The sequence below is a fragment of the Oryctolagus cuniculus genome, chromosome 4 (assembly GCF_964237555.1).
Source record: "Oryctolagus cuniculus chromosome 4, mOryCun1.1, whole genome shotgun sequence".
Taxonomy (NCBI): Eukaryota; Metazoa; Chordata; class Mammalia; order Lagomorpha; family Leporidae; genus Oryctolagus; species Oryctolagus cuniculus.
Genome location: NC_091435.1, coordinates 54,028,914 through 54,280,101, shown reverse-complemented (window position 1 = coordinate 54,280,101; position 251,188 = coordinate 54,028,914). Strand labels below are relative to the sequence as shown.

Here is a 251,188-nt window from a genome sequence, read left to right as displayed (position 1 = left end):
TATTCTATTTACCTTCTACTTTTGGACATTTGACAGTGGAACATGAAATGATTGTATGGCCACAGATGCCCTTTATCATCTGTGTTTTGTAAGGTTGGGTATTCACAACCTTACAACAATACACTGAATAGAAATGAAATACATGAGAGCACATTTAAACAAATCCCAGAAGTCACCAGTAAGTAAAATGAACACGTGACCCTGATCTGTTTGTTTACCATATTCTTCAGAATATACCCATGTCTTCATGGAGTATTACCTATGACCATCTTTCCGTGTTGGAGAAAAACACCCGAGAGTAGCTCCAACTTGGTTTGTTGGTAGAACTAGCAATTGGTTACTACTGCACTACAGACCCACTCAAAGAGGGTCTTCAAGGACAGTGATGAGAATTCTCCTAGCAAGCAGAGCTGCAAGATACACAGTCATCTCTTGAATGCAAGGCAAAGTAGTCTCAGGATCTTGAGCAATGACGAATGGAATTGTTGATTGAGTCAGGGCCTGGAATGTAGACTGTTTGAATTTCAGTAACAAAGAGATCTGGGAGAGATGCCTGTGAAGCTCCACCAAGGTATCCACTGCCACAGACATGGCACCAAACACCCAGGTGGACAGTGAGGCAGATTGTATTTTCCAGTGTTAGCCATCACTATCTCCCCTTCCACATACTGTTTCTGTAATGTGAGCTTGATACTCTTCCTATGGAGTGATGGAGTCTGTGTTTCCCTTCCTAAAGCGTTGGATGAACCTTCACAACCTGAACCAAGAGGACAGAGTTAAAAAGAAGTACTGTTGGGGCTTGGAGGGTAAAATCGTGGCCTCTAATGTAGGCAGGTCACATGGGTATCGGTTTGAGTTCCAACTGATCTACTTCTGGTCCTGCTAATGTGCCTGGGAAAAGCACAGAAGCACAGAAGATGGCCCAAGTGCTTGGACCCTGCACCCACGTGGGAGAATTGAAAGAGACTTCTGGCTCCTGACTTCCATATGGCCCAATCCTGGCTGTTGTGGCCATCTGGGGAGTGAATCAGCAAATGAAAGATCAGTCTCTCTCTCTCTCTCTCTCTCTCTCTCTCTCTCTGTTCCTCTTTCTCTCTGTAACTGCCTTTCAAATAAATTAAATAAATAATTTTTAAAAAGTTCTATACTTTTAAAATTCTAGGTATTTCCACCTTGCATCCTTGGGATGCTCATTTGGCAGCATTTATTGTGAGAAGGCCCAAAGTAGCCCAAATAGAAAAACCACATGGAAAGAACATGTAGGTATTCTGGTCCCGAACTCAGCAGAAGGACCTGGTGGCAACTAGCATCCACAGCTGTAATAAAGATGCCTCCATTGCTTCTTCTTTTTTTAAAAAAATATTTATTTTATTTATTTGAAAGTCAGAGCTACACAGAGAGAGAAGGAGATACAGAGAGAGACAGAGAGACAGAGAGGTCTTCCTCTCTGTCTGGTTCACTCCCCAGATGGCTGCAATGGCCAGAGCTTTGCCAATCTGAAGCCAGGAGCCAGGATCCTCCTCCAGGTCTCCCACGTGGGTGCAGGGGCTCAAGGACTTGGGCCATCTTCTACTGCTTTCCCGGGCCATAGCAGAGAGCTGGATCAGAAATGGGGCAGCCGGGTCTTGAACCAGTGCCCATATGGGATGCCAAGCACTGCAGGCGGCAGCTTCACCTGCTGTGCCACAGGGCTGCCCCCCCTCCATTGCTTCTTAGCCTTTTGACTAAGATCAAATCTTAGTATCTGTTCTTATTAGTTCAATAACGATGTTTCTAAATGATTCCAAGCTGTGGTCCCATACATCCTGGAGCAGAGGCAAGTATCTGCACAGGGACTTCTGAATTCCTAACCCACAGAATTTATGTAAGGAAAAGCAAAACTAAACCAAACTAACCTTTTCTAATTTGCTTCTTGAGCTGCTGGTTTTTTTTGTGACCACAAGAGGGAGACCTTGTTCCTTGGTGACCTATAAGTTACTGAAACCGTGGTTACTGCTCTTCATTGGTCCCTGCCTAGGGTGGCAGTGAACTTTCCCTCCTTTCCACCTGGCCTAGTGAGATCAAGTGGCTGAATTAAAACTTTTATTTACCTCCTGTCTTGAATATGTTTAGGCTCTTTAAAAATCTCTTCATTTACAGGAAGAAAAGCCTTGTCTTTCACATCACTTTGGGCAGCATAAACTGGCATGAGATTACATGTCTGGGCTTGAAGAAAAGAGCAGCCCATTGTGTTTAGCTTGCACTTTGGCTCTGCCTCCAGGAGACAGGTGTGAAGGTCCCTGAAAGGTGGTGTGCGCTGACATGGTGGCTGTTCCCGTGTGTATGTGGAGGGTCTCCTGAGGGAGGCTGGTCCTGGGATTCAGGACTACTGCCAGGGTGCTGAGAGGGCACCTCATCCATGTGGTGAGTGCTACAGAGAAGGCCTGGGCAAAGGGGCTATTCAAATCGTTTCCAGTGACCTCCTATGTCACTAAACCTATGGGTTTAGTCCTATGGGGAAGTAGTTTTCCCTTGAATTGTTCTTGTTTTTAATTTATAAAATTATTTTTTAATTATGACAAGATACATAATATAAAATTAACCATGTTAATCATTTTTACCTGCTTAACTCAGTGGCATTAAATCCATCCCCACTGTTGAAGGGACCATCATCACCATTCATCTCCAGAACTCTTCCCCCTGCCAAACAGAAACTCTCCCCTATTATGAGAGAATGCCCTATTCTCCCCTCCCTCCAGTCTCTGGCAATCACCATTTTGTCTTCTGTTTCTATGAGTTTGACTACTTTAGTCACCTCATATAAATCTCATCATACAGTATTTGTCTTTTTGGGTGACTAAGTTATTTCACTCAGCATAACATCCTAAATTTCTTTTAGATTGTAGCATTTGTCAAACTTTTCTTTCCTTTAAAAGATTATTAATATCCCATTGTAGGTCCATTCCACATTTTGCTTACTGATTCATCCATAGATGAATATTTGGGTTGCTTCCACCTTATGGCCATTGTGATAATGCTGCTATGAACATAAGTAAATTGTCTCAGTTCCTGCTTTTAACTCTTTGGGTATATATACGAGAAGAGGAATTGCTGGATCATATGGTAATTTTACTCTTATTTTGCGGTGATCTACAATACTATTTTTCATAGTGATCTCATTTTATATTCCCACCAGCAGTGCCTAAGGGTTCTAATCTTTCCACACTGTGGCCAACATTTATTTTCCATGTTGTTTGCTTTTATTTAATTTTTTAAGAGTTCTGTTTACTGATTCAGTTTCTTTTTTTTTGTTGTTGTTTTTAAACATTTACTTATTTATTTGAAGGTCATAGGTACACAGAGAGAGATGAAGAGGTAGAGAGAGAAGTCTTCCATCCCTGGCTCACTCCCCAATTGGCTGCAATGGCCAAAGCTGCGCCGATCTGAAGCCAGGAACCAGGAGCTTCTTCTGAGTCTTCCACGAGGTGTAGGGGCCCAAGGACCTGGGCCAACCTCTGCTGTTTTCCCAGGCCATAACAGAGAGCTGGATGGGAAGTGGAGCAGGCAGGACTCAAACCGGTGCCCATATGGGATGCTGGCACTGCAAGCAGCAGCCTTATCCACTATGCCGCAGTGCCAGCTCCATGCTGTTTGCTTTGATGGTGACACTCTGCAGTTACTTTGACTTTTTAAGAATATTTATATATTTATTTGAAATATTTATATATTTATTTGAGGGAGAACAGCAAAAAGGGACACAGAGAAAGAGAGAGACAGAGACAGGGAGAGACACACAGAGAGAGAAATAGCTTCGATTTGCTGGTTCGTTCTCCAGTTGGCCACAAACAACCAAGGCTGGGCCAGACTGGAAGCAGGAACTCTACCCAGATCTCCCATGTAGGTGGCAAAGACCCAAGCCCTTGGTTCATCTTCTGCTGTTTCTCAGGTGCATTAGCTGGAAGCTGAATCAGAAGTGGAGCAGAATGAAATCTGTCAATATAATTTGCTTGTGGTTGGCTGTTTCTGCTTCTCCAGTAAGGACAATAACCAGGAAACCACGGAAAGCTCTGTCATCTCTCACAGCCTCGCTGACAATTATTTGCTTCTTAGATAGCTGAGAACTTTTATCTGCTGCCTTGAAGTATGTGCTGTAACAGCTAAGTGTGTGGAGTAGCTAGATATCTGGGTTAAATTCTTAGCATTGTCATTTATTAGATCTTAGACAAGTTACTACTACTCAGTTTTTTTCAGCTGTAAAATGAAACTAATATAATTATGAGGAGCAACTAAGTTAATATGTAAGAACAAAACACCTATAGCAGGTTCTGGCACATGGTTGTTGCTCAGCACATGGTAGCAATCCTCCCATACCACAGCCTACTTCTTCATATACCCTTCAACTTCTGTAGATAATAATTGTTATCACATACTGTTTTATAGAGGGCAAAAATGAAGTTTAGGGCCTACATTGCAGTGCAGTGGGTTATGCTGCTGCCTCTGACAGCAGCATCCCATATTGCTGTACCTTGGTTCTAGGCTTTGTTTCTTCCTACTTCCAAACCAGCTTCTTACTAATGTGCCTGGGAGGTAGCAAAGGGGACCAGAGTGCTTGGGCACCTGCCACCCATGACAGAGACCCAGATGGAGTTCCCAGCTCTTCACTTTGGCCTGGCTCAGACTTGGCCATTGTGGCCATTTAGGGAATGAACCAGCAGATGAAATATATTTCTCTCTCTCCCTCTCTCTCTCTCTCTCCCTCCCTCCCTTCCTCCTTCCCTCCCTTCCTCCCTCTCTCTCTTTGTTGCTGTGCTTTCAAATAGAAAATCTTTAAAGAAAATACCGAAGTTTAGAGGTTAATTATCAAGGTATCACAGCTAGTAAATAGGGGCACTGTGATTTGTTCCCTGGCAATCTGACCCCAAAGTCATCCTCCTAAAATTCTGTGTTTTGCTCAGCAGAGTCAACTACAAGAAGAGCATAGTCTTTGGTGAGAAAAGACAACTGTTGTTAGCAATAGGCAAGTGGAGAAATGTAAATGTTCCATCAGCTTTTCCCATTGTGTCTTTTATTTACGAATGAAGAGCAGATGTAGAAATTGTCAAATGAGAACTGGCTTGGCTGTGCTCATTGCTAAAATTAATTTTCAGGTTTTGATGGTTTTAACAAGGCATGTGAACTGTGGGTTTCCACTGGGTTTATAAACTTTAGCTTACAAGTGCTACTGAGTCTAATGGAAATCTATTTTTAGTGACGGTAAGATAACAATGAAGAAAAATCTTTCTAAAGGTTCTGGATGCCTTACAGGAAAATTTGATTAGATGGTCCTGGGTTTCAGTAACACACACGAGAAGCTTCTGAATCACTTGTCAAAGTGGGATGATGCTTCCTGCTTTGGATTTAAATTCCATTACACTTTTCCCCAAGAATTAGAGAATATATATGTTCAAAATAATGGTACCTCATCAACAACCATTTTGACATCATAAAGAATAAGTTGTTTGAGAATGAAATTTATCCTGATACAGTATTGTCTAGGAAAATGAAAGAAAACATCAGAAATTCTGTGTGATTGTCTGACAGAAAACCCAAGGCCACTTCATAACTGCTGTTGTTATCCATAAGGAATGAGCATGAACATTTGCACCTTAGGAGTCACAAGGAACATTAAGCAGAAAACCCTGCAAAATGTAGTAGAATGTGGTTGTGTTCCCTCTATGTTGGTTCTGTTTATTTGGAATTCATTGTATGTCCATATACATTGGGATGATGTTTACCTCAGCCCTATCTTTGTGAAAGGATTTGTTTAACTAACTTCCTACAGTTAAAAAAAAAAAAGAAAGGAAATTGTAGAGCAATTCGATTATTTTTGTCTGCAAACAGTGCTACTTTTTTCTCCTTTTTATTGGAAGAAGTCACTAGGCCTTTTTCCAGTCACATGGCTCTACCCCTCATCTTACTACCAAATGCATACCCTGAGTACCCCCATGTCCACCTGTCACAGGCTGAACTGTGTCCTCCACGACGCATAGGTTGAAACTTTCCTAGTACCTCACAATGTGACTGCTTTTAGAAACAGAGCTTTCAAGAGATCATGAAGTCAGAATGAGGTCACAAAGATGAGCTCTGATCCAGTATGCCTGGTGCCCTTATAAAAAGAGGTCAGTGAAGACCTAGGCAGAGGGAAGTCCATGTGAAGACACATGGAAGAGGATTGCCATCTACAAGCCAAGGAGAAAAGCCTTAGAAAGAAACCAATTCTGCTGACGCTTTGATCTTTGACTTGTAGGCTCCAGGACTGTACAAAAATAAATTTCTGTTAGTTAAGGCCACCCAGTCTGTGGTTATGTTATTATGGTAAACTTAGTAAACTATTGCCCCCATCATCAAGTCCACTTCCACAAGTCTATACATAAACTCGCTATCTTCTCTTTCCCCCTGCCTGGGAATGGCTCTTCAAGTGGAATCACCATCCCTGTCTTTGAAGAGGAAACTGCTTTGGGGCCAAGCTTCTTTCTCCCATATAAGGGCATCTGTTCAGTTCAGCCTTGCCACTGTCTTCAGTTGTTCCATTCTTCTCCTTTCCACCATTGAGCTCCTGGTCATTCAGTCCTTGGATGCTGATACCTGAGCCTTCCTGGCCCTCTGTTCATGGGAGGCTTCCTCAGGACCCTCTTCCATCACTTGTTGTTTCATTTCTCAATGACAGCAGCTCTTCTGGTCTCCTAATTGGTTCTACTACCTGTACCTTCCCTTCTCCTGTGTTGTTGTCATAGAATCTTAGCCAATTTTTCTAAAATGTTTATTTTTATACAACTTCCCTACTTAAGACCTACAATAGCTTTTTTTTTTTTTTTTTTTTTTTTTTTTTGACAGGCAGAGTTAGACAGTGAGAGAGAGAAAGGTCTTTCTTTCCGTTGGTTCACCCCCTCAAATGGTCACTACAGCTGTCGCGCTGCGCTGATCCAAAGCCAGGAGCCAGGTGCTTCCTCCTGGTCTCCCATGCAGGTGCAGGGCCCAAGCACTTGGACCATCCTCCACTGCCTTCCCGGGCCACAGCAGAGAGCTGGACTGGAAGAGGAGCAACCGGGACAGAATCCTGTGCCCCAACCGGGACTAGAACCCGGGGTGCCGGTGCCGCAGGTGGAGGATTAGCCAAGTGGGCCATGGCGCCAGCCCTACAATAGCTTCTTATGCATATTAGACAACACAGAAGTGCTTCTTTCCTGTGTGTAAAACAGTGAGTCCCTGGGCCCTCCTCTAGTTATTGAATCAGTCTCCTTTATTTGTCCTAGGATAGGTGCTGCAATCCAGTTAGGCCATTTCCTGGATCTCAGCTTCCTTCCCTTCCCTAACCTCCTCTCCAGGACAGCCCCCTCCCCAAGTTTGTTCCTTTCCATTAGAAAAGGAGCTATTCCTCTTGACACCTTCATGCTCCCTCTATCCAAATCCTACATTTCAGTCAAAATCATCTTCTCCAAAAAGTGATCTGAGATAAAGTTTCAGCTCACAGTTAACTTCCATATAATCTTGGGAAGCCCTGGCTGGGAAGGGAATTTCCTGCCATGCAGCAGACCTCACGACAGGTTTAGGTTTCTGTCCCGCAGCATCCCTGAGTGATCCATTCTGCCTTCAGCCCTGGTATTGGATCAGTAACTCAATGCAGGCTTTGGGTGCTAAGGTGAAAGAACTCAGAAAGCTAATATTCCAGTAGGGAAGACAGACAGCAGTTACAAAGCAGGAAGAGTAAAGGCACAGAAGAATGTGCAAGGCAGGGTGGTGATGGGAGGTGGCAGGGGACTAAATCTAAACAGCAGGGCAGGTTTATTGGGGGCATCATGCTGCTCTGAGTGTTGGATACTGAGCAGTTTGCCAATCAGTCAAGTCAGAGAGGGTTTTCTAGGGAAGGAGCTGTGTGGGCTGGGCTTTCTCTTTCTAAATCTGTCTAGCACGTGTGTGTCCATTCGGCATCACACTATCCACCCTCGGAAATCAATTTTTTCTTTAACCAATATCTTGAGATCCTCCTAGCAGAAGCCAATTTCTTCTCCTTCTTCTTCTTCTTCTTCTTCTTTTTTTTTTTTTTTTTTTTTTTAGACAAGAAGGATTATGTCTAGCAGTACATGGTGGGGGCTTGTTTGGTTTTCATATAAAGGGACTATATAATGAGGGGTACTTTAAGCAGTTTGTGGAAAATGAAATTAAATGATGTTTATTTTGGTGCAAAAAACTTGAAATCTGTGCATACGAGGGGTCTTCAGTTCATGAAAAATGCATATTATGAAAAAACATCATTTTCAAAACGTTTTAAATAAACATCTTTTAATTTCATTTTTCCATGAATTTTAAAAATGTTTAGTTTCATCTACTTGAAAATAGGAAGTATGGGGTTGGGAGGAGATCTGCTATCTGCTGGTTCACTCCCCAAATCCCAAATGGTCACAACAGCCAGGGCTGGTCCAGATTGAAGCCAGGAACCAGGAACTCCATCCAGGTCTCCTACGTGACCTGATGTTTCCATGGGTAACAGTGGCTCAAGCACTTTAGTCATTACCTGCTGCCTCCCAGGATGCATTAGCAGGAAGCTGGATCAGAAGCCGAGCAGCTGGGACTTGAACATGTGCTGTGATATGGGATGTGGTTGTCCCAAGTGGCAGTCTAATCTGTGCTACGATGCTTGCCTTGCAAAATGTTTTTATACCAAAATACTTATCTTTAATTCTAATTTACATGAAATTGCTGAAGTGTCTCATATTGAAGAGTTGCATGTGTATTTTGAATTGCTTCATTCCATTACAGAGATGATGGGTTGCCCTCTTGTCCAGCATTCTGAATTCAAACCATTTATTTCTTCCTGCCTCTGTCTCCTGTATCCAACCTTTCATTTACTTTTGTTATCAACAAGATGACTCTGATCACTATATTTTTGACTGTGGAATCAAACAGGACTACTAGGGCTATATGGCAATGGAAATTCTGATCTTAATCTTCCAGCTTGGTGGTTTAAACAAGAAAGTTAACCAGCTTTTGTCTGGTGGTACACACTTGCTTGTTGAATGATATTCTAGTCATGATAAATTTTGATCATTCTGGGCTTGGTAAGTCACCACAAATAATTCCTTCGCTATCAGTTACGCTTATGAAGACCCTTGGTTTTTGAAACAGGTCAGCTTCTACCCTGGAGTGCTACTAACCCCTGTACCCTCCTCCAAATATTTGGCTATAGTGTGGCAAAGTGAAATAGAGTGGAGTTTGTGAAGATTGGTTTCTGGTGAAGAAGAGAGGTGGGTGGGATTCTTGTCTTTGATGATGGAAGTGACAGATGTGGCAGCTAATCACTTTCTAATATGTCTGTTCTTCTTTCTCCCAAATTAATAAAACCCCTGATTTTTGGCTGGACATGTGGTTACCCAGAACAAATAGTCACATTTCCCTACTCCCTTGCTGCTCCTTGTGGCAGTGTGGCTGAGCCCAGGGCACTGGGATATGGGAGCAGTGCTGGGTTGAGTCCTTTAAGACAAAGGGGTGCCCTCCCCTTCCTGTCCTTCCCACTCCACACCCCACTCCTCCACTGACTATGACTGTTAGCTCTCCTGGACCCTGGGGATTGAGGGGAGGGCATACCCTCTGGATAGGAGAGCAAAAAGAAACCTGGGGCCCTGATTGGAACCAACATCTGAGCTCTAGGCTGCTTATGCCCTAAGCTGTTAGGACCAAGAGGAATGTATTGTCCTGGCTGAGCTATGTTTATTTTAGGCCTCTGCTTCAGCAGCTAGCTATGTATTACAGTAGGGGATTAAAAAAAAAACTTATGCAGTTCATACAGCAGCAGCTGAATGATATGAACAAGATGAGAAAAATACTTTAAAAGATATTTAATGACTTTTTTTCAAATCAGTACAAAAATTTAAATACAAAAATGATTTGCTATTAAGTCTCAAATCTATCATGGAAACTCAAACAAGTTACCAGTCTGTTCACCATCTGTTGTATTCTGTAAACTATTTGAGAACAGTCACCCACTACAGACATTCTTTTCCCCTATGGGGTGTCATACTGCATTAAAACTCTGTATTTAAATAACAATAATGCCAGTTTGGTCCATTTCACATGGAAAAGTTCTAGTTCATCTTGAATTAAATAGGGATCTCAGCACTAATTCTAGACTTTAGAACACGCGGTTGTTTCACCTGCTTTTTCACTAATGTGTTAACATGATGTGCAAAAATCAAAGGGCAAACACAGGCACATAGGTCATTATTTAAAACTCTTTCTTAAATTAATGGAGTATCATTTAGCTCTGAGATTAGCACCATTGAAGAATACATAGTATCTGGCATTGGTTTTGCTTCTTCCCCATCTGAAAGTTTGAAGCATATGCCTAATACACACACACACACACACACAGGCAATTGAGTAACAACCAATAAATAAGTTGGAAGGTATTTTGAAAGTGAAATTTGGTTTTAACTAAAGAGATAATTTCTCTCTTGCCTGGTGAAAACGAACAGCCCATACATGTACAGATAAATACAGTTTCATAAAGCAGTGGATCTGACCTGCCTCCAAGCTGTTTAAACAGAAGGGGCCCAGTGGATCCATGTCCCCTCTGTCATCCTCCGCCCCAAAACAGCAGCCATAGGACCACCCCAAAGTATATTTCCCACATAAGTGCTGTCTGCTTTGAACATGAAGGTTGGGTACGACATATTTTTGAAGTGTGCTATACAATTAGCAATGAATAAGAAACCTGTGGTACAAACTCATTTTTCTTAGAAACTGTGAGGAAATAGTGCTTGTATACTATACAAGGAAAAAGATGAATATTAGGCCAAGAGAAGTATTTTTGTGATGGTAGAAATGATTCAGATTTGACCTAGACACATTTCCATGTGTTTCTTATACCGTATTTATTTGTGAATTTTCCCATCTATATCTATCCCCTCAATTCCTCACTCTTTCCATTTTCAGAAAAAGGTACAAGATTCCTACACCAGCATCCCATCGTTTTTCCCCAAGGGGCTAATAGTGTCAGCAGCAGGCTGATAGCAGACATGAAATGGTTTGGCCTTTGAGATCAGATTAGAATACCCAGAGCAATTGCTGTGTGCCTCGGTGAAAACCTGGAAGAACACCAATTTCTTCTTTTCAAACTTGTATTGGTCCCTGACTTGCGCTGAGTATGGGGCAACATCAACACCATGGGTAGTTTGTCCACAGGTTGCTTCAAGACATTCTTTTCCTATTATAAGAAAAAGGGGGAAGATTTGTGCCTCCTCATGCGGGGCACCAAATGTTGTTCCATCACCTGTAATTTCACAGCACATTTTCTTCTCAATTTCAAGCTTAAGAACTGTATCCTCAAATAAACATTTGTTTTCTTAAATAATTCTGAAAAGTCTTGTTCCCAGATAAAGAATGGCTTGGATTTTGGAAACTGACTTTGGCACCTCAGATGAGACATTGACATTGACTTGCATACCCCATAACACAGGTACTAAAAAATACTGGTATCGCCATGGCCAAAATCCACTGTGTTTTTGTGTGGAGACAAATGAGGGGGACTGTGCATGCATGTAAACTTAATTGATAACTATTATTAATCATAAAGATCCTACAAAACTGAAAGTTATTGCAGGAAATGTTATTTTTTTCTTTCTTATAACTTCCAGGTGTTTATAGTTGGGCCGAAGTGGAAATTAAATGGTGAGAAGGAAAAAAAATAAAATCAGGCATGGGAAAAACAAAGCAAAAGAAGCCCTTCGGTCATACATGAGTTGATTACTGCGCATGTCTCCCAGCTGGTGTGTTAGCTCCTGGCGGCACCCTGTCTACTGCCTCACCAAAGTGTCTCACCCAGTGCTGGGCACAGACAGGGCGCTGAATAACTGCACACAAGGGTTGATTGGTTCACTTGTTCTTTTAGAGACAGCCGACACACATCTCCAACAAGGACCCTTGTTGCTAAAAGACACAGCCTCGGACACAAAAAGACACATCCCTTGGACTAAAATACTCCCACGGTCCCACGGCCCCCTCCCACTGGGGCAGTAACAGAGCAGAATCTCTCTCAACCTTCCCCCAGCAAAGTGTCTGCACAAATACAAGTAAATACGGCAGATGGTTGTTAACATTGACATTTCTTTAAGGCATATTTATAAATACTTTAAACAATGTGAGTGACTCTCATTAGCTATGATCTTTCATACTGAGATTCTGACTGATCTGAATAAGCAGGTTATCGTGGAAGCACATAACATACAACAGCTAATATGATTCCAGTGGGTACAACACGAGTGTCAGTACTTGATACAAAAATCTATCCCATCATTTTCAGTTACAAGCTGCTGTGCAGAGGATTAAACACATGCATCTTAGTTTTTGTACACGACGGTCCAAATTTTCACTTAAATATAACTTTCCAACTATATAAATGTTTTGAAGCAATGAACATGTTTCATTTGGATTTTTTTTGGTGCATCATTTTCTTCTATTAAATCTCTCTCTCTCTTTTTTTTTCTTTCTACATGGGATACAATAAATATCCTGAAAAGGAGGAATGGACGTACTGCCCAGCGTACAGTCCCGCAGCCTGTTCCGACGGCATCTGGAGGAAGACGCGGTCCCCGGGCCTCAGCAGCAGCACCGCACTCCCAGACGCCTGGTCCAGGAAGCCCTTTTTGTACTCGTCGTACGTGTACATCACGGGCTCGTTGTTCTTGAACAGAGCAACCCACACGTTGCCCCCCTTGCAGTGAACGTGGTACGCAAAGTAGTAGACCCCGGGAACCTCGCAGGTGAAGATGCCCGTCTGCGGGTTGTAGTTCTGTCTGCCATTGTAGAGCAGTCTGTCGAACTTTATCGGGGCCCCCACCGGGGGGAAGGGTGCCGTCAGCTCGGCGGTAAAGGCAGGCATCTCATAGGCTGGCCCGCCGTTCTTGCCTTTCTTGGCCGCATAGGCGTGAGGAGTTTTTACACCATCAATCCCCAGCCCCATATCTGGCAGATACTCTCCCTGGGGTGCTGGTGTCGGGGGCATCACAGCTGGGGGCCCTGGAGGCCCTGGAGGGCCTGGGGGGCCTGGGAGGCCAGGCTGGCCTTGAGGACCAAGGGCACCAGGCTTCCCAGGTGGCCCATGAAGTCCTGCTACTCCTGGCTTCCCGACCCCAGGAAACCCAGGGGGCCCTGGGAGGCCTGGCTCCCCTTTGGGGCCTGGGATCCCAGGTGGTCCAATGGGGCCACTTGGGCCTGCAATCCCTGGGATCCCTGGGGGACCTTGCAGACCTTGATCCCCTGGGATGCCTGGCTCTCCTTTTGGTCCAAGCAACCCTGGAACCCCAGGGAGCCCAGGCAAACCTTTATGCCCTGCTTCTCCCTTGGGCCCTATGGGACCTGGCAAACCCCTTATGCCAGGAGGCCCTACTTCACCAAGGAAACCTGGCTTTCCTGGGAAACCCTGAAGCCCTGGCTCACCCTTGGGACCTGGTGGCCCCTGTGGCCCCACAATTCCACCTTCTCCTTTGGGCCCAGGGAAACCAATAGCACCTGGGGGGCCCATAGGACCTGGAATTCCAGGCAGGCCTGGCTCTCCTGGGGGACCCCCCATTCCTGGGGCCCCGACTGGTCCTTTCTCCCCCCTCGGTCCAAGAGCCCCAGGAACACCCCCCATCCCTCGGTCACCTTTGGGTCCTGGGAAGCCTGGTTTCCCGACTCCTGGAAGGCCAGGGGGTCCTGGAAGCCCTGGCAGTCCTTGCTCCCCTTTGCCACCAGGAAATCCTGGCTGGCCAGGGATCCCGTCTTGGCCTGGCTTTCCGACTCCAGGCAATCCAGGAGGTCCTTGAACCCCTGGTACCCCAATTGGGCCCTGTGGGCCAGGCTCTCCTGGTGGCCCTGGCTTCCCCAGGGGTCCTTGGGGCCCAGGGAAACCTGTCACTCCTGGTTTGCCCACTCCCGGGAGTCCGACGGGGCCAGGGGGGCCGTGCATCCCTGGAGGACCCTTGAGGCCTGGCAGACCTGGCATCCCAAAGCCCTTCTCTCCTTTAGGTCCTTGAAGGCCTGGAGGTCCCGGTGGGCCTTTGGGTCCTCGATCACCCTTTGCTCCTGGTTGCCCTGGCAACCCTGGCCCACCTGGCTTCCCAATGCCAGGAAGTCCATGAGGCCCTGGAGGTCCTTGTGGGCCTGGGATTCCCATGGGCCCGATTTCCCCTTTGGGTCCAATTTCGCCTTTGGCCCCAGGCATTCCCATGGCTCCAGGCTTCCCTGGCATTCCGGGCATACCTGGCTTTCCAACTCCTGGATATCCCTGTGGCCCTGGTTTTCCTTTGATTCCAGGTATCCCTTGACCTGGCAAACCGGGAGGCCCAGGTGGTCCTCTTGGGCCAGGTTCTCCACGGGGACCTTGTTCCCCTCGTAAACTGGCTAATGGTATTTCTGAGAGGGAGGGAGGGAGAGAGAGAAAGAGAGAGAGGAGATTAATACTGATTATCCCTTATTTGGAAGAAGTAATGAGAATCATTATGTAGGTGTTACACATTTGCCTGTTACTTTCATGAGGAATAATGTGTGCATTCTCAGGACTGCATAATTTCACCACTTTAGGGAAAATAAAGCTGATGATTTCTTTGATACATTTGAGGTATTGTTTTGAGAACTGGTCCGTGTAGCTGCTTGTATAAGGATTGGTTAAGTGAAAAGGCTAAAAGGTAATTAAGAAACATTTTTGAAGTACAGAACTTGGAGATATTATGGTATGTTCATTATGGAAAATTTGGAAAATTCAAAGATATACTAAGAAATATCAAAATTGCTTTTTAGGCTCACTACTCAGAGATAACCACTTGATGTTTATATGTATTTTCATCTTATTTATTCTAGGTATACTTGCATGTGAATAGTCTTCAAAAAGTTCATGAGAAATGTGTATTATGAGAAAACTATGCACTGACTTCAATGTTTTTGCACCCAAATAAGCTTATCTTTTAATTCCATTTTCCATGAATGTTTTGAAGTACCTTTGTGTGCGTGTGTGTGTGTGTGTCTGTCTGTGTATGTGTATGTGTATGTATTTCATTTTACTACTGTTATTTTTAAGATTTTTGCTTATTTGTGAGGCAGAGAGAGAGAGTTGCTATCTGCTGGTTCACTCTCCAAATGCCCACAATGGACCCTAGGTTGGGGCAAAAGCCAGAAGCCAGGAACGCAATCCAGGTCTCCCACATGGGTAGCAGGGATGCAATCTCTTGCGCCATCACTGCTGCCTCCTTGGGTCTGCATTAGCAGGATGCTGGAGTCAGAAGCTGGAGCTGGGAATTAAAGCCAGGCATTCCTACATGAGATGTGGGCATTTTAACTCCTATACGTAACCCTGTATGTATTTTAAGCCATGTTGGGATAGTTCTCTATTTTCTCTATCATTTTTTTCTACTTTAATTCATATTGTATTTTTCAGTGACTTTTTTTCTCTAAATTTCACTGTATTTCTGAAATACAGTGTGATAATTCCATACACTTTTACAATATATAGTGATCAAATTGGGAGTAATTAGCATTTCCATCTCTTAAATATTTCTACTTTCTTTGTGTCAGAAATCTTTGACTTCTTTTCTAGTTATTTATAAGGTCAATAATACAGTTTTGTAAACTTTATTTTTGGAAAAATTTTAATTGCAAATTGACAGATTATTTATGAGGTACAAAGCAATGTTATGATATATGAATACCAATGTAGAATAATTAAATCAAGTTATTGGCATGCCTATCACTTTGAATACTTATTTTTTATGGTGAGAACATTTGGAATTTATTCTTTTAGTCGCTCTAAAATGTACAATATACTATTATTAACTGTTTTCACTGTGCTGTGTAATAGATCTCAAAAAAATTAAATAAATAAAGCCCAGCCAAGCTTATTCCTATCCAAGACCTTCTACCCTTTGACCCTTATCACCCCCTTACCCTCCCAGCCTCTGCTAACCACCATTCTACTTCTTGGTTGTACAGGTTAATTGTTTCAGAGCCCACAGATGAAGAGTCCTCAAGAAGTTCATAGGAGATGCATTTTATGAACAATTAAGAATGGATTTCAAAAATGTTTGCACCAAAATAAATTTTGAAAATTTTATTTTCCCATTAACTCTTTGAAGTTCCCTTGTATAAGTGAGAACATGCAGTTGTCTTTCTGTGCCTAGTTGATTTTTTTATTTAGTAATTTAAGGCTACATAATATTCCCTCATATCTGAAATATAGTCTGATATTTATGATGAAAGCATTATCATGTGGATTCAGGTAAGAATTAAGGCATTTTATTGGCTCAATAACATCTTTTCATCTATGTTCCTTGGAGCCAATAGGTTTGCTTAATTTCTTTAATGTGCAGTAGGATTTCTGATTATTTCTCATTCACAAATCTGGCTTTTCCACAGGAGAGGTGGTTTAGGAGCAGGAAGTTCAGCTTATCCTCTGGCTTTGGCATGAGATCTTGACTGGGTCACTTTAGCCATCAGAATCTCTGCTTGCCTCTCTGAGCAATAAAAATAATGTAGCCACACTATAAGATTAGAGGATAGATATGAAAAGTGTAATGCTTTCTTGAATTGCTGTTGAACTACAAAGTACATTTTGCTATAATGATTTTGCTGTATCTTTCACATAAACACAGCTGTGGGTATCCTGTACTACTAGAAATAATGGATAGCATGAAGAAATAAAATATATGATGTCTGCATCTTAGTCTAACCGATAGTAACATCTTAATACTGGCCATTGTGTTTTTCACTGAGCTGCAGTTGGAGGAAAACAGAACCTCTTTTCAGATAGGAATAAGTACAGGGAATACCAAAAGCCAGGCAGGCCATTCAAGGAAGGAGAGAAGACAATGGTCTGAGATAGCCTTCTAAGTGGCAAACTACTTCCTGAAGAGCAGAAAATTGGAAATAGTCCTTGTATTATGATAGTGCCATTAAGACATCCTGTTTCTAGGCAGTTGCTGTATCAAGGGAGTGTCTGGGGAAGGGTTACATGTTTTGAATCCCTGGTATGCAGCTCAGTGCCCAGGACACACTCAGTTCTTGTTGGGAATCTGTTGAATGATCAGGTGTAGCAACTCAAACTTCAGCATTTCCTTGACATTTATCACATGTATCTGATTCTCTCAACGATTTTATTTTACAGATGGAGAAAAATAGTCTGAGAGAGACCAGATGACTAGGGTATCCCTCATTTCTGGTATCCAGGCGTCTAGGTCTCTTATCGCCAAGTCCAGTAGTTCTCCAGAGGAAGAGCTTCTTGCCACACTGGGGACTGGTCAGGATGCTCCAAAAGTAACCACCCCTTTGAGGCAGTGTTTTTTCCTACAAATTCTAGGTTTCTGAGGACTCCAGGTGAACCTACTGAATTTATAATAAAGTGTCTCAGTGACAGATATTCTGTAGGTATTGAATAGCTAATACATATGACTGGAAAGGGATGGGTAAGAAATTTAGATATCATTTCCAGATGCAGACAGTAATCCCTAGTGTCCTTCTATTTATTGATTGACATGCGTAGCTTAATTAGAGTAATAGTAAAGACAGTGATCCCAGGCCTGGCTTGTAAAATGCTTTCACATCCTTTTTTTTTTTTTTTTTTTTAAATCCAGCAAGTCCTTACAGCTTCGTTCTAGTTCAGAAGACTAACTTGCTGCCTTTCTTTTACTGCTTTATTCCCCCAACATCTGGCCCAAAGCCTGACACAGGTAAGTGCTCACTAGATGGCTGCTGAATGTTTGAAAGTGTGAATAACTCAATGATAAAGGATAGACTATTTGTGATTAAATACGTTTTGTTTCATAAGATGCTAATTAAAGCAATAAAGCAAAACATAAAATAGTACCACTATCTGTATCTTTCTTTTAGATTTTGCTATAGTTTGGATGTGGTTTTCCCCCATCCCCAAGTTTCCTGTTGTAGAAGCTTAGTGCCCAGAGTGGTGATGTGAGAGATGGATCTTGAAGAGGAGGGGCCCAATTAAGGTCACTGGGGGCACACCCTCAGATGGGATTAAGGAAGTTCTCATGGGGCTCTGAGTTCAGTTCGTACTTCTCAAAGGTTGATATAAAAGAACAAGCCTGGCTGCTCGTCCATCTCTGGCTTCCTGTCTCACCCTGTAATCTTTCCCTCTTGCACGCACTCTTGCCGTGACACCTTCTACCTTGGAACACAGCCACAGGAGCTATCACCTGAGGCAGAATCAATGGAACCACCCTATCTTGGACTTTCAGCCTGCAGAACCGTGAGTTAAATCAACCTCTTTTCTTTATAAAGCACTGAATTTCAGGTATTTCAATAAAGTAAAAGAAGATGGACTGATACGGAATTGAGCTTTTCAAGAATAGGGCACAGAGCCACTTAGCATTTAATAAAGGTACATAATGAATTATGGAATTAAAAGGTTTTAAATGTGGCTTTTCCCCCTAACCCTGTAATTTAGGAGTTGAGAAAGCTGCTGATTTATGAGAGCATAGGAGGATGGTGTACCTTTGCCTTTCTTGGGGACTGCTTCCTTGCCCATTCTTGGCACCGGTTGAACTTCCTTCATGTACTGAGGGAGGTGTGGGTACTCTTTGCCATACTGTGCATGGGGCATCTCCTTGCCCATGGTGAGGCCATCTTTGGCCAAAGGCATGTGAGGTACTTGCTGACCCAGGGGCTGGTATTGTGGAATTTGTGGGGGCATCTGAGGAGGAATCTGAGGTGGCAGTGGCTTGATCCCATAGTAGGCGCCAGCCTGAATGAGCCTGATGGAGCCCAGAGAAATGGTGAGCAGCACTTGCAGCAGCTGCGGAGGGCCAGGTGGCACGGCCATCACCTGTGGAAGGAAAGAATGCATAGTGTAGTGAGAACTTGGAGACCAGTGAATGGTGTTTGAGACAGAAAGAAAAAAAATAAAAAATGGAAGCATAGTCTTTCTCATTAGGACTTCATGGGTGGGAGGCAAATGAATGAGGAGGCATTATCTTTTAAAAGAAATAAAAACAAAAATCACACAGGCAAAATTCAGAAGGGTAGGATTGCAGTTGATGGAAATACAGTCTAGTCTATGACTAGTTGTCCCCAAATATCAGTTATGCCCATTTTCTACAGTATTAGATTCCTGCTTTTCAGCAGGGAATAGAATAGCCCCTAATCAAGATATTTCAGTGAGGTGTGGCCAGACAATGAAGGCTAATTTGATGTCATTGTAATGGGTACAACTTCCAGGAAGAGTCCTGGCAAGGAGTGGGTATGCTCTTCCTTGTCCTGTTTTCTTCTGGGTGGAATGCTGATATGTTAGCTGGGTGGACCAGGCTCCTTGGATCATGAGGTGAAAACTGTACATTGAACATGGTAGCGGATCAGGCTAGAGGAAACCTCAATCCTATTTGAACATGGAGGCACCATACCAATCCTTACATTTAGAATTTGTACACTCAAGAGAAAAATAAAGTTTTATCTTTATGCCACTTTTCTTTTGGGCATCCCACATTTGCCAAAAACTAATCCTAATAGATAGAATAAATTTTGCAAAAAAGGAGGCAAACCTGGTAGCAAGGAAGGCTTTGTTAATAAATGCCAAAATTCTATGAGGGGGCTCAAAAAGTTCATGGAAAAATAGAATGGCAAAAGGAAGACCTTTCTCTCTGTCTCTCTCTCTCACTATCCACTCTGCCTGTCAAAAATAAAAATATAAAAAAAAAATAATGGCCTAATATTTAAGATGTGGGTGAGGATAACAGTGTCACACCACAGAGTGCCTGGTTCAACTCCCAGTTCTAGCTCCTGACTCCAGCTTCCTGGTGGCATGGACCCTGGGTGGCAACAGTGATGACTCAAGTGTTTGGGTTCCTGCCCCCGACATGGGAGACCTGAATTGACTTCCCAGCTCCTGCCTTCTGTCCCCTGACTGTTGCAGGCATTTGGGGGGGGGTAAATCAGCACGTGGGAGAGACATCTCTCTATCTCTGTCTCAGGGAAAGAAAAAAGAGAAGAAAGAAAAAGATAATGTGCACTTTCCACAACTTTTTGAAGTTTCCTAGTGTTCTACATGGAGATAGTTAATAATTTAGAGGATCTATGCCACAGGCAGAAATTTTTTTGTCTTTTGGATACCTCTTAGGTGCTATTATGTAGTCACAAATAAATGTAAGTGTAAAATGAATGAAAAAGGCAAACAATGCAAAAAATTCTGAATTGGAGAGATGATGTCTCACATGATAGTCCCAAGATGTAATTTTAAAAATCACTGTCGTATTTATGCACATTAACTTCTTAAATTTAAATGCCATGAAGCCAATAGTTTAGAACTTGTCTAATTGGACTTGGAATCCATTTGAGTTTATCTTGATACTTTTATGAAAGAAAGGAATTTACAAAGCAAATTAGCTTTATAAATAAGATGGAGATGTTTCATTATTCATAAGAATAAACTTTCTAAGCCCTTTTAATAGCACTCTCCACAAATGAACAGTTAACAGAATAAATATGAATGGGATTTATCTATTTGTAAAACCCCCCTTGAGAAGATCTCTGCCAACAATTTAGGCTGAAAAAGCCATGTGCAGAGATAAATGCACACTAGAGGGCAGTGTGGTACACACAGAAGTATGCTCCAGTCCCTCATCCCGGCCTCCCACCTCTGTGGAACCTTCAGGGGCAAGTATTGACTACACTATCACACTTCGTTGATTCTATGAAAATTAGACTCTCAAGAGGAGTGCCATCATAGAGTAGAGAGAGAAGCAAGGGCAGGGAGGGAGAGAAAAAGAGAGGAATGGTAACTTTCTAATAATCTTTAGTGCAAGAGTCTTCAGGAAAACTTTGAAAAAAGTTCTGTCTATAAATAACTTCCATTTTCATGGAAGTTTATTTTTTTTTTTTTGCTCCTGCTTATTTCTGGATTTTTAGTTTTCCATTTCTTAGCAAATGTGCATTGACTTTGCAACATCCTATTCAAGGGCAATGCCAACAGTGTGAACAGGCTACAGAAGGGTTGGTTAATAAAAAGCACCTAAGAAAATATTTAATATGAATCCCTACCACAAAAGTCACTGCTTTACAATTTTTCAAATATACTAACTAATCATTTTCCTTATTTGGAGAAAAACATGAAGGAACATTTGTTAGCAAAATTCTAACATTTTCTCCATTTCATAAATCAGAATAGTCTCAAGAAAGTGTTTCAAGGGTACTCTTAATATTCGTCTGAAGATAAGAAGCTGTCATTTTCTACCACAAAATTAATATTGATTTATACCTATTAATAGTCAATTTTGAGGCTGGCCCTGTGGCATAGCAGGTAAAGCTGTTGCCTGCAGTGCCGGCATCCCATATAGGTGCCGGTTCAAGTCCCAGCTGCTCTGCTTCAGATCCAGCTCTCTGCTAGGGCTTGGGTAAGCAATGGAAGATGGCCCAAGTCCTTGGGCATCTGTACCCCCAGGGAGACCTGGAAGAAATTCCTGGCTCCTGGCTTTGGAAAGGCCCAGCTCTGACTGTTGGCCATCTGGGGAGTGAACCAGTGGATGGAAAACCCCCTCCCCTTTCTCTCTTTCTCTTTCTCTCTCTCTCTTTCCTGTGTGTGTGTGTGTGTGTGTGTGTGTGTAACTCAGATTTTCAAGTAAATAAATCAATCTTTAAGAAAAAAGCCAGTTTTATTTTAGGTAGAAAGAGAACATCTGTGGTAAAAAAGGGTATTCAGAAAAAATAAGTTTCCCTCTATTTCTATTCTATAATAAAATCCTTTCTCTTTGAAGCAACATATTTTTCTCATTTTTTAAGAGGTAGTCTATGAATTGCAAGGTAATACACACCCCTCTATAATGTGAATTAGAACACTGCACACTTTGTTTCTTGTTTTTTGTTGTTCACTCAAAGATCAGTACTTCATGACCTTATTTCTTATCTAGTTTTGTATAGCCAAACAAATCCCTTCAAGTTCCTATTTGTTAAAAATAAGATTTAGTTCTCTTTATTTCTGTCTAGTTGTAACGTTCAATGCCTCTAAGGTAGTACTGGAGAGCTGAAAGTATTAGTCCACGTTGGAAATATGTGGAAATACCTGGTAATGAATAAACCAAGATTTAATTCTACCTTTGGGGATGGATGGATGGATATAATTATGAACCATAAAGTTGTGGTAATGTCTTCAATAAGAAGCTAGCATGCTTGGCCTGCCACACTTACATCAGTCCAGTGGATGTGCTGGATGATAGTTAATAATCTTTTTTTTTTTTTTTTTTTTGGACAGGCAGAGTGGGTAGTGAGAGAGAGAGACAGAGAGAAAGGTCTTCCTTTGCCGTTGGTTCACCCTCCAATGGCCGCCACGGCTGGCGCGCTGCGACCGGCGCACCGCGCTGATCCGAAGGCAGGAGCCAGGTGCTTATCCTGGTCTCCCATGGGGTGCAGGGCCCAAGCACTTGGGCCATCCTCCACTGCACTCCCGGGCCACAGCAGAGAGCTGGCCTGGAAGAGGGGCAACTGGGACAGAATCTGGCGCCCCGACCGGGACTAGAACCCAGTGTGCCTGCGCCGCTAGGTGGAGGATTAGCCTATTGAGCCGTGGCACTGGCCAATAGTTAATAATCTTTCACTGGGACAGTCTACTGAAATGCTGGAAAGCTGGAAGGAGGTGAAAGCCTGCTGGAAGAAGAGCAGGTGAAATGCCACAGACTCAGTGGGAGCCTTGCCTTACTGCCATTATTTCCTCTCCTAGCCTTGGCCTTTCTCTCCCCAAAACCATCTCTTTAGGTCTGCCATCTGCCATTCCTCTGGCTTTTTATTTAAACACACTATTCCGTTTCAACTTGAATATTTATGTAGGGGCACCCAATTAGAATTTACCACTTGACTTATCCCTACTAATTTCCCTCCTGTACCTGAGGGGTATTTCTGGTGGTCAAAGCAGTGTGGTGGTTCTCCTAAATTACTCAAAAGGACATCAGATTTGTGTAACATGAGACACACCAGCAGGGAGGAAGAAGCCTTGGAATTCCTGCTGGGAAGAAGTGGTGTAGTAGGTTTCCTTACCCCTTTTTTTCCTGAGGATGCAGAACACAATGATACTGCAAGTTCTACTTGATGTTTTCTTTTATTTATTTTTGTTTGATAACTCTCTGTGTATGTGTGTGTGTGTGTGTGTGTGCATAAACGTGAGCATATCTATTGCGTGTGTTCAATGGATCTTTTTTAGCTAAGTTGGCTTAATGATGGCTGGCATGTCATATAGGAAGAGCACTGTAGAAGAAGTCAAAGACCTGTATTTGAGTTTTCAGCTCTGCCATTCCCCAGAGCTAAAACTGAAGGTCCCTTGTGTAAGTCCCTTGTGTCCACTAAGCCTCAGTTTCTACACTTATAAAACAGAAATCGTAATCTGTGCCTATCCCTTGGAGCTGTTTCAAGGTGCAATGATAACAGGCATTCTTTGTAAGTTGAAAAGTACCATTTCAATTTAAGTTATTATTAATGGAGTATGACCAAAGAGACAAATCAAAACCAACTGAAATGTCAAAGACTTTCAAAGAAGAATACTAGCCAAAGTAAATGTGAGGTTAACTGCAATAATGATCAACCTACCACGAATAAAACAATACTGGTCATTAAAATGTACTTGTTAAAAAGGGCAAAAAAGGAACAGTTGAATCAAGGCAGTCATTCAGTCTGGTGTCAGATCGTTTTGAACAGCCCCAAGGGTCCCCTATACTCAGGCAGGCTGCAGAGAGTTTCAGTTCCCTCATGTGATCTGTAATGTATACAACAGAATAATAGGATATATATTATTACAGATGCTCCTCAGCATTCTGTTTATATGATTATCCTCATGAGATGTTTGCCTGCTTTCCAAAAAGAATGTTTAAATATTTAAGCCTCAGTCCATCCCTAAATCAAGCTTTCTCTTTTGCATGCCTCTGTTTATGCATATCGGTGCATGAGTGTCTGTGTTGTGTTGTATGGCCAGGCCTCTTTCCTTTGCTACTGGTCTTATCCTGTGTGCCTGCTACCTGTTCCGTGCCCAGGTTTGCAGTTTCTCAAGAGTCTCAGATTTACCACCCCCAGAGCAAAGGAAAGTCAGGCAGCTCCTCCTCCAATGATCTCCAGAATTACCTTCATGGTTCTCCCATGCTTTGCATTTCTTACAGCAGTTCATTAATTAGAGGTAGATAATTATTGAACACCTGGAAATCGTTAGGAACTGTTCTAAGTACCAGAGATATCATAGTGAATTAAAGAAATGGGTCTTGGGCTCACATTCTAAAATGAGGGGATGGGTGATAAGTTAAAAAGAAATTTAATAATTTCAGACCCAGAATGATGTGAAGAAACAAGGCAGATTTCTTAGTCCTTCAAGTCTTCTATAGGAAACAGCACAGACTGGACATTAGTTGCTAGGGCGGCCATAACAAAGTAGCTCTGGGTGGCTAAACAGGAGAAAATTACTTCTCATAGTTCTGCAGGCTGGGAGGTCCAAGGTCAAGATGCCAACAGATTGGGTGTCTGATGAGGGACACTTTCTAGTTCATAGAAGGCTCTCTTCTCATTGTGTTCTCAGATGGAGGAAAAGGGTCAAGGGAGTTCTCTAAAAGCTGTTTTAGATATGCGCTAATCTGGTGCCAGCACTGTGGAGTAGTCGACAAAGCTGCTGCCTGCAGTGTCAGCTGGCATACCATATGGGCATCGGTTTGGGTCCCAGCTGCTCCTCTTCCCATCTAGCTCTCTGTTATGGCCTGGGAAGGTGGTAGAAAATGGACCAGGTCCATGGGCCCCTGCACCCATGTGGGAGACCTGGGAGAAGCTCCTGGTTTTGGATTGAGGCAGTTCCAGCCACTGCAGCCATCTGGGGAGTGAACTGGCGGATATAAGACCTCTCTCTCTCTCTCTCTCTCTGTAACTCTGCCTTTCAAATAAATAAATAAATCTTAAAAAAAAAAGAATGCATTAATCCCAGGGCTGGCTCTGTGGTGTTGCAGATTAAGCCATCCCCTACGGGTGCTGTTTCACATCTCAGTTGCTGCAGTTCAATCCAGCTCCCTGCTAATGGCCTGGGAAAGCATCAAAAGATGGCCCAAGTGTTTGGCCCCTGCACTCATGTGGGAGACTGGAAAGAAGCTTCTGGCTCCTGGCTTCAATCTGTCCCAGCCCTGATCATTGCAGCCATTTGGGGACTGAACCAGCAGATGGAAGCGTGCATGCGCTCTCTCTCTGTGTCTTTCAAATAAAATACAAAAATAAATAAAAAAGATATTTTTTAAAAATGCAGTAATCCCAGCCTGGAGGGCTCTAACCTCATCTCCGATAGGCCTTCACCTCTTAATAACATCCCACTGGGAGTTAGGATTTCAACATATGAATTGTTGGGGACATAAACAGTCAGTGTCTAACAGCTGGCTAAAGGGCTTCATAAGATGGCCCATGTGCTTGGGCCCCTGCACCTACATGGGAGACCCAGAAGAAGCTCCTGGCTCCTGGCTTTGGATTGGCACAGCTTTGCTCTTTGCAGCCATTTGGGGAGTGAACCAGCAGGTGGAAGTTTCTCTCTCTTTCTCTCTCTCCTTCTCTCCTTCTCTCTAACTGTGCCTTTCAAATAAATAAGTAAATTTTTAAAAAATGGCCTCATAATGACTTGGATAATCTTGTTTTCCTAAGGATGTTGGGGAAGACCATCTGTGAGGAAGTAACTTTGGGATACAGATGTGAAAGTTAATAGGTCCATTTCATCTCTCGAGACATCGTATGGAAAAAGAAATAATAGATATTTCTTTAATACCAATCCCAATTTCAAAAGTCCCTTCCCCATCTATGTCTTTCCTCTTCATTTTGCCCTCTTTATTTGCTGTATCCTTTTACTGGGTGATTATTAATTTTTATCCCTTTTCAGATGTCAATCTCATTGTGTGAGTTTGCCAGAGCTGCCATTATGAAGTACTTACGACTTAGTCATTTAAAAAACAGAAATCTATTTATCACTATTCTGGTGGCTGGAACAAATCAAGGTGTTGGCAGCACTGGATTCTTCTGAGGCCTCCCCCCTTGTCTTGGAGATGGCTGCCTGCTGTCTGTGTCTTCAGATGCTCTTTCCTCTTTGTGTCTCCTCTTCTGAAATACAGGCACATGGGTTGCCCTAGTGACCTCATTTTAATTTAATTTCCTCTTTAAAGACCCTGTCTCCAAATACAGTAACATTCTAAGGTAACTGGGAATTAGGACTTCAAAATATGAATTTGGGAGGGAGAGCAGCACAGTTCAGCCCATAACACCTACCTTCCTCTAGATCAACTCGGTTCCTAGCTCTTCTGGGAAGACTGCCATCTTTTTTTTTTTTTTTTTTTTTTTGACAGGCAGAGTGGACAGTGAGAGAGACAGAGAGAGAAAGGTCTTCCTTTTGCCGTTGGTTCACCCTCCAATGGCTGCCACGGCCAGCACGCTGCTGCTGGCGCACCGCGCTGATCTGATGGCAGGAGCCAGGTACTTATCCTGGTCTCCCATGGGGTGCAGGACCCAAGCACTTGGGCCATCCTCCACTGCACTCCCTGGCCACAGCAGAGAGCTGGCCTGGAAGAGGGGCAACCGGGACAGAACCCGGTGCCCCGACCGGGACTAGAACCCGGTGTGCCGGCGCCGCAAGGCGGAGGATTAGCCTAGTGAGCCGCAGCGCCGGCCAAGACTGGCATCTTCTGAATCATTATTCTCCTGGTCATAGTCAAAGTTTAACACGAAGTTGAATGTAGTTGTAACCAAGCTTACATTTCTTCCTTTTTTTTTTTCGCCACCAGGCACAACATGATTGTCAGCATGCATGATATTATTTTGACTTTCTCAGTATTATCGACAGATCTTCATAATCAAAAAACATTTAGTGTTGATCAGGGCTTTTGAAAATGCTTAATTAAGCTTCACACCCCACCCCCCCCCATTTAGGATCTTGCCAACAATAATTGTTAACAGAAAGTCCACATATTTTCTGCACGGATATCATTAAAGATGGAAGTATTTACAAAGCAAGCCATTATCTTTTCATACAACTTTGTTGCTTTTATAAAACAGTGGACTCTTAATAATTATTTTTGCCAATAAAGCCTGTGGCAGTTTTGATAAAATTTAGTAATGAAAATTCAGTAATACAATAGAATCTTGTTATCAATGATTGTAGAATCTAGCACTTAGAGAGTAAAAGGGCACTATTACTGACTACTGTGCTGAGTCAACCAGAGAAATTAGGAGACCCAGGATATAAACCCACTTCAAATTGGAGACATATTTTGAGCATTTGTGAATTTCTAAATTTTTTGTTCTTTTTATTATCCTAAGACTATTCTAGGGGGAAACTATTCTAGGGGGAGCACATGTAGATTGTTGGAGGGGAAGCTAGTGTTAATGTGTCCCACAATTGGCTCTAAGATAAAAGATGGTCACCCCACCTCTTACTGTCATGGTAAGAGCATTTTTTACTTTTTTTAAGAAATTAATTTTTAAATTTATTTGAGAGAGAAAGAGAAAGGCACACACAGAAAGAGTTCCCATCCACTGGTGCACTCCATAAGTGCCTGAAACAGCCAGGGCTAGGTCAAGCTGAATTTGGGAGCCAGAAACTCCATCCAGGTCTCTGAAGTGAGTAGCAGGGATCAAACCATTTGAGCTATCACCTGCTGCTTCTGAAGATGTTAAGAGCCATTTCCTTCCTTCCTCTCTCCCTCCCTCCCTCCCTCCCTCCCTCCCTCCCTTCCTTCCTTCCTTCCCTCCTTCCTTCCTTCCATCCATCCATAGGCAGAGTTACAGAGAGAGACGGAGAAACAGAGAAATCTTCCATCTGCTGGTTCACTCCCTAAATGGCCACAATGGCCAGGGATGGGCCAGATTGAAGTCAGGAGCTTAGTCTGTGTCTTTAACATGGGTTCAGGGGCCCAAGCATTTGAGCTATCTTCCACTGCTTTCCAAGGCTCATTAGCAAGTAGCTGGATTGGAAGTGAAACAGCTGGGACTCAAAAGGCTCCCCTACACAATAGTGGTACTGCAGGCAGGGACTTAACCTGCTGCACCACAGTGCTGGCCCCTAAGAGCATTTTCAGATAAACTCACCTTAGGGTAAACTAAAAAGAAATATGTAACTTTCTTGCATAATTGATTAGTATTAATAACTGTAAACTATGTTGATTAACTACTCTCAGATTATAGTTTAATTGCTCTTTAGGATATTAGCCAGTGTAGTATCTAACTTTGCATGATCTTAGCATTCTTTTCAATGGCTGGTTACCAAAAAAATGTTTTTTGAATATTTTATTTTGAATCAATTTTATCATTGTGTTAAATAAAACTCTGTCCCATATTCACTTATATATGAAAGTTGTGGGTTTTTTTGAGGAGTTTGCTTTGATGGGGCACAGAAAATAAAAACAAATATGTTGTATGTTGGGTGATGTGGAGAAAAAAAGTGAGATGTGTGGGGTTGGTGTTTATCATTCATCGAAATGATGTTTTTTGAAACCCATTTTATCATAGAAACCCAGCCTCCTGTGCCCTTTAAAGCCTAGGTGGTTTTAAACTACTGTAAGTGACAGAGTAGAGGAGTTGCAGTCTTCTAGTGGAATCTGGAGGAGGTTGAGTGTGGGCAGCATTGATTGCTGCATGAGGAGACTCAGGGGAGAGGAGATTCCCAGGGAAGGGGCAATGAGGACAGGAAGCTCGTTTACCCTAGGAAATGCGTCACCAATTCCCTCCTTTCTCTCTAAATTGAAATCTTCAGAAAATCTAATCCTCTGTGGGGATGGATTGTTTCTGGATAGCCAGAAGAATTGTTCAATGCTCTGACAGATCAGTGACTATATATGAGAACACTGGAACCAGAGGATGGCTGACTGGGCGGAGAAGACACTGTGAACATCTCAGTTACAAATAGCTTTACCTTTCTGTGCCAGTACCATGAATATACTTTAAATAGTGATATCATTGACCACACATCCATTTGCTGGGTCTTTTCACTTGACATTAAATTATTTTAATTGCTATCTACTCATCTTGTATTTATATTATTGGTATTTTACTGAAATTCAAGACTGCATGCTTATGTCCATTATATTCAACTTAGAAATTTAAAATTTATTTTATTGCTTTTGGGAGCCACTATCCAATATATGAGCTAACAAGTTTCCTATTAAGTACAGATCCAGCTGAACTTTGACTTTTAGCCATCTCATTCTCCAAATATCAAGGTCTTTTTGTTGGTTGAAATAAAAAATTTGTGTATTATACAATACTGCTTTAACCTTTTTTTTAGGCTAGAGATACAAAGAATGTATTCATGAAGTCAAAAAACCTCCAACAAGGTGAATATCCTGAGATGGAGGCCAAATCAATAAGCTGATAATCAAATGATGATCAATCTAATGGAGACAGTGGTCAAGATCATCCAAAAAACATTCCCTGGTTTTGGTTAATCTCCCCATTTACACAAATCAGAACTGATACAGGGCTGAGGCACAGTGGGTTAAATCACCGCTTGGGATGCTTGTACCCCATATTGGAATGCTGGTTCAAGTCCTGGCTCCTGTGTTTCTGATCCAGCTTCCTAAAAGCACCAGATGTTGACCCATGTACCTGGGTTCCTGCCACTCACTTAAAAGACCCAGATGGAGTTCTGGCTACTTTCTGGCTTTGGCCTGACCCACTTGTGGGCATTTGGGGAAAGAGCCAAGTGGATGGAAAATCTGTCTTGTCTCTTCCCCCTCCCCGGCCCTGGTCTGTATTGCTTTGACTTTTAAATCAATCAGTCAATAACTCTTTAAAAAAATAACTTCTACACATATAAAACCAAACCTGAATTATATGCATCACTGATGAACTCTGAATTTTGGTGTAATTAAGAGCAATCAGCCTCTGGACCTCGGAGCTATAGGCAGAACATGACTTCATGGGACTTTCAGAACCTGAGAAGTCAATTAGGTTGCAGCCCCAGCTCTAGAAATGGGCCACACACATAACCCCCCTGAAATGAATGGCCAACCACCACATTCCAAGAGTTCTCCAGAGGAAGAGATTTCACAACATTCCCCACAAACCAACTGTGGGATTTCACATTGAATTTCCTAATATCTAATCTGGATCTTTTCTGCTGAACTTTAAGCTCATTTCCTCTTTTTTCCATTCTCAGATGAGGTGGGAAACATCTGGAGAATATTTTTCTTAAAATAATAGCTCACATATTTGAAGTATGTAATTAACTCCCTTTGTTTCTCTAGCTGGAATAGTGTCAGTTGCTAAATAGTTTATACAATACTTAAGAGAACCTCTAAAAGAGAAATTTGTAAAGTGGGACTTTTTTTTCTTCCCGTAATGTGAAAGCATTATTGTTCTGTGAATATAGAGTACCTAAGTTCTTGTTCTGATCTGAGTTAGTCACCCATTCTCACTGTGCACTGTTCTCTCATTTGCAAAATGAGGACATTGGCTAGGACATTTAAGGTCTCATACATTTAAGGTCTCATAAGTTCTAATGTTTTCTGATCACTGTGAATATGAGAACACATACATACTTTATAGATAAATGATTTCACAAATATAGATGCTTGCTATCTTTTGAGTAAGATATAGTTCCTGAGCTGATGCAAATGTTTAAAGCTTAATATTATTTTTAAAATTTATTTTCATTTTATTTGAAAGGCAGAGAGTCAGAGAGACAAAAACTGATCTTCCACTTGTTGGTTCAGTCACCAAACCTGTAACAGCCAGGGCTGGGCTAGGTTGAAACCAGGAACTGGAAATCAATCTAGGTCTCCCCTGATGGTGGCAAGGGACGCAAGTACTGGAACCATCACATGCTGCCTCCCAGGGTACGCAGTAGCAGGAAGCTGGATCAGAAGTGGAGGAGCTAGAACTTGAACCAGGAACTCAGATATGGGATGCAGGCATCTCACCTGACAATGTACCCACTAGCCAAATGCTTGCCCTGTTTTTATTTCTTTCATTTGAAGTTTAAACCCCAGAGTCTTGTGAGTCTTGTGTTGGTGGTACTGGGAGTATGGAAACTTAATGCAACCGTAGCATCTAGGAGGTGGGCCTAGTCATTGAGGGGGCACACCCTTGGAAGGTAGTTCTTCCTTCCAAGAAAAATTGGTTATAAGAGTATGAACTGGGCCTTGCTACTGTCTCTCTGCATCCTAGCTCACCTTGTGATCATTCTCCCATGCAGTCTCTTCCACTGTCACCCTCTATCCTCCCCGGTTGGCTGAACCAATGAGACCTGCCTGATCTTGGACAGTAAACTTCCAAAACTTCCAGTGAACTTCTAAAACTCACTTGGACAGTGAGGTACGATATATCTCCTTCCTTCCTAAGTAGTAACAAAAGGCTGTTATAATACTCAAGCCTTTGAATGTCAGAAAATTAGTTCAATTTCATATGTCTCATTACTTTTCAATATTTCACTGTCCCTTATTACAACTGAAGATAAAACAAAGCAAGTTTGTATACCCTTCTTCTTTCTCCTGTAAATATTCCTTGGTAAAATATGCTGTGCCTAAGGAGAAACCAAAGCAAGAAACTAAATAAGAAATAAAGTTTGGGGAGAAAATTAAGTGATGTACATTTTGTTGAATACAACTGTGAAGCTTACTGAGACATCTTCAAAAGGTGGCTATAAATGATCAACACCTTCTACAATCTATGGACTCAAAAATGCTCTCAGTCATTGGGAAAATGTTGACAAATGCCTTCTGTAATAAAAATGACTGCCGAATGTGACATATGTGTCTTGGGAAATGGAAGTGGGTAGTGAAGAGGTGTTATGTACTCATTTGTTAGGAACTATAACAATTTTGATTTTGTGAGAAAAACTGAAGATCTACAATCTAGAGACAACTCTACAGTAAATTCTGGTGGCACTTCAAAACATTTGTAGAAAGTGGAATTAAAAAAAGTTTGTTTTGGTACAAAAATATTTTGAAATCTATGCATATGATAGGTCTTTATAAAGTTAATGAAAAATATGCATTAAAAAAAAAAAAACCTGTGCAGGGCCAGCATGGCCCAGGTAAGGTATTGGAAGATGACCCAAGTATTTGGGCCCCTGTTACCTATGTTGGAGGCATGGATGGAGTTCCTAACTCCTGGTTGGCCTGGTCCAGACCTGATTGTTACAGCCATTTGGGGAGTGAACCAGTGGATGGAAGATGGATCCCCCCCCCCACCCCGTCTCCTTGTTCTGCCATTCACAAAAATGAATAGTCTTCAAAACAAAACAAAAAATTATGCACGGATTTCAGTTTTTTTCACCAAAATAAACTTATCTTTTAATTTTACTTTTCCATCAATTTTTTGAATTATCCTCACAGGTGATGGTGAGAGCTTCCCAAGAATAAGGTCCTCACCACTACATGGGCTTCGTGATGCACTGTAAGGTGAATTCTTCCCTGGTGTAGCCCGAGGACAACCGAGCACTCTGTTGACAACATGAGCATCTTTCCTCTCTGCACTAGTATAGTTTGTGTAACACAGTTTAAAAGAAAATTATTTTCAGGAGTTTGCAAGGGAGAGATGTGTGGGCAAACATCATCTAAGGTAATCCATTAAACTGAACATTATAAAAATATTTATTTGGAGCGAATAGCTCTATTGTGTCATGTAAAATAAAAATTTCATAGAACATTTCTTCACCGCAAGCACTTTATCTCATCCTAATCTTTTTCAGACCAATGAATTGCAAATGAACTTCAACAAACCAGAACTCAACAGTGTCCTTGTCATGTGCATAATTAAACTTGGTGGTTGTGGTTGCAGTGTTTCTTTTAAATAACATGGATGAATCGAATATGGTAAAATCATAAAATTAGGCTCATGTTCAAAGTATTTAAGGTCATAGAAACTCGAAAGTTTAATTGCATTAGGCAAAAAAACAAAAGCAGATAACCTGCTTCCTAAATAACCTCCATCTGGATCCTGAGCCGGAAGGAGCTTGAGTTCCGGGGCAGCCTGGAGGTATGTGAGGGAGGCCAGGGAGGAGCAGATGGTTTACCTGCAGACTCCAACTTTTCTTTCTCTTTCTGTAATTCTAGTTGCCTTCTGCATGTTTCACTGTTGTATAGCACCTCATTCAAGTAGGGGGACGGATCAGTTGAAACTCAAATCCGTTAATGGTGTTTCCAAATATTATTAGAACTTAGAACTTTCAGTGAGAGTTTTAAAAACTTGAAAAAAGTGGAAATGCATACAAAGTACAGTGACCTCAGTTCCCAGGCAGCAAGGGCACTTTCTGGAAGCAGGAGGGAAAACCATTTGGCAGCACAGATGTTTCTCCCAGTGATTTCTTAGGACATTGACTCAAGGGCACAGGAGAGTCCTTTTCTCTGCTCCATTCTGTTTGGAATCTTGCATTCACTCTGTCAGTATTCAGAAGATGCCATTGCTCACATTCTCTTTTTATGAGCAGACTATTATAGCCATATATTGTTCATTTCACTATTTTTATAGGAAACTGTGAAACAAGCAAAATTCTCTGAACCAAGGAATAAATCCTAGGCTAACCCATCTCTTCATAATATGAAAAAATAAATTAATTAAATTGTTGTAGGGATGCATATGTGTCTTGGTGGGTTTAGAAGCCAGATGTAAAGAATGGGAGACCACAAGTGTTTTTTCATTTTTTACTTTTGACTTGGTTTTTTGGGGGGTTCCAATTGTTGACATTGTATTTAGCCAAGATTGTTTTGAGACATCAAAGCTCTGAATGATTTAACATTAAATGTCAAGCCCTGGAGATTCTATTGTGCATGGGCAAAACATCAAGTCAATTCAACAGCACTTGGAAAATAAAAATAATGAATTAATTTCTTCTAAAACTGGTTCCCTCTATTCCCGACTCACCCTCCCCTCCTCCACATAGCTAATCTCTTGTCATAATAGCAATGCTACTAAAGTTACAAGATTTAGCCCTGGAAATTTCTGAGTTATAAAAGAAGTCAAAATTCAACAGTTTCTTGGTGAGTGAAAATGTGCATTTTTCTTTTTCTTTCTCTTGCATGGTTCAAGAATAGCAGAAATCATTCCACAAGAGTGTTCCCAACAATGATTTTAAAGAAAACAAATTTTTAGTTCTCAAGCTGGGGCTAAGCCTAAAACACCAAATTGTGATAAACTGCCAGCCACAGAGAGGGCAGTCTCTAAAATCTACCACTTTTCAACCACAGCTCCATCTAGATAATTAGCCTGTGTGGTAACATCCTGCCCTTTGAACACAGGCAAAGCCCAGAGTGCAACCAAACCACAGCTATCTTGGTATTGGAAGGTCCATTTATTTAAGGGATGGAATTTATTTTGAGGGAGAGAGAGATGGATATGCTGTCTGGGAGGAAAAATCATAAGGTTTTCACAGTTAATCCAGAAATATTTTTCAGAGAAAATGGAAATGAAGAAAAGACAAAGAATTATGTAACAGAAGCCAGTCTTGAGGACACATCAGTTGAGAGGATTGGGGATGGGTAAAGGACTTTTCTTATTGTGAGGAAAACTCATTAGAAGGCACAAGAATTCACAAAAACATATGGAATTTCATTGATAAATATGGTTTGTTATTTCTTAGAACTTGCATTGTGAATTGGACCCTGATTTGGCAAGGAGAGCTGGCATATATCTTTTTTGTCATGAGGTCTTTCAGGATCTCATTCTAGTCAACTATAAAATGAAGGGAATGAATTCAATGGGGGATGGAAGGTCAAGTTGAAGAGTTAGCACTGCAGTATGTGAGTGAGAGAGCTAGCACGGCTAGAGTTCGTGGTGAATGGGGAACATCTGTCCCATCCAGAGAGTGCAGTTGCAGAACTCACTGCCTGCCAGTCATGGGGATATGCACTTAATTTGGGGCAGTCCTTCCAATTTTTCAAGAGAATCCAGAAATAAAGATGTACTGTGAAACCTCTTCAGTTGAAAGTTTGGTGCCTCTCTGTCTCTCTCAAAACATTGTTTGGCAGAAAAGAAAAAAAAAAAAAACCCTCTATGGACAGGAGTCAGCCTTTAGTTAGCTGGATACTTCTGTGCCAGGTTTCTAATATCTCTAATTCTATCATTCTGTTTGGGGATTCCCTATGCCTTGATTTGCTTACATTTCTAAGACCTGGGGCTGGTGTTGTGACACAGCAGGTTAAGCCACTGCTTGGGACACTGACATCGCAATGCTGGCTTGAGTTCTGACTGCTCTGCTTTCAATCCAGCTTCCTGCTAATGCACCTGAGAAAGCAGTGGAAGATGGCATGAGTGCTTGGGTCCCTGACAACCAATGGTGAGACCCGCCTGGAGTTCCAGGTTGGCAGTTGTGGACTTCTGGGAAGTGAACCAGTGGATGGAAGATCTTTCTTTCTTCCCCCCTCCCTCTGTCATTTTGCCTTTCAAATAATAGAAATACAAAAATACATACATAAATCTTTTTAAAAATTTCTAATTCCTGGCATTGTTTCTCTCCACTCTCTGTTAGTCAGTTTAATTACTAAATTCAGCAATCTTACATTGAATTTTTACCCACTCTCTGAGTGACTGGGGATACATCAAAATCAGTGAAAGTGAAACAAAGGCCTGCTCAAGTTCACAGTCAGCTGTGGAAATTGCGACCTCAATTTAGTGTAAATGCTTTGATAAAGACAAACTAGATCAGATATCAGGTCCCTGAGGGAGAAGATCAGAACTAAGAGATGAAGAGTAATTGGGAATTGTCCCGCAGTGGAAAGAGGAGGGTATTTGTTGCTTTACATGAAAAAACATAACAGCAGACATTGAACAGCTTAAATAGTAAGAGTAGTTATATGGGATAATGGTTAAGTGCAGCAACTCTGAGATGAATTTCCTGAATTAAGTCCTAATGCCATAAATTACTGGCTGTGTGATCTTGGGTGAATTACTGAACTTACATGTGCCTTAGTTTCCTTATGATAAATTGAGGATGATGATAATAGTACCTGTCCCATGAGGTTGTTGAGCAGATTAAGAGAACTGATGGACATAAAGTGCTTAGATCAGTGTGGAAGTCTAGTAAGCACTCTAGAAATATTTGCTATTATTTGAATAAGGAAGAACAAATGAGAGGTAGTTATAAAGAAGGAGGAGGATAAAGAAGAGAAAAGAGAGACATTCTATGACCTTTTGCTTTACTGCATTCTTATTTTAAAGAAACTGGAAGATAATGAGTTTTGTTTTTACTCTGCTCTAGACTTACTATGCAAATTAGACCCCCGCAAATATTGACTTTTTATTGACTGCAAAGGGTTTTGGTTTTGAAACTTAGAGGGCTGAAGACAGTTCTGCAAGGATAGCAACGTGTTGGCCTTTTGGGAGTGACTGTAGAATTTAGAGTAGAATTTACTGCTCGAGGAAGTAAAATTCACAAGCAATAATAGCTATAGTAGGTTAGGAAAGTAATCAATTTACAGTCACTTGTTTTGAAAGCTTTATCTTTCCATGATATTTTTGAGGGCTTGAATAATAATAATGCTATAATGAACACTTATTTAGTGTTTACCATATTTCAGGAGTTGAATCTGAAAGATTCTCTCCCCATCCATTAACCTTTGCATATATCAAACCTACACTGAGTTTGTGTCTGATGAAACACAGAATCAATTTATTATATACTTATTTTGTAGGTAGTGCAAAGTAGAAACATCAAATCTAAAATACCAAGTAAACCCCAAAATATTCTAACCAATAGTGGGTTTTTTAGTACAAAAGTTTAATTTCTCCCAAACTGAAGCAAGTATATAATGTTTTGCAGATTTTATTTTAAAAAGCGAGTTCTTAGTCATAAATTTTAGGAGCTGGTTAAAGAGAGAGGACCCTGCATACAGGAGCACACTTAAGTGTCTGGAAGAGTAGGTTTAGACCTTTGTCTCTGGGAATTCTCTTTGCCTCTAGTTCAGAAATATGCACAAAGTAGGTTTGATAAATGGTCATCAACATCGTATATGACAGTATCACTTTCTCTCTTTTTTTCAACTTTTATTTAATAAATATAAATTTCCAAAGTACAACTTCTGAATTATAGCAGCTTTCCCCCCCATAACCTCCCTCCCACCTGCAACCATTCCATCTCCCACTCCCTCTCCCATCCCATTCTTCATCAAGATTCATTTTCAGTTATCTTTATATACAGAAGATCAACTTACTATATACTAAGTAAAGATTTCAACAGACTGCATCCACACGGACACACAAAGTATAGAGTACTGTTTGAGTAGTAGTTTTACCATTAATTCACTTAGTACAACACATTAAGAACAGAGATCCTACATGGTGAATAATTGCACAGTGACTCCTGTTGTTGATTTAACAATTGACACTCTTATTTATGATGTCAGTAATCACCTGAGGCTCTTGTCATGAGCTGCCAAGGCTATGGATTTCACCAACTCCGATCTTATTTAGACAAGGCCATTGTCAAAGTGGAAGTTCTCTTCTCCCTTCAGAGAAAGCTAGCTCCTTCTTTGATGGCCCATACTTTCCGCTGGGATCTCACTCACAGAGGGCAGTATCACTTTCATCCTGTCCTTTTGTCTTTTCTGAATGTTAAAAATAAGATCTCAGATCGTGTGACGGCTAGGAGAACATGGTGGCTGCTGGCCACTGAATCAGTGTTATTCTTCCATCTGCCTACTGTTTTCATTCTGTCTGCTGATTATGTATCCTGGTGTCTGCTGCCAGCTCACAAGAATGGAAAATCCTATTTAATAGCCATTCTTCCTTAGAAATTAATAAAGAGTGCTATTTTTGGTTTTAAAAACTTCGTAAAGGAGAGAAATTTTGACTGATGATAAAATAATCTTGAGATTAGTAATCATTTTTCAATCGTTTGCAGGATACTTGAAGGATTCTCTGTATAGCTATGATAAAAGTCTCAGACATGGCTGGAGTTGCATGAGTAGATCACATAGACATTTTTTCTAAATGTCTAGTCCTAACATCTAATTTAGGGCTTTAGATCTGAGATGTCAATCTCTGGAGTTCCATCCTCTTATAAAAATAATCCATGATTTGCCATTTCCTTGTTTGTAAAATTAAGAGTATTGTACTCAGTGATTCCTAATGTTCCTTCCAGGCCAAAAAACTCACTGTCCTTGGCCTTACTCCTTCCAGTCTTTTTCATTCTGTTCAAATCATACCAGGGGAGTCAGACAATAGGTTGTGAAGTTGAGTAGTACCTTGGAAATGGGTGTTAAGGAGGAGGAGGAGATACGGGCATTTTATTATTTCATATTCATGCAGATTCTTTCACAGCACATTGCACAGTGCCATGATTCTTTTCCCCATGATTGCCTGTTTTGTGGGCCACATCTTTGCCACGGATTTCTGTCTCCTTGCTGTGGAAACCAGCCAAGGATACATTACTGACCACCTGCTCACTTTCTTATACAAGACGACTCCCCAGACCTATTTTCTTTGCTTTCTCCTCCTGCTGGTTTATGGCTTTCCCTTATGTAGCAATAAAAGTCTTGGAGAGTGCTCTTAGGGATGAATTAATGCCACTTAAGTATATTTCCGTTAGCTGCCCTTTGATGGTTCTGTTTAAAAATAAAGGGAGAGTTGGGGCAGCTTGGTTCTTATTGAAATTTTCCTTCCCTTTGCTTTAAAGTTACCACTCTTCAGAAACACTTAGTTACACTCTAAGGGAGCTTTGTTAACATTGAAAAAGTGTCTGGGAAATATTGTCAGAAGACAAACTCACCATCTTTTAGTAATATTTTTCCCATTGGAAAGGTATTTGCATTACCAGGAGTCCCAGTTCAGCCTGTGTGAGCTTTCCTTGTATTCCTTTAAATACCAGAAAGCGTGTCTGAATTCCAGAAGAGCAGAAGCTGATTCTGTTCTCCACCCTAATAGCAAACAGATAAAGGATTTCCTGCCATGATCCCATTTCGACTTTGTATAGTCTGTGATTTAGTTTTACTTTCCCTATAGCTTATATTTTATTAATTCATCTGGATCTTGTATTTAATCTGTGTCTCCTTTGGACAGAACATCGTCTGAGATTTAGTTTCCTCTTCTCACAGTCCTAACTCTGAGAGTTGGAAAACACAAGTGTCTTCCCAGGCTTGCCACTGGCCTCTGTGGCCAGGACCAAGTTATAATCAACTGCTTCAGGCTTTTCTGCTGTAAGAGAGGGAAACTGCCACTAGAATGAACTTGTTTTCATTTATTCATTATTTTGTTTCCTTACCAACGGAAGCTACCAGGTGCTGTTCACTGAGAACTGGGGTGTATCCAGGACCCACCCGACTGAGCTCATTATCACATACCACTTCTGTTTTCTTGTTTGTCCTATTTAACAAAATTTTGAAGAATATGTTTTTATTTTTAATTGACAATCAACAAACATATTTTGGAAGCACCATACCAGGGATGATGGAAGATTTATGCCTGCAATGTTGCTTCTGTCTCAGTGGTGACCTGCGGCAAAGTCAGACACAGGGAAAGAGCACAGAGAAACCAGTCCTACCTCCTTTCCTCATTAGCCTTTCTGGTCCTTGGCCCTTTTCCCTTCTACCCAATTTCTCTTCTTCCACTTGTCCCTTCCCATCTCTATCCCCGATTCCATTGCTCTTCCGCAAGTTTCTGATTTTTACCTAATGTTTAAAAATTTCATCAGCCCATTTTTGATCCTGAACCAGAACAAAGACTAATCTCCTCCAAAGGGCACCATGGGACACATGAGTTACAATCATCTTCCTTCCCTACTGGGTTCAAGGGCAGACTTCTTGGAAATCAAGAGGAAATGTCAATGTGGCTTGGTTGCTGTGGCATTAAAAAGTACTCATCACAGGCTGGCACTGCAGCTCACTAGGCTAATCCTCCGCCTTGCAGCGCTGGCACACCGGGTTCTAGTCCCGGTCGGGGTGCCGGATTCTGTCCCGGTTGCCCCTCTTCCAGGCCAGCTCTCTGCTGTGGCCAGGGAGTGCAGTGGAGGATGGCCCAAGTGCTTGGGCCCTGCACCCCATGGGAGACCAGGAGAAGTACCTGGCTCCTGCCATCAGATCAGCGCGGTGCGCTGGCTGCAGCACGCCGGCCGCGGCGGCCATTGGAGGGTGAACCAAGTGCAAAGGAAGACCTTTCTCTCTGTCTCTCTCTCTCACTGTCCACTCTGCCTGTCAAAATAAATAAATAAATAAATATAAAAAAATAAAAAAAAGTACTCATCACTACTTAGAATCAAAATACCTTCTCCAATAGGTCTCCCATGTGCTTAAATTTCTGTTAAAATTCCAGAATCTTGGAAAGCTAATAGACTCCAAAGATTTGTATGATGGATGGTTGACCTGGAATGGAGAATAGGCTCCAAGAAATTGGACCTTAGGGCATTTAGGAGTACTGGGCATGGAGCCGTCTAGGACATCTGGGTTGCCCTGGCTGGAAATGGGTGGACAGTAACATGGAGGTGGAAGGGAATAGGTTCTTTAGGGCAATTGGAAGAGGCATGAAATCCAGCCTTGTGGCAAAGCCTCTTAGCCACTCCTGGGGAGAACAACTGGTCAAGATGTAGAATTGATTTGTCTACTGCATCACCACTAAAGGCAAGAGTTAGCATGTTCAAGAGGGATCCCCTGCAGGCTGACCTCCCAGGAAAGGAACACCTCCAACAAAGCTCCATGGTCACTGATTACAGCCCAGCCCCAAGTTTGTCCTGAAGACAAACAATCCTCACCATTTATAAGGCTTGGACCTCAGACCTCTCTTCCCACTTCATGCCAGAAGAAGGGGTGTTGCTTCTCAAACTTCCACAGATATGTGGTGAATCCTCTTACCAGCTTACTGCATTATATAGGCAGAGTGACAAGGCTGGGCCTCATCTCCCAGACAGGAGAGAACCTGGTTTGCCCTCAGTCACAACTGATGAGTGGCTAGGAGCTGTCTGGAGCCAAGGTTCTGCCACGTCATACTGCTATTTTTATCTTTGCCTCTGATCACCCTGGGGGAGATCTGATGCTTCTCTAATCATACAGTTTAAATGCTTCACAGTCCAAGGGGCAGGGGCCTTCTGGAGTCTGACTCCCAAGGCTGCTGGATCTTTGTGCACACACTGCAGCCTAGAATGTGCCAACAATAACAGGGGACCCTTGCACCACTACTACTTCTCTTCTATAAATTTTCTCTAATAAACACTGCTTGGCCATTTGCCTTTATTTGCATAATAACTTCCAGATCCAACCCCAGGGCTGTAAGATAAGAAGAATGCAGAGAAGTACTTTCACCCATTAATTAATTAATTAATCACCATTAATTAATTCAATATTATTCAGTTCTTAGCAGGTGCCACGTGCAGAGAACACAATAGCTAGTGGAGAAAGAGGTCCCTGTCCTGGAATGACTCACAGTATGGAGGGATTAGCTGGCTGAGCAGCGGAATGCCTTCCCTGTGTCAGTTTCCATTTCTGTGAAATCAGTAATAGGGAGGCCTTCAACTCATGATCACGTGTGCTGGGCAGATCCACTCCCTTGGACGGTCATTGCCAGCAGTTTTACAATCTCACACTGGCTTCCCTCCATGTCCCAGCATGTGATTCAGCTTCTTCTGCACTCTGGTCCTTGATGTGTGTCCACACAAAACAAACGTATTTTAATATCAGTCTGAGCAAGACTTGCAAAGAATGAAAACAGAAGACATTGCACAGCAAATGTAAATAACTCTGGAGAGATTTCTCTTAGTATCTGGTCTTATACAGAAACATATTGAAAAAAGAGAATTATTCACAGCAACTCTGAGGCAGGCAAGTATGAATAAGCCTATATATTATTTGGCATATAATGATAGTCTAGATTTTTTTAAGAGAATGCATATTAGATTCTTATTGTTGAACTCTATTTATCCTTATCCTAGCTTCTAACAAAATCAAATGGCAGCAGAACTTGTCAAAAGAGTTAATTTTTTTAAAAAGTACATATCTTTCTATCATCTACTTACTAAGGCATTTTCCAATTTATCTTTTCTCTCCTCCTCTACCTGTAGTTGTCAAAGAAACAAACTGTTGGCAGAAAGACACAAAGCTTAGCTATTTTCTTGGTCTGAGTTCTGACTGGGTACAGAAATGGATAGTCCAGCATTTGTGAAAGGATCTTTTAGGATTAAATGTATTTTATATGTGTATAATTTGTATGAGGTGTTTCCTTCAAAAAACTCAAGTTGCTACAAGTTACTCTTTAAGGAAAAATCCTCAGAGGTTTTATGTAAACAGAAACCATAGCTGCCTGAATTTTAATTTATATTTTGTCTTACCTGATTCATGGAACATATGTAACAATCAGGGGAGAAACACAGTACTAGAGTGCCATGATACCTTGTTAACAGAGAGGTTGGCTCACTTCTAGCTACCATTACCTTTAAACATCTGGAAAAGTCTGCCAACCATGCCTTGGGAGCCAGGCGTTAACACTGGCACTTACAGGGATTACTTGAAGTCCTCTTATTAATAAGTCACCCAACACATAGTTCATGAGGGCTCAGAATGCTTTAAGCACTGCTAGACTCTAGTTGTAGTGACAACTTTAAGAGTCATAAACTGTGAATCATAATTTCCCAAGTACCAAACACTGTGCTGATTGCTTTATGCAAATGACCTCATTTAATATAATCTCAACAACCCTGGGAGGCAAGTACTGCTATTCTGAGTATATTCATACGGCAAAGAAATGAGAGTCAAAGAGGGTATGTCACATACCCCAAGTCATCACAAAGCAAGGAGGCAGCATGGTAGGATCTGAATCTGCCAAGCTATCTCCAGGGGCCTCATCCCTCTCCAGGACTCCTCAGGATTAAAGCTATTGGAAGAATCCATGGCATCTATGCCTCAAGGATTCAGTTTCGAATATGGCTTGTTCATTCCCATTAGTACAAATACTGTTGGGGAGGCAGACAAGGCTTCTCACTACCTCCCCAAGCCCTGCCCACAACAGAATGCTCTGACCAGGAGGAGTCAAGGAAGCATGTCCAGTGATCTCTTCTCCTCTCCACTGCCTTCTAGATCCTCTTGGTATCCCCATCACGTGGCCCAGGATTTCTCAGTGAGACCCTCTATATCAATAGGTCCCTTTTTCATATGATCTAATTTCATTTTATTCTACCTCTTGCGATTTAACTTTTAGAAATATTATTTATTTTCAGAGCAGTTTTAGGTTTATGGAAAAATTGAGAAGAAAGCCCAGAATGTTCCTATATATCTCCCCTACTCCTGCACATGCACAGCTGTTCCCATTACCAAGATCTTGCACCAGAGTGTTGCTCTTGTTACAGATGATGAACCAGCATGGACACATCATTATAACCCAAGGTCCACGGTTTCTATTAGGGGTTACTCTCAATGCTGTATGTTATATGGACTTACACAGATGGATAGAGACATAAACCCACCACCACAGGATCATACACAGTAGCTTCATTGCACTAAGGATCCTTGTGCTCTACCTGTTCATCCCTCCCAGCCCCTAGTTCCTGGCAACCACTGATCTTTTCACTGTCTCCATATATTTATCTTTCCTGGATGTCATGTATTTGGATTCATATAGTATGTAGCCTTAGAGTCTTTACAATGTAATATGCATTTAAGTTTCCTCCATAATTTTTTCATGGCTTGGTGGCTCATTTCCTTTCACCATTGAATAATATTCTGTTGTCTGGATGTACTAGACATTATTTATGGACACGGTCTTCCTAAAGCTGCATTGTAGACTTGCCAAACTTCTCCCCTGACTTCAGGAAGGATGAATATGAGCTCTGCTAGGTAGTAACCAGGTAGTTTATGGAGCCAATAGAGGAAGATATTCATAACTGACAATGTTTTCATGGGGTTATTCCTACAGAAGAAAATGTTTGTCTTTTAAAAAATTATTTGATTTTTAAATGTTTTGTTCATTTTACTTTTATTTGAAAGGGAAGGAGAGAGGGGAGAGAATCCTCCTCCAATGGCTAGTTTCTGCCTGTCCCCTCCCTCACCCCTCCATATGCCCACAACAGTCAAGACTGGGACATAAATCAACCTGCATTTCCTATGTGGTTGGCAGGGACCCAAGTGCTTGAGTTATCATCTGTTGCTTCCCAGGGTGTGCATTAGTAGGAAGTTGGATTTGACAGAGGAGCCAAGACTCAAATCTAGACACTCTGATATGGGAAGCTGGCACTCCAGTATCTTAACCACTGAGCCAAATACCCACTCCTGATTATTTTAATGAATATATCATTATACATAATTTCATAAAATTCATACTATGTATCATACTATAAGAAATTACATAGACAGAACATTTTAGCACTCAGCTTGAACTGTTAAGAAAGCATTTATAAAGGGACAAAATTCTGTTACAAATAATCTACCTTAAAGTCATAATTGTATTTTTTTTTTTTTGACAGGCAGAGTGGACAGTGAGAGAGAGAGATAGAGAGAAAGGTCTTCCTTTGCCCTTGGTTCACCCTCCAATGGCCGCCGCGGCCGGCGTGCTGATCCGATGGCAGGAGCCAGGTACTTCTCCTGGTCTCCCATGGGGTACAGGGCCCAAGTACTTGGGCCATTCTCCACTGCACTCCCTGGCCACAGCAGAGAGCTGGCCTGGAAGAGGGGCAACTGGGACAGAATCCGGCGCCCCGAATGGGACTAGAATCCGATGTGCTGGTGCCGCAAAGCGGAGGATTAGCCTAGTGAGCCATGGCGCCGGCTCATAATTGCATTTTAATAAAGTTGTTTTTGCAACAAGATGGAGGAATTTGGAAAACATCATGCTGAGTGAATTAAGCCAGTCCCAAAGGGACAAATATCATATGTTCTCCCTGATCGGCAACAACTAACTGAGCACCAAAGGGGAAACTTGTTGAAATGAAATGGACACTATGAGAAAAGGGACTTGATCAGCTCTTGTCCTGATGGTTGATGTACAATGTAATACTTTATCCATTTTAGTATTTTTTTGTTCTAGCACCATTGGTTGAACTCTGTAATTAACACACAATTATTCTTAGGTGTTTATATTTTAACTGAAAAGTGATCCCTGTTAGGAATTTGGAAAACATTTTGCTGAGTGAAATAAGCCAATCCCAAAGGAACAAATACCACTTGTTCTCCTTGATAGGTGAAAACTAACTGAGCACCAAAAAGGAAACCTGTTAAAGTGAAATGAACACTATAAGAAATGGTGACTTGATCAGCCCTCACCCTGACTGTTGATGAGCAACTTGAAATATTATCCCTCTTAGTATTTTTTTGTTTGTTCTACTTAATACTTTTGGTTGAATACTGTAATCAATATACAATTCTTCTTAAGTGCTGAAACTTAACTGAAAAGTGATCACTGTTAAATATAAGAGTGGGAATAAGAGAGGGAGGAGATGTACAATTTGGGACATGCTCAAGCTGACTTACCTCAAACGGTAGAGTTAGAAACATACCAGGGGATTCCAATTCAATCCCATCAAGGTGGCATGTACCAATGCCATCTCACTAGTCCCAGTGATCAATTTCTGTTCACAATTGATCATAATGATAGGACTAAGAACCAAAGGGATCACAGAAACAAGAATAGTGTCTGCAAATACTAGCTGATAGAATAAAAAAAGGAGAGAATGATCCAACATGGGAAGTGAGATACACAGCAGACCCATAGAATGGCAGATGTCCTAAACAGCACTCTGGCCTCAGAATCAGCCCTTAAGGCATGTGTATCTGGCTGAAAAGCCCATGAGAGTATTTCAGGCATGGAAAGGCAAGACACTCTGGCAAAAAAAAAAAAAAAACAAACAAACCCTAAATGAAAGATCTCCATGAGTGAGATCCCAGTGGAAAGAACGGATCATCAAAGAAGGAGGTACCTTTCTCTGAAGGGAGGAGAGAACTTCCACTTTGACCATGGCCTTGTCTAAATATGACCAGAGTCGGTGAAATCAGGGGGCTTCCATAGCCTTGGCAGCTCATGACAAGAGCCTAGGGTGACTACTGATGCCATAAACAAGAGTGTCAATTTGTTAAGTCAACAACAGGAGTCACTGTGCACTTACTCCTCATGTAGGATCTTTGTCCTTAGTGTGCTGTACATTGGGATTTAATGCTATAACTAGTACTCAAACAGTATTTTTCACTTTCTGTTTCTGTGTGGGAGCAAACTGTTGAAATCTTTACTTAATGTATGCTAAACTGATCTTCTGTATATAAAGAGAATCGAAAATGAATCTCGATGTGAATGGAAGGGGAGAGGGAGTGGGAAAGGGGAGGGTTGCGGGTGGGATGGACGTTATGGGGGGGAAGCCATTGTAATCCATAAGCTGTACTTTGGAAAATATATTCATTAAATAAAAGTTTAAAAAAATGTAAAAAAAAATAAAGTTGTTTTTGTGGTGGGAAGACTGGGCATGTGAGGATCACTCACAGGACCTTTGAGAGAAGGAGTCACTTGATGCCCCCAGATCACACCATATAGACCCTGTATCCTTACAGACGAGGGTGAGGTACAATTCCATGAGCATCTGCCTAGTATCACAGTTTTGGCCCATTAGCATCTTTACAGTCTTCACATGTGGATTTTCACAAATGGAAACCACAGGAAGAGGCCCTGGCTTATTCTCAGCAATGCAGAATGAATGCAAGTAGCAAGCCCATCTTGATGAACTAGAAAGATTCTCATTCAGATGCCTGTTTTGTTGAAATCACGTAAGACTTGAGAAGTCTCAATTTTCAAATAGAGCTTGAGGGGCCGGTGGTTTGGCACAGTAGGTTAATCCTCTGCCTAGGGTGCCAGCATCCATATGGGTAGCAGTTCTAGTTCCGGCTGCTCCTCTTCTGATCTAGCTCTCTGCTATGGCTTAGGAAAGCAGTGGAAGATGGCCAAACATCTGGGCCCCTGCACCTGCGTGGGAGACCCAGAATAAGCTCTTGGCTTCTGGCTTCGGATTGGCACAGCTCCGGTTGTTGCAGCCATTTGGGGAGTGAGGCAGCAGATGGAAGACCTTTATCTCTATCCCTCCCTCTCACTCTCTGTAACTCTCTCTCTCTCTCTCTCTCTCTCCCTTTAAGATTTTTATTTATTTATTTGAAAGTCAGAGTTACACAGAGAGAGGAGAGGCAGAGAGAGAGAGAGAGGTCTTCCATCCGCTGGTTCACTCCCCAATTGGCTGCAACGGCTGGAGCTGCGCTGATCCAAAGCCAGGAGCCAGGAGCATCTTTCGGGTTTCCCATGCGGGTGCAGCGGCCCAAGAACTTAGGCCATCTTCTATTGCTTTCCCGGGCTATAGCAGAGAGCTGGATTGGAAGTGGAGCAGCCGGGACTTGAATCACCATCCATACAGGATGCCGGTGCTTCAGGCCAGGACGTTAACCTGCTGCACCACAGCGCCAGCCCCAGTAACTCTATCTCTCAAATAAATAAATAGAATCTTCAAATAGAGCTTGATTTGCTTGGCATGATCTTGATTAGAATTTACCAGAGGGTATTTTTTTGCTTCACCTGAGTAATGATGGTCTTTAGGGGACCTGAGTCACTGAAATATACCCATATGATTTCTGAGTCGTTACTTTTAACCAGTGATGCTAATACAATACTTAGTTATGAGTATACTTTATAATGAGTTGACAATTAATCAACAGTGAATGTATGATAAAATAGTTACTCTTCATGGATGTGATAAAAATTTATTCTTCATGGATGCATTTAACTTTGTTGGAGTATAATTACATAAATATTTTTTATCACTTAAAAATGTAAATCAGTGTTCTTTCACTGAAGCCCTCCAATGCCTTCCTATTCTTTGAGTGATACCCAAACTGCATTCCATGGCTTAGAGATCCTTGTCTGTTCTGGTCCTGCCTGTCCTTTGTTGCATTCTACCTGCTTACTGAGCACCAGCCTCCCTGACCTTCTCTCTTTCTTTGAATTTACTTGTAATTTGGTTTTACAGGGCCTTTGGGCATGCTGTTCTTTATGCCCAAATGGTCTTTGCCCAGGGCTGCACATGAAAGGCCGTCATAAAGGTCTCAGCTGAATTCTATCCCCTCAGAGAAGACTTTCCTGACTGCTCTGGCCAGGGCAGGGCCCACATCCAGTGATTCTCTATTACATTGCCTCACTCATTTCATTTCTCAGAATATCAGAAACAGATATTATCATGCTTACTTAATTTACTCATTTTCTGTCTTCCCTGCTATATCTGTAAACTCTGAAAGAAGAAACTTGGCCTCTCTTATTCACTGTGCCATTTCTTCAGTGATTGGCACATAGTAAATACTCAACAAAAATATGTACCATGAACAACTGAATAAATGGCAATCACGAATGACGATCATTGCTCCTTGAGTACAATTTGGTGTCCTGTGAGTATATGTGTGTGCACCTGTGAGGGAAGTACCTCTTTTCTGCTTTCTTTTTAGTTGTCGCCTCTACTACAAATTCATTGGTTAACCTTATTTCTGAATTCTCCAGGGCATGTCACAATATTTGGCACACAGCACTTGGAGAATACATACAGATGAGTGGATAGATAAGTTGCTAAGCAAAACTGATGTTAAAAAACAGTCTATGCCATTTTGGCTTTGATGGCGTATATAGGACATACTACTCCCATATATGACACGTTGTCATACTGAAACTGAAACTGAAACTGAAGGAAGTTGAAGAAACCTCAGAAGCAGGAAGATCACTCCCTGACTTCCTCTTGCCTTCCTCTTGCAGGCCATACAAGGATTCTCTGGCCTACCTTTCCTGAGAGTGGATTAGAAGACCCTCATTCCAGTGGTGTCCTGCCATGTATCACTCCCTCCCATCTGTTGCCATTAGGTCACACCATTTTGGTCACTCTTTTGTATTATTGTCCATAAAAATACAATGTTCCCTGAGTCTTCATTTCTGAAGGATACCAAGTCTTATATTATTTTCATTAAATAAATTTGCATGCTTTTCATTTATTAATCTGTCTTGTTGTATGGGTCTCAGTCAGGATAATAATATGGCCTTTTCCCTGGCATATATCATAGCATAATACAACAGCATGAACCTTGGTCCCTGGTGACATTACACAGCCTGCCTCTGACCTTACCTGGTCTTCAGTGTCTCCGCTCACTTGTTTTCCTTCTCTGAGGAGTTCATAAAGAGACATTAGGCTGCTAAGGAGGCAGACAGCAGAATGTCTGCCCTTATTAACAACCAAAACCCTTGTGTACCCAGTTTCCTTGGTTAAATGATGGCAGTCTATGTCAGAGATTAGCCCTATGGTTCTAGTGTTCTGGAAAATACTGGGAAAACAGGATAGTGACTGATGTCTATTGAATTCCCACCATTAGCAGGTGGTATGATGTATGAAAGGTGCTAGACATATGTGATGTGCTTCAATTGTGACAATATTCCAGGGAAGAGTTCTCACATTTTTTAAAACAGATGAGGGGCTGGAGACTTCAGGATAGTGAGTTACTTGCATGCTTTTACAAAGAGCTGGGGTTTCAACTTCTTTCTGACTCCAAATTCTGTGCTCTGTATTCTAAAGGTACCCGAAAAGCAACCAAATAACAAATAACAACAAAATATTTTCCTAGATGATTCATTTGAATTAACCAAACCCTCTTCTGAAATGCAAGCACTCTCTAATTGATGAATCCTACTGAATCATCCAGACACATACATTAATGTCTTTGCTAAGATTAATTCCTACTTACTTTCTAGTGAAGATCATTCTCCCAGTGATGAGTCACAAATTAGAATAAGGGCTGGGAAGATGGAGAGGTTCTGAGTGTTGCCCCTCAAAGAGGAAGACTTGGGGTAGAGCAAGAGACTGAATGAACCTAGCTGGCTCTATACTAACACTTTGTATCAGGTACTTAGAAGGTCAGTGGCTGGGAATATTGACTAGTATGATAATAAGTGTGAAACAGCACAACAGGGTGTGTTTGGGATCTAAACCAGACCCTTATGTCTATTTATTTATGTTATAATTTTTATTTATTTGAGAAGGAAGGGGAGGGGAGGGGAGGAAAGAATGAGAGAGGGACAGAAGGAGAGTGTACAAGCACTTCCATTTGCTGGTTCACTTCCCAAATGCCTGCAATGTCTGGGGCTGGGCCAGGCCAAAGCCTGGAATGCAATCTATGGCTCCCAAGTGGATGGTAGGAACCCAGTTACTTGAGCTATGACCTGCCGTTTTCCAGCATCTGCATTAGTGGGAAGTTAGAGCCAGGAGTCAGAGCTGGAAGTTGAACCCAGGTACTCGGATGTGCATATAAATGTCTGAACTATTGAGGCAAATGCCTACTCTGGCTCTTAGCATTTAAAATGCTGCCTCTGCCCATCTTGATCTGTGTGATCTTGGGCAAGTTACTTACTTCTGTGTACCTTACACTCTTCACTTATAAAGCGGCAATAGCTAGTAATACATATTGCACTTGGGAAGTGTGAAAAGTAAATGTGATTCTTCCATATGCAGTACTCTGAACAGTACCTGGTAGCTAGTGATTCATAAATGTTAGCCCTCAGTGCACTATTGCTCATACCACCTGAAGCTCTAATTCAGTCATCAGCGATTATCAGCTGTGAGTTTCACGTGCTCATTCTAGTATCTGTAAGATCAGAACACATGGTTTAATGTTTCATTATGGGAATAATTTGTGCAAAACAACAAAGGAATATCTTTAGGTACTTCTTAGCTTTCAAGAATTGGGTTTAGGGGACTCCCATAGAATGAGAAATCCTATAGGATGTTTTTGGAGAAAAGGAATGTTTATTTTGCCCTTATGTCTACTGTTAATATACATTGATGTCATCAATTATGGTTTTATTTTGAATTTGGAGTGGAATTATCTCCCAATCAAATTTAGTTAGGTACAGATGAGTTTCCATTGTATTTTACAATTTATGACAATATTCTTTATATCATAATCAAAAGAATGGGATAACATCCTTCTCCAGGTCTAGGAATTAGAAATCATTCTTACAATATTGGTTTCTCATGGTAACTCATTCTGACAAATGATTCATCATTATCATCTGTATTATTTTTACTTCTCAATGCTGAATTGTGGAGCACCTGCTTTGTTTTTTTTTTTTTTTATACTATCATAGCCTCCATATTGTGCCTGTATGTTGTGCAGAGATTCAGTGGAGTATTCGTTATATGTTGATCTGCATTTTTGATAATTGACTGAAACAGTGATGATGGGGCTGCAATAAATTTGGGTTTGAGCAAGAGAGTCATCCTAATAAAAGGTGACTTTCTGAAATAAATGCTCCAAATCCTCTCCAGGACTGAGCTAGGTCATAACAGGCAATTGGCCATATCTGAGATTTATTCTTCCCACCCCCACACATGTTGGGTCCACCAACTGTTACTAAAAACATTAACAAAATGTTGTCATATTAGGGTTACTGCTGTTCCTGAAGAAAAGATAAATGCATGTTTTTAAAAATATGAACATATGAAGCTTTAAAAAATATTGTTGTAGAGTTCTCCTGGCTACATTTCCTTAGCTCTGTTCCAAGCTTTGGACTTGAGAAACATAAAAATGTTTCTATGCCAATGTTAAATATTAAATGAAAACCTTGTGTCTGGGGAACTCTAGGACTAATAAATGGTGGTAAAACAGGTAAGATCCCAAATTATCAGAGGAAGAAATCTCTAAAGGGAGTGGGGTTGCATTGTAAACAGTTACTTTCTAGGCTATGGGGTAAAACCCACAGAGAAAAGATGGACCATGGCATATTTCAGGCTTGGCTGAGGCACCATGTCATTGAAGGTATTACGATACATTTTCTTGTTGAGGTAGAACTGAAAACATATTTGAAGAAGCCAAGAGGAGTTAATGCCTCACACAAATGTGTGATACCACAATGTACGTGAGATCCCCTCCCTTTTAACTCTCAGTAGCACTGGCTTCTGAAAACCAAGTCCCATTATGATGATGAATACTAAGACTAGTGCATTTTTCCTTGAGGTTTAATAGATTTTTTTTTTCTTGAGGGAAAGCACTGAGAGAAACAAAGTATTATTAAACGATTATACAATTAACCCAGAATATAAAAGTTTAGTTTTCTCAGTTAATTGTCATGATAATTTGCCTCTCAGCCATCAGTGCATGGCTTCGATAAACTGAGTTTCAGCTTTTCCCTCCCAAGTGTGCTGAAGTGTCTGAGAACCATGTGCAGAAATTTGACAAGTCAAAATTGAAGAAAACTAATATTTAAAAACAATACTCTTCCCTCAAAGGAAACTAGCAGGAGGAAGAAAGTGTTCAAACATCATAAAATGGGGATCTCCGCTCAAGAGCAAATGTTGACATTGCCGGAGAGTCTTGGTTTTAGGGCTGTTTTTTGTTAACCTATGTGTTTGTAGAGACTGTAGGCACCTTACGATGCTTTCTCACGTATTCTTCCTGGCTAACAAGTTAGAGGTAGCCAGTGTCCTCTGAAGTTCATTTTTGCACTTCCTGATGATGCGTAAATTCCAGATGACACAAGCTGTTAAAAATATCACCACCAATCACCTCTGTATGTGTAGTCTTTTCACCCTTTATAAGGTAATCCAGTTTTAACCTTCTACAGTGTATGCCTCAGATGCTTCATAACCTTCAGGAAGTTGCATGCATTTTCAGCTTCTCACAGCTTATTTTCATTTCCAATATAGCAATAAAATAGTGAATAGCATAAGAGAATAGAGTTTAGAACACTCTTGAAATAAAAATGTAATTTTAATGTTTCTGAGTAGGTACCAGAAGAGAAATGTGTTGTGTTGGAGAAGAGAAAGGTATTAAAATATATAATAAAAATAAAATGAAATGCTAATAAATTTGGAAAGCACTGTGTCAGACCAATGAGACTATATGGGAAAATATACAGTAGAAATAGATAACAGTGAACTATTGACAACGTTAGGCTAGAGGCCAAGAACCTAGATAGGACTAAACGGAATTTCCAACTGAGCAGCACTCTGGTTACCTTGCCTACAAGTACCTTTGCTTTATGCTTCTGATAATGAATAATATCACAAGTTGGTTTGTAAAATCAGCAGCAATAGATACAGTACAGTAAGTGCTCTACACTTCTTGAAGAATGGCCTGGGAAGGAACTTAAAGGACACATAGAGCAAAGGTTAGGATTGTTATGGAAGGAATTTGGGCCCCCAAAAATTTAAGCTTATCTATGTTCTTGACACCCTTTGCATTCTGCAGTCCTGCTGCGATTCCCACTGGCTTTATTGTGAAGAGTGTAGACAAAAAATACCTATTGTGGCTGGCACCACGGTCCACTTGTCTAATCCTCTGTCTGCGGCGCTGGCACCCCAGGTTCTAGTCCCGGTTGGGGTGCCAGGTTCTGTCCCAGTTGCTCCTCTTCCAGTCCAGCTCTCTGCTGTGGCCCGGGAAGGCAGTGGAGGATGGCCCAAGTGCTTGGGCCCTGCACCCGCATGGGAGGCCAGGAGAAAGCACCTGGCTCCTGGCTTCGGAATGGTGCAGTGCGCATGCCGTAGTGGCCATTTGAAGGGTGAACCAACAGAAGGAAGACCTTTCTCTCTCTTTCTCTCGCTATCTAACTCTGCCTGTCAAAAAATAAAAATACCTGCTGTGTCTTCTAACTGAATTACCTGTCCTACTAGATACCCTTTGCAGAGGGAATGGGATGCTGCTTGGAATTCTGGAGTTTGTTCTCTTGCTGTTGGTTGGTGTGAGGGCCAGCAATTGTAAGACTGCAGCTAAGATTGATCAGTCTGTTCTCTGTTATTATCAGAAGGCTGAAGCTCTCAGGGGAGAAAAGAGGAACGTGAATCAGCTGATACTGTGAGGGCCAAGGCCATGTGTCTGTAGCCACATTTTCATGATGGAGTGTTACACTGCCTGCAGTTGGTGTCTAATGCAGTGTGTGTTAGATTGTTATTCCTGATTCTGTCCTGTTACCTTTTTTTCTCTTCACATAAAGAGAAAATACAATTAACTTCATTATTAATTCCTTAAGAAATGCAACTTTTTGTGAGTGTTGATAGATACCATATTTATGTTTGATTTATGAGATGATTTGGCATGACAGCTAGTATTCCCAGGGGACTTACTGGTTGCCAGATGCTGTGTAAAGCACTTCATATTGATTATTTCACTCTTTATTGAGTGACAAATTTAATTCTCAGAAAAAGCCACTGAGAAAAAAAAAAAAAGAAATGACCTAAATGAAAGATCTCTGTGAGTGAGATCCCAGTGGAAAGAACAGGTCATCAAAGAAGGAGGTACCTTTCTCTGAAGGGAGGAGAGAACTTCCACTTTGACTACGACCTTGTCTAAATATGATCAGAGTCAGTGAACTCAAAAGGCTTCCATAGCCTTGGCAGCTCATGACAAGAGCCTAAGGTGATTACTGATGCCATAAATAAGAGTGTCAATTTGTTAAGTCAACAACAGGAGTCACTGTGCACTTACTCCTCATGTAGGATCTCTGTCCTTAATGTGCTGTACAGTGTGATTTAATGCTATACCTAGTACTCAAACAGTATTTTTCACTTTGTGTTTCTGTGTGGGTGCAAACTGTTGAAAGCTTTACTTAATATATGCTAAACTGATCTTCTGTATATAAAGAGAATTGAAAATGAATCTTGATGTGAATGGAAGGGGAGAGGGAGTGGGAGAGGGGAGGGTTGCAGGTGGGAGGGAAGTTATGGGGTTGAAAAAGCCATTGTAATCCATAAGCTGTACTTTGGAAATTTATATTCATTAAATAAAAGTTAAAAAAAGAAAAAGCCACTGAGATGGGAGCTATTATCATAATATTTGTGCTGATCTGTAAGTAAACTGAGGCACTGAGAGTTTAAACAACATGCTAGAATTCCCACCAACCAGGAAGTAAAAGGATCAAAATTTGAACACAGAGTCTGATTCCAGTTTCTAGGCATTTAACTACTACAATGTATCACCTGTTTGAATGGCATTCATTTATGAGGGTACTTGAAAATGGTTATGGAAAATAGAATTGAAAGAAGTTCATTTTGTTGCAATTTTTTTTGAAAGCCATGCATAACGGTCTTCAAAAAGTTCACAGAAGGGCCAACATTGTGGCACAGTTAATTAAGCTTCTGCCTGCAATGCTAGTATCCCATATGAGTGCCAGTTTGAGTCTCAGCTGCTTCACTTTCAATCCAGCTCCCTGCTGATGCACCTACGAAAGCAGTGGAAAATGGCCCAAGTGCTTGGACCCCTGCCACCCATGTGGGTGATGTGGATGGAGTTCCTGGCTACTGGTTTCAGTGTGGCTCAGTCCTGGCTCTTGGTGGCCATTTGGGGAGTGAACCAGCAAATGGAAGATCTCTTTCCTTCTGTCTCTTCCCCCAACCCCAGTACCTCTGCCTTTCAAAAAATAAATAAATCTTTAAGAAGAAGGTCACAGAAAATGTGTATCATTAAAACAACCATACACAGGTTTCAAAATCTTTTTTGCACTAAAATAAATTTCTTTTATTTCCATTTCTACTAACTTTTGAAATACCTTTGTGTATATACTTGTCCCATTCATGCCCACTTAAATAAATTTTGAATTTTTATATAAGTGTTATTCCATTTATAGTCATTGGGCTGCCAGATTAAAACTCTGTTATTGAGGGGCCGGCACTGTGGCAAAGCGGGTAAAGCTGCCACCTGCAAAGCTGGCATCCCATATGGCTGCTCCACTTCCAATCCAGCTCTCTGCTATCGCCTGGGAAAGTAGTAGATGATGGGCCAAGTGCTTGGGCCCCTGCACCTGCATGGGAGATCTGGAAGAATTTCCTGGCTCCTGGCTTTGGGTGGGTGCAGCTCCAGCCTTTGCAGCCATTTGGGGAGTAAACCAGCAGATGGAAGACCTCTCTCTGCCTCTGCCTCTGCCTCTCTGTGACTCTGCCTTTCAAATAAATAAATAAGTCTTTTTTAAAAAAAACTCAGTTATTGAAAAACACAGCAGAACTTCAATTATTTAAAAATATCTGAATTACTCTTGTTTGCAAAGCACTCTACTAAGAATTTAAAATGAAAAATAAGAAAAAAATTCCCAAAGTTTTGTGAACCTTAAAAAGACAAGGGAATTAGAAAACTCTCATGCACAAAGCTACTCTCAAAGTCCAGTTAGGCACTGAAAGAATTTTGGGCTTCTGTGGTGTCCTTGGTCTCTGATAGGGAGCAACCAGTGGGCCTGAGAAGGAAGAAGCTGTTCTTGTCCCAAAGAAGAGGAAGATTCTAGGCTGGTCATGGAGACAGCTCTTCTAGGTCAAACCTCTAGCAACCGGAACTGAATGCAAAGTTTCTTGGGAAAGCAGGGAAGAATGGAGAGTGACCAACCAGTTAACTGGCTAGTCTTGGGGTGGTAGAGCACCTCAACAAGCAGGAAAACATGCTGCTAGGTGCACAGACCCTAGAACCACACTGCCTGGGTTCAAATCCCAGCTCTGAATCTCAGTACCTAGTATGATTTTAGGCAAGAGTTTTGATTCTTCCAAAATCTTTTTCTGCCTTGCATTATTTTCCTATAAAATTAGAATAATAAGAATACCTACCTCATAGGACTTTTGGGTAGATTAAATAAGTAATAAGTAAATGTTTGCCAAAACAATATTTGGCATAGACTCAGCATAATGTCTGCATTAGTTGCTCAAACTATTGCTATCATTATTGATAGAGGCAGGATTGGATCCAGGATCTTAGACAGGCAGCAGACACACAGCCTGTCTCACTTGGAACAAATCTAATCCCATCCACCCCTCTCATTGCCCAGAGTACATTTTGTTGCCTCTTATTTGTTTCATCTTCTAAAGAAATTTATGACAATGAAATATGTGCTTGCACTCCTTCCTCTTAATTAAAGTTATTTTCATGTCAGATAATAATTCATGGTTAGTGATGTCTCCTTTGGAATATATAATATCTTCTGATTCTTTATTGGCATTAGATCATTGGGAATGGGGGCAGGAAGTCAAATGACTGTGTTTGCAATTCAAAGAGCAAATTGCATAATCTTCAGTGCTATTGAGGTACAGACTTCTTGCTTCGTGTGAAACTAAGGATCTTGAACATCCAGTCCTAAATCTTCTGCTGAGACACCTTGCTCTGCTACTGAGAGGCTATGGATAAAGCGTGTGCAGTAAGTGAAGTTCATTTCCCATTAGCTAGAACAACAAAGGAGACATTAATTCCAAGAACCATCAAGATCTGGCCAAGAGGAGGCTATGCCTGACTTTCCTTCTGCCATGTCTCCCCCAACTACATGGGATAAGAAGCCAAGGGATTGTGCTATCCAGGGCCTACAAATTGCTAAAACATTCTCTGGATACACAGGATGCTAGAATTCTCTGTTCTTGTTATTGTGAGTCCTTTCAAGTGCTTGCATAGGCCTTTTCTGAGTCCAGCCTCCTGAAATGGACTGTATCACTGGGTATGGACCAGCATAGTACCAGCTATTTACCAGGGATTCTGGTTGGAGTTTGCAAGCACAACCAAGATGTTCTTAGACATAGCTTGGAAACCTGTTGTGGTCCAAGGCAGAGTTGTGTGTGGAAACAGAAGAATTGGGGGCAGAGTGATCTCTCTGTAATTCTCATTTTGTTGCAGAACTCTAAGGAATCCAAGAATTCTAAATTTGAATTTGAACTTTTAGGCTGCTATGAACATACATTTGCCAAGGCAGAGAGACAGAACATAAAGTATGAATAGGGCACACATTGCAGCACAGTGGGTTAAGCTGGTGCCCGCAATGCCAACAATTCTGGCTGCTCAGCTTCTGATCCAGCTCCCTGGAAATATACCTCAGAAATAACAAAGAATACTACAAGCACCTGAGACACTGCCACCCACGTGGGAGACCTGTATGAGTTTCTAGGTTCCTGGCTTCTGCCTGGCCTAGCCCCAGCCATTGTGGCCTTTTGGGAAATGAACCACCAGATGGAAGATCTCTTTCTCTCCCTCTACCCAGTAACTGCCTTTCAAACAAACAAACAAACAAACAAATCTTTTTTAAAAGAATGTTAGTTATTTAATAGGTTGTTAGCTTGATTCATAATTTTCAAATATTTAAAAGCGTGATATGAGGGCTCCCATTTGAACTTTTGCCCAGAGCATCACAATTGTTAGTAGAAATCCTGATTAACATAGATACACACACACACACACACACACACACACGTGCATGCACACACACAAAATGTCCATGATTTGCTTTGCTTTGCTTTGCTTTGCTGATATAGAAGTGCCCACAAAATAGCAGTCAGTTCAAAGGCAAGAGTAGAGGAGAGCTAACAATACAAAGAATGAATATTTGTTGTTATCATTTTTATTACTTCCTTATCTTGCAAATGCAATTTCTAGGAAGGGAAATATGATCATATTAATAAACCAAAACCTGCACTGGGACAGTTTCACTGGAAGTAAAAGTAGGCAAAAGCAGGTCTGTTATTGCAAACATGATATATTTCTACTCTCTGTCAGCCAAAGCTGTGGTATCTGAAAATTATTGCTGGGATATCTGGAATTCCTACTAAAACTTCCAGGAAAGCTGGGGGCTTCTGGGTAGCATATGTGAAATTAATAGGTCAATCAACAAGAAATATTTCATCTTCTGAGAAAGTCACAAGTACAAAGAATATGCTGTTAACAAGGTGGCAGCTAGGTTTGATAGGATGTCAGTTTTCTTGTGTGTGTGTGTGTGTGTGTGTGTGTGTATTCTTTATATCTTCTCTAAATGTCTGAAGCCAGAAAATATTGGAGAGAGGGAACACCTCCTTTCTCCCCTTACAGTTCCTGGGGGGAGGTTGAGTATATGTTGTGAGTAGACTAGGTGAGGTGATGGATCTGGCATACAGAGAACTGCTAAGCACTCCTAACCTAGTAGTTATAGCTTCAACACTGGCCGCCAATTTATTCTTGTATCATATGTGAGGAGGTGCAAACTAGCAAGATAAAGGGTAGAAGAAACTTAGTCTTATAAATCAGATTTTTCCATTTCCATTTCAACCATGGGGTTCAACTGGGAACTTCTTTGATGAGTCAATCTCAGTATCTACATGTCCAATCATTATGACTTCTGGCCAATCACTTAATCTTAGTAGGCCTCAGTTTCTGTAAATGTATAATTTGGAGGGATAAGAACTCATGTTGGACAATTTGTAAATGTTGCCTGGGCCAAAGTAGGTGCTTCTTCCTAGGTGTCTTAGAGTCCCTTCCAAGTCAATGTAGTATTTTAAAAGTGGTAGAATTATACTAGAAACATTTCTTTTTTGAAATTATTTGAGAAAATTTCTACCCCTCCTTAAGTTTATTCAATCATCATCTCTATATATATCATGTGGCTATAGTCCTGGAGAGTAAGTCTATCAGGAGAGCCAAAATGAAACTAGAGGATATTGTTTGACTATTTTCTACCTCTCTTCCAAAGAACTCTGGAGTTAAAAATGCATCTGGCTCCCATTTTCTGCAAAATTCTGCTTATTTGAAATGTTCAAGAAATCCATTGATCTGACTTCAAACAGACTGGGTTTTGCTGGCTGTGTAAAGGCCCAAGCCTCTGTTTGTGTCACTCCCAAGTTTGGATTTTGCAAGCAGCCAGTTCTCTTCATACCTTAGACGAGGACTTCTTTCTGGCTGCCAATCCTCTGTGCTAAGCCAAGTGTCAGGCTGAGAATGGAGGCAATAAATCTCTGTGATTCTTCATATTTGGAATTTTTCCTGTTGCTTCTGATAAGGAAATGACAGAGTTTTTCAGCCTAAAACATGAGCCTGATAGAAATTGTAATCCAAATCATGTTTTGTTCAGAAAATGGAAAACACAACATGCAAAACCAGGCTCTGAGTTAGCCCAGATGGTTTCGAGGTAGTGAATGGAGAAATCTTTGTTCTTGACTAGATTGTACTTGGAAATGTTTAGAATGAAAATAAATTCCTCTCTATCTTTTTATATGGTCTGATTAAATATTTCTCAATGGGAAGAGAACAGCAACATTCATCATAGGTGAAGGTCTTTGCAAAAAAAGGATTTTTGCCTTCCTGTAAGAGCGACCTCGATACTGCTTGCACGCTTCACTCTGCCTCTCCCCTCATCTATGCTGGTGCATCCAACCTAAGTCTCAATGACTAAAATGAATCTGATTGGAGACCAGCAATTCCTCCAAAATGGAAAGATTTTTCTATGATCCATACACATGCTCTGAGAAGACTAGTGAAGCCAAACTGGGCCTATCCAGCTCCGTGCATGGCCACAGCATAAGACATTCTGAAAATTAAATAAGGAAAAAAATTTTTAAAAACATGTTTCTAGTTGATCTGGAGTATTTCTATCTAACAACATCACCAGCAAGATTCACTGTCTGACATTTTAGTAGAACTGGTAAAAACTGCTTGGACCAAATAAAGTTTCATTCAGTAGCAGATCCTAGTCCCTACAGTCTTCAGCCTGAGACTAACAATCATAAATAAAGAGAAGAAGAAGGGTCATGTGATCATTCATGGTAGGAATAATGCAGGAGTTTGGTTAGCATTGACATGACCTTAAGTGGAAAGTGACCTTTTCAAAGGAACTATGGTTTTGAGTCATACTATGAGAAATCCACTAAAAATTTTCTCTCTTGAATCTACAGCCACTTCATTCTTGATTATGATTTTGTTGGCACAAGGCAACACAATCAATGATTCTGACATATTTACCATTTGGAATGAACTGGTTTATTTTAAAAAATTATTTTTTGTACTGTTTTGAAACAATTGGCTTGAGTTTCATTGATATAACATTCATAGATCTTTTAGTGTCATGTAGAGATAGCTTTGAACTAGTAAAGCAGAGACATCGTGTAGCTAAAAAAGAAGCACTAGTTCATTGAAAAGTCATGTACATTTGATCTTAGAATGTGTTTTTTACTTATGTTTGAACATGGGTGTAAATGATGTCCTGAAAGTTCATTTCAAACAAAATTTTGAAGCGACAAAATGAGAAATCTATCCAGACTTTCCATTTTAACTCTTCTTTAGTTCTCACTTTTCTCATGTCCATATGATGACTTGGAACATGGTGGATTAGACAATCTTGAGAACATTTTTGGGTTAGAAGTCTTTCATTGTTTATACTTATCACAATACATTTTGGAGGCTTTTAGAAACCATAAAGCAAATATAGCTTCTTTTCTTTGCATTTGTTATACACTTGTTAAAAATGTTTTCCTGATGTCCACTGTGGTCAGGCACTTTACCTCCACACAATGACAAAAAAGACTTGCAAGATTGCTCTTCTCATAGAACTTGTGTTTTAGTAGAAGGAACAAAGCAACAAACCAGACAAGGTAGTTTTAGGTAGAGGTAAATGCCATCAAGGAAAGAAGCAGGATATGATGGGATGGGAGTGGGACTGATGCCAACTTTAGTGAAGCATCAAGAAGGGTCTTCTTGAGGAGAGGGCAGCTGAAAAGAGGTAGCCATGTGACATTCTTGGGTCACGGTGCAGGCAAAGCACCCAGCAAGTGTCGAGGTTACTAACAGTCTTTTATTGAGAATATTAAATGAATTAACATGTATAGAGTGCTAAGAACAGAGCCTGGCATCCATAAAGGCTAACTGCTTTTCATTCACTAGAATTTATTGAGTATCTGTGAATGTTTCAGTGTGAGATGCAGAGAACTAAGAGTTACATGGAGAGAGTCCTGACTTCAGGGAACTCATGCCAGATTCCAGGGAGTGTTTCTCAGTGTGTGGTTTACAGACCAGTTGAATCTTATTCACTGGCCTTCCTTGTTTCCAGTCTCCTCCCCGTGGAGTCTGATTAGAAAGGTTTGGGGAAGGAACCAGACATCTGTATTTTCTACAAGTTTGATCTGTTTGATTCTTATGAATATTAAAGATTGAGAGCCACAGTCCTAATGGATAGGCTGGGACTAAACTGTGGTTCTTTCCTAAATGGTACCTGCTAGAGCATCAAGTGTAAAACAATTGCCCCCATTGCAAGGTGTACTTCATATTACTCAAGAGGAGCCTTGTCCAGTGTATGGAGACGTGAGCTTTTGGAATTGTGTTTTATAATGAACATCCTAAAACTACAGGCCTGACTTCCTCTTATTTAAAACTGCAAAAGGGGGTGGGGAAAGACTTTTCCTTTTAGGAAGAATGTGCTAACCAATGTTTGCCAAAGGCTCTTGTATCCTGGGAGATATTCCTCTTCTAATTGGATTAATAGAAATTTCCCCCCATTGAGCCCCTCCTCACACCTATTTTTCTGAAAAGATTTATTTATTATTATTATTATTATTTGACAGGTAGAGTTATAGACAGTGAGAGAGAGAGAGAGACAGACAGACAGAAAGGTCTTCCTTATGTTGGTTCACTCCTCAAATGGCTGCTACGGCTGGCGCTGTGCCAACCTGAAGCCAGGAGCCAGGTGTTTCTCCTGGTCTCCCATGCAGGTGCAGGGGCCCAAGCATTTGGGCCATCCTCCACTGCCTTCCTGGGCCACAGCAGAGAGCTGGACTGGAAGAGGAGCAACCAGGACTAGAACCCGGTGCCCATATGGGATGCTGGTGCCGCAGGCAGAGGATTACCCAAGTGAGTCATGGCGCTGGCCCCTATTTATTATTTATTTAAAAGGCAGAGTGGTGGAGAGAGAGAGAGAGAGAGCGCGCGTGAGAGAGCACTCTTCCATCTGCTGGTTTACTCCCCAGATGGTCACAATATCTGGACCTGGGCCAGGCTAAAGCCAGGAGCCAAGAACTGAGGTCTTTCACCTGGGTACAGGGGCCCAAGCATTCGATCACCATCTCTGCTTTCCCAGGCACTTTATCAGGAAAGCAGATCAGAAGCAGAGCAGCCAGGACTTGAACCAGCACTCTGGGGTGCCAGAATCACAAGCAGTGGCTTAACCCAGTGCACCACAGCACCAACCCCACGCACACCTATTTTTAATGTGTGACATCACCAACAGGGAAAGATGGAAAAGATCTATTATCTCTCTTTGGCTTTCTGCTAGAATATATCATATCAATTTTCTCTCTTGAGAATGACATATACATTTTAAAAAGGTTTAGAGTCAAGGTTCTCAAAAAATATACACTGCAAGGACAGATTGTTGCAGATCTACTTGAGGTTGAATGCTGCTGGCAGCCTCTGAATTCCAGACTAGATTCTATGCTGTAGAAATGTGAGGCTGATGTTTTCCTGTTAAATATTTAACTAAAAGGGGCTTGGTCTGGGAACAGATGTATCCTGTCCAGTTGTTTTTCTCATTTCTCATTTTTCTCTTTTTGTTTCCATCTACTGCTATTTATTAGCTATGGCCAAATATCATAATGATGATGGGAAAATGGCCAGCCCTGAGTAGGAGATCATATCTGATAAGGGTGAATGAACTGACATACTTTAAGGCAAGCTAGAATCTTTTACATGTAGCTTAGCCACTTAGATGCTTAGGTGGAATTGAGAAGACAGTCAAAATAAATCAGCTTCCGGGGTTGCTAGCCTGTCAGTTATTCAAGTTTTTCACATCTCTTCAAGTTGGCATTGTTCCCCAACTAATAGTATGAAGGATGGGTGAGAAACATGGACCACATGTGAAACTGGTGGGGCTTAAAATAAAAATCTGTCAGTGATCAGTCAATCTCAAAGAATGATATGAAAATAGCTGGCAATGAGAATGCTGACACCAGAGAAAAAGAGTGTAAAATTCCTTTCTGTTTCATTTTCTTTCTTTTTCTTTTTCTTTCTTTTTTTTTTTTTTTTTGACAGGCAGATTTAGACAGTGAGAGAGAGAGAGAGACAGAGACAGAGAGAAATGTCTTCCTTTGCTGTTGGTTCACCCCCCAAATGGCTACTAAAGCCTGTGCACTGCACTGATCCGAAGCCAGGAGCCAGGTGCTACCTCCTGGTCTCCCATGCGGGTGCAGGGCCCAAGCACTTGGGCCACAGCAGAGAGCTGGACTGGAAGAGGAGCAACTGGGACAGAATCTGGTGCCCCAACCGGGACTAGAACCTGGGGTGCCAGTGCTACAGGCGGAGGATTAGCCAAGTGAGCTGTGGCGCCCGCCTCTACTTCATTTTCTTCCCTTCAATTATTAATTTATTCAAGCTTTGCTAAATTAATTCATTCAGTACACATTTGCTAAGTGTGTGCCAGGTACAGTTCTAATTGCTGGGGACACAACCATAAAGACAGAAAGATCCCTGTAGGAGTTTATATGCCATTAGAATTTCACTTGTTCATCATCCATGGAAATGATCTAGCTATTTGGTAGCTATCAGAGAAGCTAAAGTGTGATAAAGGAGCTATTCTCCATAGCAGTGGAGACTGACAAAGGAACCACAATCACTTGGAATTTGTTGGCTTTCAGTTTTCTCGGCATGAGTCAAATAATTTCTGTGCCCATCTTTAAACTACTGTTTACATAGTTTTGGCCCTATCCCTGATTTACTGGTGAATGTGGCTAAGTCTCTGTATCCCACCAGTGTTTTCTGTTCTTATCAGTCACGCATGGGTGATGTGATGGCATGGTCCCCAAGTCTTTGAGGCCAAGCTCAGCATAGTATAACTGCCTGGAAGTTCAAGACCCTGGTTCCCACAAAGGAACCACTGGCTCACAGACCAAGAACTTCCCCATTTCTACTGTCATATTTCTTTCTCAAAAATATGATAAATATCAGGCCAGTATTTAACATTCCTTTTAACTGAACCATGGACTTTAACTTTGTACTTCTTGAAAGAGGCGGAGAACTAAGCTTCTATTATTCATATTTCTAAATATGTCCTAAAAAGAAGGCATGATTTTATAATTCTCTCATTATGAGGCTTTGAAACTATTTTTCAAGAGACTTTTTAGAAATACTCCATCCCATCAGGCTCACAGTTTGGTTCAGGATTCTATTTCAGACTGCGATACCATATGGAGGTAGACTATCACCGTTGCTAGACATGGCTTCTCCTTAAAAAGGTGGTGACATTTCCTCAAGACTCTTGAATGCAAAGTTTCACTTTCCAAATTGATTATGAAGTCAGGTTAACTGGTACAATTAGAAGGTTAAAAAAAATTTACCCCAGGCTCCCCTGTTTTGGTCAGTGGTATTACTCCTTATCTAGTTGTTGTTCAGGTTCAAAGTCCTGGAAGCATTCTTGGTGCCCTTTCCTTTTCACACATCCAATCTGCCAGCAAGTTTTATGACCTCTCCCCTAAGAATGTACCGCATCACTATCCCTAGGGCACCAGTTGTGTTTTTCTTGCTTCACTTCTTTAACTTCCTGCCTATACTCTTGCCCCAGTCTAATCTCCTCCTGAGAAACCAGAGTGATGACTTGGAGGTAGAAGATGGGGTCCCACCATTCCTCTCTTCAAAAGCCTTCCATGACTCCCTCCTCTAGTTCCTATTACTTCTGAGCTCCCTCCCCTGCCTGTGGGGCCTCTATGAGCTGGTCCTGCCCTCTTCTTTGACAGTATGTCCTTAGTCACTAAGATTGGCCACTGGCCTCCTTGCTTTCCTGGAATAAGCCAAGCTGGATTCCCAACCCTGGGACTTCCCACTGCTGTTTCCTCTGCCCAAAGTGCCTTCCAGATCTTTGCATGGCTTTGCTTCCTTCAGATCCCCAGTCAAACGATCCTTCCTCAGAGAGGTTGCCCTGACTATTGAATTGAAAGCAGTGCTCCCCACCCCACCCCATCATTCTCTGTCCCTTTAGTTAGTATTGGTTTGGCTTCTTATTAATTCTCTTATTAATCATCTTTTCTCCAGATTCAATAGATAAGCTCTGAGGGTGGATGCCATTTTTGGCCTCATGCATTGCTAAAAGTAATGAAATTGAAAGCAATGCCAGAAACAGAGCAGATTCCCAACAAGTGTTTGTTGGGTGAATTAATAAAGAGTTTTAACTAACTTTAAAGGATAATTAGTCTTCTACCACATTTGTTTAAATGACTTTATTTTTTTAAGGCAGAGAGAGCTAGTAAGTGTGCACTTTGATTTGCTGGTTTACTTCCCAAATGTCCACAATGACAGGGACTGGTTGGGCTGAAGCCTGGAGTTTGGAATTCAGTCCAGGTCTACTGTATAGGTAGTGGGGGCACAACTATGTGAGCCATCTCTCAGGGTACATGTTAGCAGGAAGCTGGAATCAGAAGTGGAGCCAGGACTTGAGTCCAGGCATTCCAATAAGGGATGAGGTTTAACTGGCACGTTAACTACTGTGCCAAATGCCCATTCCATTAAGCTTTTTTTGTTTTTAAATACAAGTATCAATGAGCAGTTGTCTTACATCATGATTTGATTGTTAGACTACAATTGTGGAACAAGCTTAGGCCTAATAATTAAGATATGTGGACCCTGAAACTTGTTTAATTTTTAAAGTGATTTAACATTTCTGTGTTGCTATTTTTTTCACATCCATTTCTCTCATTTTTCAAATGGGGTTGATAGTAACATTTATCTAGCTTAACTTGGGGTTGCTCTAGGGATTGAATGTTTGCAAATATTGGAATGATGCAAAGAAAACTATTAAAGAGAGATACTGCTATTTTACTTGAGTATATTTTAATTATTAACTTCTAATTCTATGTGTTTATTTTCCTTCATTATCACAACTCCTTATGCCAGACAGCTAGAGTTGGCATGACTTAACAGGTGCAAAGAAACCACTAATACTTTGCTTTGATAACCATCCTGGAGTATTTGGTCTGTTGAGGTAAGAAATGGTTTAGTTACTGAGATGTCTTAGGTTAGAATCTAAAAGTATTATCATGGACCTGGTTTTTAAATCCAAGGAGTTTTCTGATACAAGAAGTTTGAGGTGATGAAGCTTGGACCTCAACCCACTGGCAAATATGTGACTTTTCTGCAGGGGTCCTTTGGTGAGAATTCTTGGGAGGCAGGGCCCAGACAAGAGTGGGGAGTTCAGGCACACAGGCCAAATACAGCATCCAAGAAGAGAAATGGAACATGGATCTTTCTGATTGAGTTTTGCACTTCTTCAGATTCCATAAACATTATTATGTATGGGTGGGGCTTTTGCACAGTAGATATAAAATCTGCTCTCTTGGCTGCTTTCGCAACTGTGGAGCAGTTGGAGAAAAATGAATATGATTATTGCTCATGCTCGCCCCATTTGCTCTTGTGCTCATGGTCACTGGCTAATTTGAGCAGGTACTTTGAAATGTAATCTATCTTTACTGAACTTCTGAACTAAATATTTTGGAGTTATAGAAATTATGTAATCTATTTTATTGATGAAATGAGTGGAGCTCAGAGAGTTTAAGTGACTTATCCAAGTGTGCATAGCTGGCTGGAAATGAATGCCGAGTGGCTGCTGTTTTCTTGTGTCACAGTGGCTTCAGGTAGAGAGAAATATTTCTTTAATAATTAATTGCAATGAGTTGATTTCATCTGAAAGAATCAGAAGAAATTCATTGCTTCAGTGTGTATTAAGAAGTCTTGTAGACCCATATCAGGGAGCAGATAGCTTTGTATAGGTACCAAGTGTTTTAGCAACTTCTTTTAAACTGCTGACATCGAGAGGCTGACTGGCATAGTGTCCGCTCAGAAGCTGTCTAGGTTCAATTGCATTTTGTACCTACTTCTTGAATACCTTTTTTTTTTTAAAATCTGTCTCATTGGGTTGCTGTGAATAATTTAATAGATATAAAGCTCAGAATAGTGCCTCGCGTGTCATTAAATTCTCTATGTCTACTTTTACAGAATTGAGGTGAAGATTTAGATAATGTTAGAGTACATTCGAGTTCATGAGTTCATTCTTAGAAATTCTCATCTTGAACGTAATTTGGAAAAAAAAAAAAAAAAAAAGAAAAGGCAGTTTCCAAAGGAAAGCATTTCATTCTGTTCTCTCGATGCAGTAATTCAAAGTCATCACTAGATGGCAATTGTGATCCATAAAACTTCAGCTGCAGGTTTTCACCATAGCGGTTGTCCAGCCCTGGCATCAGTGTTTTCTGTGTGCTGCAGCATGTAAACTCTGACTGTGCCTTCTATGCAAGGTGAGCCTCTAACAAAACCATAGTCAGCAAAGTATGCCTTCTTTGATTGCTTTTGGGGCTCACCTTTAGGCCCCAGTCCTTCTAATGGCAGTCTTTTGGAAGCCTGGCTCACCTGCCTACATCCTATTGGAAATTTGCAGACTAGGGGTGTTTTCAGCCTTGTGACAATCAGACAGTGTCAAGATCCTGGATCCTGTGTTAAGCAGTGTTTTTTTTTTTTTTTTTTTTTTTTTTTTTTTTTTTTTTTTTTTTTTTTTGGCAGAGTTAGACAGTGAGAGATAGAGATAGAGAGAAAAGTCTTCCTTCCATTGGTTCACTCCCCAGACGGCTGCTATGGCCTGCACACTGCGCTGATCCGAAGCCAGGAGCCAGGTGCTTCTTCCTGGTCTCCCATGTGGGTGCAGGGCCCAAGCACTTGGGCCATCCTCCACTGCCTTCCTGAGCCACAACAGAGAGCTGGACTGGAAGAGGAGCAACCGGGACAGAATCCAGCGCCAACCGGGACTAGAACCTGGAGTGCCAGTGCCATAGGTGGAGGATTAGCCAAGTGAGCAGCGGGACCGGACTAAGCAGTGGATCTCAACTTGGGGTCCCACTACCAGCAGCCTTGGTATCATCTGGCAACTCATTTAAAAAATGCATTTTTTTTTTTTTTTTTTTTTGTCTACAGCAGATCTGCTAACCAGGAGTAAGCTTCTGATGCTGCTAAAGTTTCAGAACCAATGAGATAAACCAATGGTGAGCATCACATAAATGTTGGCTCTGGAAGGGTCATCAGCCTTCTGCACAGCTCTTTTGTTTAGCTGAGTGAGAAACTGAAGTCCAGTTAAATGACCCACTGAAAGTCATAGAATGAGCCTGCAGAGCCAGACTCCAGGACTGCTAACCTGCATGTCCCAAGTTTTCCCACTGTGCCCTTCTCCTCCCTTGCCTCTAAACCGAAGGCACTAGGTGATTGTTAAAAAATCATGTGTTCATAGAGAAATATATTATACTTTTCAACAGTCATTTCTATAGGGAAGATAAGGGGAGGAAACATCAGAGCTGAACTTTTGGTGCTGTTGGGGTTCATCAGGTAAAGAAACAGGGCAGGGAAAAGAGATCAGCACATACAAGGCACAGAATCACAAAACAGTATGGGAAATCACAAGGGTGTCATTGGAGAGGAAGGAATAATAATGTTACCACCACTAATCACAGGGGGCACTTACTGAATATTAGTTCTATGCCAAGCACTGTCCTAAGAATTTTCTTCTATTATTGGGTGATTTAACTCTTCAGCAACATTGTGACAATCTATTCTTAACACTGTATTTTATAGATGACAAGGAGTTTGCATGAATTGTGCTGTTTTCTTTAAAATCATGTGTTATGATTTTCATTTCTTTTTTTAATTTATTTATTTTTGACAGGCAGAGTGGACAGTGAGAAAGAGAGACAGAGAGAAAGGTCTTCCTTTTTTCCGTTGGTTCACCCCCCAGTAGCCGCTGTGGCTGGTGCGCTGAAGCCGGAGGCGGTGCGCTGAGGCCGGAGGCACCACGCTGATCCGAAGCCAGGAGACAGGTGCTTCTCCTGGTCTCCAAAGCGGGTGCATGGCCCAAGCACTTCAATCTTTTGGGCCATCCTCCACTGCACTCCCGGGCCACAGCAGAGAGCTGGACAGGGAGAGGAGCAACCGGGACAGAATCCGAGGTGCTGGCGCAGCAGGCGGAGGATTAGCCTATTGAGCCGCGGCACAGGCCATGATTTTCATTTCTTAGACAGATGTTTAACTAGTGCAAGAGTTTTAGCGTTATTTCAGCCAGAACAATCTTCATAATGCAAAGTAAGTAGATGTTTGTGGTGGATGAGGAATATATTCTTGATACATATAATTCTGTTATAAACATATTTTTTTCATAAATGCATCAAATCAGGAGAATTTTGGCAACCTTTGTTTTTTAAACTCAAGAAATAAATGTTCTGTTTTCTTCCACCTATCAGCAACTTTGGAAGTAGCTACTTTCTCATGATAATAGATGAATTGTGTCTGCAAAGTGGCAAGGAAAGCTCATTTCAATTACTTGACTCACAGAAGAAAGGAAGCTGAGTAATGACTGAATGACCCAGCCTGAAATCATTGTCTTTGTTGATTTTTGCTTTAACTTCATAAAAGTTCACTGTGAATGTGCTTTTCACAATCAGTATTAGTATCTTTTCTTTATTGCATTAGAGTGCCCCCTGTGAACTAAAAATTCAAGTTATAATTAAGGTTCTGATACGATTCAATGTATTATACCTAGTTCATGGTTCATCATGGGTAAGCTTCCAAAATTTGCTGGATTCTTTGGGATATTTTTGAGTGACTTTACTTTTCCCTGAGAAAATAATTTTTCTCAATTGCAAAATATTGCTATTGGATGAGATCATCTAAAAGGCCCCTTTCAGCTCTAATGGCCTGTAGATTTATGATTTAATGATTAAATGGCACAGAGACCTCATTTCTGAGTTTTCTTTGCAGTAAAATTTTAGTGTTGTTTTCATAAAAGAAATTATCAGACCAAATATTTTCCATGAATTATTAAATGCTTATTTATTTATTTTCATCTACTTGAAAGGTAGCTAACTGTTGGTTCACTCCCCAAATGCCTATAATAGTCAGGACTGGTCTTGCATTCAGGTCTTCTGTGTGGGTGGAAGGGCCCCAAGCACTTGAGCCATCATCTGCTGTCTCCCAAGGTCCAGGGAGCTGGATCTGAAGCAGAGTAGCTAGGACTTGTTTAATATAGGATGCAGGTATCCCAAGCAGTAGCTTAACATCCAGTGCCACAATGTGCATTGTCTCTGTGGATTTTTAAATGAGATCCATAAAATAGCTCTATATGTCCCTTTTTTGGGTCACTAAGATCCTATTCGGCTCAAAGATATATTTTTATGATATATTCCCAGCTGATGTTGTACACATCTCAGGGGCTAATTCTAAGGTCAGAGTTGATGGTCAGTTTGTTTTAAGGTGGAAGGGTGCACTTTACTTGATGCTCTGCTTTTCTGATTACTGCAGTTAACAACTTCCAGCTTGATGAGATTATACTGCAACCTTGATCTTTTTTTTTTTTTTAACTTTTATTTAATGATTATAAATTTCCAAAGTACAGAATATGGATTACAATGGCTTCCCCCCCATAACGTCCCTCCAACCCGCAACCCTCCCCTTATCCACTCCCTCTCCCCTTCCATTCACATCAAGATTCATTTTCGATTCTCTTTATATACAGAAGATCAGTTTAGCATACATTAAGTAAAGATTTCAACAGTTTGCTCCCACACAGAAACATAAAGTGAAAAATACTGTTTGAGTACTAGTTATAGCATTAAATCTCAATGTACAGCACACTAAGGACAAAGATCCTACATGAGGAGTAAGTGCACAGTGACTCCTGTTGTGCAACCTTGATCTTGACACTTGTGTTCAAAGCTGAGGATGAACTGCTTTCTCAAGAACATCTAGAGAACCCAACCAATCATCCCTTCCTTATCTAGAGAAGTTGAATAGTCAACAGGTTTCTTTATCCAGAATCAAAGGAAGGACAAAAATACATGAGAATAAGAACCTATAAACACATTATTTTTTAAAATTTTTGTTACTAAAGGGGCTGGTGCTCTGGTGTAGTGGGTTAAGGTGCCATCTGCAGTACTGGCATCCCATATGTGTGCAGGTTCAAGTCCTGGCTGTTCCACTTCCCATCCAGCTCTCTGCTACAGTCTGGGAAAGCAGTGGAGGATGGCCCAAGTCCTTGGGTCCCTGCACCCTCATGGGAGACCCAGAAGAAGCTCCTGGCTCCTGGCTTTGGAGCTGCTCAGGTGTGGCCATTGTAGCCATTTGGGGAGTAAAACAGCAGATGGAAGACTTCTCTCTCTCTCTCTCTCTCTCTCTCTCTCTTTATGTAACTCTGCCTTTCAAATATAAATAAATAAATTGTTTAAAAAATTTTGTTGCTGAAAACAAAATTTATATTTTACTCCCCCACAATTATTGCCTTTCTCATCTGCAATTAATTATGAATTGGTAATAATCATTTTCTATTTACTTATTACACAAGCAATATCTATTTATTTTGAAAATTTCACAGAAAGTATAAATAAGGACATAGAACTATTTAAAATTCTGCCGCTTAGAGTTGGCAACATTATATTTTGAAATATTTTAAATTATATATAATTAGCTTATATCTATTATTTTAATTTCTACCTTCAAGGAGAACATATTATTATTGAATAAAAATGCTTTGGTTTTTACTGTTTTGTGACTTTTAGCGCTATTTTGATTTAGTCCCCCTTTGCTTGCTTTATTTCATTCCTACCTATTGCTGAAAAGATTTAGGGCAATGCTGCACACTGTCTTCCATGTGGGTATTTATATATATGGAGAGTAGAAAGCAAATCTCTAGAATGCATAGTATATAGATTTTTTTAAATATATGACACCTTTGCTTTATGAACAGTAGTTAAGTTTTAACACACTGGGGGATAATACTGCAAGGATTGCTTTTGTAACATAAAGAAGACTATTAGAGCATGGATAGTAACTCTCACTTTATTTATTGTTCTTTTATGAGTATGCATTTTTTAAAACCCTGGTCACTAACCTAATAACTTGTGTACTTTTTGAGGAAAGAGCTTCAGTCTTATTGCACAATATTCCCTAAGGGTCTAGAATTGTTCCTGGTCTGTTGTATTGCTAGATAAACACCAATGGAGTGGAAACAAATAAAATGGAATCAATTCCAAATATTCTAATAAAATGGTCATGGCAGGTCATTGTTGTGATTTCAAATAGCATTGAAAGAAGAAGCAGTGATGGTTGAGAGTTTTGGTTCTGTTCCCTGTTGCTGTCAAAGCTGTATGAAGATTATATGAGATAATGACTTTTAGCATAACATTTGTACCCACACAGTAAATGTTAATTTTTTAGTGACTTAAAATATTTTTTCTATGTATTTTTTCTCCTAAGAACTTGTTACTTTTAAGAATTTTCACACAGATTTTTGAATAGGAATATACTAATTCTTGAGTGGTTTTAAATAAAATCTTTTAAAGATTTGGTAACAGAATAAAATTTACTGTATAACAAATATATGTACAGTTATTATTTTCCATTGCCTATATTAGCCTAAACATTCAATGTCTTATTCTCTCAAAATATTTGATGGAAACACATTTTAAAATAAGCAGTATGAAACAGCCATCAATATAATTTATAGCTCTTTCCATGACACTTTTATTTCTAAGCCTTTTAAGCATTCAGCAAGTATAAAATGAAGCCTTTTAATGCATGCACACTTTGAGGTGCAACTAATGAAGCTTGAGTTTTCCCCTGTATTTGGAAGACATGCGAGAAAGGCTGGGTCATTGCTACTAATCTACACTGCATTGTTGGGAGCATCCTAGGAAGTGTGTGTTACCCATGTCAGGTCAGGTGTATAACTAAGTCAGCACCAGGAAGACAGTTCTGTGGGCTCTGAGTAATGAAATCCTCTAGTCCAGCGCTGTCTCTGGAAACAAAAGCTGAGTTACAGATATAACTTTATATTTTCTAGTAGCCATGTTAAAAAAGTAAAAGAAAATGGGTGAAATTAATTATATTGAACCATATTTTAGTACATTTATTTATTTTTAACTCAGATTCTCAAAATATTATTTAGTGTAGACATTTATTGCAATGGAATGCCTACATTCAAGTCCTGGCTCTGTTTCCAGTTCCAACTTCCTGCTAATGCATAGTTTGGGAAGAAGCAGATGATGGTTCAAGTGATTGGATCTCTGCCACGCATGTGGGAGACTTAGACTGAGTTCTTGGCTCCTGGGCATTTGGAGAGTGGAACAGCAGATGGGAGATCTAGAGAGATCTCAAATAAAGTAAATAAATAAAAGACCTAAAGTGTCATTTTAACATGCAATCAATATAAATAGTATTAATGAAATATTTCATATTCTTGTTTTCAGTCAAAGTCTGAAAGCTGGCCTGTGTTTATTCACTCACAGCACATCTCAGCTGGGACTAGCTATATTTCAATACTCATTAACCGTAAGTGACTGGTAACTGCCATATTGGACAGTGCAGTTATAGACAAGCTCTGTCACAGCTGGAAGCACCAGAGGGCGGCAACATGATGTGGGGGAAAGACAAAGAGCAGCCTGGTATCTTAGAATATTTCGTTCCCAGCTCTGACATTTGATAATGACTTCAGTACAACCAATTGATTTAGTTTCTCTGGGTCTCAGATTCCTGCTCTCTTCAATAGAAATGGTTAATAACTGCCGTACTTGCAGTAGGATGTGGTAGGGCAAATTAAATAAGATACTGTGTGTGACAGCACTCTGCTAGATCATAAAGCACTATGCACATGTAAGGCATTATTATCTCTTTTATTGTAGATTTACACTTAGGACTTGCCCAAGGTGCCCAAGGCCACATTCCAAGTTGGTAGGAGAATCAAGGATAGAATCTGAGACTTCAGACTTCAGCCATCTGTTCAAAGCAAGCAAGTTTTTTAAAAATATTTTTATTTTACTTTTTTAAAAAAGGCCTTCCATTAAAAAAAATTGAGTAAGGAGGAGAGTGACAGTAAGAAGCAAATTCCATATTCAGGTTCTTTCGATAACTGTTGTAATGTTCTGCAATAAAGTTCTACATATGAGGATTTATATTCCTATACACTCAGAATTACAACCATCAAGGTTTGGACTTTATTGCTGTCATATAATATAAAACCCAATGTCCTTCAAAGTTTCAAACAATTTCTTAATTGAACTGTGATTTCCCTACTCATTAGAAAGTCCTTCCATAGTGGGCTTGATTAATAAAACAGTTACAGATCAACTCAACAGGTTTTCCATGAATATTTTTGTTTACAGATGTAGTTCATTAATTCTCATGTGTGAGACACTACCTCTATAGTGTGAATCTAAGAGACACATAAAATCATAACAGAAAGTGGGAATAATTCAGTTCAACCTATATTTTGTGCTTATTGTGTAAGGCAAATTGTATATTTTACTGGTCAAAATTATCATAGAAACTGTGATCATTTTCACTTAGAGATAGGTATTATTTCACTTGAGAAAATATGGAATCCGTTTACCAAGATGTCTATGATATATGATTCAGAAATCTATGTTTTTGGAAGGCTACAAGATGATCAGATAGGAAATTCTTGATTATTGAAAACTAATTCAGGAAGTGACAGTGTTATGGTGTAGTGGGTCACACCACTGCTTGCAATTCTAGCTGTCATGCTTTAGTGCCAGGTGGAATCCCAGCTGCTTCACTTCTAATCTGTTTCCTGCTAATGTGCCTGGGAAAGCAATGGAAGGCCCAAGTACTTGAACCCCTGCTACCCATGTGGAGGTTAGGATAAAAGTTCCTGGTTCCTGGCTTTGGCCTGGCCTAGATCTGGCTGTTGTGGCCATTTGGGGAATGAGTCAGCAGATGGAAGAACTCACTCACTCTCTCTCTCTCCCACCCCCTTTATGTGGCTCTGCATTTAAAATCAATCAATTAATCAATCCTTAAAAATTTGTTCTTTTGGAGGATGCACAGAGGATTTGTTATCCTGATCTACTTCCATTTTCCTAAATGTATACCTATACTAGCATTCATATTTAAAATTTTGGAGACATTTTATACATTTGTATCAAATAAATTTTTGCTTAGAACTTAAAAACTACATAAAAATTTATAGTTTTATAACATGAAATTAAGAATTAGTTAATTCTCATTAAAAAATACATTCAAAAAGTTCTTTTATCAATCAAAATTAACTTTAAAAAATAAATTTCGGTGGCAAAAGTGGCATAATTGGTTGAGCCACTACCTGAGGTGCTGGCATCCCATATGAGTGCTGGTTCAAGACCTGGCTGCTCCACTTCTGATCCAGCTCCCTGATAATGCTTCCAAGAAAGCAGTGAAGGACAGCCTAAATCCTTGGGCCTCTGAACCCACATGGGAGACACAGATGAAGCTCCTGGCTCCTGGCTTCTGCCTGGCCCAGCCCTAGCTGTTGCGGCCATTTGGAGAATGAACCAGCAGATAGAAGATATCTCTCTCTCCTGCTATCTGTCCTCCCTCCCCCCTCTGTAATGCTGCCTTCCAAATAAATAAAATTAAAAAAAAACCTTTTACCTACTTATTTTCATTAGAAAACTGTGAGATATGAGCCTCAGGCCTGCCTGAACTGATGACCATGTTGAATAGACATAATTTTTAATTTTCACCTGCTGAATCATTGCTGTTGACCATTGTATGAAATAGTTTATTGAGAAGCCTTTACATTTTATTGCATTTGCACCTTAATTTTAAAACAAAGAGCTTAATTAAAAAAAAAATCTAGTAAAATATATTTTGGGTATATCTACTGTAACTTTACAAGCAATTTCTCTCCTCTGCCCTGTAATAAGCACCTTCTGCAGTTTATGACTCAGTTTAACATTATTATTGTAATTTTTTATTGAGTAAGTCCCTCAATGCCCTTGGCAGCAAGATTTTGTTACAGGAAATCCGGAAACTGAGCCTGTCATTGGTTGCAACAATTATAAAGTTTCCCTGGATTTAGTTCAAAGTTTTACCTAACTTTATGAATGTAGCCTATGTCATCCCTCTTTCATTAGCTTCTCCAAACTCCATTTTCAGTATGAGCCCTATAATTTGCTTAAATGAGTGTGCATTTTTTATTCAATGGTTTTGCATGATAAACATTTCATTTGGAGAACATTTGATGTTGATGGAATCCAGCCAAGATAATTAGTGATACCTATATTACACATGTAATGCCTTCATAAAATCATTTATGTATTTGTGTTTCTCCAGAAACTATGAATGGATTCAATCTAGCTAGGATGTGGCCATGTGGCATTAACTATAGAGCTAGAGGCTACACTTTTCTTTTCACTCAGGTGCACCTCCAACAAGAACACAAAAATCAGTAACTGGGGTCAGCACTGCGGTGTAGCAGGTAAAGATGCCGCCTACAGTGTGGTATCCCTTATGGGTGCCAGTTTGAATCCTGGTTGCTCTGCTTCTGATCCAGCTCCCTGCTAATGTGCCTGGGAAAGCAGCAGAAGATGGCCCAAGTGCTTGGGCCCTTCACCTGTGTGGGAGACCTGGAAGAAGCTCCTGGTTCATGGCTTTGGATTGGCCCAGCTCTGGCCATTACAGCCATTTGGGGAGTGAATCAGCAGATGGAAGACCTCTCTCTGTTTCTGCCTCTCTATCTCTGCCTCTCTGTAATTCTGCCTTTCAAATAAATAATTCACACACACACACACACACACAAACTGAGGAGTTGCAATTACTTATTCTTCCAATTATAAAATAAAATAGACTATAGAAAACCATTGTGCTATTATATTAGGGAATATTGAACTGTGTGTCCAAAAGTCACACTTAAGACCAGGCAACAGTAATAAGCATAGGATGGCTGTGGATACTATGAGATAATGTCTACTTGTCAGAAATGGATGGTATGTTTTTTTTTTACCATCAAAGTTCAAAAGTTAATGATGTACTATATATTTTTATTGCTTCTACTGAGACATCAATTAAGGAATAAAAGGAATTCAGGCATGCTATTCTTCTTCACTGTGGATATATTCAATATCACATAGGAACAAACCCCTATTTGTCATATCAGGCTCTGTTTCATACATCCTAGATTCTCTGTAGGAAAGTTTAGTACATACCACTTCAGTCATCTGAAAGGAATCATTTCTTCATTACAGCTCATAACTTAAAACTATAAAATATCAGCTGGAAAAAAATTGGCCCAATTAGGAGAAATGTGATAATGGTAGAAAAACACATATAGACATGACTGAGAGATGATAAGATTATTTTAATTTTCACATTTGCACTGGAATTATTTATTTTACAAATCTCCAGATCTTTTATTACTTAAAATCCTCTGCTGAATCATGAAAGAAGCTTAAGTTAGCAATTTTCCTCTGCACAATGTAGCTGTTAGCATCTGGCGAACACTTGGATACCTAGTCAGGTCCTATGGAAATGATTATTTTAAGACTCTATTTCAACATGCCTGGACTTAGAAATCAGCTAGGATCACACTCTGCACATGTGTTTTACTATCAGGGATTTAAAAAACCTGCTGTTAGTAGCGATGGGCGCAAGGCTTTTGCAGTGGTGGAGATGGGGATGGGAGATAGGACGTGCAGGCAGGCAGGACCTCTGAATGTTTGCCAACCACCCATGTGCTCCTGGACCGTGGTGGACCACCCGCTGCCACCCTCGCCCTCCATGGCGCCTCACTTACATTTAGACTTGGCCGGCCTGCCAGAGGGAGGACCAGTGTCCCTGCTTGTGTTCCCCTGTGGCAGCCCTGGGGCTCTTCTCCCTCTCCTCAGCAAATGTTGCTGTACTTCCAGAACAGCTTCTGAAGTAGAGAAGAGAGGGTACTTTCACTCAGAGAGAAAGACAACCAGAAGCAGAATTATTACCAAAGTATATTGCTTTCTGATCTTTGGAGAACTTACATAATTAATAGGAATGTACACATATATACATGTCATTGTTTAGTGAAATTTTAGTGAACATTTTGGACCTATTAGGGAGTCTTTGTATGCTGATTAGGAGAGAATTTTTTTTTTTCGTTTCTGTGTAGGGAAGCATGCATTTGTTCATTTTCACATATGAAAATATATACAGATTTTTCTTTTATTTTTTAAGACAACAAATTTCATGTATTTCGCATATACAGATTTAGGAATGTAGTGATACTTCTCACCCTACCCTCCCTCCTGCCCCTGCTCCTTCCTCTCTTATTCCCTCTCTTGATTTCTACAATGATCCACTTTCAGTTTACTTCCATATATAGATTTCATTCAAATAAACAATATATTTGTGCATATTGTATATCTTTTCTGCTTTTCTTGATATATTATATGCTAAGCTCTCATTAATTCAATTCCCATTAATAGAAATTTGAGATAATACAGAAAGGATTTGGGCATTGGTTACAGGGGAAGAAAATGCATGAGGAAGCAATACTCTAAGGAATAAAGTTAAGTTCATTTAAGAAAAGTGAACTTTTTGAATGTCAAATCTCCCATCTAGTTAGCATACAACAGTGTTTGAATTAGAAATTGTTCCTATTTATCAAATAATATATGATAAGGCTTTAATTTGACAACATTTTTAGGCTTTTACTTGAGTTTTGGTACAATTTAACTAGTTGAACATACTTTATGAATCTTTTACAATTTAGACATCTTACAAATCATATGAGGGCTTTTCTCCACTTAGAACTGAGTTTCAGAAATCTAGCTGTGTTTTGGGTAATAGATGTTCTATTTTGTTTTGTTGTGTTACAAGATACTTGTTCAGGAATTATCTGTATCTGCTGTTCAAAAAAGATTTAAGCAGGAACAACTTTAGACATTCAGAAAAATAAAAGGACTTGAAAACCAGTATCTGGTAATTAGTGCAGAATTGGATAATTAACAGAGTTTTTGCAATGTGACCTAAATGGTGAATTCCAGAGTAGCACTTTCCAACAAAACTTTCTGTAATAATGGAAATGTTCCATGTTTGCCCTGTTCAATAGAGTAGGTACCAGCAATTGAGCTCTTGGTGTATGGTTAGTGTGAATGAGGAACTGAATTTTTAGTTTGAGTAATGTTAATTAATTCGAGTCATTAAACTACCTTTGGAGAGTGGTTATCATATTGGAGAATGTTGTTCTGAGGTTTTTCTATATTTGGTACCCAATAAGAATGAAGTCTTTGAAAGTCTTCTAGCTGTGGAATGTCCATCAAACAGTGGAGTCCCCAAAGCACAAGACCTTCCCTACTGGGCCTGCACACTGTGTCTACATGCCTGAAATGTGGATACAGCAGCATTCTGAACTTTGGATCAATTTGTGGATATTCAGACATAAACAAAGTCTGGGTTACCCATTGGTGATCTGAGAATGTTTTGTCTCTGGAAAGCTATGGAATCTCAAAGTACCTGAATCGAGTTGGACTTTTCCAGTCCATTGCTCTTGTGATATGACTTGTTAAAGAAGACTGACAGGTGATATACACAGATAGGAATGTATTTCACGGAGTTGCGACCATGAAAAAGAAACTCTAGGGGCACACATCTGGCCTAATAGTTAAGATGCTTTTTGGGACACCTGCATCCCATAGTGAAGTACCTGGGGTTCAAGTTCCAGCTCTGCTGCAGGTTGATTCTAGCTTCTTGTTAATGTGCACTATGGGGGGCAGCACTTATAGCTCATGTAACTAGGTCCCTGCCAGCCACCTGGGAGACCTGGATTGAATTCCTGGCTCCTGGCTTTGCCCTGGCCCAATTTCCACTGTTGTATTATTTGAGGAGTGAACCAGGGATGGGAATTCTGCCTCTCTGCCTCTCAAGCAAACAGTAAAAAAAAAAAAAAAAAAAAGATCTAGCTCCTGCCCACATGGTGGCTAATTGCATTAGGGGAGATTTTTTCCAATATCTTCTTCTCCCCCCTGTTTTTTTCATATTTCTTTCCGGATTTGGTGAAAATAAAATGAGACAAAATTACACAGCATAAATAAAAAAGCTGAAGATCACTATTATGAGTGTGTCATACATCTTATTTAGTTACTTCTCTCTGCACACGATTCTTCAATTGCCGATTTTAGGCCATGAGATGAGCACTTTTTTTTTTTTTAAGATTTATTTATTTATTTGAAAGTCAGAGTTACACAGAAAGAGGAGAAGTCTTCCATCTGATGGTTCACTCCCCAGTTGGCCACACTGGCTGGAGCTGTGCCGATCAGAAGCCAGGAACCAGGAGCTTCCTCCAGGTCTCCCACGTGGGTGCATGTGCCCAAGCACTTGGGCCATTTTCTACTGCTTTCCCAGGCTATAGCAGAGAGCTGGATAGCTGGATTGGAAGTGGAACAGAAGAGACTCAAACTGGCACCCATATGGGATGTTGGCGCTTCAGGCCAGGGCGTTCACTCACTGCACCACAGTGCCGGCCCTGAGGTGAGCACTGTTGATTAATATTTAGTGAGTGTTTACCACATATGCTTAAAAAAGGGTTCTTTTCTTTGTATAAGCAGAATGTCCTTCAAAATAATTACTAATTAGAAGACTTTTGTTGCTATTGTGTGCTGACACTTTCTTTTTACTCTGTCATTCAAAACATTATAAGAAAGAGGATTACAGTAGCCATTCAAGAAATGAATCAGGGACGGTGCTGTGGTGTAGCAGGTAAAGCCGATGCCTGCAGTGCCGGCATCCCATATGGGCGCCGTTTCTAGACCTGGCTGCTCCACTTCCAACCCAGCTCTCTGCTATGGCCTGGAAAAGCAGTAGAAGATGGCCTGAGCCCTTGGGCCCCTGCACCTATGTGGGAGACCCAGAGAAAGCTCCTGGCTCCTGGCTTTGGATCAGCGCAGCTCTGGCCATTACGGCCAACTGGGGAGTGAACCAGTGGATAGAAGACCTCTCTCTCTCTGCCTCTCCTTCTCTCTTTGTGTAACTCTAACTTTCAAATAAATAAATAAATTTTTTAAAAAAGAAATGAATCAATTAGTCAATATTTAGGCAGCATTGCAAGGCCTGAAGACACTGTTAGCCACACAGGCCTCTACATTATTGTATTTCAGTTCATTTTGGAAAAATAAGCCAGAAAGGCGGCAAAACATTATGCAAGAATTATTTAGTCAGATTGTTTTAATTCTCCATATAGCAACTGCATAATTAAATGTATGGTCCAATCAGCATTTATTAGATGAATTTTAAAATGTGCTATCGATGGAAATTTAAGGATGAAAAGGACACAGAATTAAGTTAAATGAATGAAACAACTATATTGAATACATAAAGTATCTGAAGATCATGAAGTCATTTCTCCAAATATGTCAGTAAGATAATTATAAAAAGTGAATTACAAATCAATGAAAGAACTATAAAGAAAAAATAGAGATGAATAAACTTATTTATGTAAATACTCAAAAGCCAATTGGATATAAAACACAAATAAATATAAAAGAAATTTGTTTTATTCTTTAAAAATTTTATTATTTCATAGGAGCTTATTTATTTTTTTTGACTTTGGAGAGATGTAAATCCTGATAGATTAGAAAAGAGTACATACTTCCCTGAGGTAATATTGAGCCACCCTTGAGGATGTGGATTGTTCAATCCTGGCTTTCTAAGTATATTATGGCTAAAGAGATTAATTTTCTTCTGTTCCTGAAACTCATGTAATGGTCTCATGAACACATTTCAGGGTCATAAAGTCAAAGAAGCCAAATTTAAATGACTGATAAAGGAAAAGAATGAGAATATCTAAGTTTTTAAAGTACACATGGAATCTCTTTTGAATTCTATTAATTTGGGAAACAGAAGGTAGGAGTGAAAAATTAATGGACAAATAAATATGAGAATAAGTCCGAGAAATAGTGACTTTAATTTGAAGATCTGCAGAACAGAAGCCTCCCACAGAGGGCATCTAAAACTCAGTCCTCCTGACAGTTTGAGCGGTGATATGTCACAGAAAGTATCTTCAACATTTTCATTCAAGGTGTATCCTTCTGATATTTTTGTAGTATATAGTAATATATCAAATATTTCCCAGAATCCCTCAACCTTGTTGAAGAAATACAAGTGAAAGTCTAGTCCTTTCCAAATAAATCAGTTGGATGAAACTTCAGACAGTCTGAAATATTGAGCATATAATGGAGCCTCATGACATGGTCAGAGTCTTATGAGTAACTGAGTACAGGGAAAAGATTTAGAAAATGTCTGTGCCATGATAAATGTTCACAGAGAATGCAGCATGAAATCTCACTTATTCAGATATTTGGCCTTATTGAGCAAATTTTAAATTAAGTGAGAAAATGTGAAGCATATTCCTTTGTTTGGTTGGTTATAATATGACTTGCTTGCCATCCACCCTCTTGTCATTTGTATTATGATCCATTCAAATGTTCATCTATACTGAATAATTGATTAGTTAAATATTATATCCCACTTAAGATGGACTGTGAAATATGTTTTCGGTATATTAAAAAATTCTTCAGGTGACTAAAATGTCTAGTTACAGTTTATTTTCCACTTATATATGTTACTTTTTTGTATTTTATATATTAGTTACCACAAATCAGAGAAAACCTATGATATTTGTCTTTTGTGGACTGGCTTATTTCACAAAGCATAATGGTCTCCAGTTACATCCATTTTGTTGCCAAAGACAGCATTTCATTCTTTTTTTATGACTGAGTAGTATTCCATATTTATTCATTTTAAAGACTAATAGTTGATGCAGATTCAGGAACAGTTAACTCATCAATGGGAAGCTCTGAAATAATTGTTTTATATACCTTCAAAAAATGTGAAAAACTTTAAGTATATCTTGGTAGCCCATGTCTGGCAGAATAGCTATGATCCAAATCATGGCAGGAAATAGCAGGAAGGAGACAAAATATGCTGCATGTATTTGGGATTTGATAAAGGCTCTGAATCTTGATAACTCTGGTTGGAAGAAGAGAATGAGAACCAGACTCTGTAGACTTCAGAGCATGGCCATTTTTGATGGGAAGATACTGACCGAGGTGTTTCAACTTTCAACGAGATGATTTCTCCCCCATAGCAATCAAGCTATAGTGCCCATAACCCATGGTAAAATTCATTTCTAGAGAGCCCTCCCCATCAAAAGAAAGTGCTCGGCATGAAGCCAGAACTCAGCAGTAATAGTAAGAGCTACTATTTACTGAGGATGTCTTATGGAACAGGTTCTGAGCTAAGTATACTTTTTTTTTGTTTTTGGACAGGCAGAGTGGACAGTGAGAGAGAGAGAGAGACAGAGAGAAAGGTCTTCCTTTACCGTTGGTTCATCCCCCAATGGCCGCTGCGGCCAGCGCGCTGCGGCCGGCACACCGTGCTTATCTGAAGGCAGGAGCCAGGTGCTTCTCCTGGTCTCCCATGCAGGTGCAGGGCCCAAGCACTTGGGCCATCCTCCACTGCCTTCCCGGGCCATAGCAGAGAGCTGGCCTGGAAGAGGGGCAACCGGGACAGAATCCGGTGCCCTGACTGGGACTAGAACCTGGTGTGCCAGCGGCCCAAGGCGGAGGATTAACCTATTGAGCTGTGGCGCCAGCCAAAGTATACTTTTATACACAGTCATCCATCCACAACCATGGAGTGGTTCCAGGACATCTGCAGATACCACAATATGCTGATAGTCAAGTCCCTTACATAAAACGGCAGAATATTTTACATACAATCTGTTGACTCCATCCTTCCATATACTTTGAATCATCTCTAGATTAGTCATAATGCACAATACAATATAAATGGTTTCGATGCTATATTGTTTAGGGAATAGTGGCAAGGAAAAATATCTGCATGGTTTTCCTGAATATTTTCCATGTGTGACTCGTTGAGTCCATGGATGTGGAACTCATGGATCTGGATGGCTGACTGTAGATAATATAATTTAGTCTTTGCCATGAGCCTACAGTAGAGCAATTGTCCTATATTTGCCATCATTTAATAACGTCTTGAATCAGTTCACCACACACAGTTTAAAGTCAGAGTCTGTGCTTTGCTTTCTGCAGTACAGTCAATGGCTTGCAAGTGGTGCCCAGAAAACATTTGTTGAAATGTCATTTCCTATGATTTCTCTGAGAGACGAGTTTCCCTTAATCATTTTCATCTTGTCCATTAAAAATTTAACTTTGAACACCCCTAGGGATGGACAGACACAGGACTTGCAACCCAGCAATACACATCTCATCTCTGTTTCCTTGGGTTAGTGAGGAAGACTGATATCAAGGAAGGTTGGAATGGGGCTGGGCAGATTGGTTGGAAGGAAGAAATATTAATTCTGGTAAAAATGACTTTTGTTCTCTCTGGGAAGGAAATAGGAAAACCAAGATAGTGTGAACTTTGTTGTTTCCTGTGGCATGCATGAGATTTAATAATCTCCTGTGGCTATGGGTGCTGACTGCTGAAGCTCTGAACTGAGAACCCCAGTAAGATTGGGCTTATCCACAAGACCAAGGAAGGTCAGGGTGGGAGGCACTCTCCCAGATAAATATTTTCTGTGCGTTTCAGGCCCTGGTTTACTACCTTTTCCAGAGGCTGACTGGACTCTGGTCCATATTGCCCACTGTCCAGGTAATCCCTAGCAGCAATTATAGTTTTGATGTCACATTTAGGAGGACTAGGATGACATAAACTCAGCAAACTGAGTCCTCTATCTCCAGCTTTGGTTAACCCATGGGATTATTTTTTTTAGCATCTATTCTTGACAGAAACCATTACTGTCAAGCACAGTCACACGCTGCCCACCTGCATGTGTACACGCAGCGCTGTACAAAGCAACTTAAGCAGACCCAATTCCTCACCTCCAGGGGCCCACAATACAAACTAAACAATAGATGTGAACACAATGGGGCAAACAGATGCACAGCTGTATAAACATAGAAGTGGAGCAAATTAGAGAATTTTGGTTCAAACTATTAGTGCATGTGCTGTCTGTGTGCTGGGAATGAGGAGAAACTCTAAGGTTACTGAGAACTTGCTGGTGTCTGCGTGAAAGTAAGGAATGAGAGGGATGATGGTGCTGGAATCATTCTGCTCCATTCATTGAGAAGGGAAAGAAGTCCTGGTCAGGAGTGGGGAGAGCTATTTTCTTCACAGATATCTACTTTCAGGGCACACATATTGCTACTTGGGTCAAGGAAATGCTTTTTTCCTAAGAGATTTAGTTGTAACCAGCCTAGAAAAAGAAAATAAAAATGTATTAGACAGGGCAAAGCCTGCCAGAGAGATTTCATAAGGCTTCTTTCCACTGGAAACCAGGCTAAAAAGAAAATAAAAACCAGAATGTATTTTAATTGTACATTCCACTTATAACCAACTAGCAAATGCCAATTGATTTTCCAAGGAAATGATTACTTTGGGTGAGGGTTTTATTTTCTTCATTTAAGGGGCAACATTGCTTGCCATCATTTAGCATTTACTGTCTTGGACATCCTGCAAATTCTCAGAAATTAATTGGGACTTGCAGAATTCAGCTGAAAGCAAATTCCAGCAGGTCTCTACCTCAGCCTCCTTGGGCAGATAGGTATCTCTCTCTTTAAATATATCCAGAGAGGGAATTTGAAAAACTCCCCAGGAATCTTTTCCAGAGTTTATAAAGCCTTCACTGCCAATAAGATCTTTCCATCTAACTTAAATTCCTTTGGTTGTCATTTAAATTCATTTCCTCTTCTTTCCTCATTAGAGAGGAGACTACCACCCTCCAGTAGCCATTTCTCCAAACACAGCTGTTAAACACACACCTCAGGCTTTTTTTTTTTTTTTTTTTTAAACACAAAAGACTTCTATTTCAGATGTCATTTTTTTTTTTTTTAAACTTGGCCTCTGGATTTTTTTCTCAAGATAACTTGTTAACAATTCCTTAAAATTGTGAGCTTCCTTCATGGATTTCATGAGGTTCATTCTGCAAATATTGACATGTCCATATGTCAGATTTCTTCGATTCCAGCCAGGCTTTATTTATTAGATCATAACAATCCAGCAAAACATGAAAATTTAAACTTTATGCTTCCTTGGTTATAGCCTCGTGATATTGACAGTCATTTCCTAGCTCTTAACTCCGCAGGCTAGGAATTTACCTGCAGATATCACAATGTAAGTACTGCATTGATTTTGAAGCTATAAAATGAAGGGATGAACAAAATCTAATGTTTTATCTATCTTTACTATTCAACAGTTGTATGAATATGTTCTAAGAATTCCTTTGGCTAAAAAGAACAGCTGTTTTCCCTTAACTACTATTATTTTTACCTGTGTTTGTCAATGTGTGTCATTCTTTCACTAATTTCTCAAGTAAGAACCTCTAAATTACATTTTTAATTTTTCCCCTGAGGTATAAGTTACACAAAAGTTCAGGCACCCTTTCCTGTGTTTATGATATATTCATGTCAAAGGGTATAAGTTTATAGCCCCAATGAATTGTTCTGTATGTTAAATCATTTTTTCAGTTTATAATTGCCTGAATGTCTTTGCAAGGCCCTGCTATCATATCTGAGTGGTTTTATTAAATAACCTTTATGCCACCGGGAAGGAGGCTACAACTCTGTCTCCCTCTATCTATAGAGCTGCACTTCCTGTCTTTCATGTCCTAGGATCCTCAAAAGTACATGCTAACAAAATGGCCCTTTTGAGAATATGATGGCACATAGAATTTCCTTTTAAAGAAAATTCATTTTTAAAACCAAATAGTATGGGGCCGGCGCCGCGGCTCAATAGGCTAATCCTCTGCCTTGCAGCACTGGCACACCGGGTTCTAGTCCTGGTCGGGGCCCCAGATTCTGTCCCGGTTGCCCCTCTTCCAGGCCAGCTCTCTGCTGTGGCCCAGGAAGGCAGTGGAGGATGGCCCAAGTGCTTGGGCCCTGCACTTGCGTGGGAGACCAGGAGAAGCACCTGGCTCCTGCCTTCGGATCAGCGTGGTGTGCCAGCCCCAGCGCGCTGGCCGTGGCGGCCATTGGAGGGTGAACCAACGGCAAAAGGAAGACCTTTCTCTCTGTCTCTCTCTCTCACTGTCCACTCTGCCTGTCAAAAAAAAAAGTATGGAATTAAATATTACATATTATTGAAAGTATCCTCAAAAGTAGAACATTGGAAAAAATCCCATGGCAGCAATATTTTCGGAGTGGATATCTTTCTCTTGTGCTGTGCCTATCTATTAAATGTCAATTTTCACTTCATTTCCTTTTAAACTTTTGCTGAACTTCGAACTAAGCATCACAGGGTAAATTATGGTTAACCATATCACCTCCCTCATTAAAAAATCCAGTGCTGCTGGGTTTTATAATAAAGGTGGGTATTTTCTTTTGTTCTTTTGCCTTTTCATGCATTGGCCTGACCTGCCCTTGCCCTTTCTCTTGCAGACACACCTTTCTTTAAAGTAATTTTCTTCTTGAGTTGGAAAATGTACTTCATTAAGCCTAATAACTAATTAAACAAGGGAAATCTGAATTTAATCATACTCCAGGTATTAAAATGGGATGAATAATTGTTATAAATTTAAGCTACTCTCCTTGTATCACAAGGTTTCCAGCCATTTATTTTCTGCCTCAAACACCAAATCTGCCTGGGCTGTGAGCCATTTCCTTAGTTCTTCTGTGGGCATCCCCACTGTCCTCTCTTCTCATTGCTGCCCATCCAGCTGTGGTGGTGGCTTTCCTGCCACCTGAGCACATACCATGTGTTTTGGACTCTTTGGATGAGTTGTCTGCTGAGCAATCAGTTGACTTTTAAAACACTCCTTTTAATGTTTTTATTTTACATCCCACCACAAACTTCTCATTTAATGTCCTTGAGTAGTATCTGTAGTTTTCAGTCAGTAGGTGTGCCATCTGACCATCACCCAGGTTAGTGCTGGAGGTGGCAGTGAGTGACAGGCACAGTGTGCTGTACTTCAGATCCTTGGTCTGACTCTCTCAATGCTAAATGTCTTAGGGCACGCTGTCTGCCACTCTTTTCATCTTTAATCTCTTTTTTCAGTTTATCAGTTCCCTTCTGCCCAGTCTCCCTTTCCTCTTCCTTTCAATGCTCTCAGCATTGGAATAATTACTTTATGAGTCTTTCCTACCATTTGTTTTGGTTCTCAAGAACTCCACACCACCTTTATAGGGTCTTGGCTTAAATAATTTTTGCCTAATAATTCTAAAAATAAAGATCACCCCCTTTTTCATCCATTGGCTGTAGTAGTTCCCAGCTTTTGAACAGGAGTGTTCTTTCATTTTCTCTACACACTAACCAGTAAGGAGCTCATTTGACTGTGATGAAAGATTGCACACTCAGCTCCGAGTTACAGAAAATATTGTTTTAATTTAGATTATCTAGGAACTTGTGTCAGTTTATATGATACGTTTTTGTGAATGTTTGCTTTTCTTGAAATCCCTGCTGAAGATCTATATTCTATTACCATCTTTATACAATGGTGTCACCTTGAATTCTGAGAAATAAAATTTAGGTTAACAGGGAGCCCATACAGGAAGACACCCATGGTAATAGTGCACATGTACATTAAAAATTGACATGAAAAACATGTTTCATGAAAGATCTAGTAGAATCTGCAGCTTTTTTCTTCCACATATTTCCTCCTACATCATCCATGAAAATTCTCCACCTATCATTCAACATTAGAAAAAAAATGTACTTATCTATCAGCCAGCCACGTACCAAAAAAAAAAAAAAAAGCTATTTGCCTCTTTGCTATAACTTTGGAGAGAGATTTATGGATTCAGTTGTAGTATAGTATGGGGAAACTAGTCAAAGTGATAAATTTTAAGAAATTCTATGATAAAGTTAACAGGCCTAATTGGATCCACTCTTGATAATAGCTGACTTCCCATAGGATAGTTTGATCTTAGAGTCTGCTGTCACAAAAACAGAACTGAACTAAAACCCATCAGATATTTTAATTCTAGAAATGTGGATTCACAAATGCACAAATATGCAAATGAATACCAAAGTTAATGTAGTTCAAAGCAAATGTTACAACTCCAGGAACCCAGTGAGATGGGAGAAGTCACCCCAGTGATCATTCCAAAGCCCATGTCACTTACCCTCATTTACTGATTTAAATGGCACCATTGTCATTAGAATCGTGTCTAGATCTTGGTACTGTACTAATGATCTTTTTTCCTTCTACAGCTTCCTATCTCCTCATTTTTACCCCTCTGTCCATACTGGACTCTCTACAACTGAAGAAAGTCACCATGCTCTCTTACCTTCTGGAATTGCCATAGGCTGTTAACTCCAATCTGCCAGGCTAACACATACTCACTCCAGGCCCCTGCACCCCATGTCATTTCCTACAGAAAGCCTTGCCTGTTCCCTTGAGTTTGAATTTGGTGTTCCTTATATCTGATCCTATATGCTTCATACTGCCTCATCAGAGCATTCACCCTGGTTAGGAACTTCCCATCAAGTTGTCTGTCCTCTTTGCATGTCATTTCTTCCTCTGCACCGCACCTCAATGTCAGGATACTGTCTTGCTCACTGCATGCCTGCCACACTGTAAGGCAGTTGTGAGGAGTAATTGGAGTTGTTCATTCACTCCAAAATTGTTTCCTGAGTGCGTACTTTGGGCTAGGAACTCCATACACCAAGTTTTTAAAAAGTTACATCTTCTAATATATGAATAGCTCAACACAGGTTGACATATCATAAATCTTTTTTTAAAAGATTTTATTTATTTATTTGAGAGGTAGAGTTACAGACAGTGAGAGAGAGAGACAGAGAGAAAGGTCTCTCCATTGGTTCACTCCCCAAATGGCTGCAATGGCCGGAGCTGTGCCGATTCGAAGCCAGGAGCCACATGCTTCTCCCCAGTCTCCCATGTGGGTGCAGGGGCTCAAGTACTTGGGCTATCTTCTACTGTTTTCCCAGGCCACAGCAGAGAGCTGGATTGGAAGAGGAGCAACCGGGACTAGAAACAGCGGCCAAAAGGTATGCTGGTACTGCAGGAGGAGGATTAACCTGTGCCACGGTGCCGGCCCCATCATATCATAAATCTTTATAAGTCTTTAAAACTGATGGTAGCAGTAATAAATAGCTAATATTTACAGGGTGCTTATTGTGTGCTGGATTCTTTAAATGTATTACTTGTATTACGTCATTTGGATATTTACAACAAATCTCTGGGTTAGTACTATACCTAATAGGCGGGGAGTATAAGGCACAGGAATAGTGAATAACTTGCCCGTACAGTTACAATGCTGTGGACTCAGAGTTCAAATCCAGACCATTTGACACCTGAACCTGGGCTTTCAACTTTTTAATTGTATTTAGTTAATATTCAATATTCTATTACCATGATTGTTATTGTTATTGTTACTATCACAAGACACTCAATAAATATGTACAAAATACAAATAAATTGGAATAAGGCATCTTCCTAAGATGTTTTATACAATGCTACTATGGCCTTCTGGTCCAACTTTATGCAATTGATTTCTTTCTACTAATTTTCGCTCATGAAACTCCATCTTATTTATCTTTCATCACATGGATTTAATAAAGTGTTACACCAGAATAAAAGGGTCCCTCCTAAGGACAGAAGACTTACTGCTAGAAATCAATGCTGTGGAAGTAGAAATCTCATTTAGAAACAACTGTCAGTTACTTGCACAGTCTCAAGTGGATTTTCTCTACATTTCAAAGAAAGGATTGTAAAATAGGATTACACGCAGTCTATCTGCTGTCCTTTCCTGCCCTCCCTAATTAGTTCTAATTAGTTCAAAGCCCAATCAAACTTGCCAGTTTTCAGTTTTTGTATTAGCATTTGTAGATTCCCAGAACTTACCCAAGAATGGTTGGAGAAACAAGAAAATGTTTGTTCTCCTCTCTGCCCTCTTGCCCAACCAAATAGTATTAATTGGATATCTACTCTGAGCTCATTCATCACAGAGTTCTGCTTCACTGCAATTAGGTAAGCATCAACCCTGGAACTTGTATTCCAGGGGCCATCACACGGATTGGGAAAATAAGACGTACACAAGGAAGGACGGAGAGAACATCACGTTTTTAGCTGTGGAATTGTAAAGACATTAGTCTGATCAGAAGAGAAGAAACGTTTTGGAGACTAATAAACAATATATGTCCCTGTAGTACACTTGGATACCAAGTAGAACAATTGTAAAACATTTAGAGCTGAATGTGCCCTTAGAGAATATCTGAATTGAGCAATTCCACTGAAACAGGGAACCAAGCCCAACTTTATCCAGGTCCAGTTTATAATACTAGGCAAGTGTAACTCACTGAATAATCACCATTAGTTAAAAAGTGTCAGAACTACCACTGTATTAAAATATGGTTTAATTTAGAGCCTAATTATGAAAATCACTTAACTATTTGAGCCTCAGTTTTTACATCTATAAATAATAGAGTTCAACAATTTGATTTCTAATGGTATTCTGAGCACTGAGTTTTAACTTAATGATTTCTTGTTTATTTTTTAATTTATTCAGGCTTGATGAACTAGAACAGGTTTTCAGACTAAACTCACATAATGGTGTAGGTTTCTTTTAAATGAATTGTTCTAAGTGGCAGATTGGATGTTTTATGCCTTTATGGAGCCATGAACAGTCAATCAGATCAAAAATATTAAGGCTAAAACAAATTTTGCCTGGCATAGGCTGAAAAGGAAAATTATGCTTAGTTTCTTCTTTTATATAAATGAAGTGATATTGATGATGATGATGATAATATTTGCTATTAACTGAATGCTTGTTTTACGCAGGAACCTTACTGATAACACGTCATTTACATAATAAAATCTCAAATAATAAATATTTTCTTCTATTTATAGCACAAAACAGAGGTTTGGCGACTTTCCTAAGAGCTTCACTGACCCATGGCAAAAGTGAGATTTCCAGAGCTAACCACACGCAAACCTAAAGATTTTTCACTAGGAAAAGGTGTGTTCTTCAATAAAGGGTTCAGAGGATAGTATTGAAAACATTTGACATAAGTCTTGAGTCCATATGGAACTTGGAAAACTCAAAGTAAGTGTTGAAAAATTAGACTCCTTGTAAATAATAAGGATTTTGAATTCCATATTATGTTTAAGCCAGAGAGTCAAATACCATGGCTGGAGTTTAAGAGACTGAGCAATCTTATGACTAATAATAGCATTTGTAGTCATGAGGACTGAGACAAAAAAGGAGCAAACAGCAAGCTTTAAGGTCAAACATTCAGCACCAAAGGGTTAGAAAAACACACTCCCCCCCTCCCTCAAGTTCAAATGTCATGCAAAGAAATGTTGAGAATTGACTGTAACTGTGACTGGTGCCATTACCGGGTTTTTATGGTCATGTGTCCTCCTATATGACAGGCAAGTCACCTTTCTACATTTTCTGCCCAGTTTTCTGTTTTGTCCAGAATTGTGAACAAAGTGTGCTGGTTGAAATTCTGAGAATGTAATATTTTTTATAGTACATTTTAGAGTATACATAAAGAAATTCTCCTGTTTGTGTTATTATGTAGCCCTATGCATTATCCTTAGGGAGTCAATGAATTTGCATTTTGGTTCTAATCATTCTGATAAAATATTTGTCTTAGAAGTGTTTTTTTTTTTAATGCAACTCCCTGATGCCTATTCAAGAGGCTGGTCTGATCGATAAACCTTCACAACGTATAGGAATTCAGATAAATAGAGTGCTTCCCCACCACTGTGAGGTGTGGAGAATTATAATATCAGAGAAGTATTTTGTATATGTTCATGTACCAATCTGTTGTTGTTAATAAAAGAACTAGAAGGACTACTATTCTATACCAGGTTGCTTCTGATGCTATCCTTAGTAACCCATGTATGATGAAATATGATAAACTAAGATGTGACCCACCAGGGTTTCATGTGTAGTTCAGTGGGTATCACACAGCAAACAATTTGCTGACTGCAAATTCGCCCAAATTTAAATGGAAAGAATTAAACCAGTGTAGAGTGTAATAACTTTTAATAAGGGCAATCTGAGAAGCACCCCAGAGTGAATGTATATGACCTTCTAATTCTTTCTTAAATACTCCATGAAATATGGAAAAACAATAGATGGTTCAGAAATGTACTCTTGAGCAGGAACTGTGGTGTAGCAGGTTAAGCCTCTGCCTGTGGCACCTGCATCCCATATGGGTACCAGCTCATGTCCCAGCTGCTCCTCTTCTGATCCAGCTCCATGCCAATGGCCTGGGAAAGCAGTGGAGGATGACCCAAGGGGCTTGAGCCTCTGAACCCACATGGGAGACCTGGAAGAAGCTCCTGGCTCCTAGCTTTGGACCTACCCAGCTCTGGCCATTGCAGCCATTTGGAGAGTGAACCAGCAGATGGAAGACCTCTCAGTCTCTGTCTCCCCCCTCTCTCTTTAACTCTGCCTTTCGAATAAAACAAATAAATATTTTTTTTAAAAAAAGAAGTGCACTCTCCAGGGTTCACTAGACTTTGCATACTGGTCTGGCAAGCCAACATTTCAGGTTCATCACCCAAAGTCCATTTTTAGCAACCCCATTTCTTAGTAACTCAAGCAAATTGCTCTTTTCAAGGGGTGCACTGCAAAACCTAAAAGCATGCCTTTGATTATTGTTTCATTTTCTCTGATCCTAGAGAGAATTATTTATTCATTGACATTATGTGTGGCTTTGGTGCCACCAAAATTTTGCTTGTTCTGAGAAACAGGCAGAAGAGAGTTGCATTGGGAGGCTGGGAGTGTCATTAGAGATGCAAGTTCTAGTTGCATAGTTTCTTGGAGCTCAGGAGAAAAGGGAATAAAATGACAAACAGTGAACTCATTCTAACCACCATGATTAGAATTTTTCACAGAGAGACAGTCTCAGTAGATGGCACACCACCTATCCAATTGGGCATTAGCTCAATACTCCAAATCATTCTTGCTTCTCCTTTTTACTTCATTTCTTGTATCTAATCCATCCATAAGACCTGTCAGCTTTATCTTTAAAATAGATCCTTAACATGTTCCTCTCTCACTGTCTCCACCAATAGCAGCAAGCCACTATCATTTCTCATTTGTTTACTAGAAAAGTCTCTTCCATGTTCTTCCTGTGACCACTCTTGTATCTGCCATTCCAGGCGACCTCTCATTCCCTATGCAACAGCCCTATGGGTTCATTACCATTATGGAACAAACCTTGTAGCCCCTCCCCTCAAATCTTTCAGTGGCATTTACAATACTACACTTGATCTTAGCCAAAAGGCCAAGAAGCAATAAGTGGCATTTAGAATAAAACATAAGCTCCCCTTACCTAGAAAGTGCTATGTGAACCTCCAACTCCTTACACTTAATTATATCAGGCTCATTTTCAGTGACTTAATTGCTGTTCCTAAAACATATCAAGCTTATTTTTGTCCTCAAGGACTTTGTATTTATAATTTCTCTGGCCTGGGCTACTATTCTTTCAATTTTTAGGTTATGCTTGTTTCGGAGAGTTCTTCTCTATGTAGAGTGGATTCTCTCCCTCACACTATTCTTACCAGTATTCCCTTCCCTCTATTTATTCTTGAGCCACTTGTCACCTGACAATATTTTATTCATTTATTTTCTTGATCATTTTTTGTCTTCCACTAGAATATGAACTCCTTTAGAGAAGAAATTTTGTCTGCCTTATTCTTTGCTGTACTCCCAGAGCCTAAAGTCATAGCTCAAATATTTGTTGAATCAATAGAGGACGGATGGACAATTGGATGGAAACAGATCCCTGGGACGATCTCCAATGAACATAAAAGGACTTGCTTACAGGTGGCCAGTAGGATGAGGAGTATATTTAAGTTGTATTAGCTCCAGAACAAAAGTCAGTTCCTCAGATAAAGTCCATTTCATTATACTTCTGTTGAAATTTGGGGAAGCACTACATACCTAAGTCAAGAGGTCTGTGAGTCGTTTGTTTCCTTGAGAATCTGGAAGCTTTATGGGACTGGCTTTAGAAATTGCTTCCTTTTATACAGCTGGTCCAAATGCTTATGCTTTACTTTTGTAGTAGAAGGTGCCCATGGGGGAAATAGAATGTAAACCCTGGTTATGACCTTGAGGTGGGTCAAGTTTTAGGAAGTCCGGTGGAGCACTAAGTTGGAAACAGATGGTCTCAATACAAAAAAGATGGAGCTCCTTGCATTACAGCCACAATTGTGTGATGGTGGTCTCCAGCTCTATAATCATAAATGTATGTGTTTTATTCATGTCCAGGGAGAGAGGTGTCAGGCGCTCTCACTGAAAGTGTGGATGTCTGAATTTGTCATCCAAATATTGATGGTTAGGCTCCCAGTTGGATGTGTTTTCCATTTACCCAGATTTTAAGTGTTAACCTGCAACTACATCCAGACTGCCTCTTCCTCCTCCCTCTCAGCAGAGCCACAGGCTCCTGGCATTATGTTTTTATATAGGAAACCAGATTAAGTAAACAGCTTTCCTATTTAAGATAAATTCCCCAGTGACCAGTCTAGGGCAAGTGGTCTGCTCTGGTACAGTGACAAACTCAATAGAACACTGTTACAATTACTTTTAATTGTGTTTTCCTCGCAAATCCACTCCCAGGGCCTGTAATGCTCTTAAATGGTAAGCCAAGCAACTACAGTGGCAACTTTATTCAAACAATACCTCTGCTCCTTGAGAGGATTAAACAGAGCTCACAGCAGCCGTCTGGCAGGGTGCTTAGCATGCTGGAGGTTGCCCAGGGCCCAGGATCAAGAACTGAAAGAATGCTTTAGGGAGAAGGCACCAAGGCTGTCCCCATGCAAGTTTCAATAACTGCTGTCTATGGGTGGATAGCTTGATTCCTTAGAAGCTCCTGGCTTCTGCTTTAGGAGGTGCTAAACCAATTGCCATTTAACAAGCTTTAGCTTTATTGGTTTCTCTCTTCCTTAGTCTGTTTCTTGAGGGAGCGTCTGGCATCTAGCAAGTTCCTAGGTGAAGCATTTAACTCCATGTGCATGGGACATGAGAAGACTTTAAGTGGCAGAAGTGAAAGGGCTGCCCTGGGTTTAGTCTTATGTATTTCATAACATTCTGGCTCAATCGTGTGAATTTGGGCAAGCTACTTGACTTTCCGCTCCTTGGTCTCCTTATCTGTTAAATGGGATGATAGTAAGAAGTAACTCTCAGGCTGTCATCAGGATTAAGTGAGAGGTTTGTAAAGCCCAGGCTCATAGTGACCGTTAGTTACTGTCGCCAGTGTGTGTATTACTATTTTCTGCCTTGTTCTGGTTGCACAAGTTGTCTTCAGTGTTGCTAGGACGTTTCTGTTTGCTCCACGTGCGTCACCACAGAGGCATATGCAGTCTTCTATTGGAAGGAGCTGCTGTCCCAGTGTGACTGTCTGTGAGCAGTTTCCAGGGATGCAGGTCCTTCTGCTACAAAAGCCAGGGGGACCAGGGCAAGCCGGGACACACCCGAGTCACTCTGCCTTGCAAAGCTGCCATGCCTGATTTCCCTGCTCTGTGAGTTCTTTCATAGACTTTGAGAATCCTCCCCAAACCAGCCGCTGCTGAGGGGTTTTGAAACTCACTTTGTTTCTGGAAGAGTTTTAGCTCTTTCCGCTTATATCATTGCTGCAGCGATGAGAGAAAAAAAAAAAAAAAAAAAAAGCAGTGCTGGTTTTATTTGCCAGAATGGGGCATTCTTTAGGCAGCCTCAGCTGCTTGGTTTTCAATTCAGGGCCTATAAATCATGGGTCCGGATGTCCGGCCGGCTGGGAGGTGGACCACGGAAAGGAGTCAGGATAAACTGAAATGGCTTTTGCCATTGGCTTGGCTGGTGCACCTTGCCAAGTGGTTTTCCCCTCAATTTTAAACAAATCAGTGTTATATGGAGAAATGTACTCCATATGTTGCTGATGCCTTTATCCTCAATTCATAAAAATGCCATCTTCTTAGAGAGGTAGGGTTTCCAGGAATTGTTTAGAACCCTTTTCCTCAAACAAAGTACCAGTTGAACAGTCACAAGTAACTCACTTTTCCTTCATGGTTCTTTGGTAAGGATAATAAAATCTGATTTTGGTTTCTGCCCCAAGTGGCCCTAAATACATTTTCTCCTAACCTTTTAAAACCTCTCATTCTGAAGCATGACTTGATTTCTTTCCACAGAGTACAGATTTTCTGTTTTGTTCACTTCCAAGTTTACCTGAATTTAATAGAGGTCAACAAAACTGTGAAAGATTCAAGTATTTTTATTAGTGGAAAGAAAGTTACAAACCAAGAGCATTACTTCTGTTTTTCGATAGCATCAAAATGATTTTTTTTTCCTACCAGCCTTAGTTAGGAGACATAAATTCTCATTAGGGAGATAGAGAGGTAGAAAATATTATCTTTCTGCTATTTTCCTCAAAAACAGTCTGCTGTAAAACAGTCATACTACAAAGTGTGAAACTATAATTGTCTCTATCACAGCCTTATTCCCTTCCTCCATGCTGAAAGTAAAATTCATGTTTTTCCGTGACCCCATCAATTTGCTGCTAAGTTCTGACGTGGTTCCGTTTGTCAGGGGTCTGAGGACCAGACAGGATTGCAATCCTTTGCCATTTATCAGTCAGGGTCCCCCAGGTATTAGGTCACCTCCATTTGTTTGTCTGGTGAGAACTGGCTTCCTTTTCCGGGCTGGAAGCCAGATTGGTTCACTACCAGAATAAGAACCTGGAACTGACATTGGTTTTGCAGATGTGCAGAAGAATCCCAGGAGTTTTGAAAAACAAGTAAGGCTGGTGTGTGTGGGGGGGAGGGCTTTGAGGGGCGAAAAGCAAGGGTTTTCAGAAGGCTGAAAACAAAACAATTAATCACATGGTGACGATTACACTTGTTTCTATTACAGTGACTCACTTTCCCTGCATTTTCAGACTATAGTTCAATTTGCTTTTTATATAACTACTGAATAATTGTCATATCACTTTTTTCTTTGCTTTCTCTTGTTGTTGTTTCTCCAAGGCAGAAAGCTTTCAAATGATCTCCTTCTAAATCAGAAAAGGAAGTGATTTCATATGTGAGATAAAGAAGAGGAAAAAGCAGGGCTTGACTACTGCAAATACTGGACATTAGAAAGAAAAACGTTAGGAAAGAATGTTGGAATTGTCTCCATAAATTGCTGGGGGTGATCAGACTTTCTTTTCTTCTTTCTTCCTTAAGATGATTTATTTATTTGAAAGGCAGAGTCACAGAGAGCTGGGGCTGGGTCAGGCTGAAGCCAGGAGTCTGGAACTCCATTCCAGTCTCCCATGTAGGTGCAGGGGCCTACACCCTTGGGCCATCTTCTATTGCTTTCCCAGGTGTGTTATCAGAGAGCTGGATCAGACACCAACTGGTGACCACATGGGATGCTGGCTGTCACAGGCAGCCGCTTAACGTGTATCACAATGTCAGCTCCAGGTGATTAGACTTTCTTAGGATCCTCCCCTCTACCATGTATAATTTGGGAACAGATTTGACTTTTGGAATTCAGGGAGAGTTTGCAAAGTGGTGAATATCACCTCTTGTAGGTAAAGCCCTAGGGTGGGGCCAGCAATTATACCAAGGAAATGAAGTAGAATTTATTTCAATTTATTTCAGAGGCAGAGAGAGAGAGACAGACAGAGACAGAGAGAGAGCAAGCAAGCTAGCGCAACAGAGCACCCATTCACTGGTTTACACCCCAAATGCCCACAATGACCTCTAGTTGAGGCCAAAGCTGAGAGCTGGGGATTCAGTCTAGGTCTCCCATGTAGGGAGCAGAAACCCAATAACTTGAGCCATCACTGCCACCTTCCAAGTTCCACATTAGCAGGAAGCTGGAGTCCAGAGGCAGAGTTAAGTATCAAACCTAGGCACTCTAATGTGGGAAGAGAGCATCTTAACTATTAGGCTAAAAGTCTGTACCCTAAAGTAGTATCTCCCTCTCCCCCACTACTTCACATTTGCCTAGCTCATCAAGAAATTATGACTTAGCAGCAGAAGTTTCCAGATTCTTAATAGTGCAAGAGCATGGGCCCTGGACTCTTAGAGCCTAGTTTGGGATATCACCTTTACCACTTAGAATTTGTTTGAATGTGGGCTAGTTGTTTAATGATTGTAACCTTATCATCTCACCTATTAGACAGAAGTAATCATAATTGTGATAAGTGTAATAGAGATACTTGTAATACCTATGCCTAGTACAAATGTTAGCATTCATCATTGCTAGAAGTCACCAGACTAGGGGCCAGGACTGTGCTGAAGTGGGTTAGCATCAGCATCCCATATGGACACCAGTTTGAGTCCCAGCTGCTCCACTTCTGATCCAGCTACTTGCAAATGTGCCTGGGAAAACAGTAGAGGATGGTTCAGGACTTGGGCCCCTGCACCCACGTGGGAGACCTGAAAGAAGCTCTTGGCTCCTGGCTTCGGGTTGGCTCAGCTCTGGTTGTTGCAGCCGTTTGGGGAGTGAACCAGTGGGTGGAAGATTTCTCTCTCTCTCTCTTTCTCTCGCTCTCTAACTCTGTCTTTCAGATAAATAAAACAATTTTTTTTTTTTTTTAAAAAAGAGAAGTCACCAGACTGGCCATTCCTCCCCACAGTAGCTGACTGAGTGAATGAAGCTCATGGAAAGTCAGTGAAAACCTCTCCCTTTGTGCTTGAAATTTCCTCAGATCTGGTTCATTCAGTGTTATTTGGAATTTTGTTTATGGGGCACTGGAAATTAGCTGAACAATGATCCTTTTGTTGTACCTCACTGGCATTCCTTAAAATAAACATAATTTTATTGTTTCTCTGTGTGAAAGCCTCCTGTTGGTGCTTGCAGGGACTGGAGCTAATGCAGCGGGTTGATTTTCTATGCATCGTGGCGTTCACTCTGTCACTCGTGCTCCTCGCCATGGATGCCACTGCTCTTGCGAGGTTAGGAGAGAGAATAGTTGGTGAGCAGCCCAGTCTGAAGTCTGGGAAAGCTCCCAGTCTACTGATGACAGCGATGCTGCCTTGCTCCGGGATTCCTAGGTTGTCTTTTTGTAGTTAAACACACAACCCAGAATTTTGTTTCTGTGACATAACCTTTTTTAGTGAGTTTAATGTGCTTGCACATAGACACACACAAGTGTACTTTAGATAAAAATCAGAGTTAAATGGCATTTTAAGGAGTAAGTGGTTCTAAAAACTCTGTATTGGCTAATTAAGTAGTCCAGATAGTCCTGAGATTCACCCTATTCCCTCCGCCAAATGTGTGACTGCCAGGCCTTCCTTGCATGTGAGAAAGGAGTAGGATGCGTGATTAAGGGGGTTTCCTTAGGTGTCTTTGTTTCTCTTTAACTGAATTTTGATTGGAACTTTCTTTGTGCTTGAGAATCTTCTAAAAACCTTGCATCAGAAGGCTCATGTGGTAGGCGCAAGTTAGTTTGTAAAAACCAATAATGGCTCTTTCATTGTTTAGAACACTGACAGGGCTTGCACAGGTCAAATGGCATGGACATGAAGTCAGATCCCACACAGAAACACACATGAGCATCCTGTCAGGATGAATTTTGGACCACACTCCTCACCAACATTTCTTTGAATGGCTTTATGGCTTTCTTTTAAAAGTAGAAGTAGATTAATTCCCACATTGAAGATTCCTTAAGAAAAAATAAACTTTGGAAAATAAATTTGCTTCTACTTTTAGCAATATTTATTGAGCACCTACTATAAAACTCAACTACTTTAGTGATGTAGATGTAATCATTTTTTACCATTGTTTGATTTCCTTGTGTATTCCAGATATTAACTCCTGTCAGATGTACAGCATGCAGTCATGTTTCTCCCATGTGATAGGTTGTCTCTGTATTCTGTGATTGCTTCCTTTGTTGTGCGGAAGCTCTGCAGTTTGATGAAATCTCATTTGTCTATATTTGCTTTTGTTTCCTGGCACTGGGGGTCCGATCCAGAAGATGCTCGTGTAGTCCTGCAGTTTTTTCACTGTGTTTTCTTCCAGTTTCAAAGTTTCAGGTCTTATACCTGGGTCTTTAATCCCTGATGTTAAAGCTCAATTATCCATAGGAGGAGAGAGTGAGCAGGGGCTGTGGGAGGGTCAGGCATGGAACTGAACTCAGTAGAGAGCAGAGTGTCTCACATTTTACTGCATGTGTGACTTTCCTGGGGGTTGGTTAAAATTCAGGCCTCAGGGTCCCAGAGCATCCTGATGCAGGCGGGCCCCAGCCCACCCTTGGGGAACATTGGTAGAGTGGGTCAGAAAAGCCTGCCTTGAAAGTGAAGTTCAACCAGGATCTAAAGGGAACAGGGAGGGAGCTGCCTTTCTGAGCAGTAGCTGGAGGAAGAGAGCTGTCCCTCCCGGCTAACAGAAAGAGCAAAGAGAGTGAGGGAGGCCCTGAGACAGAGGAGCCACTGCCTTCCAGGGGCCCTACATTTGAATGATCCAGGAGAAGAATTCTAGTGGCATAGCCTTCAGGTGTCAGTCTGAGGAAAATGACATTCCTTTCTTGTTCCATTCGCAGGATAGTATTTGGAAAGCGAGGCCTAGCCTTTCAGACAATACCTCCTAGTAGCAAAAAGGAAAAGGGGTCATCACACTGATTCAGCCGTGAAGGAGCTGGTTAGGATACCCAATTCCCACATGGGAAAACCTGGGTTCAATCCCTGGCTCTAGCTCCTGACTCCAGCTTCTTGCTAATGCAGACCCGGGGAGGCAGTGATAATGGCCCAAGTGGGAAACCTAGACGGAATTCCCGGCTCCCAGCTTCAGCCCTTAACTGTTGTAGGCACTGGGGGAGTGAACCAGTGGATGAGAACTGTTTCTCAAATAAAAGAAAAAAATCTTTTTTTTTTTAAAGATTTATTTATTTACTTGAGAGGCAGAGTTACAGACAGAGAGAGGGAGAGATAGAGAGATCTTCCAACTGTTGGTTCACTCCCATAATGGCTGCAATGGCTGGAGCTGTGCCGATCTGAAGCCAGGAGCCAGGAGCTTCTTCCAGGTCTTCCACATGGGCACAGGGGCCCAAGGACCTGGGTTGTCTTCCACTGCTTTCCCAGGCTATTAGCAGGGAGATGATTGGGAGTGGAGCATCTGGGACACAAACCGGCATCTATGTGGGATACTAGCACCGCAGGTGGAGGCCTAACCTATTATGCCATAGCGCTGGCCCCAAAATCTTTTTTTTTTTTTAACTTAGAGAAAGGGGCCAGTGCTGTGGTGTAGCAGGTAAAGCCACTGCCTGCAGTGCCAGTATCCCATATGGATGCCAGTTCGAGACCCGGCTTCTCCACTTCCCAACCAGCTCTCTGCTATGGCCTGGGAAAGCAGTGGAAGTTGGCCCAAGTCCTTAAGCTCCTGCACCCGCATGGGAGACCTGGAAGAAGCTCCTGGCTCCTGGCTTCGGATCGGTGCAGCTCCGGCTGTTGCTGCAAGCTGGGGAGTGAACCAGCGGATAAAAGACCTCACTCTCTGCCTCTGCCTTTCAAATAAATAAATAAATCTTAAAAAAAAAAAAAAAAAACTTAGGGAGAAAGAAAAAGAAAGTATGCACCCCAGGTCTAATTTCATCCTTAGACTATTCCCACCACTGGAAACGGAATGGTTGGAAAATGCCTTCATAAGCAGTATTTGGTGTTATAATTAGAAAATTATCTCTTCCTAGAACATTTTGTGAAGTTCTGCCGTGAGGTGTCAACGGGTCTTTGCAGAACCCCATCCAGCAGAGATCGACTGACATGTAAAATACAACAGAGTTCCAAAAAAGCCACTGTAAAATCTTAAGTATGTGGAAGGAGTTTGCTGTGTTTGCCAGTATGGTTTTGCTAAAGAAGAAAAATTCTGCACAGATCAAAGGAGGGCAGAGGAAGTGGGCTCTAGCCTTGGGCGGAAGGTTTTATCATCAGAATAATTCAAGCTGGTGATTTTCTGGCGAGGCAAGCCAATGGGCCCAGTTAGGGAAGTGAGGATCCTAGCTTTTGATGTGGGCACTGAGGAACAGAGACCCAGTAATGAAGGAAAAATGAGGAATTAGGGGCAGACACTCCTTCTGAGTTATGTCTCTGACCACAGCCTTTCTCGAGGCATCTGGCATCTTCTTTAGTTTCCAGTTCTGTGCATCCTCAGATTCCTGCTAACTGCATAGGCAGTGGTGTCTCTGGGGACAGGGTTGAGAACAGCACAGGGACAGTGCAGGTAACACTCTAAGATCTTCTTAAATATTTTAATGGAGGGGCCTGGGCTGTGGCATAGCAGGTAAAGCTGCCGCCTGCAGTGCTGGCATCTCATATGAGCGCCGGTTTGAGTCCCAGATGCTCCACTTCTGATCCAGCTCTCTTCTATGGCCTGGGAAAGCAGTAGAAGATGGCCCAAGTCCTTGGGCCCCTGCACCCACGTGGGAGACCCGAAAGAAGCTCCTGGCTCCTGGCTTCAGATAGGCTTAGCTCCTGCCCTTGAGGACATCTGGGGAGTAAACTGGCAGATGGAAGACCTCTCTCTCTCTCTCTCTCTGCCTCTGCCCTCTGTAACTCTGCTTTTCAAATAAATAATCTTTAAAAAAAGAGATTTTAATGGAGGGGAAGTAAGGCCAAATCAAAGAAAATAGTTGGAAGCAGTCTTAGGAATGTGTGTCAAAGGGTAAAGGGTAGACTGGCACTGTGGCATAGTAGGTTAAGCCTCTGCCTGTGGAACCAGCATTCCATATGGGTGTCCTGGCTGCTCCTTTTCTGATCCAGCTCTCTGCTATGGCCTGGGAAAGCAGTGGAAGATGGCCCAAGTAGTTGGGCCCCTACACCTGCATGGGAGACCCAGAAGAAGCTCCTAGTTCCTGGCTTCAGATCAGCTCAGCTCCGGCTGATGCGACCTTTTGAGAAGTGAACCAGCAAATGGAAAACAACTCTCTATCCACCTCTCTGCCTCTGTAACTCTGCCGCTCAAATAAATAATAATAATAAAAAAAAGGCAAAGGGTGAAGTGAGGAAGTGCTTGGAGCTGGATAGCTAAGAGAGAAGCTCTGGAGTGAGACTCTTACAGTTCAAATCCTGACTATGCCAATTTCTCCCTATGTGATGAGGGAGTCACCTAACTTCTCTGTGCCTCAGTTTCTGTATCTGCTACTCAAGTTACAGTATCTGTCTCATTGAGTCCTAGGGAAGACTAAATGAATGAAATGTCAAGCTCGTGGAGTGGTATCGGTACATATAAGTGCTCAGTTAACATGAATTAATTATGTTAATGAACATATTTACATGTGTGTATGTGTGTGAGCTTTTACAACTCATCACATTTCCCTTTTCACCTGGGCAGCTGGGAATGTCAGGGCCTTAGCTGTGGTGGCCTGCCTCTTGTAACTGCAGCACAGGAATGTTGCATGTTGGGAATTTCCCCTTTCCTCATTTTCCATTTCACTTTCTTACCCTGACTTACTCCTTACCTCATTTTCTTCAGTTATTTGTTTATGTGAAGTTTTATCATTTTTCATTTTTTAAAAAGGTTTATTTATTTTGGGGTGGCAGAGCGACAGTGAGTGAGAGAGGAGAGAGAGAGAGAGAGAGAGAGAGAGATATCAATCTTCCATGTGCTGGTTCACTTCCCAAATGCCTGCAACAGCTGAGGAGCCAGAAACTCCACTGGGTCTCCCTCATGAGTGGCAGGGACTCAAGTATTCAAGCCATTACCTGCTACCTTCCAGGCACATTAGCAGGAAGCTGGGTTGGCAGTGGAGGTGGAATTTGATCTCAGACACTGTCATATGGGGTGTGGGCTTAAACCTCTGCACCATAATGCCCTCCCATTTTCAGTTATTTGTCATCTGGTTTAATCTATGTTGTCTGCATCCTTGTAAGCTGACCAAATCTTTTTTTGTTTTAATTAATTTATTTTGAAAGTCAGAGTTACAGAGAGAAGGAGAGAAAGACATCTTCCATCCATTGGTTCACTCTCCAGATAGCCTGCACTCATCCAGGCCAACACCAGGAGCCAGAATCTTCATCTGGGTCTCCCACGTGGGTGGAGGGGCCCAAACAATTGGGCCATTTTCTATTGATTTCATAGGTTATTAGCAAGGTGCTGGGTTGAAGTGGAGCAGCTGGGATATGAACTGGTGTCCATATGGGATGCTGGAGGTGGCGGCTTCACTCAGCACACTAAAATGCCAGCTCTGTCCAAATCCTTTTGGTACAAGGAAATGTAAGCATTCAATACACATCTATAGGAGTCGGTGTATGGCATGGTGGCTAAAATACCCTTTGGGAGCTGTGCATCCAAATCAGAGTTCCTGGTTGGAATTGCCACTCTGCTCCTGATTCCAGCTTCCTGCTCATGTGCATTCTGGGAGGCAGCATGGGGTGGCGCAAGTAGTTGGGTTCCTGTCATCTGTGTGGGAAGCCTGGATTGAGTTCCAGGCTTCTGGATTTGACCTGGCCCAGCCCTGGCTGTTGTGGGCATTTGAAGAGTGAACTAGTAGATGGAAGCTCTCCCCCACCTCTTTCAAATCAATAAAAATGTCTGATTAAATAAAGTAAAAAAAATACATATATAAATCATTTCAAGGCATTGTTCATTAAGCCAGATTGGTGTAGATTCTATCAGCTACCTCATTTGAGTTTAAGTTCTCTTCCTTGATAGATGCTTTATATGAAATGGTTCCTTTGGCAATAATTTCAAGAAAGTCCAATATTAATCATGAAATATAAAATTATATACCTTTCTTAAATAGTGATTAAATCTACACTTGATGTGGTATAAAGGTCAGATCTAAGTTAATTATATAGAAATGACATGAAAAAAAAAAAAAACTGGTGGGGCTGGTGCTGTGGTGCAATGGGTTAAAGCCCCAGCCTGCAGCGCCAGCATCCTATATGGGCACCAGTTTGAGTCCCAGCTGCTCCTCTTCCAATCCAGCTCTCTGCTATGGCCTGGGAAAACAGTAGAAGATGGCCCAAGTCCTTGGGCTCCTGCACCCATGTAGGAGACCTGGAAGAAATGCCTGGCTCCTGGCTTCGGATCAGCTCAACTGTGGCCATTGTGGTCATTTGGGGAGTGAACCAGAGGAATGGAAGACCTTTCTCTCTCTGGTTTTACCTCTCTTTTTCAAATACATAAAATAATAATTTTTTTAAAAAAGAAGAAAAAATGGTGAATTAATTGATGTAATTTATGTTTCTAGAAAAGATTTACCAGTCCTAACTAACTGAGAATTCAGAACTATTTATCATGAGCAAACATAAAGGTCATTTGGTAAGAATACAAGGCCATCAGTCTGAAAGTGTGTTTAAAGTTTTGGAATTCTAATGCAGGTGGAATTCTATTCAGTGTTCAGCAATTTTCCTCTATTTTTCCTAGGGAGAGTGACTATATGAGGTATGGCAGCGTTCTCTCTTGTTCAGAGAGTGACTCAAAATTAGTCTGAACTTCCAAATCTCCTTAGCTGACTACTAGCAAGGTAACAACAAACAAACATACAAACAAAAACAAACCACCTGGAAAACAAAGCTGATGTTCATTAAGAAATTTTCTCCAGCTTTTTCAAATAAGATTATGTTAAGAAATAAAAGACCTGAACTGCACTTTAACATCTTTTCCGAATGTCAAAAGTTCACACTGTCATTATTTTTCCAGTACTGAGGAGGGCAAGTACAAACACAAACCTGTGTGGTTTCTTCTGGGGAGGTAGGGTGGGGTTGTGGGGAGGACAAGAGTGTGTTATTCTTTTCTTTTCCAAAGTGTATATACAGGCTACATATTTTTTCTGACCTAACTGTAATTTATTTACCACTTGGTTCACTGTAGTTATGATTAAAGATCATACCATTTGAATCTTTTTCTAGAATGTCTAAGATATTTATGAATGTGTAGAGCAGAAGGAGATACAAAAATATAGTATGTGCTGCAACAAAATACATTGACATTTCAAAAACAGATGCTATTAATTATTTAATGTCATATTTATTCGATACTGGGAAAATGTTAAGATTGGGTAAACCAAATAAATAAAATAATGATTCATCTTTCACTATGCACATTTTGCCTCCCAAAGGATCATACTTGGGAGCTTATTCATGCTTAAAATAGAAGAAAAGTCTCCCTGCTTCTTATAAATAAGCAAGCTTTTGACATCTTCTCAATTTAAGAACATGAATGATGTTCTTTTTGCGTAGACTGTTATGTAAATCAAGTGATCTGTCTTGTCTTACAGTTTTCTCAATCAGTATTGTGATAGATGTCTCTCTTGGGATCTTTGCAAAAATACCATAGCATGAGCTTTCCTCAATATGTAACTCATTCAAGCACAAAAAAAAGGGGAGTAATAAATGAAATAAAGCAGTCCGAAGTCCTTTCTTCTGGACTCAATTACTCTCTTTAAACTGAGGAGAAGGTGCATGCACATCTTCGTAGAAAAAGAACACAAAGGACCCTCTATATACCAGTGGGAAGTGTTCCTAGTGGTATAAAAATCAGTAGTTCAGAGCTCAGAACACTAATTGCCCATAGAAACAATGGAAGTTGGGCTCTAGGCTGACCTTCAGAGGCCTCTTTATTTCATAATATGGGTCCCATAAGTTTGTTAAATGAATATCTAAACCTGCGTAATGATTTCCAAACCTGGCTGTATATCAGAACCACCAGGGGATTCTAATAAAAACCTGTATTTTGAATCAAATAACTCTATCATTGCCTTGTTTTGTGGGGCCAGATGCAGAGTAACATGGAGGCCCAAAGAGAAAGGCATAGAGAAAATCGTTACCTATTTCTGAGGCATTGAATCTGCCTTGTCTGATCTGAACCGTGGCACACATCTACCTTCCTTTCTGGGCTCTTTCCCACCTTTTGACATATTATTTCCCAAACTCCCAGATGTCTATTACCTTCCTGCTGTCCCAAGCTGTCTACAGAGGACCTGTCCTTGTACTGTTCCCCTATTCATAAGTTCCGTGTTCCAAACAGTCTGGCTCAGTTCTGTCAAATCGATCAAAACTCTTGCTGTATCCATTTAGGGGCTCTCCAGCTGAGTGACAGAAAGAAGAACACTTAACACTCCCAGAGGCACATGTATGAACTTCCCATGTCTCAAATTGGTAGTTGGAAGTGCAGTAACAGAAAGTAATACAACCTTGGCTGTTCAGAGTCTAGAAGTCTCCGAGAATGGAAGAAATCTAACAGTAGCAGGAAGCGAGTGCTAAGGCAGGATAGTGCTGTCAGGAAGCCAATCCTGGGACTGCAAGGGCTGCCACTCTACATAACTCAGCAGCATTATTGACCAATATCTTTTTTCTTTTTGATGTGAGACATATAAGCCTTGTCCTCCTGACAAGTTTGTAAATTCCTTGAGTACAAGAAAATATATTTTAAAAATTTAAAATTTAATTAATTTTAACAGATTCAATAAGATTTCTAGATACAAGTCTAAGAACATAATGATATTCCCCTCCTCCCTCCCTCCCACCTTCTCACACTTCTTCCTTCTACTTTTTTTTTTTAGTTTTTGAGATCACATATTTTTAATTTAGATTACACTAAAAAGGCTTAATACTTCACTGAATTGGAAGTTTAAGTATGCCTAGTACTTTAGCTTTCTGTTTATAGTGTTAAAGCTCTAACAGATTCTCTTTGAGTTTAATTGGGTTCTTGGTTACCTGACGGAACCCATTCAGTTTATTCAGTTTTTAGCCAATCTCTAAAAAAATGAAGGAAAGAAAACCCTATTGTGCTTGAAGTATAACTTTTATGTCATAATTATTTATGTCTATGTAGTTACATTCCACCAAGTTATGGATATAAATATTTTACATTATTATTCATGTATAAAAGGTAATTTTTAAACTACTATTACATATTCTAATTTTGAGAGTTCTAAAATTGTAGCACATCATAAAAGAAGGTAATTTAGTATGGTTTCTTTTTGTTCAAAGATGGTGTTAAAAAGACTTTATGATAACTTTCTTTTAAGACTTTTGGCAGCTAGGCTTTTAATTTTTAAAAGAATTGCAGAGGGGGTCAGCACTGTGGTATAGTAGAGTAAGCCTCTGTTTGTGGTACCAGCATCCCATATGGGCACTGGTTCATGTCCTGGCTGCTCCTTTTCAGATCCATATTTCTACTTATGGCCTAAGAAAGCAATGTAAGATGGCCCAAGTTCTTGGGTCCCTGCACCCACATGGGAGACCTGGAAGAAGCTCCTGGTTCCTGGCTTTGGATCAGCTCAGCTCTAGCTGTTGTGGCCACCTGGGGAGTGAACCAGTGGATGGAAGAACTCTCTCTTTGTCTCTCCCTCTCTCTGTCTATAACTCTGCCTCTCAAATAAATAATTCTAAAAAAGACACAATTGCAGAGGAGGATGAAGGTGAGTGAAAAACACATGTATTGGGGCTAGTGCCATGGCTCACTAGGTTAATCATCTGCCTGTGGCGCTGGCATCCTATATGGGAGCCGGGTTCTAGTCCCAGTTGTTCCTCTTCCAGTTCAGCTCTCTGCTGTGGCCTGGGAGCGCAGTGGAGGATGGCCCAAGTGCTTGGGCCCCTGCACCCACATGGGAGACCAGGAGGAGGCACCTGGCTCCTGGCTTTGGATCAGCGCAGCACTGGCTGCAGTGGCCATTTGGGGGATGAACCAAAGGAAGGAAGACATTTCTCCCTATCGCTCTCTCTCACTGTCTAACTCTATCTGTCAAATAAATTAAAAAAAAACACACACATATATCATGACGAATTTCATTGCCAGTTTTAAATAACTGGAGAAACCTGTGTTGTCTGCGACGGAGGGTTGAGGATCCCTAATGAGCACTATTCTTGACAGAATAACTGCTGAAGGAGAGCCCAGTCTTTTTCCATGTTCCTCTGAATGCTGTTCTAGGCACGCCTGGCAGCATGAAATATGCAAGGCTCCCTTCCACTATGCCCTTGATAACTGAAATTAAGTTATTATTAGGTTATTAATAACTTCTATACTCCTGGCTTGTAATAGGCTATTTTTTTTAACAATGTGACAAACCAGGTATTTCTGACTCATTGCTTCCAAAGTGCAATATGGTCTGTAAAATAATGGAAGCAGAATGAAGGAAAATGAAGTTTCTTCCAATTAGGACAACCCCCTAGTGGTCTTCATCCAATAATATTTTCATGTATTATCTTTGCCTCAGCATTTGACATCTTTCCTAAGAAGGAGTAGAGTGTGGAGGCTAAAAACATGACCTCTGGAGGCCACTGCTTGTGTTATTATCCTGATATTTATTAGCTTGTGAATTTTCTACCAGTTTTGTCATCTGTAAAATGGAAAAGAGTAAAAGCAGGCACTTGGGAATCTTAAATGAATTAAGAGAGCATGTTTTCATGATTCCTTAAAGTCTAATCTAAACAAAGCAGCCAGAATGATTATTTTATTATTGACATTTATTTTTATGTTTTAAATTGTTATTAATATAAAGAAAACTTATTTTATATATCCCATAGGTAGAAGTCTAAGAAGATAATCATATTTCTGTCTCTCTTTCCTTAATCTCTCTCCTTCCTTTCTTTTTTTCAAGTTTTGCAAAAACATAATTTCAATCTACTCTATAATCACAAACTTAATGCACTTCAAGCCATGATATTCAACAAATAAAAAGTAGAAAGACCACAGTTCCACAGGAGTATAAACAAGGCCTAAAGGCAGAGTGACAATGTGAGAGAGAGAGAGAGAGAGAGAGAGATCTGTCTGTTGGTTCATTTTTTTCTGGTTCACTCCCAAAATGCCTGCAAGAGTCAAGGCTGGGCTAGGCTGGCACCAGGAACTTAGAACTCTGTCCAGGTCCCCAACAGGGGTCTCAAGGACCCAAGTACTTGAGCCATCACAGGGTGCATATTAGCAACAAATTGGATTGGAAGTGGGGAAGGAGGTTCAAACCTAGGTACTCCAGACATCCCAAGTGGCAGGCATCACACGTGGCAGCTTAGCCACTGTGCACAATACCCACTCCAGAATGATTCTTTTAAAAACATGTGTCATGTCATATCCACACCTCCATTTGTGTGAAAGGTCCTGGACAGTGAAAACACCTGATATTTTTCTATTGTCAGCTTCTAGCATTTTCATTCTTGCTCACAAAGCTCTGGTCCCCCTGGCTTTATCACTGTGCTTCAGACACGCCAAGCATGCTCTCTGCTGAGGATATTTGTATGAGCTCCTCCCTCTGCTGGAAACCTCAGTGCTCATGCCTTCATTTCCTTTTCATCTCTTTGTTTGAATGTGATCTCTACAATGAGGACTTTCTTGTCTGTATCTATAAAAAGCAAACAAGGTCTTCCTTGGTCAATTTATGAAAAAGCAATTCTATGTGAGAACACCTGTTTTCTTTACCCTGCTTTTCTTTTCTGCATCTGACATGTTATACACTTACTTGTTTGCTCACTATGTCTGGCTCCCAACTAGAATGTAAGCTTCATGCAGGCAAGAGATTTTTTTTTAACCTCATTCTTTCATTGCCCCATTTCTCCCACTGGGGGAGAAGTTGTCTTATATACAAATTCAAAGTTAGCTGTTAGTGACAAAGTATCATTTCTCTTGGAAATGTCTTAATCTCATGACAGGACAGTAGAGCGTGCGTAATAACCTGGAGTTCAGAATCTCTGATAGTGAATGCTGTTGATAAGTAGTCAGCTGTGGGCAAAGGAGGCCTTTGCATGTCTTTGCACTAACATTGATGCCTGCTTTGGACTGTGCAGTTAGTGAGCTAGATGACTTCATTCTCCAAGATGGATTCCTTCTGAACACTAAGAGTATGAGAGGGCAGAGGACAATAGTGGCTCCACATAATGTCAAAGTGCAGGGGTGAACTTCTGGATACTAATGTAATGATTTCCAGCATTTCCAGCACTTCATATTTAAGTGGAAGTTTATAGCTGAGAGGTTTTTTTTTTTTTTTTTGCAGGAGAGGAGAGAGTGGGTATGTTTTCAAAATACCATGGGTTATAGCTCCATGGGATTCAGAATCAGACTGAGAAAGAACCTTGCAATTGAACAACTGAATAATCATTAAACTTCTTCTTTTAAGAAGACAAACTTAGGATGACATTCCTCACTCAGTGGAATCTCTGCTTCCTCTAATTTTCTTTTTGGTGCTACAGAGTCTAGGGTTCTAAAAGGTGAAGGAGAAGCAGACCCTCTTGGGCCAGTGTTGTATTCTATTGATAGCAAAATATCTTATTGCCAACAGACATGCCTGTCTTTTTCTATTAAGCAAAAATTTCACCCATTATGTCTAGGGGTAGAACTTTCTAAGGGAAAGTTTGTACTGTGTCCACCCATATTATTTTTGGCTCTAGTTAGTGCCACTATTTTTCTCCTTTCATGTTTTAAATGGGGTAAAATTTGCAAGCAGAAAGGAAGACACAAACCCAAGATCTTTCTCTATATATGTGTTTTGTGAAAAGTAAATTGAAACCAAATGAATTCAAGGATGATATTTTTCTTAATAGACTAAACTGTAATCGAGGGTTATGCGTCTTCATTCTGTGGCTGGGGCTTTGCTATGATTTTAGATGCTCTCTTGGTGAGTTGAGAGTGACCTCTGGTCCTCAGCAGAGGAAAAGAAACTCATACCATCATCTGAATATTCCTCTTGACTTGCCTTTCTTATAAACAAGTCTGCCTGACCACAGGAGCCTGACAAAAAATCATGACATAGAAGAGTGGGGTGGTTGGCACATGGGAAGTTACTAGACCTTTCCAAGAGTAAGTCAGACAGCCTGCATGTTATGCAGATTTGAACCTTCTACAAAGTAAACAAAATGCAGTCCCAGTGCCCAGCATACACACTGCCAGGGATGTATATGTTGTGTGTGTATGTGTGTGTGTGTGTGTATCAGACTGAGCAAACACAAGGTGACTCAAAGAATGCCTCAGCCATATTTTGGTAGTGACAGTGTGTCCAAGTCTGGGCCTCTCAGATTTCATAACTTACTGGTTTAAAAAATGAGAAAACAGTCATGTTTTCTCTCAAGGTTTTGGTAAAGCTGTAGTACAAATGGAAAAAAAGGCAGCCAAACAGTTTTGGCAGAATTAGGAATATTCCTCCCAATTCTCTCTGGTGGGTTGGAGGTTTGAGGTCTTACCTCCTCCCATAGAAGAAGGTGGTGAGAAAATTCCTGCTCTTCCAAAAGTGTGACTTATCAAGTCAGGTGGGGCCAAAAGAGAGAAGGTGCATGTACAAAGGTAGCGTGGCCTGGAACAGCCACAGCTGTCAGCTAAGAGGTCTGCATATCTTTGCTAGGAGCTCTGCGTTTCCTTAAGTATGAGTGGTGGGACCTAGAGCATGTCATTTCTCATGTCTGGGCCTTAACTTTCTTCACCTATAAAAATGAAAGAGTTTGGCACAGTGATCTCTACAGTTTCTTTGTGTTCTTGGCACCTTGTTGCTAGTATCTTGGTTCTCAGAGCAGCAACTTTTGTGCCACTGGGGAGTTTGTTAGAAATGGACCATCTCAGGCCTCACTCCAGACTCAATCATAATCTGCATTTTTCAGATACTCCCAGAAGATTTATACACACATTAACACTTGGGAAACACTACCCTAATTTTTCATAATTATTCATTATTTCATCAGTAATAATTTCCATACACATTAGAGGCATGTTCTGTATTATTATGAGTAGATTGTTTAATTTACCCTTAAATGATGTAAAAATGAATGTGTGTGTGTGTGTGTGTGTGTGTGAGAGAGAGACAGACAGACAGACAAAGGATCAAAGAGAGGAGAGGGATATTTGCTTACAATGGAGAACTAACTTAACTTTTTAAAATTTTATTTAAAATTGTTTCAACCAAATGTTTTCTTAGACTGGAAAATTAACTATAATTGTGGTTAGAATGGAGAATATCCTATGCTTCAAAGTATAAATGCATTAGAAAAAATAAAGTAAAACCTAAGAAATAAATATCTCTGCAAGATATTTAAACTGAAGCTCACAGATAAATTTTCAATAAAATTATCTGGAAAGTAACTCAATTATATTTGAGTAGGATAATCTTTAATCACCCTGCTGTGAAAAGCACAGTGCTAGGTTCTGCAGAACACAGACATGTCATAGCATTCTATGATGTGAGAGCAGGAAGGGACTGTAGGGATGATTTAGCCCAAGCTAGTTCCTCATTGTAGATGAGGAGCCCAAAGCAGGGAGAGGTTGGGATTTCATTGTATTGTGTCTCACAGATAATCCAGAGGCAGAATTGGAACTAAAAATTATGTTTTAGAAGGAAGATTGGGAGCACTGATGATCGGTTCAGAGACTGTTGGCAACAGTTGAAGTAAATGTTATTGAGGAGCCCAGTCATCATGTTATGTGTGAATATAGGAGAGAAAAGAGTTGTGAAAGAAATGGCTGAGACATAGCAGTGACGAGGATAGAGGATTCTTTGGTGACTATAAAGTGGAACACACATGATGAAGAGAGTGGCATTTTTCAAGAAGAGAGGGGCTGGTGAGGGGAATTTTCTGTTTTGAGCGTTTATCACATGAGGAAATCCAGGACCTATTTGTTTCTGCTTTTTTCCATTCTACCCTACCTCACTTTGGCAATAGTCCTTCTCCAATTGTTCAAATTGGACTTAGCTTCAATGGCTTTTCATCTTCTATAGAGCCTCCTTGACCAGGGGATCTCACTCCACTCTTCCACCTAACACTTGGAGCTCATATTATCTGCATCGTGCATTGAGTACTCAACAATATATAATTGTAGGTGATCTGCTTTACTCACTATGAATACTAACCTTAATTATTCAACTAATGCTCTATTCTAAGCCTTGGGAATCACACACTGAATTCCTTCTCACATGGATCATGCATTCTAATAGGAGAAACATCAAAAACAACACATATGCATGCAATAAGTGAACATGCAAAGCAATTTCCGATGGTGACAAGTGCTGTAAAGAAAATAAAACAGAGTGATGTAATGGAGACTAGGGGTTACTACAGTATTGTTTTATTATGGAACAGTTTAACTTCTAATTGTATGTGTTTTCTTCTTCCAACTGGGTTATAATTTCCCCAAGGGATTCAGCCCTATTTTCCTTTGGCATTCAAAGACTGGCCTACTGTGAGAGTAAGACCTTATTAATTTTTTTAATTTTTAACATTTTTAGAAAAGATTTACTCACTTTGAAAGGTTACAGAGAAAGATAGAGAAAAACACACACAGAGAAAAAAGAGACAGAGATCTTCTATCTGTTGGTCCACTCTCTAGACTGCTATAATGGCCAGGTCTGGGCCAGGCCAAAGCCAAGAGCAGGAGCTTCATTTAGGTCTTCCACGTGGGTGGCAGGGGTCCAAACACTCGGACCACCTTCTACTGCTTTTCCCAGGTCACCGGCAGGAATGCTGAATCATAAGTGGAGCAGCTAGGACATGAACCAGTGCCTACTTGGGACGCTGGTGTCACAGGAAGTGGCCCAACTCACTAAGCCACAAGGTTGGCCCCCTTATTAAATTTTTTTTTGAATCAGTAAGTGACTTGAGTACTTACTCTAGATCTTTCTTTGGCATCAATCCGGGTACTTTCCTTACACAAATAATTGTATTCTGAACTGGCCAGGTGGCACTCTGCTAATAATAAGGAGGGGAGATACAGTTTGGTATGAAGAGGGATATAAATTAGGAAGTAAAGAAGAAATGCTCAGATGTGCATCCACAGATTCTCTCCCAAATACACTGACCTTGTGGATGTAAGCAGTTAACCTTGCATTTTAAATATCTCAAGTCTTTTAATCAGTTTTTATCGGTAGAAACTAGAGCCCTTATTGTTAGAATTGTGTATTATTCAAGCTAGTGTTGCTCCTAAGTGATGAAAGATTCTCAAACCACTTCTCTAGTGCCAAAGCATTTTTAGCTAACTCCCTCAAACATGCTTTTATCTCAGTTTCCCTGGCCTCTTTGGGGAATGCCAGCATTTTCAACAATTTGGTTGTTTTCCTTCTAAATTCCTAATCTGACTAATTTAATTTTGAGTCATAAACTTATAAAGTTTATTAGCAGATCTAATCATCCCAAAGGTTTCTTTATAGTAGCTCTCCCTTTAATGTCTCATGTGGTGAGCAGGAAACATTGCATAGCTCAAAGAGACACTCAAATGTTTTTCAAGTTAGTGAACATGCCTGTATATTTATAGCCTACTGACTCAATTACTACATATTACACTTTTTAAGAAAGTGTAAACACTCAAGAGAAAAGTGGGTTTGGCAGGGGGATGGGAAAGTATGACAAAACATATCTGAATCAAAAGTCATACAAGTGCCAAAATAATCCCCCCATTTCTGAGACCTTGGTTGTGACCTTAAGGTCTACTAGACAGAGCAAGTGTGAGCACAGCTGACTTCATTTCTGTTATGGTTGTGCATTGATTTGCAGCCTGGAGCACTGCTGGAAGATGGCACCGTGTCAGCAGGAAGCCAAGCAGGGCTCGTCTCCTGCCAGTTGCTGTCCCCATGCAAACAGGCTCCCAAGTCCTCTGGTGCTGTGCCCTCTGCCTGTCCCCTCAGGGGCTATTGATTCAGCCCTGAGCTTCCTCATTGGTTTCCTCCTTGGGTTGTTTGAAGCTTTCCTTCTGACTTAGCTGCTCTGGCTGGCCCAGATGACAATATTCTGACTCAGACTTTACTTTTGTCCAGGCTTCTCCTGGTCACTGCCCCTAGATGCTTCCTGGCCCCAAGGGAGGGACCTGGACAAGCTCTAAGTCTTGTTCATCTTGAGAATATTTAGAAGACGTTATTCTTAAAAGGAATGGAAAGTACTACAGAAATTGAAACCTTTGATACGTTTGCTTTCTTTGTTTAGTCTATCAGAGGTTAGGATAAACAAAGTTTAAAATTCTAGAGTACTTTATTAGTGAGAAAACCCTTTACCTTTATACTGGTCTAGCTGATACTCCTTGCTTTGTTTTTGAGTCTTTCAACAGATATGCAGTGATTCTCACATTCCAGGCATGGGGCAGGTGCTCTGGATATAATGGTGCACAAGACTCTTTTGTTCCTCTCTCATGGAGCACACACTCTGTGGGATACACATAAAATCTAGCAAATGAATGATTACAAGTAGTGGTAGCGTAGTGACAGAAGTAAATATAAGTAGGAGAGAGAGAAGAGGAGGAGGAGAGAAATGGGTTGAGGGTGTAGGAAGAGAAGATATATCTAGCTAATCTTCTGAGTTCAAGTATTTTTATTTTTAATTGTTTAGTTACCGCAGAGAAACCTGACTACTATCTGCAAATCTCACTCATAGAATAAGTACTTAGAGATGAGAAAAATATTCAGTCTTCTCTTGGGATTTGTTGATACAAAAATGTATCATTTGTATGCCTATTCAATTATCTTATGGTTTCTGCTGGTTTGTCACTGAAAATGGCTTTTTAAATTATTTTAAAATAATTGATCCTGTTCTCTCAATTTTATCTATTTTCTCCTAATATTCTGATTGACATGTTTTATGGAAATTACTATAATGTAAAATATGTCATTAGTAATTTTTTATATGCTGAAATGATTTTTCAGCCATATTAGGTTAAGTAAAATATATTATTGAAATTAATTTACCTGAGTCATTTTGTTTTTATAATTTAGCTCTCAGAAAATGTCTAATTATATATGTGACTCTCATATTTCTGTTGGATGGCTCTGCAATAGAATCTCAGTACAAAAATGTATTTATTATGTAGATTGTAGTTTAAGAAGAGCATCCTTAACAACTTTACTAGAAAAATAGAAATAATGCAATTTGGTTGGAAAGGATGCTAATTATATCCCCTACCGCCTATCTACTTCAAGGATTTACTATGTTTTTTACTTCTCCTAATAGTAAAAAATTTCTTAGAAGCTGGAGTATGCATTTTGCTTAGTTCTTAGCTTCCTATCCACATGCTGGATGTTTTTATTATCTGGATAAGCTTTGTAAATCATCTAATCTCATCACACTGAAGAATGCTATCTATCAAAAAAAAATACCCTGAAACTAAGTATAAAATAAAGAGATTAAGACAAAAACTCTCCCCAAATTACAAACATTTATAGGTGGCAAAGACTTGAAGAGTGAAAATCATGTGATTTATCATACAAAAGGAAGTGCTGAAATTAACTTCTGGTTTGAAAATATACATTATTGTCTTAGCCAATATTTATATTAGATCATTTAACATGTAGCATAGGAACATATCACTTGACATGATTTCATGTCAAATGCTATGAGGGGAAGAAAAAGAGAAAATAATTTCCAAAAAGTAAACATGGCACCTTGCGAGTACTTTTCCCTTTGTTTTAAATGTAGTGCCTGGAATTTGTTTTTCCCAGGAAACCAAGACTAGCTGATGAATGCGCCTGACTTTCTAAGAGCAAATAGAGTACTGCTTATTTATTCAGTCAAATGTCTTGGTCTCTCTTCCTGACTTTAGTAGTACTGACTTCCCTTGTTTCATAATCACCATCAAAGTCAATATTGAAAAGAGGACTTGAACAACTCCACTTGTATGGAGAAATTGTGGAATTATGTGAGGAATATGGAAAAGATTGTCTCAAGGTGAAAGAGATACCTACCCCTCTGCCCTCCCCCAGGTGAAAGAGATACCTACCCCTCTGCCCTCCCCCAGGGAACTTACAAATGGACATTATATTCAATATTGTGAACATTGATGAAATGTGTTGAAATGTGGCCATAGCGTTATTATTTCAACCCATCATCCACTTGTTTCTTGGTGACTGTTGGAGATACATTGGGCTGGTTTGCAAGCTGCAGAAGGTTTCAATTGCTTTAGGCAAGGTAGATGCGGGTTGTGGAAGGGGTTATTGACTGAAACTGGGCTTGTGAGCATCCTGGAGCATGGGCTGTGTGCTTTCTGCTGTGACTCATGGTGGTGCTGTGTGTAGGGGTAGGAGGGCTGGTAGTGAGAGAGGTAGGCAGGAGGAGGGCAAATGTCTTTCCTGGGAAATAGAGGCTGGAAGAGGAACGAGACACCCTGTAACTTGATTCTTGAAATAACACAATAACTTGAAATAACACAGTTTCATTAAAAAGCAGTCATTTTGAGGCTTAAAAGTAAAAAAAAGGCCTTTTCCATGAGAAGCAAAGCATTGCTATTCATTTATTGTAACAGTAACACTGACAACAGGACCCCACTACTTCGGTAGCATGCTCTCCAAGCAGTACAATCAACTGCCCTGGAAAACTCATAATGAAATCCGGGTTCTGTTCCTAATTAGCTGCCTATTTTCAAGACATCTACTTTACGTCTCTGGGTCTCAGTTTTCTTATCTGTCAAAAAGGAGGGTTTGGATTACCAGAGTTTAACAAGCAATTCTGTTAATTCTGTCGTTATAACAGAGGCACTGTGAAAGGGGCTGTATGGCAAAGATGGTAGATGGACAGTGATCTGAGAGGCTAACACAAGGTTGGAAAGCGCGTGTCCTCGTTCTTCTGAGGAACTTGTCAAAAAGTGGATTCTAACTCAGTAGGGCCAGTCAAGGCCTGAGTCTTTCCACTTCTATCAGGACCACAGGTAATCCAATGCTGCTGGTCCGTGAACCACAGGCTGAGTACCTAGGCCTCAATTGATTTGTTTTAACCCAATCTTCTTATTCAATAAATGACACTGGCAAAGGGAATTTGCCTAAGCAAATGTAAGAATTCCTGGAAAAAAGACTCTCAATTTGATGACAATGTCACTTGCTACCTCTCTCATTCCTCTCCTCTGCACACTAAAACCCTGCCTGATAACATTTTGTGGCTTCAGCTGTCTTTGGAGGCATCCTGGGCTCAGTGTTCAGCTATTCTATCATTTACTTTCACAACATCATTTCAAATCATATGCAGAAGTTGGTAGAAAAGATTAAATTTGACAAATTAATTTTCGACCCATAGCCTTGATCCCCACTTAGAATTCCTCTTGCAGGTTATGTGCTGGGCATGGAGAGGAAGTAAGAGTCCTCCAGGGAAAATATCCTGTTTTGTGACTCCCTGAATTTTAACAGCTGTCCCTTTGTGCTCTTCAGGTGATATCTGCTTTGATAAAGATTGTTTTTAGATTAGAGGGTCCACATTCTGTAGAACATTTTGAGTTAAGATAAAAAGAAGTTAACTACTTCTCAAAGCAAAGAGGTAGCCAGTACAAACCATGCTACAGCCAGTAAGAGAATTTCCACATTGTCTTTTATATTCATTTATCATCCATATCCAACAATATTGTTTGAGTCCCTGGGGTTGCAAGGCAGTGATTAACAAAGCTAACCCAGAAAAGACAGACTACACCTCTTCTGAAAAATAGGTTAGTGTGCATTTAACAATAACCTTTACTCTACAGTTTGTACTCCTTAATCTGTAATGTCCACTAAGATCTTGTAGAACTAATTTTCCATGGACTACAAGGGTCCCTCCAAAACGTTAATGGAAAACTACAGGTAATTTGACTTTGATGCAAAATAGTTGAAATAGATACTGTGTTTTTTCGCAGTAGGCATGTTCCATAAACTTTTTGAAGACCCCTTACTTACTTTGGGAATTGTGGGTCTATATTATTTTTCCTATTTTAAAAATTTGTTTTGTCTCTGGTTATCCTGCTAATATGTTATATGTTAAATATGACAGACTATATGACAGTGTTTTTAAAAGGCAAGTATTTTTTTTTTTTTAACAGGCAGAGTGGACAGTGAGAGAGAGAGACAGAGAGAAAGGTCTTCCTTTGCCGTTGGTTCACCCTCCAATGGCCGCCGTGGCCGGTGCTGCGGCCGGCACACCATGCTGATCCAAAGCCAGGAGCCAGGTACTTATCCTGGTCTCCCATGGGGTGCAGGGCCCAAGCACTTGGGCCATCCTCCACTGCACTCCCTGGCCACAGCAGAGAGCTGGCCTGGAAGAGGGGCAACCGGGACAGAATCCAGCGCCCCGACCAGGACTAGAACCCGGTGTGCTGACGCCGCAATGCGGAGGATTAGCCTAGTGAGCCGTGGCGCCGGCAAAAGGCAAGTATTTTAAGTATTATGTATTTTAACGAAAAATGAAAGGGGAGATCTTTAGAGAAGTGAATGAGCATTGGCCTGAGGTTTTCTTTCTGGTTGAGAAAACTTGCAATATATCCCTGTGAGCAGTTTGGTTAACTGGAGAGGCCTGTTTCTTCATGTGTGAGGAAGTTGAGTAGATGGGAAAGAAATTTCTAGAATTAAAAGTGCAAAAGACAGGCTTTTGATGATATTGGTAGACTTCAAAGCAATGATATTCAAAGGTTTGTATGCACATCTAATGGCAAAACATTTTTAAATGGCACACAGATAGAGGTAAAAAAATACTATAGTTACATATTTGATTTAATGTATTTGAGAAAAATTACGATGCCATTATAAAACACACAATTTCAGATTCATTATTGCAAATCTGGTATTTTTATTTTAAAAAATAAAGCTGATTTAAAGATGAATACCAAGTAAATAAGGGTAAAATCTACTCTGAAATAGGTGTACAACTGATTAAAGCTTGGGAATCAATCCCTCGCAGTACTGTCTAAGAAGTGAATTCTAGGATCTGGCCTGGATCTGGCCTGTTCCCTTCCAGAAACACTATCACCTTGTATTGGGGAACTATTGTGGTAAAATGGGAAGGATGCTAGGTTTAGAGTGAGGAGATTAAGGTCTGTGGAAACACAGGCAGTTAGACATGGCCCTTGCCACTGAAACTGCTTACAGAAATGTTGTATGTTAAGGCACCACTCTTAGCCCCATACCCAAAAAATCCAAGGCCTCAAAAGGAACCCCACATACACTTGAATATGTCATATACATGAGTTAGTGTCAATAAGTAAGACCCAACTCTGACTTTCCTGTTGTTTGGGCAAATGAAATCACTACAAATATGGCCATTAATGTTGAGGTAAGTGACTCACATTTGTCCCTTTGAGATTAGTAATTGATTAATGCCACTGGATTATTCTCCTTCTAAGAGTTCCTGCCTTTAAGGAGGTGATAGCAATAATTTGACTGCTTTCTGTTTATAACAGTGGTTCTCTGCTGGGGGTGATTTCTTTCTATCCAGGGAGCATTTGATTCTGTGAGGAGAGGACACATTTTTGATTGTCACACCCAGAAGGGGGTGCAGTTTTACTGGCATTTAGCAAAAGGCTAGGGATGTTTCTAAAACTTGTACAATACACAGATCAGAGCTCTATTGCAAATAATTATCTGCCCTAAAATGTCCATAGTGCTGAGGCTAAGAAATGCTGAGTTAGACTGGTAGAGGTAGGAAGAACTAGACATAATGGGCACAGGGCTCAATCACATGACATTATTGGTCACACTTAAATTTTTTATGTTTCCAAGGCATTGTTTTCCTTTAGAGAAAGAAGTAATGTTCTCATAGTAAACTACCTACAATATGCTAAATAAATGGACTTCCCAAGACGTTCATGTCCTATTCCCCAAAATCTATGAATATGTTCTTTTACATGGCTAAGGGGGCTTTGCAGATGTGATTAAGTGAAGGACTTTGAGAATGGAAGACTAGCCTGGGTTGTTTGGGTAGGTTCAACGTAGTCACAAGAGTGCTTATCAGAGAGAGGTCAAAGGGTCAGACCAGTCCATGTGATGATGAAAGCAGAGTTTGGAAGTGATGTACTTCCAAGATGAAGGAATTGGTCATGAACCAATGAATGCAGGCAGTCTCTAGAAGCTGGAAAAGGCAAGGAAATGGAATGTCCTCAGGAGCCTACAGCGGGAAGGTGGTTTTACTGATGCCTGTAACACCATTTGAGACTTGACATCAAAAGCTGTAAGATACTAATTTAGTGTTGTTTTACACCATTACATTTGTAGTAGTTTGTTATAACAGCAGGAAGAAACTAATGCATTATCATTTGGTATGGTTTGAGAGTGACTATGTATTTCGATATATAGCACAGCTGGATTTTATATTTTCAGCATATTAGATCACAAAAACACAGTTAAATCTTCAGTTATTCAGAACATTTCTTTTCCTGTAAGTGTTTTGTAGGCACTTCTGGGTTTTGTGCAAATATTGATGTTTGGACTGGTTGAGTGCTGGTGGGCCTAATAGCTAGTTGATTGAATTTTGCATAAGCCAACTCTCTTGGATGCCTCTTTTTTTTAAGATTTATTTATTTATTTGAAAGTCAGATTATACACAGAGAGAGGAGAGGCAGAGAGAGGTCTTCCATCTGATGGTTCACTCCCCAATTGGCTGCAATGGCCAGAGCTGCACTGATCCAAAGCTAGGAGCCAGGAGCTTCTTCTAGGTCTCTCACATGGGTGCAGGGGCCCAAGGAATTGGGCCATTTTCTAGTGCTATCCCAGACCACAGCAGAGAACTGGATTGGAAGAGGAGCAGCCGGGACTAGAACTGGTGCTCATATGGGATGCCGGTGCTTCAGGCCAGGGCATTAGCCCACTGCGCCATAGCACCGGCCCCTGGATGCCTCTTTTTACAAGCAATTCATGAGTAAAATAAATCCTCAAGTGAATTGAAATATGCAGAATACAAAGAACCACTGTTACAGTGATTGTACAATTGTTTGAGAAATCACTAAAATTCCAAACATTTGTTGCATTTGACTTTAGTCATTCCATTAATTTTGTTTTCAGCCATATTGTTAATTGTTATTATAAGGTTATGATTATTATGTTTTTCATCAAAGCCTCACTTAAATGCTGCTTTTCAGTTTGAACACTAAAAAAAAAGTCAGTATCAGGTTTATCCCTGGTTCTTATCAGGCATGTCTGTTAGCAATTGGGTAGCACTGAGAATCTCTTAACTGCCAGCTCCTGTGGGCACATCTGCAGTCCTCTGTCCAGGCACAGCTCCATGCTCCTAACCTGATCACAGAGTGCAACTTGCTCATTGCCCCTTCTCTGTGAAACGTACATGTTTTTGAATCTTTGAGTCCTCAATAAGAGTACATGCACACACATGCAGATCCTGAGGGTGCACAAATTCTCATTTCTTCTTCTCAACACTTGTGGTGATGGTAAGCTAGTGCTTCCATCAGCTTTTAAAGCTGCATTTTCCATCATGTGCATTTGTTTTCTTTGTCTCTGAGATCTCATTTTTGTTGGTTGATGTCATTTTTTTCTCTAAGTCTTTCTTGCACTAAAAATGGATTCATTTCTCATACTGAGGCACTACAATGGTACAATAACTTTTTGTAAGAGGGCAAAGTCTGTAAAATATGAAGATTTTCTTTATGAGTAATGTAATTTAGCTTTAGGTACCAATGGAGAAAGCAGGGAGAAATGCTGTACCCTGTTCTTCATTCTCCCCTTTCCAGCTGTAATTACACCAACAAGAAGGATGACAGTCTAGTCCTGCTTGTCCAGTCCAAAAATATTTCCATTTCTTTTAAAAGCAAGGCCTTGAGGTCCATTTGAATTCTTGTACTGCCTTCCCCTTCCCAGTGCCTTTTTGAATTTTGGCAACTTTTTGCAATTAGGTAATGGAAGCACAAATCCTGTTCAGAAAATTACTCTACAAGGTGCCAAATTCAGACATTATAAAGAAAACGTACAACTGTACCATAAGAAATGATTCTATCATTAAAATAAATATGGATAATTCACAAATAGGGATGGGAAATGGGTTATTGAGATAAGAAAACCCTCCATTTCAGTAGAAAAAGGTGTCAAACTGGATTGAACTAGTGATAAACTCTTATTAAAGATTATCAACTTCTCATTCAATGTTTTATGTTTACTGATTGTATTTTCATGATTTTCAGGCTCAAATGCTTGTAAATGATCCAATAGAACCCCAAACTCCTCCTTTAGGATGACAAGAAGATGGATACATTTGCGTTTGTCCTGACTTTAACTTGATAGCTAGACAGCCTTGGGCAATCTCTCCCACTTCTATGTATTTATTTTTTTAAATTTATTTATTGTTTATTTTGAAAGTAATGATCTCTAACCCCCAGAATTGTTTTTAGGATTATAGAGAATATATATTTATATATTTATCAAATTATAAATTTATCAAATATATGTATGTACTCTATATATTCTACTGTGTGTGTATTGCAGTGCCAGAATGCACATATTATATTCTTTCTATATATATTCTACTGTGTGTTTTATACACACACGGACACAGACACACACACACATATATTACAGTCCCAGGCACGTAGGAGGTGGTCAACTACAGTGATTAATCTTGAGAACCCTTCTTAGAAATTCATGCTCTAATGCAGTCTCAGTGGCTTGTTGATCTTATGTCACCTGCTACAAGGCTTGAATGAGTGCAGGACACCATGTGATTTCAGATCTGACACTGAAGCATCGTTCAAGAACCTGGACCGGTTCGATTGCACTAAATGGTTTGCTTAAAATAAATTGCTTCCAAACATAGTTTCAAAAAATATTCAGCTTTTCAGCCTGTTGTTTTGGTTGTATAGAGACAAAGCCCCAGTCTATACAAGCCCACATTCAAAGCACATATGCTTGGATGACAGCATGTGCTTAGGTAAGATCAGAATGCTTCCAGTATAATAGTATTGGAGTAAATGTTTGGACTTATCTATTTTATGTGACTCTGTTCATGACACAATCAGAGTAACTGGAAAGAATCTTTTGTTTGGGATGATTCCCAACAGTTCTTTTGGAATCACTGAGTCACTCAGGCTCAGGCTGGAAGAAATCATGTGGTCCTATCCACCTGCTTCCCAGAAAGACCACCCACTCCCTTTCAACAAGTAGAATTTATCTTGTCCCTCAAGAACTGGCAAGAAGAGAGTTCTGGAAGTTTTAAATAATCATGGAAGACACATATTGTGTATAATTATAGCTCTTTCCATCTCTAAATAAATCAAAACATCATTTCCACCTTCAATGAATAGTCTATCAGTCTTAGCGTGTGAAACAAGTTCTAATTTATGTTTTATGTCCTGAGATTTTCTTCTCTTTTCTCCAACTGAGTGCTTTCATTAATTTATTTTTTATTTATTCATTCAGGAAAAATTTTATGACTGGCTACTCTGTGCCAGTCCCTACTTTGGAGTGGTTTTGGCAAATTCAGAAAGGAGCAAACAGTAGACTTTGTCTTCGAGGATCCAGGGTCTCATGGTAGTGAGAAAGCCATGTAAAAGAATAATTACAATTTGATAAACATTGAAATAGAGGTATGAAAATATGCTAAGAAAGGACAAAGGATAAAACAAGGTACAAAATAATTAATGAAAATTCTGGTTACACTTCTCTCTGAATTTCAAAAGACATCTTTTGTCCAGAAGATCACAATTCTCTATTTACCATTCTACACTTAGGAGCATATTTTACAACACTTAATCCTGGAGAGTTCTTTCTACATGCTAACTCCCTTGTGCATTTGGGAAAGTGGTAAGGCAAGTCATGTTCACTGAGCACTACACACAGCAATGCTGTGCAGGAGTTATTTTACTTCATTTTTCAGATTTTATTTTTGACTGAATTTGTGATGTAAGCAGGTACTCAACAAATAGGGTTGGCTATGAAAAAGAAAAAATAGAATATCAGGGTTAGTAAATGAGCTTTCTGAGGTCCCAAATCTCATAAGTTCTTATACGTTCTGTATTCTTAGACAACTCCAAACCACTTAAGCCATTTCCAATTATTTCAGCATTTGTGGAGATGGAGAACTTAAAGTTATATTTCTGTTTATAAAAGTTATTCCTAAATTTAAGGTCAAATCCAGTAGTTTCCTTTTGTTATTCCAAGTGAAACTGCAGCGAACTATTTGAGACGCAGTCTGCTGTAGAGAGCCAATTTTCTGGGTTCGTATCACTCCTTTCCTTGATAGCTAGGCAATGAATCTTAAGCTTCTCATCTCTACATGAACATATGGATAACACCTCTCTCACAGGACTGTGGTTAAGATGAAATGAGAAAGCAAATGTAATGTCCTTAGCACCTACCTGAATATGGAAGCCCTTCATAAATATGAGCTAATATTAGCCTCATATCAGTCCCAAGTCTTAAGATATGCTTGAGAGGTGGCGAAAATGTTCCTTAGTGACTTTTTTTCAGGGACCAAGAAATTCCTCCTTGGGTCTAATCCAAGGCACCACCTGCTGCTGTAATCAAAGGCGGTTTCCTTGAGTTCTCCTCTTTGAGGAAATGGAGAGCAGCTGGTCTCTCATATTCTTGATGACTTTTATCAAGCCACACGTCAGAGTTAGTGTGTCTAGACTAAATACACCCTCAAGTCAGAAACCATTTCTTTCAACTTTCTTTATGAATCTTCTTATTTTTTTTTCTCCTTTGAATCTTCTAGTCTTATTTGTTACACTAAGGAACAAGGCCACTAGTGTAAAAATTTTGCAGATGGAAAGCACAAGAGATTTTTTTTTTAGAAAATAAATAGGATCTACAACTGCTGACCTAGAGTTACTGGAAAATCTCATCCATGGATGGGTGAAGTAACAGTTGCTAATGAAGTAATTCAGGAATGGAAATTCTGTGGATATTAAAAATACACACCAATCCATATTTATATATCTGTTAGCTACGGTAATTAATCTTGTAAGTGTATTGGCCTGTTTTTCTTACTATCCCAAATAGAAAGTCTAACTTGGCCATTCCTATGCCAGAAACAGATTGAACCTTTCCTATAAACATAAACCAATTTGCAAAAAAAAAGTGGAATGGTTCTGAAAAGAACTTTGGAGATGATTATCTCATCTTTCTTTCTTTCTTTCTTTCTTTCTTTCTTTCTTTCTTTCTTTCTTTCTTTCTTTCTTTCTTTCTTCCTTCCTTCCTTCCTTCCTTCCTTCCTTCCTTCCTTCCTTCCTTCCTTCCTTCCTTCCTTCCTTTCTTTTTTGACAGGCAGAGTGGACAGTGAAAGAGAGAGACAGAGAGAAAGGTCTTCCTTTACCATTGGTTCACCCTCCAATGGCCGCTGCGGCCGGCACACTGCGGCCGGCGCACCACGCTGATCCGATGGCAGGAGCCAGGTACTTATCCTGGTCTCCCATGTGGGTGCAGGGCCCAAGCACTTGGGCCATCCCCCACTGCACTCCAGGGCCACAGCAGAGAGCTGGCCTAGAAGAGGGGCAACCGGGACAGAATCCGGGGCCCGACTGGGACTAGAACCCCATGTGCTGGTGCCGCAGTTGGAGGATTAGCCTATTGAGCCATGGCGCCGGCGATTATCTCATCTTTCTCATTTGACAATTGAGGCAAACAAGGCTTACAGAGGTCAAGTGACTTGCTCAAAGTCATACACCAACTTAGTGAAAGAGTGAAGCATTCTCACTTCCACTTCAAGGCTCCTTATTTGATAGAAAGAATTGCCTTTCATGTTAATCCACAATATGAAATTGATGAGTGACTATCAATGCATGAAATGTCATTGCCTAGCAATGACTGGAAACTATATCACAGAAAGATAGAGGGAAATTTTCCACAACTTATAGGCAGGCATAATTTTTCCATATTCTGAGCATTGAAGAGAGCAAATAGTAATAAGATCCTAGAAAATGGATATACATTGGTGAGGAAGTTGTTGCTGCCCTATTCTTTTTTTTGGCTATTGTGCATGACTTCCTGTCATCCAGCTTCCCTGTGGATTGAACACAGAAAAGAGCAGTCAGTAGTAATGTTGTTTCATATTCTTACACTGACCTTTCTGGGCTTTGACTATTTTACCTAGTGCCTTTTTTCAAGTACATTCTGACTTAGAAGGTTGCAGTCTTGGCTCAGAGGGGAACACACTTATTCTTCAGGTTATTTTTCTCAAGCTCTAGAAGTTTTAGTGAACTAATGAATTATTATGTGCTCATCTCAGATGTCTTCTAGAGGCTGCCTAATTCTTTATAAGAGATACCTATGTGGGTAGAATATGTATATAGAGAATAATCTGATTTTCATCCCTTAAGATTTGGGACATTTTTATTTCTAGTAAGAAAAGGAAAAAATATAAGCTATAGAATAATCTATGATGAGTGGGAGTTTAGTCTAGATTAAGACACCCAACTCCCACATCAGAGTGCCTGGGTTTGACTCCTTGTTCCAATTCTGATTTCAGTTTCCTGCCATTGCATACCCTGAGGGGCAACACCAATGGCTCAAGTAATTGGCTTCCTGTCTCCCATGTAGAAGACCTGGATTGAGTTCTCAGCTTTTGACTCCAGGCTTGGTCCAGCCCTGGTCCAGCCCTGGACATTGAGGGCATGGATGGGAACTCTTTCCTCTCTCTTTCTCTCTCTCTCTTGCTCTCGCTCTTACTCTCTTGCTCTTGCTCTTTGTGATATATAAAAAAGAAAGAGCAAGAAGAATGATCAAATGGGTCTTAAGAAGTTTGATTTTGAATAAATTATTTATTTCCTAAAATGAAAAAACTATCCAATAAAATGTAATTACTATACTTTTATCTTCTCCAATGATGTCTTCTCAACATTCTAATTACTAGTAACTGTTTTGTTGGGGCGTTTGAATAATTTTGCCACAGATTTTTTTTTCATTGTATACACAAAGGCAGAGTAGAAGAAATATCGAAAGGCACTGTATTGGCAGAAAAAGTGGAAAAATGGAAGTCTATTTTACTGCTGGGGAGAACCTCTGGATACCCAATGTGCTCAGTTATCCTGGTCTCAAATCTTGCTTTAGCTTAGTGTGGTACTGGTAACATACCCTTCTAGTGTGAAGGTTTATATAGAGAGTAATGCACCTCTCTATCCACAGTCATCGTTATCCTTCCTTTCTAAATGTCTCTTCTAGGCCAGTGAGGAACATATCATCCCAGGCACTTTCATTACATGCTGTATTGTGTCCAAGTGGTCATGGCCAGGCAGTGGTTGAGAAACAATTGTTTGAGAATTATCGCTGGCCAGTGACTCAGTCACCAACATTTCAGACAAGTTGTTTTGGGAATCATGTGGCCTGAAGCTGGGAGGGGCAAACTTGCTCATCTCACGTTGAGGGATCAGAAAGCAAGGAAGATGGTAATTTGTTCCCCTGTTTAAATGTGTTCCGCCCACTCCTAGCCACAAGTGGGAGTGAAAGATGGGGCTTTTGGCTTAAAGGGTGGAATCCTACTTGTCCCCCTCATTTCATTGTAGGGATGTTGGGGAGACTAGTGAGATCATGTCTATGAAGCAGTTGACTGGAATGTGCTCATGTTGTCCAACGTGAATTATGCTAGTAAGATTTTTTTTCTACACTTCCTTTTTCTTTTCCCACATATTTCACAAATCATTGGCAACCTGTACAGATGTTCCCATGTCCTGATGTTCAAGTCCCTCTGCCAGCACACTCTGGGTAATCCATTTGTGGTCTGTGTGCCAATGGCCAACTCCTAGCTCTCTGTCTTGTGGAGCCTTCCCATAGACAGCTGGAACTGTTTGGAGTGAGGAGCTCTATGGAAAAGTCTGGAGGAGTGAAATGAGGATTTGAAGTTGGCCTTGGGGTCTAGCAAATTCATCATCTAGTCCCATAATATTTGAGTACTCTAAGCCTTGCTTGAGGTAGCATGTGGACATTCTCTAGGAGTCCAAAATTATTTTTCTGAAGACCTGCGTATTTTCATGTGACATAATATAAGATGTCCTGCATGAAGAAGCTATCTGATTTCAGAGACTTTTGACTGTCATGCATTAATTTATTCTCATTTTATACTCTTCCTCTAAAACATAAAACCGATTGTAAACCAAAGGCCTCCATGGAACGTTTCCTCAAGGTTATTCCTATTACCTGATGCTATTAAGGAATGATGAATTTTCAAGTGGCTGTGATGGCTTGCTTTTGGGAAATGTAGGAACTCACATATAAGAGGGGGAAGAAGAAAGATTTGGATGTTAGTTTTAGAAAATGATTATTTAGCCGGCGCCGCGGCTCACTAGGCTAATCCTCCGCCTAGCGGCGCCGGCACACCGGGTTCTAGTCCCGGTCGGGGCGCCGGATTCTGTCCCGGTTGCCCCTCTTTCAGGCCAGCCCTCTGCTGTGGCCAGGGAGTGCAGTGGAGGATGGCCCAGGTGCTTGGGCCCTGCACCCCATGGGAGACCAGGAAAAAGCACCTGGCTCCTGGCTCCTGCCATCGGATCAGCGCGGTGCGCCGGCCGCGGCGGCCATTGGAGGGTGAACCAACGGCAAAGGAAGACCTTTCTCTCTGTCTCTCTCTCTCACTGTCCACTCTGCCTGTCAAAAAAAAAAAAAAAAAAAAAAAAAGAAAATGATTATTTAAAATGTATTATATTTATTTAGAGTTGTATCTATTTTTAAGCACTGGTGCAATCAGATTGTTATAACGCTTAATTGAAAGCTATTTCTTGATGTTCATTCTCCAAATATCTTTAGATATATCCACTAAAACTGATGTTTGTAATGAGGCTGTAAATGATTCCTTTTTTTTATTCTTTTTTTAAACTTTTATTTAGTAAATATAAATTTCCAAAGTACAGTTTATGGATTACAATGGCTCCCCCCCATAATTTCCCTCCCACTCACACTTCTCCTATCTCCCACTCCCTCTCCCATTCCATTCACATCAAGATTCATTTTCAATTATCTTTATATACAGAAGATCAATTTAGTATATATTAAGTAAAGATTTCATCAGTTTGCACCCACACAGAACATAAAGTGTACAATACTGTTTCAGTACTAGTTATAGCATTAATTCACATTGGACAACACATTAAGGACATAGATCCTACATGAGGAGTAAGTACACAGTGACTCCTGTTGTTGACTTAACAATTTGACACTCTTGTTTATGGCGTAATCTCCCTAGGCTCTAGTCATGAGTTGCCAAGGCTATGGAAGCCTTTTGAGTTCACCGACTTCGATCTTATTCAGACAAGGTCATAGTCAAAGTGGAAGTTCTCCTCCCTTCAAAGAAAGGTACCTCCTTCTTTGATGGCCCCATTCTTTCCACTGGGATCTCACTCGCAGAGATCTTTTAAGAAGTTTCATTCTCAATTTGTTTATTGATAATATAAAAGTTAATCATTGTTTGAATATGGACTTTTTCATTTTTATTTGTATAAAGAGAATGCATTTAATGTATTTCATGAATACAGTTTTCAGAATATAATGATACTTCCCACCCTACACTTCTTCCCTTTCTGCCTCCCCCCTCCCTCCTTCACACCCTCCTCCTTCCTTTCTTATTTTTCTCTTAATTTCTGCAATGACATTCAATTTACTCTTGTTTCAACAAGCTTGATAAACACATTTACTAATTCTAATAAAAAATAGTGAAATTATTTTTACTTTTTAATTCTTTGGTCTTTTTTTTTAATCTTTTATTTAATGAATATGAATTTCCAAAGTATGACTCATGGGTTACAATGGCTTCCCCCCCCATACCGTCCCTCCCACCCACAACCCTCCCCTTTCCCACTCCCTCTCCCCTTCCATTCACATCAAGATTCATTTTCGATTATCTTAATATACAGAAGATCAGCTTAGTATACCTTAAGTAAGGATTTCAATAGTTTGCTCCCACACAGAAACATAAAGTGAAACATAATAGATGATTTTTTTTTAAATGATGGATGAAATCAGATCAGACCTATTGTCATGTTTAATCCCAGTGAGAGTCAAGTTGGGAATTGATAATTTCTTTTTCTTTTTTTTTTTTTTTTTTTTTTTTTTTTTACAGAAGATCAGTTTAGTGTACATTAAGTAAAGATTTCAATCGTTTGCACCCCCATAGAAACACAAAGTGAAATATACTGTTTGAGTACTCGTTATAGCATTAAGCCTCAATGTACAGCACATTAAGGACAGAGATCCTACATGAGGAGTAAGTGCACAGTGACTCCTGTTGTTGACTTTACAAATTGACACTCCTGTTTATGGCATCAGTAATCTCCCTATGCACCAGTCATGAGTTTCCAAGGCTATGGAAGCCCCTTGAGTTCTCCGACTCTTATCTTTGGTCTTTTATTTCTGCTTCTTTCCTAATTTCACTGACTAGGACATTTTGCATAATTTAAATGGAAGGGGTGGTAGTGGGCATCCTTGTTGTAGAAGTCCCATGTAAGTATGTTTGTTGCAGAATTTCTCTACCTACTCTATCAGATCAAGGAAGTCTCCTTGGTTTGCTAGACATGTCTGTCACAAATGCATATTGTATTTTATCAATTATTTCTCAAGGTATTGAAGTTACTGTGTGATATTCTTTCTCTTTTTTCCTCTATTAATGTTGTGAATTAAATGGCTTTATTTTTGAACCATTGTGCATTTCTGGAAAAAAGTCCACTCAGTTTTCTAATGTTACTTATGCTTTTTGGATCTATATGTTATTTTCTATTCTTGTAATGTCACTGTCAGGTTTTGGCATCAAGATTATGTAGGAATAATAAATAATAGGAAAGTGTCACATCTTTTCTTACTATTTTCTAGAAATGTTTATGAAAAACTGATGTAATTTATTCTTTAAATTCTTGGATAAAGCACAGGTGAAACCATCTAGATAGGGAGTTTTCTTTGCAGGAAAGTTTACAAAAGTAGATTCGATTTCTTCAATATTATAGGACTATGCAGATTTTTCTATTTCTTTCTATATAAATTTAATAATAATTTCATTGATTGCTATGTTTCCTGGCATAAAGTGTTTCATAACATATTTGTAACATATTCCTTTTAATGTCAGTTGATAGTTTATGATGCTACTACTTCTACACTTATAATGCCAAAATCAAATCTTAGAAGTTTGTTATGACATTTCAAATTGATTATGTCATTTATCCCAATGAAGAAACCTAAGAACATTGAGGTGAATAACAAACCCTTTTATTTAATTTTCATGACTTCAAATGCTTACACTAATGTGAAAGTATTTATTCAGCCAGAGGGTCTCAAAATACTATTTACATTTGTGTTTGGGGTCTTGGGGCTTGAGTGAACATAGGCATCTCATCAATATCTCAGTAATATTGAAACACTGCCTTCCAGCTACCTTTTGTTCTTGAGATTATTCTAAAGGTGGGTTGATAAGTATAGGAACTCCCTGAATAAAGTGTGTGATGCGTGGTGGAGAGGAAAATTTTCATTTAAAACGTATCTAGTGTCAGACATCTCAGCTTTGAATAGTATAGCCTAGTAATTCTGTCACAAAATTGACCATGTTTGGCTTCATTAATAGTCTGCTGGTGACTTTGGCAAACAATCCTAACTAGTAGTACTCTTTTCCAGTGTATGAAGTGGACATGATGTAGTTTTACATTTACTGCAAAACTGCCACTCATAGCAAATAACAAAATATTGTATAGAGTGCACTGTGTCCCAGAGAACATTCATAAAAAGGTCCCAACTTGTGAGGTTGTTAGAAGCCCTGCTAGTCTTTCATGATCGATAAAAATAAAGCAGGAAAGGAAGCTGTAGAGAGATCCCTAAGGGACCTTCAAAATACCGGTTTACTGTGACTCTAACTCTCTATGTCATGTTTACCAAGGCAGGCAGGCCAGCCCCATTGTGCAACATCAGATTGTACTATGCAAGAAACTGACAGTTGAAACACACACTCCACTACACTGTGTATGGCAAGAGAACATTGGAAATAACCAATCTAGGGACCTTTATCCCTAGCCTGCTTAGTGAGACACAGTGAATTCTGAGCTGGAAGAGACTGCAGAGGTCATGGAGTCCGATTACTCAAAGGAAAACTGAGCATTTGAAGATTAGGTATCATATATAGTGGAGAATCTTAAGGTACAGGTGTCTTTCTTGTTAAGGAAAACCAAGTTCCAAAATTCTAGGAGCGAAAAACAGATAAGTTTGGCCTGGTGCTGTGGCATAGTGAGTAAAGCCGCTGCCTGTAGTGTCGGCATTCCATGCGGGTGCCTGGCTGCTCCATTTCTGATCCAACTCTCTGCTATAGCCTGGGAAAGCAATAGAGGATGGCCCAAAGACTTGGACCTCTGCAGTCACATGAGAAGATCCAGAGGAAGCTCTTGGCTCCTGGCTTTGGATCAGCACAGTTTTGGCTGTTGCAGCCATCTGGAGAGTGAACCAGGAGATGGAAGACCTCTCTCTCTCTCTCTCTCTCTCTCTCTCTCTCTCTCTGCCTCTCCTTCTCTCTGTGTAACTCTGACTTTTAAATAAATGAATCAATCTTAAAAAAAAAAAAAAACAACCCAGATAAGCCAAGCCAAGGGATCATTATTACTTTAAAAAGGAGTTTTATTATTCAATAAATAACTCCTGCAATGTTTACTAAGCAGCAAATTCCTAATGCATATAAGAAATGATTCAACTTGCAGACATTTGATTTTCATGTAGGGTTTTGGCAGCACATTTGTTGGAGAAAGCAAGGTGTGCTGATATCTTTCTGTGACTGGCTATTATATGCTCAATCACATGCCTGAGTGTTTGCCAGGGGCAATTTCTGGCAGTTTCCAAGGTGGTGGGATATGTGAATGTTGTTGTTTTCACTGAACAAAATGTGTAGCCCAAGCTGTATAACCAGAATAGAGAGGGTGGCTCATGAGCCAGGGCTGGAGGACCTTTCATGTCTGAGGCCATGGCAGGATATTGCTTTTCTTCTTGTCAGCCACACCTTCAAGACTTTTTTAAAAATGGACACAATGCCCTTTATCACAAAGGTATATTAAAAATGGAACATAAGTTGGGTGGAGTAGCAATACCACGGTCCAAAACCCTCACCTTCTGGTTGACAGGGTGGAGTGAGCAAGGCATTCCTTACGAGGCATGTTTATCTTGGCCCAAACACCAGCAGCAGGGATATAAGGGGCCCCTCCGGCCACAAAGCTGAAAGGTTCTTATTTTGCCTCAAGTCCCTCTATCCCCAAGAGATCTCCTATAAACAGTCTCAAAATTTTGATTGAGAAAAGTTATTTGGATTTATTATTTTCAAGGCATACTTGTACATTCATGAGAAAAGCAGGATATTGTGAAAGGTTATATAATAGGATTGTTTCTTTCTGTATGCCTTGAGGTATTGTGCCTTGAGATTTTTCCATGAACTCATGAAATCATTAGGTTAGGTTATAGAGATGTCTAGGCAAATGCCTCATGGGGATTTGAAATATAATAATAACTGACAAATATTGTAGGCTGTTTTAACTTCTTTCTTTGTATTAATTCATTTAACCCTTGCAACAACCCTATGTGGGAGGCAGTATTATTGACATTATCATCCCTAGTGTTCAAATGTGAAACATGAGGTACACAGAGTCTAAGATCCTGGTCATGATCAAATGATCAGTAGTCAGGAAGGCTGAATTTAAATGCAGGCAGGCTGACTTCAGAACTGGAAATTTTAATATCTGTACTCTACTACTTCTTTAAAAATGGCACATGGAATGGTAATTTAAAAGAAATCACTCCAAACCTACTATTGTCTCAGAACCAGAGTGAAAGAAAGGCAGGAAAGTAAAATAATAATAAAAAACAAGAAAAAGAATTTCCTCTCCAGAATATTTTTCTTAAAAATTTACTTTCAGAGAAATGTTGAGAACTAACACTGTTTAATGCAGTGAATAATAAACTCATGTTTTTTATTCCAAAGCAAGAACTGTTTTAATGAAGAGTGGGTAAAAGTATTTAGATAAATTCATGGCTGGTAGCCTCGTAACAAAATTTGAGAGGAAGCAGGATGTTCTGAATATCTATCAAAAAAGTCTCTCAGAGCCCTTTAGGCTAGAAAACTCCAGGACTCTTACACTTAAAAAAGGAGGGCCATCAAGCTACTCCCCTTCATATTTTGGTGTCAAAGCAAGTGACCCTGAGCTGTGTGGCCTATTCACTAACCACATGTAATAATTCTGATGGATTCATGGCCTTGCATCATTTTCTCACCACAAAGGGTTTCTTAAATGTTAAAGTCCACAAAAAATGTAAAGTCAACAGAAACGAAAGGTTGAGAATTCAAATAAGTGAAGCTATTTCTTTCTTGTACAGCTAGTGCTTTCAGTAAGGTATCTAGCTATGAAAGTCCTGACATTTATTTTTTTTTCACCTCCCAAATTGATTTCTGGGAAGGTCGGCTGACTAAGCAGATGTGGTAAGCATACCTTCCAACTCAAAATACATCGCAATCCCAGCCACAATATAAATTTTCAAAAAGCTACTAAGCTGAGTTCAAAAGCTAGAAAGGGAAATCACTAAGTAGCAGGAAATAGAGGGAAGTTAAGTGATTGTAGAGAGTGGTGACTGATGACAAACAGGCCAAGGGGATTAGTGTACGTCTATGCTTTAGATCTAATGTCTAAAGCTCTTTGTACAATGGGGAAATGGATCTGGAAGAGTCTGTGCAATCCACAAAGGGAGCTATAAAAGCCTTGTCTAGAGACAGTTCTGAGATGCAGCACAGGATGTGCCATGGAAGCAAATCATCTTCCCTCTATGGGGGAAGTGCCGTCTGGACTGCTGCTGGGACCTGGATTTGCATAATCTAAGCAGTGCACAAAAGAAGTCTAAGGTAAAACTGGTCTAGACTTGGCGGAACTTGTAGAGCTCCAGCAAACACAGAAGGAAAACCAACCCAAAAGGAAGTTGCACACTTTGGGAAATTATCATCACCTAGGTGGGAGGGAACTCTTCGTGAAGATGAGCTCACAGATCAAAATTACAAAGCCCAAACAGAAACACACTGCCCCAGAGACAGTGAATGCACTAACTGAAGAAAGCTATTTATAATATGAATTATCAACAAACAGCATAATTATTAAAAGAGACTTAAAAATAAGTGTATTAAAAAATGCTCAATGGTAACAGAATGAATAAAATGCCTAAGAAAAAAGGAAAGGGGCTGACACTGTGGTGCAGTGGGTTAAGTACTGCTTTTGATGCCTGCATCCCATATGTGTGCTGGTTTAAGTTTGGGCTGCTCCACTTATCTAACTCTCTACTAATGTGCCTGGGAAAGCAATGGAGGATGGCCTAAGTGCTTAGGCCCCTGCACTCATGTGGGAGACCCAGATGAATCTCCCAGCTCATGGCTTCAGCCTGGCTCAGCACAACCACTGGGGTCATTTAGGGAGTGAAAAAGTGGATGAAAGATTCTCTCTGTCTCTCTCTCTAACTCTGTCATTCAAATAAATAAAATAAATCTTAAAAATGAATACATTCATTAAAATAAAATGCATTATTGCAATATAAAACTCAAGAGACAGGTTAAACAGAGGACTAGATAATCTCAATGCATAAAAAAACACACAGAATATAATCCAAAGAGATAAAGAGGTAACAAATTAAGAAAAGTTAAGAAAGTATGGAATATAAAAATGAGCAGTTCCAATATATAACTAATGGGGATATCAAAATCCTCCTTTTGAATCAAAGTAATAGTTACTTTTTTCCATAAAAGAATAAAGATATAATCTACATATAAAATTTAGATACTGAGATAGAGAATAGATTTTTTTACCTTTCTTTTCCATAGCTTTTCTGAAAATGAGGAAATTATTACTTTTTACTGCTCTGAGCTGTGCAGACTCCCCATGGATTAGTTTTGTGTTTGAATCTATGGAGAATTTCAAGGGTCACCAGTTCTAGATTACTGTGTCTGTTCTCTGTTAGAAGCTCTTAGGCACTTTATAAAGTGGTGAATTCAGCATAATTCAATGATTGGGTTCTAAAGAAGGTCAAATTGAGTACTGAAATTTACCAAAGTCCTGTTTTCCCCTCTTGTAGCACGTTGCATATAGTCTAGGCTATTGAATGCTTCTCTGAATATTTAGCATGCATATTTGGGCTATTGTACTTTGCTACAATGATCATGAGAGTGTAAGTGTCTCTTTGACATAGTGATTTAATTTCCTTTGGATGTATACCCAGAAAAGGAACTGCCGGTAGTTTTATTTTTAATTGTTTTAGATGAACCTCTATGCTGTCTTCCATTATGGCTGTACCAATTCACATTCCCATCAACATTGCACAAAGGTTCTCTTTTCTCCACCTTGCAGCACTTATAGTGTAGTATAAAATCGAACTCACAAAACCAGAATAAAATGATGGTTATCAGAGGCTAGATAGAGGGTGAGAGGATTGGCAAGATGATTGTCAAAGGACACAGAATTTCAATTAGGCAGGAGGAATAGGTTCAAGGGTCAATTGTATATTATTGTGACTGCAGGTAATAATAATATATCACACACTTGAAAATTGCAGACAGATCTCAAGTGTTCTCACTTAAATGGTAAATGCATATGTTGTATATCTTGACTTAATCACTCCATGATGTATGCTCATATAAAAACATCATGTTGTACAACATAAACACATGTAATTTTCACTTGTTCATTTAAAAATCTGAAGTACATAATAAAGGCTTTAAGCTTTCTACTTTAGAACATCCTCTTATGTATGATGTTTAAATTTTTCTTTGAGCCTTATCACATCTGATGCGTTGTCTTCTCTACAATACTGTGAATGTTTTGGAATCACATGTGTCTTATTCATTTAGTTTTTCATATTTCTTTTGATAATTTTATTTGTATTCCTTTGATTTTGTCTTCCTTCCTACTGGTTCATGTTCTATGTAACCATAAGTGTTACTCAAGAATATTGGTTCTGTTGCAGACATGTAGAGAAATGGAAGAAAGGAATTAGACTTTAAAACAGTATTATCTCCTAACACAAATTTCCCAGAAGTTACTGTGGTGTCACAATGAGGGAAGGAAAGAAGGCAAACAATCTAGCACACCAGTAAGTAAGAAAAAGGGGGTATTTTAAGGCAGGGAGAAAGACAAATAACATACGATCCAACATGTATGTTGCATCTAAAAAACTGAATGCATGGAAGTGGAGAGTAAAATGGTGGTTACCAGGGCCTGGTGGTGGAGGGTGGGGAAGGAAGGAATGGGGAATTGTTTATCAAAGAGTACAAAATATCCCAGGCATGGTTTTGATTTTATTTTATATTTTATATAAATTATAATTTATATTTTATAATATTTATATTATATACAGATAGAATAGGTCTGAGGTCTATTGCACAGTGAGTGACTAAAGTCAATAGCAATGTATATTTCAAAATCACTAAGAAGGTAAGTTTCAAATGTTTCACTGTAAAAAATCATCAGTAAGTGAGATGATGATATATTAATTAGTTTGACCCAGTCATTTTACATTGTATATAATCATTGTGTCTCGGTTGTACCCCATAAATGTATGCAATTAGGTGTATTGATAAAAATAATATTCATAATAACAAAGACAAGAACATATTTTTGCAGACTAACAGTCCTTTGCTTTCTCTACAAAATCTGGTTCCAAGTGAGTTTGCCCATCAACATAGGAAAACAAGAAGACTAAATTTGACTAAAATCAGGTCTGATTTAATAGAGATGGAAGAATTGCCAGTGGGTCGCCCCATTCAATATAGTTCATGCAATAACAGCCAACATGCACAGAAAGATATGGGCATGACGACTGAAATTAATTTTTGATTCAAATAAAGGTTTTCGCTTAAAAATATTTCTCATTTGAGCTATTACTACTGATATTAGAGTGATAGTCCCTTATTATTACCATATTTGAAAAAATAAGTTCTTCAGCTGAAACTAAACATATGCATATGTTTTATACCAAGGCAAAAATGATAAGCCTGATATAAATATGTGAAATATAAACCATGTCTTGTTTGACTCCTAGAGGTGATATGCTGCATATGTTTTTGTCAGAAATTTTTCAGGATTTTTGTGAGTTCAAGAAGTTTCTGGGAAACATTTTTCCCCCTTTATGGAGTGAAATGAGAGAACTAGTTGTAAATATCATAATTACTTTGTGTGTCTGTGAAGCATTTTCCTCTTCAAAGATCAGAACTGACAACATAGCAGTTAGATATTAATATCAAAATCTAAACTTCCTGTTTCTTTTTCATCAGGTTCTAACAGTTTTTTTTAATATTTTATTTATTTATTTGAGAGGTAGAGTTACAGACAGTGAGAAGGAGAGACAGAGAGAAAGTTCTTTCATCCGCTAGTTCACTCCCCAATTGGCCCCAACGACTGGAGCTGCACCTATCCAAAGTCAGGAGCCAGGTGCTTCTTCCTGGTCTAGCATGCGAGTGCAGGGGCCCAAGCACTTGGACCATTTTCTACTGCTTTCCCAGGCCACAGCAGAAAGCTGGATTGGAAGAGGGGCAGCTGAGACTAGAATCGGCACCCATATGGGATGCTGGCACTGCAGGTGGAGGATTAACCCTCTGTGCCAAGGCGCCGGCCCCAGGTTCTAGCAGTTTTAAAACATGTCTTCCCTTTGCCCACTTTTCAACACTGGTAATTTTATCTCTCCTACCCTTCTTAAATAGATACAGGCTTTTATGGTTAGTATACAGGATATGGGAGTAGAATTTACTTTCCAGTGATACAAAGACCATCTACTTTTTAATTGATCTGTTGAATAACTATCATGTGATAGGCTTTCTATATCTGAGTCTTGGTTTCTTCATCTGGAGTCTTCCACTAAAAAATTTTCTGTTCTGAGAGCGGGCCTTTGGCTTAGCGGTTAAGATGCAGGTTAAAACACCCACATCTCATATTAGAGTGGCTGGATTCAATGCTTGACTTTGGCTACTGATACCAGCTTCCTGATACTGACTCCAGCTTCCTGGTGGTGCAAATCCTGGAAGGCAGCAGGTGCTTGTTTGTATGATTTGGTTCCTGCTACCCAGGTGGAGACCTGAACTGAGTTCCTGGCAGGTTCCTGGCTTTGGCTGGATACAATGTGAACCATTATGGGTATTTGGAGAGTTAATTAGTTGAAGGGTTCTCTCTGTCTCTCTCTGTCTCTCTCTTCCTCTTTCTCTCTCTCTTCCTCTTTCTCCCTCTTAGAAAAAATTGCTGATCCTAAACAAATAACATCCATCTTAATTATCTGACACTGCTATTTCAACTAAGCTAGAAATACATTAATCACTTCATTCTTTTTAATGCTCAGATGCAATTACAGACCCTGCTCCTGTCTGGAATGAGTCTTCATCCTTTAAACTTCAACTTAATGACCAGGCTAAGGAGGCTGGCGTGGGGCCTTTCCCCTGTGCTTTCCTGTCCTGTGTCATTCTCTTCCACAGCATTTAGCATGTTTTGTCATAGAATTCTGTGGAAGATAAACTCTAACATGACTCCCAGTTATCCCTGCCTCCCTCTTGCTGGCAGACTGTCTCTGTTGCCCTTTTGACTTCCATACTTTGATAAAGAAAGCACTCATGCTGAGGAGGCCCATGTGGCAAAGAATTGAGGGTGGCCGTCAGATAATAGCCGGCAAGAAACTACTTCTAAGTGATCCTTCTCCAGCTGAACCTTCAGATAAGACATCAGCCCTGCCTGGCACCTTAACTGCAGCCTGTAAGAGACCCAGAAGCTGAGGACCCAGCTAAGCGATTCCCGACCCACTGAGGAGATAACAAATGTATGTGAGGTTTATAAGTCACTCATTATGCAGAAATTTACTTATCATAAATTTGTTTATTTTACTCCTCTTGGATTATGACTTCTTCAAAAATGACACCCTGTCTTACTCATCTTTGTGTGGCCGGCCAGAAGCTAATACTACACTTGGCATATAGTAGCTGCTTGATTAGTTTTTTGAAGAGTGTGATAGTAAACCAAGTGGATTGGCTTTGTAGAAAGGAAACCAGCCACTGCTTACTTTATGACCTTAATTTCACTGAAGTTCTGAGTCTGTTTTTTTTTTTTGGTGTGTGAAAAATCCGAGCTTTAGACATAATCCAATTCCACTTAGCTCAAGAAGTTTCTCCATTTTTCTCCTTTAAAGTAGTTACTAATATGCGTGAGTCTGTATTATGTTTTAGTAGATGACTTGGTCTTTAATATATTTCTATATTCTGTTATCTTTTTAAGCCTGATGTGCAAAAAGTAGTTCTGGCAAGAACAGTGTATCTTTGACTTTTAGAAATGATGACTCTACTTAAAAGAAACCCCTAAAGGATTAAATAGTGAGAACATAAAAGTTGGAATGAACTTATGAAAAATTGAAATCAGTTTTAAAAAGGGCATTTGATGACATGTAGCATGACATTTAACAGCTTTCTTAATTAAGTGGACTAAAAACCAGATAATACAATTTTAGACAGGAATTTCTTTTTCCATGCTGACAGGAAACATTTGTTTTGTTTTAGCCAGATGATTTTAAAAAATGCTATTTATAATAGCTTTGCCAAAATAAAAAAAGGGTCTACAAATTCTCATTCATTTCTTTCTTTCTTTCTTTTTTTAAATTTGCTGTGTTATATTTTCAAATGTTTCTTTCCCTTCACTGAGTGTTTAGCTTACAGGAAAATAATGATTTACTACCTCAAAGACTGAAAGGCAAGACGTTTTTCACTTTCTGGGCCAGCACATGTGGTGGAGATAATTCTTGTTAAGTATAGTGGAGAATTCTTGATGAAATCAGGGCATCTGTTGGTTGAAGTTACCTTTCCTTCCTCCTCTCCACCCTCTTCCTTGTGCATTATTTCCCCAAGGGGAAAAAAAAATCTAGGCACAGATGATGCTAGATTTTTGTTACTTAAGAGTAGATGAAGCACATTTTTATTCTTTTACATAAGACATGAGCTACTCATCTGTCCATCTATGGATCTTTCGTTCCTTCTATTTTTAACCTATGGAAACAGCTCCTGGAATACTAACTGCAAGAAGGAATTAACATCACTTGGTCCCTCAATGCAATTTTTTCTATTTCCCCTTAAATACATCCTGTTCTCCCTTCAGAAGAAAGGGACGGGAAATAATGATCAAATTTACTCTAAAGGACTGAAACTAAATTGGATTCCACATCAGAGAAGAAAAACCTTCTCCTACTAGTGAGCAGTAGATGGTGTTCTGAGTAAGACTGTGTAATTTCTTTTGGGGAAATTTGAAAAATAAGAGAACCATTTGTTTAACTAGAGTAGTTTTAAAAGAAAAGATAAAATAAGATAAATATTCCTGATATTCCTTTTGCTCTTTGTTTTTTATAATACAAAAGTGGCTATAAAAATTAAGGTATACTATTTTTAATTATGGAAAAAAACCGGCAGTAATATTTTCCCAGTGATGCCCCTTACAATGAAATAAAGTACTTCCATGCTCAGAATATGGAATCCAGAGGAATAGTTTAGGAATTTCAGAGTTGCTTTAGGGTGATTGCAAATTGCAACAGTTAAGAACTAGGCTTTGGAATGAAATAAATGAAGGTTTGAATTCAGGTTCTATTTTGGATTAACCAGGCCATGCTCTAGGGAATTATTTAACCTTCTTGAATCTATTTCTTCATTGAAAAAATGCAGATTATGATTTCTTTCTTACATAAATATATAATTATATAAAACAAAATAATAATAAATGATGCATGTCTTCACAGAACCTGTTACAGAATAAATAATAAGTGGATTATAAATTAGGTGATTTTTTAATTTGATGGATAAGGAAAATAAAGTCTAGTGGTTAAAGGTTGGCAAGGGATATGTATTTGATTAACAAAGTTGTGATGAAACAAAGGGAATTTCTTCCATAAACTCAAAATTTGGTTACACAAATATTCTTTTACTTAATTGTCATAGCATTTGTTTGAGAAAACTAGATGCTCTCCCTTATTATTGAGGAAGCAAGGACAAAGCAGCGAGGGAAATTCATTAATAAAAGAATGTAAGACAAATTTCAAAAGAAAGTTGAAACCAACAAAATTAGATTAATCCACCCTCCCCACTCCAATAGCTTTGCACACTAATCTGAATTTTGCTCACTGAATATGTCTTCCAGAGAGTTGTATCTAATATGTTCCATGAGGATCTAAAAAAGTTGATGAAATATGAATGTGAAAGGAAAACAACACAGACAGCCTCTCTTTATCTGAATGTGGCAGAAAGACAACTCAGCGACAAGGCCTACAGTATGAATCAAATTCCAAGGAGAAAGATTATCAAACATCTGTGAATTATGGCAAAATGTCTCTGTTTGGGGACTCTGATGACATTAGATTCCAGGAGCTAATGAGACATTTTGAAGCCCAAGGAGCTTACAGCAAGCAGAGATGGAAGATGGTTTTATTATCAAATGTTTCTGTTTTTAATTTCTGCCTAAGTATGGGTTTAATTTTAAGATATTGTCCCTGTTGTTTCCTCACATGGAAGATTTTCTGATGATTGGAGCATCTGGAGAACTGTTCATCCCTGAACCTTGTGAAGGTTCAGAAACTCCACAGATGTCTACGGTCTCTGTGATCTCATCAGGATTCAGGTCATGATACACACAAATTTTTTTTTCCAACAGGTTTCAGTTTGAAGTCTGGAATTTCTGATTAACATCTCAAGTATCTAATTCTGAATCAAGAATTTAATTCAATAAGTATTTATTGAGTGTCTCCATAATTACTTGCAGAATAAGACTCTATGTCAGCCCCAGAGAGACATGTGAATATCAGACAATACTTTATGTAACATAATAACAGAATATTGATGGAACTTTTCCTGAAATTGGTGCATAGGGTCTCAGTTGAAAATAGAAAGATGGTGAGTCTGAAAAAATTCCTCACCACAACCTAGAATTATTAAGATGTTACTAAATCACCAGCCCTGTAGCAGCCAGACCTCATGCTTTGCCTCCCTTCATATCCATCTGAGGAAGGGCAAGAAGGTGGGGGAGAATTGGAAACTGAGAACATTTGCCTGTGGAGAAGTAGTGATGAGGATGACAAATTTTTCCTGTGCAAGGAGGGATATGGTGAGTGCTTTTCACTTCCCAAAGGCAAGTGAGAGGCTGGGGGCAGAGAAGGGGTGGCTTCTAGGAAATTCTTGCAGAAGTTGAGGCTGTCTAAAGAAAGAGATCCTGGCAACTGCTCCCTGACCTTCTGATAAAAGAAATTCCAATATTGAGGGGGCATGAAGGATTCTGGAGCAGCTTGCATTCCTACTTTAGGATGTGTCGAGGGTATGTGAGCTTGTTGGGAGCCAAGTGTACCTCCCAGAAGGGTGTTAGGCTGGAAATCCCAAGAGGATCAAGAGGCTACAGGTAGACCCTGGTTTCGGCTTCAAAGAAGTATGCAGTGGAGCGGCATACTCTTACTGTCTTCATTTCTCCTAGCATCTTCCAAAGAAGTTACACATATGTCCCACGAGCGAGGAAGCATTGCGACTACATGGCCATACATGGAAATTGATATCCAGTTGTGTTACCCAAGGAAGATGCATCATTCAAGGGGAAAAAAACCTTAACTACAGCAGGTAAAGTAAACAAAGTTCTAAAAAGCCAGTCCATTTATTCTCCCTCCTCTTAGCCCCACACACTTGAGGAGCTACATCTCCACAAGGGAGAGTGAGAGAGGGCTGTCTGAACCAGAGTCTGGAAATGTCCAGTACCCATGTAGGGTTCTGAGATGGGAGGAGAAGTAAAAGAACAGAATAAAACTCTAGCCCTGGAGGGAGAGGAGAAAGACTTGTATTGGATTTGAGGTTGAAGTTTTAAACTGGGTTGAGTCTTTAATTGCTGAAAATGATCAGAAAGTTATAGATTCCATCAACATGATGTTATGAAAGGACAGCAAATGTGATTCTGTACAGTCAGTATGAAAGCAATGACTGAACAATTCTTTGTTACACCCACTTAACAAATAGAAGTTGAGGGGTTACACTGCTTGGCATTGCTCCAGGTCTTGGGGATACAGCAAGCAGGGAACAAAACAAAATTTTGTGCAAGCAGGGAACAAAAACAAAATCCCAGCTATTGAGAGCTTACATTTAAGTGGCAGAAAGACCAATAACAAACAGCAGTGTTTGTTGTTGTCACACATAGAATTCTATATAACCATATCCTTTCAATGGTGGGGGAATGGACTTACACATAAAACTTATACAATGAAATATAGTTCTGTGAAGGTCCCATGGACAGACACAAAACAACATAAATTGATAGAATGCATGATTTAGTTACCCAAGGACAGCACAGATTAGGCAACAACTTAATCAAATTGCTTTTCTTAGATTCATGGAGAAATTTAAAAAACAGATTTAAAAAATTCAAAAATCCAAACAAACCCAAAGGACAAATTTTGTCTTCAATGAAAGATACAGATCTATTCTCTCTGTGGGGGAAAAAAATTCACGTTTTTCATCACTTTCTTTTTTTATTATTTATTTATTTATTTATTTTGACAGGCAGAGTGGACAGTGAGAGAGAGAGACAGAGAAAGGTCTTCCTTTTGCCATTGGTTCACCCTCCAATGGCCGCTGCGGCCAGCGTGCTGCAGCCGGAGCACCGCGCTGATCCGATGGCAGGAGCCAGGTACTTCTCCTGGTCTCCCATGGGGTGCAGGGCCCAAGGACTTGGGCCATCCTCCACTGCACTCCCGGGCCACAGCAGAGAGCTGACCTGGAAGAGGGACAACCAGGACAGAATCCGGTGCCCCGACCGGGACTAGAACCCGGTGTGCCAGCGCCGCAAGGCAGAGGATTAGCCTAGTGAGCCGCGGCGCCGGCCAATTTTTCATCACTTTCTTACCAAGCTTGTTTCCTGTAGTGTATATCTTTCATAGTCTCCAAAGTTAACTAAAGGTAAAAAAGTGATAGCTTTGTTTGAAAGTGAGATGTAACGATCCATGAGTCAGATATCAGCTTGCATTGGGATTTGGTAAATATACAGAACCTTTTGCAGTGAAAGATAATACACTACCATTGCCACTTTGTTCAGAATTCCATACACAAAAACAAAAGCATAACTGTAAACAGTTCACTGTCCATAGTCTTCATTTCTGCATCCATGGTTTCAATGAACTGCTGCTCAAAAATATCAGAAAAAAGTGTGTCAGTACTGTCCATATATAGACTTTTTTCTTGTCTTCATTCCCTAAGTGACATAGCATAGCAACTATTTATATAGCATTTTTATTGTGTTGGGTATTATAAGTAATTGGGATAATTTAACAAATTTAAGAAGATGTGCATGGGTTATATGCAAATACCACATAATTTTCCAGAAGGGCCTTGACTATAGCACCTGCCAATTTTGGTTTGTGCAAGTGGGTCCTAGAACTACTTTCCTGCACATAGTGAGGACAACTGTATTTACTTAAGCTCTTCAGCCCAACACTAAGAAGTGTCAGGTAGGAAACAAAAATTCTGAGGGAGCTAAGAGAAAACAGCAAAGGCAAGTTGTTACCTTGGCTTCTGCTATGCCAGAAGAAGCTAATGAATGCGTACTCCAAGGTCTTTGCAAGGGAGACTTCTTGTTCAATTACTTCCTTGTTGAATGCAAGATGGAGAAGAAGCTTTTCAGTAGTTATGCACGTTTTTGGAATTAGACTCTGGTTTTGGGTAGGAGTCTGCAGTGGAGAGTTGTTGTTCCTACAGCAACTGTGGAGGGTGCTACAGGCACCTTGCAGAGGCAGAGTGTAAGAACTGGGTTGTTTGATGACATGATGCTGATATGCTGGCTTTCAGGCATCCAGCTCAGAACAAGGGCTGCTGTGTTTAGATCTTTGTTTACAAGTGATTATGGCTATTTTTAGGTGTAATCTTGATGTGATGCATGACATATATGTATGAGTCAGACATGAATAAATATGGATCAGGGATTGCATACCTGAAATTTACAGAAGTATTTAAATATAAAAATGCAAATAAGGTTAAGAATTTTGGGTTTCATGGCCAGTTAGTGCCAGAAATGGAATTCCATATGGCTTTCTCAACTCCAAGTTCAGTGCTATTTCTACTCTGCTACCCTTTCAGAAGACATTTTTTTGGGGAACATATAGTACTGCTTAGTATCTTGATATATGAAAAGTGTTCCAACAATTTTTTTGGATCACCTTATTATAGCCCTCACTTGTCTCCATGGCAGTCCTATTTGAACTTGGCAGATGTCTATGAGGTACATTAAAAGCTTTTAAATTGCTTGCTTTACATTTTCAACATGCTTTTTGAGCATTTTTCAATCAATTCAAAAGTAAGAAGATCACAAGTGTAAGTACTGCTCATCTATTCTCCTTGTGCCTCACCGCTTCCCAGGGATAATCCCCAGTAGCATTTTGGAGTGTACCATTCAGTCCTTCATATATTCATGCTTATATGAAACCACTTACATACCCATAAGTATATGTACATGTATATAGCTTTTCAAATAATAAAAAATGAAGTAATTGTTATGGGTTGAATTATGTCCTCCAAAATTTGTATTTTGAAATCCTAACCCCCAGTAATGTAGTGTGTGAACCTATTTGGAAAAAAGATGTAATTTGTTAAGATGAGGTCATACTGAAGTAGGGTGGGCCCCTAATCCAACATGACTGGTATCCTTATAAAAAGGCAAAAGTTGGAGACAGAGCCACACACGCACACAGGGAGAACACCAAAGTGAAGATGCAGCAGAGATGGGGTGATTCATCACCTAGAAGCCAAAGAATGCTGAAGATTGCCAGAAAACTATCAGAAGCTTTTAGAAAGGGATGATGAGATACATCCTTATAGCCCTCCAAAGAAACTAATCCTTCCAATGCTTTAGTCTGGGACTGCTAGCCTCCAGATTTTTTCTAAGCTACTCAGTTTGTCATACCTTGATATGAAGGAACAGAGTCATAAACACATTGTCCTAATTGCTTTTCAACCCAAACCATACATCCAGTACTTGAATATATACCATGTCTTTTCAATGTTTGCATGGCTATTCTTTTTTTTTTTTTTTTTTTTTTTGACAGGCAGAGTGGACAGTGAGAGAGAGAGACAGAGAGAAAGGTCTTCCTTTGCCGTTGGTTCACCCTCCAATGGCCGCTGCGGCCGGCGCGCTGCGGCCGGCGCACCGCGCTGATCCGATGGCAGGAGCCAGGAGCCAGGTGCTTTTCCTGGTCTCCCATGGGGTGCAGGGCCCAAGCACCTGGGCCATCCTCCACTGCACTCCCTGGCCACAGCAGAGGGCTGGCCTGGAAGAGGGGCAACCGGGACAGAATCCGGCGCCCCGACCGGGACTAGAACCCGGTGTGCCGGCGCCGCTAGGCGGAGGATTAGCCTAGTGAGCCGCGGCGCCGGCCTTGCATGGCTATTCTATACATAGCTATGTTCCATGTGAAGGACTTTTCTATCTTTTCACTATTACTGTAAGTAGCAACATTTTTCTTCTTAAAAAAAAACATAGTCTCTCTCTCTCTGTCTCTCTCTGTCTGTATGTCTCTCTTTCTCTCTCTCTCTCACACACACAACTTAAAAGGAAGGAATCTAATGTAAACGGTGGATAATAATGACATGTGAATGTAGGCTTATTAATTGTATTCCAGGGGGAGATGTTGATAATACAGCAGGCCATGCTTGTGTTGGGGCAGGGCATGTACAGGAGGTATCTGTACCTCCCTCTTAATTTTGCTGTGAATTTAAGACCATTCTAAAAATTAGGTTCATTAAATGCAAAAGTTAATAAAAGTCTATACCGCTTGAAGAAACAAAGACAAAAACTTAACATCTTACTCATTTTGAGGTGTACAGTTCAATAGTAAGAAATACATTGACTACCTTCAGCTGGTGCTGTGGTTCACTAGGCTAATTCTCCGCCTTGTGGCGCTGGCACACCGGGTTCTAGTCCCAGTCGGGGTGCCGGATTCTGTCCCAGTTGCCCCTCTTCCAGGCCAGCTCTCTGCTGTGGCCCAGGAGTGCAGTGGAGGATGGCCCAAGTACTTGGGCCCTGCACCCCATGGGAGACCAGGAGAAGTACCTGGCTCCTGCCATCGGATCAGCGCGGTGCGCTGGCCGCAGCGCGCTGGCCGCGGCGGCCATTAGAGGGTGAACCAACGGCAAAGGAAGACCTTTCTCTCTGTCTCTCTCTCTCTCACTGTCCACTTTGCCTGTCCAAAAAAAAAAAAAATACATTGACTACCTTCAGAACTCTTTTATCTTATAAAACTGAAACTCCTTGCAGCTCACACCAACCACCATTCCATTTTCTGTTTATATGAATTTGACTGCTCTAGCTACCTCATATAAATGCAATCATGCAGGATTTATCTTTTGGTGACTGATTTATTTTACTAGCATAATGTCCTCAAAGTTCATCCATGTTGTAGCATGTGTCAGAATTCCTTCTTTTGGAACACTTTGCAGATCTGTACCCCTATGTTTATAGCAGCTCAATTCACAATAGCTAATATATGGACTCTACCCAGATGTCAATAAACTGATGACGGGACAAAGAAATTATGGTAGATATACACTATGGAATACTACTCAGCCATAAAAAAACCAAACAAAACAAAAAATGAAATTCTGTCTTTTGCAACAAAATGGATGCAACTGGAGACCACCATGCTTAGTGAAATAAACTGTTCTCAAAAAGACAGATATCATGTTTTCACTGATTTGTGGTAACCAATATACAGAGTACAAAAAAGTAATGTCTATGAATGCAATTGACATTTTGAGATTTGATTATTGTTTATAGCCCTTGTCTGTACTCCTGAGGAACAGTGGTTTTTTTTCTTACTACTTGTTGAATTTTTTATTTAGTGGAGGATTGACATTGTGATTATAAAGAAAATTGAAAGCATGTCATTGTAAAAATTAAAAGAAAAATAAAAGAAGGAGGAGAGAGGGATGGAGCAAGGGAGGGAAGGAGAAAAGAATGGTAAGTATCATTATGCTCTTGAAACTGTATAAATGAAATAAATGATATTTATTCCGTTTATATAAATAAATAATAAGTAAAACCAGAAAAAAATTCCTTCTTTTTAAAGGCCAAATAGTACCTATTTGTATGCATATATCACATTTAGTTTATACATTCATCCATTGAAGGACACTTGTGTTGTTTCCACCTTTTGGTAATTTAAATATGCTGCAATGAATGTGGGTATGCAAACATCTTTGGAACCTTGCTTTTATTTCTTATAGGTTTATAACCAGAAGTGGAATTGCTATCTTTAAATTTCTAACTTTAAGTTTTCTAGGAACTGCCACATTATTTTCCACAACAGCTGTACCATTTTGCACTTCCACCAACAGTGGACAGGTATACAATTTTCTCTGCATCTTTGCTAATACTCTATTTTTTCTTTTTTCTTTTTTTTAATACTAGCCATAATATTGGGTGTGAGGTGGTATTTCATTGTGGGTTTGATTTACATTTCTCTAATTTTTAGTGATGTTGAACATCTTTTCCTGTACAAGTTGACAATTTGTCTTCTTTAGGGAAATGTCTTATTCAAGGCCCTTGTCCATTTTTGAGTGGTTGCTATTGAATTGTAGGAGTTCTTTATTTATTCTTTATATACCAAATGTGTGATTCATAAATATTTTCTCTAATTTTTATGGCCTTTATGAGCACCATTATTCTGATATCCAAAGACATCCATGTTAGTCTTTTACTGATGCAGAGGATAGATTCATGGGATGGGATTATTATTTCACCTCCAAAATTTGTACCAGTTTAGCCTCTTACCATAGCGTATGATCATTTCCCTCATCTCTATTTCACTGCCAGCTTGCATAAGAAATGTAGTTTAGAAATTGACACAGACACTGAAAAGGATATTTTTATACATAGCCCCTCTGTTTTACACAGTGAAAGCCTGTTACATCATGGTTAGCTATTAAATAAATTTGAGTCAAATCATGTTTCCTGGAACTTAATATGAACATTTGATAAAAACCTGTAACTCAGAAGTTCTGCCCCCAGCCCTAGGGTAAAAAACTTTTACTTTGTTTTTACTAAAAGCTCTATAATTAGTTCTTTTACCTCAAGTGATTTACTTTAATGAATGGTGCCATTTTATAAATTGGGCAAATAAATCTGCTTCAGCTCATAGCTAAGAAATTATAGGAGCAGCCAGTATGCCAGAACAATTCAGTGTATGCCAAGGATTCAATATCACAGCCCAGAATTCTTCTTCCTATTGCCAACCCCACTGTGCCACCATACGCTTCCAGTTACAGGGGCTGGAGAGGCCAAGCTGATGGAATGGATGACACAGAGATGCAGGGAGATCATGTCCCAAAGATCTGGTGGAAGTTAAAGTTACTGCTATGGAAAAAAGGACCTGGCCCAGAAGGATAGTAGCTTTGTGGTTATATTTAATAATAATTATTACTTTTTAGGAAGAGAACGGTACTTTCAGATCTTGAGACCAGAAGAGGGAAAAAAAGATTGATGTTTATCCCTTCAATCATACGGTAACCTATAAGGGCTTCATACTGATACTATAGAGGTCATTCATGGTCAGGGTGCCCTTAGGTGTTGCCTCCTATTTCCCTTCTGGAACTTTCTGTAAAGAGCACCACACTTACTTGTCCTGCATTGATTCCGGGTTGGAACAAATGCCTTGCTGTTCCTGAGGTCCTTGATTGCAGTTTATTAAAAACCAGAGAAGTTGGGCCTGGTGCTTCCATATGGCTTTTCTGGTTTATTGGCTCTTTTTGCTTGTAAAAATATGTTTTCAATTACACTTAAAACATTTGACTCAAACTACTTTGGGAAAGTCAAGATGTATTGTTTTTCCTGCCCGCATCACATACGTTCTGGCTTATCGGGAACTTAAGGTGCAGTGCACTGACGTCAAATGGCCAGTGATAGGACAGAGTTTTGGGTGGAATGTGAAGGATAATCTTATGAAATAAATAATAAAAAAAACAGAAATTGAGAGTTTATTCTGGACTCATTGTGAGTATGACAGATTATGGGTATGACCATAAATGACAAAAATATATGTAAAACCCAAAGGAAAAAATGAGGCTGCTTGAAACACAAGATCAAAACAGGAAATGTTAGTTTGAGGTGAACCCCTTTTCCTCACATAGAACTTTCTAGATGCTTTTGTCAGTCAGCCATATCTAATTATTTTTCTTTGATAATAATGTGAGATTGGAAAGGGCTTTAAAACCACAGTCTCAGTGGGGCTAAAGAGGACATTTTTGTTTCCCTCAGAGGAGCAACCACTTACAATGAATTAATAGTTATTATGATTATCACTTTATCCAGGTCCTGGACAAGGGATTATTGTTTTATTTGATACTGGTTAAATATTCATCTGTCCAGACAGAATGCACAGATGGATTAAATTGGGCCATGCCCCAAACAGGAAAAGGGAGGCAGCAGTGAGAAGTGAAGTGAATTTGGGAGGGGGGTGATTAAGGTGCCATGAAAACACTCCCCCACCCCTGCAAATGCAAGACCCATGTTGGAACTTCTAAGGGCCAACCATGAGTCAGCTGTGCATTAGCTCATAAATGAAGCAGGGCAAGATGGCCTTACCCATGAGTCATACACTACATGTGGAACGACTGGGGGCCCACAGGACTGAGCTCACCACCACCAGGGAAAGGTACTTGTTTCCTGCCTTTGCTTTCCTTACTCAACCACCTATTGTAATTGTTTCTGCTTCAAGCCTTAGGACCTTAAGAAATCACCTAGAATGCTGATGACAAGTACAGACTTCTGATCCCAGTCCATGACATTCTGATTCAGTAGGGCTACGTGGAGATATAGAATCATGATGCAATTAGTCCTTGGACCACTCTTTATTTTAAGGATTTATTTATTTATTGGAAAGGTAGAGGGAGAGGGAGAAGGAGAAGGAGAGAGAGCACAAGCTTCCATCCCCTGTTTCACTCCCTAAATAGCCGCAATATCCAGGACTGTAGCAAACAGAAGGTAGGAGCCAGGAACTCCATTTGGATCTCCCACATAGGTGACAGGGATTTAAGTACTTGGCCCATTATTTGCTGCTTCCCAGGTACATTAATAGGGAGCTGGATTGGAAGTGGAATAGCTGAGACTCCAACTGGTGCTCCAATATGGGATGCAGGCATCCCAAGGGGTAGCTTAATCCACTGTGCCACAATGCCCACCCCTGGGGCACGCCTTAAAACACTCTGGGAAGCTTTACCCAAGATCATGAGGATCATCACCATATTTGTTTGTCCTTGATTGCTAAAGCCCTGCCTTAGGCTTTTTATTCCTGTATCACACTGTTGATGTTGATACTTCTTGATTTCTTTGACCAATTTTTGACCACTCTCTTTCCAGACTCCTGAGTGACCTCTGAATCAACTACTTTGCCTCTGATATCCATGCTTCTCTGATTATCATTTGTGCATCGATTCATGGGTCTGAGTACCTAAACTTGGTTTCTAGCTCTGTGCTGAGGACACACTGCTTGGCAAAGCAGACTCAATTCAGGCCATAATGAGGTTTATTGGCCAGCAGGGGAAACATTCAGTAAATTAAACAGAAACACTGAGAGTGTTAGGGGCCAAAGAAGGATGCTGTGAGAGCACACAGAGGGCCACTTAATCCAGTCCACAGGATCAAAGAAGGCTGCTGGGAATGTTTAGGGAGCTGGGAGGCGATGAGAAGGCACAGTGTTCCAGGCAAAGAGAACAGAACAATGAGAATGAATGAAAGTCCTAAAAGATAAAAGACACGGCACTTTCAAAGAGAATTGTGGCTGCCATGTAGTGAAGATGGTGGCAGCAGGTGGTATGGCAAGGAATGGGGCTGGAAATGTGGGCAGGTCAAGGTGATGAAAGACCTTGTCAGTCTTGTGATGGAGGTTAGACTGTAATGGAGGGCTAAGAAAGATCTCTGAAATGTTTGAATCAGGGCTAAGTCCCAATCTTTATGCACTGAGAAAGAATGTTCCATGTAGAGGATGGTGCAAATAAATGGAAATGGTGGCAGGAGAAGCCTTCGAGGAATAGATGAGGGAAGAGACTGAGCCCGAGAATCATCTCTTCCAATGAGTCAGAAGAGAAGGAGGAAAGAATAGAATGGCCGGAGGGTAGGTTGTGTGTTTAGAAACACTAAGTTGAGGTGTTTTTTCTTCTCAGGGAGAAAAGCGTGAGGAAGCCTCTGAGATGTCCCTTAGAATATTTTAGACATTGAGATTTTAGAACTGCATTTTTTTAAAAAATGAGTTATATGTAGGGTGCTCAGTTTTATCAGCCAAAGAATGATGCTAGCCATGTAGTAGGGCACCAAGTCTATTATTGTTCATATGTTGAGGTCTTTAAACCAAAACCAAGAAACAATTATAATACATTTAGAAGTCAGGGGTGTATGAGGTCTAACAAATGAGTAAGCATACATAAATGCCCTGCTTAACAATGTCCCTTAACTATGACAGATGGTGACACAGTATACAAAAGCAACATATAAGAAAACAAGAAGCATGGCATCTCATGTTGGATGTAACAGCCACTTTTGAGTATTAAAAATCTCTTAGTGAAGACTCTCAGTGCATCTTCAGCTTTCTGAAGCTTTTAGAACTTTTTTCCCCCAAAAAGGATGGAGACAGTATTTCTAGGCTATACAATTTCCCCTATTTGTTTTAAGAGCAAGTTCAAGTTGAGAAACCATCTTAAGGCTTGAAAAAAAAGAAAAAAAAGAACCACAAAAACTACAAGAAAACCAACTCAACATTTCATTGAAAGGCAAAGTTCAGCCATTTCTTTTTCAGAAAGTTTTGAGAACAAAAAAGGGCTTCAATGGGGACTGCCTGCCCAAGTGGGCTTTTTCTCACAAATGTGTAACACTGGACAGATTTGGATAGATTTGGAATGTGCCGTTCTTTTGGTTAACGACGTTTTTCCACTCTTGGGTTTCCAAAAACCCAGAGTTCAAAGCTTCACTACTACTTTTTTATGCAGGAGCAAATTGAACACAACACTATTAGAAAAAGACGTGAGTCAGTGTGTTTGGCTCTTTGTTTCTTTGTTGTGTTCTTTGGAAAAGAAAGATTGTAAGGGGAAAAAAAGCAGAAAATGAAAGACCAACTTCCTTTGCATCTTTTCCTGGAGGAGTGTTTGCTTAAAAAATAGTAACCCCAAAGCAGGCTATTTACATTAGGCATTTCCAAATTTTGAAATAGGAACAAAGTCTACCATACCCTTATGGAGCAAGCTTTTGTTTTTCTCATTATACAAATAGATAAATTGAGTCACTGAGCAATGAGGTAATTTCCTTGGTCTCTGCTGCATTAGATGAAAAGAAAGCATGAACTTCAGGTTTTGGATTCCAGGTAACCACTTTGATCATGCTTTTATTGGAAGCTGAGAACTAAGAAGTTAATAATCTGTTATATTGCATGTTAGGGAGATGAGGTTTTCCAGCTTAGCAGGAATTCCATTTCATATAATTTATATGCATACACACACACACACATTAGAATTACCTCAACTTTCCAGAATCTTTAGAGAATTAGGCATTTTGGAAAGTTAAATTTTCTGAGTGGCAGAATATTAAAAAATATAAAATACACTTTTAGATATATTTAAAATACATAATTTCCTTCATTCTTGAGATGCTATTAAACATGCTGATCAATTTTTATCAGCTGTGACTTAAAAATTCCTTTTGGAACTTCCTAAAGGCAGTGTAATTGTCTCCACCAAGTATGCCATTGTGTATTTAAAAATTCTTATCTTTTACAAGCTTCTTTTCCTCTTCCTTTATTGCTAGGCCTCCACACTTGTTTCTTCCTGCTGTCAGTGCATCTGTTGCATTTCTTTCCTTTTTTTAGTTAGGTGCTGCAAGTCTTCTGTGTTCTTAGGACCCAGAAAACCCTGTTTGTTAGAATTATTTGTAAAGCAAAAACAAACAATCCTCAAGTGAAGACTTCTGGTGATTGTTTATGAATACAAGACCCTGTCTTCTAGTCCCTAGGCACTTTTAACTTGCTTTTTGTTTTCATTTGTGTCCTGTAAAGTGGAAAATTTTGGGAGCTATAATTCTAGATATGTGATATGTTACCTTAGATACATATTGCTTCTAAAATCAGTCTGCTCATTTTTCTTGAGTGATTTAGTATTCATCCAACAGACGGTTATGGAATAAGTGCCTGGCCTTTTCCCAAAGCCTCCGAACTCTCACTGTCTCAGGGTTATCCCTGGATCATCAGTATTCATTATACCTTGCTGTCCCCAAATTTAAAAAGATCTCATGAGAATTAAGTTTGAAAGAATATTGAAGATATTTTACCATTTTAACATTTTTATATTATGCATGTTGAATGTGGGAAAGACACCTGTTAATTTTCTGACTTGTTATCTTTTTGGCTTTTAGGGAGTGGGCTGGGGCTCAAATGTTTGCCTTTTACAGTCATTCATGGAGCCTTCTGTTGGATGAGATGGATGTGTTGTGAGAGGACACTAGTCCTACAGAAGGCTCAGAATATCCTGATCAGTATGACAAGCACATAAAAAGTGACCTCTCCTTTGAAGGAAAAGGAGAAAATGGGTTTTCACATTCTTTGTGTGATTATGCTCTAAGTGGTTTTTTGCTGGCTTCTATGCCTTTCAGCTGCAAACCATGCGTGCAAGTTGAATAATATTTGATGATGTCTAGCACAGGACTCCGCACATGGTAGGTCCTTCATAGCTATTTGTTGAATAAATGACTAATGAAGTTGACATTGGAGTCCTAGCCAAACAAAACTGGAGTAATTGAACTTGAGGGGCAAAGTCTTTTAACACTCATATTATCCTTCTTCCTTTGTCTTTATGAACTAAAATGCTTTCCACTGTGGCTGGCAATTTTTCTTATTCTTTCAGTGGGCTTCTTATGCTCATTCTCTTGAGGGAGCTTAGACTGAAAGATTTCTTGGTAATGAAAGCACAGGCATATAAAAAGGTTAGGCCCTCTTTAACAGAAAAGTGGAATTCATGGTAAACAGGATTTTGATGTGTTAACATTGAATGTTGCTGGGAGTGTGTATATGGCTTAAGAAGTCATATTTCTGCAGCAAAATGTAGGAGTAGGGGTGTATTTGGGATGCTGACAACCTCAATGGCAGTTCTATAGCACACAGTAGCATGAAACTCCACATAGTGAGATGAACTAAGATCTTAGCTGAGATACTAGGACAGCCATGCTTTTCCTGATGATGCTTTAGACACACACATACACACAATATATACAATGAGACATAATTTGTATATAGTTTATATTTGTATGTAATATGCATTGACATGGTGAAGGAAGGGGCGGCACCCTTGAACTGGGAAGTCATTGTGAAACCTTGGAATTTTCCTCCTTTGGGAAACCGACGGAGAGACTGAAGTAGTGTGCTTTACCGCATTCAAAGAACAGCAAGAATAACGAAAACAACATTTGAAAGACATCACCCCTCAAACCAAACCCAAAGCAATACATCCAAAAGATCAGAAAAACAAGTCAACCTGTAAGGAGGTCATACAACCACTATGACCAGCTTAAGGCAGGACCTACAAGTGAAGTCCAGAATTCATTAAACAAGCCCCATTATAGATAGATCAGAGAGAAAGCAGAGCTTGAAGTTTCTTCTCACATAAATGCTCACTGTGCTGACACTTAATAAGCATTCAGTAACTGATCATCTCCACTATTAAATAACTTGTACTGAGCCCCTTCTGATAACCATTTTCTCCCATGACTATTGTGTGAGGAAACAGACTTGACAAGTCTTTCTGCCTTGTCCAGAGAGGCTTGCTCATGGTTAAGTGGAAGAAGTGGGACTTGATCCTAAGATTTCTTTTACTAAATATAGAGCCTTTTATTCCTAACACTATAGTGACTTTCCATATATCATATACACTACTATATATTATATACTATATATATAATATAGAGATTTGTTATATTTCTATAAGTTGCACAAATTTTGACATTAAATAAAAAAGGTATTTGAAACGATCATTAAAAACTTACAGGTAGGGTTAAAAAGGATTTGGTATCATTTAATATCATAAACTATACAGAAAACAACACATAAAACTGTTCCTACCAATTAAACCTTCAATGTATGTTAACTACTGTATATTGAGGGGAGATTGAGTTCCATTTTCTTGAAAAGCGCCTTCTCAATCACCGACTTTCATTCCCTAAATAACTCTTGCAGGTCACTCTGCTTTCTTTTGATGAAGTTTCTCATTTATGCCACCAGGATGCTCTGAACCAGTCAGACTGAAGTCATGGGAAGAGGACGACTCTAGCGATGGAATTATCTAGGTTCACACTCCAGCTCCAACCCTTATTACTTCAAAGACATGGAGCAGTTAGCTTAATTGCTAAGCCCCTAGAGTCCCATGTGTGAAATGTAGATCGAAACCCTTCTCTACCTAATTCACATACAATACATTCCATAAACTGTATGTATTTCTATAAGGTTAATTATTATTATCCTCACTACTTACAGAATATCTCCATGTTTAAAAGTTTCAAATTAAGATCCTTACTAACACTTTTTCTCCATTGTAGCAATAAGGGTTTGTATTTAATAAATAGAAGACATCAAACACCTCCAGTGAATTTGCTTTGTTGAAAAGGAGTCACGGATTCTTTCTTTAGCTTTGGCTCATGTCCACAGATGAGATTTTTATTTATATGTATTCAGATGTGATTTAAACACATGGTGATTCTTTTATGGCTAAATATAAAAAATTTACAAGTTCAATGTCATTGCTATCTTTACCATTGACTCTAGAGCTTGCTTATGCTAAAATCTGTAAACATTTTACAAGGCAGGGGAAAATGCACACCCATAGTTATTTCTCTATGTTTTCTGGCTCACGCTAGCTGAACAAATTCTTTTATTTTATTATTTCAGAAAAAAAAGTTTTCATTGAAGGTTTTTCCAGTCACTCTAAATAAACTTAGCTGTGAATGGAAAAGATACAGCTGATTGCCCTGGCTTCTTGAGTGGCTCTTTCACCCTTGTCCTGCTCTTCGCTGAGTCAGAAGGAAGGCATGCAGTGTGGCTGACCTCTGAAATCATTAAACATCTCCGTAAACTGTTGCTATTAGAGACTCACTCGGGTTTGTTTTCTGAAGGCATATTAATAAGTCAGAATCGAATCTACTGCCAGACAGTTTGATCACTTTGCTCTTGGCTTGGCCAGGCGCAGGATTTTATTGCATGGTTAGCCTGTTGGCCTGATGCTTCCTGAAAGGCCGACGGTAAGCCAGCAAGTGCCAGGGGCACATCATTGTCAAATTCCAGAGACATGCTACCTCCCCTGACCTGCTGGCAGAAGGCTTGGCCTTCCACAGTGCTTCAGGTTTCTCACTGGAGAACATAGAGACAAAATGCTCTGGGAAAAATCTCACATAAGAGACTTTTCCTTCAGAAAGTGGTGAGGTTTCTCCAGGACAGAAAAAGCAAAATCTGTTAGGTGAGCCTGTTTCAGCTACTCAGGAACAGTCTTTCTCTGTAAAACTGGTCAGATTGAAGACTGAAGCAATTCTATGTTTCAGCAGGTGTTTAAACCATGCTTTTACTCCAAAGAGAGATGAGAAGAGATGGCAATGAATAATGGACATTTCTCTTTCAGAAATTCAATGCAAATAATTCTGCATCTCATTTTGTTTATATAATGAGAAAAGGTCCAGGTAGTGATTTGATAGGGTGTCATTCTGGGGAAATTTAAGGCATTAAAATAAAAAAGACAAATACCATTTGCACAAAATGATTAAAATAACAGATGTTATTATATTAAGAGGTCTTCTTTAAGATAATATAAGTTAAGACAGGCTCAGTAGTCAAGTAATGCATTGAACACAACATTTAATAAATACCACTTGCAGGCATAACATTTGTCAGGGTTACAAAAAATCATCTCCTCTATATTTTCTTTAGTAGTTTATTTCTCACTAAGAGATAAAAGAGCACAGGGAAAGTTAAATGTTCTGCATTATCCAATACGGTAGCTGCTAGTCACACATGGCCATTTAATTTTAAATTGAAAAAGGTCAAAATGAAATAAAATAATTCAGTACCTCAGTGGCACTAGCCACATCTCAATGCTTAGAAGCTATATATTGCTTGTGACTCCCCACTGGACAGCTCAGTTATAGCAGATTTCTATCATTGTAGAAGGTTTTGTTAGTCAGCCTGACTTCTTTAATCTGATTTATAGGCAACATGTTACTGACATTTGTAGTAACTGCTTCTCAGTTGAGAACAGGGAAGAATCAATTCAGGCTGCAATACTGAAGGCTTTGAGAGGACTATGGACTTATGGTTATTTTAATAGGTGGAAAAGAGTGTGGTACACATTCAGTAGAAAAAAGAAATGTTTGAGGGTATAACAACATATCTGGCTTGGGTCAGGTTCTTCTAATTGACTTGTGGAGAAAGAAAATGGAATGATGGATTGACATGAGAGTGGTCGAGGGACTTGATTGTTGGGGTGGGGTGTTTTAAATTTCATAATGACATGGAATATTTTGAGTAGGATCCTGACAGTCCCAGGAAAATTGTATCACCTAGCAAATAATTTTTCTTTGTGTGATTTTTGTATATAGATTGCCAATATTTAATATTAGCATACAAATGGGATTTTAATTTGTGCCCCATGTTTATCTCTAGAGTTAAGTCAATGCCTATTAGCAATGTGTGTGTGTGTGTGTATGTGTGTGTGTGTGTGTGTGTGTTGGGGGTAGGAGTACAGTGCATATGGATATTTATGTTACGGGATACAGAAGAAGGGTAGATATGGGAACTCAGTTCTTGACCCTCCATAGAAATTTAGGGAAACTAGGGAACAGTTTTTGGTCATTTCATGGAGCTCTGGAGAATCAGGGTAGTGAACATTTTATTCAGAACTTTGATTCTTTCTAGAGTGTTCTTTCTGGTCAAGTGTTCTTTGTACGAATGGGAAGGCATTTTCACCGTGTCTTGAAACACCTGATTATATTAAGGCTTTAGGATTGGACTTAGGTCAAATTGTGTCTTCTTAGATAACAGTCTATAGGGACAGAGAAAAGCATATTTAGAGCTTTCTTATTCACCATCACCCCATGTTATTCACCATACCTATTTTTTCTTTCCTCCTTTCTACATCTATTAAGATCCTATTAGGTAAAAAAAAAAAAAGCCGGTGCCGTGGCTCAACAGGCTAATCCTTCGCCTAGCGGTGCCGGCACACCGGGTTCTAGTCCCGGTCGAGGCGCCGGATTCTGTCCCGGTTGCCCCTCTTCCAGGCCAGCTCTCTGCTGTGGCCAGGGAGTGCAGTGGAGGATGCCCAAGTGCTTGGGCCCTGCACCCCATGGGAGACCAGGAGAAGCACCTGGCTCCTGCCTTCGGATCAGCGCGGTGCGCCGGCCTCAGCGCGCTGGCCGCGGTGGCCATTGGAGGGTGAACCAAGTGCAAAGGAAGACCTTTCTCTCTGTCTCTCTCTCTCACTGTCCACTCTGCCTGTCAAAAAAAAAAATCCTATTAGGTGAAATACTGAGTGAAACAATACACAAATCCTTCTACCAAGAGCTCATAGTGCAGATGAATATGTAAATGAAGCCAATGCCATTACTGAGTGGAAATAACCACAACAGGGCTATGCACATAGTATTAGGAAGTGTGGAAGAGGCACATAGGGCAGCCTGGGTAGTCTGGTTGCAGACATGTCTTCACAGAGGAGAAGATACATGATGTGGACCTTGGTGGAGGGAGACTTACAAATTCACCCTGTAGAGTATGTGTAGAAATGTGACCCACAGGGATGAATATTCCTTTTGGTAGAGCAGACTGTGAATCTAGGGAAAGAGTCAGACTTTGTGTCCTAGCATGTTTCTGGGACAGCACAAAGGGCAGGCTTGGGGTATACATCTTTTTATATACACCCTCATAGCAGGCTAAGTAGCAGGTGGAGAAAATGTAGATATTTGCGTATGTGACTCACATATGGCTTGGGAGAATCTAATTCTAAGAGAGTCTAAATTGTCTTGACTCTTACCATCTGGCTGTGGATTACAATAAAAGTAACACCAAGAAGAGTGATATGGGGAGTCCAAATCAAGTTAGTTTAATGTGCTCAAGTGCTTTTGTTCTAATCTGCTTCTCATGCAATCATGGGAATTTCTGCTGCCTTAAGAATGACATGCTACACTGCCATTCTCTGTGCCAGATTGGTGCCAAGCATCTTGTGATTACTTGGGGAGAGTTTATGAAGAAACCTGAGCCCTTAAAAATCACCCCAGGGAGAAATGATAGCTTTTAAAATTTTTTTTCCAATTACACAAGCCCTTACTTTGTTGGCTATGAAATGACAGCATGCTTTTAGGAAAAAAAACAAAAAAGAACAAGAAAATCCCAGTCCAGTATTAAACAAGAAGCAGGGCTGGGCAGCAGTGTCTAGGAACAGAGTCACTGGAGTTCTCTAATTTTCTCTTTGAGTCAGAGGCATTCTCCTAGGAATCTTATTTCTTTTTTCCCTTGTATGATAGGATGAGATCCCATGAGTTGTAGCGTGGAGAAGCAGGCAGAGGATGGACTTCTGAGCATGACCTCAATGGAAATACTGGGTCTATGGCTTCCCAGCTATGTGACCCTAGTGAAACAGGGTTTTTCATTTTTAATTGAGGAATGATAATGCCTTCCTTGTAAGGCCGTTATATGGGATAGAGATAGTGGGACCAGGGCAATGCCTGGTCCTGTTGCTCACTTAATACATAGTATATAAACTACTACTAGACTTTTTGAGTTTGTCTCTTCTTCCTTGATTGACTGTGAGCTACTCGTTTCTTTTTTTTAAGGAGAAAATGTTCGTTCAATTTTGTCCCTTTGGGGTCCTGGCCTTTAGGCATTACTTTTGTAAAAGGAAACAGAATTCCCAGAGATAGTGTACTTTATAGGGTGGGAGGTATGAGTGTCATAGATAAATGAAACAATCCCTGATGCAGTAAATTTTACCAGAATCTCGGAATGTATGCTCCTATTATAGAAATTAGCTTTCATTTGATGGTGAGAAAGCAAATACTCCAGGACTGTATTTGGCTAATGATCTCAGTTAACTGATGGAAGTGAAGATGAAATAGTAAATTGTTTGCTCAGAGATTGATCAATTAGTTCACAGAATGATGTAGGCTCCTTGTTTATGTATAGAACTTCTTGTTCATCGCTGGTCATCTAAAACAGCATACACACAGAGAGAAAAAATAAGGAAAAGATAATTTCAAGCTGTAGAGTATCCTAAAGATTTTTCTTGGTACAAATATAGTCTGAAGATGAGTGAGAAAGAGAGAGAGAGAGAGGGAGAAAATACTCTGGCATTTATGATTTTTTTTTTTAAATAAGGAGTTGAGCCATAGAATCAATGCATGTTCATTGGCTTCTTCTCCCCAACCCCAGGTTTAGAAATTTACTACCCTGGGATTATTTCTTATTTTATGGTTTGACACAGCACCTATCTTATACTGATGTTCAGTTTGTATTACATAAGACTAGCAACACTGACAATACCACATCCAAGGAGATTTTGAAATAGTGGAGGAGGAAGTGATACCCAAACTTTTCTGAAGCTGATCCAGGGAATACCAAGCCCAAGTGATGTTCTCAGGTAGGGGATATCTGTCATCAAATAAGTTTGGAAAAATTTTGCTACAGCACCTTTGAAGAATGAAAATACACATGGCATATTAAGGTCTCTGTGAAATCTTGCAGTGGAGAAAATTGCTTACTATTGTTTCACTGAATGTTTTTAAAACTTGTTTGAACACTGATTCTTTTTCAGTATAAATATATATTAATATCCCCTGTAGCAATGGTTGAAATGCATTTTGGAAAGTGTTTATGAAGGAGAATACAGATATTATTATATTATACAATATATTAGATATATACAATCTATTTTTTTTAATTTTTTTAACTTTTATTTAATGAATATAAATTTCCAAAGTACAGCTTATGGATTACAATGGCTTCCCCCCCCACCCATAACTTCCCTCCCACCTGCAATCCTCCCCTTTCCCTCTTCTTCCCCCCTTCCATTCACATCAAGATTCATTTTCAATTATCTTTATATATAGAAGATCAGTTTAGCATATATTAGGTAAAGATTTCAACAGTTTGCACCCACATAGAAACACAAAGTGAAATATACTGTTTGAGTATTAGTTATAGCATTAAATCTCAATGTACAGCACATTAAGGACAGAGATCCTACGTGAGGAGTAAGTGCACAGTGACTCCTGTTGTTGACTTAACTAATTGACACTCTTGTTTATGGCATCAGTAATCACCCCAGGCTCTTGTCATGAGTTGCCAAGGCTATGGAAGCCTTTTGAGTTCACCGACTCTGATCATATTTAGACAAGGTCGTAGTCAGAGTGGAAGTTCTCTCCTCCCTTCAGAGAAAGGTACCTCCTTCTTTGATGACCTGTTCTTTCCACTGGGATCTCACTTGCGGAGATCTTCCATTTAGGTCATTTTTTTTTTTTTTTTTTTTGCCAGAGTGTTTTGACTTTCCATGCCTGTAATACTCTCATGGGCTTTTCAGCCAGATCCGCATGCCTTAAGGGCTGATTCTGAGGCCAGAGTGCTGTTTAAGACATCTGCCATTCTATGGGTCTGCTGTGTATCTCGCTTCCCATGTTGGATCGTTCTCTCCCTTTTTTATTCTATCAGCTAGTATTTGCCGACACTAGTCTTGTTTATGTGCTCCCTTTGGCTCTTAGTCCTATAATTATGATCAATTGTGAACAGAAATTGATCACCGGGACAAGTGAGATGGCATTGGTACATGCCACCTTGATGGGATTGAATTGGAATCCCCTGGTATGTTTCTAACTCTACTGTTTGAGGTAAGTCAGCTTGAGCATGTCCCGAATTGCACATCTCTTCCCTCTCTTATTCCCACTCTTATATTTAACAGTGATCACTTTTCAGTTAAGTTTCAACACTTGAGAATAACTGTGTATTGATTACAATCTAATAATCATGAAAAAGTCATCTTTATTCAGTTACAATGCAATTTTTAAATCACAAACCCTTTTTGTGGTTGAGAAATTCCTCTTTCGTGTCAAAATATGGATTGGAAAGCACCTAGGCCTTTTGAGACACTTTAAAGCATAGTTTAATTATTGTGTCTTTTTCCCTTTGTACTTACCCTTGACCTTGTCTGGCCTCTTGAGACATGTAGGACTATCCTCTGTATTCTAAGAGACAAGAATGCTCTTGAAGGTTATGTGCCTATTTGAAATTTTATCCCATTTTGACTGGTTCTGTATAAAACCATCAGCCCTTTCCAGGTGTTGTAGAAATCCATTTACCACACTAAATGAAAACCTGTAACAGTGCATGCTTAAGTATCATTGTTCTGTATAATACTTGGTAAAACCTCATGTGTCTCTCACTTGTAAAGGGAGTGGTTATTTGGGAACTGTTCTTTTTAAGATAAATAAATTAAGATGCACAGATGATCAATGACTTGCTCCAAGCCCCAGCAAGAGTCAAGGTGTTTTTGAGATTAAAGCACTGAAGATTTTCTGGAATGGCAGATCCTAAGCCATATGCATACTAACTCCATAGCTTTACCTCTTTGACATCAGAAATAGCCTTCAGAGAGGATTATTTTGTTTTGCTGTGAATGTCATAATTTTTCTAAAGCAAGCAGCCCTTCTTTGGTGTGCCAAGGATTTTTTTATGGTCCTAATTGATCTCTATTCCCCCAAAGGGTTCTGAATTATGCAAGTGTCTCAAGTCTTAACAAGCCATCCCCACACAGCTGTGCAATGGAAATGTTCAACAGAAAGGTATTCACTTTGGTCTAGGCAAGACCCTGGCTGCTCCCTGGAGAGACCCAGATCCAGGGGAGCAAGTTCTGGGCCATGGTGGTTAGGGAACCCTGTCTGGCCCATTTCTGCCTTTTCTCTCCCATCTCCTTTCCCGGGTCCTGTTGACAGGGAGGATCCAGTCATGGCAGACCCTCTACCCATTCTGTGCTTGTATTGTGTTGACCCCCAGCTGCCAGTATTCTTTGTTCCTGAATGGAGCATTTAGATTCAATCTTGGCTGGTGGTGGCCTTGGAAAGAACATTTTCTAAGATTGCTTTGGTTTTCTTTCAAATAAACTTCTGCAAGCCCGGACATTTCTGGCATTGCTGAAACGTGGGTGATTTATTCTTAGAGGCTTAAGTTAGGATTTTTTTTCTAAAAGGAAACTAACAATGTGAGGTACATTTTAGCCACTGGTTACAAAAGATAGCTTACTCTGCCCTTTCTTAGAAAAATTCGAAACTCAAGGCCCCCTCTGGGTAAGGTCTGTTTCCTATTTGGAGACACTCAATCCCCTGGCTCCCTCTACTGGTAAACGACCTCCCTCCCCATTCATTTGGGCAGCAAGGCATTGGAACAGAGCAGGAGCTGGAGGGGGCACTAGTCATTTTGTTAAACCAGGAATTGTGGATCCAGTAGCATATTTTTTGCTGCGGATCCCTTTCCTTCCCTCATTCCTCCAACCTCAACAATCTTGGCTACCTAAAGTCACAAATTCTTAGCTCCATCTAGTGTCTCCCTTTATGAACTTCTCGGCAGTGTCTTCTGTCGTGCCTTTTACCAAAAGGCGGCTTGTTTAGATAGAAAGAACTGATGACTGACATGACTCCTGGACTTTAATTCTGGGCAAATGCTAAGTATAGAGCTTTAAAGCAATTAGATAATGTACAGTCATTTGAATTTATGCACCAAGTTTGGGCTCACTGTTAGAGCATGTGTGGCATGATACTTGGAGAAACATACAAGAGGACTTCAAAAAATTCATGGAAAATGCATCACATGCAGAACTATGCATCAATTTCAAATAATTTTGGCACCCAAATGAGTACCTTTTCATTCCATTTTCCATGGAATTTTTGATGTACCCTCATTAAAAGGAATGATGGCTGGCAAACAGGCTCCAGCATCACCACATTCTTTAGCCAACACTTAAGATTCCCAGTCCTCTTGGTAAACTGAAGGCAGTTAAGACTTAACCTCTCTACTGCTGGGTAGTGAAAGTTCTGTGGAAGCCAGTAGTAGTTGTGCTACTATGCGAAGCCTCAACTATGGAGGCCAGTGTCCTGAACTTCCAGGAAAACAGCTGTTTTCTCTAGCTAACAGTGAGGCCTGCAGAAGTGCCCCAATAGCCTGGATATGTGGTGTTTCCTGGGGAAGCCAACAGCTGACTCAAACACCCAGGCCTATGGAGTCTGAGTTGGAAAAGTAGCATATGAAGTGATTAATTGTCTTCAGTTTCAGCACATTAAATGCTCCAACGCCTAACTATCCCTTGATGTAAACACATCAATGGAGAGCTTAAGAGAGGCAGTACCCAAGAAATGCTGACTTAAAAGAGTGTTTTCACTATGATGCTTAGTCATAGACTATGTAAATTTTACCATACAATAAATCAATTTCAGAAGCATAATTACTGTTGCAAAGATATGCAAACAATTGTCAGGCATACTTTAGAGGAAAGTGAAGAAGCATCTGGGCTAACATCTGTTCACTTATTCAGAGTAAATTGTTTCCAGAAACAATACAAGAATATTATTTTTTACCTTCCTTACTTTCTGTACAAAAGTAACTTTATGTGTTACCAATAACTCTGTCATTACCTTAGCAGAGATCATTTTGACAACTTGACATCCATGGAGTTATTATCCTGGGTCAGAGTCAAGTCTAAAATGAGGTCCAATTACACAATGTATACATGGTCTGAATCATCACATAAATATGTACAGTTGCTATGTGTGTTATTTTTTTAAATTGAGGAGTTTAAAAAGAAGTATTAAATATAAAGCGAGTTCCAGTGAGGACTTGGTCCTTGTGGAAATTCAGTGAAGTATTAAGAAGAGTTTTAATGGATGTAATCCTTATAAAGTTTTCATTTGTGGCATCCAGTTCTCAGGTCGCATTGTACCTAGATACCTGATGCAAACAGGATTTCATCTCCCAAACATTTGAGAAGGTCTGGATTCAGACAATCATAACAAAATCTTTTCTCCAGCACCTCAAATCTCATGAGAGCTTCTCCTTCTGTGGTTTTAGAAGCATGTGTTATGTGTTTCATAATTTTACAAGGGTGATTCAGAAAGTTTGTGGAAAGATACAATTAAGTGATAGGTTTATGTTAGTGCTAAAATTTTGGAACCTATGTAAAGCTTTTTCACAATATGCACTTTCCATGAACTTTTTGAAGACCCCTTGTACATATTTATCATGTATGAAACTGTGCTACTATTTGTAATGTTCCTTTCTTTTTTTAATAATTCTACTTTTTAGGGAAAGTTTTTGAATGTTGGTCCACCTAACCATTTTCCCTAAAAGCATGGATTCTGGTAGCTGCACCATACTATCTCTATTATGACTGACTCCTTGGTTACTCTTCCTCCTCCCATTACAACACATCTCATGCCCACACCTGCCAATCATTGTGTCCCTCATGTTTTCTCTGATTGTCCATTGTGCATAAGTTGCCCTTTCATTAAAGATCTGGGAGTATGAGATGGTTACATTGGCAACAAGTTTTGGGGTGGGAAAAATAGAAGATCATGTTATAAATTATTACACATTAGTACATTTGTTCTGTCACATAAATATCAGAACTAGGTCTTAAGCTTGATTTAGAAAGATAATTTCAAAAGTTCTGGTAAATATAAGAAGAAATAGCAAAAGTACCACAGACAGGGCAATGGTTTAGTCATTGATAAGGCTAAATGTTACCTAAAGCAAAGGGGAATATTAAATTTGATAAATTTAGATTTGAATCCTTATAGGTTCCTTTATACTCCATATAGGGACTTTTTATGGAAAGAGTAAAGAAAAATGGGTATTTTACACTTAGCTTTTATTCTTTTTTTGTACTATATATTTTTTCTCATTTAGTCTCCTACTCCATACAGATTGACCAAACAGTTCCTATATACCATTTCCAAGAAAGGAGAAAAACATATAAAGTCCCTGGGATGGGGATGGTCAGTATCTTCACTACATCAGGGTTTGCAGCATTGTTTCGTAGACATTCTATAGTAGTGGTACCGCTGCAATTCACAACTCTGCCAAGTTATGGTTTCTGAAGACACTATTTGTTAAGTTCCTACAGAATGCTGTGAAGTCAGAGACCCCTTAGAGTCACACTCTTTGAGGGGACATGTAGTCATTCAAGAAAGAGCACTGAATGGATCATTTGGCTTCATGACTTCCACGTTTGGTGGTGCTACCTCCATCTACCCCCATCTAGGTGACCTTGGGAAAGACATTAATCTTTCTGACCTTTTCTCACCTGGAAGATTAATTTTTTGTTACATTTAGCTCCAAGTTTCCCTTCAGTATTTGTATCATGTGACTCTCTGAGATAGCATAGGTGCTGGATCAATTAAAGTGCTTCGACATCTCATCTCAGAGTGTTTATTGGAGGCAAGTAGCAATGGCAAATAATGTTTCTTTTAGACATATGAATGAAGGTTGAGAAAAATGGGAACCTTTTTTTATTTGCTGTATTTTATTTCAGGGAAGCTTGAAGAGACTTTTCATGATGAGAAAAGCCGCAAGTGTGAGTCATGGGCCTCTAAAACAGTGCTCTATAAAAACTGAAATTTATTCCACTGAAAGAACAGAGAGGGTGGCACTGAAGGACTGTGACTGCATCTGCCATTCCCAAAATGGGCTGAAGGAGAGAAGGGCCAATTTGTGTTTTCCAGGAAGGACAAGAGAAGTGAGCCCAAAATAAATAGAGGACACTGGTGGTGAATCATTAGGTATGCTGACCTAATCACCTACAGCTGTTGCTTTTGCGCTTCTGCTACACTGACAAATTAGAATTCACTATTATTTTAGGTGACTGTGATTAGTTTTTGGGAACACTTCTGTTTTGTTCCCTTCAGTTTGATGCTATGCAATTCCAGCGACTCTGTGGATTTGAGTACCCAGTGCCCTCAGATTGTAGACGTTCCTATCTTCTGTGACTCCTTTTAACCCTTTCCTGCAAATCTATTCGCTTGAGGACAGACTGTAAAGAATCTTTTACTTCAACCGGCACACACAGTTACTAAAGCAATAGTGGAATCTCTGCCCAGTGGCTTCTCTCCCTTGGTGCTGAAATGTGGTTAACTCTCCCACTCTTCACTCCTCTGTCTCTCTAGAAAAGGCAAGTTCAGCAGAGCTGTAATTTAGTACTGTAGGGTGTAAACTGCTGTTAATGACTACCAGGTCACTGGAAGATCTATTGCATTGCATTCTTAGCATTTTGCAACTTTTTAAAAAATTCCTAGATGCTTTAGGTAGTGAGAGACCCTTTCCACACAGTGCTAAAGACAAAGATCTAAATCCCATAGGGTCTCCACTGTCCCTTTAACCTCTTCCTCTCCTCTCTTTTTTTCACTCAATTGTTAGAACAATGACCTCTCACAAGATTACCCCAGTCTCAAGTTCTGTACCTTCCTTATATGTGCATTTATGGGGGATTGGTAAGAGAAGGAAGTGGCAGTGGAGGAAGGGAGAAAGACCTGATTCTCAGAAGGTTACCTGGAGGACCAAATTTTGGGAAATATGGCTATGAAGTTGTCATACCAAGGAGGGTGACCATGGATATGATGGAATATATGTCAACTTTCAACACTTAACTTGCTAAGAATGGCCCAACACTGTACCCTTCCGGAGAATTAGGGTTGACTTTGTTGTTGTGACATACCAACTCATTAAAAAGATGTTTCAGGGTTATTATACCCATAATCAAGCTTTTTCAAAGTATAACTGACAAATTCCTGTGGGTTTTAATGTGGGGCAGACCTGAAATCACTTTGGTCTTTAGGATTAAGCTATTCCACTAGAGGAGGAGGACAGAGCATAAGGGCATGCGGAGATGGATCTTAATACACTGGAATTCCTCTCCCTGACCCAGAAGTTAATACTTGGATAGGAGACTGCCAAGGAATACAGGGTGTTGTAGGCTTTAAATAAAAGAAAAGAAAAGAAAAGAAAAGAAAAGAAAAGAAAAGAAAAGAAAAAACTCACGAAAGCAAGTAAGCAAGCAAGAAAGTGAGCAAAAGGCCAAGGGCAGACGTGATTTTTGCCCTACCCTAGCCCCTCACACTCTGCAGCAAGGCAAGCAGCAAGAACCTATGTTTTGTGATAGGAATCCTGCTCTCTCCCTTCTCTTTGGGCACCTCAGTGATCCCTGAGCTTCCTTCTCAATTTTTTTGTTCATCCCCATCATCCTGTTCCTGTTACTTTGTTTTGCAAGTGGAATTCAGTTGACATATGCCTTCTGATCATGGAAAGGGCATGATTTTGTAATTTTGACAATAGTGGAGAATCTAAAATTGGTAAAGAAGGCCCTCAGTGTCAACAGAACATGCTCCGTGTGTTTCTGCAACAAGGGCAGCCACTGCTTCTTTTTGAGAGACATTAAAGAAGCGTTCAAGCCAGCAGCAAAGGTGTTGGATGTGTATGGCCATGAATTTGATTCGGGGCAGCCATAAGCCATATAATGGCAAGAAGAGGAGACTTGTGGTAGGTCTCCACACCTGCGCAGAAGGGCAGTATTCGGGTAATGATAGGGAACCTCATCACTGATTTTTCTAATACCCTGTGAAGGGAAGTGCTCTATATGCACCGTTTTGCTCTATATGCACCCTATAGAGAAAGTATTTCTTTGTCTAGTAATGGCCCCTGGGAGAGTTAGACCATGAGCAAACTAAGAGGATCTCACCTAGTTATTTAAGGGATTGAACCTGATGGCACATGGGGAAGGCATTTCCTGTGAAATGGCTGGTTGAGTGGATTATCTCTTGGAGACTATTTTTCATCCTCAAATTTAGGAATAACAGGGAGATCTTTTACACTGGGAATATTTCTCCCCTCTCTTCCAGAAAAGATAACTTTCCTTAAGATGATCTGATGATCAAAACAGTATATTTGCATCCTTGTAATAATAGGCTTGAGTCAGGCATAGCACAAAGGAAGAATTAGCTTGGACATACCACAAACTTGGGGCCTTGTCTCATACCTGTGCTCTTGTCATGGTTGATTAACCACTTATCTCAGAAATGATGCAAGCAATCTGTCCTGTGGCGCAAGATAAAAGATATTTTAATATGCTCAGGTCACATACTAGGCTGGCCAATAGTAATTTCATATCATTTTCTTAAAGGAAACCACAATCCTTGCAATATTTTTTCCAATGGGAAAAATATAACATGACAGAAAGCTTTAGGTATCATTCTTTCATTTGAATAATAGTATGGAAATCCATACACCCCAAATAGAAGTGTAAAATATCTTTGTTATTTCTTCTGATGTTCAAAAGATAAGGAGAAATGGTTTAGAAGACCCTCACTTAAGTTTCTAATGATTCAAGTTTTTTTTTTTTTATTAAAGGAATTTCTTTTACAGCTTGGGTGAGTTTTTCCTTTCATGTTCTACATGCAACTATATAAACAAACGAAGAAGAAGGAGGAGGAGGAGAAAGAAGAGAAGGAGAAGGAGTAGTTATCAAACATTTCACCTCTTTAACAACCTTAAGGGCTAAAATAGTGGTTTTGGGAGTTTGGGTTTGTCTTTGCTAAGCCAGCTTGTGCATTTCCCCAGAGGAAACATTTGAAGAGGATTTTTCTCCTACATGAGAGAGTCTCATCGCACACAACCCAAAGATTTTGATGGCGAACTTCATTCACCAAGTGTCTGCTTTTACAGAGTAGCTGTTGAGTATGTTTCTCCTTCACAGGTGCACAACACTCATTCTGTCCCAAGAATCATAAGAGATCCATTTTTTAAAAGAGTAGCATAGACACAGGATATGTCTATGCGAATGTGATGCCAATCAGGTAGGTTTTAACTTACTAGATGAATTAAGCCGGGTGGCTGGTAGGATTAAAACTTCTAAAGCCTTGCTAGCTGATCTCTCTGTACCACCGGTGATTGTGCACAGAATTATGGTACAGTCTGGCCTGTATTTTTCTCATGCTGTGAACATATTGAAACGCTTTATGTTAAGGTGTGTGTACAGAAATTCACGAAGTCCTTTTACACAGTTTTTTAGTTCCAGCACAGTTCCCATTTTAGGTCTCAGGGAAAAGATGGCTTTGGGGACAGCACACTCGGCCCCAGCCTGTGAATTTAGATTCGTTCTTTTCTATCTACCAGCCACCTGATTCCCGTCGCTGTGTAAAGGGCACCCGTTCACATAATTTTTTCCAAGTGCTCAAACCTGGAAAGATATTTTTCTGAAGGACTCACAGACGCTGTCTTGGGGGTTTGGGAAACATCGCAAAATTATTAGCAGACCTTTGGGCTGTGCTATTTTTAGGAAGCTAATTGTGTTCTTTTAAAGTTCGTCTTTGACAATGGGACAGGGTTCTCCTTGCCCGCAATGATACGTGAAACACAATGAAAACGTCAGGAAAATACCCCAAACACATACATTTTAACCTCAGCCACCGTCAGCAACACGGGGGAAAAAGTGGTTTTTAAAAAAGAAAAAAGGCTTTTGCGATATTTATCCTGCTGTTTCTTGCCCCAAAGGAGCTTTTATTTTACCGTTCAAACAGAAGTTTGTTTTCAAACCAGTTGCTACTTAAGAAGCAGCTGATCCAGCATCCCTAAGCAGCTGCTCTAAGCAAACTGGCAGCGCGGTGACCAGACAGGACTTCCTCCCCGGCAGCAGCCCCTCATCGGCAGCTGCCCGCACATGTGTGGTCTTACCTTGGGCACGTAAGGTCGGGCAGAGAGGCTCGCGGGCTCCCACGGAGAGGACCGGGGAAGGGCTCTGATCCGCGCCGGGTAACATGCACTTGGCTTTTATGCGCAGGTGGGAGGAGTCGCTCCTCATAGTAGGTGGGCAGGGAAGGAGTGGCGGGCAGGGAGCCCCGGGAGGAGCCGGACACTCTTCTCTGGGGAGGGGCGAGAGGGCAGAGCCGGTAGCCCGCGGGAGGGAGGAGGGGGTCACAGCGCAGGAAGGAGTGGAATCCGGAGCGTGGCGGGGAGCCGGCAAAGAGAATATGAGAAATAGGGACAGGGATCTAGAGCACAGCTGGAGAAAGGTGGGGGAGCAAAGGAGACAGAGTGGAGACGAATATGCCAGCAAAGAAGGGGGAATTGCATTATTGTCTTTTTTTTCTCCCTTGCATGACCCTTGGGGATCTGGTGGAGTGCCTCTTATGACTACAGGTGTCTTCTGCGAGTTTGAGAAGCTAAATAACGGTTCAGGAGAGCTGCATGTCCCTAAGCCAGGCGAGGAGAGGGAGCTGGGGACGCAGCACCTGGAGCCAAGGGGACCGACTGGGTGCTGCAGCCCCCGCCACCCGCTGGAACAGCCCGCCGGTCCTCCGCACACGCGGGCCGGGCGCTCGCTGGACCGGGACCACCTCCTGGGGCTGCCTGTAGTGTGCGCTGTCCCGGGGTCCCTCTTGGGACCCCGCGGCGGCGGCATTCAGGTAAATCCAGCCAAGGTTGGGGAGGATCTGCGCTGATGGACACTTGCAGAAAAGAACCTCGGAGCCAGCCTCGCTCCTCGGACACTGCTTATGTAACCTAGGATTGCAGGGCTCTCTGCCCTCTGGTTGTTTTCGGAGTTTAAACAGCTCTCCTTCTCTAACAATTGGAAAACGTCCTGGTGCCACAGCTCTTGCTCTGTGTGTCTTTAAACATTCAGAGAGGATCCAACCAGCAAGCGGCTGAAGGATCTGGCTGGAATTGTTAAGAAATGCGTTCAGAGAAAGAAAAACAAGCTCGGCTCGGTTCGCTGCTGAGTGGTGACTCACTTCCCAACCCAAGTTTGCTACCAAAGGAATCAAAGCGTTTTAGAAGAGAGAACTTGAGACTTAGGGTGTGTGGGGGGGTGCCGATGGGGGCAGGCAGGGGCTAGGCTGGGAAGAATAAGGGAGTAACTCTATTGAACACACACACACACACACACTAGGGAGCTTCAAAAAGTTCATGGAAAAATTAAAAGATCAATTTGTTCTGCTGCAAAAGAATTTTTGAAATCTGTGCACAGTTTTTTCACAATATGCTCTTCCATGAAGTTTTAGACGTGCACACACTTACACACATGCACACATACAGTTGATTCTGTGTTTACCACAATCTCAGAGGTAGGTATGATCCACATTGTCCAGATTTTTTTTTTGAAGAAAGAACTCTCAAAGGGGTTAAGCAACTCTCTGAAGCTAACAAAAGGGGGAGCCCCAGCTACTGGACTTGCAAACTGTGTGCATTTCTCTGACACTACCATATTGGGGCTGATTGGTTGTAGGGATCTTTCCTGTGCCTCACAGAATGTTGAGCAGCTTACTCTCTTCTACCCACCAGATGCCAGTAGCACTACCCACCCCCACCCACCCCAGCTGTGAAAATAGAAATGTCTTTAGAGTTAGCCACATGTCCCTGAGGGGCAAAATATCTCTTCCTCTCCTTAAGAACCATTGGTCCAGAAAAGCTCTCTCTCTCTGTACACAAACACATGACTTTAAAATTCATTAAGAAAATATCCAATACGGCCTTTTTGATAATAATTATAGTAAAAACCATGTGTGCTCTTTATACTTTATTTTTAGATACATTTTCCCATCTTTTTGTCCAAGTTCTTAATTGCTTCATTTGTAACTAAACTCATCCTGGGTTAGATGTACCTGGGAGTTAACAAAGTAGAATCCTACGTGTCTGGGATAGTAAGGAAAATTAGTGATATATGAAATAAAAAAAAAAGATTTTTACTAGAAATACAGATCTGATATTAGAATAGTTATTCACATTTACTTAACAATATTTTGCAATGGATTATTTGTCTTAATATTTACAATTTTTTCCTCTATATCTCTCATTTGAATCATATCAACAACTTTTTGGTTGCAAAAAGTTGCAACTAATGGTTTACTTGCTAGCGGGACATAAGTGCTCAATAGATGTGTATAGTTAGATTAGCTAAATAAATGAAATTACTGAGCGCTGACACAGAGGATGGCCAATATTTGTTTAATGAATGGAGAAAGGAAGTAATGAATGGTTAGAAGTTTAAACTTCTGTTACCAACTTTTCTGCTCATCTACGAACTGATTTTACTCTCCCGTTGCCGTATATAACTCAGTTTTCTTTTCTCTTTTCAAATAGTATGTCTTTTGAGGATATGGCCAGATCCATTAAATGAAGTCTACTGGATCTAGAAACAGGACTGTATTATGTGATTTATGATTGGACTCTGAAATCATGTATAGCTTTACAGGTGGAGTATCAATTTTAGAGTTTTTTAATTTAAAGAAGAGAATGTCTTCTGGATAAACAAAACAGGAACCAGCTAGAGGAGGGTCCAGACAGTGAAGCATGGTAGTAAATATTTCTATCAGATTATAGCACATCGGGTGTTCAATCCTAATTTAATGCCTCCCAGACATTCCAGTTCTACCACACAGTTGTGAAAAGTAGAAACAGAAGAGGCAGCGAGGCATTTGAAGAGAAGTGAATTGATGACTGTAGGCTGTGTTTGTCTTCTTTTTGCTGCTTTACTTCCTTCTTTTAGACCTGAGTATCAGTCAATATAACACAAGTGTTCCTTTCATTTTGTTTGGACAGTGCTAATGCTTAGTTCATCTCTCCAGTTCAAACTTGCCTGAGTCTGATGCAGTAGCAAGATCTGGACAACAAGTCAGGAATCTAGCAATGTAATCTCTTTGTCGCCTCTTAGAATACCCTTCCTAGAATCTCTCTGAAGGTAATGAAGGTTTGAAATGACTTAGTTTGGTGAAAGAAAGGAATCCAATGATAACATACTAGGTGCTTTGAGGTTCCCATTGTGTGGATATAATACCAGTGGCAAATAATTACATTTTAAGAGTTTTGCAAATGTATACATATTTATTTCTTTATAATTAATCAGTCAGCAAATATTTATTAAGAATGAATACCAGAGTGAAGGCTTTTCAATGTAGAGGAAAACAATATTATAGATCTGTTCTCATGGGGGGTTAAAAAAAAGCACGAGATCCTCTTAGTTGAGGAGTACAGACATTTCTATATGGAGGAGGCATATGAGCTGAGCTGTGGAAATTAGCATTTGGATAGATAGGTCATAAACAGTAGTGCAGTTCAGGTAGGGGTTGTGTACGACTGGATTATGCACAGGAATACTCAGAAGATGTTGACACAGCCAGTGGGACTGAAGAGAAGGATCCATGAAATGGAACAGTGAGGCTACAGAATAGGAAGGCAGAGGTGAGGTCAGCCCAGAGAAGGTTTTAAATTTTACCTCAGTAGTCTGAGATGCATTCTGTAGGCAATGATGGGTGATTGAAGACTTTTGAGCAGAATGGATGATGGGAGCAGCACACTATCAGAATTTCTTTTTTTTAAATATAGGGACAATGTCATAGCTTTGCAGATAAATGCTTGCCTGTAGGTTCTGGGCCATTAGCATTCCTAGAAATAGAGGAGACTAAGGGCCTGTGTCCTATAAGCTTGGAGGCCTGAGCAAGGTGGTAGAAACAGCAGTGGTTCTAGCCCAGTTTCTCTACAATGCCTGTCTGGTTGTAAGAAAGAGGTAAGGTGGCAGGACTCTCCCAGGGTGTGACCAGGATGGCAAGTGTGATTAACACAGGAGATAGTGTTTACCTCAGAGAAGTATAACTTCTTCATTGCTGTAACTTGAAGGTTATTCCCAGATGATACTCCTGATGTTGAGATCCTTTAGTGTGCGAGTGTTCTAGGACTAGAAAACAACTGAATTGGCATTAAAAGCTGTACATCCACATTTATGTTCTAAAACAGTAAACTTTTTTTTTTAAGACTTATTTTGTTTATTTGAAAGACAGAGTTACAGAGAGAGGTAGAGCCAGAGAGAGAGAGAGAGAGACAGAGAGAGAGAGAGAGAGGTCTTCCAGTCTCTGATTTACTCCCCAAATGGCCGCAATGGGCAGAGTTGGGCCAAACCGAAGCCAGGACCCAGGAGCTTCTTCTGGGTCTCCCACACATGTGCAGGGGCTCAAGGACTTTAGCCATCTTCTACTGCTTTTTCAGGCCATAACAGAGAGCTGGATTGGAAGTGGAGCAGCCGGGACTTGAACTGGCACCCATAAAGGATGCTGGCACTGCAGGCAGGGGCTTTAACCCGCTGCACCAACCCCTCAAAAAGTGAATTTTCAATTCTTTGTATATGTTTTCCTTGGAGAATTTCAAGCTCTAATTCTTTCTGTCACTGCTTCAAAATGTAAATGAGTGTGGCTTTGGTCTTAGCAAGAATCATGGACAGGTGTGTTCACTGGAAGCAAATCTGTTGATTTGAAAGCCTGCATGCTGAAATTTGCTTACCGTCTATCAGATGACCTACCAATAAGTCAGCATACACCTGTGCTAAGAATCTCCATGGATGATCCTGGCCTTTAAGGTGCTTAACATCATCAATTTTTCTAGGGCACTTAAAATGGATTTAGTTACAAAAATTGAAAATGCTCTACAGCACAGAAGACATACCTCTTGTGCCTGCTGAAGGCCCACTTATTCTGTGAATTTCCTGTTGGCCCAGAGAGAAGAGCTGGCTGACTTGGGTGATGGCACAAATGATTGTCTCACTGCTCCCACTGGCTTTGTGAAGAGCACTGGATGGAGAGTCAGAAAGTACGGGGGTTAGTCCCACCTCTGACACTAACTACCTATGAAAATTTAGAGCAGATGTCCTGTTCTTTTGGACTCAGTGTCCATACTTGCACAACAAGGAGGCTTAACCAGATATGCTTCAAAGTTCTTTCCACTTTTCAGAGGCCTGCTTAGTGCTAGTTGGTGGATGCTCCACTTACCATCCCCATGAAGTCATTCCAGCATTCAGTGTGATACATGGGCTCAATTTTAAGCACAGGAGTGAAAGTTCACACTGCATTAATCTTACTTTGACATAAGGCCATAACACCCTACCATTACATCTTGCTTCTCTTTTAGATTCCAGAAGGTGAGGTGTATCATTGGCATTTAACTAGATTTTAACTCTAAGTATGGTCTCTCATACATTCTGGAACTTGACAGGAATCTCCAAGACTGAACCATTAGCCTTGTAACTCATTTCCTCTGGATCAAGTGATAATTCTCCTTTTGACTCATACAAATGTAACCATACCACACAGGTGCCTTTTTTTCTATAAATTCTCTCCATGTGCCAGACTTATTTGATGTTAAAATACATTGGTTTGATTTTTATTTTCTTCTTTTTTTTTAAAAGGTTTTATTTATTTATTTGTAGGGGTTACTTAGAGAACAGTAGAGACAGAGAAATCTTCCATCCATTGATTCACTCCCAAATGTGTACAATGGGCAGGGCTGAGCCAGGCTGAAGCCAGGAGCTTCATCTGGGACTCCCCAACATGGGTAGCAAGGGCTCATACACTTCAGCCATCCTCCGGTGTTTTTCTCAGGCCATTAGCTAGGAGCTGGATCAGAAATGGAGCAGCTGATTAGCCAGGAGCTGGATCAGAAGTGGAACAGCTGGGCCATGAACTGGCTCCCATATGGGATGCTGGCATCTTTGGTGGTGACTTTACCAACTAAACCACAATGCCAGTCCTTGATTTGATTATTTGAGAAACTCTTGACTTTATTCCCACTGCAGACTACCCTTTCTCCATGGTGCTGCACTCCTTTATTTACTTAATTAGGAAAAAATTAATTTCTACTTTTTGCTATGGATTATTTTGTTATGATTCTTTCTGGTTTCCCAAACTATTAGGCCTTTATTAAGATCTTTGGACCATTTCTCAGCTCTTATCTTCCCTCTAACCAATGTCACCTAAAGTCATGCCAACCTTTTTTCTATTCTTTAAGAAATTTCATTGTATGAATTCACTCAGGGGATAGTACAGTAGCAAGACGGCCATGCAACATGGACATTTTTCTCACTCAGGAATGGAAAAATAAGTCATTTTCAGGGTGGTAGAGAAATATAGCTCACCCCTAAGTGTGTTATCTTAGATCTTAGCAACATTATGACAGAAAGAGACAGAGAGAGAAAGAAAGAGAGAGAGTATCTTTCCACCTTCTGGTTTATTTCCCAAATTGCCACAACAAGGAGGGCTTGACTGGGTCAAAACCCGGAGCCAGAAGCTCCATACTGGTCTCCTATATGTGTGACAGGGGTCCAAACACTTTAGCAATATTCCACTGTCATTCAAGGACCATTAGCAGGAAGCTGGATTAGAAGTGGAGCATCCAGGACATGAACTGGCACTGTTTTGGGATGCTGGCTTAACCTGTTGCACTACAATACTAGCCTCATGATGATAATTCTTAATTTTTGCTTTATCGTCTATCCTCCCTTCTTTTTACTCACGATTTAGTCTATATGTCCTTATTAATATTCATGTTACATTCAGTTCTGGTAAGTCTGATACTTCCTGGTGAGAAATATACAACCAAGATTTTACTGAAGACTCTGATTTGAAAGGCAAAAATGTTTATCAGGGATAGGAGATCTAACAAGTGTCTTGGCCTTGGAGTGGCATATTCTCATCCCAAATCAGCTGGTGTGATGTTTCCAGAGCAATCACCTGCAGTCCCCCTAAATCCAGCAATGATTATGTCATGCTCTTTTTAAAGATACCTTCAATGGTGCCACGCTCGTTACAGAAGTTGAAATTTGTATTCTGGCATTCAAAGGCCTTTCCCAAAGTTCAGCTCCAGTCTTTCTTTGCAGTCCCATTTATATCTGTTATACAGGTATACCTGTATAAAAGGGGAAAGACAGGGGAAACCCTCTGTCTTTCACATTGTCTGTTCCTTCAACTTCATTTTCTGGGTGGTGGCTGATAGAGTCCCTGCAATTATGTACATCCATGTACACATGCTTAAACCCTTTGTGATCTCAATATAACCTCCCCCAGCAAATGTTTTCTGGTAATTTTTCTGAAACTCCCAGGAAAATAGGCACTTTTTTTTGTTGTTGTTTATCTTGTCTTATGCATATACATTTCTTTTCTCCTCAGCTTCACTGTTCTTCCCTTGAAGACCCTACCTCTTTCCTGATAGGCCTAGCTTACAGTAGGTGATCAATACATATTTGTTGATTTTAGAGTTTTTGAAAAAACAAAAACCGAAAAATACCGTCCCACTTTTCTCTATTCCCAACCCCTTTTATCCCATTTGACCAAAAAACAAAACAAAATAAAGCAGAGACTTAACATTTAGAGCTTCCTCATATGTTTCTGGCAGGATTAAAGAAATTAGGATTCCAAAGACTAGTGTGGTTAGCAAGTACCTGTGAGGCAATAGATAATCCACAGTGAGGTATCTGATGGGTGAGGTAAGTCCAAGGCTGTACAGAAGGTCTATCGGGACTTGTTCCTTAGCAAGGTAAGTCCAAGGCTGTACAGAAGGTCTATCAGGACTTGTTCCTTAGCAGGAGCTTTGAGATGATGCCTCAGGATGCCTGGTTTAAGTCAGAGGATGTTGTGAGGAAACATCCATGAAAGAAGAGCTTTGTTCTCTGTGCTTGTGGGGGTAAAAAGACAGTGATAGTTCTAGTCGAGGATCTTGAGGGTCAGTGAGCATGTTGGCCTGCAAACGGACTCTTCCTGCCAGGTGAGTCAGTCCAAGGGGGAGGCCTTTTGGAGCAGATGTGTTGCAACACTGCTTTGAAACTGAAGCGCCAGAATACACTCTCCTGTATACACTACTGCATGCTGCGAGTTTTGACTGACTAACTGAACAGTGAGCTATACCCAGTGCTGAATGCATTCAAGAACTGGAGACACTTAGTTTTGAACCCTCTGTGATGTCTGTATATCATCTCATGGTGTCTAGTTTCTATTTTCTTTAGAGCAAAACATCTTCTCAGTTAGCCTTAGAGATCCTCCTTTATATCAAGGGCAGTAACTTAGGGCCCTACATATCTTGACTTCAATATCATTCATGTATTCGTTTCTTTTTTTTTTTTTAAACTTTTATTTAATGCATATAATTTTCCAAAGTACGACTTATGGATTACAATGGCTTCCCCCCCATACCGTCCCTCCCACCCACAACCCTCCCCTTTCCCACTCCCTCTCCCCTTCCATTCACATCAAGATTCATTTTCGATTATCTTAATATACAGAAGATCAGCTTAGTATACATTAAGTATGGATTTCAACAGTTTGCTCCCACACAGAAACATAAAGTGAAAAATAATAGATGATTTTTTTTAAATGATGATGAAATCAGAGCAGACCTATTGTCATGTTTAATCCCAGTGAGAGTCAAGTTGGGAATTGATAATTTCTTTTTTTTTTTTTACAGAGGATCAGTTTAGTATGCATTAAGTAAGGATTTCAACAGTTTGCACCCCCATAGAAACACAAAGTGAAATATATTGTTTGAGTACTCGTTATAGCATTAAATCTCAATGCACAGCACATTAAGGATAGAGATCCTACATGAGGAGTAAGTGCACAGTGACTCCTGTTGTTGACTTTACCAATTGACACTCCTGTCTATGGCATCAGTAATCTCCCTATGCTCCAGTCATGAGTTTCCAAGGCTATGGAAGCCCTCTGAGTTCTCCGACTCTTATCTTGTTTAGACAAGGTCATAGTCAAAGTGGAGGTTCTCTCCTCCCTTCAGAGAAAGGTACCTCCTTCTTTGATGACCTGTTCTTTCCACTGGGATCTCACTCGCAGAGATCTTTTGCCAGAGTGTCTTGGCTTTCCATGCCTGAAATACTCTCATGAGCTCTTCAGCCAGCTCCGAATGCCTTTAGGGCTGATTCTGAGGCCAGAGTGCTATTTAGGACATCTTCCATTCTATGAGTCTGCTGAGTATCTCACTTCCCATGTTGGATCACTCTCCCCTTTATTTACTCCATCAGTTAGCGTTAGCAGGTACTAGACTTGTCTATGTGCTCCCTTTGACTCCCAGTCCCTTCACCATGACCAACTGTGAACTGAAACTGATCACCTGGAACAGTGAGATGGCATTGGTACATGCCACCTCGATGGGATTGAATTGGAATCCCCTGGTATGCTTCCAACTCCACCACTTGGGGCAAGTCAGCCTGAGCATGTCCCAAATTATACATCTCTTCCCTCTCCCATTCCCACCACCATGTTCAACAGGGATCACATTTCAGTTAATTTTCAACACTTAAGAATAACTGTGCATCAATTACAGATCTAAACCAGTCATATTAAGTAGAACAGACAAAAAAACTACTAAGAGGGATAATGTATTAAGTTGTTCATTAACAGTCAGTGCTATGCTGATCAAGCCACCGTTTCCCATAGTGTCCACCTCACTCCAACAGGTTTCCCTCTTGGTGTTCAGTCAGTCGTCACCGATCAGGGAGAACATATGGTATTTGTCCCTTTGGGACTGGCTTATTTCACTCAGCATGATGTGTTCCAGATTCCTCCATTTTGTTGCAAATGACTGGATTTCGTTGTTTCTTACTGCGGTATAGTATTCTAAAGAGTACATATCCCATAATTTCTTTATCCAGTCTATCGTTGATGGGCATTTAGGTTGGTTCCAGGTCTTAGCTATTGTGAATTGAGCTGCAATAAACATTAGGGTGCAGACCTCTTTTTTATTTGCCAATTTAAATTCCTTTGGGTAAATTCCAAGGAGTGGGATGGCTGGGTCGAACGGTAGGGTTATCTTCAGGTTTCTGAGGAATCTCCAGACTGACTTCCATAGTGGCTTGACCAGTTTGCATTCCCACCAACAGTGGGTTAGTGTCCCTTTTTCCCCACATCCTCGCCAGCATCTGTTGTTGGTAGATTTCTGCATGTGAGCCATTCTAACTGGGGTGAGATGAAACCTCATTGTGGTTTTGATTTGCATTTCCCTGATTGCTAATGACCTTGAACATTTTTTCATGTGCCTGTTGGCCATTTGGATTTCCTCTTTTGAAAAATGTCTATTGAGGTCCTTGGCCCATCTCTTAAGTGGGTTGTTGGTTTTGTTTTTGTGGAGTTTCTTGATCTCTTTGTAGATTCTGGTTATTAACCCTTTATCTGTTGCATAGTTTGCAAATATTTTTTCCCATTCTGTCGGTTGTCTCTTCACTCTCCTGACTGTTTCTTTTGCAGTACAGAAACTTCTCAATTTGATGCAATCCCAATAGTTGATTTTGGCTTTGACTGCCTGTGCCTCCCGGGTCTTTTCCAGAAATTCTTTGCCTGTGCCAATATCTTGAAGGGTTTCTCCAATGTTCTCTAATAACTTGATGGTGTCAGGTCATAGATTTAGGTCTTTAATCCATGTTGAGTGGATTTTTGTGTAAGGTGTAAGGTAGGGGTCTTGCTTCATGATTCTGCACGTGGAAATCCAATTTTCCCAGCACCATTTATTGAATAGACTGTCCTTACTCCAGGCATTGGTTTTGGATCCTTGATCAAATATGTGGACATATGTGGTTGGTATTGTCATTTCTGCTTAGACACACTCTATGGTTTTGCAAGCATACTTGATATGTCCATACCAGATTTCTTTATTTCCTAGAAAGAAATTCACACTCTTGATATTTCATTCTAGGCATAAGGCATAAGTCTGTTTGCCAGACAGTCTTAAAAACATTACAGCCATTGCACATATTAAATGGGCTTTAGATCCTAAGTAGAGAAATGGAAAGACAGCAACTAAAATACATAAGAAGGTACTTAGGAAGGAAGAAGTCTTATTGTGGCACATGGTTTTGGAGGTTCACAGTCCAAGACAAGGTAGCCCCATTGGTCCGGCATCTGATGAGGGTAGTGGATGGTGGAACAAGTGCAGAGAAGGGATCACATGGTAAAGCAGGGCTCATACTAGTCATCTACCATCTAGTGTTCTCTCCTCATGTTACCATGATTCAATCAAGGAACACCCTCCCCTCCCTCCCCGCAATAACTAACCCAATCTCTTCACGTTAAGACCCACATACAGAAACTATCATTGGAGTAAATTCCATCCTTAATCCATTAGCATAAGACTTTGGGGATCCAGCTTTTAACATCTGGGCCTTTGGGGGACACCCAAATTTTTATCCAAATCATAATGCACACCATCCCAATAATTGCTACTTTAGTGTATCAGAGAACTATTGAGTTCTGTAGGGATGAACACAGATTTAGGCTGAAAAATCCTTGTAATTGGCCGGCGCCGCAGCTAACTAGGCTAATCCTCCGCCTAGCGGCGCCGGCACACCAGGTTCTAGTCCCGGTCGGGGCGCTGGATTCTGTCCTGGTTGCCCTTCTTCTTCCAGGCCAGCTCTCTGCTGTGGCCAGGGAGTGCAGTGGAGGATGGCCCAAGTGCTTGGGCCCTGCACCCCATGGGAGACCAGGATAAGTACCTGGCTCCTGCCTTCAGATCAGCGTGTTGCACCGGCTGCAGCACGCCGGCCGTGGCGGCCATTGGAGGGTGAACCAATGGCAAAGGAAGACCTTTCTCTCTGTCTCTCTCTCTCACTGTCCACTCTGCCTGTCCAAACAAAAAAAAAAATCCTTGTAATTATAAAGAGTAGAGTTTTAGTCTCTCTTTAAATTTTGCATATTTCTGCCCCTCAACATTCTGCCCAGAGAAAAGTTCTAAGTGTGTGATGACATATGCATGATTTCAGATATTAGTCCATGTTCAGGAAGGAGAGACACCTCAAATGCTCTAGCTTTGTGTCAATGTGCCAGATGCACTTGCTTGTGTAAAATGGATCAGCTCAATGCTTGGTCATGGTGGAATCTGGGAAAAGGGAATCCTTATTGAAATATAAACAAAAGCATGTCACAGCACAGAATTTTATCTGATTTTTAAAGAATTTCTGATACAGATAATTTATTAGGGATGGTTTAGAAATTTCTGTCTTTCCTTAATTTTATATGGAAAATAATTGAGTGGTACCAAAGGGATTCATTTCTTTTTTTTAAATTTATTTTTTATTTAGTAAATATAAATTTTCAAAGTGCAGTTAATGGATTACAATGGCTCCCCCCGCCACAATTTCCCTCCCACTCACACCCCTCCCATCCCCCACTCCCTCTCCCATTCCATTCACATCAAGATTCATTTTCAATTATCATTATATACAGAAGATCAATTTAGTATATATTAAGTAAAGATTTCATCAGTTTGCACCCACACAGAAACACAAAGTGTACAATACTGTTTCAGTACTAGTTATAGCATTAATTCACATTGGACAACACACTAAGGACAGATCCCACATGAGAAGTAAGTACACAGTGACTCCTGTTGTTGACTTAACAATTTGACACTCTTGTTTATGGCGTCAGTAATCTCCCTAGGCTCTAGTCATGAGTTGCCAAGGCTATGGAAGCCTTTTGAGTTCGCCTACTTCGACCTTATTACAACAGGGTCATAGTCAAAGTGGAAGTTCTCTCCTCCCTTCAGAGAAAGGTACCTCCTTCTTTGATGGCCCCATTCTTTCCACTGGGATCTCACTCGCTGACAAAGGGATTCGTTTCTAATATCCCTGAATGGCACATATTTATAGAGTTATTAAGAGCAGAAATAAAAGTAACCAAAGTGAAAAAAATAAGTAAGAGAAATAGAATTCTTCAATTGTATTTTAGTCATTGACCTTTTAACAATTGTAGCACAGTGGCTATAAATGCATTGCAGCATCTGCCCTGGCATCAGGAAGACTGTGGTGGGAAGACTGTGGAGATGTTGTAGTACCAAACCAGGTCTCTCTGATATTATACAGATCTCTCCTATCCACCTTCTGGGGATACTAGGTGGGGTTCTCACAATGACAAGCACCAAAAAACTCTTCAAGGAATCCTCTTGGGGAATTGACTTATGCAAATCTGGGGCATAGCAGAAGGAATGATTGAAGTTTGATTTGTTAGAAAAAAATTGAGAGCCAAACATCTATGTTTTTATCTCCTGTGTATTTCCAGTGCCTACCATGGTGCCTGGAGCACAGAATTGTATTAGATAAATACCTATGGGAAAATGTGATTTGGTTAATAAAGATGACATGACCACCAAGTCTGAAGGAGGCAGGCAGAGTGGATATCAAGGAGTGGTGCTAACAGTCAAAGAGGGCATGAGAGATAAAAAGGTGGAACCTCAAAGTGCCAGGTTGTAGCTGGATTAAAAATGAAACGGTTGTTGGAAACAAAACCAGAAGAAAACCAAGAGTGTGTAGGCTGTCTCAAGCTGTCCTTGTTAAAGGGTAGACATACTGATGGCCAACTACTGACGTAGCTCTCATGGCTACTTGTTATACATATTGTAAACTGGCATATTTTTATTTTTTCTAAAAGTATGAATTTGATTTTTCTTGACTAGTCTTTTTTTTTCTGACAGGCAGAATTAGACAGTGAAAGAGAGAGAGAGAGAGAGAGAGAGAGAGAGAGAGAAAGGTCTTCCTTTTTCCGTTGGTTCACCCCCCAAATGGCCGCTAAGGCTGTTGCGCTGCACCGATCTGAAGCCAGGAGCCAGGTGCTTCTCCTGGTCTCCCATGGGGTGCAGGGCCCAAGCACTTGGGCCATCCTCCACTGCACTCCCGGGCCACAGCAGAGAGCTGGACTGGAAGAGGAGCAACTGGGACAGAATCCGGCATGCCAACCCACACTAGAACCCGGTGTGCCGGCGCCACAGGCAGAGGATTAGCCAAGTGAGCCGCAGCACCGGCCTTGACTAGTCTTTATAACATCTCCATTTATGTAAACCCATTTAGATATTAGTAAAAAGTATCTCCAATGGGAATTTCAAATGTGGTTTCATTTTCCATCTGGATAGACTAGGTAAGCAGCACGAACAGATACACAAGAAACAATGATGTGTAGAGTGGCAGGGAAAGTCAGGAAAGTTTTAAGTTTAACCAAAGACAATCTACATTAGTAGGATAATTAATGCAGTGATCTGGAAGATTTGGCAGGCCGAACTGATTTTTCTGGCCCTTGTTTATCATTGTTTGTCAAATCTCTGGAGTAAGCTTCAAGAAGCAAGAGATTTACGACTTCTGTCATTCTCATCAGCTCTCACATTGCATTAGTAGTGGTTAAAGCTCTGGTTTCTATTTATGCCATGGGACTGTTTTTAGCAAATTCAACTTGTGGCATTTAGCCCATTGTTTACATGTTGGTGTAAAACATATTGGTGATGGAGAATGCATGGATTGATTTTCCTAAGATGAGAATATAAATGTGTGGGTTATCATGGGACTGACCATGTGCACACTTCACTTGTCACCATCTTGTTAAGTCAATTTCCAAAAAGGAATTGTCAAATTTCTTGGCATGCATGTCTATCGTTCATATATGGGAATCATTAGACTATGTTAAATGCTGCCTTTCTATCCTCATCTATGCTTCATTCACACTGGGTGGAGTTAGTAATATAAATAAGCCGCAGAAAAAGGCTTAGACAAAAAGTTCTTTGGACTGGGGAATAATATAAGTTTTTTTTTAAACAGTATGCTTGTTGCTTCCATATGAGTTTATGTTTATGTTCTGGACTATAGCCATTGCCACCATTGTGCAAAAGCCAGAAATAAATTTAATCGGGTGTTGCTCATAGGGGTTGTGATTTATTATAGTTTCCAGTTTTCACTACATCTTACTGAATCAATGGATCCAGATGCATCAAACTTACACTGCAGAGATCTGAGGCTCACAGTTTCAAAAAGATTGTTTCATAATGAAAACACAGTCCTATCTGTTTAGGTTTCCTTATAGATTAAAAAAAAAAGTCATTAAAAATGATCCTACTTTCCTAATTAAAAATTCCCCAAATCCTTTCCTGTAAAAACCATGTTCAGTTTTTGGTCTCCTGAATAACATATGGATAATAATCCTTTTCTAAACATATGATTAATGTAATTTCTTGTATGTCTCTAGTTTGCCAATATACTCTCTCCTTCATCTTTGTAAAAATAAATTAAATTCTGAAAGACAATAGCATTTTTGGAGCACAGTAGGGAGGAAATTCTACCCCAACTTCTTCCATTTTTTTTCTCAATGTCAGCCTATAGCTCTCCTAGCTACTTCATTGTTGAAATTTTTTTTTGTTCTCTCTCTTTTTCCTTCTGTACCCAGACTGTTGTCATGACTTATTTATTTTGTTGACTTCTCATTCACAGATCTATTCATTCAACCTGCATTTACTAAGGCAAAGGAATGATCTCAGGGCATTTTGGAAAAGTTCAGTCCTAATCATTTATCCTTTGGACCGTTGATCTTGCCCTTTAGGAGCCACAGGACAAAAACCACTATTGATAAAGCTGCTTTGTCATAGTTAAGCATACATTAGAATTTTGTCACTCTCCTGTCCAGTATTGCAATTTAGTTTACTGATACTCTCTGTCTACTTTATTCTTAAATCTAGGCTATGGTAGCAGCAAAACTAAGACCTCCCAATAATGGCTATGTCCTAGCTCTCAGATCTTGTGTGTTCGTTACCTTTTGTGGCTAAAGAGACATAACACATGAGGGCGCACACTGATAGTCTGGGAAAAGATAGTTTAATAAAAGTGGAGTTACTGTAGCCTCAGGACAAAGCTCAGGAAAAAATTGCAGAGGAAACTCTTCTGGATCTAGTGGATGTGACATGGAGGACCTACGAGGAGAGCAAGGTCACCCACCATGTGGAAGCCGAGCCGCGGGAGCCAAGCCGCAGAATCTGCGTGAAAGCGCTGGAAGGGGAGGTGAGACAAAAACCTCGGTAACCCGAGACATTGGCGGGGAAAGGCAGAAAGAGCCTACAGGGAATGAGGCCTGAAGCCCCCCAGGGAATGTTCACCAGGCTGACTGGAGGAGAGAAAAAAACAAATAAATAAGGGGAACCGGCACAGACATTAGCCTCTCTCTCTACTCACCTTACAAAGCTGAGCAAGACAAAGAGCAGGTGCCATTTTATGTATGCAAAGCGGTGCCCACCATTAGCCAAGAGGAAAAACCTGACTCTGGTGGGGAGAAATAACAGGAGGTTAAGACCTAGTGAAAGTGTGGAGCTAACGAACTGAGACTGTGAAAATCTGAGGGGGGGGGGCTGAGAGAACTCACCAAGTACACAAACTCGGTAACCTTGGCAACCCGGTGAGAGACTGTGGAGAAATTTGAGACCACACTGAGGGCTGCATAAACTCTTTGTGTGGTCCCAGGGGTAGAGCAGACTAATACCCAAAGGGACCAGATTTCATACATCAACTACCCTCAATCCCACTAGCTGTGTGGAATTACTTCCCAACTGAGTCAAAAAAAAAAAAAGAGAGAGAGAGAGAGCGAGCAAGAGAACAATCTGGGTGAGTCACGTTTGGCACACCCTTAACCCTGAAGAACCAAACAGAGCTCTCTGGCCATACCCATCACAGCCTCTAAAGATCCATCAAAAGCAGACAGTCCACTTAATCTAGAGTCATAGTATAATGAGAAAAAGCACCACAGTGAATAAACCAAAGAATATCTCCACAATGACAAACAAACAAGCGCAGAAACTGAGGTAACAAGAACAAGAAAGACACTACGATGCCCCTAAATGAAAAAGACACCCCAATTCAAGATTATGAAGATGATGAGATAGAAGAAATGCAAGAAGCAGATCTCAAAAATTGATAAGAACATTAAGAAGTTCTCAAAAACAAATTCTTGAACTACAGAAATCCTTAATGGACAAGATAGAAAATCTCTCTCGTGAAAATGAAATATTAAGGAGGAATCAAAATGAAATGACACAACTAGCAGAACATGAAACTGTGATAGTGATGAGAAATCATGATGAAATGAAGAATTCGATAGATCAAATGACAGACACATTAGAGAGCCTTAAAAACAGAATGGGTGAAGCAGAAGAGAATATCGGACTTAGAAGACAGAGAACAGGAAAATATACAAACCAAAGAAAAGAAGAGAAAATTAGAAATCTAAAAAATATTGTCGGGAATCTTCAGGATACTATTAAAAAACCCAACATTCAGGTTCTAGGAGTTCCTGAAGGCATGGAGAGGGAGAAGGGATTAGAAAGCCTTTTTAGTGAGATACTAGCAGAAAATTTCCCAGGTTTGGAGAAGGACAGAGACATCCTAGTACAGGAAGCTCATAGAACCCCTAATAAACATGACCAAAGAGATCCTCACCACGACACGTTGTAATTAAACTCTCCACAGTGAAACATAAAGATCCTAAAATGTGCAAGAGAGAAATGTCAGATTACTCTCAGAGGAACTCCAATCAGACTCACAGCTGACTTCTCATCAGAAACCCTACAAGCTAGGAGGGAATGGCGAGATATAGCCCAGGTACTAAGAGAGAAAAACTGTCAGCCCAGAATATTATATCCTGCCAAGCTCTCATTTGTGAATGAAGGTGAAATAAAGACTTTTCATAGCAAACAGAAATTGAAAGAATTTGTCACCACTCGTCAAGCCCTGCAAAAGATGCTTAAAGATGTGTTACACACAGAAACACAGAAACACGGTCTTCAATATGAAAGAAGGTAAAAGAAGGAGGAAAAGATCACAGGGAATTCAAAGCATATATTAGAACTTATCTTTGGCAAATGGCAGGGCAAAGTTACCACTTATCATTAGTCACATTGAACATTAATGGCCTTAACTGTCCAGTTAAAAGACACCGATTAGCTGATTGGCTTAAGGAACAAAACCCATCTATTTGCTGCTTACAAGAAACACATCTTTCCAACAAAGATCCATACAGACTGAAAATGAAAGGCTGGAAAAAGATATTCCATGCCAACAGAAATGAAAAAAGAGCGGGCGTAGCCATCTTAATATCGGACAACATAAACTTTACCACAAAAACTGTTAAGAGAGATAAAGAGGGACACTATATAATGATTAAGGGATCAATTCAACAGGAAGATGTAGCAATTATCAATGTATATGCACCTAATTACAGGGCACCGGTTTATTTAAAAGATTTGTTAAGGGACTTAAAGGGAGACTTAGACCCCAATACAATAGTACTGGGGGACTTCAATACTCCACTCTCAGAAATAGACAGATCAACAGGACAGAAGATCAACAAGGATACATTAGATTTAAACGACACTATAGCTCAAATGGATCTAACAGATATCTACAGAACTTTCAATCCTACAGCTAAAGATTTTACAATCTTCTCAGCAGTACATGGAACCTTCTCTAGGATTGACCACATACTAGGCCATAAAGCAAGTCTCAGAAAATTCAAAAGAATTAGAATCATATCATGCAGCTTCTCAGACCATAAAGGAATGAAGTTGGAAATTAGCAACTCAGGAATCCCTAGAGCATACGCAAACACATGGAGATTGAACAACATGCTCCTGAATGAACAATGGGTCATAGAAGAAATGAAAAGAGAAATCAAAAATTTTCTGGAAGTAAATGAGGATAACAGCACAACATACTAAAACTTATGGGACGCAGCAAAAGCAGTGTTAAGAGGAAAGTTTATATCAATAGGTGCCTATATCAAGAAATTGGAAAGGCACCAAACAGATGAGCTTTCTATTCACCTCAAGGATCTAGAAAACCTATAGCAAACCAGACCCAAATCTAGCAGGAGAAGAGAAATCATTAAAATCAGAGAAGAAATCAACAGGATTGAATCCAAAAAAAAAAAAAATTATAAAAAATCAGCCAAATGAGGAGCTGGTTTTTTGAAAAAATAAACAAAATTGACACCCCATTGGCCCAACTAACTAAAAAAAGAAGAGAAAAGACCCAAATCAATAAAATCAGAGATGAAAAAGGAAATGTAACAACAGACACTACAGAAATAAAAAGAATCATCAGAAATTACTACCAGGACTTGTATGCTAGCAAACAGGGAAACCTATCAGAAATGGATAGATTCCTGTACACATGCAACCTACCTAAATTGAACCAGGAAGACACAGAAAACCTAAACAGATCCATAACTGAGACAGAAACTCAAACAGTAATAAAGGCCCTCCCAAAAAAGAAAAGCCCAGGACCAGATGGATTCACTGCTGAATGCAACCAGACATTTAAAGAAGAACTGACTCCAATTCTTCTCAAACTATTCAGAACAATCGAAAAAGAGGGAGTCCTTCCAAATTCTTTCTATGAAGCCAGCATCACCTTAATTCCTAAGCCAGAAAAAGATGCAGCATTGAAAGAGAATTACAGACCAATATCCCTGATGAACATAGATGCAAAAATCCTCAATAAAATTCTCGCCAATAGAATGCAACAACACATCAGAAAGATCATCACCCAGACCAAGTGGGATTTATCCCTGGTATGCAGGGATGGTTTAATGTGCGCAAAACAATCAATGTGATACACCACATTAACAGACTGCAGAAGAAAAACCATATGATTATCTCAATAGACGCCAAGAAAGCATTTGATAAAATACAACACCCTTTCATGATGAAAACTCTAAGCAAACTGGGTGTGGAAGGAACATTCCTCAATACAATCAAAGCAATCTATGAAAAACCCACAGCCAACATCCTAGTGAATGGGGAAAAGTTGGAAGCATTTCCACTGAGATCTGGTACCAGACGGGGTTGCCCACTCTCACCACTGCTATTCAATATAGTTCTGGAGGTTCTAGCCAGAGCTATTAGGCAAGAAAAAGAAATTAAAGGGGTACAAATTGGGAAGGAAGAACTCAAACTATCCCTCTTTGCAGATGATATGATTCTTTATTTAGGGGACCCAAAGAACTCTACTAAGAGATTTTTGGAACTCACAGAAGATTTTGGCAAAGGAGCAGGATATAAAATCAATGCACAAAAATAAACAGCCTTTGTATACACAGGCAATGCCACGGCTGAGGAAGAACTTCTAAGATCAATCCCATTCACACTAGCTACAAAAACAATCAAATACCTTAGAATCAACTTAACCAAGGACGTTAAAGATCTCTACGATGAAAATTACAAAACCTTAAAGAAAGAAATAGAAGAGGATACCAAGAAATGGAAAAATCTGCCATGCTCATGGATTGGAAGAATCAACATCATTAAAATGTCCATTCCCCCAAAAGCAATTTATAGATTCAATGCAATACCAAACAAGATACTGAAGACATTCTTCTCAGATCTGGAAAAAATGATGCTGAAATTCATATGGAGACACAGGAGACCTAGAATAGCTAAAGCAATCTTGTACCACAAAAACGAAGCCAGAGGCATCACAATACCAGATTTCAGGACATACTACAGGGCAGTTGTAATCAAAACAGCATGGTACTAGTACAAAAACAGATGGATAGACCAATGGAACAGAATTGAAACACCAGAAATCAATCCAATCATCTACAGCCAACTTATATTTGATCAAGGATCCAAAAACAATCCCTGGAGTAAGGACAGTCTATTCAATAAATGGTGCTGGGAAAACTGGATTTCCACGTGCAGAATCATGAAGCAAGATCTCTACGTTTCACCTTACACAAAAATTCACTCAACATGGATTAAAGACTGAAATCTATGACCTGACACCATCAAATTATTAGAGAGCATTGGCGAAACCCTGCAAGATATAGGTACCGGCAAAGACTTCTTAGAAAACACCCCAGAAGCACAGGCAGTCAAAGCCAAAATTAACATTTGGGATTGTATCAAATTGAGAAGTTTCTGTACTTCAAAAGAAACAGTCAGGAAAGTGAAGAGGCAACCAACAGAATGGGAAAAAATATTTGCAAACTATGCAACAGATAAAGGGTTGATAACCAGAATCTACAAAGAAATCAAGAAACTCCACAACATCAAAACAAACAACCCACTTAAGAGATGGGCCAAGGACCTCAATAGACATTTTTCAAAAGAGGAAATCCAAATGGCCAACAGGCACATGAAAAAATGTTCAAGATCACTAGTAATCAGGGAAATGCAAATCAAAACCACAATGAGGTTTCATCTCACCCCAGTTAGAATGGCTCACATGCAGAAATCTTCCAACAATAGCTGCTGGAGAGGATGTGGGGAAAAAGGGACACTAACACACTGTTGGTGGGAAGCAAACTGGTCAAGCCACTATGGAAGTCAGTCTGGAGATTCCTCAGAAACCTGAATATAATCCTACCATACAACCCAACCATCCCACTCCTTTGTATTTACCTGAAGGTAATTAAACTGGCAAACAAAAAAGCTGTCTGCACATTAATGTTTATTGCAGCTCAATTCACAATAGCTAAGACCTGGAACCAACCCAAATGCCCATCAACAGTAGATTGGATAAAGAAATTATGGGACATGTACTCTATAGAATACTACACAGCAGTCAAAAACAATGAAACCCGGTAATTTGCAACAAGATGGAGGAATCTGGAAAACATCATGCTGAGTGATCTAAGCCAGTCCCAAAGGGACAAATATCATATGTTCTCCCTGATCGGTGACAACTAACTGAGCACCAAAGGGGAAACCTGTTGAAGTGAAATGGACACTATGAGAAACAGTGACTTGATCAGCTCTTGTCCCGACTGTTGATGTACAATGTAATACTTTATCCATTGTAGTATTTTTTCTTTGTTCTAGTAACATTGGTTGAACTCTGTAATTAACACACAATTATTCTTAGGTGTTTAAATTTTAACTGAAAATTGATCCCTGTTAGGAATCTGGAAAGCATTATGCTGAGTGAAATAAGCCAGTCCCAAAGGGACAAATACCATATGTTCTCCCTGATCAGTGACAACTAACTGAGCACCAAAAGGGAAACCTGTTAAAGTGAAATGAACTGTATGAGAAACGGTGAATTGATCAGCCCTTGCCCTGACTGTTGATGAACAACTTAAAACGTTATCCCTCTTAGTATTTTTTTTGTTTGTTCTACTTAATACTTTTGGTTGAATTCTGTCATCAATACACAGTTATTCTTAAGTGTTGAAACTGAACTGAAAAGTGATCGCTGTTAAATATAAGAGTGGGAATTAGAGAGGGAAGAGATGTGCAATTCGGGACATGCTCAAGCTGACTTACCTCAAACGGTAGAGTTAGAAACATACCAGGGGATTCCAATTCAATCCCATCAAGGTGGCATGTACCAATGCCATCTCACTTGTCCCGGTGATCAATTTCTATTCACAATTGATCATAATTATAGGACTAAGAGCCAAAGGGAGCACATAAACAAGACTAGTGTCGCAAATACTAGCTGATAGAATAAAAAAGAGAGAGAACGATCCAACATGGGAAGCGAGATACACAGCAGACCCATAAAATGGCAGATGTCCTAAACAGCACTCTGGCCTCAGAATCAGCCCTTAAGGCATGCGGATCTGGCTGAAAAGCCCATGAGAGTATTACAGGCATGGAAAGCCAAGACACTCTGGCAAAAACAAACAAACAAACAAACAAAAAACCCTAAATGAAAGATCTCTGTGAGTGAGATCCCAGTGGAAACAACAGGTCATCAAAGAAGGAGGTACCTTTCTCTGAAGGGAGGAGAGAACTTCTAGAACTTCTACTTTGACTACAGCCTTGTCTAAATATGATCAGAGTCGGTGAACTCAAAAGGCTTCCATAGCCTTGGCAACTCATGACAAGAGCGTAGGGTGATTACTGAGGCCATAAACAAGAGTGTCAATTAGTTAAGTCAACAACAGGAGTCACTGTGCACTTACTCCTCATGTAGGATCTCTGTCCTTAATGTGCTGTACATTGTGATTTAATGCTATAACTAGTACTCAAACAGTATTTTTCACTTTATGTTTCTGTGTGGGAGCAAACTGTTGAAATCTTTACTTAATGTATGCTAAACTGATCTTCTGTATATAAAGAGAATTGAAAATGAATCTTGATGTGAATGGAAGGGGAGAGGGAGCGGGGAAGGGGAGGGTTGTGGGTGGGAGGGAAGTTATGTGGGGGGAAGCCATTGTAATCTATAAGCTGTACTTTGGAAATTTGTATTCATTAAATAAAAGTTAAAAAAAATAAAAAAATATAATAAAAAAATAGACATAACAGATGTGATTGATTTATGGAATTTACAATGTGTACATAGTCCTGGATTAGACAGGCACAACCTAATCATCATGTGTCTTTAAAGGTGGACAATTTTTCACTAATGTGGTCAAAGAAAGAGGTGAGGAATGAAGAAGGGTCTGAGAGACATGGCTCACTGAATATGAAAATGGAGGAAGGGCTGGGTAATGTTGGCAGTCTCTAGAAGCTTGAAAAGGTTAGGGAATGGATTACTCCCAGAGCCTCCAGAAAGAAATATAGCCCTACTGGTACTTTTATTTTAGTTGATAAAATGCATGTCTGACTGCTTAGTTCTGCACACTAATAAATTTATGTGGTTTTAAGCAACTAAATTTGTGGTAATTTGATATCACAGCAAGAGAAAAGGCACACAGCTTCCCTGTCAGCCATGGGCTTTTGGAACCTCCTACCTGGTGGCTTCTCTATTTTAATCTCATTTATCTCTTGGATTTGAAAATGAAGACATCAACTATGCCTTGAAATCTGATACTAACTTAGCATTTCCTGGCATTTAGTTTGTTTTCTGCCATAGTTTCTCTGGACTTAACAATGTGATTTTTTTCCTGGAACTTGTAATTCCTTCAATATATCTTCTAGACTAGTCTACATCTCAAGAATTTGTATTATCTGAGCTCAAACTATCCATCTGATTCTTTCTCTTTCAACTCTTCATGGTCAACCATATTCAGTTAAATTGTACTTTTCTCTATTTTTACATGTGGATTATACTTTAGAGACTTAAATCAGTCAGGGAAGACTGAACTGTGCTGTAGAAACAACCTCAAAATTTTGATGGCTTATGAAAGATTCATGTGGGTCCATTGAAGTCTTGGTGTCACAGTTCTCTATGTGTCTCATGAAACAACTACCACCTCAGTAGTCATTGGTCACCATGCTGGGGAAAAAGGGAGATATATGAGATTAACAATTATGCTTGGCCCAGAAGCAAGATCTGCCCCTTTGGTTCACAATCCATCATTCATAACTAGTCACATCTTTCTCCCACCAAGATGACTGTGTGGAAGATGGCCATTTCCATCAGTCTATAAACCTCTTCAAGAACCATTAGGGAAAGCTTTGCATTTACCAAGTCCATGCAGTGATATACTCTCTTGCAAAAGAAGTTTATTGGACTTACCTGGTCATGAAATGGTGAGGGAATTCTTTTTATTGTCTTCACCTTTGCTTTCCAGTGATGATGAGTATTTTGAGGAAGAGCAGTTTGTTCACTCAATCACCACAATCAAATATTGAAATTCTCCTGAATATAACATAGAGTCAAATATTTTGGGGACCATGATGATGAACCAGACATCCTGCAGGGTTATGGTGTCCACTAGGTGTAAGCAAGGACTTTTGATTAAAATGCTGTCCTCAACTTTGGCAGTCATGAGGAAAGTGGTCATGAAGGCAGACGGAGTGAGTAAGAGAGTGTGGGCTTAGCACTTTTGTCCCACATTTTCATAGGCTTTTTTGTTTCTTACTTTACACGTAAGAAACAAAATCTCATGGAATTTAAAAGCTATCAAAGGAAATATTGTGCTAGAGTGGGAGGAATACATGCTTTGGAATTAGGCACATTTGAACTGGGTTCTCAGATCTGTCCTACAATACTGTGTGATTTGAGGAACATTTCTCAATTTCTCTCAAATCTGATTTCTCACCTATAAAATGGATAGTAGATTCTTCAAAAGATTAATGAGGAAATATAGAAAATATACTTATCTTGGCAGCTGACTCTAGGATCTAAATAAGCACAAGATCCATTCAAACTCCTCCATGGGATACGATGGCTATTGATATTTCATATCCATTTGTATCAGCTTCTACATAGCTCTATTAAAAATGATTCTATAAAGACATTATTTTATACAAGCTTGGTTGTTCTGTATAGTTTCTTTTATGTATTTACTGATATAAAATTAATATACTATAAGATTCATTCATTTAAAAATTCAGTTATTTTTAGTGTGTACACAAAGTTGTTCAACCAAATTCCATAACATTTCATCACTCCCAAAAGAAATCTTATTCCCATTAACAGGCACTTCCCATTCCCTCTTTCTCCCAGTTTCTGGAAATCAGTAAGGTACTTTCTGTCTTTATAGATTCACCTGCTCTGAACATTTCATACAAATGAAATCATACAACACATAGCTTTCTGTGTCTAGTTTTTTCATGTCACATAATATTTTCAAGGTTCATTTATGTTACATGTACCAATACTTCATACATTTTGATTGCTGAATAATATTCTGTTGCATATATATATACATATATATAGAATAATTTTGTTTTTCTACTCATCACGTGTAAATATTTGAGTTGTTTTTCACTTTTTGTCTATTTTTAACAATGGCTTTTCAAGTATTCACTTGTAAGTTTTGTGTGATGACATCTTTTTATTTCTTAGGTATTTCTTAGGAATGGAATTTTTGGGTTATATGGTAACTCTATGTTAATTGAGGAACTGACAGATTGTTTTCCAAAGTGGCTAAGTCATTTTAAATTCCCAGTATTGGTGTATGAGGGCCCCAAAGTCTCCTGTCACCACTGGTTATTATTATTGTCTATATTCTTGTCTTTGTGATTGATGCCATCCTAGTGAGTGTGAAGTGGTATCTCTTTGTGACTGAGTTGCATTTCCATGATGACTTATATTGAAGATCTTTTCTTGTGCTTATTGGCCTTTTGCTTATTTTCTTTGATTTGAATAAATGCTTAATTAGTTTCCTTTTGTTTTCACACTGTCTCCTCATTTTAAATTTTGCTTTTTTCTTTATACTGCTAGACTTTTCTCATTACTCCCAAGGTGAAATACAATTGTGATTTGAGTGATAAACCAACTCTTGAAGGTAAGAACACTGAATTGGGAACCTGAGAATTGGTGTCTGGCTCTGCCACACCCATCAGCCTGTTAGACCTTTGGCAAGTAACTTCAAACCCCAGCCTCCTCAGCTAGTCCATTCTGTTTAAGTAAGATTATCCTTCGTACTTTACAAAACATAGTCTTGAGCACTAGCTATTGGTCAGATATACTACAAGGTCCTAGGAAACATAGATAAATGAGGCTTGGTTCCTCTGTCCAATGACCCTCCATGTCCAGACATATTTAAATGACTATCGCAATATGACAAGCTATAGGGAAGAGAGTTAAACACTGCAGAAGCTCCAATGAGAAAGTAGCTTGGGGAAGGCTTTTGGAATAGTGGGTATTTCAGCATTTGGGGTACCTGCATCTTATATAAGAGTGCCTGGCTAGAGTTCTAGTTCTGCCACTTCCAATCCAGCTTCCTACTAATGGGCACTCTATGAGGCAGCAGATGGTAGTTCAAGTGCTTGAGTTCCTGCCACCCATATGGGAGACACTGATTGAATTCTGAGTTCCTGGCTTCAGCATGACTTAGCTATGGCCATTTCAGGCTTTTAGGGAGTGAACCAGCATATGGATGATCTATTTGTCTTTGCCTGTCAAATGAAATAAAAATAAAAACATAAAAATACTTATAAAAAGAATAGCTTGATGTCTCTGAAGCCATCTGAAGGGACTTAAGAACAGTCTCTGAAGTAACTTCTCCCATTAAAATCCCCCAAATCTGTGACACCTTGCATTCTCTGCATGTACATTTTGTTGTATTAAGTGGAGAGATTATATTACTCATCAAGATAGGAAACCCTACTATTATTTATGTTTACTGAGCTCATTAGAAAAAGTCTACACAGTATAAAAGGTAATTCCTGGCTCTTGATTCTGAGGGGTTGGACCAGTGTTTGCATCCTAGCCTCTAATATATATTGGATGATTGAATTGTTCTATACAGAAGGTGAAATTATAGACTACTTTTTGGAGACCTTAATTAAAGTTTTTCCTTTCATTCTTGAGTCCCAGTGAGAATATTTAGCTCTAGGATACTTTAATCATTATGTAGGGTTCTATAATGCTCTTGGTTAGGAGACAGCTTTAATTTCCTTTTACCTGGCACCAAAGTTCTTTATAGATTTAGCCCAATAATTAAAAATATGTTCTTTTTACTCCAATATTAAATGGTCTGTACAGAAGCAAAGTTTAAAGAATTTTATGGATTGAAGGGATATTTGGGATTACTTAAAATCCCAACCATTCATTTTATAGAAGTGGAATTGAGCATAAATTATGTCAAGTGATTGTGGAAGTCCAAGTGTGAGATCCCTGCATTTAGTTTGTCTTGTCACAGGTTTTCTTTCTCTTCCATATCCTATTTTTTATTTTAAAAACTTAATAATATGAGGCTAAATATGTGGTGTGAATAAAAATGAATCTGTAACATCACTTTAGTTGTGTACATTAAGTGGAGGTAAGAAATAATTTTGAGATCTGATCAATTTCTTGATAGACTTCCAAAATATCTTCCTAAGACTAATAGTACAGTCAGCCTGATTTACCATAGCAAAGCAACAAAGAACAAGTGTTTCAAATAACAGAAATTTACTTCTGGAGATTGGAAGTCCAAGATTGGGGTGCGAGCATGGTTGGGTTCTTGTAAGAGCCCTCTTCCTGGCCTATAGATAACTGCCTTTTTGCTGTGTCCACATCTAGTGGTGGTAGGAGCCCACAAAGGGGCAAGAAGTGCACTAGTAGATTCATTCTTTTGTTTAACATTCTCAGCTCCTGTCCTTCCTGCCTGACTCATAGGGAATACTATAGGTGAGTATTCCCTATGGACATAGCATAAAATAGCCTAATATTTTAGCAGAACTTATTTACTTTTTTAACCTGAGAAATATTGTGTGTATAATAACAGAAGAGGGTCCGGTGCTGTGGTGTAGTGGGTTAAGCCACCACCTGTAGTGCCTACATACTTTATGGGCACCGGTTGGAGTACCAGCTGCTCCACTTCCAGTTCAGCTCCCTGGTAATAGTCTGGCAAAGCAGCAGAGAATAGCCCATGTGCTTGGGCCCCTGCACCCACTCAGAGGGAGCTCTTGGCTCTTGACTTCAGTCTGGCCTATCCTGGGCCATTGGGGCCATTTTGGGAATGAACCAGTGGATGGAAGACCTCTTTTCTCTGTATCTCCCTCTCTCTGTCTATAACTCAGCCTTTCAAATAAATAAAATACATCTTAAAAAATAGAAAAATAATAAGTGCATAATGCATATTACTTCTCTAACCCACGTTTAAATGTTTCTAATATCCCCTTAGAACTTCTACTTGAATTGCTAACATGAGAAAGACTATAAAATTTATAATTGGAGTAGCTCAGCCTCAGATCTGCTATTATTTGGTGTTAGTGGAGTCTGGCTTGGGGGATTATCTGTTGAGAATAGGACAGAATAGATTCCAGCACTAATTGAGTTGGAATAAATGACCTTGGGAATTACTTCCAATTTTAATATCTTATGATTCTCAGCACAATATTGAGTGGGTTTGAGCTCTGCCTCCTTCTTTCGAGTGAACACCTATTGTAAGGTGCTAACAAGTAATTAAATACCCCAGTGCAAGTGGTCCAAGGGTGCAAGGATGAAAGCCAGATCTCCGGAAAATCCAACTATGAAAATTGAGAGCTGGCTGTATTATTAGTGATGATCAATTTTTTGAGTAATAATAATATACTAGCATTGAAAAGGGAAGGGAAGATATTACTGGCATCCAGAAGGCATATTGTTAATACAGAGAAAATAACAGAGGAAGTGCTATGTATGAAAAGGGATTTTGGGGCTGGCGCCATGGCTCACTTGGTTGATCCTCCGCCTGCGGCTCCAGCATCCCATATGGGCGCTAGGTTCTAGTCCAGGTTGCTCCTCTTCCAGTCCAGCTCTCTGCTGTGGCCCGGGAGGGCAGTGAGGATGGCCTAAGTGCTTGGGTGCCTGCACCCGCACGGGAGACCAGGAAGAAGCACCTGGCTCCTGGCTTCAGATCAGCGCAGCGCCAGCTGTATTGGCCATTTGGGGAGTGAACCAATGGAAGGAAGACCTTTCTCTCTGTCTCTCTCCCTCGCTGTCTATAACTCTACCTGTAAAATAATAAAAAAGAAAAAGAAAAGGGGTTTTATATGAACAGGAGTTGCTAACAACATTACTATATTTATTCAATATTTTGATAAAGAAGAATATAAATATTCATTTTTCATTTATTTGAAAGACAGAGTAGAAACAGCAGTTGCAGTAGGAGAAAGATGAGAGATGAGAAAGATTGATTATTCCCTCCCCCACCCCAGCAATTGACTCATTCCCCAGATATCTGCAACAGCCAGTGCTGGGCTAGGCAAAAACCAGGAACAAGGAACTTCATCTGTTTCTCACATGGGTAGCAGGGACTCAAGTACCTGAGTTATCAAGAATTTTAACTACCATCTATGAAAAATAATAGTAACCTATCTCCCCAAAAGATAGATGTGTGTGTTATTTTTACAAATCTATTAAGTTCTTGGGAAGGAGTGTCATATTGTGGAGATATTTCTGCTTCTAGCATCAAGCACATTGTCCAGCATATAGGAGCCATAAAATAACTATTGGCTGAAAAATTAATGATTATATATGAGAAGTTTCTGTACTGCAAAAGAAACAGTCAGGAGAGTGAAGAGACAACCGACAGAATGGGAAAAAATATTTGCAAACTATGCAACAGATAAAGGGTTAATAACCAGAATCTACAAAGAGATCAAGAAACTCCACAAAAACAAAACAAACAATCCACTTAAGAGATGGGCCAAGGACCTCAATAGACATTTTTCAAAAGAGGAAATCCAAATGGCCAACAGGCACATGAAAAAATGTTCAAGGTCATTAGCAATCAGGGAAATGCAAATCAAAACCACAATGAGGTTTCATCTCACCCCGGTTAGAATGGCTCACATGCAGAAATCTACCAACAACAGATGCTGGCGAGGATGTGGGGAAAAAGGGACACTAACCCACTGTTGGTGGGAATGCAAACTGGTCAAGCCACTATGGAAGTCAGTCTGGAGTTTCCTCAGACACCTGAAGATAACCCTACCGTTCGACCCAGCCATCCCACTCCTTGGAATTTACCCAAAGGAATTTAAATTGGCAAACAAAAAAGCGGTCTGCAGCCTAATGTTTATTGCAGCTCAATTCACAATAGCTAAGACCTGGAACCAACCTAAATGCCCATCAACGATAGACTGGATAAAGAAATTATGGGATATGTACTCTTTAGAATACTATACCGCAGTAAGAAACAATGAAATCCAGTCATTTGCAACAAAATGGAGGAATCTGGAACACATCATGCTGAGTGAAATAAGCCAGTCCCAAAGGGACAAATACCATATGTTCTCCCTGATCGGTGACAACTGACTGAGCACCAAAGGGGAAACCTGTTGAAGTGAAATGGATACTATGAGAAACGGTGACTTGATCAGCATAGCCCTGACTGTTAATGAACAACTTAATACATTATCCCTCTTAGTAGTTTTTTTGTCTGTTCTACTTAATATGACTGGTTTAATTCTGTAATTAATACAGTTATTCTTAAGTGTTGAAATTTAACTGAAATGTGATCCCTGTTAAACATAAGAGTAGGAATAAGAGAGGGAAGAGATGTACAATTTGGGACATGCTCAAGCTGACCTGCCCCAAATGGTAGAGTTAGAAACATACCAGGGGACTCCAATTTAATCCCATCAAGGTGGCATGTACCAATGCCATCTCACCAGTCCAAGTGATCAATTTCTATTCACAATTGATCATAATTATAGGACTAAGAGTCAAAGGAAGCACATAAACAAGTCTAGTACCTGCTAATACTAACTGATAGAATAAATAAAGGGGAGAGTGATCCAATATAGGAAGTGAGATACTCAGCAGACTCATAGAATGGCGGATGTCCTAAACAGCACTCTGGCCTCAGAATCAGCCCTAAAGGCATTCGGATCTGGCTGAAAAGCCCATGAGAGTATTTCAGGCATGGAAAGCCAAGACACTCTGGCAAAAAAACAACAACAAAACAAAAACAAAAACAAAAAAACAAAAACAAAACAAAACAAAAAAACAACCACCCTAAATGAAAGATCTCTGTGAGTGAGATCCCAGTGGAAAGAACAGGTCTTCAAAGAAGGAGGTACCTTTCTCTGAAGGGAGGAGAGAACCTCCACTGTGAATATGACCTTGTCTAAACAAGATAAGAGTTGGAGAACTCAAGGGGCTTCCATAGCCTTGGAAACTCATGACTGGTGCATAGGGAGATTACTGATGCCATAAACAGGAGTGTCAATTTGTGAAGTCAACAACAGGAGTCACTGTGCACTTACTCCTCATGTAGGATCTCTGTCCTTAATGTGCTGTACATTGAGACTTAATGCTATAATGAGTACTCAAACAGTATATTTCGCTTTATATTTCTATGGGGATTTAAACTGTTGAAATCTTTACTTAATGTATACTAAACTGATCTTCTGTAAAAAAAAAAAAAAGAAGAAATTATCAATTCCCAACTTGACTCTCACTGGGATTAAACATGACAATAGGTCTGATCTGATTTCATCATCATTTAAAAAATCATCTATTATTTTTCACTTTATGTTTCTGTGTGGGAGCAAACTGTTGAAATCTTTACTTAATGTATGCTAAACTGATCTTCTGTATATAAAGAGAATCGAAAATGAATCTTGATGTGAATGGAAGGGGAGAGGGAGTGGGAAAGGGAAGGGATGCGGGTGGGAGAGACGGTATGGGGGGAAAGCCATTGTAATCCATAAACTGTACTTTGGAAATTTATATTCATTAAATAAAAGTTAAAAAAATTCATTTAGTTATTATTGTTGAGTAGTACTGCATTGTACAAATACACTACAATGGTAATTCCTGGTAACTGATGACTTGTGTTGTCTCTAGCTCTTGGCTATTAAAAATAAAACTGCTGTGAACATTCAGGTGCATGTGCACACATGCTTTTATTACTTTCCCCTTGGGTAAATGTCTGGGAGTACAACAGCTTGATCATGTTGTTTGATGTTTTAGTGTGATGTGTTTTTAAGTTTTTAAGAAATTACCACATAAAAATGGTTGTGTCATTTTAAATTCTCAGAGGCAGTCTATACTCATTGAATGCAAGAAAGACAAAGTTTACTTTTCCTTATCTTAGACAATTTAAGTAGACATTGAATTCTGGAATAAAAAAAAATCTTCCTTCTGTACTTTTCCCACTGTCTTTTGGCATCTGATGTTGCTCTTGTGAATTCTAATTCAACTCTAGTTCTCTCATTTGTGACCTTCCTTCTCTAGATGCTTATGAACTTTTTATGTGGAGTGTTTGTGTGCACATTTGTCTTCTCCTTGTATGATCATTTCATTGATTCAATCCTTTGAGGTATCCATTTCTTCTGTGTTTCTGCAACTACTTTACAATGTTGAAATATCTGAACTTATCATCTGATCTCTTCTGTCTTTCATTTTAAAATATAATTTTATTCTATTTTTGAGAGATATCCTTGATTTATCTTTTAATCTTCCTAATTTTTAGTTTTGTCTATCACATTTGTACTTTCCAAGAGTGCTTTATTATTTTTAGATTGTTTCTTTTACGATGTGAATGGAAGGGGAGAGGGAGTGGATAAGGGGAGGGTTGCGGGTTGGAGGGACGTTATGGGGGGGAAGCCATTGTAATCCATATTCTGTACTTTGGAAATTTATATTCATTAAATAAAAGTTAAAAAAAAAAAAACAAAAAAAAACAAAAAGAAAAAAGAACTCTTTCCAGTTTAATGGACTTTATTTCTTACCTTTTAAGAAATTTAAACTTTTTAACGATTATTTTTGTTGCTTGTTTTACTCCTGTTCTTTAGAGTCTAGCCTTTTGGGGTTCTAAAGTATGAATCAGCTCAATTTTAAATTCTCATTGATATTCCTGTAACAGATTATGTTGATGCTCTGCCAGATTCCCTTCACCAGGTTTGTGCACTCATTCTGTGGCTTCAGGGAATGTTGCTTGCTCACCGCTTATACCTGCAGCCTTCTCTGGGTACTGTTTGTCTCACAGAGCATGGGAATTACCTTTTGATGGCGCAGTTGAAGAACTTATTGGTACCTGCAAATGTTGGGTACTATTCTTCAGGATACAGTATGAGAATACTTCCCGAAAATTTTGTGGAAAATGGAATTAAACATTTATTTTGGTGCAAAGCAATTTTGAAACCCATGCATAGTTTCTTTCATAATATACATTTCTTTGAGCTTTTTGATACTCTTTGTATGTATGAATTTCAAATTGTTGGACACTAAAATGAATTTACCTTTTAATTCCTTTTCAGGGAACATTTTGTAGTACCCTAGTATTTGCCCCAAACCAGTGACCGTTATGTTTGTGTGTTACATTGTTTCTGGTAGTTAGACTACATAGACCTGAGAACTAAGGGAGTATAAGTAAGGGTGCTCCAATTTACCAGCACTATGCAACTTGAGGCTCTGTGAGTCTAGAGATCTTGGTTCAAATTCTTTTACCTGGAAACTCAATAAGAGTTCAGCTTTATTTAAAGCTACAAGTGCTGTTTGGCATTCTGGATTCCCCATTCTAGCACATCATCAGGCCAAAAAGGCATTACCGTATCGGTAGGAGTATTTGTGATCCTGTTCATCATCGAGGTGGCAAAGCTGCAGCTCTATTATAAGGGAAGGGAAGATTGTATCTGGCACTCAGATCTACTGGGATGTCTCTCCCATGGGTACTTTGATGCCCAATTTTAAATTCCAGTTGGCAAGAAAGGCAAGTAAGGTGTACTAACCAGGAGATCTGATTACTCAAGGATGAAGGCCTGGGTGACTTCTCTTGATAAGTCACCCACATCATGACATGTATTAGCAAGAGAGGAGGGGAATCTAGAAAGAATAGGAGAAGAGGGACATGTATGTCAATTAAGGTCTTGGAACTAACTTCAGCAATGGTAGCAGCTCATCTCTTTAACTCTCCTGTAAATTTTACTGGAAATTGCAACCAAAAAGTGCACAAACAGTGACCAAATGGAATACATATAGTGTAAGAAGGAAGTATTCCAACTGTGCAAAAGATTGACTAGAAAAATTGCTTTTGGTACCCTGCCCCAATTCCCTCTCTACCATTTTAAGATTTTTTTTTAAAGGTGGAGTGACAGAGAAACAAGAAGACACAGAGAAAGAGATCTTCTTTTAGCTGGTTCACTCTCCAGATAGCTGCAACAGCCAGGGCTGGACCTGGCACCCAAAATTCTGGGTCTTGCTTGTGGGTGGCAGAGGTTCAAGAGATTGGGCCATCTTGTACTGCTTTCCCCAGCCCTTAAGCAGGGAGCTGGATTGGAAATGGAGCAGATGGGACTTGAACTGGAACTCTGACATGGGGCACTGGCAAGTGGTGTGTCACAATGCTGGCTCCCCCGGATCCTCTTTACTGATGAAGCACACTCAGCGCCTAGTGGTTGGATGTGCTGGCTGCTAATGTGTTATACCTGCCTGCCTCATTGAAAGATCACCCTAGGCTAAGAGGGAGCTTATTGGTCCACAAGTACATGGTATGCTGCACTTTGCTCCGTCTGCCTTGGGCAGCCATGTAACAAGGGGTCTAACAGTCTAGCCTCCTTCTGTCTGAAAGACATAGTCCTTTGGTGCAATTTATCCTCCAGAACTCTCTGTGGCATCAGGCTGAGGCTAGACTTTCTCTGAAATCACATTTCCTTAGCCTTTTCTTCTGTTCTAGCTTGTTTCCCTCATTTTCCTACAAGTTTCTCTTAAGAGCATGCCTTATTATTTATGCAGCAATCTCGCAGGCTCTGCTTCTAAGGAACCTGCCCTAAGACACTCCTTTTCAGGCACTTGAGATTGTACTTGTCCATAAACTGTTCGATCAGTTCTCGCAAAAGTGTTGACATTTCTCATACTCTGATGCTTCCTTTCTCACTATTTTTGTTTTTCCTGGACATATATCCTTTAATTCCTCTACTGATATTAGCACATTTTTGGAGAGGGAATAGTTATATTCATGTGGTCAAGTAAGCAGACTTGCACTGTCTGATATGGAAATGTGGGTTACTTTTGTGTTTCGTATTAAAGATGCTGTTTACACTAAAGGTAGTAAGCATTCCATTAAAAACTATTTAAAAGTAAAGGCAATGAAAGTCAGAAAGTATTAAACAAGGTTATCAGAAATTACAAGAACAGTGTGTTGACACAAGGCTGTCCATCTTGCTTTTAGTGTTTCAAAGAATCAGTTTACTTTATGGAGTGACATGTGTGAAATCTCTACTTTGTTTCTCCTAAACACCGATTTCCAATACTTTTATTAATGGGATAAAACAAGTTCACTAGAATTATTACATATCACAGTAAATTTTCAACAAATTTATTCTCTTATTTAATTGCCATGGTCATATTTCTTGGCTCACAATAAAGTGAGTGTGTGTGTGTATGTATGTATGTATGTGTATATATAAATATATATATAACTCATATTATATGTCACAATGACTTGATGGTAACTAGACAAAATCCTACTTGGGGTTCTTAGAGAATGTTGTATTAGTTATTTCTGGGGTAATCCATACTGCATTGCACTGATCTATTTGTGTTTCGTCTTATCTCTGCAGAGTTATAGTCAAAAGCTATACCTTATACTCAAATATTCTTCCATGTTTACAGATTCTATTACAGACGCTCAACTGGGTGTTGGTATAAAACAAACAAAAAGAATATTCAACAAATATTTCTGTTTTGAGAGATTTCCCAGCACCTTCAATGACTTGCACGTTAGGTTCTCTCACCTTTGTCGTTACTTCCCTGCAAGTAAATCTATGTTCTCCCTCGGGCCTCTAAAATATTTTTTGTTGCAAATAAAATTAGATCAGGTATTGTGGCACAGCTGGTTTGAGTACCAGCTACCAACTCACAGATCAAGTGAACATTTTGTAGTACCCTAGTTTGCTGCAGCTGATTGGTTCACAGTCATTCAATTTCACTTTGCTGAGGTGCACACTATTTATGTTCTTTGTCCCACATCTGTAGAACTCCTTTTAGAGTCAATGAGAATTACAGACTTTTTAGCATACTGGAGACATTGTATAAGATTTTATTTTGTGCTTATTTTTTTTTCAATAGCCAGAGGACAGGATTATTATCTCAGTAATATACAAATAGTGTTATGTTATTCACATAATTAAATAACTTTTAACAGTTGGAAGGAACCTTAAAAGTCACTTAGTTGAATAACCATGGCCCCTGTTTTACACATAAGAAAAGCTTAAAGGCTGTAAATGATTTGGTTAAGTATGGGTGCTGGTGGCTGTAGGATTAGTGATAGCATCTCAGTGCAGGAATATTTTCAGAAACATGCTTAGTTCTTAGGCTTACAAATGTAATTTAACAAATCAAGTTGTTACGGATTTCTATTTCACTCAATACATTAAAATTTCAGCTAACTGGAATATTAGAAGTTAGTATTATATGGTTAATTTTAGCTAATATATAGAGTACAAAAATTTGAATGTGTAAGAGTGAAATTGACTTCTTGGATTTGATTATTATTTATAGTCCTTGTCTATGTTCCTGTAAAAAAGTGATCTTTCTACATTTTTCTTGTTGACTCCTTATTTAGTGGAGCATTAATGCTGTGATTATTGGGAAAATTAAAAGTTTTATCAGGGCCGGCGCCGCGGCTCACTAGGCTAATCCTCCACCTAACGGCGCTGGCACACCGGGTTCTAGTCCCGGTTGGGGCGCCAGATTCTGTCCCAGTTGCCCCTCTTCCAGGCCAGCTCTCTGCTGTGGCCAGGGAGTGCAGTGGAGGATGGCCCAGGTGCTTGGGCCCTGCACCCCATGGGAGACCAGGAAAAGCACCTGGCTCCTGGCTCCTGCCATCGGATCAGCGCGGTGCGCTGGCCACAGTGCGCCGGCCGCGGCGGCCATTGGAGGGTGAACCAATGGCAAAGGAAGACCTTTCTCTCTGTCTCTCTCTCTCACTGTCCACTCTGCCTGTCAAAAAAAAAAAAAAAGTTTTATCACAAAAATTTTAAAAAAAGAAAGGAAGGGCGAGGGAGGGAAGTATATTTGTAGAATTGTATCTATGAACCATTTGAAACCTGTTCTCTTGACATTAATAAAACATAAAAAAGAAGAGAAAAATTAAAATATCAAAGTTTTAATATTGAAAATTATTCAAACATGCATCAATATTTGCTCCTACTTGAAAAGTAGCTATGGGCTAGTCATGTGTCCTGAGGGCTGAACAGTGGGTTTCTCCTGGCAGCAGTGCCAAACAAGCAGAGCCAGAGCCTGGCTCTGGGGCAATGGCAGGACAGTTAGGAAGTTTCTTATGCTTTTCAACTGGGTATTGGTTGAAAGGAGTGTCACAGAAACTGTGTGTGAAGAAGGCATTATGCTCCCAGAAAAATCTCAAGGAAAAATATTGTAAGCAACAGTAGTGGCTGCTGGATCAGGTTCTAAAGGAAAGGGTGGGGAGATTCACCAGTAAGTGTGAAAGTTGGAGATAAAGTTATTCCTGAATATGGAGGCACCAAAGTAGTTCTGCACAACAAGGGTTATTTTCTGTCGAGAGATGGTGACATTCTTGGAAAACATGTTGACTGAAATCTCTTTTGAAATGGCATCACATGCAGCTGCCCATTCCACTGAAGTACTGAAATCTTTCATGTAAATAATTTCCATGTCTCTTTTATAATAATGAATGCTGTCTAAAATAGTGACAAAAGTGACTATGAGGCCTTTTAAAAATATTATTTATTTATTTTTAATTTTTATTAGAGAGATAAAGAGAGAGAGAGAGAGAGAGATCTCATCTACTGGTTGACTCCCCAAGTGCCCACATAGCCTGGAACTTCATTTGGGTCTCACACATGGATGACAAGGACCCCAGTGCTTGACCTGTCACCTGCCGCCTCCCAAGTTGTATATTAGCAGGAAGTTGGATTGGAAGAGAATTAGCTATGAATCAAACCAGGCACTATGATATGGGATGTGGGCATCCCAAGTGGCAACTGAACCATTGTACAAAATGCCTATCCCTGTGGGACTATTTTAATTTTTAACTAATGTATGAAAGTCTATTGTTGGTCCATTAGTATGAGATTCTGGAATTGAAATCATAAAATGCAAGAGACCCATCTAAATGTATGCTGAGATATACACAGAGGATAATATTTTTGATAAAATTACCTTTTAAAAAAGATTTATTTCAAACACAGAGTTACAGAGAGAGAGAGGGAGAGAGAGAGAGAGAGAGAGAGAGAGAGATCTTGCATCCACTGGTTCACTCCCCAAATGGCTGCAATGGCCAGGGCTGGGCCAGGCCAAAGCCTGGAGCCAGGAGGTTCATCTGGGTCTCTCACATAGGTATAGGGTCCCAAGGAATTGGGCCATCTTCTAGTGCTTTCTCAGGCTCATTAGCAGGGAGTTGGATTGGAAGTGGAGCTGCCAAAACTTGAATCAGCACCCATATGGGATATTGGCGTTGCAGGTGGCGGCTTAACCTGTTATGCTACTATGGTGGCTCCTATCAAATTCTTTATGTAAGTTCGTTTTATTGATTTCTAATTTTTTGACAAAGAGTTAAACATGTTTTAAAAAGTTTGGGCTATCCGAAAGGCAGAGTTAAGTAGGTTCTGCTAGTTTAACAGCTGCTTTAAATCCAGATAATTGTTTTTGGTAATGGTGGTGTCCCAGAGGATTTTATTCTTTGGTATCCTCTGATGGTCTTTAGGACTCTGTGCTCATGTCTTCTGCTTGCTTAGTTGAATCTGTTTCTCAAACATTGGGAGATCTGACTGAAAAGTCAAAAAGTTACTAGCAATTACGATATCACACACACACACACACACACACACGCACACAACACATACAGATTCTCCCCTTGGAGAAACTCTGAGCCACACTTGAGATCCATATAGTTCGTAGCTAATTGACTAGCTTGGATAAAAAATCTGGACCAAACTGCATTCTTCCATAATTTCCCAACATTGTTACTGGTCAGACTGAGTCATCACATTTCAGCTCCTAGGTGTGGTTCTGAGGCTTCCTCCTCGCAGACTTCCTGACTACGCAGTTTTGCATTCACTGAGGCCACTGTGACTTGAGAGTTACTTTACAGCTCTTGCAGTACTGTTGACAGAGAAGATTTTCCATGACCTATGAAGTCAGCAGGAATTTGAACAATGAAAAGAAAAGAAGAATTCATTAACTTTCTGTTTACTTTTTTTTTTTTGATGGAAAATTTTAAGAAGCTGAGGGGTCATTTCCACTACAATGAAAAATTAAATATTTAAGGTAACAGGTATACTAATCACTCTAATTTGATCATCATACAATGTACATGTATAAAAACACACTGTTTCCCACAAATTCATGCAATTATGAGTCAATAAAAATTAAATTAAAAATGAAGATAAGTCATCAATAGTATTTTCAAACTAGATGAAAATTTCTTTTTTTTAAAGATTTATTTTTATTTATTTAAAAGTCAGAGTTACACAGAGAGAAGGAGAAGCAGAGAGAGAGAGGTCTTCTATCCAATGGTTCACTCCCCAGTTGGCTGCATCACTGGAGCTGTGCCAATCTGAAGCAGGAGCCAGGAGCTTCCTCTGGGTCTTCCCTTGTGGATGCAGGGACCCAAGGACTTGGGCCATCTTCTACTGCTTTCCCAGACCATAGCAGAGAGCCGGATCAGAAGTGGAGCAGCCGGGACTTGAACTGGCGCCTATATGGGATGCCGGCACTGCAGGCGGCGGCTTTACCTGCTACGCCATAGCACTGTACACAAGTGCTTTTGTGTTAGTATGTCATAAACTAGAAGCTACCATCACAATTGAAGAAACCCCATAAACACAGAAAGCCCACCAGTTGTGATACGAACTGTTTTCTTATTCTAAATCCTTCTACAATACAGTGGAATGACATAAAAAACCAATATTTTATCTTTCAGGATCTCAATTTTATTGTATGAGATGTGCAATTTTCAGACTAAAGCTGTAGAGACCCTTTTAGCCCTGTTCATGATATATATATATATATATATATATATATATATATATATATTTTACATGTAGTTTTGGCATAAACAAATGCTCATTCAGTAAATGCTTACAGATAGATCCAATCCTAAAAAAGCCACAAGGAGTGGTCCCATGGGTGTGGCAAGCAAGCAAAGAAGGATTTGGGTGAGTAAAGCTACAAACTGGGTGTCTCACTGTAGTGTCTCACGAAGAGAATCTGCTGGGCTCCAGTCATTTGATAGCTCAAAGCAGAACTTGTGGTGATAAACGTTATGTCAGAATCTCACAGAGTGAGGTGCAGAGTAGCAGTATCTCACTTCTTAGGGAAGGTTTATAATTGAGACACCAGGAAAAGAAGGCCAGTAAGAAGGACATCCAAGTAAATCGGTATGAAGTCCAACCTACAGCTGAGGTGTAAGGGATTCAGTTGGAATTGGCAGAGAAAGTATTTTGCTCTCTATGTGAGAAGAGCCAGCAAGAACAATGGAAGGGACTCAGCAGAAGAAGGAGACATTCCGCAAGGAGGGAACGGTGGGTGTGCTCACACAGCTCCTACAGAGTCAATCCTAGTACGTTTTATTGTCTTACCTGTCTTTTCTCAAAATGTTTCCTTTTTTCTCTTCTTTTCATTTGTCTGTCACTTCTTGAAAAGCTTGCAGTGTAGATTACAGTCTCTCTACACCAAAGAAAACCCGTACATGAACCATTAACTTGAAAAATTCTTACTCAGAGGCCCCTGAGAGATTCTCACAAAACAACTGCTTCTGGGGACTTGGGAAACGACCAGTCTCTTTGATTTCCTAGGGAAAGCCACCACAACAAAGTCTTCAAGGTCAGAGCTCCGTTTTACACTGAACGAGAAATTGCAAATTTTGACTTTTTGGTGGGTTCACAGAGAGGTCACCAGGACTGGTTCCTACACACGTTGCCAGTAACAACAGACTTGTCCACAATGCAAAAGAAAAAAAAAAAGTCTGGAATATTGTTGCACAGTCTCTGTGGATGAGTTTAAAACTTGATGAAATGATTGATCAATTGGCTGTAAAATTTGATTAAGTGGATCAATGAACAAAGAGTGACTTAGAGCTCAAGAGTAAATGCAAAACTTAGGGCCAGTGAGGCAAGATGTCTTATTTCTGTGACTATTGCAATATTACCATCATAGTCTTCTTGCTTTACAAGAGAGGCACAATTGTCTCAGGCCTCGCCCTGTGTCCCCTTGTGCCTCTACATGTGATTTTGATGTCTGAAGTCTGTCTACTCTTTTCAATCTATTCACTCTTCCCTTCTATTTCAGGAATAGGTTAAGTATGTCTTGTAAATCAGTTGTAAGCCAATGGAAAGACATATGAAAAGCTTACAATGTTACTGAAAATCCAGGTCATCACTGTTAAATATGGGACTCTGTCTTGACCTGGAACATAGCTCTCTGTGTTTAGAGAACTCGGGTAGTCTGAAACGAAGCATTGTTCATTTATAGCACTTTCTCCAAAGCATTGTACTTGGAAAGGTCATACCAAGGGGTCTCCAGACACATTCCAATTACAACTCTTGGACAGGATGGTGGTGGAATTTTTTGAGTAAGAAAGTTAATGTTTTACTTGAAATGAAATATTTGATCTTCTAAAAATGGGAGGGGGACATATCTGAAGCAAAAGAGACTTTTAACCCAGACAGGTGGTAGCTATAGTTTCATGGTATTGAAGAGAATGTATGAAGTCAAAATGTAGCTCAACAGCTCACCTTGGATGGGAAAGTTAACTACCCAAGGGAAAGAGCTTGCAGTCTTTTGAAAAGCCTGTTTCCCGGTGGATACAAGACCCTTCATATTACCTCGTCACTGTCATGTGAGTTATGGGGAGAAAAAGTCTTTTCTTTTGATCTTAGTTTTCAGGCTTGGTATGTGAATTTAACATTGTTTTTAATGCAAATATTTCCAAAAAATTTAAACCCTATTGCAGTCCCTGGAGTTGTCAGCTCATTTTCTATCAATTAGGGATGGTAGAGTATGAGTGCTTGCTTCTGTTTTTCCTCTTGGTGGAGTTGTAATAAAGTGTTCTCTGTAGCTGGCACTTTGGGAGCAGGCCCACTGAGCTCAGCACCTCTTTTCTCTAGCTTTCTCCAGGACGCGGGGCAGGGCCTATCACTGTTGCAGTGGAATGCTGCAGAGCACTCCAGGGCAGCCTGCTGAGAAAGTCCTTCTGAGATACAGCTGGGAAGGAGCCACGAGGAAAGGGGTGAGGGTTAACGACTCCCTGCATGAGGCTTGCTGGCAGAGCTACTTCACCTCAAATGGAAATTTCAGAAGTTTCTATGCTGGTCACAAGAGCATTCCTGGAGTTGAGGAGCAGAAAGCTAGGCCAAGCATAATGCAGTGACTCTATTGAGCACAGTTCTGTCTCCAGGAACTCATCATCGTCATCAAATAGCATTTATTAAAAGCCCACACACATATGGTGCGGAACAAACCACATTAAACAAGCACAGTTGGGTTGCTGGTCCTCTGGCGGGCCACAATTTAAAACACAAGAAACCAGCACTTGCTTCTGTTAGCCCAGGAATGCTGAGAAAAGAGATCACTTACACAGCAATGAACATTAGTATAAATAGTAACTATTAAGATGCAAAAATAAAAATAATTAATATAGATATTATTTAGTTGACATTATCAGCATCAGGTACTATGCTATTTACTCAAGTTATAGAAAAACAATCCTTATTCCAACTCTATGAAATAGGCAGTATTCATATATATACTGTATGTAAGAGGTAACTAGAACTTAGAGAAGTTAAATAATTTGCCCATGAAAACTAAGCTGCTACATAGAAAAGGCAGCACTTGAATTTGAGTTTACTGAAATTTTTACTGAAACCATCGTAGGCCGTATTGCCAGTTCTCATTTCAGTGGGCAGTTGGTCCTAGATGGGTTAGTAGAATATCTATATTTTAATATAGTAATTCATATACATTTACAGCAGAATAGTTTATCTATAACTTTAATAAAGTCAGAAACCAGCACACTTGGCTCCTTATTTGAAATAGTGCTGTTCCTTCTATTAATAGGGTTTAGAATTTTCTTTGGCATGGCTAACAGGGTTGGTAGGGCTGGTGGGTCTCAAGGGTCTCTGACTAGTCATCTATACCTCAAATTGAGTGAGGAGGACTAATATGAATAGCTGGTCAGAATTGCCTTTATCACAGAATTTTGGAATTCTAGAATTCTAGAATTTTGGAATAATGTGTAATTAATAACTCTCAGATTGGAGGAGTGGGGAAGAAGTTTCAAGAAATTTCAACTTCTTCTCTTTACTATCTTTTCCTAGTTAGAGCACAGAGCTTATCAAATAGTCATCAGTAGAATTGCACAAAATGATACCCTGCCTATTAACTAAGCATAATGAGTGATAATGTGGAAGTAAGGCTGACTGGCAAATGTACAAACACATTTTACAGATAACATAATGACTTATAGGTGGAGATGAATTCAAGGGTGCTGCTTACTGACCCCATCGTGTGTTATAAGAGAACTTCTCTCTTTGCTAAAGAGTTGTTTGGTCCATGCAGGATTTTACTTAATAGTGGCTATGTGATAATTCTTTATTCACTTATACATAATTTATTGTCTTATCTGTTCATTATGATACTTTTATGAATATTTTTCTTATAACTTTAATAGTAAACTACATTTTGATTAAGCATATTGATTTCCCCATTTATTAAATCATTTATTTTCCTACTCAGTCATCATACTGAGTTTTGTGAACATTTTACAACTATTCTGCTAAATAACATTTTTGTTAATTTTTATTGATGCTGTAGTGTATAGTAGACGCCTCAGGCTGAGACACCCATTCCCATGCCTGTCTTGAGTATTAGCTGCAGACCCCTCACAGCTGAGTATCTCTCTGGAGATTTCCCCAGCATAAAGTGAGTTTCTTTGCTCAAGGTTATAACCTCGCCCTAGAGTCAGCTTGCATCCAATAATTGGTCCATGTGGATGCAGAAAAATTATGGCCCTCTTGCCTCAATTCTGGAAAATTTTGAAGGGCCATTTTAGCTCTAGGGCCTCTTGAAGGAGTGGTTGAAACTCCCGTTACGATAGCACTCTGTGGTTCAACTTTTCTCTCTGTCCAGTCTTCATTCACTGCTCCTTCACTCCATCTTAGCCTCTGTTTCCCAGAGAACCCAACTTCAATACCCGTTACAAAATTTCTGAGGAATCAGACTCTAAAATGAAAATTTGGAGCTGGTTCTCTGGCCAGCTGCAGGGCAATGAGAACCTCATCATTGCTGGGAGGTGGGGTATGAACAGTGCCTGGTATGCTATAGCACTAAAGTTGTTAGAACTTTCACATGTAGTGAATTGTGACAGGACACCGGTGGATGGGAATACATCAGCAGGAGCAGTATCTTAGGTATTTGAGCTCTAGGGAAGTAGTTGCTATCTGTCCAATGGGACCAGATTGCTTGTACTAGATGTTAGCAATGCACTGGAGAAAAATAAGATTACAAATGGTTAATCACTGCTTCAAGGAGCAGTATGAAAGCAAGACGACTTTCTTGGCAGTATACTGAGAAGTTTTCTCACCTATAACAAAAGGGTCAACCCAGAAGCTTAGGGTCAATCCAGGACTTAATTATAGGAGTTGTGAACTATAGAGAAGGTTGAATTTTCAACCTCAGCAAATATACTATACCAACATTAGGGTCATAGGTAGAAACATGGAGGACCCAAAGACTTAGAATAGGGACTTCTGGGTTAATATCCTCAAAATTAAAAATTCAATTGTGACAAATATATCAATATGAGAGATAGCAAGGGGAAATGAAGTGTGGGGATATGGGAACTCTTTGTATTACTACCTCACAATGTGTGTTTTGTAAGTTTAAAATTTCAGAAATAAAATGTTAAAAAAAGAAACATTCACAGAAATGGCTCACTCTCCACTTTAAATACCAGTCCCTTCTGCTGTTGGAGGATGACTCACAGGCTTTGAAAGATATCACACTCACTCCAGAAACCATCCTTACCTCCACTGCTAGATATTTGAGCTCATTTACAATATAGCCAAGCATTATCACATAGCTGCTATTAAATAAAATCCTGCATGGACCAAACAAACTCTTTAGCAAAGAGATAAGTTCTCTTAGCCAGGGTAGTATTGGACTGTAATTTTTCAAACATCAAATTAGTAGATGTTTATAAAAGGTAGTATTAAAATCTGGTTAGGGCCAGATTTGTGGAGCTGTAAGTTAGTGTGACTTTTCTGAAAACATATTTCAGGATATGTATCAGTAACCTTAAACATACTCTTATATTGATCCAGAAAGTCTGCTTGTTGGAAACTACTCAGAAGAAATAACTAAACACACACACACACATACACACACATAGACACATAGGATCTTTGAAATGATCATAATGATAGGACTAAGAACCAAAGGGATCACATAAACAAGAATAGTGTGTCTGCAAATACTAGCTGATAGAATAAAAAAGGGAGAGAATGATCCAACATGGGAAGTGAGATACACAGCAGACCCATAGAATGGCAGATGTCCTAAACAGCACTCTGGCCTCAGAATCAGCCCTTAAGGCATGCGGATCTGGCTGAAAAGCCCATGAGAGTATTACAGGCATGGAAAGCTAAGACATTCTGGGGAAAAAAAAAACCTAAATGAAAGATCTCCGTGAGTGAGATCCCAGTGGAAAGAATGGGTCATCAAAGAAGGAGGTACCTTTCTCTGAAGGGAGGAGAGAACTTCCACTTTGACCATGGCCTTGTCTAAATATGATCAGAGTCGGTGAACTCAGGGGGCTTCCATAACCTTGGCAGCTCATGACAAGAGCCTAGGGTGATTACTGAGGCCATAAACAAGAGTGTCAATTAGTTAAGTCAACAACAGGAGTCACTGTGCACTTACTCCTCATGTAGGATCTCTGTCCTTAATGTGCTGTACATTGTGATTTAATGCTATAACTAGTACTCAAACAGTATTTTTCACTTTATGTTTCTGTGTGGGAGCAAACTGTTGAAATCTTTACTTAATGTATGCTAAACTGATCTTCTGTATATAAAGAGAATCGAAAATGAATCTTGATGTGAATGGAAGGGGAGAGGGAGTTTGAAAGGGGAGGGGTGCGGGTGGGAGGGACGTTATGGGGGGGGGGAGCCATTGTAATCCGTAAGCTGTACTTTGGAAATTTATATTCATTAAATAAAAGTTAAAAAAAGAAATGTTCATGGACAAATGGAATTCAAAGAGTCTTGGGATGGGTATTGTGGTACAGTGGGTTGAGCTGTCTCTTAGGATACTCACATCGTGTATCAGGATGCCGGTTCAAGCACTGGCTCCTCTGCTTTCAATCAAGCTTCATGTCAATGCATATTGAGAGGAAGTAGATAATGGCTTAAGTGTCTAGGCCTCTGCCACTCATGTGAGAGACCTGGATGGAGTTCCTGTTCTGGCTTGGCCTACCCCTGGCTGTTGTGAGCATTTGGAGAGAGAACCAGCAGGTGGGAGATTCTCTTTCCTCTCTGTCACTCCACTTTTCATGTATATGAAAAATAATATGAACATTAGTTAAAAGATAAATTTATTTTGGTGAAAATATTTTGGGTATTCATGCATAGTTTTTTCATAATTTGCATTTTCCACAAATTTTTAAGACTCCCCTCATGTTTGTGTGCCAATGCCAATGGAAGAAAGATTCGTAATGGATTACATTTGAAAACAACCTAAGTATAAAAATGTCTAGGTAAGTTATGGTGCATTGTAAAATAGAATATTATGTAGGCATAGTGTTAACATGAGGTATCACAGTGATAGTTATTACATGAAAATAGTCAAAGTAAAGCAAAATGTCATATGATGTCAAAACCCAGAGACATGAAATTTTCCAATAAATTAAAAGTGATTATTTTCACCTGCTGGAATCATTCATAAGTAATATTTCCCCTGATTTATATTTAAAAGAATTTCATTTATTTTCATTTTATTTGTCTTTTTTTTAAGATTTATTTATTTTAGAAGTAGTGTTACAGACACACAGAGAGAAAGACAGAGAGAGATCTTCCATCTGCTGGTTTACTCCCCAAATGGCTGTAATGGCCGGAGCTGGGCTCATCTGAAGCCAGGATCCAGGAGCTTCTCCTGGGTCTCCCACGTGGGTGCAGGGACCCAAGCATTTGGGACATCTTCTACTGCTTACCCAGGCCATTAGCACAGAGTCGTATCAGAAGAGGAACAGCAGAGAAAGGAACCAGTGCCCATATGGGATGCTGGTGCCCCATGTGGAGGCTTAGCCTACTACACCACAGCAATGACCTTTATTTTCATTTTATTTGAAAGGCAGTGAAACACAGAGGGAGAGTATGAGTGAGGGAGAAAGAGAAGAGATATTCCATCTGTTAGCTCACTTTCAAATGCAACAGCTAGGGCTGGGCCAGGCTGATGCCAGGAGCCTGGATCTTTACCTAGGTCCACCACGTGGGTGGCAGGGAACTAGGCGCTTGAGCCATCACCAGCTGCTTCCCACGATTGGCATCAACAGGATGCTGGTTCTGAAAGTAGAGCTCAGGCTCAAACCTAAGCACTCTATTATTTGATGTGGGCATTCTAAGCAGTATTTTTTTTTTTTTGACAGGCAGAGTTAGACAGAGAGAGACAGAGAGAAAAGTCTTCCTTCCCTTGGTTCAACCCCCAAATGGCCGCTACAGCTGTTGCGCTGCACCAATCTGAAGCCAGGAGCCAGGTGCTTCCTCCTGGTCTCCCATGCAGGTGCAGGGCCCAAGTACTTGGGCCATCCTCCACTGCCTTCCCGGGCCACAGCAGAGAGCTGGACTGGAAGAGGAGCAACCGGGACAGAACCCGGCGCCCCAACCGGGACTAGAACCCAGGGTGCTGGCGCCGCAGGTGGAGGATTAGGCAAGTGAGCCATGGCGCCAGCCTCCAAGCAGTATTTTTAACCACTGCACCAATGTCCATCCCTGTTCTTGTTTTTTATATAATGCTACACTTCCAAAAAGAGAGTCTTTCATTTTTGTAATCTAGAAAACATTTTACTTTAAAAAGTATGTACGATTTGAGCAGTATTATATATTTGATCTTGAGCTGCATAGAGGCAGAGGGAAAGGGCAGGTAAGTAAGGGTACCTTCCTTCCCTGCTTGTGCCAGGAAATGCGAGATCCTTTAAATTAACCACGAGGCTACTGTGTCTAGCACAAAGCAAGGTCCAAGGTCCATTTTTGGAAATCTCATCCAGTCTCACATTTGCTGTCTCAGACATGGTAAAAAATGGAATGCAGGTTGTGGGACTAAATTTCTTTTTCCGAGATTGTGAAAATAAAAATACCTTAAAATTGTTAAAGCTGTTTCGGATGCAATCTGGCAGTATCTTTGTAAAAGAAAAAAAAGGCACACATTTTTCAAGACATCCATCTCTGTCCTGGAAATCTAACCCATAGGAATGAAAGCACTGGCATGTAAATATACATATACAGTCAATGCTGCTGTAATACTTGACTTTGAAAATGTGAGTTTGTTCCAATGAAATTGATATATTGAGAAACACTTTGAGCATAATATGAATTTTTGCTTTTGCTTATGCATAATTTACTCTGAAAGAAATACTAGGGAATGGCAGGAAACTGCATCCCACTGAATCAAGCTGCCTGGCAAAACACAAAACACAGGCACCTCAAATATCTCCAATTACCTCAATTCACTATGTGTGGAGAGCCACACTCATTCACATGTGGTGTTAGAACTTTCTAGCTGATTTCAGAAAACCCCCTTCCAACACTTCACAATTACTCTCAAGCCACAATTCTGATGGCCACTTCTTCAAGAAAATGTCAGGCCTTTTTTCAAGGCTGTGTGCCATATTGATTATAGTATAGCATTTCTGTATTTCTTAATACATATTCCATATGTGCTATGTATTTAATAATTTTACAAGGTGATTCATAAAGTTTTTGAAAAGATAGAATTAAATGATAGGTTTACTAAAAGAAATGTATAGATTCCTAGACACATGCAATCTACCAAAATTGAGCCATGAAGACATAAAAAACCTAACCAGACCAATAACCAAGATAGAGATTGAATCAATAATGAAGATACTCACAAAAAAGAAAAGCCCAGGACCAGATGGCTTCACTGCTGAATTCTTTTTTTTTTTTTAACTTTTATTTAATGAATATACGTTTCCAAAGTACGAATAATGGATTACTATGGCTTCCCCCCCATACCGTCCCTCCCACCCACAACCCTCCCCTTTCCCACTCCCTCTCCCCTTCCATTCACATCAAGATTCATTTTCGATTATCTTAATATACAGAAGATCAGCTTAGTATACATTAAGTAAGGATTTCAACAGTTTGCTCCCACACAGAAACATAAAGTGAAAAATAATAGATGATTTTTTTTAATGATGATGAAATCAGATCAGACCTATTGTCATGTTTAATCCCAGTGAGAGTCAAGTTGGGAGTTGATAGTTTCTTTTCTTTTCTTTTCTTTTCTTTTCTTTTCTTTTTTTTTTTTTTTTTACAGAGGATCAGTTAAGTATGCATTAAGTAAAGATTTCAACAGTTTGCACCCCCATAGAAACACAGAGTGAAATATATTATTTGAGTACTCGTTATAGCATTAAATCTCAATGCACAGCACATTAAGGACAGAGATCCTACATGAGGAGTAAGTGCACAGTGACTCCTGTTGTTGACTTTACCAATTGACACTCCTGTCTATGGCATCAGTAATCTCCCTATGCTCCAGTCATGAGTTTCCAAGGCTATGGAAGCCCCTTGAGTTCTCCGACTCTTATCTTGTTTAGACAAGGTCATAGTCAAATTGGAGGTTCTCTCCTCCCTTCAGAGAAAGGTACCTCCTTCTTTGATGACCTGTTCTTTCCACTGAGATCTCACTCACAGAGATCTTTTGCCAGAGTGTCTTGGCTTTCCATGCCTGAAATACTCTCATGAGCTCTTCAGCCAGCTCCGAATGCCTTTAGGGCTGATTCTGAGGCCAGAGTGCTATTTAGGGCATCTGCCATTCTATGAGTCTGCTGAGTATCTCACTTCCCATGTTGGATCACTCTCCCCTTTATTTATTCTATCGGTTAGTGTTAGCAGGTACTAGACTTGCTTATGTGCTCCCTTTGACTCTTAGTCCTTTCATTATGATCAATTGCGAACTGAAATTGATCACTTGGACTAGTGAGATGGCATTGGTACATGCCACCTTGATGGGATTAAATTGGAGTCCCCTGGTATGTTTCTAACTCTACCATTTGGGGCAAGTCAGCTTGAGCATGTCCCAAATTATATATCTCTTCCCTCTCTTATTCCTACTCTTATGTTTAACAGGGATCACATTTCAGTTAAATTTCAACACTTAAGAATAACTGTGCATCAATTACAGATCTAAACCAGTCATATTAAGTAGAACAGACAAAAAAACTACTAAGAGGGATAATGTATTAAGTTGTTCATTAACAGTCAGGGCTATGCTGATCAAGTCACCGTTTCCCATAGTGTCCATTCCACTTCAACAGGTTTCCTTTTTGGTGTTCAGTCAGTTGTCACCGATCAGGGAGAACATATGGTATTTGTCCCTTTGGGACTGGCTTATTTCACTCAGCATGATGTGTTCCAGATTCCTCCATTTTGTTGCAAATGACTGGATTTCGTTGTTTCTTACTGCGGTATAGTATTCTAAAGAGTACATATCCCATAATTTCTTTATCCAGTCTACCGTTGATGGGCATTTAGGTTGGTTCCAGGTCTTAGCTATTGTGAATTGAGCTGCAATAAACATTAGGCTGCAGACCGCTTTTTTGTTTGCCAATTTAAATTCCTTTGGGTAAATTCCAAGGAGTGGGATGGCTGGGTCGAACGGTAGGGTTATCTTCAGGTTTCTGAGGAATCTCCAGACTGACTTCCATAGTGGCTTGACCAGTTTGCATTCCCACCAACAGTGGGTTAGTGTCCCTTTTTCCCCACATCCTCGCCAGCATCTGTTGTTGGTAGATTTCTGAATGTGAGCCATTCTAACCGGGGTGAGGTGGAACCTCATTGTGGTTTTGATTTGCATTTCTCTGATTGCTAATGACCTTGAACATTTTTTCATGTGCCTGTTGGCCATTTGGATTTCCTCTTTTGAAAAATGTCTATTGAGGTCCTTGGCCCATCTCTTAATTGGGTTGTTGGTTTTGTTTTTGTGGAGTTTCTTGATCTCTTTGTAGATTCTGGTTATTAACCCTTTATCTGTTGCATAGTTTGCAAATATTTTTTCCCATTCTGACGGTTGTCTCTTCACTCTCCTGACTGTTTCTTTTGCAGTACAGAAACTTCTCAATTTGATGCAATCCCAATAGTTAATTTTGGCTTTGACTGCCTGTGCCTCCCGGGTCTTTTCCAGAAACTCTTTGCCTGTGCCAATATCTTGAAGGGTTTCTCCAATGTTCTCTAGTAACTTGATGGTGTCAGGTCGTAGATTTAGGTCTTTAATCCATGTTGAGTGGATTTTTGTGTAAGGTGTAAGGTAGGGGTCTTGCTTCATGATTCTGCACGTGGAAATCCAATTTTCCCAGCACCATTTATTGAATAGACTGTCCTTGCTCAAGGAATTAGTTTTAGATCCTTGATCAAATATAAGTTGGCTGTAGATGTTTGGGTTGATTTCTGGTATTTCAATTCTGTTCCATTGGTCTATCCATCTGTTTCTGTACCAGTACTATGCTGTTTTGATTACAACTGCCCTGTAGTATGTCCTGAAATCTGGTATTGTGATGCCTCCGGCTTTGTTTTTGTTGTACAAGATTGCTTTAGCTATTCGAGGTCTCTTGTGCCTCCATATAAATTTCAGCACCAATTTTTCCAGATCTGAGAAGAAGGTCTTCGGTATCTTGATTGGTATTGCATTGAATCTATAAATTGCTTTTGGGAGAATGGACATTTTGATGATATTGATTCTTCCAATCCATGAGCATGGAAGATTTTTCCATTTCTTGGTATCCTCTTCTATTTCTTTCTTTAAGGTTTTGTAATTTTCATCGTAGAGATCTTTAACGTCCTTGGTTAAGTTTATTCCAAGGTATTTGATTGTTTTTGTAGCTATTGTGAATGGGATTGATCTTAGAAGTTCTTCCTCAGCCATGGCATTGTCTGTGTATACAAAGGCTGTTGATTTTTGTGCATTGATTTTATACCCTGCTACTTTGCCAAACTCTTCTATGAGTTCCAGTAGTCTCTTGGTAGAGTTCTTTGGGTCCCCTAAATAAAGAATCATGTCATCTGCAAAGAGGGATAGTTTGAGTTCTTCCTTCCCAATTTGTATCCCTTTAATTTCTTTTTCTTGCCTAATAGCTCTGGCTAGAACCTCCAGAACTATATTGAATAGCAGTGGTGAGAGTGGACATCCCTGTCTGGTCCCAGATCTCAGTGGAAATGCTTCCAACTTTTCCCCATTCAATAGGATGTTGGCTGTGGGTTTTTCATAGATTGCTTTGATTGTATTGAGGAATGTTCCTTCCAAACCCAGTTTGCTTAGAGTTTTCATCATGAACGGGTGTTGTATTTTATCAAATGCTTTCTCGGCATCTATTGAGAGAATCATATGGTTTTTCTTCTGCAGTCTGTTAATGTGGTGTATCACATTGATTGTCTTGCGCACATTAAACCATCCCTGCATACCAGGGATAAATCCCACTTGGTCTGGGTGGATGATCTTTCTGATGTGTTGTTGCATTCTATTGGCGAGAATTTTATTGAGGATTTTTGCATCTATGTTCATCAGGGATATTGGTCTGTAATTCTCTTTCAGTGCTGCATCTTTTCCCGGCTTAGGAATTAAGGTGATGCTGGCTTCATAGAAAGAATTTGGGAGGATTCCCTCTTCTTCAATTGTTCTGAATAGTTTGAGAAGAATTGGAGTTAGTTCTTCTTTAAATGTCTGGTAGAATTCAGCAGTGAATCCATCTGGTCCTGGGCTTTTCTTTGTTGGGAGGGCCTTTATTACTGTTTCAATTTCTGTCTCAGTTATGGGTCTGTTTAGGTTTTCTATGTCTTCCTGGTTCAATTTAGGTAGGTTGCATGTGTCCAGGAATCTATCCATTTCTGATAGGTTTCCCTGTTTGCTGGCATACAAGTCCTTGTAGTAATTTCTGATGATTCTTTTTATTTCTGTGGTGTCTGTTGTTACATTTCCTTTTTCATCTCTGATTTTATTGATTTGGGTCTTTTCTCTTCTTTTTTTAGTTAGTTGGGCCAATGGGGTGTCAATTTTGTTTATTTTTTCAAAAAACCAGCTCCTCGTTTGGCTGATTTTTTGTAATGTTTTTCTTGATTCAATCCTGTTGATTTCTTCTCTGATTTTAATTATTTCTCTCCTCCTACTAGATTTGGGTCTGGTTTGCTGTAGGTTTTATAGATCCTTGAGGTGAATAGAAAGCTCATCTATTTGGTGCCTTTCCAATTTCTTGATGTAGGCACCTATTGATATAAACTTTCCTCTTAACACTGCTTTTGCTGCGTCCCATAAGTTTTGGTATGCTGTGCTGTTATCCTCATTTACTTCCAGAAAGTTTTTGATTTCTCTTTTGATTTCTTCTATGACCCATTGTTCATTCAGGAGCATGTTGTTCAATCTCCATGTGTTTGCGTATGCTCTAGGGATTCCTGAGTTGTTCATTTCCAACTTCATTCCTTTATGGTCTGAGAAGCTGCATGGTATGATTCTAATTCTTTTGAATTTGCTGAGACTTGCTTTATGGCCTAGTATGTGGTCAATCCTAGAGAAGGTTCCATGTACTGCTGAGAAGAATGTATAATCTTTAGCTGTAGGATTGAAAGTTCTGTATATATCTGTTAGATCCATTTGGGCTATAGTGTCGTTTAAATCTACTGTATCCTTGTTGATCTTCTGTCCTATTGATCTGTCTATTTCTGAGAGTGGAGTATTGAAGTCCCCCAGTACTATTGTATTGGGGTCTAAGTCTCCCTTTAAGTCCGTTAACAAAACTTTTAGATAAACCGGTGCCCTGTAGTTAGGTGCATATACACTGATAATTGTTATATCTTCCTGTTGAATTGATCCCTTAATCATTATGTAGTGTCCCTCTTTGTCTCTCTTAACGGTTTTTGTGGTAAAGTTTATGGTGTCTGATATTAAGATGGCTACGCCTGCTCTTTTTTCATTTCTGTTGGCATGGTATATCTTTTTCCAGCCTTTCACTTTCAGTCTGTATGGATCTTTGTTGGAAAGATGTGTTTCTTGTAAGCAGCAAATAGATGGGTTTTGTTTTTTAACCCAATCAGCCAAACGGTGTCTTTTAACTGGACAGTTCAGGCCATTAATGTTCAATGTGACTAATGATAAGTGGTAACTTTGCCCTGCCATTTGCCAAAGATAAGTTCTAATATATGCTTTGAATTCCCTGTGATCTTTTGCTGTGAGCTTTCCTTCCTTTACCTTCTTTCATATTGATGACCGTGTTTCTTTGTTTCTGTGTGTAACACATCTTTAAGCATCTTTTGCAGGGCTGGACGAGTGGCAACAAATTCTTTCAATTTCTGTTTGTTATGAAAAGTCTTTATTTCACCTTCATTCACAAATGATAGCTTTGCAGGATATAATATTCTGGGCTGGCAGTTGTTCTCTCTTAGTACCTGGGCTATATCTCGCCATTCCCTCCTAGCTTTTAGAGTTTCTGATGAGAAGTCAGCTGTGAGTCTGATTGGAGATCCTCTGAGAGTAATCTGACGTTTCCCTCTTGCACATTTTAGGATCTTTTCTTTATGTTTCACTGTGGAGAGTTTAATTACAACGTGTCGTGGTGAGGGTCTCTTTTGGTCGTGTTTATTAGGGGTTCTGTGAGCTTCCTGTACTAGGATTTCTCTGTCCTTCTCCAAACCTGGGAAATTTTCTGCTAATATCTCACTAAAAAGGCCTTCTAATCCTTTCTCCCTCTCCATGCCTTCAGGAACTCCTAGAACCCGAATGTTGGGTTTTTTAATAGTATCCTGAAGATTCCCGACAATATGTTTTAGATTTCTAATTTCCTCGTCTTTTCTTTGGTCTGACTGTATCCTTTCCTGTTCTCTGTCTTCTAAGTCCGATATTCTCTCTTCTGCTTCTCCCATTCTGTTTGTAAGGCTCTCTATTGTGTTTTTCATTTGATCTATTGAATTCTTCACTTCAGTCACTATCCCAGTTTCCTGTTGTACTAGTTGTTTCGTTTCATTTTGATTCCTCCTTAATATTTCATTTTCACGAGAGAGATTTTCTATCTTGTCCATTAAGGATTTCTGTAGTTCAAGAATTTGTTTTTGAGAACTTCTTAATGTTCTTATCAATTTTTTGAGATCTGCTTCTTGCATTTCTTCTATGTCATCATCCTCATAATCTTGAATTGGGGTGTCTTTTTCATTTGAGGGCTTCATGGTGACTTCCTTGTTTTTATTACCTTGGTTTTTGCGTTTGTTATTTGTCATATTGGAGATATTTGATTTCTTCACTGTGGTGCTTTTTCTTGTTATACTATGACTCTAGATTAAGTGGACTATCTGTTTTTGATGGAGCCTTAGGGCTTGAGATGGGTGTGGCCTGAGAGCTCTGTTTGGTGTGCCAAAGGTGACACTCCCAGGTTAGGCGTGGTAAACCTCTCTCTCTCTCTCTCTCTCTCTCTCTCTCTTTTTTTTGATTCAAAAGGGAAGTTATTCTGCACAGTTGAACGAAGTTGGAGGTAGTTAGCAGGCAAATGATATACCCACAGGAGCCAGAGATCAGAAGCTCTTTCCCAAGGACCACACAGGGAATCTGTTCGGCCCTTAGAGTGGGCTCAAATTCTCCTTCAGTCTCCCACTGGGTTGCAAAGTTACGGAATTGTAGCGTCTCTGGAGAGTGCTCACGTGAATTCCGTGAGTTCTCTCCCCCACCGTCTCTTTTTTCACAGTCTCAGTTCAGTAGCACCATAAATTTACTAGGTCCTAATCTCCTGTTAATTCGCCCCACCCAGAGTCAGGTTTTACTGCTAGGCTCAGGGCCGGTGCAGACCTGAGGTCGCTCTGCTTATGACGTATGTCCAAGATGGCGCCTGCTCTTTGTCTTGCTCGCCCTTGAGAGGTGAGCGGAGAGAGAGAAACCCGTGTCCGTACCAGTCACCTTTTTTTTTTTCCCTCTCTCTCTCTTCCAGTTAGCTTGGTGAAGTCCCCCCCGCCCCGGGGGTCGTTCCCTCTAGTCTCCTCTCTCCGCTTGCCTGCCGGTGTCTCGGGTTATTGAGGTTCGGCTCACCTCGCGTTCCAGCGCTGGTGTGTTGAGTCTGCCGCTGGTGTCCCGAACTGTGGGCTCCCACGCTCTCCACGCAGGTCTGCTCCCCTTCCAGCGCCGATGTGTGGACTCGGAGCCCTGGACGTCCCAAGTCTCCCCGCTGTTGCACTCCCCTTCGAGCACTTGCGCGCAGACCCTGCAGCTTGCGCAGCTCAGTCCCGCGGCTCGGTTTCCGCGGCTCAGTCCCGCGGCTCGGTCCTGCGGCTCGGCTTTCGTGCGCGGTGGGCGACCTTGTTCTCCCAGTAGGTCCTCCGATTCACGCCCACTGGATCCAGAAGAGTTTTGTCTGCAATATTTTCCTGGTTCTTTTTTTCTGAGGCTACCGTAACTCCCCTTTTATTAAACTAAATTTTCCCGGACTATCGGTGCGCGCCCTCACTATTCCGCCATCTTGGCTCCGCCCCCTTCACTGCTGAATTCTACCTGACATTTAAAGAACTAATTCCAATTCTTCTCAAGCTATTCAAAAACAATTGAAAGGGCTGGAATCCTCCCTAACTCCTATGAAGCCTGCATTACCTTAATTCCTAAGCCAGAAAAAAGATACAACAGAGAAAGAGAACTATAGACCGATTTACCTGATAAATACAGATACAAAAATCCTCAACAAAATTTCTAGCCAATTGAATCCAACAACCCATCAGAAAGATCATTCACACAGACCACATGGGATTTATCCCTGGTATGCAGGGATGGTTCAACATTCACAAATCAATCAATGTGAAACGGGCCAGCGCCATGGCTCAATAGGCTAATCCTCCACCTTGCGGTGCTGGCACACCGGGTTCTAGTCCTGGTCGGGGCGCCGGATTCTGTCCCGGTTGCCCCTCTTCTGGGCCAGCTCTCTGCTGTGGCCCGGGAGTGCAGTGGAGGATGGCCCAAGTCCTTGGGCCCTGCACCCGCATGGGAGACCAGGAGAGGCACCTGGCTCCTGGCTTTGGATCAGTGCAACGCGCCGGCCACAGTGGCCATTGGAGGGTGAGCCAGCAGCAAAAGGAAGACCTTTCTCTCTGTCTCTCTCTCTCACTGTCCACTCTTCCTGTCAAAAAAAAAAAAATCAATGTGAAACATCACATTAAGAAATTGAGAGGGGGCTGGGGTTGCCACAGCAGGTTAACGTCCTTGCCTGAAGCACTGGCATCCCATATGGGCACCGGTTCGAGACCTGGCTGCTCCACTTCCAATCCAGCTCTCTGCTACAACCTGGTAAAGCAGTAGAAGATGGCCCAAGTCTTTGGACCCCTGCACCCATGTGGGAGACCAGGATGAAGCTCCTGACTCCTGGCTTTGGATTGACTCAGCTCTGGCTGTTGCAGCCAACTGGGGAGTGAACCATCAGATGGAAGACCTCTCTCTCTCTCTCTCTCTCTCTCTCTCTCTCTCTCCTCACCTCTCTCTCTCTCTCTCTCTCTCTCTCCTCTCTCTCCTCTCTCTCCTCTCTCTGCCTCTCCTCTCTCGGTATAACTCTTTCAAATAAACAAATAAATCTAAAAAAAAAGAAACTGAGGAGCCAGTGGTGTGGTGTAGGGGGTAAAGCTGCTGCCTGCAGTGCTGGAATCCCTATGGGTGCTGGTTTGAGTCCCAGCTGATCCACTTTTGATTTAGTTCTCTGCTATGGCTTGGAAAAGCAGCATAAGATAGCCCAAGACCTTGGGACCCTGCACCTGTGTAGGAGACCCAGAGGAAACTCCTGTCTCCTGGCTTTGGATTAGCAGAGCTCCAGCCATTGCAGCCATTTGGGGGAGTGAACCAATGAGTTGAAGACCTATCTCTCTGTCTCTGCCTCTGCTTCTCTGTACCTTAATCTTTCACATAAATAAATAAACTTTTTCTTAAAAAAGAAAGAGAGCAACAGAAACCATGTAGTTATCAAAATAGATGCAGAGAGAGCATTTGATAAAACACAATATCCTTTCATGATGAAAACCTTAAGTAAATTGAGTATGGAAGGAACATTCCTCAACACAATTGAGGCAACTTATGACAAACCCATGATCTGCTTCCTATTGCATGGAAAAAGCTGCAATTTTTCATAGCAGGGTACAATTTTATTATTGTGAATTTTTTCACAGCATGGTGATTTTTAGAGATGCATAGATTATGTTATAGCAGAACTGAGTGAGTATGATTACTTATTTCATTTTTGTGTATAATGGCCAAAAACCAGACACAAAGTAATTGCCTTTAATAGGCACAGAATAGAGCACAGACTTTTGAAAGAATGGCATAGTGTTATAATTATAGCTTCTTAAAGAGATTTCCATAATGTATGGTGATATATTTTTTAATTACCTACTAAATGCCACACATGATATTAAGCTCTTTCAGTGTGTAATCCCCTAAAATTATGTTTGGGGATATAAATATAATTGAGAGTAGTGGGAATTTTTAAAAAAGAAACAAAGCTACAGACCAATATCCTTGATGAAAATAGTTGCAAAAATCCTCAACAAAATGCTAGCGAATCAGATCCAACAGGACATTAAAAGATCAGTCACCATGAGCAGGCAATGGCCAGGGTTGCAAGAATTATTCAACACAGGCAAATCTGTAAATAAGAAACATCACATCAACAGAATTAAAAAGAAAATTTTATGACCATCTCAGTATATTACAAAAAGACATTTGATAACATTCACCATAGCTTCATGGTAAAAACTTTGACCAAATTAGGTATAAAGGAATGTACCTCAACATAAAAAAGTGATAAATAACAAGCCAATAGCTAACATAATATTCAATAGGGAAAAGTTGAAGGCTTTCTTCTAAGCTCTGAAATGAGATAAAGATGCCAACTTGCACTACTTTATATGACATAATACTGGAAGTTCTAGCTAGAGCAATTAGGCAAGAGAAAGAAATAAAGGGGATCCAAATTGGAAAGGAGGAAGCCAAATTACTAGTTGCAAATGGCATAATCTTATAAAATACCTCAAAGACTCCAACAAAAAGCTATGAGGACTAATAAACAAACTCAGCAAAGTTGCAGGATACAAGGTCAACACGCAAAAATCATTAGTATTTTTATATACCAATAGTGATTCATCATGGTTCTGGTGCTGTGACATAGCAGGTAAAGTCACTACCTTCAGTGCCAACATCCCATCATTGGCTCAAGTCCCTGATGTTCCACTTCTGATCCAGCTCTCTGCTATGGCCTGGGAAAGCAGTAGAAGATGGTCCAAGTCATTAGGCCCCTGTAACCATGTGGGAAGACCCAAAGGAAGCTCCTGGCTCCTGGCTTCGGATCAGCACATTTCCGGTTGTTGCAGCCAATTGGGGAGTGAACCAGTGGATGGAAGACCTCTCTCTCTCACCTCCCTCTCTGCCTTTCTTTCTCTCTCTGTGCAACTCTGACTTTAAAATAAATAAGCAAATCGTTAAAAACATAGTGGGGGCTGGCAGTGTGGCACAGGGGGTTAATGCCCTGGCCTGAAGCGCCAGCAACTCATATGGGCGCTGATTTGAGACCAGGCTGCTCCACTTCTGATACAGCTCTCTGCTATGGCCTGGGAAAGCAGTAAATGATTGCCCAAGTCCTTGGGACCCTGCACCCATGTGGGAGACCTGGAAGAAGCTCTTGGCTCCTGGCTTCGGATCTGCAAAGCTCCAGCCATTGTGGCCAATTGGGGAGTGAACCATTGGATGGATGACCTCTCTCTCTCTCTCTTTCTCCTCTCTCTGTGTAACTCTTTCAAAGAAATAAATAAATATTTGAAAGAATAAAAAATAGTGAATCCTCAGAATAAAAAATCAAGAAATCAATTCTATTTCCAATAGCTACAAAAAATACTTGGGAATAAATTTAATCAAAACAAGGAAAGATCTCTACAATGAAACCATAAATCATAGATGAAAGAAATTGAAGAGTAAACAAAGAAATGGAAATATATCTCATATTAATAGATTGGAAGAATCAATATCCTTTTGAATAAACTTGTTAATATAAAGAGAAAAGATTTCATGTACTTCATAGACAAAATTCTAAAAAGATAACCATACTTCCTCCCCAACCCCCTCATTTACCTCTTTTCTTTTTTTTTGTAATCACATGATTTTAATTTACTTTATAATCATAGGCTTAATGCACCACTAACCATAATGTTTAACAAGTAAAAAGTAGAAGTATAGACAAAGGCTAAAAAAAAATCAAATCGTAAGATGTCAATTTCATTCTTTCTCTCTCTCTCTCTCTCTCTCTTTTTTTTTTTTTTTTTGGTATTCTGTGTTAACTACCATGTATCAGAGCAAACATTTGATATTTTTCTTTTTGGGACTGCATTATCTCATTACACATCATGGTCTCTAGTTCCATCCATTATGTTGCAAAAGACAGGATTTCATTCTTTTTTATGGTTGAGTAGTCTTCCTTTTCCATTGTGTACAGATACAACACATTTTCTTTATTCAGTCATTAGTTGATGGACATTGGGGTTGATTCCATATCTTCCCTATTGTGAATTGAGCTGCAATAAACATGGGGGAATAAATAACTCTTTCATATACTGATTTAATTTCATTTTGGTAAATACCTAGGAGTGGGATGGCTGGGTGATATTTAGATCTATTTTCAGATTTCTGAGGAATCTCCATCTGTCTTCCATACTGTTGTACTAGTTTACATTCCCACCCACATTGCATTAGGATACCTTTTTCTCTACATCCTTGCCATCAAAAATGACAGGATACAGCAAAATCAGTGTTGGAGGAAATTTATATCAATTAGCACCTACATCAAGAAATTGGAAATATTTCAAATAAATGATCTAACAACACATCTCAAGACCTAGCAAAACAACAACAAACCAAACCCATAATTAGTGGAAGGAAGGAAATAATTAAAATTAGAGAAGAAATAAAATTGAAATAGAAACTGCAAAAGGTCAGTGAAGTGAAGAGTTGGTTTTTTGAAAAAATAAATAGAAATAATAAACCATTGGCCTAATTAACCAAAAAAGAAAGAAGACCCAAATGAATAAAATTTGAGATGAAAAGAATTGTTACAACTGATGCCACTGAATTAAAAATCATTAAGAATTATTATAAACAACTATATACCAAGAAATTGGAAAGTCTAGAATAATTGGATAAATTTCTGGACAGAACTTATCAAAATTGAGACATGAAAGCATAGAAAAACTAAAAAAATGAATGACCAAAATGGAGGTTGAATCAGTAATAAATACCCTCCCAACAAAGAAAAGCCCAGGACCAATGGCTTCACCGTTGAACTCTACCAAATTTTAAAGAACAAATAATTGCACTGTTCTTAAACTATTCAATTGGAAGAGGTGGAATCCTCCCAACCTTGTTCCATGAGGCCAAAACCAGAAAAAGATACAAGAGATAAAGAGAACTATAGACCAATATTCCTAATGAAAAAAGATGCAAAAATCCTCAACAAGTTACTAGATAACTGAATCCAACAGCATATAAAAAAGATCACCCACCCGGACCAAGTGGGATTTATCCTTGGTGTGCAGGATGGTTCAACATACTAAAGTCCATAAATAATATACAATGTATTAACAAGTTGACAAATAAAAAAGATATGATTATCTCAATACCTGTAGATAAAGCATCTGATAAAATACAGTATCCTTTCGTGATAAAAACCTTAAGTAAATTGGGTATAGAGGGAACATATCTCAATACAATCAAGGTGATAGATGACACACACACCACCAGCCAGCATCATATCGTATGGAGAAAAGCTGAAAGTATTTCTACTAGAAATTTCTACTAGAAAGATCTGGACCAGAAAAGGATGCCTGCTTTTTCTATGGCTATTCAATATAGTTCTGGAAATTTTAGCCAGAGCCATTAGGCAAGAAAAAGAAATCCAAGGGATGCAATTTGGGAAGGAGGAAGTCAAATTATTCCTGTTCACAGATGACATGATCCTATATACAGAGGAGAAACTACTGGAACTTGTAAGAGTTTGGTAAAATTGCAGGTTATAAAATCAGCAAACAAAAAACCAGTAGCCTTTGTACATACAAATAAACATGTATATACAAAGAAAGAATTTGTGGGCCCACGCCGCGGCTCACTAGGCTAATCCTCTGCCTTGCGGCGCTGGCACACCAGGTTCTAGTCCCGGTCGGGGCACCGGATTCTGTGCCGGTGGCCCTTCTTCCAGGCCAGCTCTCTGTTGTGGCCAGGGAGTGCAGTGGAGGATGGCCCAAGTGCTTGGGCCCTGCACCTGCATGGGAGACCAGGAAAAGCACCTGGCTCCTGCCTTTGGATCAGCGCGGTGCGCCGGCTGCAGCGCACCAGCTGCGGTGGCCATTGGAGGGTGAACCAACTGCAAAAAGGAAGACCTTTCTCTCTGTCTCTCTCACTGTCCACTCTGCCTGTCAAAAAAAAAAAAAAAAAAGCAAAGAAAGAATTTGTAAGATCAGTACTATTCACAACAGCCACTAAAAATTTAAGTACCTTGGAATAAGTTAACCAAGGATGTGAAAGATCTCTATAATTAAAAACAGTAAGAAAAAAATTAAAAAAAATAAGGAAAGAAGTAAAAGACACAATCATAAAAAATGGAGAAATCTCCCATGTTCATGTATTGAAAGAATTAATATCAAAATGTTGATACTACCAAAAGCAAGTTACAGATTTAAAGCCATACCAATGAAAATGCCAAGGACAATCTTCTCACATCTAGAAAAAAAGATGCTAAAATTCATATGAAAATATGAGACTCCTCTTGTTGATTTAACAATTGACACTCTTGTTTATGGCGTTAGTAATCTCCCTAGGCTCTAGTCATGAGTTGCCAAGGCTATGGAAGCCTTTTGAGTTCGCCGACTTTGATCTTATTCCGACAGGGTCATAGTCAAAGTGGAAGTTCTCTCCTCCCTTCAGGGAAAGGTACCTCCTTCTTTGATGGCCCCATTCTTTCCACTGGGATCTCACTCACAAAGATCTTTCATTTAGGTCTTCTTTTTTTTTTTTTCCAGAGTGTCTTGGCTTTCCATGACTAAAATACTCTCTTGGGCTCTTCAGCCATATCTGAATGCCTTAAGGGCTGATTCTGAGGCCAGAGTGCTATTTAAGACATCTGCCATTCTATGAGTCTGCTGTGTATCCCATTTCCCATGTTGGATCATTCTCTCCCTTTTTTATTCTATCAGTTAGTATTAGCAGACACTAGTCTTGTTTGTGTGATCCCTTTGACTCTTAGACCTATCAATGTGATCAATTGTGAACTGAAATTGATCACTTGGACCAGCGAGATGGCATTGGTACATTCCACCCTTTTGGGACTGTATTGGAATCCCCCGGCACGTCTCCAACTCCACCATTTGGGGCAAGTCCGATTGAGCACATCCCAAATTGCACATCTCCTCTCTCTCATTCCCACCCCCACATTCATCGGGGATCACCCTTCAGCTAAATTTCAAACACCTAAGAATAAATGTGTGTTAATTACAGAGTTCAACCAATAGTACTAGAAAAAAAATACTAAAGGGGATAAAGTATTACATTGTACATCAGTATTCAGAGAGCTGGACTGGAAGAGGAGCAACTGGGACAGAATCCGGCGCCCAACTGAGACTAGAACCCGGGGTGCTGGTGCTGCAGGTGGATGATTAGCCTAGTGAGCCGCAGCACTGGTCGTCTCTTCAGTATGTTGATCATTTCCTTTGCTATATTCCAAAAGCTTCTGAGTTTGACATAGTCCCATTTCTTTAGTTTTGTTTTGTCGTCTGTGCTTTGGTGGTCTTGTCCAAGAAATCATCCCTTACGTAATGTCTTGGTGTGTTTCCCCTGCATTTTCACCCAGCAGCTTCATAGTCTCAGGTCTTACGTTTAGGTCTTTGATCCATCTTGAGTTGATTTTTGTATATGATGAGAGATATGGATCTAATTTCATTCTTCTACAAAACCATTTGTTGAAGAGGTTATCCTAACTCCACTGTATGATCTGAGCACTTTTGTAAAAAATCAGTTAGTTGTTTGTATGTGAATCAATTACTGGGCTCTCTATGCTGTTCCATTGATCTATGTGTTGGTTTTTATGTCAGTACCATGCTTTTTTTTTTTTTTAAGATTTACTTATTTATTTGAAAGGCAGAGTTATGGAGAGGCAGAGGCAGATGCAGAGAGAGAGAGAGAGAGAGAGAGAGAGAGAGAGAGAGAGAGAGAGGGAGAGAGGTCTTCCATCCCCTTGTTCATTCCCAAAATGGCTGCAATGGCTAGAGCTGGGCTGATCTGAAGCTGGGAGCGCATAGCTTCTTCCAGATCTTGCACATGAGTGCAGGGGCCCAAGAATTTGGACCATCTTCTACTGCTTTTCCAGGCCACAGCAGTGAGCTGGATCAGAAGTGGAGCAGTGGAAACTTAAACCGGTGCCCATTTGGGATGCTGGTACTGCAGACCAGGGCTTTAACCTGCTGTGCCACAGTGCTGGCCCCATGCTGTTTTAATTACTATAGCTTTGTAGTATGCTTTGAAGTCAGGTGTTGTGCTGCCTCCAGCTTGATTTTTCTCGATCAGGATAGCTTTGGCTATCCTGGGTCTTTTGTGATTCTATATGAATTTTGGAGTTGTTTTTTCTAATTCTGTAAAGAATCTCATTGGTAGTTTGTTAGGGATTATATTGAGTCTGTAGATTGGTTTAAGTAGTATAGATGTTTTAGTGATACTGATTTTTCCAATGTGAGCAAGGAATATTTTTACATATTTTTGTATCTTGATGATTTCTTTAATCAATGTTTGATAATTTTTCATTTTATAGGTCATTCACTTCTTTGATTAAATTTCTTCCTAAATATTTAATTTGTTTTGTGCCTAATGTGAATGGAATTTCTTTCTTGATTTCACTTTCATTAGCATATAAAAAACTACTTTTCTGTATGTTTATTTTGGAAACTGTAATTTTACTTAAGTAGCTTAGCAATTCTAAAAACTTTTTAATGGAGTGTTTAGGTTTTTCCATGTACAATATCATGTCATCTGCAAACATGACAGCTTTTCTTCTCCTTTTCTAACTTTGGTGCTCTTTATTTCTGTCACCTCCCTAATTGCTCTTGCTAAGACTTCCAGTACTATATTGAATGAGAGTGGCAAAAGTAGACTGCCTTGTTCTGTTCCACATCTGATCAGAAATGCTTTCAGCTTTTCCCCAGTCAGTGTGCTATTGACAGTTGGCTTGTCATATATAGCCTTTATAATTTTGAGGAATGTTCCTTCTATAGCTAATATCTTAAGGATTTTTATCATGAAGGGGTATTGAATCTTAAGGCTTTATTTATTGAGATGACCATATGGTTTTTGTTCTTCATTCTACTAATGTGATTTATGACATTTATTGATTTGTGAATGTTTAACAACCCTTGCATTTCTTTGTGATGAATGATCTCTTAAATGTGGTTTTGAATTTGATTTGCTAATATTTTGTTGAGAATCTGCTTCTATGTTAATTAAGGATATAGGTCATTAGTTTTTGTGTTGAGATGTGTCTTGGGTTTCCGTGTCAAAGAGAAGCTGGCCTCATAAAATAGTTTGGCAGAGTTCCAATCTGAAGCCAGGAGCCAGGAGCTTCCTTCAGCTCTCACACTTGGGTACAGGGGCCAAGAACTTGGGCCATCTTCCACTGCTTTCCCAGGCCATAGCAGAGAGCTGGATGGGAAGTGGAGAAGCTGGGTCTCAAACCGGCATCCATATGGATGCTGGCACTGCAGACATGGCTTTACCTGCTAACCCACAGCACTGGCCCCATGGAAGACTTTTGATTACTGCTTCAATCTCATTGCTTGTTATAGGTCTGTTTTAGATTGTCTATATCTTCTTGATTTAATCTTGGTAGGTTATAGGTATTCAGAAATTTATCCATTTATTTATTTATTTTTTAAGATTTATGTATTTATTTGAAAGGCAGGGTTACAGAGAGGCAGAGAGAGGGAGAGAGAGAGAGAGAGAGATACATGTCTTCCATCTGCTGGTTCACTCCCCAGATGGCCGCATGCTGCGTAGATCCAAAGCCAGGAGCCAGGAGCTTCTTCCAGTTCTCCCACATGGGTACAGAGGCTCAAGGACTTGGGCTATCCTCTACTGCTCTCCTAGGCCACAGCAGAGAGCTAGATAAGAAGTGGAACAGCTGGAGCTCGAAACAGTGCACATATGGGATGCTGGCACTGCAGGTGGAGGCTTTACCTGCTATTCCACAGTGTTGGGCCACAAATTTATCCAATTCTTTCAGGTTTCCCAGTTCATTAACATATAGTTCTTCATAGTAGTTTCTTATGATCCTTTATATTTCAGTGGTATCAGTTGTAATTTCTCCTTTTTAATCTCTAATTTTATTTATTTATTTTTCTTTTCTTTTGACAGGCAGAGTGGACAGTGAGAGAGAGAGACAGAGAGAAAGGGCTTCCTTTTCTCCATTGGTTCACCCCCCCAAATGGCCGCCACAACTGGTGCACTGCAGCTGGCGCACCATGCCGATCCGAAGCCAGGAGCCAGGTGCTTCCTCCTGGTCTCCCATGCGGGTGCAGGGCCCAAGGACTTGGGCCATCCTCCACTGCCTTCCCGGGCCACAGCAGAGAGCTGGACTGGAAGGGAGCAACCGGGACAGAATCCGGTGCCCCAACTGGGACTAGAACTCAGTGTGTTGGTGCCACAGGCAGAGGATTAGCCTATTGAGCCACGGCGCCGGCCTTATTTATTTATTTATTTTTGTTAACCTGCCTAGTGGTTTATCTGTTTTATTTTTCTTCTTAGAAAAACCAGTTTTTGTTTTCTTGATCTTTTCAATTTTTTTAGCTTAAATTTCATTTACTTCTGCTCTGATCCTCATTTCTCATCTGCTTATTTTGGAATTGGTTCATTTTTGTTTTTCTGTATTCAAGGTATATCATTAGATCTTTGAGACATATCTCTTTCTTCAGATATAGACAATGATCAAAGTTCTCTCTTAATACTACTTTTACTCTGTATCACAGGTTTTGATATTTTGTGTTTTCAGTTTCAATCATTTCAAGTAAGTTTTTGATTTTCATGTATCTTATTGAGTCTCTTTACAATCATCTGTATCTGTCATTTCACAGACTTTCTTCAGTTCAGTCTCTAATTCTGATCTTACAAATTCTTACAAATTTTTTATTTTGGAGGCATCATGCTACCTTGCTTCTTCATGTCTCCTGTGTACCTATGTTAATGTCTGTACTTCTGGTATAATTGTCCCTTCTTCTTTATGTTGTAAGCTTTATCGTAAAAGAGTTTATGGTTTAGCTGGAATGCAGGTTATCACTTGGCTGTTGCTTTGGCTTTGGTTCTAGGTGAGCCAGGAGTGTAGTCTCTCAATGATTTCTTTTTTCTTAATCAAAGTCAGTTATGTCTGTAACTGACCGAGTCATCTAGTCTATCTTTCAGAGGGATAGAAATGTGGATTTGAGATGAATATACATCTCCTAGGGTTTGTATCTTTGTTACACAGAAAGTTTGGTGTCATTATTCCTGGTGATTGTGATAGCCAGTGCCTTGTTCTTGGTGCTGAGGGAGACAAGACTGGCTGCCCACTTGACCTGCTGGCAAGCCTGAGTGATGCTGGCACCAACTGCTTTGGCTCTAGGACTGTGTGATGTGGGTGGATCCTTCCTAGCTCCAGCTAGGAAAGTCCAGTTGGTGCTGTGGCCTATAATACCAATAGCTCTAGTCCTAGGACTAGGGGATGTGAAGAGAAACCTGCTCCAGTCCTATAGGGTGGCTTCAAGGTGTACAAGAGATTTTGCTCTTGAGTGTATGAGTCCCTAGAGGTGGAATGCAAGTAGGTTCTTCCCTGTGTTCCTGATAGTACTTCTCTCTCTCTCTCTCTCACACTCTTTTTCTCTTTCTCTCCCTCCCTCTCTCTCTCACACACACATACCTTTAAAAATATATTCCAATGGACAAGAAAATAGGAAAAGTATGGAAATAATAATTATAAAAACCTTGCTCAGCAGACTCATAGAATGGCGGATGTCCTAAACAGCACTCTGGCCTCAGAATCAGCCCTTAAGGCATGGCATGTGGATCCGGCTGAAAAGCCTGTGAGAGTATTTCAGGCATGGAAAGCGAAGACACTCTGGCAAAAAAAAACACACCTAAATGAAAGATCTCCGCGAGTGAGATCCCAGTGGAAAGAACAGGTCATCAAAGAAGGAGGTACCTTTCTCTGAAGGGAGGAGAGAACTTCCACTTTGACTACGACCTTGTCTAAATATGATCAAAGTCGGTGAACTCAAAAGGCTTCCATAGCCTAGACAACTCATGACTAGAGCCTAGGGTGATTACTGATGCCATAAACAAGAGTGTCAATTTGTTAAGTCAACAACAGGAGTCACTGTGCACTTACTCCTCATGTAGGATCTCTGTCCTTAGTGTGCTGTGCACATGCTATAACTAGTACTCAAACAGTATTTTTCACTCTGTGTTTCTATGTGGGTGCAAACTGTTGAAACCTTTACTTAATATATGCTAAACTGATCTTCTGTATATAAAGAGAATCGAAAATGAATCTTGATGTGAATGGAAGGGGAGAGGGAGTTTGAAAGGGGAGGGTTGCGGGTGGGAGGGAAGTTATGGGGGGGGGGAAGCCATTGTAATCCATAAGCTGTACTTTGGAAATTTATATTCATTAAATAAAAGTTAAAAAAATAAATTATGATTTTAAGGCCAAACAACAACAACAACAACAACAAAAACGAAAAATTTGCTGTGGGTACACACGCCTTCTGATATTTAGGTAGCATGCTACAGGATTTCAAATCAGATTTTTTTTTTCCTTTTGGAACTAAGGAGAACACATTGGGACATAAATTTAATGAAAGAGCGATATCTTGCAATGTATTTTTTTAAAGTACTTAGCAAAATGCTAGATGATTTATTTTCTACTAGAAAGTGTCACATTGAAGGTTAGTATTTGGCTTATTGACCTTGTCTCATTTTGTATTGAAGGACTTGAAGAATATGTGGTCTCCAAGGCATATCAACTTTGTGATTTTTTTTATTATTTATTTATTTGACAAGTAGAGTTACAGAGAGTGAGAGAGAGAGAGAGACAGAGAGAAAGGTCTTTCCTCCATTGGTTCACTCCCCAAATGGCCACCATGGCTGGTGCTGTGCCGATCCGAAGCCAGGAGCCAGGTGCTTCTTCCTGGTCTCCCATGCGGGTGCAGGGGCCCAAACACTCGGGCCATCCTCCACTGCCCTCCTGGGCCACAGCAGAGAGCTGGACTGGAAGAGGAGCAGTTGGGACTAGAACCTGGCACCCATATGGGATGCCGGCACCGCAAGGAGGAGGATTAACCAAGTGAGCCATGCCGCCGGCCCCTCAGCTTTGTGATTTTGTGATCTTAATGGGCAGTTTCTTTAAAAAAATCATGAACTCGGCGTGAGCATTTGGCTTTTTAATTAAGATGACACCTGGCATGCACATAGCTCCTGTCAGATTGGGTTCAAGTCCAAGTTCTGCTTCTTTTTTTTTTGGACAGGCAGAATGGACAATGAGAGAGAGAGAGACAGAGAGAAATGTCTTCCTTTTCCGTTGGTTCACGCCCCAATGACTGTTGCACCGCGCTGATCCGAAGCCAGGAGCCAGGTGCTTCTCCTGATTTCCCATGCAGGTGCAGGGTCCAAGCACTTGGGCCATCCTCCACTGCACTCCTGGGCCACAGCAGAGAGCTAGACTGGAAGAGGAGCAACTGGGACAGAATCAAGCACCCCAACCGGGACTAGAACCTGGGGTGCCAGTGCTGCAGGCGGAGGATTAACCTATTGAGCCATGGCGCCGGCCTAAGGTTCTGATTACAGGTTCTTTGCCAGCTTTGTGGGAGACCCAGATTGAGTTCCCTGTTCTAGCCTTTGTCCTGACCCAGCTATGGCAGTTACACGCATTTGGGATGTGAACCAGCAGATGGGAGGTCTCTGTATCTTTCCCTCTCTACCTTTTTAAATTAAAAAAAATTAAGGAAGTCATATATTTTTAACAGATCCAGTACTAGTATAAACGTGAACAGACAATTTCTTTGAATAGCTGTCAGTTGCTTTTCCATAATTTAAGTTGATATGACTTCCCCTATGATTCAAAATATACTTTGCTATTCAGAATATTTCAAAATGATTCATCAGATGAAGAGCTTGTCATGAAATATATTATGAAGTAGACAAACATTGTCCCCATATTGTGACAAACATTTTGGAAGGGAGTAGTCTCTGAGTAAGTTAGGGTTTTTATTTCCATTATTTTCACTGACTTACAGGTGATTGCTCTGACATCATTATCTGCATTTTTCAATTCTTGCTTTATAGGATTTTTGAGACAGAAACTTTTTCTCATTTTTGAAAGAAAGTCAACTATGAATACACTTTGCTACTGATGTTGCTATAAGAATTAATAAATAACTTTTGACTCAGATGTCGAATCTGTACAAATATCTGCAAATCAAAGAAGTCTCAAAACTGGATTATTCTTTTTTTATATCTTCTCATTCTAAACTAGAGGAATGTTGGAATATCCTACGTTCTGCCTATGGTTTTTCTTGTTCTTTTTGTTTTCTTGTGATTTTTCTCAGCACAGAAAATGTCTGATTAAATTAATCACTCACTTTTATTCTTGTGGTTTATTTTCTTAAAACTTTAAATGTATTATTTTACTGATTTGAAAAGCAGGAAGACACACACACACACACACACAGGGAGGGAGGCAGGGAAAGTGGGAGAGAGAGCGAGAGAGAGAGAGATGAAAGAGACAGACAGACACAGACAGAGATCGCCTATCCTCTAGTACATTCCTCAAACGCCCACAACAGCCAGGACTGGGCCAGGCTGAAGCCCAGTGGGGAACTCAATCTAAGCTTCCCATGTTGGTAGAAGGGATGCAGTTATTGGAGCCATCACTTGCTGCCTCCCAGGCTGCACACTAACAAGAAGTTGGGATCAACATGAGTGGGGCCTGGACTTGAATCCAGGCACTGTGGTGAAGGATTTGGGCATCCCAAGAGGGGTCTTAACTATTATGCCAAATGCTCGCCCCTCATTCTCATTTAGAGAGAGCTTGGAGATTGGCTGCAGCTAGCCACTGGATTCCATGTATGAACAGCAGCTCTGTTTCTGATGGAGTCAGGTAGCTCCACTCCTGGTGGGAAAACTAGAAGAGAAGTATGTGTTACCTGGGGTTCTTTGCCCAGTTGAGAGAAAAGGGTCTCTTCAACTATTTTATGCTGCAGCATAGTAATTTGCTTTGTCCAGGCCAGTTTGGAAGCATCTTGTGACTTTGTTATTGCATGTTTTTTGGATTTGTATTGAGTTGAGAGACATGTTGAAGTGTGTGTGTGTGTGTGTGTGTGTGAGTGTTTCTTCCTGCTGAGCAGTTGAATGTTTGCATTTCAGAGTTTTACTGTTAGAATTGTCATGTAGCCCCAGCCAGTTATTTGGTCCTGTTGGTTTTTCATTTTACTGAAGCCAATTACAGGGAGTTCCAGTGTCAAATTCTTGTTTTTAAAATGTATTAGTTGTTTGTCAGAATTTTGATCATGCCTAGAGCAAGGTCTTCCAAGGCAGCTCCAGAAAACTATTATAGGAAAATGAATTTGGAAATATGAGCCTTGTTTTTGGATTCAATCACAGGGTATCCTGAATCCAAGTTCTCCCATTCTGCCTCAATTTCTCCATCAGGAATATAAGAATGTGGTACAATATAGGGATGGTGTTGTTATAAGCCATGACTTTAAATTATTTTAAGGCCTTCCTTGGCAAATCCTTCAAGGCCCCTTTGAAAAGAATGTACATTTAAAGTTACACTTAATTTAGCAAAAAATTATTTAAGAAGTTCCCCCAGAAAACATACCAAGGGAATATATGAGCACAAATCAATATTCATGCCTGAAGCATTATTTTTAAAAAAGCCAGCAGCAGACTATAGAAAACATATCATGCACTTACAGAAGTCTCCTTAGACTAACTGAATTAAGTGGCAGATGGACATGTAACATCTTGGTATGTGAGCATATTTAAAATCTGAGTATTCACATTTATTAATTCTGAAGAAGGTATTTTGTGGCTAAAATTTCCATTAAATTGGCATGGTGCAACACACAATACCTATATTACCACATTCTTCTGGTGTTTCTAATAAGGATACTTTGCCTCTGATATGAACAGGAGTATATTAAATTTATGGCTAGAAACTTGGGCCTCATGGTATATAGAATTCTTTGCAGGAGTCATGATATTCTTTTGGCTATTTCTTTTGCATATGCTTCTGTTTCATGAGTCTTCCTGCTTCTTGATCTGACCCTTTCAGTACTACATTAAACTGTCAGTTTCTAGTGCTTATTTGGACAGTGTTCAGAGTGAGCATATGGATTTTATAGTAAGTCTTTATAACACCATTTTGATTCTTGGTAACTTTTTCTCATCATAACATTATTTGCTTTATACTGAATCATGTATATTTTGCTGGGCCAGGGTGAGATTAGGTTGTAATATAGAGAATGTGTTTTAAAACCATTTATGTAAAAATGAGAATCTGGGTGCATGCCATTGAAGTGTAACTATTGATTGACAGGGTATAAAATGTACACCACTGGCACAGAATATAATTTGAAATGATTTAGTAGGAAGAATAAAACATCTTTACTGAAATTCAAGGAGCAAAGGAATACTTTTCACAACAGCTTTTTAAAGAACTTGGGTAAAGAACATTAATATTTATGTACATTCTCGTGAAATACATAAACCTTTATTATATCATTTAATGTGGGCTCTCCAAATATAATTTAATAGTATACATGAAACAGAGATTTTCTATAGTTAGGAACCTAAAACAATGCAATTTTAATTTCTCCATTTTTAGCTTAAAATGAACTCTCGAATGCTGATTACCAGGAGATCTGTAAGGAACCAGGTGAACATGGATTTGTTTTGATTTAAATCCATTCATGCTCCACCTACTGCTGGATTTAGACAAAGGAACTGAATGATGGACAGGTCAGGATCAGCCAACTGTTGTGTGGTTGGTGGAACTTAGGGACAAATCATCGAAAAACCCCCTCCGAAGGCTCATCCATTCAACATAATGTTTTGCATGTTGTTTTATATAAAATGTTTTCATGTCTATTTCCATTTTTGTGCTTCACAAAAACCCTTTTGTCTAAGTAAGCGAGGTAAAAATATTCGAGTTTCATAGGTGGGAGAATATAGGCCTAAGGAAACCAAAAAATTTGCCCAAAGTTACAAAGTAGTAAGTGGTAACTGGGGTTTGATTACAGTTTTTGAGATGTTGAACCTAGTGCTGACTCCAGAAGTTATCAGCAAGGTGAGGCAGGGAGTAAATCTCCACATTATGGAAGCCACTTCTTTCTTGGGTTGTGCTTAATAAGCAGATTGAAGTGCTCCGGACTATCTCAACTGCAGAAATATTTCCATACAAAAATTTTTCTTACTGCTAATTACTTATGTGGTCACTTATGTTTTGTCTGAGGGATCGGAAAATCTTTCAATACTCCAGGTCATCAGTAACAGCAAATGTAGCAGAGAAAGAACAAATGCGCAATTATTCTTAGGTGAAAATGGCCACTGTTGTACTTATTTTTTAGGATGTTAAAAAAGTGTTAATTAGTCTTTAACAGATTCAATATAGTTCATAGGTACAATTCTAAGAGCATAATGATATTCCCTTTCTCCCTCTCCCTCTCTCCCTCCCTCCTAGGGCTTTGCTTAGTCAAGGGAATACACAAGAAGAGAAGAGCAATTGGCTATGACAAATTTTCTTTGCCTTCCATTTTCTTGCCCTGCCTCTCATTTTAAACTCCTCTCTAAATATTCTGGGCATGTAAGCAAACAGGTGAACTGGTATATGCTACATGTGGAGTAAGAATTGCTTCCCAGGTAGCTTCTTAAATCTTTATCAATGCTGCATTAATTATCCAATTCTTTAGCCTTCCTAATATCCTCTTGACTTCTTCCTATGGCAATTCTGAATTTCACACCTTGAAATGCCTTCCACTTCCGTCTCTCTCAGTCACTCTGAACTTTGAATAAACAACAAAAAAATAAATCTTCAAATAAAAGGTCAGTGTTGTAGTACAGTGGGTTAAGTGACACTGTTGTTCCATATTGGAGTGCCAATTCAAGTCCTGCCTGCTCTACTTCCCATCTAGCTCCTTGCTAATGTACCTGGGAAGCAGAAGATGGTCCAAGTTCTTAGGCTCCTGCCAGCCATGTGGAAGACAAGGTGATTCTGATTCCTGGCTGTGGCTTGGCCTAAACCTGGCCACTGTGGCCATTTGTGTAATCAGGTAGTAAATGGAAGGTCTTTCTCATTCTCTCTTTGTTTTTCCCCCCTCTCTCTTTTGCTCTGCTTTCCAAATAAATAAATAACAAATAAACAAATCTTTAGGAATGCCTCCCACATAATCTTGGAGGATGCCTTTTTTTTTTTTTTTTTTGACAGGCAGAGTGGACAGTGAGAGAGAGAGACAGAGAGAAAGGTCTTCCTTTGCCGTTGGTTCACCCTCCAATGGCCGCCGCGGCCGGCGCGCTGCGGCCGGCGCACCGCGCTGATCCGATGGCAGGAGCCAGGAGCCAGGTGCTTTTCCTGGTCTCCCATGGGGTGCAGGGCCCAAGCACCTGGGCCATCCTCCACTGCACTCCCTGGCCACAGCAGAGGGCTGGCCTGGAAGAGGGGCAACCGGGACAGAATCCGGCGCCCCGACCGGGACTAGAACCCGGTGTGCCGGCGCCGCTAGGCGGAGGATTAGCCTATTGAGCCGCGGCGCCGGCCAAGATGCCTTTTGAAGATCCATTATTCCTCAGAGGAATCTCATCTCTACCTACCCCTCCTGGTATATTAGCATTTTTCTTCCAGTTGTCTGTCTAACAAAAAACAGGGGCATTCATAGGTTTCAGGCCTAATCTTAGAGGGCGATTTCCTAGAAGGGCTTAATGAAGGAAAGTGAGCCATGACAAAGAACAAAATATAAAAAGGAGGGGGTGGGCAGGCATCTGGCTCAGTGGTTGAATTCACTGTTTTGGGCACCCACATTGCATTTTGGGTGCCTGGTTTGAATCCTGGCTGCTCTGCTTCTCATCTAGATTCCTGCTAATGCGCAGCCTAGGAGGC

General features: G+C 40.1%; 1 protein-coding gene across 3 annotated transcripts; it reads right to left on the bottom strand.

Annotated features, from left to right (window-relative positions):
- Nucleotides 1-9,836: 9,836 nt before the first annotated feature.
- COL8A1 (collagen type VIII alpha 1 chain) lies at nucleotides 9,837-175,764 on the bottom strand. 3 transcript variants are annotated; one of them, XM_017346640.3, is made up of 5 exons: nucleotides 175,632-175,697; nucleotides 173,938-173,996; nucleotides 78,190-78,309; nucleotides 18,490-18,820; nucleotides 9,837-14,406 (listed from the first exon to the last, which is right to left on the bottom strand). In XM_017346640.3, exons 4-5 carry the CDS (start codon nucleotides 18,815-18,817, stop codon nucleotides 12,500-12,502), a joined length of 2,235 nt encoding a protein of 744 aa, XP_017202129.2. In that variant the 5' UTR covers nucleotides 18,818-18,820; nucleotides 78,190-78,309; nucleotides 173,938-173,996; nucleotides 175,632-175,697; the 3' UTR covers nucleotides 9,837-12,499.
- Nucleotides 175,765-251,188: the final 75,424 nt, after the last annotated feature.

Coding starts and splice junctions, on each gene's coding strand:
- COL8A1 (XM_008266824.4), bottom strand. CDS start 18,817: ATGGCCGTGCCACCTGGCCCTCCGCAGCTGCTGCAAGTGCTGCTCACC. Junction 14,407..18,489: donor AGTCCCCAAGAAAGGCAAAG/GTACACCATCCT, acceptor CCTCCCTCTCAG/AAATACCATTAGCCAGTTTA.